We start from the raw sequence: 287,541 nt of genomic DNA, 5'->3' as shown, positions 1-287,541 counted from the left end.
GGTGGTGGGGTAGTCAACCGAGAGGGGACTGGGATGTGGCTGGCTGAGGGCGTAAACTGGTCGGAGCTGTGTGCAGACGAGGATGCGCGCAGAAATATTTCAATATGCGTTCAATTTATTGCCATGGTGACCGAATGCAATTAAAGCAAGCCAATTAAAACGGCCTAATAGCAATTAGAAAGACAGAGAACGTGAAAAAAAAGGCAATTTCGCCTGTTTATTTGAGGGGAAACGTTACAAATTCACACTGGTGTTTGTAAACTAACATCTCTTTTGGACATTGTGAGCTTGTGTTCAGGGGCCACCGGGTTAAAGAAGCTGCCGTCGCTGTGCTGACGCTGCTGCCTCTGGTGGAGAACAGGCGCCATCTTGTGTCCATATGGTGAAGCTACACTTTAACGCGCTGCACCGCACATTAGTATACAGGCACATTATTCAAAATGGAAGCCAAATTTCTTCTCAGTTATGTGATTCCCCCCCCCCCAAAATGTTGCACTAAGTCAAACGTCTCCTCCCGCGTTGAACAAGGCGGTGTGAGTGATTTTACAGTTCATGGTTAAAATATTATATACAAGGGGCACTTTCCCATTTAAATCATCATTCCTCCCTCATTATTTTATTCACTTTCTAACCCCCTTTTCCTTCACCCTCCTCTTCTCTCCCAATCCTCCCTGCCCCTGTTTCCCTTTTCTCCACACAGACCTTTTGTTTGGATCTCCATTTGCCTTCTGGGAAGCCACTGCTCGGTATGATTTATAATAGAAAAGATCTTAAAAGCAACTCTCTGAGCTCAGTCACCCTCCTCCTCCTCCTCTTGGAGTGCACGGAGGCAGGTCCCACCTCTCTCTCTCTCTCTCTCTCTCTCTCTCTCCTCACCACCAGCTTGATGAATGTTTTACGCGTCTGCGGGCTGAGTGAGGGAACACTTCACATCTCATTTCATCACACACACACTCCTCCGCTCTGCTCCTTTAAAGTGCCGCTCCTCTCTCCTCTCTCCTCTCTCCTACTCTCTCCTCTCTTCTCCGCCGTCCCACGCCGCCCTGCCCACCTGCGTCCAGGCGGCCGGGGCCTGGAGGAGCTCCTCCTCCTCCTCCTCCTCCTCCCCATCGCCAAAAATAACCTCGGGGTATTAATGGAAGCTGGCAGCAGGCACGAATGAATTTGGCTTTTTTTTTTTTTTTTTTTTTTGAAGGGGGGGAAAGCTTTTCTTTCATCATGTAGGCCTCACTGGAAAAATAAGCATCTGATCAGTTTGAAGCAGCTTGAGCATCTAGCAGTGGTCCATGCAAATGTCCCCCACCAGCGTCAGTTCTCTTGGTTTAATGATCGATAGTTTATCAATGCCCCAACACTTCTGATCTACTCGTGTTCTACATTGTCTCAGATGCATATTCTTAATCCTCATTGTGTCATTTATGCAATCTGTGCATGGTCAGGTGGTGCATCCTGCAGCTGACCACATTGTTACTTTTGTGAATGTGACTTTTTTTTTTTTACACCATCTTCATCAGCAGATGGAGAGTTGTCCCCTCAAGGTCCTCTTCCCACCTGCACCCAAAAAAAAAGAAAAAAGAAAAAAGAGAAGTTTTTAAAAGACAAGTTCACCCAAAAATGAAAAATGGCTCGTGCTGATGAGAAGTCAGAAGGGCTTCTCCGACAAAACAGTGTTGCAGCATTCTCCTGAACAACCGAAGTAAATGAGGACTTGTTTTAAAAATGAATGAAAAAGAAATGCAAACACGCATAACATGGCTGCATACAGCTTGTCCAGTGTGTTCCGAGTCTCCTGAAGCCCCAGCATCCCAAGTTCATTTGTAAAGAAGATATTAACACCCTCTTTGCACTCACTTCAGACTGTGTGTGCACTTTTAGCTCAGCAGCTACAGTGAAAGTTTTGCTTTAAAAAGAATGTAAATAACGTCTTTTCATTTCAATTTTGGGTTCATCAGGCTTCTGAAGACTTGGATTATGCCGGACGAACTCTATGGAGACATTTTATGTATTTTTTCTGTTGTTTTTTTACGTTTGAAAACAAGTCCCTATCTACTTCAGTTGTTTAGTTATTAAGCTGTTATGCTGTAAAGCTAAAAAAAACATTTTGTGAAGTATAAAACAACGTATAAAAAAAGTATAAAAAGCCTGCATGCCAACAATGATGAGAAAGACGGTGTAAAGTGTAAAAAGATTAAAAGGTCTGGAAAAAGCTACGCTAGTTCTTGTGTTGGAGCTTTTTCATCAATTTAGTGTTTTCGAGGTAAAGAAAGAAACGCACATGCTTCAGATGTTATTTTACTAGTGTCAATAATTGATGCTTATATTGTGTGAAAAATCTAAAATCCAGAACGCCATGTTTTCACGGTATCTGAGATGTCTTGTTCATTATTCTGACCACATTTCACACCAAATTCAGGATAATGTATTTGCTATTTTTTGGAAACATTTAGCTACAACTCATAAAAGTCCTGTGGGTTTACACAAAACTTGGCTGCACAACCTGACGCACCTAACATGCTTTTTAATGTACGAACAATTTTTTTGTGTTTGGTCAAGTGGCATTAACCAATTTGTTGCTAACAGATGACACGTTTCACTGTTACACATCAAGCCAGTAAGTGCAAGAGCTACTCGTAGAATACATCAGTGACTGCCCTGCACTTCTTGCACGCATACGGCTCGCTCATTCACAACTGCATTTCTTATGAGGACATGTTTTCTGGATGTATGTCATAAAAATGTCTGCGTGTGCATGTGTGTCGGGTGGGCGGATGGGGGGAGAGTGAGACTGAGAGAGAGGAGAGCCAGGGCTGAAATAAGGTCACTGTTATAGTTCTATTGGAAGCCTTGATGGAGGTTCTCCTTGTGTTCCCATTTTGCCCAACACCTCCTTATCGACTCACTCTGTGCCTATGTGTGTGTGTGTGTGTGTGTGTGTGTGTGTGTGTCCAGAACACTTCTTTCATGACAAGTGTGTCCAAGCCCTCGGGGGCTGCTGTTCTCCACAAAGACACTAATGTGAAGTGACAGGACAGCCAGTGGTGCGCTGCTCTGAGGGGACCTGCATTGTGGAGGAGACCCAAGAGTCTGCCTCGTAGTGGACAACAATAGGGGAAAGACCTCAAAAGGACAAGGCCTTTCTCTCTTTGAAAGCGTCTTGGGCTGTCACTTCTAGTTCCCACTCCCTCTTTCTTTCTCTCTGTTTCTCTTTTCCCTCCTCTTTTTCTCTTCTTATAGTTTTTGGGTATCAAACCCCTCGGTTAAAATTCCCACTGCAGCAGATGCGAGAGAAGTCGGTTTCATTATTAGCTCACGGCCAATTCCAAATTTGTGAGGCTGACATGTGAGACATGTGAGCAAACTGCCTCGTGTCCTTTCTTACACTTACAGCAGCCTGAATCCCCCAGAATCGCTGTGGTGCAGCAGTAGTTTGCATATACGACAGGCTTACTAAAGATGGCATTACTCAGGCTGAAATACCGTATGTCACCCGGGGAGCTGCTGAGAGTAACACAAACAACACAGAATATTTTGCATCTTTATGACTAGAACCTTCTGTGGCAAATAACACATCACACCCTAACCTTAAATAAGCAAAATCAGCAGCTCCCTTCAGCTCTACAGGACATTTATCAACAAAAACTACACTACACTGCTGCAAATTACAGCCACCGCTGGCTGTCTGACAAGCATATGAATGCTTTCTTTATTTAGGCCCATGCTCATAAAAGTTTAAGATTATGCATGTGCCCTTGGAGGCAGAGTCTCATCGGACTTCCCTTCACCATTTTGCCAAGAAGAAAGTTCCAGACTCAATGAAGAATAAATACAGAGGCTATTATGAGGAGCACGTCAATAATTTATCATGGGATTATGCTTTGGTGAAGAAATAATGGTCCCCAGAATAATTTCTGAACAGTTGGTGTGACTCTGAGGCTGGCCGCTTGGAGGCACTCGTCTGTGAGGTCGGATTTAATTGAATGGGTGCTTTCACAGGTGCGTCAAGCCGGACACAAGATGGAAGGACACAGGAAGTTAGGCAGCTCTCCTTAAAAATAAAAGCATACTATTGTGAAAACGAACCATTTGTCAGGCTTTCTTCTGTACTGTATTTAACCAAGAGAATATTATAATCTCAACTATATCGAGATTATATACACTGTTTGGTCTAGATGCATATATTGGATTGGAGATGAGGGCAGTGAAATCAGACCAAAAAGCTCCCAACCAGAGAAAGATGGGGAAACTCAGGCAGGTAGGCTATGAGGTTGATATGTGTCAGTCAGCCACTGACCTGACTTACATCCACATTAAGCCAATTTAAGAGATAAACACGACCACATCTGATATAAAAAAAAAAAACATATAAAAAATAAAAAATAAATCAGAAAGGAACAGTTAAAAAATTGCAAATTCAGTTTAACATATCAAATATGTCCTATTCATTCATGAAAGCTTGGCTATTGCTCAGTATGTGCCAATAATCCAAGATTTGATCCAAGCATACATTTTGATTTTAATGTGTAGACCTAATAAGAGGCAGTGGTTACACTTCCTGTTGTGTGGTACTTACAAACTGTATATTAGCACATTTCTTCACCTTTCTGTCTTCAAACAGCGTTCTGAGGACTGGATTTTCCTCTGAGAACAGCTTGTTTATTCAAAATAATTATTTGTGAGTTTGTATTATTACTTCATTAATATTGTAAATATTTTTAAAAAATGTGTTTGAATGTCTTTTCCAAAACTACACAGTGCCCCTTTAAATAAACACAGTGCATATGCACAGAGGGAATGTGCAAGGTTCCATAGTCTGCCTAAAACCTACCTAAAAACAGATAAACAGACATTCTTTAATTATCTTTCCTCAATAGGCCATAATAGGATGATGATTCTTTTACCTGATGATCTTGTTATGAATGAATGAATGAATGAATGAATGAATGAAAATGTGAAAACAAAACAAAAAGTTAAATTAGATCAACGAATAAGCAGAATAAAATGAAAGAACATGTTACAAAGTATATTCCATTAACAAGCATTGACATGCCCATCTAACTATACAATTCGATATACTATATGTACAATTAATATGTAACCTATATAAATATATTTACATACACACACATACATATGTGCTGAACACGCCCCCGTACATACATACACTCACACATACATACAAATATACAGTACATACATAATCTATTATATAATGTAATATAATATACAAAATATATATATACATTGACCAAAATCTTATTATAAAAGTGAAGTTATTACCACATATTTATACTTTATACACACAAAAACATGCAGACATCTACTGTATATTTAGGTGGTTCATATGATATTGTAGATATTAATCATATTTACAGAGATCATTGTACATATTTGTTATTTATAAGTTATAGTATTCAATGTATTTCTGTAGTCACGTGGCCTGTCAAACATTCACGGGAGCGTTATCTCGTGTGCCGACTCTTATTTTGAAATCTTTCACCGGAAACCCTCTCTGCCACACTCGGTGCGTTCACAGCGGTTTCAGTCACATGGTGCTGCCTAGCGGAGAGCTGATGGAGCCAGATGAGAAAGGCAGGAGGCGAGCCCCTCCGGTTGCGCGTCAGCATCCCCTCAAATAGGAATCCGCCGCTGTCACTTGTGCTCCACATACAGAGAGACGGACGACTGTAACCCCCGAAACAACAACTAAAAGGCGAAATCCACCTGGCGTGCAGCTGTTTGCTTTTTTCTCTCTCTTTCTTTTTTCGTGTGATGCCAAAGAAGAAGAGTAAGGTGAGGCTGTGAGGAGGCTGGAGCTCGGCAAAGAATGATAGTGAGGATCAAGGCGCGCTGTCCCAGGAGAAGTCATCTGAAGAGCTGGCCCCGAGAGACCGGGATGCTCCTCTAACGCACCGGCGGGGCGAGTGAGTACAATACACCTCGATCTCCCTCCGCTTGCACCCTGCCCCTCCACTTTGGTTGACATCTGTGCAGTTTTGTGGACCGTTCAGCGTGCCCGCTCCTCTTTATCGCCGCTGAATTATTCCATACTCGATCCCACCTGTCTGATCAATCATTCATAGGCTTCTTAGTAAAGTGCAGCATAACCGGTTGGTCAGCGATGTGTGAAAAAGTTGCCTCGCTAATTTGGAAATGGTGCACTTCCCCCTCCTCCTCCTCCTCCTCCTCCTCCCCTGTGCACACACCTAATGCATGCACGCATCAAGGTTTAATAGCATGCATGCAGCGCAGTTACAGTGGGTGATTGGGAGGTCGATCGTGTCCCTTTAAAGTTTTGATTAGAGCGAGCATGTGTTGCACACTGCGGCCGCACTGTCGGTGCAAGGCTAATTAATAAAGCCTTTGTGATGGGCTCTCCTATCACGGGCACTCATCATTAATCCGCTGATGGCCCAGAGGGCGTGGGTTGCTGTACGTGATGATAAGGAGAAAGGCACAAGTCCTACTTACACAGCAGGGTTGATTAATTATGGGACTCAGGACTGATGAACTCAGTGTGCAAAGAGAGGAGACACACACAGACATGTGAAACAGAAACTAAGGTTCTTAATGGCAGTTTGATGGTTAATTCCCATCTTTGATCTGTGACACTGAAGATGATTTTTTTTTTTTTTTAAACTAAAATTCAAGTTCTGTCTGTGAAGGTGCAATTTTGGCTCCAATTAAGGCCGTCTACCTCGATCAGCAGCATCAATCCTTGCCATAACCGCACGTCTAAATCAGGCTGTAATGATGCTCTCACCTGTAATAAGCCACGGCTCGCTGTGCTGCTGAATGTGTGGGTGTGAGGAGAACTTCTACAGCAGGCTCAGTGCATGTAGATGAATGAAATCCACTTACTATGCAGCAAGGGTTCCCATATCCAGAGTGCGTGCATGTGCGTGTGTGCCTATGTGTGTGTGTGTATCTCACCTCATTACACTCATTGTGTTGACTTAAGCAGGAGGGTCACCCCTGAGGCCCCGTTCTCTTCGCCATATTGAGGAGTGATGCCCTGAATTACACCACACTCACTGTGATCGCAGGAGCGCAGGAGCGGGCGTTTTCAGCTGAAGGTTCACCGCTGTTATTTTGACCCAAACGTCGTATGTGAATGTGACGTATATTTTCCTGGCGCGTTACACAATCGCCAGGACGAAAGCTGTCCCCCACTTCACCACGAGTGCGCTTTGTCGAGAGGTGCTTAACTCTTGGATCTCGTATATTTCAAATTTGTGATGGAGCTCCAGCACTGGTTCGAATTCTGGGCAATTATGTTGACAGCCTGCCCACGCGCACTTTGTACAGGAGCTCCTCTACAATATTCCTGGTTGTTCTACAAACTGACACAAAAAAAGAAAGAAAAAAAAACTTGCTCCCTTACATCCTGTGTACTGCTTTTCTCCTGAGGCGTTCTCAATATTCTCCCCGTGTATGTATTAAACATCAAGCATGTCGAACTGCAGGCGCGGGGCCGAGCACTTTAAGGCAGAGTCAGCCTTCTGTGGAGGGTGACAGAACAGTCAGATGGCCCCCACAGGGCAGAGAACAATTCCTGCTGCTGATGCACCCAAGGCGACAGGACTGGAGCGCTCCTTATCCTCCCTCCCTCCCTCCCTCCCGCCCTCCCCTCTCATCCACCACCATCCCTTCCCCACCTTCATCTCAAAGAAATAAACGCACTCTCTCGGGTTCACACCTGCACCTCGGCTTCTGCGCTCTAACTATCTCCCTTTCGTCTCCAACACATGCATGCATACACACATATGTGAGCACTCCCTCTGTCGTGCAGATGTGCTTCAGGAGTAATAAGTATGTGAGGCCATTAGGTCATTATAGCTGCTCCCACACACAGCATGACTGTACTTTCCCATACACAGTAGCCCATACTCTCTAACGTCCATAATCACTATCATAATCTACGTGCACTGCTGTTCTCTACTCAGTCGCCACTTTAGCACCTACACCTGTGCAAAGCAAGCAATAAAACCGTTCTGACATTGAGTCTGCCTTTATGATCCCTGTAATGTTCTCTTTTTCCAGACTGTCAGAGAGGACGAAAATCAATCATTTGTTTTGCCATTGAGGTCGTAGTTAATGGTGCTGTCGTACAGGACTGCATTGCACTGTGTGGTTTATCATGTATGTACATATGGAGGACAAAAAACTAGAAGCACCTCTCAGTGTAATGTAATACAGTGCAGTAATTAACTAAAAAAAATTGAAGCTTGGAATTTAAATGTGTTAAACGAGGCACTTTTTTATATATTTATCTCTTTGTATTGTTTATTTTCACGTTTGGAAAAGAAACATACCATATATACAAAACAATAGGAAAAACAATGCAGCTTTTCAATCTTCTCTTACCTTTTCTTACCTGCTTCTTATCTTCCCTCTGCTCAAACAGCCTGGGTTAAAACTTTTGAATGGAATAAAAGTATTATTGTGCTTAGCAACAGACACAACTAATGAAGCGGCTAATTATCCTTCTGACAAAATGATCAAAGGGTTGGAATGAGGTTGTCGGGCCGCTAGTTGAACAGGTCTGGCCTGTGCTGTCTTCACAATGTCTTCAAGTCGTTTTATACTCTAAACATGTTTAGACTAAAAGCGAAGAGGATTTTCGAGTATATAAAAAGTATTATAAATTTACTTCCTTCATACAGAAACAAGCTAGCTAGCAAAGTACAGCCGCTAAACATGCTGGTTTTGGGCAAGTACCCAGCGACAGCAAGACAAAATATATGATATATATTATATATGTGCTCAGTAGGTGATTTGAGGAAGGATCCCCTTTTGTTAGCAAAATGACCGAATACATCCCCCTTGTTAGCCTGCCATTAAGGCTGGGCAATACATACAGTATTATATCATTACTGTGACATGAGACTATATGTCGTCTTAAATTTTGGATATCATTATGTGGCGTAAGTGTTGTCTTTTCCTGGTTTTAAAGGCTGCATTACAGTGAAGTGATGTCATTTTCTGAACTTACCAGGCTGTTCCACTTGTTCTAATACTTGTCTTTACCCACTTAGTCATTATATCCACATTATTTATGATTATTTATCAGAAATCTTAAGTACCAATGGTCATACCAACAATATTGTTGCAACATCGATATTGTCAAAGGGTCTATTTGGTCAAAAACATTGCGATGTTCGATTTTGCTGCCCCATCCGAGCATTAATGAAGTGCTTTTAAGGAGATTTCAAAATATCGAGTTATATATATGTGTGATATTATTTTAAGGCCGCATCGCCCAGCCTTATCTACCATCCCTCCTCTTCATCCCCTAGTGGCAGAGAGAGTGCAGGGACAGAGTGGATGTTTGTCAGCCTGACTCAGTTAGTGCCTGTTAGAATCTATAGCCCCGACAATGAAAGAACCAAAAGAGTGAAACAAACCAGGTCCATTCACATGTTAGGGATTAACAAATCACCTAGTGACTGTACTACAGGGAAAGTGTGTAGTGTAATGTGTGTGATTGAAAATAATAGTGTGTGTAAAACACAGTGACAGTATACTATATCCAGGAGAATATATGTTACCTAGAACATCTGTGTTTGACTGAAATGTAAATGATAGTGCACTTCAGTTCCTGGTTGGTTTGCAGCATGTGAAACCATGAAGCATAGAAGGTAAATAATCAGACGTATCATAGTTCTAGTTGACCTTGCTGTTTCTCCAAAAAAACTTGGTGAATTTTAAGTTGTCCTTCAATGCTCTGAGACTTGATTTATATTCTCCTTGAAGCTTAAAACATTGGTAGGAACGCTGCTTACTGTAGCAGGTACAGGCTTTTTCAAGAGGGCTGTAAGCCAATCAGAAACTGAGCATTTGAGATGTCCTGTTTAATGAAACCACCCACCACACCGTTACCCACCACAGCCACAGTCTTTTTCTTCTCACACACAGTTATGCCCTCTTTTTTCATAGGTTATCATGCTCGCACGCACACACACAATTATAGTCTTTCACACACACACTACCATTGTCGACAAAACACACCTTCAATCTCACTCGCACACCATTGTTCTTTCCTACAGTGTAATTCTTCATACTCTCTTCCATTCTATCATTATAAAGAGAGAGTGTGTGATGGTGTGTCTGAGTGAGAATTATGGTGTTTATAAGAGAGAACAGAGGACACAGTGCCTCACAGATATTTAGGGTTTTGAAAATGTCAGTCATTGTCCGTGGCCTTTGGTTGTCCAAAAAAGGTGCAAAAGTGTGATGTGAGCTTTGCCGATCACAGAGTAAATGGTCCGTGAATCCTCTAAGTGTGCATGTGCACACGTGTGTGTGCACGTCAGCTGTGTGTGCATAATAGCTCAGGGATCGGGGGTGCCGTAGATTGGCCAGTCAGCCAGACAGATGTGCCCTCGGCTGGACTTGGAGTGCGGGGCCTCAAACTGGCCTGCCACCCAGCATTAGTGCCATGGATCCGTGACCAAAGAGCTCAGGGCACCAAAACTCACTGTCTGCATAAAATGCACTCAATTATTAATGCTGTGTATAGGGCAATAAGAGGCAGTGCAGAGGCCAAGGAAGGAAACAAGGAAATGGGCGCTGAAGAGAGAAAGAGAGAGTGAGAATGAGTCAACAAGGGATGACAAGCAAAAGTGGGATAAATGACTTTGAATTCTATTTTTTTTTTAACTTCTGTGTCACCCAGTGGTGAACTGAACCTTGACAATGAGCTCACATTTAAACAAAAAAAGATCAGCAGAGATTAGAGATGCAAGGACAATTCGATGAATCGATTAGTCAATCGAAAGAAAAATGAATCGGCGACTATTTTGTCAATGGATTCATCGTTTCAGACACTTTTCAAGATTTGCTGGTTCCAGTTTCTTGAATGTAAGGATTGGATGCTTTTCACCGTCATTAATCATCGTAAATGAGAGTATTTTGGGTTTGTGACTGTTGGTTGGACAAAAGAAGCAATCTGAAGACGTCTCTTTTGAAAGTTTGATCACAAATAATTGATCGATTGTAAAATTTACTGGCAAATTAATCGATAATGAAAATCATCATCACTTGATGCAGCTCTACCAGAGATCAAGAAAGTATCTATACAGCACTTTTTTTCTGAATTGCTCTCCTCTTAGAAACATGAAGAGAAGAAGGACATGGTTAGACCTTCATCTTTTTCACACTAGGGTACATTTTATTTAATATTTCACACCAGTTATTGTGTCACATGTCCTTACCTTTCAATCCATTTCACGGATAATTACACAGAATCCTGTTAAGCGCACGGGATAGTTTAGTATCTGTCATCTCAGCGCGCACTAAATACATTTCAGGCTAGGTGCAGCACTGCAGTAACTTGCCATTAGAGTAGGAGCACTGTAATTCATAAGTATTGATTCATGTCTCAGCAGTATTACAGCATAATGTCCCTGAACATCATTATATACAAGAGCAAGCACAATAAATAAAGCGGTGAAGAAAAACATGTGATTGACACAGACATGTGTTAAACTCATTACGTCTAATGATATTCTTGTTCTGAACATTGCTGTTCCTTAATTACGTGTACAAAATATTCTCCATCCTCTGTTCCTTGTGAACTGAGAGAAAAGAAGTTCCGGTCCTAAAGCTTGTGCATTACACTCATCAACAGTTTGAAAACCTTTCAAGGTCTTCGCAGCAGATGAAGTTAGAGCTCAGAATTATAGTTTCCACTCAAAAAAATATTCCTTTAGCCCTCAAGTCATATTTTGTATTACCGGTGCTCTTTGATTTATCAGCCCTCTGGTGATGGTGTGTAAATGTGTCCCCACCAGCCTTTAAATTAAAGGTGGACACTTGCCTCTCTGCCTTCTAAAGGTATTTTTCCAAAACCAGGGCTCCAGGCTGTGACTATTAGGGTCGAACATGCATCCAAAAATCTGTCGAGTGTGACTAAACATTTTCATTGGTCACACGGTGTGCCTGAAAGTTTGCAATTTATGTTTTAAACAATTGAGATTATCACACATACTTGTGTGTGATTTGAATGAAGAAAAACATGCATTTGCACCTTTTTTCCTGTTTACAATCTAGAGTCCTGCAAATCCTCAAATACTCATGAGGACCATGCGGATGAAAAACTTTTCCGTCCTTTGCAAAAAAGTTTACCTTATTTCCAAGTTGTGCCTACAAATGTATATACAAATATTATAGCAAATATTATTCTGACAAGGATGAACAGTTATCTTCACTGGAAATGTAATAATTATGAACTACCCCATTAAAATAAGTTGTCATATAGGTGTATATCAGACAACATATGTATATATATATACATATACGCTGATACTGATACATCTCCAATATTGTGATGGGCCGATATTGGTGATCTATAAATCTTCAAATTAACTTAAATTAACGCCACCTGCCTTTCCTCTTATATAATGCCGGCACAAATAAGGGTTTATTCAACAATAGCCACAGTCCAAAAGAAAAAATCTAACTTTTTAGAAGACGAGATTGCACTGCCATACTTTTCTATGTACTATAAAGTGGGTAGTTTTCAGCTCATGCAAAGTTCACTGCAGGCTTGGACGCATCTGTTGCAAAGTAAAATACCCCGACATCACCAGCTGGAAAATCATTTACGTCAAGTCTAAACTTTGCTTCGAGATAAGATCATTTCCACATCAAAGTAAGGTTTATAAATAAACATTCATACGCTGTTCTATGCTCAAGCCATACTTGAGACCGTTTTATTAACGAGGCCCCAGGTATTCATTATTTTGGAAAAATCATATATTTATCTCTTTGGCTTGAATATAATGGCAATACATGAGAGGCACAAACTGGAGCTAGCATGCCACTCTAGTTTTTAAGTACGTGGGGGAGTTCAAGCAAATTTAGTGCAGCTGTGGCGGCCAAAATGATATTCAGCGTGGATTCAGTGTCCAAGAAGACGATGAAGACATGCAGATGGAGATGTCCAGCACAACTTTACTGCTTCCTTTCCTTCTGCTCGGGCCGAGGTGCATAGATGTGTACTGTAAGTGTGCAAAGACACAATTGGAAGTAATGTCCAATTGTGTCTTTTTATTTTTTATTGACCTAAGGAAATCTGACCTCAGCGTGACCTTTTTTTTGCTCTGTGGACACGCAACACCGTGACCTCAGTTTTCTGCTGCTGGCTGTCGGACCGTTTCCAGTCCAGTCTTCAGCGCTTCACTGAAAAAGCCTCACAGCTAACGGTGCAGCAGGATGCTCTGTGTTTGTACTGAAAAAAGAAGAGACAGTGTTGTTTTTCATTCTTAAAGTTTGTCATTTCTTCTGGGTGGAGAAGTGTTTATACCAACAACAGTTTAATCTGCGCAAACAGAGCGAATCATCTGGGTCTCATTAGCAGAGACAGGATGCTCTTCTCTATTGCGCTCCTGCTTTGTGTTTTATGCCGTCAGATCGGCATACTTAAACATAAAAATATTGCCTGCTCTTGCTTTAAAGAGGGGAGAAAGGGTGGGGGGGCTGTTACATAACCACTTTTCATGCTCTGATTTGGGCTGAGCGTCAACCCAGCGACTCGCCGGGCTACAGGTGTGTTTCATCAGACTTTGCTTTGCACTTCTTCTCAGGAAATTTAATATTAGATTCTGACTAACTGCACGGAGCGGCAACAACCCAGAGCAGCGGTATGAGTGTGCACTACTCATGATAAGGCTCCCTCCGTCAGCTAGCGAACGCGACTGCAGTTAGTAATGGGCTATTGCATCAGCACATGGAGATAATTCAATGACGCCATCATGTGAAGCATCTAGATCGCTGTATGAAAAAACCCTCTTGTGAGTTAACCTGTCAGCGAGACACTCATATAAAGATAACTGTGATAAGAGAATAATTAGCAAGAATATGGCTGGTAATTTACATGTTCAAATGCAGTTTGTTGTATCTTATTGTATGTTAATGAACTGATTATGAATTCAGAATGGGCAGACTTGTTGTAGAGTGTGATAGGATGTGTTGCAGTGTTTAGTGTACGACCGTGTTTGTCTGAGTTATTGCAAGTGTTTCTACACCTTCCTGAGCCATCTGTCTGTATTTGCACATTCACAGCACGCCTATTTTTGTATGTTTCTCTCTAACTGGCAAAACTGTCATGGCACTAACATGAATACGTGGTGTGCCACTCCATCATTAATGTCTCTTCCTGTTTGAGACACCGACGGCCGGTGGAGGCACGTCTGTGCGCACTGGTGGGCGAGTTCACCTTTGCAACAGTAGCTGTTTATCGATTCCTCTGACAGTCACACAGGTGTTAGCGATGGAAGATCAGCCTCTGCACTCAGAGAGCGCGAGGACAGCGGGGCATTCATGCTGACTGCTGTGTTTATTTATTCATTAACAGGCGGTTTGCTCCTCAGCTGTGCCTCAGAGGACCGCTTTCACCTGTTTCACCTCCTGAGGTTTGAAATAGCAATGCGTCTGATTTCAGATCCGTCTTGGGCGCGTAGGATCACACAAATGCGCATGCACACAGACACAGGAGCATCCACCTCGCTCTCTTTGCCGACCATGAATGAGTGAGACTGGAGGGACAGTGAAAGCCGGAGGAAGAATGAAGGGTGGAGTCGAGGGCTCCTGGGAGCATGGCAAGGCAGATCCTATTGATTGGTTTAGTAAGAGAATCCTCCGGCTTTTAGTGGTGCTGCTTAATAAGAGTGGCTTGTGGAAAGAGAGATCACATCGGCTGAACTCCACTCCAGAGGTTGTCTTTGGCTTTGAAGAATAGTTCCCAGAAAAAAAAAATCAAAACATAAGCAAGACGGTGCTAATCCATTTAGGTTTAGGTTTTTGTCTCTCAGCAACTTTCAAGATTTGGAAATATCTCTTTACCTGACATTTTCTCTGCGAGGTCAGTTAACTGCTCCAAAAGTGAAACAAAGGTCATAAACTTTATGTCGCAAGGCCTTAAATGTTGAGCACGCTGTCACAGGTGTGTGATCTTGCCATATCAAAACCTAAGCAGCCAAAACTAGTATCAGGCGGCATACCAGCAGGATCACACAAATTCAGTCTCCGAATCTTGCAGTTGGTTTGTGTGCTCATCACAGGGTGGATGTTGTGGGTTTTTTTGCATTGACGTCGTCTTTTTTTTTTCTTTTTTTTTTTGCTGCATGCACCCTATCTGTCTATCTTGGTGTTAAGTCAGGAGCCTGGCTTCAGAGAAACACTGAGCTATTTCAGGAGGCAGCAGATTGTGTTAAGCGAGGAAGTGAAGTGACACAACTGGGGTTGAGATGTCTTGGTGCCTCAAAACCTTGAAAATGTCTTTATTTAGTACCTCGCTCCCCCGACACCTTGCAGATTGCACCCAGCTACCATCAGATAACGGTAGCTACAGACGCAAGCAGCATATCAAAGCCTGAAGTTACACAACCACGTTCCTGATGATTCTTTTTTCATTGTAAAATGACATTTTTAATCAGGGAGACTGCTAGCTCCACACCTAGGTCTTTTTAATTCTTGTTTCACTAGCGCTATGTTTTTGTCATCGTTTTGACATTTTAATATATAGATTATTAAATTTGAGCTAATATAACTTTGAAGAACGTGGGACTAACAATTCTTTGTGTGTGTATTAGTGAGAGAAGAGTTGGGACTATTTTTGGGCTGTTTTTGATGATTTAATTTTATTATTTATGTATTCACCTCCACATGAAAGGGAGCTGCGGTCCCAAGTGGTCTCTGTCTTTTTCTCCTTCACACACTTTCCTTCTCTTTCATGCAAAAACACACACTCACACAAATCCATATTTATTCAGCCATTTGCTACCATTCTTGTAAATCACTTTCAGCACTTTTTGCGTTTTACTTGACGGGATCCATACACCTCCACCCTCCCTCCCTGTCAGAATCGAGCAGACGCCGTGAGTTCCTGTGTAATCTGACACGTTTAGTGTGGATGTGCATGTGCAGTTCATCGTGTTTGCATGTGCTTGCGCTTGTTTAATGAAAGCACCTGCTGTGTTTGTCCCCTTCACTCACCCATCAGATCGATAGCAAGCTGGCTCTGTCAGCGTGGTAGCTGTCATGGAATCTCTGCTAACCCAATTAACCAAACCGTGCACTAACCTAATTAGCCGAAGCCCTGCACTATATTAACCCAATACACACGGCCACACACACACATCTCACTGTCGTCAATGTGCAAGGCCAGCAGGTCAAACACAGAGTGAAATCACTGCTGATGTGATTTGCTTCTTTCATACTGAGCAGCAATCACTGTAAAATATTAATGTGATGTTATTTTTGGTCCCTTTTATGTTTTTCCTCATTGGAATCAAAACACTGTTGAGAAACTCACATTTAGAAAAAAACAAAAACACATGCTTAGCCAAACTAACTGTACCCAAGCACTAGGCACAGATATACACTAGTTTTATTATCGACTGATCATTTTAGTTCATTTTCAAGCAAAAATGCCAAACATTTGCTTGTTCTGGCTTATCAAATGTGAGGACTTGAAGTTCTCGTCACATGTGATAAGAAATAAGGATCGACAGATTAGTGGCCTGGCCAATTATCAGATCCGATATTTAGCATTTTTCAGATTAACAGATCTTCGGGGGGATAGTTTTTGTCAGATTGCCCATAAAATAAATTCATTTCAAAATGCCCTCATTTGGCTCCGATGCCGAATAGTATTAAACTACTAATAGTGATGTAAGATAGAAATTAATAATTTTGGTCAATGGCCGATACCTCAATTAAATAGAGCTGATAATCTGAAGCCAAATTGCTTATATCGATTTCACAAGCACAGCATCTCCACACTCCGATACAGTAGGTGATGGTAGGCACCTTTGAGGTTGATTTGCGATCCGCGAATGAACACAAAGAAAAAAAGTAGACTAGGACAAGAAGAAGAACATGTGATTGTCAGTGTGGATGGTTTCTACAGTTTCAGAGGAATACAACACAATTGCAATTTGCGATACATGTCCCACAGGGGTTTAGAGAGGAGGGAAAAAGTCTACAAGTTCTAATATAAGCAGAGCTGTGGAATATCATCAAGTTCACATACTAAAGGTAAGGAGCTTCTTTTAAATTGATTATTAAATTGTTATTTTATTGGCATTATCCATAAGAAGCAGGTAATTACAGGTAAGCGGTTACATTTAGCGGTATCGGCTGAAAAAAATCCATCCATCCATGTGCATCCCAAGCTATTAATAATCTGAATGTGCAAAATAACAAAAAATTAGCAACTAAAGTGTTTTAAATAAATGCAGGGGAGAAAAGTACAAGTAAGGTAAAGTAGTTAAGTACTTAAGTACAGTGCTTGAGTGAATTGTACTTAACAAGTATTTAAATTGTACTAAGATTTTAATTTCCATTGTAAAAGTTTATCATTTCCAAATATCGGTTATTGTTCTCCTTGATTACTAATAATTGCTATCGGAGTTGGCTCTGAAAAATCGTACCGGTTGATCAGTAATAAGAAACTGAAAATCTTTAGGTTTCGGACTGTTGGTTGGGCAAAACAAAACGTGAAGATGTCAACTTGTGCTATAGGAAATTATAAAGTATAGTCGAGAAAATAAGATGAATCAGTAATAAACATCATGATAATCTGTAGTTAGTAACTCTAAATCCAGGTATATAGCTATACAGTACATGCATACGCCATGAACATATAGCTAATGAAAGGTAATTCAGCTGGATGCTGATATTAGACAAAAACAAGCAGCAGGATTTTGAATTACAATTGTTATTACTCTGGCTGTAGTTGAAGCCTGTGATTCAGTTGAATTAATCACTAAAGACATCCAACATTCATGCTTTGCTGTTGAGTTCAACAATGGTGAAAACAGCATCGCTCTCTGCTTTGTGAACCTAGTTTGTGAACAGTTCTGAATCGGGGCTGCTGTGAGCTGCAACAAATACCCAGAGCATTGAGACTGAAGAGCATCGCATTGACAGTCAGTCCAACCCCAGTAAATATGCCATTCTTCACATCTAACATCACTCAACCAGGAAAGTAACATAAAATAAAGATATTCTAACTAATACGGCTTTCAGCTTTAAACACCACGTATCATTTCCAGTGCAGCAGCAGGCTTTTCGGCTGGATCACATTAGTCATCTGCGACTTTTTCACCAAGTCAGAGGCTGTGCGTAGTGTAATGGATGAGCAGGCGTAGTAACTTGGCAGTTTCTGCGCTAGAGTGGAGGTGTAAGGTAGGTGGCCTTGGACAAGAAGTGTAAAGAAAGGCAGCATGAGTCACCTAGAGAAGAGCCTGCATACTCCATTGAGAAGCAACCCACAGAGCTCTCCCTGCTGTCTGCTCTCCATCTGCGCTGCTGTGTAGGATAGTCAGAGAAAGAGAGAGAAAGGCGGAGAGATGGCAAACATGCATGTAGGTTAACATTTTCAGAATTCACCTGGGGTAATGGTTTTTCCACAAGCCGCCATTGTTGAGGCTGACCCGGCTTTTAAGACTGAATCAAATCGATGGCTCCTCCGTCTGAGGCTGGGAGGAGCGGGGCAGCCTCGCTCTGTCTGCACGGCCACGATAACACTGCTCAATGGGCACTAACCACCTTTCAAATGGAAATGGAATATCCAGTGAAAATTGGACACAGTCATCTGGATGGTACTTAGTGCTGGAATCCTGAATGGTAGATAGTAGCGTGACTGTTGAAGGGTGTGTCGCGCTTTGGCTTTGTTGTGTCAAGAGAAATTGAGGTTCATGTTGTGCTTTCTGAAGGGTTCGCTCAAACGAACACACTAACAGTAAATGTGTTGCATACTGAGGCATGTAAGATTGGATGCAAGCTTGCAAGTGCAGAGAGTGACTCACCCAAAACTACGGGGGCGTGTGCCACAGACTGTATGCTAACTTACAGTATACACTCATCACAGTTCCAGTTCATTCTTTCAGTGTCTCCCCCATTCTCTCTCTCTCTCCCTCCATGTCTGCTCCCCCCCCCCATCCCTCATTAGCTTGCTTGCAAACACACATGCACACCCTGACAAACTCAGGCTGAAGGGGGGAGGATTCATAAATTGCTGACATAGAAGGCGAATGCTGTGATCAGATTGAGTACCGGCTCTGTCCCGTAAAACCCCCGGGGAATGGTTTAAAATAAATCACTCATGGATTCTGCCTGCCCTAAAGATTAAAGTGGAGGGAAGTGCGTGTGAATGCATGTGTGCGTCTTAAATGAGATAGCTAAGTTTGTCTGTACTGTATGTGTGGGCGTGTACAGTTATATGCGCTGTCTGTGTGAGAGTTACAGACTGTAAAGCTAATGAAAAGAGCAACCGGGCGGGTGTGCTGTGGTAAATGGATGCATGGAAGTGTTGACATGTGTAACTGCTCCAATCGGCTCGCCGGAGTTGTCCTCAGGGAAATAAGGGCAGCGGCACGAGCAGAGATAGACTGCCAGTGACAACGAGTTATGTGTCTGTCATACATGTGCACATTTTCACTTGTTTCAAGTGAAAGATTGATGTTACTAGACGCAACAAATGTGCTAAATGTGCAGATATAGAAAAATTGTTCTTATAAATTCTGTTGCATGCAGAGATAGACCAATTATCAAGGCCAATATTCAGCATTTTTTCGTTAATTGGCGTCAGTGTTCTTTGTGTCCGTTTGCAAATTAAATAAATTAATTTACTTTGGCTCTGTTGCAGCATCCTTTTTCTGTCTGTAGCATGGATGTTTAATGAGACCTGGTCAAAGCATTCATCATTCCTATGAAAGCTCAGCGGTGCATGAAGCTAAAAAAGCCCGACTTCCTAGGTATTCCGTGTTGTGCGGCCCATAGAGCGTGCTCACCCGAGACCGGCTAACTTGAATGGGGATAAAACAATTTAATCGTGCGGCTCTTCTAGACTTTACTTATGATAGTGAAACAAGTCATTTCGCAGGGCTTGAGACGCTCAAATAAATGTATCCACCGTTTTACAGACGCTTCTTTCCCAATTAAAGCTTATGGGAAAAAGTCTTTTTGGGTCCCAGTGTCCCACGTGACGCTGTAATAACATGGTTTGACCACTGCGAATGCTGACTTCAAAGACTGGCGCTCTTCCTGGATGCTTGGTCTGTGGTCACCGCTTTGTGTCCTCACTCAATGTCCCGCCCACAACACCATCTGATTGGTTACACGTCACAAGTACTAGCCTATAAACACTGATATCTGAATCTGCAAAGTAACTAGTAACTAAAGTTGACGACTTTAAGTTCTCAAATAAATGGAGTTCAATGGAGTGGAAGTACAAAGTAGCAGAAAATGGTAATACTAAAGTACCTCAAAGTTGTACTCGTTCGAAATTTTGACACAAATATCTTTGATTTTACTGCAAATGTATACCAGTAACCGGGTTTAAATCTTCCCTGTCTAATACTTTGTGAAGAGCTGTCTGTGTCCATGTAATCGTCCTTAATTACATGTACAGCGTGTGCATATGTGGACACGTGTTTGTGTCCGTAGGCCATGTTTGTGTGCCGTGTGTTTGTTCGGGACCTCCCAGGACTCCATATGGTGTCAGGGGTGATAAATGTGCTCTAGGGGCACCACTCAGCAGCTGTTTGCGGACAAACGGCAGCACACACGGATCCGTGGCCTTTATACTCTGCTGAGTAAAGGTCTGTGGGCGTCTACCCACAAACCCAACACGTACCGTTCAGTCCGCCAACTCTGTTGTGGGTTTAAATCCACCCGGGTCACCACCTCATTCACATATCTCGCTGATTCTCTCTCTTCTACCGTTGTGTCTTGTGTTTCCGTGCTTATTGTTGAAACAATGTCTGGCTGAAAGGTAATGAAAAAAACAATGTGTGAGATACTGTGTGTGTGAGAATAATAACAAGTACGCAGCATCAATAACTGACTTATACTTTAGTGTCAGACCACAGGAGCACGACTGCACAAGGTGCATGAAAAGTCCTCCTTGTGCAGGAAGGTTGAACGCCACGGTAGCTGAGTTTCAGTTTTGCTGGTAATTCAAAAAGTATTTTTCTTTGTAACAGTTTATTGAGCTAGAGAGGATTGTAAAGGTGCACAGTTGGCTTAGAGAGAAGATAAGGGAACTAATTCCTTCCCTCTTCTCCCTCTGCTCTTTGATCCTCACCTCCCGCTTCATATCTCTTTGATTGCCATGTTTATGACAGCTCCTTTTCCTTCTCTCCGTCTTTTCCTTTCCTGCTGTGTGGCCTGGCATGTCAGCAGTTCATCTGCTGTTGGAGGTCTTCTCGCACACACGCACGCGCACATACAGATGCATACATACTGTAGACATGCACACGTGGAACACACACCCTGAGCAAGACACTGCCCCCCCCCCTTACAGAGGTAAAGTGAGTGCACCAGCATCCGCAATGAATAATTGAGTTATCTGGCTCCGTGCAGAAATAGCAATCTCCCCACACAAGTGTGAAAACATTATTCGCCACCCGAGACCTGGGAACTGCCATGTGGGTCCGCACGTGTGTGTGTGTGTGTGTGTCTGTTTGTGCCATCTTGTTTGACTTCTGTGTTTTTGTTTTATGTGAACATTTAATCCTGAAGTCATCAGTTGTTGTGCTCATGTGATCGTGGATCTTAGCTAAAAACAGAAACCTAACAAGGCCACAGTGCAAAAATACCCTTAAAAACGGAAAAGAGCGAAATATTTGCAAATTTAAAAAAAAAAGAAGAGGACATAAACGAGTCCCCCGTCACATCTTTTTTTCATCCACTCGAGTTGTGATTTCGAGTCCTGTGGGCTGACATAAATGATTTGTGGGAGCGTGTGACTGCGAGATGCTTTTGAGTCCATCTTGAGCAAAAGAAATGTATTAGTTTTTGATCACAAAAAACACACAGCTTGAAGCATAGAAAATGTGTCTTATGTATATATTTAGGTAATTTATTGGGTACAGCTGTACAATCCAACACAATTGTGAAGCCTGTAATGGACTTTCTGAGAATAATGTGATGCTGTGATCATTTTCAAGGTGGGTCTGTTGTGTTGCATTAAATGTGTTTTTAATAATTTGTCCATCTCTCAAGTAAGAGTACAGTTACATTACTATTACTATTACATGACTAATATTTCTAAATTACAACTAAAACTACTGATACGAAAACAATACTTAAGTAAAAGTGCAAAGTATTCCTCTCAAACTCTGACTTAATGACTTAATTACAGTAATATGAGTGGATGTAATTAGTTACTTCCACCCCTGCAGGGAAGTACGTGCAGTTATTTTGTTTATCTAATTGTACAATATGTTAATATTTAAAGGAAAATAACTCTTCTTTAGTGTAAATTGACATTTTTCCTGCAAATGTGCCGCGAGTCCTCCATATTAAATAGTTTCAAATAAACTGCCAACGCTATGAAGAGTGAGACCTATTTTTACAGCCCCGTTTGACTGTGATGACAGCACCTCGGGAGATTATCATAGCTGCTTAAATCCTCCTAACTAGTGTTATTCGTAGAGCTTAGGAATTCTGTCTGTCTCCGCAAAGACTGACCTGATGTAAATCAGCTACGAGGCCTGCCATACACTCTCCATGTGAGCGACTCCCAGGAGCCCTCTGAAGCAATCCGAACGGTGACACGACAAAGCTGAGGGAGCAGAATCACAGCAAACTGACAAATAAGGCCAAATCTGACAGGCATATCCTCAGAGCAGCTCCACTGTTTGACAGATCCTTCAGCGGAGGAGCACGAGCCAACGCCCTGCACAGCAGCAACATTCATTAATGCTATTTCATAACACTACAGTAGAAACCCTCGCATAGTAGCAAGGCTGCGTGGAATAATGAACCCATGTTCACATGCCAGATATGGCACAGGAAGATATTACTGTACGGTATAACTGTCAAGTGAGGTTAGTGGGTGTCCACAGCCAAAGGTAGCCTGTTAGTCCTCTGTTTAGTGCAGTAACGTGGGCTCGGTGGTGGATGCAACCAGCTGTTAGGTCTAAAAGCTCCGTTATGGGGAGACGGTAGCAGATTAAACAGCAATCCCACTGATCCAGCCCACACACTTACCCCTCCTCACGCCCCTTCCCCTCCCTCAAACACACACACACATCCATCACGGTAAGGAGGTGCTTCTCTGAGTGACCATTGCTAGGCTGTGATGTTAAAGAGGATCTGGTCTGTACGTGTGACAGCCTGCTGCCATAATAGGTAACAAACCTGGAGAGGGGGTGAGGATGAGACAGAGGCTGACTGTGTGGGGTTAAATCTGGGGCATGCTGTCCTGGGATGGACAGCTTCAACAGATGCCAGTGTGGATGTGGTGGTACGGGAAAGGATGATTCTGACATTATAAAGACACTTGAGATGCTAGTAAAAGATGAGGACAGAGCGTGCTATGAGCAAAAATGGTAGTCCCCTGCGTCATCATGCAGTTATGAAAGTGTTTGTCTGACAGCATACTTGCACAGGCATTCATACTGCTGCATGTTTTACTGAGATTTAGCAACAGTGCACAGTTTCAGGCTAAAAGAAGCGAGCTTCAGGCCTGTGGTCTTTGCTCCCTCTGTGTTTCTGACAGGGTTAAGAGTCTTTAGCGTGGAAATCGTCATTAATCTGCTCTGCACAGACGAGTCTGGCAAAGCTGGGAATATCAAAACATATAGGGAGAAGTCTCCCTGGATCATTTGAAATCCTGTTTGGATGTTTCACTACATTGCAGCTGAGAGTTTGAGCCATTCCTGCGCCCGCTTTTCTGCGTCTGTCTCACTCTTTCTTTTGTTCTGGTGTTTTCCTCTCTCCTCTCTCTTTCTCTGTCTTTCTCCTTCTCCGACACTCTCGCTGTGACTTCTTTCTCTCTAGTCCGCCTGTCTCTTTCTCGCTTCTCCTCTTTTTGGTGCTAGCTGGGGGATTGGGAGGGTTCCTCCAAATTGGCACACAGATGAATAATGCATCTAAAGCAAAAGCACAGAGCTGGGGTTGGATATATCTGTCTGTCAGACTCTTTCTCTGTATTACAGTTATGTCGGGAGTTAGGCTGATACTTCAGAGGAGACAAAAGATGCTCATCGCTCGTCACCCGGCTTCCCATTTACTTTTCCCTCTGTCATTAGCTCATTTTCAGCAAACCTGCTTGTGCATGGTAACAGTGCACGGTGGGTGTCATGTAACTTGCACACTGAAACATGCTGTGCAAGAATCTTGGATTTTGGAAGTTTTTCAAGAAGGCTACTGGTTGTTTTGGCTACGACACACATACATAATGCATGTGTGGGATTTTGATTTCATTTGATTCTCTGTCGCCGCATGCATGAATTTCTGTGTGTGTGTGTGTGTGTGTGTGTGTGTGTGTGTATGTTGTGTATATTTCTTGCTATTCCCAAACTGCAGCGTTAAAAAGCAAACTGCACTCGTGAGCATAAGCTCACAGTAGCACCATCATTAAAGTAATGAGCAGGAAGTTAGCACTGAAGTCAACCATAAACAGGGAGATAGAGAGAGAGCGGGCGAGAACGAGGGAGAGAGAGATCCCCAATCCCATAAGGATAAATCTTAAATCCTGAATGTTGCTTCTGACTCATTCTGGTTAATTAAGTCGAGTCAAGTGAGAGGAAAATGGGGTCTCGCCTTGCCTCAGTCTGTAGGATCAGCACTATACTGTATTTGCGGCTTATGAAGTCTCTCACTGGAACTGTCCTCCGTGCACTCAAGAAGCAGAGATAGAACAAACTGTTTCCAGTCTGTTCCTCCTATTTTTTTATTAGCTTGACCCGCGCAGCCTCTTTACACATGGAAATCTCTCACTTCCCCCTCAGGTTTTAAATTTACATACACGCTAAGAGTAAATGTGCCCATTCACCATTGGTTTTCAGGATATGTATGCTAACAGTTTTATTTGTCACACTTTATCATCTAGCCTCCATTTATGGTAGATGTTATTTTTTTTGCCTTGCACATCCTGCGCTCAGCGGTTAAAACACACACACATCCACCCTGAATCTCGGAGAAACAAAGAAATCTGTCGAGCAACCTTTGGGATTTTCTTTGTTGTTTCATGGTGGAAAGATTTCGCCATGCGACACAGGATGAGGCAAACGAGTGAAATGTCAAAAATCCTGTGTAACTCTAAAAATAAAACAACACAAGGGTTGCCATTTGAGGAGATCACAGGAGCTCGATTGGGTGTGGAACAGATAAAACAAACAGCGCTTTATACCCAACAGCAACCGAAGTGGAGCTGCCAACTGTCCTCTGCTGAGAATAGCAGAGAGTGGATTTTACAAATGTTTATGTATTTAACATTTTAAGATTATGAATCTTTTTTTTTTTTTCCCTCCCAGCCTTCATGCCAGATATAAATGTGGCAGACGAACAGCAGGAGTCTTTACATCTGCAAAAATAGCATCACAGTTACATTGCAGGTCCACGTGTAGTCGTATGCAATATAAAGCCTATAATTTATTTATATACAAATTACATAATACTTCTGATGATGCCGTGCAAGTGAAAGTTGCCAAAATGTTGGTCTTAAAGGGGCGCTATGTAGTTTTGTAGAAGAAATTCAAACTCAGAATGTTGATAATTACAATATTAATGAGGTAATAATACAAACTCACAAATATTAATTTTTTTCCATAACTGAATAAATAAGCTGTTTCTCAGAGGAAACTAAGGTCCCAAGAACATTGTTTGAAGCTAGAAAGGTGGCAGGGTCCGCCACACATATAAACAAAGTGAAACAGTGTGGAATTGTGTTGTCCTTTAAGGTCAGTTTGTTATTCAGTCATGAAAATGGAGAGAGTTTATTATTTAGTTTGTTGGGCATAAAAAAAAAGATCTTTCTCTTCTGATTAAAACTTCTTCCCCAAAACTACATAATTAAGAACGCCATGGCAGTCCCCATTTCAATCAGGAGACACTCGTCATTTTTTGAGTGAACATGAAGATTTATTTCCATGTGTACAAAGGAGAATGAGAAAGTCTGTGGCGGTTAGACTCCATCGTGATGAAGTAATATTTGGGGAGGTGATTAAGCTGTGCGTAGAATTAGAAACCCCCCCGATGGAGTCTGGTGGTGGTGATGGAGGAAGAAGGATCCTGGAGATCTGACGACGGGGGGGAGTTGATTCTGGTGAGTAGAACCTAGCCACTGGAGGAGGATGGGGTGGAGGAGGGTCGCATGAATGCCTGAAATGATAGCTGACAGCAAAGAGGGGACAGTTTAAGTTTGACAGCAGAGACATGATTGGCTGATAGTGTTCAAGGCAGAATCTGGTTGGTTGAATGCATAGAGAATACATGAAGAAACGCCCGTGTCAGGTGAATGGAGGGAGCAGGGAGAGGTGAATGAAAAGATAGTCTTCCTGATTGAACTTACGCTGAGCTTCATTTGTATTCATTCATAGATACTGATCAAGGTCCATGTAGGTTTCCCTCAGAAATGAATGAAAAACGTCCTTGATGTCCTCGATGGGGTCTATTCTGGGCCGAGACTCATCCTCATTCCAAGTTTCGTGGAAATCTGTCAAGTAGTTTTAGTGTAATCCCAATCAGTACATATACTCAACTACAATTTGAGGTTCTTGTGCTCTACTTGAGTATTTCCATTTTCTGCTACTTTATACCTCCGCTTTTGAAGTCATCGCGTTTGTGGCAACAAAAGACAGAAACCTATTATATTTGGCGTGAAGTCGGGACACTTTTTTTGTTTGTGGCGACAGAAACAGGTATTTTAAGCCAAACTGTGATCTTTTCCTCACCCCGACCAAGTGTTTTTTTGTGCCTAAACCTAACCAGAGCATAAGCACAGCGTTGTCACAACTTTATACTGAAAATTGAACCTAAAGAAACGTAAAGTTGCAAACATAAAAAAAAATGTTAAGTTACAACATATTCATGGTTTGCAGAAACGTACACTGCCAACATTTATTCTAGTGATTGGGTTGGTACTTTTGATACTTAAGTACATTTAATATCAGATACTTTAAGACTTTTACTCAAGTACTAGTCATAGGAGTCATTTGTACTTTTAACAAAGTGATATTTGAACACAATATCTTTACTTTTAGGCCTGACTCTTTGGTAACAACACTGTCAGTTGGAGCTCTGGATACATGGGCCATACATTTGAACCATTTGGCGAATCAGATGAAGTCCCAGTTAGCTGTCAGCTACCCTCAGATTAATTAGTGTCAACTAGGATTCGGCTGCGAGGTTAGCTAACACAATGGCTGGAGAAAAGAGACAAGAGCAAATACGGGCACTTCAATATTTATTTATTCATCACAAGTCATACCATCATCGCAATATTGAACAAACTTTTTTTTCGCTTATCGCAGATTTTCCTTATGTCTTGCAGGCATAGAGGCCATAATCATGTGTAATACTCTTGTTTAGAGATAACCCTTCACTTGTCACTTAATACTCTTGCCTCATTAAGAGAAGGATGTTGCCACAAGCTTTGAGCAGACTCCAAATCATATTTGCTTATGAGATTAGAATGTTAGGCCGGGACAAATAGCTGAGCAGGTTGTGTTATCTGGATGTGTTATATGACCGCTTGTAACAGGTCACTTTGGGATAGGCACTAAATCGCAAACTGAATTTCCAAGTGGCGGTACAAGGTCTTAGTCCTCAGTATGTGTGCGTGTGTGAGGCTTAGAGATAGGCATTGCCGCTGATGGCTAAAATGTCAGAGGGTTAAGCTGTAACCCCCCTCACGCACACACACACGTACACACACACACACACGCTGCTACCACCACCACTGCCGCCCTCTCTCTCCCTTTTTCTCCTCTGTCTCCCCCATCACTCCATGTTGTTATGCACAGTGCAGTGGTGTCCCGCGGGGCCGGAGATTGCCATGGACATGATGTGATTTCTCGTCTCCTCTCAGATGTAATGTGCTGTAGCCCGGGCCTCTGATGAACTTGGCTCGCAGTGTTTGGAACACAAGTCGTCCTCTACACTCCCCTCTTTCTTTCTATCATCGCCATTTATTTCTGTCCATCACAGATTACGTGTGCATCGACGCCTGATCTTCAGATGGCATGATAGATAGAGGGCAGGCTGCTTTACAGGTTGATATCCAGTGACAGGTCGGTGCTGAAGAGGTGATAATTGAAAATATGTCATACTGCCTGGTGAGGATTTTAAGCCTGTAACTGATGAGGTTGCATTGGGCTTAGTTAATTTAATTTATTGAGCAAGAGTTATGCTTCACACTCCCTCACACACACTCATATGCAGTAGTCTTCATATCTCGGCCGTTCACTCCATTGTTGCCCTTGATAATAATCACTTAGTTGGATTTGTCCTAATGTGATGACAGAGACTGAAAGCTGCGCTCAGGAACATGACGGGAACTTATCGGCCTTGTGAATCTCCGGCTACAATTAGGAAAATTGCATGGATGCCGGCTTTGTTAATGCAAAGTGGAGATGGAGAAAGAAGCTTTTTGGGTGAATCTTTATGTGGCATCACGTGTAGGCAACTTTGGGTGGGAGATACAAAGGGCAGTGACCAGTGAAGTGTGAAGATGAATTGAAGTTTTCTTTTCTCAGGTGAGGAGGAGCACACGGTCATATGGGTCATATTCTGACAGTGGAAAGGTATAAACAGGTGTGGTGTGTATTGACATCGTTTGTCAGCAGAGAAAGTGCTCAGATCTTTTACTTAAGCAGAAGTGCTGCACGATATGCTTGAAAATAATCATAATATGATTATCTTGACAGAAACTACGATTGGGATATGATTCACGATTAGTGGGGATGATTAATGTTATGATGGTGTGGTTTTGACTGGGGCCTGTAAGAAAATGTACTTAACATGTTGAAAGTAAAAGTAGTAAATGTTGAAAAATGTCCCATGTGACTGTTTTATTATAATATATTATATAATTAGGTTATAATTACTGATGCCGTAGTATAAAGCTGGATTTTAATGTTGTAGTTGGTTGAGGTGGAGCTGCTTTTGAACTAATTTGTATAGGACTGCAGCTAATGATTATTTTCATTATAAACTAATCAGCTGGTTACTTTCACTAATTAAGTGATTGATCATTTTTTGGTTTGTAAGACTCCACACCACCTGAATGTCTGACAGGTGTGTCAGAAGAAGGAGCAGTTTGATAACAATGAGAAGAACCTCCCTACACTGTCTCGTTTACTACTAAATTATTTATTTACACAAGTTTCTATCTGTCAAACTTTCATCAGGTAAGATGCGCACACTGTCTCGCTAAGATATTAGCGAGACAGTGTTGGAAGTTTTTATTGTTGGTTTGTAAAAATCCTGAAAATAGTGAGAAAAGCCGATCACAAGTTCTCTTGGCCTAAAGCGACACCTTCACAATGCTTGTTTTGTCCAACCAACACTGCCAAATAAAAATAATTGAAAATAAATTAAAATAATTAAGTTTTTAATAATTATTTAATGATTATTGTTTTAAATTATTAAAACAAATCCTAATTTGTGAAGTGACCTGTAACTAAAGCTGTGAAGCTGTGACTTGTGGTGGGCCAGAAGTAGAAAGTGGCTTGAAAAGAAAATAACTTATTATTATTTATTAATATAGCACCTTTCTAAAACAAACTTACAAAGTGTTTACAATAAAAACATATAGTAACAGCAGATAAGACCCAGGGCTTAAGATATAAACAAGATAAAAATGTTAAAGTAATAAGAGATTTAAAGGAGGATACTGAGTCAGACTCTTTCCAACATGTGATGCGGCTTTTTACTGAAGTCGTTCTTTCTCTCTGTGAGCTGTGTACATTGTGACTTGTGGAGTATCATGCATACGTTGCAAAATGTCAGCCTAAAATACTGTCTGTATGCAAATTAACACCCCCACAACAGTGACACCATAAAACTCTCCTCAGTCATGGGATGTGACAACGCTACTGCTGAGAAAATACTTACTTCTCTGGAAATTGAAAAAAAAAAAAAAAAAAAAGTGAAATGCTAAAAATATAGTTCCGAAGAACAGATTTACATTATGATCCATCAACCCCTTAAGTAGTTACAAAACAAGTTGAGCAGTTGTCGGCCCACCCAACTCACACAAAAACACATATTTTCTCTTACTCTACCTTGTAGCCATGATGCTCACATTTTCACTTTTCTGTGCTGAGGTTTTGAGATACCCATCTCTGAAAATTCTGTCGCTAATACAAAGGAATGAAGAAAGCTTCATTCTTGCTGTTCAAGGTTGTGAAAAACAGAAGCATGGTTTTCAAGCTCTGACTGTCAGTAGTTTTCATGGGGACTTGTTTCTTAGGTTGAAAGTAATTCCAATTAAAACTGCTCTCAACTTGGCTTGTGGGTTATGTAAGTGAACAACTGGGGCAATACTTCAGAAAAGAGACAGAAGAAGTTGGAGATTTCCGAAGTTGGTCTTTGTTTTGAGCACAAAGAAGTAAATTCCATTCACCTCCATTGACCTGATGCCAGAAATCTTTGACACATTTCTCAAGTTCGGCTGAAAGTGTAAAAATGTTTTTTTTTACCTGATCACATAACAGAAACAAGAAATGTTGACATGGATGTCTTAGATATGTTGTTGGTGAACAAGATACACATGGAGTGGGACATTTAAAGCAACATTTTGTAGAAATTGGCATTTTGTGCGATTTGGTGCCCCCCACAGTTTCTGAGTGCGACACCACTGTCGCAAATACAAATCCCAGGTCTGTAACAATTTGTCAGATGTAATGTAGGTGCTAACTACAAAAAAAACTCATTACGTCATAACAGTGTTACGTGTTGAAATTTGTATCTTGAAGTAAACATGTATGTAACTCTGTGATCCTACCCTCTAACTGAAGTTACACAGTGCAGAAACAAGTGATGGGGGGGCGGAGTGGCTGAGATAGACACACCATTCACCCTGTTACAAGACACTGTACCATCAACATGATTCTGAAGCTGTTATTTTAAGGTAAAAAAGTCACATAATGTTGCTGTAATAGTTTGAACTTGTCAGTGGTCTCTAGCAGGTAAACTATATTAGTGGTTTTTTGAGTCGCAACCCCCCCATGAAAATCAGGCTGGTGTTCATGACACCCCCTTTCAAATCTGAATACAATCTATTTCAGGGCAAATTACATCACTGATACAGGCAATGTAATATAAAAATTATTTCCCCTGTCTAAAAATACATTTTCATCACAACCATCTGGCAACCCTTGGAAATTTAACTCCCGGCCTCCAGGTTGAGAACCAATGTACTGTATGATGAAGGTCTGTCGGTCTGCATATTCTTCATTCTTATTTTAAGGGAATCTTGTAACAGTGCTTATTATTAGCTCTTAAAACTGGTTTTCTATGTCAGTCAAAATGTAATGACGACAAATCACTTGATGTTAAATTATTCAAATAAGTCAATCAATACTAATTAAATGATCAAACAAGTATTTTTGACTCTATCAATTCCCTGATTTACCCTAATTCCTCTCTTCCATATGCTTCACTGTGGGAATAAGTAAGCACTTGATGCACAGATTATTCTCTTTCTTTGCTGCTTATTGATCAGACGTCAGAGTACCTGTTACTGTCGAGTGTTATAAGAGAGCCTCTCGGTACACAAAAATGAGAACAGCGGCTGCACAGATTTCTTTAATTTTAGATGACTGTAGGGAATCACCCAAGAAATGCTGAGGTTAACCTTAATATACTTTATATACACTCAGCCTCCCAAAAGCTGCCCAGTTTATTCTTTGTGCAGCGTTTGGCTCTGTTGTTATTACAGTCAGTTCTGACGTTCTGCTTTTTCAGTAAAAATCTATCGCAGACAGAAAGCCAAACCAACATCTTTTGTCTACTGAAAGCATAAAAAATTGATAACAACTCATGATGTAATTGAAAATGTTACTGTAAATGTAGCCGAAATCAGGTTACGCTTAGCTTATTTTTAAACCTCAGAGAAATGTCCCACTTTTGAAGATGCGCCGCGATCCGAGAGACCCCAGTAAGAAATCTTCACAGTCGAACGCATTGTTCATAGAACAGCGTCTCGGTAAATAATTACTCATTTAAATATCTAATTAAACAGATGACACATTAAAACACTGTAATATGCTTTCATTCGCACAGGAAAACCAGCATTATGTTATCAGGGTTTGTTGAATCCTGCTACTAGAAAAATCCTTTTGGAGTTAACTGACATGTGATGAGATCAGACAGAATTGGGAATGATAGACTACTTTAAGAAACTGTTACGGGCACAAAAAAATCAAATGAAATGGGGTCTGTTTGAGCTGAGAGCTGGAAATTAAGGATAAAAACCTTTGACTGTCTCAAAAAAAAAAAGTTTTAGGGCACATCAAATTTCGCTGATTTCTTTTCAACAATGTATTTTGAGCAGTAACTCGGAGTGGAAGCGACAATTAGGCCTGGCTTTTGTTGAGTGTATTGCATAATGAAGAGGCTGAAGAGTCTGTTAAACCCCCAGTTGTACATCTGTGGGTTAAAAGTACGTTGGTTTGACTTTTCGTCGCACAATGATTGTAGTTAGTTTCACAACACAACAGTCATTGCTGGCGTGCATGTGTTTTGTTCTGTGATCTCAGACACACAGAGGAAACCTTCCACCCTGTGGTTGCGCTGCACTGCTGCATCCTGCTCGCTGCTCTGCCAGTTCTGCTGCTTGCATCCGCCCCTCGACGCGTCTTCACAGCTCTCAGTTTGACCTCATTATCACCATCATTACCATCGGTATTAGTAGCTGCACCCTTCATCGTCATCATCCTCGTCCCCGACATCTTTATTATAATCACCAGCAGCAAGCAGCAGCAGGCATCGACAGGGCTATCACCACCAATCGTCATCATTCTCAATATGCTGCTATTATTGTTGTCATCAATTTACTCCTAATGTTCTGAAATGAAGGCAGATGCTGGAATAAACACTCTCGCACCCTAACTGTGTGTCACTGTCGAGCGTGCTGCAGGGGCGTCGTGGCGTCGCACAGAAACTGCCTCTCCTCCTCCACGGGCTTGTTCAACACTTGTGAGCTTCACATACTGTTAAGTACGCTGCTAGACATGTGCTCCCATCCTTCATTGTGTTCGCTGGCGGTTCAGAAGCGCACCCCCTTGTATGTGTTTCTCCTCTGAATATTTCAGAAGGGGGCTGACAAAATGCAGGCAGAAACAGACCGCTGATGACCTCCTTCTCATCGCCTCCTCCTCTTTTTTCCCCCCTCCTTCCCCTCCCTGCGCTCATCGCACATTCTCCCAGGCTTCCCCGCTATTTCTCTCACTGTCTTCATCTTCTTCGTCTCATCACTCTCTTTTCTCTCTTCCCTCCCCCGCTGTTTATCGCACCCTCCCCTCCTCGTTCCTCCTTTGCTTTTTAAGTGCGTTCCCCTCTTCCTCTCCGTCTTCCCCCTCGGTGTCTTGCATCTTTTCCCACCTGTCTGTCCTTTCATCCCACTCATTTTGCTCCTGTGTCTCATCACCCGTCTCTTACCCTTCGCTTTCATTCACTCTCTCCCTTGCTCCACGGCGTTGTACTCTGTCTGCCTGCCTGCCTGCCTGTCTGTCTTTTCCATAAAGGGCTGTCTGAGGCCTCTGCTCTGCTAATTCATTCGCCGTGCATCGCCTCACATATCTGCAGGGTCAGGCAGACAGACAGAGAGAGAGAGAGAGGAGGAGGAGGAGGAGGAGGAGGAGGAGGAGGAGGAGAGGAGATCTGGTGGAAGAGAGAGGGAGAGGGACCAAGAAAAGAGGACATAGAAAAAAAAAGATGCAGTTTTATCTCCAAGAAACAGAAAGCCGGAGCCAGATCCTGTGGTGGTGTATTCCACAATCTCTCCCTCTCTCACACACACAATATATACAGTAGCTTGCCATGACCTCCTTCTGCTCACTGCCTGCTTTGTCATTCGGTTCCCAGATGTTTAGCTTTCTCTCTAATCTAATACTTTAACCACATTGCTGCCATTGTCTGTGTTTATAAAGGAATGTATGTCGTGTGTGCATGTGTGTGTGTGTTGTCGTGCCCCTGGGATACGTGCAGAGCAGTGAGTGCAGGTATTGACAACTGTTTTAAATTCCAAATGTCCCGTGCTGATAAGTCAGTAATCGTGAACACATTTGTACCTCAGACTGAACATGTTCTCTGTTCAAGTGGCATTTTGGAGGCTCTACCTCAGGAGCCGGCTGCAGCAAGCTCAGACTTAGCCTACTTATAACGTGGATGTTTGCGCTGTGTGATGGAGATTTACACATCACTTATGAAAACAGGTCGCACAGCACATACTAGGTAAGGACGCACGATGTGGATATTTTACTGATAACTGTTAATTACCTGTACCCATAAAATAACCGATGATTTCACATCCTAAAAAGTTCCTAAACTGTAGTTAATATTCCATAGCTCTAGTTAGATATGTTCTTCTTCATCTTCTTCGTCTTCTTCTTCTTCTGTGTTTATTGGATTGCAAACTCAAAGTAAAGCTGCACTTGTTAAGTCCGTGAAAGCAATTCGTCTCTATCATAATCTATCTATCATCTATAATTTCACATCCCTAAAACTAGTCTTTATGTAGAGATTAGCTGTTACTACATATGTACACTCGGTGGATGCCAACTAACTGACAAAACTCACATTAGCTTGCTAATATATGACCTGCTTATTTTGCAGAAATATACAGTATGTCAACTGCAACTGTCATATAAATCCAGTGAAGTAGAAATTTCCCCTCACTGAAATGCATGCAAATCCCCTCAGTGATAATTGTGTCTGAAATGAGTTGAGTGTGTGAGTGTGTGTGTGTGTGTGGAGTGGCTGTGGATGGTTTCTTTGCTCTTGTGTTTCAGAGAGGTAGAAAATGAGGTGTAAGAGAGGTGAAAGCGCTACCTTGTTTGTAGCGCAACACTCACTACAATATGTACCACTGTTTAAAAAATTGAAAATCTTGTTTTGAGCGTTTGAACCACTGTTAATTGGAGGAAAAAAGACAACGTACTGCCAGGAAATGTGTAGCAGCAGTGGATCTGGTCCTTCTGTCAGTGAGACACTACTCTGGGGAGCTCAGTAGGTTTTTCCTGTTTAAACTAACACAAGAATCTCTCTGGCTAGTCAAACGAATGTTACGGTATCATTTTGATCTTTTTTTAACAACAAAAAGAAATAGTGTGATGAAACCTTTTTTGGCGTGCTCGTACCGGCTGCCTTGTAAGGTGTTCTATTTTCTGTGCATTATTCTCCCAGTGAGTCAAAAATAGAAACTGATATGTCAGAAAGAGACAGTGACAAAAAGCCAGAGGCAAACCGAGCGCACACACACCGTTTCACAACTCGCTCTCTGCAGCATTTCTTCAGTTTGCTCTTATCTCTCATGTCACTCATATGTTGTACTTTTTGTTTCTCTTCTTCCTTCCACCGCTCACATGTCTGCAGGTTTTCCTGAGCAGACGGTCTGTGTGGCAGAGTTCGAGCTCGAGTGGAAGTGAGTGAGTTAGCGAGAGGGAGTGGGTGTCATGGATGACAGGGGCGGAACAAATGTCGAGGACCCGAGTACCTATCAAAACTTGCTGCTCCTGGGAGCCATCGCAGCAGCATCCGCCTTCGTGGTCACCATCCTGATTGTCCTCGTCTGTGTTGGCTGCCAAAGGTAAGAGGACGGTCACGTGACTTACAAACAAGTAGAGGGCGGACTGAAATTTAAAAAAAAAAAGAGAACAGCCAGAGGTTTATCATCTCTGCTGCTAGCGTTCTGTGCCCTCCCGGATCACTCTCATCATCCACTCCTCCTTTTATGTCTCTTTACTTCTTCTGAACTCTTCTCCTCCCTTCTTACTCCTCCCTTCACCCGTCCTCTCCGTCTCTTTTATCCCCCGCCTTGAGTGGAGTGGCAGTAATGAATGTTAATGGCTGCGAGTGTCAGATCAGATGAAATGATGTTTACAGGACACAGAGGAGACAGGCCAGGCCGAGGAGTCAGAGCTGCCTCACGTCACCCCTCTTAAGCTGACTCCTCAGCAGGCAAAAGCAATGGAGCACCCTGCGGTTTAAAGAAGGATCAGACTCTGAGCCAGGCAAGAGCAATGGAACAGCCCAGGGTTTTTTTTTTCTTTTCAGAACCCTCAGGGACCAATCAGAGGCTGCACTGTGGCTTTGTTGCCATGGGATACACAGATAAGGATGTAGAGAAATGTCAAAGCAGCTCATGTCATGGAAGTAAAATCACACAATTGTTAAGATCTAAAGAATGAAATATGTGCCTCCTACTAGATGTCGGTAATGTGGGGGAGCCGAGCGTTCAGTAGTTCACCAGTTCATTTTCACTTTGGCATGTACAAATACCATCATTTCTTTATTACTATTGATTTTCTTCTATTGATTTAATAAGACCCCTGGTTATTTTAGATTCCGAGGATTACAGTCGATATTTTATTAGATTATAATCTAAAATAAAATTGTTGATTAAATTCTTTATATTTCTTCATGACATTTTTACCTTAAGCCCCCTCCTGTGCCATGTTATTATGAACACTCCGAGGGGAGCTCTCTTCGCCTTCTCATGGTCCCCTTGGGGTATGATGGCCATATGTTTGTACGAATGAGTTCGAGCTCACTGGAGGAGACAAATGGCGAGCTCCAGTAACGTGGATCTCACACAACTGACTGTGGTACTTCTTTCATTGTCAAGCAGCTTGTGTAATTAGATGACATACATGTAGGTTTCCTGCACCTGTTTGCAAAACCAGAAATTTTCTGCAACATTGAGTTTTTGCAGCTCGCATTATTTGAGAGGCAGAGAAGGAGGTGGGTGGGTAGAGCAATTCTCACGTTCACACCTGCACTCAAGAGCGCCTCACTTCATCTCTCTCTCACCATATCAACCGTTTCCTATAGCTACCGACAGCTCCAGGGATCCGCGTAACACTACACTACATGCATTTGTTGAACATGATGGAAAGTGCACAATAACTACAAATTATGAGTTTGCTTGGTCTTATCTTGAAGAGAAAAGAAAAAGTGAAGGACATCCTCCGCCTTGGCAAAAATCCTGAGTCACGCTCTGCTCGCTGTTTGACTGGGCTCTTGTTATTAACCAAGGACTTTTATGCCCCAACCAGGGTTGGATGCTGATAGTATCTATCTGCTCTGAGCGTGTCTATGTTCTCTCTCTCTCTCTGTCCACCGGCTCCCATTGACCTTCCTCACTTTGATGTTTGATGTCAGAAAAAGCAAGAGCAAGCACCCCCCAGCCGGAGAGAAAGGGACATCTGTAAATATGGTGAGACATGCTTTCATTTTACTCCCTCTCACTCCCCCCAAGTCTTCATCTTCTTCTGCTCTTTGCCATGTGAGCTTTCTCTCCCTGAAAAACTGGTTCTACACAGATTCACATACATGTTGTGTTGGCATGCCTGTATTAACCTTTCCATATGTCTGTGACAGCAGGGCACCCTTCGACATCCTAAACTAAACTCCATGAGCAAATCTGACACCAGGCTGCATGAGATCAACCGCTTCCCCTGCAATGGAAACTGTAAGTTTTGAGTGACAGTTTGTATGTGACAATATATGATATACAACCCCGAGCTGTTACTATTTCAGTCCTCCTCCTCCTCCTCCTCTCTGTGCAGCTGTTAGTAAGAGCCGTCCAGCCAGTATGGACCTCCTGCTCCTCCACAGTCGGCGCTCTCAGACAGACCTGAGGCCCTCCCATGGGCGCCAGCTACCCCAGATCCCCACCAGTCCCCAAGGATCTGGCCAAGGGGGAGGAGGGGAAGCAGGAGGAGATGGGGGAGGAGGAGGGGGAGGAGGAGGAGGAGGAGGAGGAGGAGCGGAGGCTAGAGACCACACCTACACAGAGGTGGGCATACGGAACAACCCCACCCCGACCCACTGCCTGGATGACGGCTTGTATGAAAGTGTAGGTGTCCGGGAAGGTGACACAGGCCCCAAGGTTCCCTCCGCCCCTCCACCGACATCGACGAACACTCCGGCTACAATCAGAGCTGCCCAAAGCCCCCCAGCTCAAGCCAATGGAGCTCGCAACGGGAACGGAAATGTACGTACATACACACAGATCCATATCTGAAAAACTGCACTATGATTTGAATGTGAAGCATTTCACACACATCCAGAGATTTACATTTATCAGACAGAAACTCTCTACAAGGGAGCGCTACACTGTCCTTACTAAACAGGTCCTACACATGCTAACCTGTGCTAAGCTGTACCTGCAGATGTAGACATGTTACCTTGCAGGCAATTAGTGCAGTGTAATTAGTGTGTAGGCAATTAACAACTGTAACAGTATTTTTTCTTTTGCGTGTAGTTTGCATGAAGATGGCATGCATCATCAGCTTGTTTATGTAGGTAAGAAGTGCTGGAGCTGCAGATGTGCAGTTTCAATGACATTAGCTTTGGGCCTTGCTTAGAGTGTTTTGCATCAAGTTCTGTGTCTTTGTATTTGTGTCTGTAACTGACGTCTCTGTTAACACAAAAACTGGTTTGTATCTTTGTCTTTATTTGTCACAGGGTGGCAGAGGGAACGGCAGAGGGAACGGCGCCATTAACGGACCGATGACAGGAAGAGGTAATGGTGCGAGTGGGGTCAACAGGTCCCCTCTGTCCTCTGTTAACTCCCTGGCCATCCAAGAGCCGACTGCAGCTGAGTATGCCTCCATAAGGAAGTTCAGAAAGGTAAATTATTACCGAACATGCCATTTTTATCAAGGTTATCCAGATGGTGACTTAAGATGAAAAAAAAAAATACACACATAGGAGAAGTTATCCTTTCAAACATGCATTGACTGTTGTAAAAGGGTTTATGTTAATCCAAAACAATATTTCCTAAACCCCCAAATTTTAGTTCCTTAAACCTAACCATAAAGCAACAGCAACAGCAAATTAAAAGACACAAAAAAAACAAGGGAACTTAGTTTAAAAATAATAAATGAACAGTATAACAATATGCTCCAAGTTGAAGGCACACCCATGTCTCCTGAGTGTCCTATACTTAACACACTAAGCCACACTAACCCTAGCCCTCGGCTTGCTGCAGGTGCTGACCTTGTAAGTTGAAATGAAGGTCCCAGAGCAACATTAATTATGATGTTCCAGGACAAACATTATTATGAGTCATGACATGGCAACAGCGTGATTCGTCAGTTGCAATGATGGTCCTGGAACAACATTAATTACGGTGTTAAAAGAACACCAACATGGTGATATCAGATACACCCACATAACATCATATAACAAATAATGAGAGAATCATCCACTGATGTTTTGACATTTCTGAAAAGTAATTTCTTTCTTTTTGACGATAATAAATGAAGTCTCTGGGTGTTTGATCTGTTGGACTGAGGGTTGGACAAAAACAGCCAATTTAAAGACGTCACTTTGGGCCTTTTTCACAATTTCTTTTACATTTTATACACTAAACAATAAATAGGTTTATCATGAAAATATTCAGCAGATTATTCTATATTGAAAATAATCATTAGTGGCAGCTGTAGTGACAAAGTAGGTGTTCGTGTGATGTTGATCAGTCTGAAGAAGCGTGCTCTGATTGATACGATCAGCTGTGGTTAGAAAGTATTGCAACATATGTAACTTGTCAGTGGCACAGGGTGGAGACAAGAGACCGCACGCAATCAAAAAACTAACAACAACAACAACCCAAGGCTCTTGTAATTAGCTTTTGCAGATTTTGTCTATACTTGCCATACATCTTAAGAAGAATAGTTAAAGTTAGGATCATGTGTACACTGAGTGGAGCAGTTCAGTGATTGCTAAACCTTCAAACTGCACACAGAGATTTGTCTGGCTCCAAAAAATAAGAAAAAATGGTAATATTCATGTGCACATATTTGCTTTTAGGTAAAATATATGGAAGAAAAATATCTAATATCAACTTGTAATGTCCCATTTATCTTGATTATGTGGATTTCTTGCTGTGTTCTCTGACTGATAGTGTTGTATGTAATGCTTTCACTGGTGACTCAACACATCAGGTTGACAAGACTAACAGGAAGGAAAATAACGGTGCCGACAGCCAGTCAGACAGCCAGTCGAGTGTGAGTGATTCACCCTCTACAGCTCCGCCTCCGCTCCATCGCAGTCAGGAGTTTCCACGCAAACCACTGGAGCCGTTTCACCTGCACTCCTTCCCAAAGGTACAGAAATCATTGGATCGATATGATTCGCAACATCCTCGTGGGTTGTATTACCCAACCAGCCATTTTAGCAAACTGTAAGTCTGTGTGTTTACCACCAGAGGGCACTGTCCACAAACAAACAACTCTTTACAGTCACACTTGAGGATGGATATTATTTTAGTCTCTTGATTCTTCTCACTGTTTTTACCACACATTTTAACGTAATCATTGTCAGTGTTTATGTGTATGTGCAAAATAACCGACATTATTTGCTCAAGTCTTTAAGATTTTGTCTTCTATTTGAATGTTTTAAACTAGGCCTGAACCATGTGCAAAAAATAATATTGGGATTATTTTGACAGATATTGAGATCGCACTATGAGTCACGATTTTGTGTCCCTGTGAGGCCACGATGCTTCATATATAATGTTATGCTGTGACACATTTGACCTTTATTAAAACAAATTGCAGCTCCTGCAATTAAAATTTTGCACTTGGCCATATTACGATTTCAATTTTATTTCAATTATTATTTCGCGTTCTATTATAATCACATAATAGAGCTGTATGTGCCAGCTGGGATGTGTTTATAAACAGTCAAGGCCACAGTTTAGGGAAATAGAGGGACAATGATCGGATAGTACTCAGCCTTTCCTGTGGGATAGCTGGCACACATATCCATTTTTCATGAATGTGTGTATGGTTATGTGTGAGTGTGTGTGCGTGAGTGTGTGTGTGTGTTTGGCAGAGAGTAAAACAGGTGACTGTCTTTTGTATTTGTGATTTAAGCAGAGTGATAATGATGTTTAAACAGTTGTGTCTTAACCGTGGACATCAGCCCAGTTGTTGACCTGCACTTTTAATCTGTTCTTGCTAAATCCTTGATATTGCGTGTGCATATTTGTGTCTACGTGTGTGTGTGTGTGTGTGTGTGTGTGTGTGTGTGTGTGAGTGTGTGTGTGTGTGTGTGTGTGTGTGTGTGTGCGTCTTCCTTCCCTGTGCTTCGCACCACAATATTAGAGTGGCCAGAGTAAAGAGTGGAAGGATGGATTATGTAAGAGCTTGGCAGACTGCCAAGCTGCCTGTGTGTGTGTGTGTGTGTGTGTGTGTGTGTGTGTGTCTATGTGTGTGTATGTGTGTGTTGCCGTTGAAGCTATCAGCAAGTCTATCTAGAAACGGCTAACAGGTAGCCGGCAGCCAGTGTGGGGATAAGTAATGTTCCCATATTGAAGCCATTTACTCTGCCCCAGCTTCTATTACTCACCCTCGCTGCACAGGAGGAGCATATAAAAGCTTAATCATCCTCGGTCGCATGTGCACACACCACTACATTCACTCTAATTGGTTGCTAATTGGTTTTGATCACCAGCAGTGATAAAACATTTAACAAGAGCAGTTAGGTTTGTTTGGTTATTGTTTTATTATGAAGTCCATTTTATATAAGGCAGCCATTTCTTTCTTTTTTTCAGAAAAGGATCACATATGCCTGCTTCATAACAGAGGAATACCTCTACTAGAAGGGTTAAATAGGGGTTATGTCTTTGCAGTGTCGGTCTGTCATCAGGATATGTTTGACTGAATATATTTGCATAAAAGCAACTAACTATTGCTGAAAATAACAACTGAGCAGGCGTTCCTTGACACAAGATGGCTCATATAATCCAACAAGCCATCTAATAATTAGCTTGAATGTTTTTTTAAGCATCATTGTTTTTGAAAAGATACAGACTCAGGGATCATTTCCAACACCCACTCACTTTTTTACAGTGCCACTTGCTGAGTCGTTTGTTTGGATCACGTTATGAAAGCTGGAGAGCAAAAAAGAAGTACAACGCCAGATTGGTGTTGTGTCAAATACATTTAAAAAAAAAAAAAAAAAGCTTAAGAAGTGAAACTTTTATGAATATAACCTTCCAAGTCCATAATTCTGATTACAGCAGTATTGATCAAATTTGGTAAAAGCAGTCCACATTAATCCCACAGTGCAAGTGTGACATCCATACATCTGACCTTCAAAACAAATGGACTCTCTCTCTCTCTCTCTCTCTCTCTCTCTCTCCCTCTCTCTCTCACATGCACAGTTCGCCCACGCTGTGCAACATGGTCACTGTTTACCTATTGAGCAAACACAGCAAATGAAAACTTCCACAACTCAAACAGACAAACACACACAGAATAAGAAGAAAAAAAAGAAAGAAAAACCCACACACACTGTCAGGCGCAACACAACTTTCCTTAACTTACAATAACATATTAATCGTGATATATCCCCTCATTCATTTGATAAACGCCACCAGAAGGAGTCATAAAGTAGTGGAAAAAGTGAAGTTAAAAAATAGTGGTAAAAATAGAGGAAAAAGAGGAAACGATACATTCCAGATTTTATATTTCATCTCGTCTCCACTGTAACAACATGTATAATTGTGTGATTTATTTTTCACACTGATCACAATCACAATACTTTCCTGAGCTCACCAATTGATTTTGTTTACCAGGAGGCAGTGTTCATGGGCAACGGGGAGCAGTACATCTGGAAGCCTCCAGAGGAAGAAGAAATCATCACCTTACACCCGCCTCCACTCCGCGGAGAGAATGGGCAGGGGCACCCGTCACCCCCAACCGCAAAGGAGGTAGTGTGTAAATGTGTATGTGGGACCACTGTACAGGGGACTGGAACTGACAGACAGAAGGACAGACGGACAGGTCTCTGATTTGTGACTGCTGTGTTTACCGACCGGGGCGCCCATTTGATTCATAACAGCGTTGCCCTGTGACCCGCCTGTCATACAACGTTTCTGCTTACAGCCCAGAGATTGCGTTACACGGATCCAGCACCCCCAACCCCCTGCCTGACCCCAACCTCCCAGCCCCCCACTCTTCTATCTGTCTCCAATGCTCAACTCACCAGACAAATCACCTGCTGCCAAATGATTTAGTATCATTTTACATTCATAGAGATGTTTGTTAAAGGTTAGCCTCTTTTGCCTCATCAGGCTACGCAGACAGAATGTGATCAGCCCTGACTGTGGGCTACAAACTGACTTAGAAAAAAATAAATAAATAAATAAATATATATGTATATATATCTATATATATATCTATATATATATAGATATATATACATGTATATATATGTGTGTATATATATATATAGATATATATATATATATATATATATCTATATATATATATATATATTTATATAGTCCCTAAGCCACTGTTGAGCCAGAGAGTTTGGCTGCAGTATGTGGAGATTAAGGGGTTAAGTCTGCTGTTTGGCTCATGAGTTTAACTCCTCCTCTGCAAATCTGACTGGTACACAGAGCAGCTGGCCTTGACTGTGTTTCTACATTCTCTCTCTGTTTCTTTTTCTTTCTTTTAAACTTTCTTTCCTGACTTTTTTTTCTCTTCCAAACTTTTTCTCTCCCTTAGTTGCTGTGTTTTTCCATTTGAGAGTTTGTTGTTGCCCTAACATGCCCCTATACTCTGTATCCTCTGGAGTTTGTCAGTTGCAGCCGTCAGAAGGTGTTGAGTTTCCACTCCCACCTCAATCGCTCTCTCGTCTCTCCCTCCCTCTGCTCCACTCCCTTCGTGGCTATTAGGAGGCGCTGCCTTCCTCAACCAATCACGTTGCAAAGAGCGTGCCTCACCAGATGAATATCAACTGCTTGCAGACTGTTTGGAAATGTCTGCCATATTTGCTATTCATAAAGTTGATCACACACAGATGCATCAGTCATGCATACTGTTGTGTTTCCATGGATAATCATTGCATGCTGACATGAAATGTGACTTCTCAGAGCTTCGTTCTGAGCAGAGAGCTAAAGAAGTCCAATAGGAGACGTAACAGAAAGGAGTGCAGGCAGAGGGGAGGAGAAAAGACAACATACAATGCACAGGCTTCCTCAACAGCTGCAGCCCAGTTTTGAAATCCCCATCATCTTGTGACTTCCTTCCTCTGCTGCACAGCGCTGCAGATTCTGTGTGCACAAATGCTCGCACACACACACACACACACACACACACAAACACACACACATGCAAATACACACACACACACACACACACATTGCACGTTGTGTGCACACACTTGTAGCATACGCCAGGGTCTTTGTTTATCCAAAAAGGTCACACAAGCGGTTTGTTGGGGCAGGGTATGAATGTTAGAGAGTTAAAGTTGTGCATCTATTCCCCAAGCTTAACTAATGTTTCTTTTTCTCTTATGTAAGGCATGTAACGTAAAGGTACTGTGAAAGTAAAGGCAAGGTGAGCGTGCACACAGAAAACAGTCCTGCCCGTTGTCTCTATGCTCTCAGGTTTCAGTTTTTTGGGAGCGGAACAAAAACAAGGCTAATCTGTGAGTGTGTTTGGGAGGGAGAGAGTTTGCATAGCCAGTGTTTCTCAGGGCCACTAGAGCAGTGCTGCTGGTCTGGGTGTGAACACGGAAGGTAAACATTACCATGTCCCACAATCCTCTGCTCTTGTGCTCCCCTTGTGGAATTTTGACACAGAAATGCCAAAGGTCACAGCACTGGTTTATCTGAATCCCCTACAAGACATTGCGCATGCCTCCCAGTTGGGAGTCCGAGTTATTGAATAAGCTTCACTGGGAGCACACGCTTTCAGATACTGTACATGAATGCATTTACAGACACACGTATACACTTTACTCATAAAATGAACATGTACGCCTCATTTAAAGCAAATAAGATGTAAGCAAAGTCCATCAGTGAACACTGCTTAGCAGTTTTTCCAGTCAGTTGGCTTATCTCCAGATCTTTCACACCATACCCCGTTGTTCTGTTGCCAAAGCAGTTGTGGTGAAATTTTAACAGGTCAATCCACTGCAAAGCTAACTCTGTCTCACTGCATAGACCTTAACAGATTGATAACACAGTTTACTCTGTCTTATCATACCGTCAAAATAGATCAGGTTACAGCACAGAGCGAGCTCTGTCAACACATGCGCATACTGCAGCACACACACACACACACCCACACAGTACGTGCTCACATTCATTTGCACACACCGAATTAGCAGCGTTATATGTTTACTCTCATGTTGACAGATCGTACCTTTATGTCTGGCACACATGGAGACAGATATACATAAATAGAGGAAGTCAGCATGTGCTCATAGCTACTCAGAAACTTGAGACTTGAATATGGGAACACGTGATACAGTGACTGTTGATTTAAATCCCATCAGGCTTTGTATCAGTTGAGGTTATTGACATTCAGTCAGAGAGACGAGGCTGTGAATGAAGGGAACTACAGTCACCTTCTATTTCAGGAGCTGTCACCCATAGACTGTAGGATAGAGCTGTACTGTAGTTCGGTGTCATTAACTAACACCATACTCTGCTCTCCTCCTGTGTGTGCTCTCAGATTGCAGACACCTACTCCATCGTGTGTAAAAACCAGAAGAAGAAACCTATGGAAAACAACGGATCAAAGACCCTCCCACGCTCCTTTGGTGGGGACCGAAATGCTTCCCGGGGCCGAGGCCGAGGAGTCCAGGGCCAGGCGCGTTCCCAGGAGGAGCCCTGCTATGAGCCAGTAGGAGATAGGTCCTGGTCCACGTGTGCCATGGCCGAGCCTGACCCTGCGTACGCTACTATCGACCCCCACCGGAAACGTGAGCAGGCGGGAACCAATAACAGCCCAGCTGGGGGTAGTGCCACACTTAAGAGGAAGAAGCAGACGCCGCAGCAGCAGACAGCACCAGCGGCACCTCAGGGCTCAGGACCCACCAGCCTGCCTGTCAGAGGCCTGCCCGGTGGGGAAAACTTCTATGAGACCATCAGCGATGTGAAACAAGGGGCCAACAGCTCCAGCACCACCACCATCTTCACCTTCAATGATGGGATGGAGATGTACGTCACTGGCCTGTAGCTGGCTGAGGGCCCACTGGTACAGAGTCATGAAAGGGACCCTCCTGTTCACCGGCCAACAGGTTGCTGTACATAGATACAAGGCCCTATACAGACAAACAACATGAGAATCCATTTTGTGATGACATCAGGTACAAACAGGGTCTTAATCCAGGTTCAGACTTCCTTTGATTGGTCTGTACTTCAGAACCAGCCTAAGCCTAGTCCAGCCCAAATATGGACCAAATACATTTTAACTAAAAAAGAAAAGAAAACTGGAATATACATCTTCAACCTGTGTCACTGACCATACTCACCTGTTCGTGCATCATTTTCCATAATATCTTTATTTTTATATGAACACTGTACTCTTTAAAGAGTATGTGGTGTAACTCACAACCTTTAATATATATGGAAAAAAAATAATGTGCATGTATTGTGCAAACTCACCTGAAAAAAAATCAGTAGTAGCAAGGAAACTGGGTGTATTAGGAGTATGAGGCACACTGTTAGCTATTGTCACCCATATACACAGACGCACACACGCACATGCCTCATCTTCAGGGGACCTATGTTATATAAGCAGATGGATGTCACAGAGATTTGCGGTACTTAGCTCTCCCTCAGCAAACATCTGAAACAGGTTCTCTGTGCGCACTGGCTGGTTGCCTGGCAGACAGCATGGTGGTGCTTTGTTCAAACATAGGCCTAGAATTTGTAGGCCTGCTTAAACATAGAAGTAATTGAAGGCTCTAGCCCCCATTTCACAATAAACCATCAATGTGTCTTAAACTTATTGGCAGTTATCAGCCCTCATGATGACTATAAAAGCTGACTTTTGATCAATAATATCACCTTCGCATAAATTATTAGATTAGTTAACAAACCGTGCTCAGATTCGACAGACATCTGTAGCCAGAGGCATGATGACACATCCCAACACACACCCTCATATCCCCCCACACACTCATACACACACATACACTCATACTTGGCACAGTCATGCAAGGTAAAGCAATCTAGTCAGGGACATTGAGTGGGTTGTGCAAGAATTCCCTAAAAGTGATATGGGTAGCCAATTTCACAATGCAAGACCTTTACTGTATTACTATTAACACATATATTATAAATATGATTAATAAGAGGAAGCGTATTCCTTTATATTCTAAAAAAATAAGGAAGTGAAAGGGTGTCCAAAATAATATGGGATGCTTCATCCTGTGCAGTTAATATGTCATGTCCTTTGGGCGCTGTAAACATGGGATTTTATGACCATTGTAATTTTGCACTGGACAGCTGCAGGACTGGTTGGCTTAATTGCGCATTAACATGCTGTATAGGGCGTTTCTGAGCACAGTTCTGATTCGCTCTCAGGTCTCAAGTCAAAGCCAGAGCTCCGCAGAGCTCGCCAGACTTACGTCTGGTGGTTGAAATAGCAACAGAGGGCTTGGACTCCAAGGAAAATAAAGAGCCGGGCATAAAAATTACTAGCGAGTGTCCTTTGGAAGGTTGCCTCTCACTCTTTCCCCGCCCTTGTCTCCAGCCTCTGCACCGAGTTCTCTTCCATTACAAACAACATCTTTCCCATGTAGCTTTGGGAACATTAGAAAACAAAGAGGAGAGGAAGAAAAGAAAACCTTAGATGCTTAATAAATGGGCATAAAGATAAGAGGTGAAGAGGGATGCAAACTGCTCACAGGCCGAGAGATGAAGGGTGCATTACAATGATCTCACTGTGAGACAACCATGCAAAGAGAAGACGGGTTTAGAAAGGTTAGTATCAAAAATTTATAAATGCTACTGTGTCAGAAAGTATGTAAAAACAAATGCACTCTGTATTTTAATGCACTGTTTATTTTTTCTTACCTACTGACAATACCATTGGTTAAAAAGCTCATGCCACTGCCATGAAAACGAATACGTTTATGTTGTTGGTGCAATTTTTTCCTGCTTGATCAAAAAAAGTGCATGCTTTGATATATGGAGATGAAAACAAATATTGTGGTACTTAATTGATCTCTTGTTTGTTAATCTTTTCTGTTGTACTTTTTATTTTTTTTCCATGTGATGCAAAGCAGCAGTCAGTTTTTCCAAAGTCACAACTTTGAGGAGGAGGGAAGAGAAATAGAAAGATAGAGAGAGAAGCCGCTGGGAGTTTAAGGCAGAGCGTTGTTTATCCTCCGCTCTGGGGGAGAAAGAGCGATAGAGGTGAGGGGGAAGAGGAGGAACAGCTAGTATAAAGCTGGACGAGGATCACTGCAAATGGACACAGACCCAAAGGACCCTCCTCCTTCTGATATGTTTTTGCGTGCGTGCACACACACACACTGCAACATCGAGCCATGTGCATTTAGGGGATGAAGCACACTTTGCTTCCACTTGGTCAGCCCTTGCATATCCTCCCTCCCCCAGCTGTGTTCATCCCCTAATAACCGACACAGACTTCTCTTTTCTCTGCTTCACCTCTCTCCCTCGCAGTGCAGGGGAGGGGCCTTTGATGTCCAGTTCTGAGGGACTCAGGGAGTGATATGAAGGGTGGGGGTGGGGAGGGGGGGTGGAGGTCAGGCCAACCCCAGTCTGATATCAACAATGCACCAACGGCTCAACTACTGCCTGATATGAGAAATGGCTAACAGCTGAGGTGCTTAACAAGCTCTGCTGAGGCTTCCCTTAGACAATGCTGGCTGGAAATCGCTATCACACTTAATCCTTTTTCTCTGGCTGTCACTTTATGTGTCACATTTTCTTTATCCTGAGAGAAAGCACTGATCTGATATATTTTGTCGAACACTGTTACACACTGAATCGAGACAGATGTTCATCGCACAAACAAATACAGTATGATGATGTAAATGTGTAAAATACTCAAATGTTGCTGTTCTGATGTTGTTCCGATGTAACATACAGTATACAGTATATTTGTTGAAAAAAAAAGAAAAAAAGATGGTTATCACAGACACATTGTACTTTGTGGATGCAAAATGTTTCATGCTTTCCATGCAGATACAGATGCTGTTTGTTAATTGTCTTCAGATATAATTATGGGCCAATACTGCTGTGACAGCCGTAGCTAATGTTGTTTGTTCTTAAAGCACAGGGTTTAGTTTAAAAAAATAATAAATATAATAAAATATAGTGTGAAAGTGCAGATATGCAAAAGATTGTAATGTTTTATATTAACCTTCATAAAATATTAAAGTGAGTTTTTACTTTTCTAATAAAGTGGCACATTATAACGTGTGTTTGTCTTTTGCCTGAAGTCTTTGTACAAACTACACAGCACTATGGCTCTGTAGCAGCCTCACAGTAATAAGTGTAGCTTGCAATAAATGCTGCTTGCGATAAAATCTGTTAGTATAAAATTAAGCAATAAACCTGCCTCTGCAGGCATTTTGGCAAAGGTAAGATAAGGAGGCAATTGTGTGCCTCCAACAACTGGAATAAAAAGAAAACGTGTTCATATATCTTTCAATAATTGCAGTTTGAAAACAGGGATATGAAAAATATGACATTTGTTTTCTATATTAGGTATTATTAACCAAATGTAACATTTAAAAGCAGTGTCTCTGTTATTTTGTCCACCATATAATGCAATCAAATCAACATAACCAACTGACCTCAATATTAAAATAGGCTGGATTTAAATCAAGCATACATGAGAGCTTCATAAACCACAGTATTTGCAGAACTGTATTTTTGGATTGCATTATTGTGCATGCAGACTACTTTAATCTCACAGCACAACAACGATATGATATCAATAGCTTCCACGCACGTCGACAAATAAAGGGGGTTTCTAACTTTTATGGGAGGTAACAAAGTTGTTCATTTCATCCACGGTAACACGTTTGCGAAGTAAGGTGCGTGCAGCTTAAACGTGAAGCGGCTAAATCGCCGTTTGATTAGCGAAAAACATAAATGCGCAGTTTTCTACTGAGGCCTGCAGACTGCTTCCTCTCCTCTCTCCCCAGCTCGCCTCGCAGACCGGCTCTCCGTCGACAGACACCGGCCGGTAAACTGCACGACACGCCCCCTCCCCTCTTCCACCCACATTACTTGGATTAGAAAAAAAATATGATTGACGCTCCGGAACCGGCCAATCAGAGGCCGTCTCGCCGTGGAAGCGTGCCAGAGTGTAATGTTTATGTACGCAGCGGACCAATAGGAGCGAAGCAGAGGGGGCGTGGCATTCTTTTGGAGGAAAGAGGCAAAACAATATCCTCCTGACCGGGCGGCTTTTTGGATATCCTGGGTAGTGTTGGTGGCGGCGGAGGCGGTGGTGGAAAACTTTACATGTAGACTAGAATAGAAGTTTAAGATACAGACAGCACCTATCAACTCGCGACAATCCTGATAAATGTATCTAACTCCAGCAATTTGCACTAAAATCTATAGAAAGCTGGTCTTCTTTCTTTAGTCTCCGCTCGCCCCTTGTCTGAATATGGATGCCAGATATATTTTGGAGAAGTCGTCGGTTGGGACGAGGGTCGGCGGTGCGGATTTCAGCTGCCGGGCAGGCCGCTCCGTGCTCCGCGACAATCACGAGAAAAACGGTCTCGTGCCGGCGTACACAAACGGGCCCGTCCTCTACAAATTCGTAATGGACGGCGGCCCGGCGGTGGAGGTTAAAGGCGAGGGAGCCTATCCAAAAGGGAACGGATTTTCAGCGGTGGGTCGGATATTGCACGACGTGGAAAAAGTAAGTGCCGTTCATTCGTGTTTACGTGTACGCAACGTGACTCCGTGAGCCGGTGAAGTCAACTGCACAGCCAAGTTACGGCAGGAGATGATACCGAGCACGTAGCGTTAACCTGTCATTAAGCTGCGTAATGAGAAGTCTGACAGCTCTCACAACGCCGTTATTACATATGAAGCTCACACGAGACTACAACTACTGTATATTGTGTATGGAGCAGCGCAGTTGCAACTTTAAGCCCACATTTTCCTCCAAGTGTCACCAGCTGCTGTCAAACAGTCGCTTGTAATCACGTCGTATTAAAACCGCTTTAAATGGCGGCTCGTTTTGTGTGCAAAGTTTGCAGAAAAGGGGGGCTGGGACTTCAAACTACTAGCCATACCCCCTCCCCCCATAAGTCCAGGGTGGAGCTACAGCCGGGGCTTCCTGCCCGGCTTCTCCACACACTGCTGTACTAGTGATTGTACTTGTTTGTTGTCGTGATGTTTTTCTCCTGTGCAGAACTGCATTGCATTGCTTGTTTGTTTTTGCATCGCAGCTCTGGCATTTTGTGGCCCGTCTGTGTTTCTCTGTGCAGACTCAGTTATTGAATCATGTCACATAGTTACTAATTAACCCTGCTGCGTCAAATATGCTCAGATGACTAATTACCACGCCTACTTTTGGATGTGTCTAAAGTGGATTAGATAGCGTTTTATTCAAATAATGAACTGGATAGCTATGTGTGTCTATTTTAGCATGGCAGTGTGCTAGTGGAAATGAGGCACGATCAAGGGTTTATTGTAAGTTTTGTGACTGAATAATTGCATTGTATTCTTTTTTGCTGCAGCAATTAGTCAGTAAATATTTGTCAGGCTCATGTTATTAGGGTTGCAATGGTATGAGATTTACACAATAAAACCTCCAAAAATATCACAGCGTTACACTTTTTGAGTGATTTTTGACACTATCGGAATGTAACTGAAGGGTCTTTTGGTAGAACAAATGCTTTAATATAACATAAATATTATGTTCTGACATGAAACTTGATATTAACTTGAAATATCATTATTTTGAATAACACCAATACAGTAGAATTAAATACCTACCTAAGTGACTATCACTGGCTTTCAAGAAATTGTTAATTTTATTTTCTCACAATCAGCGATTAACCAGATATACATGAATTACACTTTAGATGAATGGAGAATGATAATAATCATTATTGTTTTATGATCAATTGTCTCATTTAGGTTCCTTTCTCATTTTAAGTTGGCATAAAACATAGTTTACTCCTAAAGCAAGTCAAAATCAGAATAGAAGAAGACAGCTTCAACCTCAACCATCACACTCACAAGTTTTGCATTTATTTGTTAAGTGCCCAAGTGTTAACACATGCTTCTTTCGTCTTTTTGAAGCCTATCAAAACAATGTGAAGAGGGCAACAGAAGCAGGAACTGTTTTTTTGACCTGGGATAGCCTTCACTCTGGTTGGCTCCTGAAGGTTCATGTGCAGTAGCTAAACAACAGTAAGGGAGAGGAAGATTTGTAAAAGATTTAAAGAAGTTGCTTTCTTCATCTAGTGTGGTTTGTTTAAAACAACCCCAAAGACAATACCATTGTCAATCAAAATAGAAATATTTATATTCCATCAAGAAACTCATCTGATTTTACTAGTGAAGGTGTTGAAACTGTCAACATGTGGTTAGTTGTCACATAATGCCTCTGAAGGAGGCATGCTGATTATTGGTTTACCAATAATTGACTACTGTATTACTGCTTCATTTTCTAGAATGGCCTGGGGGATCAAAAAGACACCGGTTCCACTGGGATCCTGAAGAGGGGCAGTCCTACTCACTGCCCAGGCTTAAACGGGCAGTTGCCAGGCGGCTTCATGCACTTGGACATCAGGAACCCAGGGAAACAGGCAGAGCTGGTCAACAACTTCAGGGCAGCACAAGGGCGAAACGTACCACCGACAGATAGACAACCCCTCCCTTCCTCCCACATCCCCGTCCCCAGACACAGGTACGGAGAGGCTGATGACAGCCACAGTCATGAACCCCTGTTGTGTCTTCATTTTTGTTTTTACTCAAGGTTGAATATTGTGTGAAAAGGGACATAATTTTCAAGCAATACAGTCATTTTATATGATTAAAGGCTGCATTACAGTAACGTGATGTAATTTTCTTATCAGACTGTTTTCTAAAATTTGCCGTACTGTCTTTGTCATCATATCCACATTACTGATGATTATTTATCAAAAATCATTAACGTGTACATTTATTGTACTGATATTGTATTATGATATTTTATTTTGTTGCACAGTCCCAGCATTTATGGAATGTTTTTGAAGAGATTTCAAAATATCAAGACATATATTGTATTGCAACATGGCCGAAAAATATCATTATATTATTTTAAGGCCATACCGCCCAGGCCTAACTTGGCTTGACATTTAAACACAAACTTTGGGTGGATGTAAAATCAACCCCATAGGATTCTGTTAGACCTTTATTTGTGTGCATGGCTCTTGTTTCTATACAGCCAAGTCCAAGTGCTACTTTGACACTGACTTTGTGGTGATAAAAATAATCAATAACTTTCATATTACTCCAAACCTGTGTTCAGAGTTTTGAATAAAAGTGGAATTCACCCTCTGGCTACAAACGTATAGTGGTTTGGGCATGAATGTTGTGGGGGCGTACTGGTCAACTGACCACATGTTTGGTGTTCCATCCAGAATAGTTTCGAAATATGCCCTCAGAGAGCCATAGCTGGAGATGAGGGCCCAGGATTGCCCAATCGCTTGACAGAAGGAAAAGGGAGAGAATGAATAAGATAGATACAGTATGTTGGTGTTGTTTAAATGCTTTTGAGAAAGTTTTCACTAATGAAGCGTCTCACTGTCTTGCTTGACTGTCTCTGCAATACAATAGTAGTACAATCCACCTTTGACCCTCTTTGGATAGGCCATGCTAGTGGATCTGTTAGTGTGCCGTGCTCACTGTGTGTCAGACAGGAGAAAAAACTTCATTGTGTATGACTGTGTTTGGTTCGATGTTAAATGTGCAGTTCAGTGAGTTATTGCTGCCGTTGTTTCACATCATTTTCATTCACACACATGCACATTTGTATTTAGGACATTCTTTGACAGACCTTTAAGACAAACGTACATGCATTTACAGACTGTTTCACACAGAGGAAGGAGAAAATGCATCCAGGGACAAGCCTAGTGCACTGATAAGTGATTATGTAACAGCAGAGAGCACTGGGAGAGGCTGTAGGCGGTGCCTAAGCACTCTTTCGTTCATTTTACACAGCTATTGGTTACTGTCTTTGTCAGGACGTTGTCTGTCTGCCAGACAGCAGATGCCTGGTGGCCATACAGTACAGTCTAAGAACTGAGCAGCTCTTCATTAAATCTGCATAGAAACATCAGAACTTTTCTTTCTATGTACCATCATTGTAAACTGATTCTGGTCCATCAACAACTGCTGAGAGTCTTCTTGATAGTAGGTGTGGTGTGTAAATGGCACACAAACTACTTTCTATCCTTCTCTGGTCATCACGTGAACTTCACGTGCTTCTTGTCATGTATGATCTGAGGGAGTGTCTCTGGGGAGCATGCAAGACTGAACATGCTTTTAAACCAGTGTGATGCTGTGCCTTCCTCTTTGTGAGTGCCTGTACGAGATTGTATGACCACCACAGACATGTTCTCCCCTCTTGATCCAGGTCTTAGCCAGATTTTAAACATCTCTTTTCCACAGCATGTTGGCAGCTATATCAGAAAACTGCCACCACAATAACAAACTCTGAGTTGACACCACACAGCCGCTGAAAGAGGTTGCATAACATTATATAACCGTGTGGTCTATTAGCCAGGGCTCTTTGTTGTTGCATTGACCTTTTAGATTAAGTCCACATCTTCACCCTGCTAAAGTTGGCTTTTGTTTTGCAGTCAATGATGAGAGGCTCTGCTTTCCTCTCTCACCACGAAACAAACAGCTTTCTTATCCATTATTCCTATTTTGGTTTAAACCATTTTAGTCTTCTCTGTTTGGTGAATTGATAATACTTGCTTACATTTTATTGAGCTTATCCCACCATTCTCTATCCAGATGTATGTACATGTGGCAGTGATCACAAATTTATAAGAGCAGTTTAAAAATGCACAATAGTTGCATTGTTATTCTGTGTGAACGACGATTTCGCCAAGTTACATAGTTGTACTACACTCATTCACACTATTCGACCGCGGTGGCAGCTATTTTTCTCCATGTAATGGTCACAGTGGGGAGTTTGTGCTTGACATCAGTATGTGTGTGCAGTTTTGCTTATGTGGGTGTGCCCCTGATTGTGCATTTGCTGCACACAGTGCCCTGCTTTTGGATAATGTCAACAAAACCATTTATTTTCATTTGCTCCCCACTAGCTTCGGTAATACTGCCATTGTGTTACAGGATTAAATATGTTTAAATAGACCTTGGCTCCAAAGCTGTCCTCTCCTCCACACCTCTGTGTGTTCTACATTAACCACTGTATCAGTGGCGCATTCTTTCTCCCGGACAATGTTGCGCTTTCACACCTTGTCCTGTCAGTTTGCAAACGCTGCAAAGTAGGTTAAAACCCTTTTAGACAAGCCCGGGCAAAGATCTTGCAGGGGTGGAAAGAGGAGGAACCAATACATTCACTGACTCACACACATGTGCATATTCATCTGAATACATTTAAACCTATGCGTATATTTAAACACTCCCACCTGTCTTGTCACTTTATATGTGTGTGTCTCTGTCTTTCTCTTGTTCTGTCTCTGATTAAGTCACTCACACCCTAAAGCAGACCTTGTTCTACCTGTCAATACTCATCAGCAAAGGATCCAGTGCACTGATAACGGAACAAAGACGAGGACTGGTGAAGAGAGGAGGGGTCATTTGTTTTGATGAGAAAAAAGCTTTTCTTTCTTATCTGTCCTTGGTCAGGTACACTATTACCACAGCAGGAGGATAACATGAATAGAAAACACTGAGCCCGCATAAACAGGACACCAGAGCAACCTACTGCAGTGAGGGGGGTCAGTGGTGGAGGGAAAAAGACGGCTCTGTTTTTAACATAATTACCGACCAGTCTCTGACTTGGTCTGCTGAGAGTCACCAGGAGGGTTTAGGCTTAGCAGACAGGCAGGCTGGAGCAGAGTCCACCACCTCTCCATCCCCCTCCAACCACCCCACCACCAGTCCTGTTCTCCCAAAGGAGACATTACAGCCGGTTGTTGAAGGTCAGAGTCAGAGGAGCAGCTACCTGCCCCCACTCTAGGCTGGGATGTCTAACCCACATCCAGACTGCTGACATGGCATCCCAAGTTGAGCAGTTCTTCTCAGGTGGTTGTTTTCTTTTATATTTCCATATAACCCACAGTTGGTGTTAAGCATGTCAGTTTTATCATTAGATGCACAAAAATCCCTCTGAATGTGATGCAACATTAGCCTTGTGTCTTTCTTCCAGACCACAAGAGGTTAAAGCGCTCGCACTGACACAGGCAGGGGTGAAAGGTCGCCCTCAATGAATGGAGTCATGCATGAGGGGAGGGTCAGACCAGGACGCGAGCAGGCATCTGGCACGTCCGCTAGGTCAGGCTAAGCATCTGGGTTATGTGCTGCATAGACAATTTATTACCACAGAAGATTGTATCAGATAGCTCATCATCTAACGCTGCAGCGTTACTGTCTCTTGACTTGAAGGTGTGTGGAGGAGTGAGGATATAATATCAAAGGTTTTCTTTAATGTAATCTGTGTTTTCAGGGTTCAGCTCTGTGGCTGGCTCCTAATCATTCATTCCTTAACTCTAATAAGGGCCGCTGGAAGACGCTCCAGCTAATGTTTGAAATATGTGCTGTGTATGTGTGTGTGTTCAATGCCCCAACGAGACGTTAATCATCAGCTGTTATGTAGCGAAGAAGAAAGGCTAAATCGATTTGAGGAGTGAGGAGTAGAGTAGGAGGCATGAAGGAATGCTTTCTGCAAACAGTCTGCTCTGCTGCAATAGTACTGTCAAGTAGACAAAGTTAGGAATGGCTCCAATATATTGACATGGTTGTACGAGTGCTGGAAATCTTTGAAAATGCTTGAATTTTAATACCATGCTTTCAAGGTTTGAAAAGTGCTTGGATTTTAAATAAATCACTGTGACTGAATAGTTTGCTTTTTAGATAAATGTCACGTTGCCCTCTGTTTCAGCCACCCTTTTCTGCTTCAGTCTCAGTTTGTTTTGTGGTTTGTGGTTATTTTGAGACTTGGTTTGTAGAGTTAACAGCCTGTCGTGCAGTTGCGGCTGCTTCGCTCTGTGTTCAGTGACTCGGCTACAAAACAAAAGTGTGATGAATCGACTGACAAATTGTGAGCTTTTCTCCTCTCGACTAATGATTTGAATCATCGAGTTTTGGGGCTTCATCCCTACAAATGCCAGATAAATATTTATGATACAGGATATGTAGTTAAATAGAAAATGCAGGTTTTCGAACCAAAATACTTTGTCTTGTGTTCTATGGTGCTGGAAAATTTTGAAAGTGCTTGAAAGGTGCTACAGTTTGACTGTGGATAACTTGTATTAAACGTTAACTATACATTACAAATATCAGAAATCCTAACATACTTTTTCTTGTCAAATAGTTTAAATACTGGTTGTATTCTGTACATATGTCCTCCAGCAGGGTTACTTATAGACACAGAGAGAAAGAAACACTTATGAAGAGGGAAGGAAACTCTTGTAGGCTCTGGCACCGCTGCAGTAAAATGCTTTATCACTTGCTCACCCACACTAATAGACACTTACATAAGGCCCCCTGTTCTTAGAGATGCCTTAGTCAACTGCCTTGCCTCTGTCTTCAATCAGTCTTTCTGTCCTTCTACTCTCTACACTCTGCTCCTCCTACCAACCAGCAGCTGCTGTGTGGCTTTCCCCCTCTGCCCACCAGCCACTTCTACCACTCTCATCTCTCATCCTATCCCTCCCAACGTTTTTTAATATTTCATGCAGCTATTGTCACTAACTCGCTATTCATGCTCATAAAACTTTACTTTGCTGGTGTTGTTAAAGCTGTCTCGGTAGTGAATTTGAGTCCCAAAAGTTATTTATTTTTTCAGCCTAAACATTGATTACAGAGTATACAGTATAACATTTTTTTTTTTTAAAAGGTCCTTGGTTACAAGGTATGTTTCTGAGATGTTGCAGTTCTTTCTGCTTTGTAGAAATGTCCCCACCTTCCTGCCTCCCTTTTTTATCTCTTCCATGGTTCCTTTTTTCCGTCTCTCTTGGGCTTTTGCCCTCTGCCCCTTTGTCTGAAGTACGACCGACTAAATCCTACTCAAATCCAGAGGAGATGAAGCCCTCTGAACAATGCCGACTCTCTCTCTTCCAGGAAAGATTATTCCATTCTCGTATAGAAAATGCCAGTTCTAATCTGTCTGTCATGGTCACGTCTCTCTCTCTTCTCTCTTTCTGAAGCATTCATAAACACATGTCTGCAGCACGTAGGTGATATTGTTTAATTTTCACTACTTTTTTCAGTGACCGTGTCCATTCATAAGGTAGAAAAATTATAGTATACTAATCACTGGAATGTTCACAATGTTTCTATTGGCACTGAAATTGCAGATTCGCAGACATTATACTCACAAGCCAAAGAGGCATTTCTCCTCTGTTTAGAGTTCAAAGCTTCTTTTTTCTTAAAATCACACTGACTAATCAGATGATATCATTATACATTCAAACAGTAGATTACAGCGATAAAGCTAATCCTGCCGACTGTGTTACTTCTCACTGTGGCAGATTAATTTGCACAATGCGGTAGGAAATTCTCTGAATGTACTGAGTAATGCTCCAGTGAATATGCAAATTGGTTCCAAAACCAGATCCTTGGTGGCGGAGAGTACGGCTGAAGTAACTGTTTTCAAAATGTTCTGTAAGCCCTTAGTTTCACGGGGTTTGCTCTCTCCTGCTTGCAATTACTTATAAATATCCTCAAATACAAACACACACACACACACACACACACAGTCTTGCGCAACTCAATCATAAGTCATCCCAGTCTGCTGATGACAAGCAGTGAAATTCAGCTCAGACTGCAAACAGAAAAGTCTGAGAAACGCCTAACACTTTGTACTGTGCCGTGCTGAATGGCCTACATCTGCTTTCATGTTTTTGCTTTTTAATTAGTGTTCAGCATGTAGTTAAATATTCTCTCTCTTCTCTTTCTTTGTCAGGAAACACTTTTCTCATCCAGGCAGCTTTTTCCGATAAACATTAAGCCATTGTTTAGTTTTCTGTAGTTTATATGTTTATAGTTTTCAAATATTACCACAATTAAAGCACCCCCACCCCTCTCTCTCCTTCACCATCTCCTCTTCCCTCCCTTTTTGCTTTGTCAGTAACCAGTGAAACATCAAGGCTACCTTAACTTTACAGTGGCAGTATGTAGGAGGTAAAAAACACGGTGCTGGCTGTGGTTTCTGACTGCATCCTGAGGAACGTCAGATGTCCTTGATCTCACTTGTAATTAAAGGATTATCGACAGCCCTGTCTTTTAGTTTAGTTGTGGAAGAGAGCTGCTCTGAACTTCTGGCATCCCAATCGATTTTGTGTTGACACAGTTAAGCAAAGTGAGCACTGACCTTTCAAAATGCCTGGGCCTGGGCGAAAGGATTGGGTAAATCAAGCAGGAAAGGCACTGCCTTGATTAAATGGTTGCTCTACAGCTAGCAACTTGATTTAAGTAAGTTTCAAAGACCTGGCTTAAATAAACAGTTTTAAACAGCGTGCCACACCCAGGCTGCTGGAACCAGTGGGCCCAGTTCTTCATAACCTCCTAGAAACCCCCTTTTTTATGTGTGCGTCCTTAATTGTGTGTGTGTGTAGACATGCATGTCCTTAACAATAGAGCTGTGTGAGCCTGGATAATGTCCGTTAGTGCCCTAAAAGGAATAGTGCTGTAGGACAAAACAATCGATCATGCAGCTTTACAAGCAAGCACTTGTTGTGGTTTTTATCCAGATTTTCCTCCTCAATCGTACAGTACATGCACACGCATGCACACACATACACACACCTTAATAGTATACCCACAGGGAGGTAGTTAGGTTTCATTTAACACAGATCTGCTAGTAACACTGTCCCCCTGTCACCTCCTGGATATTGCACCAAAGTCTTTGCCCTGCTGAGTCAGCTAGCAGTATTTACACATGTCGACACATCCACAAGTACATACTTTAAGTGACTCCTTATGTGGCTATATATGATATTCACGAGCCCTCTGTGTGAAGTAATACAGAGAGAGAAAGAGAGGGAGAGGAGGGGGAAGAGGATGACAGATTCTTGCTTTATGTGCACAGTGTTTGTTTTTTCACCCATTAGCTTGGGATCTGTGGTCACCTCCCTGTAGCTATAAACTTGTTTATAAAGATAAAGATAGATTTTTCACACAACTTCTCTTTTGGTTTGCTAGACCTCGCTAATCCAGTTTTTTTGTATCTACGCTGGGTATCCACAGGTCCTTAAAAAAAGCAAAAGAGAGAAGTTAAAATTTAAATAATATAAAAATCTGACTGTGAAAAGGTGTTTAAAGGTGTTTTATGCAAGAGAAGCTTTTTGAGCCTAGTCGTCTCTTTAAACAGGAGCAGTCACACACCCCTGAACTCCTTTGACTGCTGCCAAGATAATGTGGAGATTTCCGGCCTGGGGGGAGGTAGAAAGTATCCCCGCTTAATCTTAGTGATGGCGGCTTCCAGCAGCAACATGCCACTGCACAAAGCATTGAGTGTACAAGGCCGTCCAGTCAGGTGCAGAGCAGAGCCTCGCTCACCGCCCACATAAGCTCAGAGAGTCAGCTGTTCCAGGGTTTGGGAATACTGACGGATTGTTAGGGCTGCATCTAATGATTATTTTCGTTGTCGGACAATCTGTTGGTCATTTTCACAATTAATAGATGAGTTGCTCTGTATATAAAATGTCAAAAAAATGTGAAAAATGTCGATCAGTGTGTCCCAAAGGCCAAGATCACGTCCTCAATCATCTTGTTTTGTCAGTTTATCATAGCGGAGTAAAAAAACTAGAAGATATTCACATTGAAGAACCTGGAATCTGAATTTTCACTTTACCCTTTAACTAATTAAATGGATATTAAAATAGCTGGTGATTAATTTAATAGCTGAAAACTACTTGATTAATTTTTGCAGCTCTAGAGATTTTCACAATGTGGTCATTCTCACCCACACTTGATTTTCATCTGAAGGTGCAAGTGTGCACATATTTTTTCTTGTTGTTTGGTTGATATACCATAGGCATTCATTGGTGTGGTTCTTTCGAGCCTGACATATTTCATGAGGTTTGTATTGTCGAGATTTGTGCAGAGGGTTAGGCTGATCTCTTGTCTAACAGCATTTGCTTTTTCCTCGTTCCTGTCCGATCTGCCCCGATCCAGTTTTGACCAAGAATCAACACCCTGGTCACTATATATATACGAGCTTGTGTTTACACTGTGTTTTGTTCACCATAATTACACCATGAGGAAATGAGGGAAGAGCAAGGGCTGGAGAGACACAGAGGCAAAGAGAGAGAAAGGGAAGGGCATCGGATAATGCCAGTAAGTTCAAAAACAATTTGACATCTCATCGTCTCCTTTGAATTATTACGGCTGGTGCAGCATTAAGATATCAGAGCTCACTGTCCTACTTTCAGAAGAATCCATTTACTGCCCGATCCAGACTTGGAAAGTGCCTGTTCTAGACAGATTTACTATTTGTCTAGAGAGTATTTTTTTCCCCCTTGATTTTTGTGCTTCTACTGTGGATGAGTCGGCTGTGTTGTTAAATGGTTTCGTTATTTGTCTGTTTTAAGTCTGTTTATTGTTAATATTTCTAACTTTCTTGTGCTGTTTATCCCGAGTCTATGTAGGGTGTTTAATTTTGAAAGTTGACTGGATGCACTGTGCAGTTCCACTGTCTGACTTCCTGTCTGGTTCAATCTGCTTTGTGCAGATTGGTGTGGCTGCAGTCCGCTTCCATCAGAAATAGGCTTGGTGCGTATTCTCCACGGAGCAGAAAGGAGATCCGCTTCTGGGATGCTGCTGAAACGTGTCGTGGCGCAGCTGTTGGAAACAGGAGCATTGTCTAGAATAGCTGCAATCAGCTCGTATCGTGGCCGTAACACAAGAGAGACGGACCCGGTGGTATCTGGGGGTTGTTCGATCAATCGCTTAGTCGGCTAACAGAAAATTGTTTTAAAAATCAATTAATCGTAAATTTTTCTCTCAAAGCTGCCAGATAATGCTGTTTCAGTATCTCAAATATTGAGAGTTCATCCTTTTCTCTGTTTCATATCATATTAAACTGAATATCTTTGGGTTTAGGACTTATGATGTTTAAGGACATCACATCAGATTGCCTTTTTTCACCATTTTCTAACATTTGATAGACCCAATGATTACTTGATTAATCTAGAAAATGGTCTAGATGGCTAAAATGGTCACTAGGTTCATTGATAATGAAAATTATCATCAGTGTGATATGAATTCATCACTTTATGCCCTGCTTGGTATCAGTCATATGACATCCCCAGTTGGACATGAAGAAATCCCTCACAAGCATGTTGACAAGATTTGATTGTACCATCCATTTTTCTTTGTGGTCTTATTTTGAGTCTATTACAGCCAATTAATCTTAGGTTTAAAGATATAAAGGTTTCTTTGGGTATTTGTCAATAACTTGGTTCTATTACCTATAATGACCTATAATCACATGACATGCATTGTACAATTGCAGAAAATGTAACTGGGCTATGATTAAGTGACAACAATACTGTCAGTCAAAGTTGTCAAATTAAGAAAAAGAAGAAGTGAAACAAGGAAAAGTAAGGGCATCTCAGTACTTATAGCAGAGAGTGTTATTCATTTTATTGGCATGTTGAGCAGCTGTTTCTGTCTCTGGTTTCACTTCAGCTCTCCTTTTGCGGGGGTGGAAGGGCTCATGTCAGCTTCTTAACATTTGACCAGATTTACCAGAGAATGTAGATACTCCAATGGGGACTCAAGGTGCCAAGTACGTGCATGTCTGCACGTCTTGTGTGTGTGTGTGTGAATGAGTGAGGTGTGGTGGCATGTTGGTATATCTGAAGCTGGATCTGTTATAAGCCTCTGAATCCTCACTAGCTTAACACAAGGCTCCTCTCTCCTGTCCAAACGACATCATTATCCATCCTTTAAACTGTGGCTGCCCTAATTGGCTACATCCTATCTGCTGATGTTTATGTAAATTTAATTTAGATATACTTTACCATACCAAGATTGACAGCTTGTTTAGTACTTTTGAACAGCAGAAGAAAAACCTATCTCAACTGAAGGTCCAATTACTCACTTGTTCCAGTGCTTTTGACCTTATCAAACAGCCTTCATCAGCAGATTAAATTTGCTCAGTTGCCATGGAACTGTAGATTTTCAAAATGTCATGCCTCAAACCTCGCCAGTGTGTCTTTTTATATACCATTCTTAAGTCAGCAATTCAAGATTTTGCAGTAGTCAGTATTCTGAATCTGTGTGTCTGACAGTGAAGAGGCTTGGCTGTAGAGAGGCCTGACTGTTTGACAGAAAAACACTTCAGTCTCACAAGGCATGACTTTCCCTGGGCCAGGGCTGCTTGCTGTGTCTGGCAAGCGCTCCCATCTGTCTGCTTGTCTGTTTGGGAGCCCTAATCTGACCATTGCCGGGTTTGGCCTTGTTAGAAAATGCACAATTCTCACAGCGAGACCCGCCATTTGCATCCAACTAGCAGTCATTCTCATCCTGCTTTGTGTAACTCAGCCATCATATTTCAACATGTTTGTAAAGGATGCAGTCTGATCCAGAGTCAGGGGATTAATATACTCAGATGTCTCACAAAGGAGCAGCTCTCCGTCTCTTCAGAGCTGACTAGGTAGATGCTCAGTCTTATCATCATCATCATCATCTCTCCAGTGTTTCCATAATGTGCTTTAATTGCCTCCATTCATCTTATTAATTATCCCACTGCTGGCGTTGCAGGGTGAAAGAGGGGCCATTTTCCTTTGCTTATTCCCAAAAGTGTCACAGCCTCCTCTTGTAGGATGTTGAAACACTGATAATTTGTAGAGAGGTGAATGGCTTTTGTAGGCACAGAGCCAGACGATCCACTGGGAGACTTAAATTTTTAAAGATGTGGTTTTTTTGGCCTTTTTTTCCTTCCTTTATTAGTTAGTGTCCAATTCTGAATGGGCTACTAAAGGTTTGAGGCCACATCCTGAATTTAGAGGCTCACCACTAAAATGTAATACACAAGAATAGAAAACTGATTTTAATACACTGATACGACACAACAATACATGTATGTAAGTTATAAAAATTTTCTGATACTTAATAGTTTGTGAGCAAATCATCATGTTTTTCACTCACTGTCATTTGAGAAATATAAAAAAAAATTACAAATTTGGGGATTATATATGGTCCAAATAAAAAATGCCTCCTTACATTAGACCCCTTGACCAGCGCATGAAATAAGCACAAACCACCAGCCAAATGCTGCTAATAATATGCAAGTAATTGGCAAGTGGATTTGCTTCACTCATCAGCCATTAAAACAATGGATATCAATTGACTGACTGGTAAAATTTGTACATACACTAGTCATTTTCACTGCAGAGTAAACTCACAGGCTTTGGCCCAACAGGCAAACACTGTTTACACTCTCTGTTTACTACACTCACTTGTAAATTCCTCTTTTTTAACAGTTAGAGAAGATTGCAACACTTTAACAACCTAGTCTAGGTTTGGTTGGAAGTGTAGAAGTCGTAAACACTCATAGAATGTAGTTTATACACCAGTTTTAATGACAAAGAGTACATACAGTATTACAGCATATATATTATTTATGATATATTAAGATCTTTTTAAAATTATCTTTACATGTATTTTACCAGGAGTATTGCCATTAAGATTCAGAATCTTCCTTTAGTATTATAATAACCCTTAATATCCCAAATACAAGTTATGGTTTTCTTTGACACTAACTAACATGTTCTTGCTTGCCAATCACCGGTGTGGCTTGATGGCTCTCCCCCAACCCCCTCCTACTTCTTTCGCCCTCTGGCAATAGTATCACCTATCGTCAATCTTGAGGAACCACAATTGAATAATATGAAAATATAAATGATCGCCCGTCCAACCCTACTTATCACACTTCCTCAAAGTCTGCAGCCATTCATCCCCTAACTGCACTTTTTTCATTTTAAGGACTTTCTTCTTCTGTGATCCGGCTCCCTCACTTTCTCTTTCTAGAAAAAGATAGTGATCAGTTTATTTTACTAACTGGAGTCTTTGTCTGTCTGATGCTGCCCTGCAGATATTTGGCTTCATGAGAGTAAGCAGAGCAGAGTGGCTTTGGAACAGCATTAGTTTGCTTTCGCAAAACACAGGAAACCAGGCAAAGGCCTGCTCTGGCTTGTGATGGCAGAAGGGCAAATCTCAAGAGCAGGCAAGAGAGGGAGTGGGAAGTAAAGAATGAGGAACAAAATAAGAGTATGAGCACTGCAGAGAGAGAACTGACCGCTCTGTTCAGGGCCCTCCGCCATTTTAATCTGCTCTCCAAGTTTCAAGACATGTTTCTTTGTGTTGGAACTTTGGTTGTGATCTGTCCTTTCCTGCCCTGAATTTCACATCTAGGTTTGTGACATGACTTCCTCCCCAACTTGTTCTCCCTTATCTTGTTTAAGTCAAAGGAAAACAATCTTAGTTGATGACATGCCAGTTTAACTTTTGTTACTTGATTCCATAGAACAAACAGCTCAATTGTCCGCAAGAAAAATCCAAATTTCAGTCTGAAAATTTCCCAGAGTTTGGAAATACGATTGTAATCAATTATAGGCAGGAATAACAGTGCTTTTCAGGAAGAATGTTAAAAAACAACCAACGACTTCCGCTCTGTTGACCTCTCTGGCTCACCACATCGACTCATGATTCAAGTTAAAAATGTTGATAAAGAAGCAGTGCTTTCAGGCAGAAGGGCCCATCTTGTTTATTCTCTGTCAGTAGAAGCGATGAACAAAAATCTAAGGTCACCACTCTAAGAGACTGCCCTGCATTCCCCTAGCAACAACATTGTTATCGGAAGGGACTGACAGAAGTTGTGAGGGAAGTTGCTATAGCTACAAGTTAATCTTGTTGTGTAGCCTGAAGTGATATAGGGGTAAAAGAGTAAGGTACCGGCAGTTTCTCCAGAGACACGAGCATCACAGGTGAATTAGCATATTAACAAATCAAACAGGTAATTCTCCATCTATAGATAACTAATTTTATAATTTTCTTTGACATATTGTCACCTTTTAAATCGTATTAGTCATGCAACTAACATTTTAACGTTTTAAAGCATGCTTTCCATTCATAATTTGAATTGTATTAAAGATGGAGTAAGCAATTCTGGAGAAAGACTGATAGCATGAGCAATCTATGTCAATTGTTTTTAAGCTCAATACACAGATAATATTTGACTGTAACTTCTCCCATTTTTCCAAGACATTAAAATCTTCCAGGACAAGTGGACCCTGATTCAAAGATAGGGAAGACGATCCTGGAAGGACAGTTGAATGACAGTTGAGTCTCATTCCCAGGTCATCAAATACAGACACTCAACAATCAACCATTTTTCTCCAGAATCGTATTCCCTACCTTAAATGTCTTAAAGCAGAAGTAGTAGACAGAAGTCAGGCTTAAACTTATGACAGATAACTCATTAAAGACTTGTTGAGGGGTTTTTAAGGGGTAAAACCAGGACATGTCTGTGTGCTATGAATGATACGATTAACGTGTCTGAACTGTGTTTGCCAGCACTGTACTGACTTGTGTAAGGCTCACCCTGCAAACGTAATGACCCACAGTATCCCCATGACTAGCTGTTACCACAAGATGTGGGCATGGCATGCAAGTCAGGTAGTGCGTCATGATCTACTCTGTCGTCAGCCAGTTAATTGCTTCTGCTGTGTCAACATTTTCTCTCCGAGAAACGTGCACTACAAGCATGGCTCTGATCTCCAGGTGGGATGTCAATACAGGTTGCTGCAAACAGAGCAACCCCTTTTCAACCTGCCAGTTTGCTGTTAAAGTGAAATATATTTATATAATCCTATCTTGTGTAGTTTATGACATAGTGTGCAGACATGGGGAGTCAGTCACCACAGTGCGAATCATGCCTTTTGCTCCATGTCTATCTTCTATTATTTTGCCCAAACAAAGCTGTCCGTTGTTTGTGCTTGGCCCTAAGGCTACAGATTGCATTCGATGATCAAGAGACAGACAGAGAGGGCTTTTTGTCCTGCAACTGAATAGCCGTTACATTCACAGCCCACATTAAAGAGACACGGCTCCTGTCTAACAGCCTCTCCCTCTCCAGGGGACTAGACGCTTGGGGAGAACATGTGTGTAGACTGCACTGCAGAGGGTGAATTACCAAGATTAGGGATGTTCTAAATGTCTAGGTATTTGAACGGAGGTTCAAACTTAGACTGCTGTCGGCTCAGAAATCAGTTAAATAGTCAAATCGAATCATATTGTTTTGTTCTTTATAAACACAGAATATCAGAGACCTCAGTACAATATTGGTCTGCACGATCATCATGAATAATATTGACAGTTAGAAATATATAATAGAAAAAAAGAAAAATACAATCTTACAAAACATGACAACACCTCACTTAATGAAAGTTAACAAATAACACTTACTGAAAACAATATTCAATGTAGCAAAAAACATTTGGAAACTGTTCTGATTATTACAACGACATTTTCATTGGGTGACTAATAGCGAACATCCCCTACGAAAATGCCTACCCAGATATTTATATTGTACAAAGAGACAGAAATACAGAACAGGAAACAGAAAGAGTGACTGATGTAAACACGGGGGCTCAGGCTTGTGTTGGGTCGGGGGTTTAGACTGTTTACTGCCAATCACGGCCATCTGCCCGCAGAGCAAGAGAGGAAGTGAGATCGAGTGAGAGGGACTAAGGGCATTACGTAATACAGTGGAGAGGAGGCAGGATGATGGGGGACGTAGGGAATGGAGAGCAGTGGGTGTTCTATTTATAGTGGGTATGGATGGGGCAGCTGACGGGGCTGCACAGCAGGCAGACGATCGTCAACACCAGCCTGGTCAGTTCCAATGGCCTCAGTTGTCACAATGTTACCTCATTATACAGGATATACCAGTTTGACAACATCATACCATGCCCTGCACTGTTTTTACTTAAGATGTGTCACATTTTCAAAAGCTTTCCTCTGCATTTTCATCTATGATTCCTGTTCTCCAGGATAACATAATCCAAATTCCCTGTAGAGCCAGCATCTGGATCCCTTGCGCCTTAAACAGGCTGAAAGGAAAAAAAGATCAGACACGTGACAAATGGTTAACAATGCATTTGTGGTTTTGTGGTTTTGTGGTTCCCGTCACTTTCTCTGTCATCCTCCCTCACATTCTCTCCCTCTGAGTGTGCGTGAGGACGAGCGATGTGAACATATGCTTTAAAGAAAAGCTTCGCCTTAGGAAAAAAGTCTATCTCATGACTGGAAATATTACTCCTAATTTTGGTCCGCATATCTCCATCACTGTGTGCATTTGCATTTGTTTGTGTTCAAGAGAAATAAAGGGAGAAACATGCAGAGACAGAAAGCAGTATGAAAACAGGGTCACTGTGCAGCGAATGTGTGTCCCTATCACAACCCAAACAGAGTGGTGTTTGAAACATGGACTTGTTTTCATGTGCTTGTTTGTTGTTTTTTCAACTCTTTGACTGCGAAGGTCATACGCCAGTCTCAATGCCAATCTGAGGCACACGCAGCTGCTTTGGATATGGAGAAGTCGGCCCACATGCATACACTACATACAGAGACACACAAATACACCCTGATGCATGTTTTGGGGATCACATCGATCACATGACCACACTGGATGGATGAGAGCTATTTAAAGCGATCACCACTGGGGCTAAGAGGAAGATCAGAGCGTATTGTTGGCAGTATACAACCCCAGTGAAAACTAGTCTTTCCTCACTGAACTCTGCACAGCTTTGAATCATCCTGATGTAAAACGGATGAGCTTTGCGGTTAGCCAACTCAAAACAATGAAATCTGCTGATACTGCCCAGCCCTTTCCACTTGGTCTTCCTCTTTTCTCTTGACCTTATGAAAGCGGTTTCTTCCAAGCAGTTCGTATGACATATTTCTTCTCCTGGTAAACAAGATAGACCTTGTTGTTGTCTGGGGTTTAAATTGATGTCAGCCTTTTGAGAATGAAACCATCACCGCATCTACCTGTAGACTAGAAGGCTCCATGCTTCATAATATTCATAGTTTGCTCCTTCACAAACAGGAAAGCTGTGTGTAAGAAGGGGGTCATGGGAAGTCATGGTCTGGTAAACTAAGTCTTGGCTGTGCCAAACAGGTGAGATACACATGCAGGGCAGGAGAGGGATTGATAAGGTTCGGCAGAAAAACTGAGATGAAAAACACACCATAGAAAGTTCAATGCACCACAGATAAACAAATCAGGTTTTTTTTTAGCTGTGTGTGTGGCCTGCTAGTTGCCTTTCAAAGTTATGGAGTGTGTTTTGTGGCAGTTGGTGTGAACTGTTAGTGGGCTTGTACTGAGGGCAATATGTGCTATTAACCAGGCTCATCCTGGGGATTTCTACCAGGCTTGTAACTGGAGTAGAGGTGCTGTGTTAAATATAGAGGGAAGGCCCAGTCTTCTCCCCAACAACAGTGGAGAGGCCTCAGTAGTATTGGATGGGGGTGGTGGGTGGGGGCTGCCAAACAGCAACACGGCAGAATCGTATCACCATTTGCAGTATCAAAGTCCAAGTGTCCTTTCAGGACAAGTGTGGAAATCCACTGTGCTGGAAGTTTTCTTCCAAGTGTATCCAACTAATAAAAAGTTAATCTTTTAAGAAAATCACTCCATAAAAATACTGTCTGAGCCTGGACTCATTATAACTTACTGCACCTTGGATCAGATGATATCATCTTCAAATCTTATCCGCTCATTTCACTCAACACAGTGATTAACACACAAGTGTCGTCGTGATACCGGAATTTCTAACTGTGATACGATACCTAAAAAAAATTGAGATTCGATACCACAGGGAAATTTTTTTTATTGAAATATCAATTTAACAAAACATCACAGTGAGGTACGACATTGTTTTCTTGGCTAGAGACTACCTTTCTAGCTACGATTAGGCCTTTGAAAATAGCGTGTGTCAACTCGCTGTTGGAGAGAAGGATGAGAAAGCGCGCAGCTGGCAGTGGGGTAACGATACTGCAGAAAATGTTTTGGCCAATATTGGCCTCTCACAGATATATCAGTATCGTCATTAATGTTGTCTGCTATCTACCAATATGAAAACCTTTTTTTTAAGAGATGCAGAAAAAGCTGCTTGGATTGATTTGTAATCATTAAATTCCCAGTGAGTTTCCTGTTTCAGTTCACTGACGTCAGTTTAGACAAAAAAGTTTATTGTTGAACTGTAAAATATCCTGCCTCCATTACTTATCTTTGTGTTTGATAACCTCAGTTGAGAGATCATTGCAAATAATGTGTGCATGTCAACCGATATATCAAAAGTGCAATTTTGTACTGCCCAATATCGGTATCAGCATGAGCCCCCAAAAATCAAGTATCGTTCAGGCTCTAGTATCGCCCAATTTTTTGCACTGATCCTTAAAATGTTAATGGTTATCAAACACTCGTGAAAGTGACTTTACAGCTAATAATAAACTTAACTTTACAAAATGACACGAGTACACTGAAACAATAAACTTCACAGGGGATTTAATAATTATAAATTACCCCAAGCATCTTTTTCTGTTCTGTAAAATTTATTGGAGATTTTGGAACAATATAGCTGCGATTGCCAATAATAATATCAGCCAACCAATATATTGGTCAGGCTCCACTGTACATTTGTTACTCTCCCATTTTCTGCAGTCTGAGCTTGTTGTTGCTACTTGTGCCTTGGCTCAGAGCAATAGTCTCTCTCTCTCTCTCTCTCTCTCTCTCTCTCTCTCTGTATGTGCCTGGGCCTGGCTTGTTGACTTTAGTCGGCCTGTGTGTTGTGCTGCTGCCAGAAGGGATGGTTCTTGGCCTAGACAAGGCCAATAACAGTTGAGGGAGGAAGGAGGGTAGGAGGGTATGGTGTGGGTGTGAGAGAGTGAGTGTATGGTTTTGTTTGTGCATGTACTCAAGTTTGACAACCAGAATTGCACATACTACACGCACACACTCAAACTGTTTTTTGTGCTCAGTACACGTTTGTCAGTGACGGGGCTCGTAAACCTGACGGAGTATGAATGGTGTCACTACACTACAAAAGTGTATGTGCCTACACATGTTCATCGGCATATGTGGGGGAGGATTGTTATGTTTATCATGTCATCATTAAATTTACTGCGATCCATAAATGTACCAGGGTTGGGTTAGGCTCTTGTAAACATCCAATTTTGGGGAGTGAAAAACCAAAAAGCCCAAACTCCCATCCCACCCCCTAAACACACATACATACATATCCCAAACACGTACACACACAGAGCCCAACGTTGTTGACAGTGATCTCTGCTCTCCAATCAACTCTTTCTGGACACTAAATAAAGGCATCCCCAGTTTAACTTCCACCAAAATAAAGCCTCCCATAAGAAGATGCAGACAGATTTACTGTCGCGTCAGTGCACTCGCTCTTTAGCCTGTCCTCCACTCCCACCAACTTTAATGGCTCCACAGTTATTTCACAGACAGTCGAGAAGTTATACAGAGCGTAGCGGAGTGTGTCATTTGGAGTATCTGCAGGCGCTGATGTGTTCATCAGAGTAAGCAATGAACTGTTATCTGTACAAATTGGCTTTACGGTGGCAAAATGTGGCAGCCATCTGCTTCTAACTTGGTGTAAACATTGATATCAAAGTCAGTCTGATAGCAGGAGTAGATTAGCATCACTGCCGTCAGCATGAGTAAGAGTCAACTGGCAGTTGGACCTCCGAGAATAAGTGTCCAAAACACGCTGTTTGCGTTGTTTATTGCTTAACACATGCACACACAGACACACAGAAACACTTGCAACAGATGTAGTGAAACTGCGGTGGAGTATCATGGTTCTGCCGGGAAGCAGAGGAAGGATAAAGCTCAATGTCAGGAAATCAGAGGGGGTTGAGGAGGGTGGGAGGTATTAATGGGGTCTGGAGTGTGTTGGTATTCCTCCTGTGTGTGTGTGTGTGTGTTTGTGTGTGTGTGTGTGTGTGTGTGTGTGTGTGTGTGTGTGTGTGTGTGTGTGTGTGTGTGCATCCGTGTGTGTATTCGAGAGAGAGAGAGAAATATCAAAGTTTGAATAACCTCTGGAATCAACTAATAGTCTTTACAGTCTCTTTTCTGGTCTGTTTCACTCATGCGCGCACACACACCAAAAAACGGATCTGCATGACGTTCAGTGGTATGCTGTTAGTATACCACTTTTCCACACCGTAGGCAGGCCAAACCTTACATTGCCAAGACTTCAGACTTACATTTTGAAGGATAGAAAACAACAACACGTTGTCCATGTTCGCCACAAAACGAGAAAAACAGCAAAGAAATGTTATTATGAAAGAGACAGAGGCCCATAAATCAAAAGCATGTCCCTGGTTGGCCCTGTTTAGTGCTGAAAACAAGGCTAATGACTGAAACAGGACACGGCTAATCTTGTTATCTCTTTATCTCCCATCCAGACTCTGTGTGTGTTTATGCATGTGTATGTGTGTGTTGTGCATATGTGTGTTACCCGCCTCTCCTCTGGCTATGTCTTCTGTTTTAGCTGCGGTGTGGATATTATTCTTTGCATGCTGTGATTCGCTCCATGTTGGTATTTTATGTTATAACTGTTTTGCAAACTGCCTGCATTGTATTCAGAACAAACACACACACACACACACACACACACACATATATATATATATATATATATATATATATATATATATATATATATATATATATATATATATATATATATATATAATGGAGAGAGAGAGAGAGAGAGAGATAATTAACCCATATTTTGATTGCAGTGTAGCGTTCATACGGTCTCTGAGAGATTCCTTCATATCTGGTGCATTCCTCTGCGATCTGTTTGCTCCCCATCCAACATATTCTCATCAGCGTGGGAGCTGAGACGCTATCCAAAGTTTGTCTATAAATGCTTTAAAGTCTTGTTGCAACTTCTAAAAGTGTGTCTGTTGTGTGTGTTTGTTTGTGTGTGTGTGAGCAGGTTCACATTCGCTTGCTGATTTACAGCGTACTCCTGTACAAGTTTGTAGACTCTAAAGTGAAGTTTTTTTCGCTAAATGTGAGTGTGTGTATACTGAATCTCAAAGTGGATCTCTGCCAATGCTTAGGGCTTGGCTGAGAGAATGCCTCAAACCAGTTTACTCTGGTTGTGTAGTGGAGAAGTCTGGGGGCGGGACAAGGACCTCTTAAAGCTGCAGACCATGTGTATCTCTGCCTCTGTCTCTTTTTATGTATGTGTGTGTCTGTTTTGTGTTACTTCATCAGTGTTCATGTATAAATCCATTTACATTTTACAGCATTTTGGATTTGCATTTTATGGCACGAAATAGCGGACATGCATTGACCTCATTGTCTTTGACAGCTCGCCTATTTGTGCATTTTACATGATAATTTGAATCTGTTTATGTGTGTGTGTGCAAGCACGTGGGTGAGCTCTTCGCCCTGTATTTGGCTTTAAAGGACATTAAGAACAGAGGTGAAAAGTGCAAGATAGAACAGATTAAGAGAAAAAAACTGTGCAAAACAAAGAAGTTTGTGCTTCACTGCAGGATGACACAAAAGACTGTTGTTCTGGTCACATTTTTATGAGAATATCGTGTGCCAAGGCACACTCTCTGGGCTCCCTGTGCATGCATATGTGCGACGGTGCTTGTTCCAATGGGCAGTATAAATAAGGTTTAAGCTGAGGGTGGACTGCTCAGCATGGGGTGTACTGAGCAGGAAGGGAGGAAGCAGCATCTCTCCCTCTCGCTAAGCGAGGTTGCACAAGCTGTGCAGAAACACACCACAAAACCCCTTCACTGAAGAGGCTCTCCAATACATCCTCATGTGCACACACGTGCTACATACTCGAACACAAACACACAAACAGAATATTGCCCTAGATTTACTGTACATATATAATCATGTAATTCTCAATGCTCTTGCTACTTGATTTATCAGATTTGTTTGCTGCATTGTCCAAATTTCTATATTATGGGGGTTAAAGAATACAATTTCTTCAGTTATCCATTTCATAGTTATCCAGTTTCATAGTAGGCTTTTTCTTGTTAAATAATTTTCCACTACTTTGTCAAAATAACAAACTTTTTTGTTTTGCTGAAGTTTGATTTGTTCAAACATGTCCTGACAGCACCTGACTTTTTCCTGTGTGGTCAATCTATGTTTGTGTGTTTTGCAGGAAGCCCTCAGGTCATGCTGATAAGGAGGTGATGGCTGCCACCGTCCTGACCTCACTGTCCACATCCCCTTTGGTGCTCTACCCATCCTCTGCACCCACAGGTAACATCGCTGCGTCAGCTGTTTTCTCCCTTGAACTCACCTGACGTGGAAGCCACTTCATCAAACACTGACTCATCCACCGTTAAAACAAACTGAGGTCTCTCACTTCAAATAATGCTGAGGGTCACTCACTGTCAGGTGGCACGGGGGACAGTGGGAAGAACAACTTATCATAAATCACTTGATGTTATTGTACCAGGGCACAGCCTGATCTGCCGAGTTGTTAATGTGTTAATCTGCATTCATCTAATGGGAGGCAGTCTTCATTATTATTAACACTACTCCCTTATCTTTGTATATATGCCTGCTTTCCCAAGCCCAGCCCTTAGTGCCAACTGCTCAGCCTTGACTCTATCACCACAGCTCATTTTGCTGCTTCCAGTATTCGTGTGGTTGCCATCACCATGCCAACCCTGCCAGACGGTCAAAGTCCTGTTGGCTTTATTTTTTTTTTTCTTTGTAGCTCAGCATTAAACCAAGGCAACTGTATTTACTCTCAGTAAGGCAACATGTAGCAGTTCATTTCCCACATCACCCCGTTTAATACTGCTGTACCAATTCAGCAAAGTAAGTTTTCATGGTAGAATTCAGCAATCATTATATTTTGTCAGATGATGCTGTGGGTTTGGGAGGACCTAAGTGTTGCAGATAATGTATTGTGATTGATATTTTCAATTTTTAACAGTTTGGTCAAGCCTTATAAAAAACATCTGTTTGTGGTATGAAGACACCACTCACTCCACGCCTCTCTGACGGTCCTTAAAAAGCTAGCTTCAACATTAAAATCATCAGCCAGTTTGTATGATTTTATGTAGCTTGACTTTAAGAGTCATTTTATGTGATCGTACACAATATTGTATTTTTTAGGATTTGAAATAGGCCATGCTGTGATATGTTTCTCTCTTATGGGGGAGACTTATGGTCCACCCATGTGCCGTAGTAATATTGTTGAGTAATCCTTATACACAAATTGATCTATGCTACATATTCATATGAACTGGGATTCAGCTCCTTACATTTCTATATGAAATAGTTATTAGTTTGTATAAGTTAATCCCCAACATACAGTACGTGATTTTAAGCTTTCTTCTGTGTCAGGGTTTAGCTTTATTTTTTTTGCTATGTTTTGCTAGTGAAAGTCAAATCAAGCCTGTGCGATTATGATTTTATTATATATGAAGTATAATGGGATTGGTGGCCAACAGGCCAAAGCGCATAGAGAGGTTTGTGGGCCAAGACTTAGAGAAATAATATAGTACCTTGTCCAGGAAATTAAAGCTGTGGTGGGCTTAATGGACAGATTTCAGTATAGCTAAATGGAAAATGTTAGGGCAGTAAAGTGTAGTATATATTAGATATGAATGATATAAGAGTTTATGCATCAAACAGGCTTTCGCAGTTTAGAGATTTTGCATTTTCATTTCCATGACAGAGTTAGGATTTGGGTCAGGATTGTTTTGCATACTGTCCTAACATGGTGTTCCCAGTGTTGTTTTTATTTCAGGACTTTTAAAGTAATGTCCACAAACACTGTTCACATTTGCCTGTCTTCATATATCCTCTTTTAAGCCATGTCTTGCCATTAATTAGAAGTTAACCGAGTGAATTCTTTAACTCACAGTCCCAGAACCAGCCGGCAGGGTTTGGAAAGAGGTGCTGTCAGCCAGCTACAGCAGTTCAACCAGTGGCAACTGGAGCTGGGATGCCAGCGACCAATCAGTGCCCTCCACACCGTCCCCACCTCTTTCCAACGACACCAACAAGAACTTCTTGCTCTCGTCCCAGGGTGATGATGTCAGTGAGGATGTCACAGAGAGCACACACTTCATGTTTGAGGACCCCATACCTAGGAAACGAAAGGTAAAGGTGGATGTTGGTGTTCTGCAGCATCAGCACAATACAGGAGTTCACACATTTAATGTCATATCCCATTATTAAATAGGTTTAGTTGTTTTTTTAGTAATATTCCACTTTTCACTCATGATCACAAAGCAGTGTGATACTTGTGTCATATTAATAATTTGGGTTTTATGAGGTAGGAGTACTGGTATAGGAAACTACGAAATGCACTGCTGTTCAGTATTCAGTATCAGTATTTTACCCCCTTAAATAATTAATATCTGATATACAGAGAATATTTTTAATCGATACTTGATTTTTGGGGCCAATGCCAATGCAGATCACAAGTATGTAATCTCGCAAATCCATCTTGCCAGGCTTCAACTATACCTTTGTGGCTGGTCAAAAAATTATCTAACCAATCAGCATCCTTTAAGAAAAATAGAGGCGGAAGCTACGGGCGTGGTTTAGATGTGACAACGGCGAGAAGCGACTGCTAGCTTGTAAACAGTAGTGGCCCCCATAAAGGTTAGCATATATGTTGCCATAGCAGCAGTTTTATCAGAACTGGACAACATTTCTTCATTAAAAGAAGAGCAAAGAACGGCACTGAAGGCTTTTCTTGATAGAAAAGATGTTTTTGCTCTTCTCCCGACTTGCTTCAGTAAGAGTTTGATTTTGCAAATGGCACAACTGGTAGAGCTCTTTCACTGTTGATCTGATTGGTTGAAGTTAGCCTGTGATAGATGGTTACAGACAGATGTTTCGTCCAATCACCTTCCAAGTATTTTTTGAAAGCACATGCCCTTTTCCAAACAGTGTCTAGCGCTTCCTTCCCAGATAGATTTGTGAAACAAACCTTTTTGAGAATCAAACCATCTGGCGTGTCAGGTTAAAAACAGATATTACGAGCTAAAAAATTCACATATTGATACGTAGGCTAACATAAACACACTTTTGATCCCTTGAATGTTATTGTTAAACAGTTGTGACAAAGACATGTAACGGAGGAAAGCTCTTATACAGGTGAATTTTTTTATTTTTTTTATTTATTGTCTTAAATTATGCCAGTGCACTGAAACAGTAAACTTCACTAATAATGTAACAATTCTGAATTATCCCAAGTAACTTTTTCTGCATTATAATCACTTCAAAAACAAGTTTTCATGTTGTTGCATATCGGGCAACATAGATGCAGATACCAATATATATATATATATGTGCTAGGCCAATATCAGCCTATAATATCGATATATCAGTCATGCCCTAATTTTTATCTCTTTACCTTTTGCGACTGGGAGCCCAACCCTACCATAAAAAAACAGAAAAAGAAAAGGTAAAAAAAATTGACATCTCTAGATTTAAACCAACTGAACGCTGTTTACTTTTATCTTTATGCTTTATTAGATTTTGTTTGATTTAATAAGCCACATTAGTTTTTGCTTTTATGTTTTGTCCAATGTTGTTTCGGCTAAAGACTTGATTATGACTCCTGAACAGCAGGAATGCTTTTATTGTGAAATATCTGCACATGTGCTTAGGCAGGAGTTTATGGTTTGATGACACAGCACTTTAAAGGAGCAGATCAGAAAACACATCTGTTTATTATTCTGATTGTATTTTACACACATCTGATAAGACAAACAACGTGTCATGAAGATAATAAACTAAAATCCAAAAAATAAGTTGACAGCACAGTTTCTTGACACTGCCAGTTGCTTGACACAGCTGTGGTTTTGTGGTTATTACAGCCACCCCGGATGCTGTCCAGTCCACTTCTAACATATACCTAAAATTATTACATGCTGAGTTATACTTCATGGGCACATTTGTAGAGAAACAACTAATGTGCTTTTGTTATTTCTATAAAGTAGTAGCAGGGAGAGACCTTTGAAAACCCATTGGAAGCATTCAGAAAATGTAAGCACCATGCAGTTTAAAAGCCTCTGACATAAGGCCTGTCATTTTCTGCTTGTATGGATGATCGATTATGTTCTCTCTTTCACTTCTCTCCCTCTTCTTGTTATTCTGCCATAGAAACAGTCCAGAACGTCAGAATGTGTTCAGTGTCGAGAAGCTTTGCATCCCATTTTCTGTCTTTCAGGGAGAGAGGTGGGAAGGTTCAGTAAGAATGAAGCAGAGGGGACTGATGAGCAGCAGGAAGTAACAAAAGGTTCAAGGGAATGCGTAAAAACGAGGACAGTCAGACTCTGTGGGTGTAAAGGAGGAGAGGAGAAATGAATCTCAATATTTCCTCCAGCCATACAGTGACAGAGGAGAGCTCATATACTGTACAATATGTGGGAGTTTGCAATTCAACCTCCCTGGAGTGGAGCAGTGAAGTCTATTGAGCTGCCGAATATATAAACCAGAAAGCCTGCAAGGACGATGCTGCGTGAGAGCCATGCCATACCATAGATAAGCAGACAGGAAATTAAGTGTGATGATGCTGGGAGGAATATGGACACACAAGCTGTGTGGAAGAGGGCTAAAATATGAGCTAACCTGCTGGCTAGCTTTGTGTTGTATATAGCTGAAGCCAACCCCAGAGGTCTAAACCTTCTGTGAGCAGCTGCCCCTTTGATTGTAGGCTGTTTGAGTTTGTGCAGGCCGTGGGTTAAGAGGATTATTAAACATGGCAATCACCGGTCTCACTATAACAGTGTTAAGATGCAAGAAAAACGCTTAGGGAATTAAGTGATTTGTGATTGTTTGTGGGATTAAAGACTTTGCTGTGTCATTTTTATTAAGAGGGTTGTCTTAAACAGTATGGTGGGAACATGCGTTGAGCAGTTTAATGGCTTGTTGCTGTCGAATTGAATTAAAGGGAATGAATGTCAATAAGGAATACTTCAGAGGAATAGTAGTCACAGGTAGTCAACATAGCCATTGATAAAAATCTTCTCCACACTCGCTTATCTTGCTCAGTGTTCCCGGCTCTCCCTTTTCTTGCCCTTTTTTCTTCAGGGGATGTTGAAAGATAATGAGAGTACACACCCACTGTCTTTCATTAGCGATGATGCAGGCCCCTGCCTGCTCATGGGACAGCTGCCAGCACCTGATATGCGAAAAGAGAAAATGAATTGAAATAAAAACACCCACTCCATCTATCCATCTCCTCATGGCCTGCTTATGAACCAAGGAGAGTTACCGCGGGTCTAATGTAGAATCAGATAGGAGAGTTATTTACAAAAGCTCAGAGGTTAAAAAGAGGTCAACGTGGGTGTTGCAGGTGTAGAATGGGGAAGTACAAGTGTACATGTATGTATATTTAGTATTTTGTGAGATAATATCAAACTGTTTCCATAATGATGAATCAAAATATTGCATTTATGCAGCTCATCAATCTGTGAGTGGATATGAAAGTACTGTGAGGTGGGCAGAGAGGCACCGTTTCATTGTCCCTGTCTTTATCTGTCTCTCTCCTTTTACTCTGTATGTGTCTGAACTTGTCACATATTGGGTTTCTATTTTTATAGGCTCGGTGCTCTAATAGCTGTCTAATGAGGTGTAGTGTTTGGCCCCTTGTAGAGTGGCACTCGATCTCCCACGAAGGCCTTTGTATTGAGGCTGCCAATGAGATCCACACAGAGGAACATGACAATGTATTGGGCATATAAATCTCTATTTCCAAGAGAAGGCTACATTCAGTTTCATCACTGTGACTACCATGGCTGACAACTGGTGTTTTTTCACCATTGAGAAAATGATTCACAACCCAAGGATGTTAAATAAAGGATTAAATAGATAAACCAAAGGTAGATGTTTTTGCATGAAAGCGCAGACATCAGAGATTATATTATCCCATCACACTAATTCTCTCAAATTCTCTTTGTTGTGTTGATATTGACGCTTACAGGTTGTACAAATCAGCCGTTTTCTGACTGGTGGTGGTTTTGTCTCTTTCAGAACTCCATGAAGGTGATGTTCAAGTGCTTGTGGAAGAACTGTGAAAAGGTCCTCAGCACCTCCTCAGGGATCCAGCGACACATCCGCACCGTCCACCTGGGGTGAGTTGCAAGTCAAACACCTGAGTGTTTCTTTAAATAAAAGTCTCACATGCTGCTTGGTGGTGTGATGCACTCAGTCAGTTTTTGTCTTAGCTGAACCACAACATACACACCCACACACACATGCACAGTCACCAGGCAATGTTATGATGTATATGAGTCACAACGAAGATCTTCATTGTAACACTAAAGGTTGTTTTTTTATTTATATCCATATATATATATATTTATGTCAGAATTTGTTATGTAAATGTGGACACTATTATACAACTGCAGGCTTTGATTTTCACTTCACAAAGACCTTAACTGTGTCGTGTCACCCCAGAAATCCTCTTCTCTGCAGCTTCAGGGTAGAAGTTGTAAAGTCTTTGCTTTAAGTAATGTGGTCAGACAAGAATAGTGACACACATCTGACTTGTCAAAGCTTGGATGCTGTCCAACAACCTGTCTTTAAAGTTGACTTCCTGAGCGCTTATATTACTGCTTCTAAACATTTGCCTCATGCTTCTCTTTTCCAATTAAGAAAAAAATTAACTATTAACATTTCTCAGTCCATACCAGCAAATACATTTGGATTGAATGGGATTGTATTTATGAGAATTTAGTGTTTATTTCATACTAGAAGCAGTGAGACAGAGAGAGTCCTACTTTTAGTCAAAGCATTAGTTTGAAGTCGTAAGGGTTTTGAGGAAAGAGGCCCACTAACTGTCCTCGCATTTGTTGTCATTTCATCACCAGCCGTTTGTTTTAGGACATCTGCAGCACGCTGGCTTTTACTGCCCCCTGCTGCTGGGAAGAGGAACAACTTCCTCTTCCTCCCTTCCTCTTCCAACTTATTTTTTGTTGACAGCTGTGCTTATATTTATGGATATCAGTAGTACGTTAGTAAATTTAAAAAACTCTTTTATAAAACATGTGGTTATACACAAGTAAAAATGCCAGAATTAGTCAAAAGGCTACTTTTCATCTGTAGTCCCTTGGCCCCAAGGTGTTGAAAAGGCAAAACAAAAAAGAACAAAACAAAAAAGAACAAAACAGTAAAACCAGTAGTGACAAACATACAGTACATATAGAATGACATAGCAAACAAGCAGAACCCGTACGTAACAAGCAAGTTTATAAAGCATTCAGTTTAAAATAAAAGGGATCTATAGGTGTTTAGTTGTATGTTTACAGTTAATCATAAAAAAATCATGAATATGTGCACATTGTGCTAACTGTGCTGAATGTGTTTGTTTATCTTTGGTAAAATTAAAGTTTTATTATTTGCTTTGGACAAAAGAAAAAAAATCAACCATTTTCCAAAACACCCTAAAATAATTATTATACAACTGAAATTATGTGAAATTGAATACACATTATTCTCCTTTTTTTGTTTGCTTTTTATCACATAGGCCTATATATGTTTTTTACCTAATTTCCAGCCAAATGGCTATATATCAAAGGCCTACTCATCCATCGCACCCACATGGAAGGAAAAAACTGACTTAATCTCAGAATATACCTGTATAGTGTGTACTGCCGACATAAAGATGTGGTCAGATATATTGATAGAGAGATGCCCCATAATCATTTCAAAGCTGAATCTGAAATTATGGAGGTAACCCTAATTTAGAGAGTTTCAGATGAGCATCTAACTGTTCCTCTCCTGCAGCCGAAACAGCGACTCGGACTACAGCGATGGAGAGGAAGACTTTTACTACTCAGAGATCGAGGTCAACATGGACAGCCTAACAGAGGGTTTGTCCAGCCTCACGCCCACCTCCCCCACCACGGCCGGTCCTCCGCCCGTCTTCCCTCCGCCGCTCACCGATGTCCCTCACTCTGAACACATCAGTATGAACGGTTCGCAGAGCCACGCCCCAACACTGCTCAGTCAGTCAGCTCCCTCCACGCTCTGCCACATCCGCACTGACCACGCCTACCAGGTATTTCACACACACACATTACAAAATTTAATCTCTGACAAATTGATACGACTGCACACACAAAACACTGAGCAGTCGGTTTGTGTGCGAGCTGCAGAGTTTCAGATCATATGGAATCTGCAGAGGCAGTGCGAAAAGCTCTGAGGTCAGTTTGAATTACTTAACTCCTACATCAGTGTGGGAGTGTACTGTATATCAGGGAGAGAAAGGGAAAAAAACTTTCTTGCAAGTATTAACATAAGGTCACATGAAGAATGAAGTCTGAATATTTTTTAAGTCAAAAAGTTTCTGCTATGAGTTTTTATTATGCTTAAAGTCCTGCTTGCAGCACTAAATTTGAACTGCTTTGCAGCAACTTTGGGTATCAATGCCTCCTCCTTCCTTCTTCCCATCATCCCTCCTCCGTCTTCTTCCCCTTTCTTCTCCTTCTTCTTTTTCTTCCTTTCACTCTACAAATTCATGTGTACTCCTTCACTCTACAAATTCATGTGTACTCCTTACTTACTCAATCATTATCTAGCCGGCGGCGCGTACGGACGCAGCGGCCCCTCTCTGTCCCGAAATGGTGTGTTTTACGTGTTTTTCGTGTTTGTCTTCCTCGGTGTGCTCGAGGAATTTTACGTTTTCGTCGCGTTTGTCCGTCCTAAGGCGCACATACAGCCGCAGGACTCTTTTTGACATCGGAAATACTTTTTCCTGGAAGATAAACCCGACCCACGCTGAGGAGCTTCACAACCTCGGCCTTCTCCAGCGGCCCGCATCGTCGCCGACCCCCACTACTGCAGCTCACCCGCAGAGGAAGCGCCGCAGGCGGTGCGAGAGGAGGCAGAAGCGAGGAAAGCGCGGAGGTATCCGGGCCAGGCTAGCGGCTAACCCGAACAAGCCGGCTTTTCCATCAATCGTACTAGCCAATGTACGCTCCTTGGACAATAAACTGGATTACATACAGCTCATGAGATCGACCCAGCGGACTGTGAGAGAGTGCTGTGTTTTTGTTTTCACGGAAACATGGCTGAACAACAACACACCGGACTCCGCCATCCAGCTCGACCGGCTAACGTGCCACCGAGCAGACAGAGCCCTCATTGAAGGAGGTAAGACCCGCGGTGGCGGGGTCTGTGTGTACATCAGGGATGCTTGGTGTCAGGATGCTGTGGTGGTTTGCAGACACTGTTCACCCCTTGTGGAGTTTATGATCATCAAGTGCCGGCCTTTCTATCTACCAAGGGAGTTTTCTGCCATCCTGCTGGTCGCAGTCTACATCCCTCCCAGCTGTAACAACAATGATAGAGACAAGGCACTGAGTGAACTGTACAGCTCCATCAGTGAACAGCAGACTGCCCATCCAGAGGGACTTCTCATCGTGGCTGGAGATTTCAATCATGCAAATCTCAAAACAGTGTTTCCTAATGTGTACCAACACATTGACTTTGCAACAAGGGGAAACAACACACTGGACCAGGTTTACACAACATTGAGAGGAGCATACAAGGCCTCACCCCTCCCCCATCTCGGCGCTTCGGACCACATCACTGTTATGCTAATGCCAGCATACAGGCCTAAGGTCAAAGTCACCAGACCGGTTCAGAAGCAGGTACGGGTGTGGCCAGAGGGTGCCTCCTCAGCACTCCAGGACTGCTTTGACACCACAGACTGGGACATGTTCAAGCAGGCAGCCACCTACAACCACCACATCAACATACAGGAGTACTCAGACACTGTTACTGCCTACATCAGCAAATGCATTGATGATGTCACGGACACCAAGACCATCACAGTACGGGCCAATCAGAAACCATGGCTGACGGGGGAAGTCCATCGGTTACTGAAAGCCCGGAACGCTGCTTTCAGAGCAGGTGATGAGGCTGGTCTGAGATCAGCAAGAGCCAACCTGTCCCGTGGCATCAGACTTGCAAAGAGGCAGTACAGCAACAGGATAACCCACCACTTCACCGACAGCAGAGACACAAGGAGCCTGTGGCAGGGGTTACAGACCATCACGGACTACAAACCTCGACCACAGACCTGTGACAACAACATCACTCTGCTGAACGATCTGAACCACTTCTTTGGACGGTTTGAAGCCGACAACACCACACCTGCACAGAAGACAACACCCCCTCCAGATGACCAGGTGCTGTCCCTGACTCCAGCCAGCGTGAGGAGATCCCTCTCCAGGATCAACGCTCGCAAAGCTGCAGGACCGGACAACATTCCTGGTCGTGTGCTGAAGGACTGTGCAGAGGAGCTCACAGATGTCCTCACAGACATCTTCAACACCTCCCTGAGCCAAGCTGTTGTCCCCACCTGCTTCAAGAACACCACCATCATCCCGGTCCCAAAGAAGACCTCCCCATCGTGCTTCAACGACTACCGCCCCGTGGCACTGACCCCCATCATCATGAAGTGCTTCGAGCGGTTAGTCATGCAGCACATCAAATCCATCCTACCTCCCTCCCTGGACCCGTACCAGTTTGCATATCGGGCCAACCGGTCCACTGATGATGCAATCTCCACCGCCCTCCACTCAGCTCTCACCCACCTGGACTCTAAGGACTCATATGTGAGGATGTTGTTCTTGGATTTCAGTTCAGCTTTTAACACAATCATCCCCCAGCAGCTGATACAGAAACTGGACTGTTTAGGACTAAACACCTCACTCCGTAACTGGTTGCTGGACTTCCTGACAGGAAGACCACAGGCAGTCCGGGTCGGCAGCAGCGCATCCAGCACCATCGTGCTGAACACAGGGGCTCCCCAAGGATGCGTGCTCAGCCCCTTACTGTTCACCCTGCTGACCCATGACTGCACACCAACACACAACACCAACCTCTTCGTCAAGTTTGCGGATGACACGACTGTGGTGGGGCTCATCAACAACAACAATGAGTCAAACTACAGGGATGAGGTGAGCCAACTCGCCAAGTGGTGCAGAGACAACAATCTCTCTCTGAACGTGGAGAAGACAAAGGAGATTGTTGTCGACTTCCGGAGAGCCTCCACCCAGCACCCTCCACTGACTATCAATGGAGCTGCTGTGGAGAGAGTGAGCAGCACCAGGTTCCTGGGGGTGCACCTCTCTGAGGACCTCTCCTGGAGCAGGAACACCGCATCACTGGCCAGGAAAGCTCAGCAGCGCCTCTACTTCCTCCGCAGACTGAGAAGAGCCAGAGCACCAGTCCACATCATGACAACCTTCTACCGTGGAACCACCGAGAGCATCCTGACCAGCTGCATCACTGTGTGGTACGGCAGCTGCACTGCATCCTGCAAGAAGACCCTGCAGCGCATAGTAAGAGCAGCTGAGAGGATCATCGGTGCCTCCCTCCCCTCCCTCCAGGACACTTACAGCACACGTCTGGCCCGCAAAGCACTCAGCACTGCGGGCGACCCCACCCACCCCAACCACCAACTCTTCAGTCTCCTGCCTTCCGGGAGGAGGATGAGGAGCCTCCGAGCGAGAACCAGCAGACTGAGAGACAGTTTCATTCATCAGGCCATCAGGATGCTGAACTCCCTCCCAGCGCTGCCCCCCCTTCCTTCTCCTTCTCCGCCCGCTGCCCCCACTAACTATGGACATTGTTGACCCCCCCCCCCCCCCCCCCCATGGCACCAGCCACTTTTACAACTCAAAAACACTTTAAAATCTATTTGCACTGTGTAAGAATGTTTACAATGTCATTGTCATAGACCAGTTTACACCATTTTATACTGTCATATTTATATCAAACTGCCATATTTATATCTATATTTATATCCAATCCCAATACTGACATACCTATTCCACACTATTTATATCTCCGGACTTTATATTCCCGAATGTCTCTTAGCTGTACATATTTTATTTTTATTTTTATTTTTAGATCTATATTTCTATTTTATTTTATATTCTTTATATTCTTATATTTCTTATTTCTGTCTGGACAGAGGGAAACACAATTTCAATTCTCTGTATGTCTTGTACATATTGCAGTTTTGACAATAAAGTCGACTTTGAACTTTGAACTTTTTATATACCCTCGGATGTAAAAATTAAATGGTTTCAGCTGGAAGAACACATTTGGTCAAAATGTAAATCTTTCAATATATTCAATATTGAATTCAGTCCATGGCAGTGGTTCGAGGGAGTATTGAACCTTCAGTTGCCATGACAACTCAAAATGCACATAAAAATAGACTAATATTATGCATATGCAGTGAAACTACAATCACCATTTCTCAAAGTTCTGTTGTCTCAGTATTGCACTTTTCTCCTTCTCTTCTATTCAGTTCAATCTTCATCTCTCTGCTGTTCGTTATGCTTTCTTAAAAACTGCTATGTGCAAGATTCTTTCTACAAGTGCCTGCCAGCTCACATTTTGAGTTTATGTAAAATACACAGTTTTTGTGGTAGGCAGTTGTAGCTTGATGAGAGTTGATATGAAGGCATAATTCAGATGAAGTTTTGGAGAAATGCCTTTCCTACTCCTTATATAATCTTATTTTTCTGTATTCTCCCCTGCTCTTTTTCTATCTGCACTTTCCCCTCCTCTTCCTCCTCTCTGTCCTCTCCTTGCTATGACGGGGTGGTTGTCCATGTTCCAGGCCACTGCTCCAGTGAGCATCCCAGTGGGTCCTGAGCTGGCTGGGTTAGGCAGTGGTAATGGAACCGGGCCTGGAATTGGGACTGAGAATGGCATCAGTGTGTCGTGGCAGTCCCCTCCTGTCATTTTCAAAGGCGTCCCGGTGAGTGAGGCTCTGTCTCACGCCTTTTTATCTTAATCTGAACTACTCTCCTGCTGTTTCCACTTATCGCCTTTCATTTAGTAGCATTTTGTAGCTATTTTTTCACCCTCCCTGCATCTTTAAACCATCCTCTTAAGGCTTTCTTTGTGTAGCAACATTTATCCAAAGAAGCTATTAAAAATGTGAAACATATAATCAAGATAAGGACACAAAATCAAATGTGCATCCAGGTGCAACATTAAAAAATGTTTCCCATTTTTGTAAGATATATGGAATTAAATGGTAATAAAAAATTAAGGAAAACAATAGGATTAAAGACAAACTGTGACAACAATACAGGTCAAAGCTTTCAAATGTACTCTCCTACACTCTCAGGGCCTCGGTAGGCTTTTTCAAAGGCTGCGGCCATAATGGCTAAGGCGACAGCGCCATGAATCAGAGTGTTGGATCATGGGACAGCCAGGAGACAGTCGGAGGACCTGAGGGATCGAGGGGGCACATATTGTATCTTAAAAGCACATCAGACGTCCTCAGGCACAGAACTGTTTCAAGATTTACAAACCAATAAAAGGACCTTAAAATCAATACTAAAACTGACAGGCAACCACTGGAGCCAGGGACAAAAGAAAATGTAGGTAACGTGAGCTTTCCCTGTTGTGGATAAAACATGTACAGATGAATTTTATACGGATTGATTGTGATCTGTGGCTTTTTTTTGGGGGGGGGGGTTAGAGTAAAAACAAGATAAGATTGCTCATAGATAGTGCAGCAAGCTTTGGCAACTTCGGTCCTAGCAATGTGAGCAATGCTGGTCTTGGAATAGTTTTTTAGGTGGTAAAAACAGCCTATGTGTAAAAATTAAGATTATAGTCCAGGATGACACACAAAACTTACTTGGATGCCATCTGTGTGATAACTTTTGTCTGTCACCTGATGTCATGTGAAGCTTACAGAAGTTGCACAGTAACGCTGCTCCACAAGATGTATTTGTGGCTTGTGTCGATCAAAGGCAATAGAGATTTATCTGCCTAAAGAACAGGATTATAGCTGCACTGAGATTGATAACAGACAAACAACATTGATACTACACTCGTTCACAACTGTCGTCAGGCTGCCTCTGTGCTGTCAACCCCTCAGGTCCTGTTTTAATCGCGTAACAACAAATGCAAAGCAGTATGTATAGGGTGCACAGACTGTGTGGGCGTCTTCTACTCTACCTATATTTCTTTCTATTTCTGTTCATGTATGTACAGCAGCGCAAAGTGCAAAATGAATGGGGGAAGGTGACTATAGATCAGAGAGCATGGGGATTAATCAACACATGTGTCTTGCTGCCTTCAGATTAATTAAGAAATGTAATGAAGTGAACTGAAAGAGAAGCTTTTCATCAGTATAAAGCAGCTCCAGGCAACAAGATACCATAAGAATCAGTCATTAATTACGTGATGAATGCAGACTGATTTACAGACATTCCCACTTCAACCACATAAAATGTTAGATTTTGATGCAAATTTCAACACCTCAACTAGTTGATTGATTAAAACTGATTTATTCATAAAGTTTTTCGTTTGGTTGTTGAAAAATTTGCCAGTGTGGCATCTTTAAAGTCTCAAGAGAACTTCCAAGTCACATTTCCCACCAAAATACCAAAACTCGCCTTGTGCTGCCTCATTTGAATGAACCCTCTCTTTTTGTTTATGCCTCTTCTTACACCACTGCACCGTACACTGGGCACCACAGTACCAACCAAACAGGCAAAATGAATTTCAAGGTCAGGAAATTGTCAGAGTATTGTCTGCTGGCCCCTTGTGTCGGTCAGAGCCATAATGACTGTGATGAGTATTATATGAGAAATTCATTGCTCACCACAGAACGGCTTGGTGGTGGGTGCAGGAGCAATGAGAGAATGTATGATGAAGGAGGAAAAGCATCTGCACACGCCTTGGTTGTACTACTGTAACTTTTTGTACTTTATTCTGACAGGGACAGAATCATGGTTGTGTCTTTCTGTATATCTGTCATCGTATAGAATAGAGCTAAGCTAAACTGGACCAGTGTTGAACTGAACAATGCACTTATGATGTCTTTCCACTCTTGCAGGGGCCTGTGACTCATGTCCGGACAGTTAGCATTGGCGAGAAGCGGCAGCCGGCAGCAAGCACACACACCACTGTTAACAAGAACCATGCTTTAATAACACCAGCCCCTAAAGCGACACCAGGAACCAGGTATGCAGCAGAGTGCATGTGACTGTGTGAGTCAGGAGGGTTAAATGATTCTGCTAGTTTTGCTTCAGTTATCTCTAGTGATTTACAATTATGGAACAATGGGTTAAAGATAAAAACATTTCATCATCCTTTATTCTTTTATCTTCCTTTGTCCTCCATATCACAGTTGTTTCAAATGAACTGTATCACTTTGTGACTGCGGTGGTAGTTTGAGTGCAAATGCAAGCTAGAAACATGCAGTGAATTGTAAATGGTCTACGGCTGAAACAGTCGCTTCATCGAATAATCAAATGTTTTTGTATTTCCAACCGTGTCAAAGTAATTGTCGATGGAATCTAAAATAAGGGCATGACTTTCAAAAGCTAAGGTTAAAATTTGTTTAAAGGGTAACTCCACCCATTTTACACATTAATGTGTGTTTACAGTTTCCTTCCATAAGGAGTTTAACATTGTTGTAGGAGTGCAGTGTTAGACCAGTGGACTGCTCTTCATATCATGATGCCTACATTACCCACAATGCAACTCAGCTACTGGAAGCAACTTATTAGATTACATGCAACTTCCTTTGGTGTCACAAAATGATTTTTATGATGCAGTAGTACTTCTTGAGACTTGTAAACACACTTTAATGTGTAAAATTGACAGAACTGCCCTTTTATAGCAGGAACGAGCCACTCTTGGGACACTGCACTGCCAAAACTCTGAGTTGCTCGTTATGGCGCTGAATCATATCACTGAATCATGTTATATTAGATCGATGATATCAGATCACATAAAAATGACAAAACAATTCAAATTTAGTTCCATTAAATCATCGACCTATTCAAAGATGGCTCCCCTGTGTTAAATTAAATGTACCTTGACTTTCAAAGGAAAGACGTGTGATATATGTGTATGTGTGCCTGACCCTGCCCCTACATGTGCACGTTTATATATGCCTTCAAGTGCACTGCACATGTATGTTTTTATGCCCGTGTGGGCGTCTGGATGTCTGTGTCCGTGTCCTTATGCTGTCACATCTGCTGTTACCAAGGAAACCCCGTGGGGAGGCGAAGAAGTGCCGAAAGGTGTACGGCATGGAGAAGAGAGACATGTGGTGCACAGCCTGTCGCTGGAAAAAAGCCTGTCAGAGATTCACCGACTAATCCAGTCCCCTTCCCGCATCCGCGAGATGAGCTCTTCCTCAGCTCAGAGCGACAGCTGGGTGGACTTGTCCACCAAGGAGACCGGGGGAGATTTCTTCACAGTGGAGCTCTCGGTGCTGCTTCCTCCAGCCCAACATGGGGATCGCCTTCTCTGTTTTCCGTTTCCAAGTACAAAGAGAAAAAAAAACCTGGTGGGTAAAAACAAACAAACAAAAAAAAAAAAAAAATCAGCAAGAAAAAAAAACTTTGCGCAGGTTTTAAGACTTTTTTTCTAAGACTGAAACATTTTCACTTCTTTGATGAATGACGAAAAGCGAAACATTTTGAATTGGATTCTGAACCTTCTGATTTGATCTTTTGTTTTTCACTCTACATTTTTCAAGGCCTCAACTCAAGACTACAGATAAGCTTTTTGGTATACCCTGTTGTTCATTATAGGATCATCATGTAATCTACTGTTTATTGGGTGGATCATGACTCTTTTTGGAAGTTCAAGGGTTAACACCAGATTTGCTTGGTAAGACCTCTGTAGCATATCCGTTTTTCGTGTCACTGTTCAAGGGAGTTCAAACCTACCAAAGGCAAAAAAACAAACAAAAAAAAACAGCCTGTTCACTTAATCCTAAATCTAGCATCACTGTCCCCTGCAGCCTTACTGGATATCGACTGTATGTTTAAATGAATATTGTTCAGTATCTACTTCCTGTTCATTAATCAAATTCAGCACAACCAGCTGTACTTCTTGTACTTTTGCAAAGATGCACAAACCCTCACACAAAGTGGTACAAAAAGTTTCCCCTTGACTTTCCAAAATGTTTTTGAGAGATGTACACAACATATGAAATGTATTTCCCTCTCTTCTTTTCTATATTTAGTACCCTTAGTAATATGCACCTTGAAGAAATATGTCGTCTTTTAGAGTATCACTGTAACCACAGCGTCTGAGAGAGTGGATATCTCTTCTTTATATAGAGTTTATATTCAGCAATGACTTGTTGAAGCAACTAGCAGTTGCACTGTGCAATCAGCAGAATTTCTTGCTTTGTGGTTATCATTGTTATTAAGGTGAGTTGAGGCAGAAAGGCTCAGTTTTCCAATTTTTTCCTTTCAAAGTTTCTGACAGTTTTAAGTGAAGAATTAACCCAATCTTTAGTCTTTTGAATAACTATCATTAACCAGCATTACAACATTTGTAGATATCAGACCTAACTTCACAGGAACCAAGCACTTTTTCCTACATTTCTAGGTTTTTAGTTGATGTTGTGTTTAGTCTTCTAGAATGATCTCACCCTCTGGTCTAACATTTGAGAATGAAAGTGAGAATCAAATCAAATCACTTCTGAACAGCGCTGTTTAAAAGTGTTTTACCAAAGTGCTAGTTTTTAGAGCTGGCCTGTAATACTAAATGCCAGGTCTGCTTTCCCAATTTATTAAATTTAGCAGGTAGAAATTTAACTTTTTAATACACACCCAGAACAATCTTCTTCAGCAATAGTAGTGAACCAAGGAAATGCACCCATTGATTTTAAAGCCCAATTTGTTCCTATTATTATTTCTAATAATTTTCCAAAAATTAACAAGGAAAGAAAAATGCAAAGACAGTGGTAACCTGATAATAAAAGATAATCTCCTGCAACTCAGTGATCCTGCAAAAGACCAACCTAAAGCCTTATTTGGACATGACTGGTATTACCTGTGGACTGCTAGTAATTTGTAATAATCATTCAGGATGTTCTGTGGTCTTAAACAAGTGTGAATCTACCATGTCCTTAATTTGTAAAGTAAAAATTCCACCGCGTATTACCTACCATATTTCGCTTTGAATTATTATATAATTCTCGTGCAAATCGGCATATGTGCTTTGGGGTTGTACTTCTTTAAAGACAGCTGTTTTTTGTTGTCAGTCAACTGGAAAATTCTGAAATTTGATCGTGACTAATAATATGTTTAACGGCAGTCAACAGCTGTGCTGTGAGATCGGCTGTATTGATGTTTAAAAGTGAGAGACAGAGTAGGTCAAGAGCAACCACAGCATCTGTTCCTTGATCTAAATCAGCTACAAATGTATATTTATGCTTGTAACACATGCAGAAAGTGGGCAGATCAACTGTAAACTATATCAATAATGTGGCTGCCGAAGAACAGACGCTCCACTTCTGAAACAATGTTACATGGAGGCTTGACATCATATCCAGGAGATAGTGTCTGTAAACACGAGTGAAGTACAGACTGTGCTTATCCTGTGCGAATGCGCTACAGGAAGCACAAACATGAGGTGGTAATTTCTAAATCACACAAGGTCCCCTGGTAATACTAGTCCTGTGCGAATAGGGCTTAAAACTGTACACCTGCAGACTGAAGTGTATTTGTAATTGGCTTTATGACATGGAGTGACAACTTAGTGATGACGTCTTATCGTTGGCAATAATGCTGATTAGAAGACAGAACTAGTCGGAACATTTAAAAATGATTCCTGCATTCAGAGATTCCCTAGAAGAGTTAAACCTTTTTTTTAAAAAAAAAAGTATAAAGTAATATGTTGTTAACTTGCTTTCCCTAAACACTAGGCAAATTAATTTAATTATGTTGCCCAAAACCACAAATGTTGCCTCAAAAGGCTTCACAATCTGTAAATGTGACACCCTCTACCCTCGATTCGGATCAAGAAAATATCCACATTAAAACAAAAACAAAAACGTTTTTCTGATCTGCTCTCAGAGGCAGAGTCATGATAGTAGATGTTTTCGTTAGAAAAGAGTCACTTGTGTATGTTTCTTAGCTGTTTTTTGAATGTAGATTCTGCTGTGTGTCCTCTGCTCTCTAAGCGCTCCTGACACTGACCTGACCTGATCACCATGGCAGCGTATGATAAACACACACACACACACACACACACACAAACACACACACATAGTGCCTTTTCTCTCCTGTATGAGCAGACAGTATGACTTCAGACCTCTGCCGCCACAGGGTCACTCGTGCTGTCTGCTGCCGGCTGATACCACGTTGAAGGCGACCAGTTATCACTTCTTAATGAAAGCTGGGAGGCTTGACTGTTAATTGGTGTGCAAAAACACATTATAGTCATTACAGAAGTCAGTATCTCAATCAGTTCCCATTACAAACCACCATTTTGTTTTGAAAATGAATGATCCTGCCTGTAAGTTGTTAAGACATCCCAGATAAGCTAGGCCTCCGTCTCTCTCTCTCAGCTCTTGAGAGCGTTCTGCGGGCCTCCTCCGGTCAGAAACTTCACAAAGTGCCAATGAAAAGAACATAAAAAAAGGAAACTGACCTAATGAAATTGCACTACGCTGCACTGCGCAAAGACATGTTTTTATACATGGGTATTTTATATACACACATTTTGAAGTGAGGATTTTTTTCGAGGGGGTGGGAGGGGTGTCGTCACTGCCGGATGGAATGAATGGGGTGTCAGGGACAGGGGTTTATGTAACTCTGGTGGTCCCCCATTCTTCGTTAGTGATCTTGACAGTTAATGTCTTGCTCTCTGTGTCAGATTTATTGTGCTAAACATAGTAGTGGTGGCCATTTTTTAAGTGTGGTACTGCAAAGTACAGTGTGGTACTTAGGCAGTCACTTGGAGGATTGCCAAGGGCTGAAAGCAGCACCTGCCTTGTCTCAGTGATGGGAAAACATCGGTCTCAGTCAGTGGCTACACATTATGGTCTTAATAACGGATGCTTTTACAGTTTTTTATTGCCTTGAGGTTTTTTCTCACAATACTCACACACTTTTTTATCTATAAATTTCATCTTTGTGCTTCCTTTACTTCTATAAAAACAAGTTCCTGCTTATTTACATTTTACTGAGCTGAGGTAGTGACTGTGTAGATACTGTTGTTAGTGCTGGATACCACTTTTAGTTTGGTCGTTGATCGAGTGTCAAATGCAACCCATCAGGTCTCTCTCCATCCTCAGTGTAAGCGCTGTCCACCAGCAGGGTTAGGGGGGGCCGATGCTCTTGCTGGCAGTGAATCAGACTGTTAGCATGCGCTAAGCTAACGTTTGCCGGCTACTATTCCAGCTTTTTCTCGAGTTGCACTAAACTGGCCCGTGACGATCATGGCCCAAGAGCTCGGCTAAGGCCAGAAAGAACTGTGGGTACAAAGTTGCTCTCTCGAACAGATCTTGCACCAGAGAACTTCATTGGTGAACTAGATCAAGAGCTACAACTGTCACCTAGAAACATGGGAGATGGAGGTTGAAGTTGACGTTGATGGGTGCGATTTGCAGACATAAGACACGCAGTGACGATGCGGATGGATTTGCAGTTTCAGGGCTTTCTTGTACATATGCAACATAAAGAGAACCGTGAGGCTTTTTTTTTCATATATTGTTGTCGTTTTCTTTGTTGTTGTATCTTGTTATATGAAAAGTAAACTTTTTTTTTACATTATAGTTGCTCGGAATATGTTCTTTCATTTTTTTTTTAAAAGTCGATTGAGAAGCTATAGTGAACATAACACATAAAGATACAATGTATATTGTAGCTTAGAGGCAAAGGGGAGAAAAACAAAACATGTTGAATGTAAAACCTACAAAAGTCTTTTTTTTGTTGTTGTTATATTTGCTGGCTAGTTTGTACTGCCTGTAGTGAACCTGTAGCACGTCCTGATTTCGGTATCCAAATCTTTTAACACCCACATACAGCTGTCGCCACACTGCTAAATCATATCAAATAACACAACCATGCAGTATTGCTTTACTATCTTACTTTGTGCAATGAGACGCTTTATAATGGAACAAGAACTAACTTGAGCTTTTGGTGACATCTGAGCTTTCTCGCTCGCACTGTTGCTGTCGTCTTTTGTCTTTCTCCCTGCCAAATAGTCATTTTTTCAGAATATGTGTGGTTTTCGTGGATGTTGTTTGTTGTTGTGACGTTAAGTTGTTGTTAGGCAGGATAACCTTTGACCTTTGGTCACGATGATAAATTTAAACGTTGTGGGAATCTTTATCCTGCCCCGCACATTCCAACAGACAGCACGCTTTTTAGTGTCTTCCACTTGTGTCCTAATAGACATATCCTTCCCATTTCCTTCTCACTACAGTGATCACCTTGTCCTTTTCGATTTCCTGTTCTTGTGCTATCCAGCTTTACTGTGGTCCCACCCAAGCCTTTACCCAGTATATTAAGCTAAACTAAAAACCCTTGAAATGTGCATCAAAAAAAGCCTTCATTTATTTTTCCACATATGTCAAAGTGTATGTGCTGCGTTTCTTGAATGTTTTCATTTGTGTGTAAACCAGCAGCAGCAAAGCCAATAGATCTCCTTCCAAATCAAATGTAATGTAATGCATTGCAATGGCAGCTCCACTCAATTCTCCGCTTCTTCTACTGTGCTCTTTTTGTTTGTCCAGGCTTTTACCCTCCGTCTGTCGGATCTCTCATTTGATGACCTTTTTTTTTTCTCCTGTTGTGTTTTTACCGAGCCTTACACTGGCTGGTGTAAAAACTGACTTTTGCTTCTTTTTTTTTTCTCATTGATTGATTGATTGATTGATTGATTGTCTGGTTGAGTTTGAGGTTGTTTTGCATGTCTAGCATCGCTCTTTTTTTCCTTTTATTTTGTTAGGAGAAATAACACTGAAGGGTTTTATGTGTTAGATTTCCCCTTTCAGTAAATGATAACCCAAGGCTGATGTAGTTTGTTTTCCTCTAAATGTAAAAAATGCTCATTGCAGCCTGACACATGCACACAAAGAGACACACACACACACGCACACACACGCACACACACACACACACACACAGCTTAAAGCATTTTGAAGGAAACGTGACGTCAGCCTCGGGTCTTCACTGGAGGGCAAGATTTTCTCTTGTGTGTGGGCTCGGCCTCTGGTCTTCATCAGCAGTCCCACGCACATGGAGGAAGCACTTTCTGAGGAGTGGTGCACTCAAGGAGTATTTGTGTGAATGTCAAGCCTATGACTAGTGCTTGAAAAGATGGATGACCATGTATGATGCTGATAATGTGATCTATGTGATGTAATGTGATGGAAAGAAAATAAACCTGAATGGAAGAAGTCTGGCCTCCGATTCTTTGTTTTATATTGATAGAATCAGTATGAAAATGTGGCTGCAGATGACAAATTGTTCAAAGAAGGAGATGTCTGATCAATAGACAGTATTTATTCCTTTGTCCCTACTTTTTTTGACTTGTCTATTCTGCCCCCTTGTGGACAGCAGGTGGTTATGACGGCACATAAGAATAAAAAAAAAAAGGCACAGCACACCGTGGTCACTTCTTTACAGCAGCAATTTCAAAATTTATTGAGACTGATTGGTTTTTGCAAATAATAGTCAAGCTAATTCTTCCACTAAACATGAAGTTAGAAAGAGGCTCAGACGGCCAGCGGGCCAGCCCCAACATCAAAACAGGAGGCTCATGGTTGGCTGTAAAAATGTTTCGTGATCAGTACTATCAACCGAAAAAATATCTGCACAAGAGCACTTAAATCTGCCCGAAACAAAACAGGTGTAAAAACAGGACAGTTTTTTTTTGATTATTTAACACATTTTGTTACAAACACAGGTTTATGATAATCATCAATATAAAGTCAGTATCATATTGAACAATATTCCCAATGAAAATAAACAAACCTCAAGCTTCAAGTGCGACCTTTTACAAATTAAAGACCCTCTGAAACTTGAGAGAAAATAAATAATATATAATAGTAATATAAATTCATATATATGAAGGTATACACACATCACTCTTAGTAGAAGAACAAAATCTAAAGTAAAAAGCGCCAATTTGAAATATAGTATAATATAGATATACCCATATCTATGGCTTCATGATTTGCACGTGTGAATCAAGCTATACAGGCTAAATGAGGATTGCAATTTGTACACGTCTAAGAATACCCATATTCATCTGCAATAGAGCAAACAGTTCCAGTTTTGCATCGTGTGGAATGAGACAGTTGTGTGCAGATGCCGAAGACGTCGCTTTGGTATGACAAAATGAGCACAGGCATGCAGTTAAGACCACGAAATCAGGGCACAGAAGGTCATCAACACACGGTGGGAAGGAGAATCTATAGTCGCCCATCATGATTTGTCTCTTTGAAGTTTTACCCTCAAACAACATTTTCTGCACCTCTAATCTGATCAGTCGCTTTTTTTTTTTAGTATCTCTATCCGTCGACACAGACACGCATTCATCAAACACTCTCACAAGCACACGGGTGAAATGTCATTGAGGCACATATTGAGGGGTTGATGGCAGACGTTTTCCTGAAGTACAACCCAGTATGAGGAAGAAGACATACAGTACAGGTCGTGAAAAGAGCGCAGGGTCCGGGGAGTCACACATACATCCAGATGTCTCTCAGTGGCCACAAGAGCACCACAGGACAGAGATTTGTCACCGATCATGGGTTCCTTCCATACCCACCTTTGACATTCATAATAAACCCCATTGTCTTTCTTCTTTTTTTTTCCACCCCAAAAATTACAACTATTTGATAAATGGGTCAAACAAAAACACAATAAATAATACAAACAAAATAAAGACATTTGCCAGACATGAAGAAAGCATCACAAATCGCATTGCACTGAGAGTCTTTCTCAGTGGGGGTTAATGGGAGTGCACGGCACCTGTAGCAGAGAGGGCCTGATGTGTGCAACCTGCACTGGCAACAAAATGTTTCCCAGAGTTACTGCTGCAGTGCTCGCTTTCCCTTTATGTAAATGAACTCGAGTCGAGCCAGTAAAACACCGGCGGATAGAAATACAGCATGTAGACTCAACTCTCTGGGTTTTTGTCTGCATGCCATGTTTCTTCTTGATTGTGTGTCATGCAAGGCGTGAGACAGTAGAAACTAGCTTGGTTTTTAAGATGCAGTCTTCTAAAATCTAGCCGGTCCTTTCACACAGCCCTTCATATTCACAATAATACCATGACATGTGCACTTTTTTTTTTTTCAAACTGTGACAAATAGTGACAGGTTCAAAAAATAAAAACAACCCAACAACAAAACTGTTAACCACAACAATAAATCCAAAAAGCACCTGCACACACGGACTGTGAAACAAAAGCACTTCATGTATACAAGGTACTAGATTGTTTTTGGTTCGATATAATCAATTAGTGTACATTAGTGATGCAAAAGCGTGTGCTGAATATATGTTTTCAATCAATATCTAACAGAGAAGTTTGACAGTGAAGTTGTTTTTCCCCTTGGTAAAAAAGCAAATACGACAGAAAAAGCGTAAACTGGCACAATAAAAGGTTGATAAAAGCCCCATGGCTTGCTGTCCACAACAAGGCAAAGTATAAAAGCTTTTTTTCTTATACAAGATATAAAATATCAAAAAAAGAACACACAATAAAGCTTAGCATCCAGCACTTAATAATAATTAATAATAGTAACATCAACAACAGTAATCATAGTTCTGATAATCATAATAATAAGACATGTCATCTGCCTCACTTGAATTGTCAATAACATGGAAATAATCTTAAGAAATCAATATAGACTTTTTTTTCCGACACTGGACACTCAAACATTCTTGCATACAAACACTCATCCTGTTCTACCCAACGCACACAGAGCGAGAGGAGGGAATGACTTCTCAAAAAATTAGGAATCCACAAACAAGGTTTCTCAATAAATAGCTGTTAAACAAAACAAATTAATATTACACTCTCTACGAATATCAAACTCGGATTTTCAAGCACAATTTTGATCCTCTTCTTTTTAACCTTACGAAGCCAGAGAAAATATATCACCAAAAGAAAGATAAACCATGGAAAGAGTCTGCATATTCTGTACTTGAAGAAACTGGAATTACATGACTGACCAGGACGTGAACAGAAGTAGAAAAAAAAAAAAAGAAGGTTTTCCAAACAAAAGGCAGCTCCTCCTTTAGGTGTGAGAGACGGGGCTCTCAGGTCCTAACGTCACAACCTCCAGAGACAGCGAGAGAGACGGAAAGAGTTAATAGTGAAGGTCGCGTGGATCCCTTGTGTGCTTGTGTCGATTTTCCAGACAGAGGACGCAGAAAATGGTGTCCACTTTTTGTATAAAGACGGTCAAAACTCTTGAATGCACTGTAAAAGTCTCTTTCAATCTCTCTCTGTCTCACACACACTTCACTCTCCTTTTAAATTCCAAAAGAAATCGTATGTACATTAGTCAAATCTCCAGAATTTGTTGGAATGGATTGATAGAAACCGTGTGGTAAACTTAAGCCGAGAAAAGATTAAGGACCCCACTGAAAAGGCAAAGGCTATATAAACAGCAATCTGCACGAAGATTCAGTGATTTTTTTATATCGTGATAACAGTCAGGAGGACATAAAGTATATCCTTAAAGGTAGGTGCGGTCACCGAGTTGTTTAGGTAAGTAAAGATCAGATCAAAAATGTAAACCACGGGTTCAGGGCTTTGATAGGAGTCAGTTGTCATTAAAGTGCAAGTCTGTGGCAGTAGGACTCTGCATCAACAGTGTGCCATCGGGCTGCCCCGGTCCTCCGACACACGTAGCTTTGCAATAGATTTAGACTCTCCCTCCACTCGCAGAGAGACACTTTCCCCCAGGAACATTACAGCCGAGGTGGGACCAAAACACCCGCCCCCCCACCCTCCTGGCTATTTCCCTACACTGTCAGTGATCCTTGGTTTCCATGGTGATTGTGATGGCAAACATACAAAGTTGCAGTCTAGCATTGGCCATGTCCTTGGCAGCGTCCTCGTTGATTCCTGTTGTGACAGAGTAAAAAACTACTGGACTCTGGCCTGAACCCTCAAGAAAAAGAAACACAAAAACACTGCATCAGAAGTAAAGGAGGTAAGCAGAAAAAGCCTTGCACTCGAGCCATCCCTTGACCACTCTTCTTCTACTATGGCAGTCAAGGTTGAGAATAGCCTAAGTGTGTCTGTGTGTGTGTGTGTGTGTGTGTGTGTGTGTGTGTGTGCGTTTTGAGTGTGTTTTGAGTGTGTTTACATCATTGTCGCGTGTCACCCGATAGCGTTTCCATTCAAAGGAAGGCCTGCCCACGGTGGGACGAATGGGTAAAGAGAGCAGAGGATTCTGCCCAAAAGATCGCAAGAGATCTTCAGAGATTGGTCGACGAGCCACTAACGGGAGCCGGACAGATTCTAGGAGATCCAGGCGAAGTCCCTCTCACTCCCGTTCTGCTGCTCCCCTTCCTGTGCCGAGGAGTCGCTCTCCTCCTTCTCATTGTCCAGTGCTCCGTGTGCCTCAGCGGTCATCCCTGAGTCCTTCCACTTCCCCCCTTCCTCCTCCCCTTCTCCCATCATCTCCCCATCCCCTTCGACCATCATCTCCTCCTCCCCCTCTCCATCGCCGTCGCACTCCGCCTGGTCATCGTGGAAGCGATCGCCGGGATACAGCTCCTCCTCCGGAGAGATGTCTCCTCCCGCCTCCCCGTTGTGGTCCAGCAGCGCGGCCATGCCCCGGCCTGAGCAGTCGGCGCAGACGCCGTGACGCCGCGAGCCGTGTTTGATTCCAACGCTGGCTGCTGACATGAAGACTCGGCTGCACACTTTACACACATACTTCTTGTCTTTGCTGTGGACCTGCGAACACAGAAATTCAACATTTTAGTTGATGCTCAAGTTGTGTTGATCCAACATGACATCACCCACTGGTTTGCAGACGACTGGTTTTGACATTATGGTCGTCAGAAGTAGCAACATTTGGATGAGAGGGTAGAGCTCAGGAGGATACACATTGCTTCACTTTGGTCCTGACTGGATCAGGACAAGCCGAGGATTGAAATCTGCCAGGTGCTGAACACAGGCCAAAAAAGACCTTTTCACATAAGCTTACACTGGGAAAGAAGTGTCTGTTAAATGGCGTCAACCTCTATGTAATGACTTGTTTCACTGACAGAATTCGAATTATTCAGCCAGATAACATCTGGAAAGTATAAAAGAGCCACATGATTAAAATATTTTATCCCCATTGAAGTCAGCAGAGGGCTAAATCAGAAGTTAGCTGGTGGAAATCACTCGTGCGCGTGTTCTTTGGATCCTAAAATGCAGAAGCCGTGCAGAAGATCCAGGTAATTGTATACCCGTGTAGTTAATGTGTCACTGGGCAACTATTATCAGGGCTATGTCCAGATTTTACTCAATACATCCATGAATCTGATCAATCTCTGCTTTCCATTACTTTACTTAAGAACTTGGAAAAATAACGACTTTTGTAGGTGCCATTTTCATTTCTATTCAGTTGCTCGATAGAAGTCTTTGCGAGCATGTAGCACAAGGCTACTCCTCCTGTCTTTTTTAAGTCTGCTAAGCTGTTAAATCAGCTGCTGTAGTTGCTTGTGAAGTTCAAACACTTATCATTAAAACATCCGTTTGCTGCAGGCGTCCATTTTTCCTGAGCAGATGCACTGGGGCAGACTAGGTGTAAAAACGTTTCTCTGACTGGGAAAATTCACATGAACGACGACTCGGAGAATCGGAGAAAAATGTTGGTGCATGATTTGCCGAGCTGAAACATGGCAGATGAACGTAAACATTGGGTTGGTGGCAAGAAACTTGTATCAAAGTCATGCATTGCACATCAAGTTTTGGCTCGCGTGATCTGTAATATGGTATCCTAGGTTGTAACCGCTGTGTCGGGAATACCGACTCGGACATATCGACTTCTGGCTTGCAATGGATTGCAGCATAAGAACCTGAGGACATGTGGTGACGTGGCTATCTCAGGGTAGCTACGCCCTAAAGCATACGTTGCTTAATTGTCATTTTTCTCTAAATTGGACCATAATTTACTGAAACGAACATCATGCTGTGTTGAAGAAGACTTCAAACTAGCAATTAAGACCATAAACTCATTAGGAAACTGTTTGGTGAGGCAACAAATCAAGTGAGAGGGGTCATTTTCTCATAAGCTTACTTGCAATCACATGTCTCTTTGCAACCAGTGCTGGCCATTAGAGTGGTTTTAAGCACATTTGGCTTTTTTCACTATATTTTACACATTGGTTTGTTTTGTGTTTTACTGCCCCCTACTGGTGGTCCCATGGCTGCACTCACCAGCGTGTGCCGCTTCATGTGCTCCCTTCTGGTGAACTTCTTGCCACAGATTTCACAGGGGTAGGGCCTCTCGCCGGTGTGGGAGCGCATGTGCCTCTTCAGGATGCACTGGTGCATAGCAGAGAAACTGCAGTAGGGGCACTTGAACTTTTTACGGATCACCGTGAAGTCATTCACTGGAGAGACAGAGGGAGGGTGGGAGGGGAGACAAAAGGAGGAGAAAAAAAATAAGATTAGCGTTGAATGTAGCTCGTTTAAATAAACCGAGACGTCACTTTTCAGTTATTACATTTAATTAGCGGCATGGTCTAGAAGTGTACCATCAATTCCCATGGCCACCCCAATCCCAGTCAAAGCTACAGTTGCCCTGGCAACAGCTCTTCCTCCATACTAAAGCAATAAAGGCAAAGAGATACTATAAACACGACACAACAGTCAGTCTGCCTTAGTTGCTCTAGAAGGTCTCCGCTATGGACAGCAAAAACACAGACGGAAACACAAACACAGACAATGACAAAAGGGCTGAAGGCTGGGAAATAAAATCACACACACAAGAGGGAGGCTTCAGCGAAAAAAAAATAGAAATAAAAAAAAAAAAAACAACTAATGCCATGTCCCCATCTTGTGTAGAGGTCTGGTAAGCCAATTATCTCAAGGTCTAGACTTAAATGGTAGTTAAGCCAGGTGAAGGGCATCCAAGTAAACAGATTGTGTGTGTGTGTGTGTCTGTGTGTGTTTGAGCGTAATGCATAAGTGTGTGTGTGCAAGAAGAAGCTCTACAGTCAAGGCATACAGTACACGACCATGAGAGATCAGGGACTGGGTTTATGAGCAGACAGGCACAACAACACACACTACTGTACACATCTACTGCTCATAAAGGAGAGGTGGGTCAAACACACGGTTCAGGGTTAGAAGCTTTAAGTGATACAGTATAATTACCTCCGTCTGCAAATTGACTTCTGCTCTGATTAAACACTCGACAGCACAAAAACATGCAAGTAAAACGTCAACTGCACAACACATCTGAGCGTCTTATTCATAAGGCGGCAAGATAAAGTGCAAAGACAAACAGAGGAATATTGCGAACGTGTGAATATGAGGCAGATAGAAGATTAAAAACTACAGAGAAGTTTTCACATTTGTTCCATCACAGTTTAATTACAGCATAAAAACTACAAGCAGAATGTCACTCTGTTTAGAAAAGTACATATCTGTGTACAGTACATGGGTTTTTGTTCAATGAGAAAAAGTCATAATCTAGAACGCAATATCTTTCAATATTTACAGCAACACATATTCAAACTCAAAAACAGCCAAACAATATTTGCCATTTCTCCTGGATGGCTGGCTCTGCGGAGTTCCTGATTAGTTCCTGACTTCTCTGAGCCTGCCAGTCTGTTGCAGCTGCTGCCAGGACAGAGTGTGCTACCTGAGAAATGGGATTTTGTCTTAGAAGGAATTTGGCATTTCCCTGTTGTACACATATAACGAACAGCAGCGGGATATACTCCCAACAGACACCAGCTCTGATTTAATGGAGCACATAGAAATTATAGCTCTTTATGTTGGGAGTATTAAAGGGAAAAAAACAGGTGGAGTCTTCCCTTTGGGTTTCACAGTATGGGTGCACACAATAAATCTTTATTAGTTGGCTGTATCAAGAAAATATCTTGGTTTTATAGTTGCAGGGTTTGAAAATTTGGCAGAAATTGGTGTGAATTTACATTAGCGATGATTTCGAAGCCAGTGTTCATGCTGATTCCAATATCCTGCGGCTCTGTAACACCCTCCACCTAACTCCCTCACCATCTCCCTTATTCATCTCCACTTGTCTTGCCTCGATCCCCCCCCCCATTTTCTTCTACCTCGTACTCACAGCCGCACCATTTTCTGTCTGTAGCAGTGACATCACTGAGCTCATGTGGTTTAAAGGGCATCTGGCCCTCGGTCCCCACACTTCCTCTTCAGAGGCAGGGTCAGGGGTTAAGAAGGGCCGGAGCCGTGAAGGACCAATTACTGTCCAGCTATAGCCACTAGAAGACTTACAGATCTGGGACAGAGGAGATGGACAGAGAGAGAGAGAGAGAGAGAGAGAGAGAGAAAATGACACCACCCAACCCCCATTTGAGCTGCTACAGGCTATTGTTTTAGCTGGCTTTGTCTTTTTGGGCGCATCCCCTCCATCTGCACTGGTCTGACAGCACTGACTCTAGGTAATCATGTCGGACTGAGGACTGAGGACAAGCTTCTACCTGTCCAGTGAAGGTGGATGTGTGGTAGAATTACTTTGTTTTTCTTTATTCCTTGAGTTAAAAATAACAACAGTCTTTGCTCATATATTCAAATAAGTTTTCTGCTTTTTTTTATATCAAGAAAAAAAGGGGAAATAATCTGATTTGGGTTTAAAGTCTACTCTCATGCTGCAATGCCACAAAGTTCCTGCAGGTGGTGTGGTTGTGTGTGCTGTGAGCCACAGAGACGCCAGGCAGATATGAACTGGGTCTAAGTGTCTTTGTGCCCGTAATGCAGGGGTGGACACAAAGATAAAGATCTCTCTGCCTAAAAAGGAGAGAAGAGTTTAGTCAGACTGGTGACTGGCTGGCGACAGAGAGCCAGACAAGTGGTTTAGGTCTGGGAGGCGTAAAGACGCCCACCCGTCTCTCCACCCGTCACCGCAGCGGAAAGTAATTCACCTGTTCATGTGTCCAATCAGTGCACACACAAACCTAAAGATACTTTTAAAAAACCGCATATGGTTTCAGTCAGTTATTTAAACAGAACAGCTTTGCATAGCAGTTGTGCGTTGTTGACATCTAAGCTGTCAGTTTGTGTTAAATCACCCATTAAAAAATAATAGAATGACATCAAATTTGTAAAAGTTGTAAAAAAAAAAAAAATAAAAAAAAAGTGTCCCTCAGTGTTTATAATCATCTGAAAAGACATTTGATTTTAAAAGGAACTCTTCCCTTCTCAGTGCAACGACACCACAGAGCATTTTTGGCATGAACGTACAACACATGTGAGGATACGCTGCTAATTGATGGGTATAAATGTGTGTGTACATAAGCCTGCAGCCTCTAGATCCAATTTTAATTCTCCACATTGATGCTGAGATTATGATTGTCAACTTTCATCTCCTGAGAGAGCCTCCACAGTGAATCTATAACCCCACCCTGAGACATTTCCATTCCAGTGCTGCCTCCCAGTAGAGCCCCTGGCACTGACCCCACCTGGCAGCACACTTTAACATGTGTCGCCAGGTTTTTCTGGGTGCTAAAAGCCTTGGCACAGGCAGGGCAGGTGTGCCCTCTCTCTTTGGAGTGTACGGAGGACAGGTGCCTGTGCAGGTCCGTGCGGTCTCTAAAGTGTTTCAGACAGTACACGCACTGCATCAGCTTCTTCTTGAAGTGGATGGTCTTTTCATGCCGGTCGGCGTTGGATTTGAGGGTGAAGCTGGCGGGGCATTGGGAGCAGAGGTAGCGCGCCGGCGTGGGCTCGGCCACTGCGGGGCGGTAGAGAGACTGGTGGAGGTGGAGAGGCTGGGATTGCGGTTGGTGATGGGGCTGGGTGGGTTGGCGGTGCGGGCCCTGCATGCTCGGCCAGTCCAGGGACAAGGCCATCAGAGAGAGGGTGTGGCGGTACTCGTGTTCCCTGAGATGCTCCAGGCTGCTGAACAGCCGTTTGCACAGGGAGCAGGCGAACCCCTGTGATGGCCAGGCACCGGGCTCTGGCAGGAACCTTTTCCCTGACCCAACCTCTTCGCCCAGTCCCCTCAGCCCTTTAGTCCCTCTGCCAGCCACGGACACTGACGCAGGCACAGTCAAGCCACCAGCACAGCCCTCCTCGCCCATCTGATCCCTCTCGACAGGAGACTGGTCACCTTCCAAGGCCGAGACAGTGAGAAGGAGAGTGAGAGTGGAAGTGAGAGAAATAGATAAGGTGCAAAAGGTACTCTCTGTTAACTTATCTAGACGTGACAACCTTTAAAGCCAAAGCCATACCTGTGCCGTATTCTCTTGCGTCGTCTTTGTCTTTCTCGCTCTCCTGTAAGCATAAAACACCCAGTTATGTCACACACACACGCATCTGTACAGTCTGTATGGAAATGTCTGGGCATGCAGGATGCAGGCAGGTGAGACAAGCTGCGAAGACAACCTTTTTTTTTTCACACATGTGAGAGAACCACAGACATGAAAACAGAACAGAAGAGAAACAACAGATCAGAGTGATGTAAAGACACAAATAAATTGTTAGAGATTAGCAAGCAAACACAGAAAACGTCATGTAAATAGCTGACAGTTCCTGGATGCTGTCCTATGAGACACAGAATGAGCCGTTAGGTTGATCTACAGTCTTCATAATATCATCCTCCTGACACTTATACACTCAACCCCCACCCTCACCCCCACCCCCCGGGTGTCAGCAAGGTGCACCAAACACCTGTCCCCTCTCTTTTCTCTCATCTACATCCCATCTACACTCTAATCTTCCCTCCATCCACTCCGCGCAATTCCTTCACCCCCACCCATTTCTTACACTGCCCTTCCACTCCACCACCTCCTCCTCCTCCTCCTCCTCCTCCTCCTCCTCTCTAAGAACAGAACACCATGCACTGGGCAAACAGATGGCTTGTCCGTAGAGATAGGGAGGCTTGTTGGGAGGCAGGTCCACTGAAATCAAATGCTGCTCCTTAAACGCTCACCACCACCACCACCACCACCAAACACACACGGACTGGCACGAAACTCACATCCACACATGCTCACACTGCCATGCTCACACACACGCCCACACTTACACACACACACACACACACACACACACACACACACACACACACACACACACACACACACACACCGAACAGAACAAACAATTTCCTGGGCTGCGAGAGCAAACCTCTCATTGTCTACTTGTATTGATTCTACTCAGTCTCATCTCACTGCCTTGCCCGTTATCTGCCATCTCGAAGCACACGCTAGCATTGTGACTAGATGTGTCATCTCTAATGTAACCACTACAAACTACCTTTGCAGCTAATGCTGCTCAAAGACTCCTGGCACGACGGTGAATTCGAGGTCTAGCTATATTAAAAAATATTTGATGAAGAGTGAAGAACTGGAAATCTGAAAGGAAGAGAAAGCAAACACGGAAAAAGAAAAAGAAAGACAGGGAAAGAAAACAGCGTTTCCAGTGTTGAAGGAAATCCACACAGAGAGGGGTTGAGAGATGCGTGTTAAAAAATACCCCATTAATCTCCACTAAACCCTACCCCACCCTCCCTCCATAGTGCTGGTCATTTTCTATTCTCCACAACCTCAACCCCCCTCAGTGTGTGTGCAGAAAACAGGGTGAAGCTGCCCCCTGGATGCTTCTCTCCACTCACTCGCACAAACTTTTATCTGACTGGAGAAGCGCTACCCAGAGAACAGCCTCCGCCCTGGAGATGAGCCAGGCTCTGTGCGCTTACCTCAGGCAGGGTGGAGGGCTCCGGGCCCTCGGGGGCCTCTTCCACTTCCATGTCCAACCCTTCTGAGCGCAGTGGGGGTGCCCCAGCCCGCAGACCGGGGGACTCCAGGGGCCAAGGCTCAGAGGGGTGCAGTGGCGTGGGTGGAGTGGGTGGGCAGTATGCTGATGTTGATGATGGCGGTAGTGGTGGTGATGGTGGAAGATGAGGAAGAAGAAGAGGAAGAGGAGGAGGAGGAGGAGGAGAGGAGCCAGCCCCCTGTTTGTTATGAATAGTGGCCCCCGTGGCCCCTGGCCGGAGCGTGCTGCAGTAGTTGTTGGAGCGGAGCCCTGAGGAGCACAGGAAACGAGTCTCACCCACCCACTCACGTACAACTGCAACTCTGCTAGCAGCTGGCCACCAGAACACAACGGGAGAGAGTGGGCAGGGGGGCACACAGAGGCTGCCAGTGCTACACTATCAAACACTATGGAGAGGGGGAGGAAGAAAAACTCTGAAGTTTCACTTTCCACCAGCCGAGGGGAAAGGGTTAGGGCTTCTCTCTTTCTCTCTCTTTTTCTTTCGCTCCTCTGCTCTCCTTCTCCTTCCACCCACATGCGTGCGCAGAGGATGGCAGCGTGTGTGTGTATGTTTTGTGTGAGAGAGTGTGTGCATGTGCTGTGTGAGCGAGTAAAATGCATATAAGGAGAAGGCTTGAGGATCCTCTGGAGCGTGGAGGGAGATTGTTTTGGAGAGGAGCCATCTTGCAGCTCAAGTGAAGACTTTTTGTACACGCAGGGTAAAGGACGACTGCATCGACCATGTAGGATGTTTACCAGCAACAAGTTAAGGCACGCTGGATAAAGAATTTCAAATTTCTTCTTTCACTCTCCATTACTATTCACACAGAGGCTCCTTTTCTGCTGCATTAATATCAACATTCGCTGCCACTCGGGGTGCATCTCGTTTTCTTATGAATCAAAGTTTAATGTGCAGGTTATTCTCGATGGTGTGTGTGCGTACATGAGTATGTGCGAGTGTGGGCAGTTTTTTGGGGAATGTCTCCAGAGATATGCAGTGGGTTAGCCATTCATTGCCCTCCTCTGCACAACGGACAGAATCACACAACCATGAGGCTCGACCATGGACGGATTCCTGGAATGTTAAACTACCGCGCCCGACACTCCCCACTCCCACTTACTGAGAACACACACAAATGCTTCACTCCCCATCTCCTCTTCCCCCCGGATCCCACCAGTGATGGGAGGAACAACACTCAGAGGGAAATGGAGACAGAGAGTAAAGTGATGAGCTACAGGTGAAACGGAGCCGCTCATTAGCAAATGCTGTTCTGGCTGCGGAACACCCCCCCCCCCCCCCACCACCACCACCACCACCACCACCACCACCACCACCAACTATGTCGACTGGGTTAAACAGTCTCTTCCTGACGAATTCCAACATACGAGTGTAATTTTTTGCAATCTTGTCACACTGAGTTTAATATTGCAGCCATGTCTGGCAGGCTGTAAAGAACACAAATAACAGCAGGCTGACTCAGTGCACAGCGACAAGAGTAAAAAAGATAGAAAGAAGAAAAATACACAAAGGCAGAGAAACTGAATCACCGCGTCCTCTCCTCCACCTGCCGTCAGAATGCGGTCAAGAACAATTAGGTCTGTTTTGGCTTCAGGGAAGCAATTACTGTAAGGTGATTGACCGATTGCCAATAGCTAATCAACCAAAACTTGGTAAGTCTGTTTGGAGGAAATAGTCAGATAGGATTGGTGTTCTCCAAGGCCGCTTGGTGAAAAAGCCCCGTTAGCAGTTTTATTCCACTTTTATTCTTTAAAAAAATATGATGGAGGGAGGGAAGAGAGGGAAAGCAATTCTTAAAGTGGAGCAGGGCTGAGTGATACATCAATATTATATCTTTATCGTGATATGAGATTTTGGATATCATTACATCGTGGAATGGTGTCTTTTCCTGCTTCTAACGGCTGCATTACAGTGAATGTAATTTTTTGTCTTACAGACTGTTCTCCTTGTTCTAATACTTGCCCACTTTGTCATTACATCTACATTACTACATTTTAGTATTCATCAGAAATCTCATTGTCTTAATATTTTCCTTCGTAGTCAAACCCACAATATTGTCACAACTTCAATATCAAGGTATTTGGTCACAAATATTGTGATACTTATTTTGTCGCTCAGTCCTAGCATTTATGGAGCGCCTTTAAGGAGATTTCACAATATCGAGATGTATATTGTGTATCATGATACAGCCTAAAATAGTTTAAAAAAACGACAGATCGACAAAATGTGTGTCACAAAGATCATAAAACCTGTGGAGAGTAGCTATAGAGCCACTAGGAGCTACAGTACAATACAGTGTGAGTCACTTTTCAATAGTAGATGTGAAGTGATGAGAGCCGCCAGTGAAGGGAAAAGTTCAATAATGTCAGTATGATCCCTATACTTAATTGGATGTTCTTTATAGCCGGTTTGCTATGGCAGTGTGGACAGGTGCGCACTGCACAGGGATGGTCCGGCAAAATCCATTGTCTGGCATTGACTGTCTGACGCACAAAGGGGGTAGTGGGGCCAAATCCCAATGATCTTAATTGGATTTAGGAGGCTGATTGACAAACAGACCGGTTCCACTGTATTTTGGCATTCGACATGATAGGAGGATGTGGACGTAGCCGCGCATTTCAATCGCGAGCCCTGTCAATAAGGTGAGGGCCGGACCAGAATGCAACGTGAGAGAGTGGTATTCAGTGGTTAAACTGTGACATCGATTCTCAGTTTGGGCTGATTTTGGATGTATGAATCTTTAGGAGAAACATGTTTTATTAAGGAGTCAATTATACAGAAACGAGAGAACGAGAGACAGAGGAAGACGGAGAGAGGGAGGGAGGCAGGGAGGGAGGGAGGAGACGGAAGCTCTAAGTCGAGGCCTTTTGCTGATACCCAGTGGTCTCCCTTGAATTGGGCCAGGTGACCTTGCTCTACCTCCTCTCGGCCTAGATCAATACTTTCCCAGGATTTTAAACCAACATACTTTGATGCTCCACAGCTGAAGTAAAAGAGGGGGAAAGAGACAGGAGTGAGACAAATAAGGAGGAGCTGCAGGAGCCGGCCAGAATGGGAGGGAGCGAGGAAGAGTGTGAGGGATGAGTGTTAAGGAGGGGTGAAGGAGAAATGGATGAAGGGAGGGAGGGATGGATGGCGTGAGGGGGAGTACAGGAGGGAGAAAAGGACAGGAAGGATGTTAAGCAGGGGTGAAGGAGAAGCAGGGAGGAGGGGGAAACAGGGCTGAATGGAGGAAGGGAGGGAGGCAGGGAGCAGCGATCTGTCAAACCATGCAGACTTATCCTCCGCCCAGTAATCTGAGGTACAGTGTTTGTTTATCTTCTGTCCTCATTTAGGCACAGGGACAGACCCGGGGAGGGAGGGGAGCTTGTTGGCCATCTCGACAAGCCCATTTCCCCAACCCCTATTGTGTAGAGAATTCAAAATAGGGTTTGGCTAACCAAAAACCACCTCCTTGGTGACGGCTGAAACACAGCTATAAGAGTCATTCAGCGTGTGTTTTTTTTCACTATGCAGAGAGCAAACGATTAACATTCTCTGAATTCTCTAAATTTCCTATTCATATAGTCAAGGCTGGGTGTATCTGTGCAGCGTGAGCACGTATCAAAAAGCCTCTCTTCTCTTTTCTGGAGCTTGTGAGGCTGTCTATCTGTGCTGTGACAGCATCTGATTCCGCTCTTTAAGCCAACAGAAACATCTCAATCCCACACACTTAACACTTGCACAAAAGGGGTGATGTGATGTGACGTGCGTTCGCGAGCGCGAATGTGCAACCGCGAACGTGCGTTTTGCTCTATTCAGTCTCGGCCCCGTCTTTTATTTTGTAGGTGAGTGGGGCTCAGCTCAAAAGGCGCGACTATGCTCCGAGTTGTACCCTTCCTTTGCTTTTCTTCCGCTCACAAAAACAGGCAGAACTCAGGACAAAAGATCCAATTACTAGCCGGTAAAAGCAAAGAAACACAAACACACGAATTGCGCACACACACACACAGACACAAATGTGCCCACGCGGACATGGACTCGAGCAAATATACGCTCACGCTGGCACACACACACATGTAGACACACTGACAGTTTAACACCCTCACTGAAGGCAAAAAAAAACTGAGCGAACGCAGAAGAAATCTCTTGTTAACGTGGGCAAATTAAGCACAAACAAGGATTTTTGATATTATCATGATCAGAAAATGGCTCATTCTAAAGGAACAAGTGGAAAAAAGAGTTGTTTTACTTCTTACGTGGTGAAATATTCAGACAGTCAAAAAGGGCAGAACAGTCGTTGATGGCTTAACACACTTGAGCATCGAAGTATTCACAAACACTCGTGCAAAATCACAAAAAAATAAACTCGAATAAAGGTTAAATTTCTATTGTTTGCTGTTATTTGCAATCATCACATTTGACCATCACATGTTTTAGGGACACAATTTTCAAAACTCCACTTATTTTGAAGGTGCTTTCCACAGGATGCGGAGGTTTGTGCCGTCGATGAGCAGAGCAAATTGCTCGGTCGTTATTGGTGCTGAAGTACGGTGAAGTCAATAATATGTGAACAGTTGCTGCAGTTCTGTTGTGTTATTTTGCTGCTGTGAAATGCAGCCGTGGACCCACTGATACGCACAAAGAAACTGTCACATAAAACCAAACAAATTTTCTCACGACAGCGAGAGCGATCCCAGCAAAATGTTCTCTCACTGAGTCACCGCTGACTAGTCATCACTGGCATCGCCACACAAACCTTTTACACACTCAAGTGGCACCACACGCACACACGCACACACGCACACACACATGCGTTCAGAGTTATCCAAATACAGTGGCTGATGAGGGAAAATACTCTGCAGAGGAAGAGGATACTCATGTCAAAAGCGGTCAAGCCTGTATGTTTTATGTCTCACAGGTGACCACATGAGCAGGTACTCAAAAATACACTAGTAGAGTCGAAGCAGTTTGTGTTGGAAGTCATGATGAAGCATGTGGCTGGCTGGGTGTGAGTGTGTGAGTGTGTGTGTGTGTGTAACAATCAGTGTGAGCACACTGTTAGTAAATAGTGACTTACAAGACAGGGAGTGTGCTCCTTTGGGCAGGTACTCATACAGCAAGGGGTTATCATCTCCCATCATCTCAGCCCGCAGTGACAGCAGGCTGTTCTTACTCATCAGCGCCGCCTTCAGATTGGCTACGGATGAGATCGCTCCGCCCCCTGCTCCTCCCCCGGCCTCCTCCGATTCGTTGGGACCCAGGTAGCTGGGCTCTGTGGTTAGAGCCTCTTCCTGTTTGAGGAAGAAGTCGAGGCGTTCGCCGCGGCTGTCTGAGCTGTTGGGTTCGGTCACGTCTGCCCCTGAAGAGAGATGAAGTAAGAGAGCGTGGGTTAGACTCTACTGTCCCTCTGCAACCATCACCAAAATGTTTTTGTGACACAACACAAATTAAAGCGGAGGAATTGAAGTAGGTGGTGAGGGACAAAACATTTCACACAGCAGTGTTTCAAACTAATTTGAGGGATTACATGTGTCTCCATAGGCTGAAAATCCTGCCCCTCTCGGATTTGTCAAAGCGGATAAAAGAGGATGGTGGTCAAACTAATAAACCCTGACATTGTACTTGAATAGTTGTGGTTTTGTCAATGTAAAGATTTGACCTGACAGTGACAGCAGCTTGAGTGAAAAATACAATAAAAACATCACATTAAAATCAACTCTTTCCTCTCAGCCGAGTCATCGCTTACACCCAGTGTTTTCGGTAGCAACTACCAGCGCGTCACCGCTCTGAATCATCTCCCTCTCTCCTCAACTCCCTAACATACCTCATCATCACCAGTCAACAAAAATACAGGGAGATCATAAGGAGACAGAGAGAAAGGCAGACACAGACGTGGTGTGTGCGCGCGCTATGTCTGCGTGAGTGTGTTTAGCCGTCAGCGTCGTTGAAAGCGGAGTGTGTAGAGAAGCTGTCAGCAGCAGACATGTCGCTGGAGGTTCCACTGTAGATCTACAAGACTGTCAGACCACACTGCTGACGACAGCTTCGCTCAACACACACAAGCGCGGGCACAAAAAAAAACACACATTCATTGCCTCCTAATTGACATTTAACTGATGACAGGTTGCTTTCTCTAACAAAGACGCAGACAAAAATACACACCACGCACATCACAGGCTCAGAGACTTTGAAAGAATGGCTTGTCTACACCTAAAACAAACACGACTTCTGAGCGCTAATGCAGACTTGTGTGTTGCCTTAAGGGGAGGTGTGTGCGCATAATTACGTGTGATTGTTCTGGACAGAAACCTTCTGACATCCTAATATATAAGGCTACCGTCGCACAAAGCGCATGCGGTGACAGCTGAAATCACACTTAAAGCTAATGGGGAATAAACAAAGTGGAGACAAGAATCAGGGGTGATGCGGGGGCACGGAGAACAGAGGAGGGTGGAGAAACACAATGGAAGCCAGAGAACAAAATCGCCCTGTTGTCCATTTTAACTACAGTCAGGTAGTGCTAAGTGTTCCCTGTGCAGCCCGGTGCTCATCTGCTGCAGGGGGAGTCAAGGTGACAGAGACAGTAGTTTGCCTCCACGTCTGGAATACCGATGGGTGTGCAGCCTCTTCGCAGCCTTCCTGGGTCAATGTTGACCACTCTGTCTCGCACACACACACACACACGCACATACCGTCAGTCATTTTTCATGCTCAGTATAGATAAATGATCACAGGCCAGATGGATGGATACGCGCTCTGTATGCACGGCCGCGCGTACGGGCGAAGATCTGTATGGTGTAGAGATACGAGTGAGATATTGAGGACGGAGGGACGGAGATGGGACGCGGCAGATAAGAGTGACATACATACGAAATAATCAGCGGCCATCAAACTGCTCACAGAGGAAGATATAAAAAGAGGAGATAAAGTAGGAGGAATGAAGAAAGAAGAGAGGAGGCACGGACGGAGAGAGAAAGAGAAATAAAGGCAGGGGAGTGTAGAAGCGGGGGTGTTGAGCTGTGGAGGAAGATACACACAAAACACACACGCACGCATCCACGCACACCCACGCCCCAGCTGCAAACACACTCACTTACTCACACACACACACACACACACACACAAACACACACAAAGTTAATTAAGGTGGGGGTGTAGGGGTTGGCGCAAGGGGCATGAGGTGCAGGAATTCATTAGAGCTCTGCCCCCTCCTTCAGTGGGCAGCCCAGCAGCCACAGGAGTCAATCAATAACATAGATCTGCTGTGGGCCAACAACAAACACGCACACACACACACACATACACGCGCGCAAAGACACACACTCGTGCGCACGTATATGGAGAAAGGAGAGGCAGACAAATGGAAGGAGAGGAAGCGAAGGGGAGAGAGAGAAAAGAGGGTCACCTCTGACCCCCATCTCCCTCCACTCATCTGTTCATTGGACGAGTGAACGACCCCTGACCACTTTTCCCAGCATCCCCTGGACACGTGCATCCACAGATGGAACATGTCCGCCCTCCTCACAGTCATACAGTAACAATGCTTCAGTCACACGGCGCAGATTCATTGGCAGAGTTGTGGGAAAGCTTTGCGATTTCCTCGCACATGACAGACAAAATTCTGAAAATGCGTGTAATTAATATCTGTGTTTTACTCATTAAGGACTCGCTCAGACAACATACAGTCTCCCGCTCTCCGAGGATTCATACCTCAGACTATGCGTGAGATATTAGAAATTAGTATTCAGCTGACCACAAACAGGCTTCTGCGCCAAATAATCGGGAATATACCACATAATCCTCCTTCACTTATGTAAGCTTTATCGGGCCCTGCATTGCTGGTGTCTTACTTAAACCTCATCCTGTTCCGACAGATAAAATCATTTACCACACCAGAAACAGTCGCACCTAATCCCATGCACGCAGCTTATGGATTTCATCATACGTGCGCCGGGTTTTGCTGAGGATTTGTAGACACACATATTGTGGTGTCTTTCAAAGGCAATAGGTTTATCTGGAGTTTTAGAGACACAGCGGTTACATCATTCTTTTGTGCACATATGCTGAGTGTTAACGTACCGGTTGTCATGAGACAACCTATGAATTTCAATAGCATGGGGAATATGGCTTTGAATTGCATGGTCAGACACGAAAAACAATAGCGTTTTCCACGTCTTTTTTTCCCCAGTCCTTTCTTCTGCCTTTACAATGCAGTGGTCTCTGTACAGTGAAGGGAATTTTCATTTTCCCCTTCATAAAAGAGTCCGAATAATTTAGATTTCTGCTTTCTGAAGAGATACTCCGTTTAATTTGGTTGCCATGGTAGCCCGGCACCCTTGGCTTCAACATTTATGCTAAATAAAACCCCCTTTTAAAAAGGAGAGACAAATATGTGGAAATGGTGGTTCTCTTTGTTCGTGTGTGTGTTTGCATTCGCGTGCGTGTGCGCGCGTGAGCGATGCTGCGAGCTATGTGGGGGCTTGAGTGGGAAAAGGCAAAGGCGGAATAAGACTTGCCGCGGAATAAAAGATGTGTGTGTTGAACTATACTTCAAATGTGTCGTGAGGGATACTGCATTTATCATCCATTGAGAGAGTTACAGCTAATGGATAGAAGATACAGTTTTATGTGCTGTGGTTGGAGGCTGCACTGTATATCTGAGTGAAGTGTCTGTGTGTGTATGTGTGTTTCAAAAGGGGAGTTGTGTTATTAGAGAGCGCACTTTGACGCAGCAAAGAGGAGGAGAGAGAAGGCCTGAAAAGGGAGGGAGGGGTCAGCTGACCCGGTTTGACCCCTGATCTTCTGTTCTGATTGTGCTCAAGGAGTGTGTCCGTGCGTCCGTGCGTGCGTGTGTTTCGCCTCTAAATGAAGTCAAACGCTGTTCTGTGAGTTTCCATTTATATAAAAAAAAAAAAAAGCAGGTTTTTGATAAATAAATGGATGAATAAACATAAATTACTCTACGTGTGTACGCACACACGACCTGGCCATTGATGGACACACTCCTCTAACACCTCCAGTCACTCACACACACACACACACACACATACACACACACCACACCTTCAAATCAACAGAGACAGTAGCCAAACACAATGGAGAGAAAAAGTCCAGGGTGGTTAAGCAACGAGTTACTGAGGCTTGTCGACCACAAGAGAGCTGTCAGAGAAGAAAGTAGGGCTTGTGTGCATGTTTGAGTATGGGTGTGCAAACAAAGGAGAAAGACTCTCTCACTGTGTATCTTTGTGTGTGTGTCTGTGTGTGCATGTGTGTGCGTGTGTGACAGAGAAAGACACAGAAAGAAGTCATGCCCCAAGTCGGCCTGGTTAATGGCTCGTCCAGCCCGGGGTTGAAGAGGACAAGGCATTACAAGAGCCGCGCTGCCACATGACTCTGTCTGCGTGACGTTACGGCGACATGTTTCCAAACAAGAACAGACAAACCCGCTCCTTCACCTTTATTTCAACAAACAGCTCCGCACACTGTACATGTGATTAGTGTGTGTTTGTCCTGGAGTGGACAAAGAGGGGAGGGAAGGTGGAACTTGCTTCCTCAGCATGCCAGAGTTTGAGAGGGTAAAAAAGTAATTTCAGCCGAGAAGGGGGAGTGAGGCACTAAAACAGCTCAAGAATTCAGAGGCAATTTAAAAAGCAGTGTGGGAGAGGGGAATGAAAAAAATGCTGGGTTAAAAAGGAGGGAGGATGGAAAGTAAAAGAGGTTGTTATTCTCTCTCCCTCTCTCTTTCTCTCTGTCTTCCTCTCTCTCACTCGCTCTCTCTCTCTGTTGTTTTTAGGGACTAGCCGGGCCACAACCTCTAGGAGAGATAGGGAAGGGTGGGTGGTGGTGGTGGTGGTGGTGGTGGGGTGTGTGTGGATAGGGAGGGCAAGCATAAATCAAGCAGAGCCTGAAGGCTTTAGAGGAGGGAGGGACGGAGGGAAGAGAGTGGTAAAAGACAGGGAGGAGAGAGAGAGAGGGAGATGATGGTGCTGGTGGTGATGGTGGTACTGCTGGGGGCTCGGAGAAAAGAGAGAGTGTGGGTGGAGGGGAGGAGAGGAGAGGAGAGAAGAGAAGAGGAGCACAGCGATTGCAAGAGTGGTGGGGTGAGAGGTGGACGGTGGGGTGATGGAGTGTGGGTGGGTGGGTGAGTGAAGGGGGAGTGAGGAGAGGTGAGGGGGAGGTTACAGAGGCTGTGGGAAGGAGGGGAGGGATGGGTGACTATTGACGGTGGGGGTGAGTGAGTGTGGAAGAGTGCGTCTACAGTATAAGCCTGCTAAATTTGAAAATGCACGTTTTCCTCTACGTTTTGGCCCACTGACAACACTGTGCTGCTGTTTCTGACACCTAAAACGAAGCTTTCTTTCGAAAAAGCAGTATCAGAACAATGTGAGTGTGCTGGAAGATGTACGCTGCACCTCAGAGATATACTATTAAACACGTGTGCAGGAAGGGCTGCACACATCAGGCTTACCGTCTCATTAACAATATCGTAACCTGCCACCATGATTTTTTTTTTTACATTCACACTTTGCAAAATTGGAAGATATTGCCGTGTCAACCAAGGCTGATCTGCTGCCTGCTGGATATACTGTAGGCTGCTAGAGGCCTGGTCACACTAGAAAGTGGCCCCGGTTTGAAGGCTAGCTGACAAGCTAACTGCCAGCCTGGCTAGCACTGGTCAGTCACCAGATCTCTTCTTTAATTTATTCTACATCTTCTGTAGTGACTCTTTTCATTTTGTTGTTGATTGCTTTAATTTATCCTTAATTATTTATATGTATTTTGAATTTGCGATTTTACAAATGATTGTACTCAGGTAAACAGGTCATCACAACAAAACAAAAAAATAACTTTAATATGACTATGGTGAAACAAAGTCAAGCTTTACCAGTCATACACCTAGGTTACATGTAATCCTACTGCTAACAGAGTATGTTGCTTGATAACAGTAATTTTGTTGAGCTAGAGCTGAAGTTATCAACATTCCCCAGTGATGTCTTCAAAATAATAAGCAAACAGCCAGATATAGCTCAGTAGCAAGGCCAACATAAAATGTTGCGCTGAGTCATTCTGCTGCTGTGTGGCATTACAAGCTGTACCCATTGCCGTACCACCTGACAACAGAGCGCCTTTTTTCGCCAGGCTGTGAGACACCTCAACTCTTCCTCAGCACCATCAAAAAATAGTAATTTTCTAAATCCGACCCAGGGAGACGCAACAAGAAAACGATATAAAAATAGCCGATCTTCTCACCGATGGTCTCATTTGCTTATGTATGTCATATATAGAGAGGCATATTAAATAAAGACTGTTTCATAACCAGTTTAATCATTTTAGTATGTTTAATAAAGAGTCACATAAGTTGTGGAAAAGGTGGATTAGAAAGCCTGCAAGTGAATTTGACTGGTCGGTAATTGGAAAATAAGTGCGCACCAATTTTTCAAAAGATGTTTTTGTACTGTTGCATCCAGTCTCATAACTGTCTGCGATACCTTCCTCTTTTGTACAACAGTTTTTACTGTGACAGAGAAGGTTAAATGGAAGTGGACTTTCATTCAACTTTGTGTTTAATCCTCTCATTTTAAATGTCAATATCACGCTATCAAACAACATGACATCTCAGCACATTTGGTTTGCTTTCATGACCGGTGAGCCAATTATTATTTTATGCTCATTCTGACAACAGAAGCAGAAAAATATGTCAAAGAATAGAAATAACCATGAGTCCTGCTGTATTAGAACACATCAAGAGGTGACGGACTTAACCTGGCTGTGTCTGTGCCACTGTTTACCAGATGTTGGCAGCAATGCACAGCAAAACGGACATCAAGGAACAGATTCTTCAAGTTTCCAATTGTCGCTTTTCTGCGTGGATGGAGATCCCTGTGAAAATACCATGAAAATGCTAGTGTGGTCACGAGTCCCTTTTCGAAATTAGCCGCCTTGGTGCGGACGTAGTCTGAGTGAGCAAGTGAATGAGTGAAGGAAGGGAGGGAAAGAGGGAGCGGTGAGTGCGTGGGGGATGGAGGATTGCAGGGCTCAAGGTAATCTGGGGAGTTAATGCAGCTTAGAGGGACTGAGAGGAGTGGGAGGGAGGTAGAGAGAGAGAGAGAGAGAGAGAGAGGGGGAGTGATGGCAGAGAGAGGAGAGAGAATATAAAAATAATAGGGTCAGCAGGGAAAGAGAGGGAGAGAGGAATAAATGAAGATGTATCAGAAACAAAAGCCGGAGCAACTGAGGGGGGAGAAAAAGAGAGCGAGTACGGGGAGTGTAAAAGCTGGCGAGATAGGAGAGTGGAAGGGGGTGGGGAGGGGGGGAGCGAGCCGAGTGTGAGATAAAGAGTGGGCTAATGAAAGGTAGGGTGAGGCTGAGCGAGTTGGCGGGTAGGAGGGAAGTCAACAGCGAGAGAGAAAGAGAGCGGGGGAGAGGTCTGCATGGGGAAAGAATGCTGGGTGGGGAAGGAAGGCAGACACGCAGGGCTTTGTGCTAAAAGCAAAGAGAGAGAGATGGAGAGATTGGGAGGGAGAGAGAGAGAGAGAGAGAGAGGTTATGTCTTGGCTTTATGCACAGGGGAGGAACTGGTGAGCGGGCACGTGCCCAAAAGCCCCGTCCAGCCTAGTCCAGGGTCGTATTTGAAGGGTGAGGTGGGAGAGAAAGAGAGAGGTTGAGAGGAGGGATAATGGAAAGTGGAGGAGGAAACGACAAAGACTCTGGGTGGGGATGCTGGACAGAGCCTGTGGGTTATTGGTGTGTGGGTTAACACACTCTCCGACTCACACTGACCAGCTCACAAGCTCCAGGCAAGTAACAAGCCATAATTACTTCTTTACTGCTCCCTGGAAATGAATTAGACGAGTTTAACAACCAGTCAAAGTTGGCAAAATCAACTTATTTCCAGCTGGACATTCTGGAGCGGATTACTAAACTATTAATGAGAACAGGAAGCTAAATGCTACGACACATGAAATTTGAATTTGTTCAGTCAAGATGCACGACTGAGTGTCTCAGCCCAGTTGGCATTTTACATTTCTGCAAACCACGGATACCTTCAAATTCATACATTTCACATGACACATCATATCAACATTTCTACAATACTTGTCATGTTCAGATTACATGTATATGAGCGCTTATCATGTCAAGAGATGAATGGTATGATGCTGGTGTGACTGCGAGGCGATGTGGCTGTCAAACTATTGACGTCAACATTTGTAGACGTGAAACCACTGGATATTTTTAACGACACGTCTGGGCAATTTTGCGTCCTGTTTGTGGCGACAGAACAAGGTCAGCCAAGGTCAAAACATGATCTTTTCCTAACCAGAACCAAGTGGATTTTGTGCCTAAACCTAACCAGACCATAAACACAATGTTGTCACATCATATATTGAAAATGGATAGCAAAGAAATGAAAAGTTTCAACATATCCCTGGTTGGCATATCTCCAGCTTAAAGGAGACCTGTTGTGCTTTTTCATTTTTGTCCTTTCGTTCAGTATTTTATATACTTTCTTGTGCATGTAAAAGATCTTTAAAATGAAAAAGGTCAAAGTCTGCACCAACAGAAGCTCCTCTCTCCCACAGAAGACACTGTTCCTGAAATGTCTCGTCAGTTGTCTCGCCTTTAATTCTTTGTGACATCACATTACATCACGGAGTCACACATTTGCATAATTTATACCTAGCGGCTAGTTTGGCACTTACGAACTGATTTAGCACAGCTGCTCTGTAGTGGTTAGCGGCGCTGGCTCAGGCATGTGTGAGCTGACCAATCACAGGAGACTGGGTATTCAGGAGGCGGGGCCTTTTAAGAGACCAGAGCTAAAACAGAGCGTTTCAGACAGAGGGGGGATACAGTGCTGCAGCTCTGGACAGTATGAGAAAACCGAAGCATGTAAACATATTCTAGTAGTAGCCCAAAATAAAATTATGAAACTGAAAATGAGCATAATACATCTCCTTCAAGCCTTCTACTGTCATGCGAAGTACACCTTCAAGTTGCCAATTGCATGTGTTGAACATGTCCGAGTAAACAGACCCAATACAGGAAACATTTCCAGTCTGGGGTGACCTGTTAGTCGAATGGACAAGGCGCATTTCACATAACCTCAGTGCCCCCGGTTTGGTTCCACTTGTTGAATGATACATCCCCCTCTCTCTCCTCTTGTTTCCTGTATGCCACCACGCTGTGGTGTCACTGTGGTGTCAAAATGCCAAAAATGACCATGGAATGAATCAGTTGGACCCACTGCACCAGCAGATTCTTGCACTTTAAGAGCATAAGACTTACAGATAGATGACTTGCTTTGTTGTGCAGCATGAGACCTCTAATAACTCCAATGTCCTCAAAAATGTTTCACTTCTGACTGTTTGACTCTTTCAGTCTTGTTAAGATGAACAAATGCTGTGCAGACCAACCGCTCAAGAGCCCCCCCATCAAGCGGCTGCCTGACAAATGTACAAAAAGACAACACATGAAGACGTACATCGCAAACACACCCGAGTCACACCAGGCAAGCAGAGAGCAGATGAACAGCACAAGAGGTCCCTCCACAAACAGTCGATGTCACTGTGCTCCCTCCACAGGGCGGGGAGCATTGGGTGTTTCGTGTTTTCTATAGAGCATTAGTGTGTTGTCAGGCCGCCCAGTGACCAGAGAGTACGAGAGCTATTGCCCCTCTCCCCTCTCCCCACTCATCTCTCCCATCTTATAACATTAAGACTGTGCCTCTCTGTGCTTGTATCCTTGGCAACCTGCCTCCAACAATGGAGAGAGCTCTGGCCTCAGCATGGGAGGAGGATGGTGCCATGGAGAGGAAAAGCAAGGGCGAGGGAGATAGAGGGAGATGGAAAACTGGCAGACAGGCTGGACAGAAAGGGAGAGTGAAGGAACAAGTCGCAGTGTTTGTCGCGCACAGACGCAGCAGGTCAAAATGAGGTAACGGAGCGAAGGGTTAAACGGGGGAAGGAAACGAGACAGATGAGATGTGGATGAGGGAGCCAAACCTGTGCAAGCTGCGAGCTTAGTGTTAGTGGATCAGTGGTGATCTGTGTCACTCTTGAGCTGATAGAAGTTGGATGAATGTCAAGATCAAGGCAGGACAGATCTGGACGTTGAACCTCACTCAACTCCACGAGCCTCTCAGCAGCCTGTGAGGATGCCACGGAAATAGACGCAGTTCGACGCAGATTATTCCATAAATCAGAGTTCTGGCAGTGCAGCCATCATGGAGCTGATTGTGCGCACTGATCATGAACATCCAAGTCTGTTTTTATGGGTTTGAAATTTCTTGTTTTCAAACTTTACAAATCCCTACAAGTGATTCATTAAAAAACTAATTAAAGGACAAGTGCACCCAAAAATGAAAATTCAGTCATTATCTACTCTCTCCTATGCTGATAGAAAGTTGGGGGAAGTTTAATATTCCCCAAAACATTTCCGAAGCTTCACAGCAAAACAGTATTGCAGCATTCTCCTAAACAATGGAAGTAGATGGGGACTTTAAAATGTAAAAAAACAACTTGAAATGGATCCATACAGCTCATCCGGCAAGAATGAAGTCCTGAGATACCAAGTTGATTTGAAAAGACTACAGGGTGTAAGAATATTTACACCCTTGATGCATGGTCAAGCTCCTGCACCCTTAGATGCTGTGCGCTAATGCTTTTAGTTTAGCAGCTACAGTCAAGATTTCAACTTTAAAAAGGTTATAAATAATTTACTCTCAAATCAGTTTGGTATCTCAGGGCTTCCAGAGACTGCGGATTACACTGGATGTAGCCATTTTATGTTTTTTTTAGTTGTTTTTCTACATTTTAAAACAAGTCCCCATCTACTTCAGTTGTTTAGGAGAATGCTACAACTGTATTGCTGGAAAAACATCACCATCTGCATGAAGGTGAGTAGATATGGACTGAATTTTCATTTTTGGGTGAACTTCTCCTTTTCAAACACACAATTTAGAGAGATATTTGTCTGCAAAACCATAATTGTTCAGGGAACCACACTGTTCTGCAGGGGGAAACCATGAGTGACAAGAGAAAACAAATGCCACAGCATGCTTCCTCCATGACTATGATACAAGTATAAGAGGTAAGAGCAGAAATCACGCTGTGCGGACAGAGGGGAAAACCACAGCGAGGGAGGCGTGCATATAGAGGGACTGTGTTCATCTTCTCTTCCCCCACTGCAGCCTAGCTGAGCCATTGAGATTAATTGCTTATGATCAAATCAGCTGAAGCTGTGCAAATTAAAGAGCGGGCCCCAGCCCCACCCCTCCTCCCTCACCTCCACAACATCTCCCACCCACCCCCGAGCCAGCCAGAGCCGGTGGACAGTGCGTGTGATGAGCCCCGGCGCTTATTCAAAGCTACAAACGTGTCATTTCCTCTTTCCCCGGAGAGGAACATAGAGCTCAGAAAAGGGCTCGAAATGGACCGAGGGGTCGGTCAAATAGTGCAGGCGTGTGCACACACATACAGTACATGGACACACACATGCACGCACAGAGAGAGAGAGAGAGAGAGACCGAGAGAGAGAGAGAGAGAGAGAGAGAGAGAGAGAGAGAAGTCAGCGCCCTGAGCAGAGCTGCTGATATCTCACCCCACTTCTCAAAACTGCTCCTCTCTCTCCCTCTCTGACTCTCTCATTAAGAAGCCATTAGAGAGAAGGGCAGCGTGAGACCACATGACCCCTTCCTAACCCCTGTTACACACCCCTGGAAGGGAGGGAGGAGTAGGATCAGGGAGGGAGGGAAGGATAGTGAAAGGGGAGGTAGAGAAGGTTAAGAGGGTGAAAGGGAGAGATGGGGTAAAGGAGGAAAAGTTGAACATGTAGGAGTTTGGGCAATGAGCAAAAAATTGAAAAAGGGTGAGCAGTGTAAGATCAAACAAAAAAACCCCCCCACAGGGACAGAAGGACAGACGCGCAGCAGAAATATCTGAAATTATGTTTTGGAATTTAATTCTTTCTTAAATATCTGTCCGTGCAAGGAATGCCAACGCAGTTTCTGGTGTCCTTCTACGTCTACCTTCATGAAAATTATACACAAACTTGTGTTTGCACTGCAACAAGGTGACATTATGTCAGATCTTCTTCACTAATAGAACATTTTACGAATCAGTACTACCAGATGATTAGATGCGCTGTTTGCACAGAGCTCAGTGGAAGCATAGCGAGGACGAAAACACGTTAGATAGAGGAGGTATGCATGAGTCAGAATGGAAGAGAGAGGTAGAGAGGCGTGTGATAAGTATGCAGTGACTTTAGGAGAAGGGGATAATTTGGGAGTGGAGGGGAAGACGGCTAGGCTGCTTCCTTAGTCGGACACAGGAATGTAAGAGCGGGCGGATCCCAGTGTGTGCGTGCATGCATTTCTATGTGTATGTGTGTGTTTGTGTGCCAGACAGGAATCCCTAACCCCCACAGACTCCGGCTCCACTTATCAAGGCCTGAACACAGGGGTATGGAGGGGGAGAGGGTGGAGAGAGGGTGTCCTGCGCTATCAAATCCACCTCTTACCCCCAATGCTCCCTGTCTCCTCTCCTCTACAACACACACATACACACATACACACACACACACGTACATCTACACACAGAGACACACACTTAAACCTTGAAGCTGGATGTCTCTGAGGCCAGAGGGACTATGGGAAGGCCAAACAGTCTAACCACGAAAAGAAAAAAAAAATGCCAGGGTCACAGACAATTACACCATGTACACATGCAAACACACACACACTGTCTCTCTCTACCTCTCTATCTATCTCACATGCTTTCCCACACTCACACACACACACACTTAGAAGAAACTCTGTCACCCTCTTTTACTTTTTCTCAACCTTCAAGCGCTGTCTCTCATTCACTCTGAATTCACACGAGGGCCCCTTAAAGTTTTTTTTTTCCCCCCTCAGGTCACATCTATCCTCAACTGGGGAGTTACTGTTAATACCAAAACTACGGGTCGCCCTGTTGTGGGAGGTCCCACCTGAAGCAAGCTAGATTCAGAGATACCGAATTACGAGGAAGAGGGATGGGGGCAGAGGAGGGAGATAGAGGTAGTGGAAAGGATATCAAATGGATCAGATGAAGCAAGAGCTGAAAAGAGAGAGGTGGAAGATGGTGGAAACAATGAGGAGTGTGGGTAGGCAGGTGATCTGGGGCAAAGGGGTTGAGGGAGAGAAGGGGGGGCTGAGGGAATAAAGGAGAGTTTGGCCTCTTTTTGTTAAACTAGCATTATGTTTAAAGACGACGAACAGAGGATATAGGAGACAAAGACCTGACATTACTTCCTGGCTAGCTGGCTAGAAACGTGAATCATGTTCCTGAGAATTTCTATTGTAGCTGCTGTGATAAGAATTTAAACACATTGTGATTTTAACAATGATTTCAGTCATATAGTGTAAAAAAAAAACACACCCTTTAGCACCAAAACATCCACTTACTTCTATTATATGTTTTTACAGTCTTAAATGTTCCATTTGAATATGTTCATATCATCATACACGCATCACTGACATTATATGTATATCCTGCTCACTGTACATAATTCATAGCATGACTCATAATCCAAAAATGAGTCATAAGTATTATCAACAAGACTTCTTGTTGTTTTCACATAATACCAATATTTCTAAATTCCCATGTGATGAAATTTGTTTACTCTAAAATAATGCAGATAGAATAGAGCAAAATGAAAGTCACTACCAGACTGGGTACAAAAGTTTTTCTCAATACAGGAGAGTGAATATGATCTGAGGGGTGTTAAGTTTACTGTACAAAAAGCATAAAATGTAAGTAAATGTATGCTCTTCAAACCTACGTATGATGTATATATAGCATATAATGTGTGTAATCCATTCACCCCACGTACACATATTCATTCAGTATTTATGTCTTCGAACTACTTCTATTGCTTCATTGCACCACTTTATACATAATCAGACTTTTATTGTGTATACTTTTATACTATTGGCCATTGGTGATTTTAATCTGCACCGACCCTCTTCTACCTGCTATTGTGAAGTACACCTCTGACCATTCATATTTCTTTGGTCTTTATCATTCTTTAAACCTCTCATCAGCCCAGGTAATTCCTCTGTTGTCTCTTCAGGGCTGCTCTATTGGGCTATGTGCCATTACTGCTGTTGTCACTGTTAATGGTGCTGTTATGATATGGTGGCAATATATTATCAACAATTGTTGTCATTATTAGTGCTGTTATAATAACAGTAATGATACATCAGTATTGCTGTTATTTTTGATTTTATTGATATTATTGTATCTTCACGCTAATTACCTTTTCCTCTCTTGTGTTTGTCTCCTTATGTTTTATTTTTGTTTTCTTCTGTGGGCCGTAAAGCACTTTGGATCAACTGAGTTATGTGTAAAGTGCTATATAAATAAAGTTGAGTTGAGTTCTTGTTGTCCACGTTCCTCACTGTATGTCTATTTCTGTGACATAAATTCCTTGTATGCGTAAACATACTTGGCAAAAAAAGCTGATTTTGATCTGACTATGATTTGCATAAAAAAAAACTACAGTTTCCATGGTGTTTGTGTATATTTGTTTACATGTCAACTGTTTCTCACTTCTCTTTCCTTGTCTATTTATTTGTCTCTTTCTATGCTTCTATGTTCTCTTATCTAAAGGAGAAAAAACACCCAAGTTATTTAAAGTTGAAATGGCAAATAGTGCCTATATTTACATATCCAGATACGAAACAATGTGTTTCAGGTTTCCTGGCGAATTTAAGTCCGATAGTCACTCTCTCTTAGCTCTATTTTAGGACTCCACTTACTTTTGAACTATCTGGCTCTTAAGTTTCTAAATTCTCTGCTGTGTTCACCCGCTAGACGCTAAATGTGTCTACAGGTCGGTGCTGCTAAAAGAATCTAAAGGGTTCTGAAGGGCCGGGGGGAGCTTTTTCTGCAAGTTCGTCACTGTGTGTGACTCCTTTCTCATTACACCTGAACACAACCTGGAAGTTCCGGTTTTAAACAAACAAACAGGAGCTCACACATCGCAAGAAGGAAGTGTGACCCACAGCCCTGTCTTTATTTGAAGCCCACAGACTCAATGTGAAACCACACACACACACCCACACACCCACACACCCACACACCCACACGCGGCAGATGAGTCAAAACAGAAGTGACAGCGTGAATTGACGGGATGGTGAGGAAGGTCCAAACAGACGGAGGGAAGGAGGGATAGAGGAGAGAAGGAGGGGACAAATAGTTGTGAAGGACAGATAGTGGCTTCCAGGACTGTCTCAGCGCCTCTACAACTATCAAACCCGAAAAGAAGCACACACACACACACACACGCACACACGCACACACGCACACACACACACACACACACACACACACACACACACACACACACACACTCTTGTATGTACACAGCCCAAGCCATAATTGTCCCCTGTGGTGATTTTGGCCTCTCCCTCCTGGTTTCTCATTGCTGTTGGCCAACTCTTCTGTATCTTTAACACTTTCTTTTTTTCCTCTTTTCAAAAGGAGGAGGGGCGTTTTTTTTGTCACAAGAGAAGGAATGAGGGATGAAGGAGACAGAGAGGTCTAAAGGAAGGAGGTGTGGAGGGGTGTGACGGCGGAAAGAGGGAATGAAGGGAAGGAGGGAAAAGGAGAGAATGAATGTGTAAGAGGAAGGGAGACTTTGCCCTCCAGCGGGAACACTCCCACGATTGTGTGTACATGTGTGTGTGTGTGTGTGTGTGTGTGTGTGTGTGTGTGTGTGTGTGTGTGTGTGTGTGTGTGTGTGTGTGTGTGTGCGAGCTGCGCCTCGGCCAAACCGACACACCCACAGGCTGTAGACCTCTATATCCTGTTCGGGTTGTCCGTTTGTCCAAACATCATGCGCCCCTCCTCCCCTCCTTCTCTCTCCCCCCCTCCTCCTCCTCTTCCTCGTCTCTCCCCTTTTCTAACTGGTCTGACGGGGGTAGAGGCCGCCGAGGGAGTGGGTACAGTAAATAGAACAAAGCCACCTTTCTAAAATAAACAGACCGGGAAAGAGGAACTTCAGGTTGACTGAAAATGAGAGAGAAACACGGGCCCCAGAGTCCAGCCACAGGTTTTACTGTAAAGCACTTTTTTTTAAACTCTGCAGGAAAGTTACAGTTTCTACTTCTTCCTGTCGATCAGTCTGACACTGTATCTATCTGTCTCGCTCTCAGTCTTTCTCACACACACACTTTACTAAGCTCAATATCCCGGCTGCTTGCGCTCGACTAACTCTTAGTGAATGCTGGGTACAGTGTGACACATAAGCCACAGTGAGCAGTGCTGCCAGGCTCACGGCTACAGGGCCCATTACTGGCTATCAGATCACTGGAGAAGAGAGGAGAGAGGCATCCTAGCTCGCATCACATCATATCTCCATCTCGTATCTCCAAAAGAGGAGCCTCGTCATGGATCTCCCACCGAAGAGGAGGCGGAGGAGGCCTCGCTCATGTGTAACGCTCAGTGGTTTTTATTTCTAAAAGGATATTCCATGAAAAACTACCTTGACTTTTTGAAAGAAGCAGGTGGGTTTAAAACAATTCTTGGCAAGGTTTTAGGGTGCTTTCACCTCTAACCTGTTTGGTTCAGTTAAAATGTACCCTGGTGCGTTTTTTCTGGTAAGTGTGCTTCATTTGCCGCGGTGTGAAAGCCGTCAAGCGAACCCCAAGCGAGATCGCTTGAAAAGGTGGGCCCTGGTCCGCTTCCAAGCGAGCTCTGGTGCGGTTTGTTTGAGGTGTGAAAGCAGACAGATTTTTGATAATAGGTATGGGATTTTAGAATGATTTCGAAAGCTAAATTACAATTGTGAATTGTTCAGGAAGCGATCTTATTATCAATCTGTAGCCTATAAGCCCTGTATTTCAAGGTAACACGTACATTCTGCATATAAGCGTAGGTATTCCCCTGATTAATAAACCAAAAGCTATTAAAACTGCTTGTATCCTACTTGTCGTAGGCTGTACGTTCATTAAATCCATCAAAACATGTGTGACAGTAACCCCTCAGTACACATTACTGAACGACGGGCCTCCTTTCGTCCTGTCTCCACCTCTTACTCATCATTCATTATTCATACCATGAGATTAGCAGTCTAGTGATACTAATATGGTTATAATCAGTTATTTCTTTGTGAGCTCTTTGTGACTCCAGAGAACATAGCTCATACACACCTCAGAAGCATTAAAGTGGTGCATAAACTGCTGTGGAGTTTGTTCCCTCACGTAGGTCCTGTCAGTCTGTATAACTTCATATTCCTCCCCTTGCTTTGTTTATATAAACGTAGTGTGAACAGAAACCGAACCAGAATAAAATGCAACAATGCACGATTTCTTTCTCTCAGTCTGGACCAAATGTACCAAACTACAGGTGTGAAAACACCCTGAGGCTACAAGGCACAAGAAAGTTATATGTCCTGCTGCAAGAGGACACCGATCGCCACAGTTTATAGTAAACAAGCTCCTCTTGTGACAACTTGAGATCAGAGGTTCACAACCATTTTGGCTTGTGTTATGACCTGGCTCAAAACAAAAGGGAAACACACCAACAGGAATGTTTTATTAGATCAAATTTAATATAATTTGTATTTATTATTTAATATTAGAGGTCATCACAGCTTGTCACTACACAAGAAAGTTATTTGAATACTTGTGACAATTGTTTGGCTTCCAAACTGTAAACAAATATAGGCAAATAAATGCGACTAAATATGTAGCACACAGGTACCTAACTGACTCCATGGCAACATACTTCTCCCACAGCATTGTGGGAACCCTAGTTACAAACGCTGGATGCATGGTTATCCCAGAAATCAAATCAAGACAAAGAATAATGAGAGGGGTGACAAAGTCCATTTATATCAACTTTGTTCATGTTGCACTATCAATATTTGTTGACATTAGAGCAGAGGGGGGTGTTTCAGAGGGGAGGGGCGACAGTGTCAGACTTAAAATCGCTTGCTTGGACAAAGTGTCGAGCAACAGAGAACGGGAGAAAACACAAAATCCCTGCTGATTATTGTTGTGCTGTTTGTGAATGTTTTGTTTAAAAGAACAAATTATTTGGGCGAGCGAATTGAACTGATTCACTTCCTGAAAGGATCCGTTCATTAGTCAGTTGAGTTGCGCTCGCAGTCTGTTACGAGTGAATGTGAGAGGGATACACTCACTCATTGATTCGTGTCATGTGTTGTTGTCATTGAATGGGCTGTGTTCAAGACAGCAAATGCACATGCTGATCTTGCACTGCAATCCAGATATATGACATTATCCAGAGTGATATTGTACGCATAGGCTAACATTTAACCATACTGCGCACAGGAAGAGGCACAGTGCCGCACACATGACATTACTGTTTTGAAAAGAGGAGCATATTTGTAGTTTACAATGCATGGGGACACCTGCCTTGCATAATAAAAAAATAGGTGGCTGAGCTGAAGACTGTGTCAGGTCCTTTCACTGTGAGTGAACGCTGCATGTTCAGCACGTTCACTGAAGGTACTACACAGTGAGCGTGTGCCCTGAGTGAGACAGACACTGAATCACCAAAGCCCCTCCCTCTCCCCACCCCTCTTTTCACGTATCAAGCAGGAAGTAGTACCAAATATTTGATCTAATAATTAGGTGTTGCCAAAATATACATGCCGTACATACCAGGGTAGGCATTTGCTATAGCAGCTTTCAGTTTGCAAACTGTTACATACAACTATATTCTCAGCTCAATGGCCTCTCTTTCAGAAAGACCATTATGTGAACTAAAAGTTAAGCCGGGCTTCAGTGAGTGGGACTCCTCAGTCAGAGCTCCAGTCAAGCACTGCGAGGGAACGGTGCGCGTTCAGTACATTCAAGCCCACCCCTCTCCCTCTTGTTCCCTCTCATTAAGTCTAGAAGTAGGAAGTAGTACCAAATATTTTGTTTATATGTTCTGTACATGATAGGGCAGGACTGGCAGTTTATTGGGACCGATATTTCGCATTTTTCTGATTATCGGCATCAGTTTTTGGTTTTTTTGGTCAGATTGCCGATAAAATAAATTAATTTAAAAATGCCCTACTTTGGCTCTGATGCAGCATTCTTTGTCTGTAGTCACCACTTTGTGCTCTATCTTAATGTCCCACCTGCAACGATATCTGACTTGTTATGGGTCAAAGGTTATAGTCAATCAGCACTGAATTATCTGAACTGACAAAGTAATTAAAGTTATCAAATAAATGTGTAATGTGTAATGAGTTCATTTGAGTTAGTTACTGAAAAACAATAAAAAAATAATTTTGACATTATATTTTCATTTTTAAATGTATATCTGTTCCAAATATTGGTTTCCAGTCTCCTTGCTTACTCATAATTGGTATCTGTATCAGCCCTGAAAAAAAACACTGGTCAACCACAAAGTAGGGCTTTAGCTTTGTTTGCAAACGTTATTTTTATCAAACTAAATTCTCTGTTCTCAGTTGACTAGTTAGTGAGCTGAACTGAGCTGAGCCATGTTTCAGTTTACTGAGTGGGGCTATGCACTTTGGTGAACTTATCTTTTTTACTTGTCTGTTTTAATGAGCGGATTCTAGTCATTCGGTACACAAAAAACAGCTTATTTTCCCACCACGACTGCTGATAAATTCCCCACTTATCATTCAGACCCTCTAAGTGACTAACATATTATAGTTTAACGGCTGAATTACAGTGTTTGTGAGCGAGGCTTGTGATAATTGTTGATTTTTTAGACACAAACAATAGATGGAAATAAGCTAAACCACACAGTATTCCATCCTTGGTATGAAAGGAAAAGTGTTTTGAAAGTGAGCAGGGAAGTGAAGGGAAATGATCCAAAGCCCCTCAGGTATCGTCAAGATTGAAGCGAGCTTTACAGTGAATAAGTTTGTGTGTGATCTACAACCTCAAGCATTAATACATGTGTGCACAGACATGTGGGGTAAGTGACGGATTCAAAGCGTGCGTGTATGTTGATTTGTGAGGGTGGGGATTTAACTGTGGGGGTACTGCTGTGAATGTTCAACCACAAAAACCCCCTGACCCACCCACTCTGCACCGTGCCAACAGGACATCCTGTTCTGGATGCATTCTGGGTAGTTTAATTCTTAGACCTGAGCGATCAATGCCAAGAGATGTGTGTAGACCGTTTTTGAAGTGAAATGTAGGATTGTGCACACACTTTACAGAACATGTGCAGGTGTGATGAATGCATGTGTTTATATACTTGCGTGTAAGTTAGTGGGTGAGTGTGTACAGTACGTGTGTGGGCCGTGGCTGACTAGAACACACACATGGGCCCAACCCAGGTGCACTCGGGGTGGGATAAGCTAATCTTTAACCCCCACCACACACACACACACACACACACACACTCCTCCTCCTCCTCTTCTCCACCTAGCAATTCTTCTCCGGCCTGTTCCAGGGGCAGGAGGTGGAGAAGTGGGGGGTGCTGACGTTTTGGAAAAAAGCCACGGTTGGGAGTGGGGAGGGGGCAGCTTCCTGTCCAAAATGGCTCTCTTAAAGCCAGAGAATTATAAATAGAGCAGGTGTCAGTATTGAGAACTGAGAGAGAGAGGGAGAGAGAGTGCTGTGAGAGAAAAAGACAGACAGCATGAGTGTGAAAAATTGTGCGAATGTGTGTGTGGTGTGGTGCGATGGCGTGGTGGAGTAGGAGAAGGGGCTTTTAGCTGGTGGACTGCCCATAATGTCCAGCAGGATGTGAGGTCATATGACAAAGATGGCTGGTGGGTGGTGAGAAATGATTGGTTACCACAGTGATAATGGAACTTTTTTTTTTTCAATATAAATGTAGTGGGGACCGAGCAGGAGGCTGACATGAGACCGAAAGAGGAAAAAGGGGAAAGGAGAGTATTTTAGTCATCTGTCAAAAAATCCCAGAAGAACAAAAAAAAAGTGCACTCAACCCTCTACTGAGATACGAGGGGGAGATGAGTGTGAATATGTGTGGTGGCAGGGCACAAATAGGGGAAGGAGAGGATGGAGGGAGCAGGGGAAACTAAGGGGAGGTGGGGAGCATGCAGGCCACAAAAGTCAATAGGGTGGGAGGAAAGGGCTGAAATCATCTGTGCAGTCAGAGGACAAAGAGGGAGAGCAAAATAGGGGGCGGGGGGGGAGTCAAAGCGAGACACAGAGAGAGGCTTGGAGTACAAAGACAGCGAGAGACAGAAGTGATAATACACTGAGTGAGGATAGAGTGAGAAAGATGAACCAGAAAGACACGAGGAAATACAGGGGGAGAGGCCTCAACACGATGTCGTTATCTAACCCATGCCATGTCAAGCACCGAGCTGCGAAGAAAGGGGTTAAAAATTAAGTCAGCACCGTCTGAAATATTAAATCTATTTTGGTTTTTAATGAAGAAGGAGTGAATTAGGGAGGAAATATGAGAGTAGATTATAAAAACCGAGAGCGAGGAGGAGGGAGAGAAAAAGTGGAGAGGTGTTTGAGGGGTGAGAGGGTTGATATCTGTTCAGGTGTTTTAAATATTAAACCTATTTCAAGTTTAATGAAGTGCAAATACTATGGGGAGAGTCTTAACTGGAATACAGAGAGGAAGGGGGCGAAAGGGGGATCCGATTCATTATTTCAAGTGTTCACCTTTAGACTGCCGAGACTTGGGGAGACGAGCGCAGGGAGGGAGGGAAAAAAAAAGAGAGAAAGTTTGTGCGGAAGTGCAAACTAGAGGGCAGTTGTGCCAGCGCCTGTCTGCGGGCCCCAGGTGAGTCCAGGAGCTCCTGAGGATGATGGTCTGAACTCAAACAAGCCAAAACATGCAGCGCTAACTGCAGCGCTCCCGAGCTCGCAGGAATAAACAGGAAAAGGTTCTTCAGAAAAATGATTTCACTTTCTTTTTTTTTTTTCATGTGTGTGTCTCCGTGGGCATGTGTATGTGTGTCAGTGTGTGTGTGTGTGTGTGTATTAGTGGTTGAGGAGGGGAACTCTGAAGCCACAGAGAGGAGAGGAAGACAGTCAGATAAAGATGTTGGATTTCAAAAAAGATTCTCGATGTAATCAATGTGCAACAGCTAGAGGGAAATGGAAAGAACAGCCCACGTGTGATTGAACTCTTCACGTCTACATAATCAGATGCTCTAAGCTGTGTGCATGTGCTGTATGTGTGTGTGTGTGTGTGTGTGTATACATCACACCGGCCATGTACCGGATTGCCAAAATCCCCCAAGCTGCCACTAAAGGTCACCATTTGTGTGTGTGTGTGTTTTTAATACCAGCGAAAATAAAACCAAACAAAAAGTATTTCCAGTGCTGTTATTATGTGGGATAGAGATCAAGCTGGTGTTTGCCCCAAGTATAAAGGAAGTAGGAAAGAAATCAATTGTTCACTCATGTTTTCACTATAGCTTCTTCACAATCTATGAGTAGAGGTGTCACACGGCGAATGAGTTTTGCTTCCAACATGACACATCTTTCAAGGAGATGACACTTGAACAAAAGAAATAATAGCAATGAATATAAAAACAAAAGCTGACAATGTCACACGGTAAAAGGTAGGGCCTTTGTGAATCTGTATTTAATACAAACTCAATCAAGTGTTTCATGTGAATATTTCCTTACATGTTACTCTTTAAAAAAGACCTCTCCATGATGAGTCTGAAAGGAAGTGGAAGTCAAGTCAATTTTACTTATGTAGCCCAAAATCATAAATCACATTGCCTCAGGGGCTTTAAGACACCCTCCGTCCTGTGCAGTGCTGTAAAAAGTTACCCAAAATCATACTTGAGTAAATGTAAAAATATCACATTTAAATATTACTTTGGTGAAAGTGAAAGTCATACAAATCCATACGAACAGTATTTGAGATTAGTCTTAAAGCATCTAAGATTAAATGTACTTAAGTCTCGAAAATAAATTCTGACAATAAATGTACTTAATGTACTCCAGTAAAAGTAAATTATGCATATATTGACATGCATTTTTATACTGAATACTGAGTAATGTACTCAGTTACATTTCATCACTGGTCCTTAGACCCTTGATTTCAGTAGGGAACTATATTGAAATAGTGGGGCAGGATGTAGATACAGACAGCATGAAACTATGGGTGCAGTTTGCTAGTATTTTCCATGTCTGTTAAATGAACAAATTCATTGTTTAGTCAATAAAATGTGAGAAATTACTGAAAAAGTAGTGCAGCGCCCGTTCAAAATGTGCCTGTTTGTAAAGGGCCAGTTGCTTGGCCTCCAGTATTGCTGCTTGCAGATTTCTCAAAATCACTGACCTGCAGAGCCGGAAAGCCCCTGCAGTTGTAGACAGAGCAGTTCCTCACCCGCAGTTTTATAAAGATGCATACGCCACCAGCTTCTTCCTATCTTTTTTAAACTAACGCAGTGATAAACCAAATACACCACCAGTTTTATCCATTTTATTTTTTTCCAAAACATGAGCTATGCCTAAATTATTAATAATCATTATTATTGTTATTTCTGCTTCTTCGTTAAATGACATTTAGCTAACTGAATGTATGCCAATGACACACTAAAAAACTATAAAATCAGTTTGTGTATTAAAAATGTGAAATTTAGCTAACCACTATGTAAGTTTATCAAAATGTTACATACAGATGTCAAATAAGCAGATAAAACAGAGGATTAAGCCTAACCCTCTCTCTAAATTGCTCTGAGTTAATGTAGTCACCGACTGTAGTTGAAACTCACGCATGCGTAGGTCTGTAACTGTGGGTTTGGAACTGTTTCGCCTGGAACTGCGGGGACTCTGCAGCTCTGCAGGGTGATGTTTTTTGCTTGCAGTTTTCTCAACAAAAGCTCGTCCAAACGACTTCACACTCGACACTGCACTTTCTTGGGTCCTCGGCAGAACACCCACCAAGTGTGAAGTCAATCGGATGAACGGTTGTCGAGAAAATCGAAGGACAGACAAACTAACAGACAGAGATTCCTTCCATTTTAGTAAGATGATTATCTTAAGTTTCTTAAGCTTGCATTGTACAATCAACAGCCCCGAGGTAAATAATATTCCATTCACCATCAAACAAAACTGAATTTTTTTAAAAAAAAACTCCCCGTCCTTACAATTGAGAAGCTGGAACCATCAAATGATAATTTTGCTTGATAAATGATTAATCAATTAGTCAACATTGTTCATATAATTGTTCAACTCATTAATTAATCGGTTCGTTTCAGCATTACATGGATTACAAGAAGAGAGGCTGATATGAGGCATCAAAGAAGAACATACTGAATTATTTAAAAAAGCTTTATGTTTGATTTTCATAACACTCTGTCTTTGATTTGCAGATGCTTTTTAATCCAGGTCTGGAAGAAGCAGCGAGGGCCAAACTAAAAATAATTTCAGGTAATTATTTAAAGGTTTACGACATAAGCAGGAGAAGTAGAGACTATTTAAAACTCCCCTCCTCAGAAATTGTCACCTCCAATATAGTATTGTGCAGAAAAATTAACGCACGTGATCAGATCACTGCAGTGCGAGCTGTGATGATTTCTTTCTCCTAATTCAAGATTTCAAATATTTGTATCAGCAGACAAGGTGAGCGGAAGAAAGAGGGAGATCAAGCGTTAGAAAGAGAGAGAAAAGGAAGTTGAGCGCTCAGCGGCCTCAATAATGACATCAAGTGAACACGGCAGATGTTTGCAAGGGAAGGGGATCTAAAGAAAACAAATCCTAATTCCTGCAGCTGTTTATGTCAACACAGGCACACGGCATTTAAAAAAAAAAAAAGCTCTGCGCTAATACACTGAGCCTTTACACAGCCATATATTATCCTTATATTACAGAATAATCCAGCTAAAATCCCCAGTAAAGCAGCCACTGTGCTGTATGTAATATAAGTGTCTCTAATAATAAAGCATGAGCACCGATCACACATGAATGAGAGAGCGAGAGTGTGTCGAGGCACTTCTCATCAATAAAGAATGAGGCAATTAAGCTAATCTCAGACTGAAGGTGCCCTTTCTCCTTTATACCGACCATATTCCTTCATGGAAACTAACAACTGGATTTCATGAAACAACAGCCCTAACATATAAATACATATAAATACACACAAACACACTCACACGCATCTGTGAGGAACCTGACCGATATTTGATTAACAAGTTTTAAGAATCGGCCAAAATGTCCTCACAAAGCAGAAATGTCCTCACAAAGCAGTTACAAAAATGGGTCCACATAAAGATAGAAATACAGGAACACACACACATCAACAGACAGACAGACAGACACACACAGTTACACACGATTGTTCTCTCATCAAAAATGTCTCACTTTCTCACTTGTTGTGGCAGGAAACAAACAGGTGTAAACTAGTAACATTAATAACAGCTGCATGTTATTTAGGTGCGTCACATTCAGGGTCCTGACATTGAGCCTGCTGTATAACAGTCATTGCTTACCGGAACAGAGCCATCATTAGTTTCATTCATCATGCCTGTGGCTCAGAGTAACTGCTGTGAAAATGGTTCATTATTCGATCAACAGTAAATTAACTGATGATTTTTTATCATTGATAAATTGTTTTAGTCATTTAGCAATCGAACAGTGCTCGATTGGTCAAACTTTTTTTTGTTTAACAGCAATGAATTAATTACTTGGGATTACTTTGATGCATCTTATCACTTACAGATAAATCTGCCGTGGTATACATCATCAAAACAATGCAGTTTGAACCTGCTATTTGGAGAGATGATCTAACAAGCATATTGATATTTTTACAGTTTTATATATGTAAATTACATAAAAACGACAGAATGGATTTCCACGAAAGTCGGATGGAGGATTGGTTAACTTTTGGTGCAGATTTGTATAAAGAGATGGATCCAGGAATTTTTTCTTACTTTCATTAATATTGCAAAATAGTGTGTTTTTAGACATTTTCAGTAATTTCTCATAGAATAATGCATGCATTTTGATGAACTGGCATTAATGTGGTTGTATGTCTCAGTGCACCGGTTAAGTTGCTCTTCCTGAATTATTGCACTGAAAAACGGCCAGAACATTTTTTACATAACATTATCATGTCACAGTAAAGTTGACCTTTGACCTCTGAAACTTCATCATTATCATCATTAGACATATTTTATGTAAAATTCTGTCCTAATTTTCATATGAATTCTTGATTAGGCCAAAACATTTTTTATGAGGTCACAGTGACCTTAACCTTTTAAAACTAAATCTAATGAGTTCATCCTTGAGTCGAGTCAAATTTGAAGAAATTCCTTCAGCATTCGTGAGATATTGCATTCACATGAATGGCTATAGTTGGCACAGATGCATAAAAAAAAAAAAATCAGGCGTATTTTGGTGGCTGGTATCTATGAGTCAGTACAAAAGGAAACTGTTGGGTCTTTGGCGGAGGTATGCGCTCTACTGAGTGTAATTCTAGTTGTTATTACATTTACAGTTACATTATTTTTATGTTAGTTACGCTGAAAAGTTATGGTTTCATTTAGACAGAAGTTTTCTTCTCAGCGTCAAGCATAGCAAAAATCCAAATCGTGCCATTCCAAGTATGTGATAGTTCTTTTCTGTCTACCTTACCTACATTGCTGTGCTGTGCAATGTTGTAATTAGAAACTTTAAATGGAACTGTACATCACTTTCCATATACCCGTACATCTGAATCAGATCTTCTACTGCAGGTGAGAAAATCCAGACTTAAGGAGATTTAAGACTTAAGTAGACAATAAGCCCAGAGAGATTCTGTGTATTTTTGACTCTGACTTTGTCAAAACAAACAAACAAAAAACTCTTCACATTTAAGCCTTTTCATTGTTAGAACTTATGGACATCACAGAACAGCACTCCAATAAACAAAACATCACACCATCCCACGTACATCATCATTAAAACCTGTTCAGCAATCCCCCAAACTTCCGTTGAACACACAGAAACCACCTCCTGCAAACTAAATGAACACACAATAGTGAAACACATCCTGCCTGTCATACACTACCACTCTTACACGCCATATAAGCCCACTGGTAACATGATATTTTACTGCTAAATGGTAGGGTCAGCCCTCTGAAGGAGATCCGAACACCTGATAACCTCATGATGCCTCTCGTTTCCTCCTTCCCCCACTCTCTTCCACTGTGAGCCCAGTCCCAAAAACCCAGTTGAAAGCTGGGATAAATGGTTGTCTTTTGGCTAACACCAGGAGAGTCTACACCAACAGCAACACTAGACTTCCTCTAACCTTTAGGTGAGAAAACACCTCTCTCAGTAATGGCTGCTTCACCATAGCCAGACTAAAACCCTACCCTCTACCACAGCACAGAACCATGAAACTGGCCAGCGGGCTTAATAGTGGCATTTAGTTTGTGGGTGTGTGTGGGTAGGCATGCATGTGTGTGACTCTGAAGCTCAAGACAAGATGTACTTAGGCGCCGTAATAAGGTCTGACCGCAGGTCACAAAATCTGGGACTTAGGACACTTAGATCTAAGCAGACAAACCCTCATAAGCTCGTACGGATGCTCTCTTTCTTTTTTTTGCCTCTGTTTTTCTTCGCTCTCTCATTACCCCTCTCATCTGCCTCCCTCTCTCTCTCTTTTCCCTCCTCTTGCCCTTTCCAGAAGGTCCTTCCCTAAACCCCAGAGAGAGGGGGAGGAGCCTGGGATGGCGAGGACGCGCTGGTAATCCGTGCAGTGACCCAGGTCAATTCAATTATCCTGTTTTCTTTTGCTGCGCGACGCGTGTGCCCATTTCACAGCCAACTCCCTTAATGCGCCCAGGATTAGCTTCTCTTACTTTTAATGATCTACCTATCGACGCCTTGGGCCCACCAGTGCACACACACACAGAGACACACAAACACACACTCACACATACACACGCACACCGTTAAGTGTTTTTCATGTATTAGTTTTTAGTGTAAAGGAATTCGTGAAACAATTGAGAAAGCCCTAGGATCAGGAGAGGCTCTCTCAAAATAAACATGTGTGTGCTTGTGTGTGTTTGTGTTGTGCTTGCATTTGCATGTTTATGTGGGAGTGTGTGTTACATAAACTGCAGTAAGAAGAGGATTGTATTATCCATCTGCATTTACCCAGGCTTCACCTCACACCTCCAAGATTTGAGATAATCATCTTAGGCCTAACACGTTAGTGTCGAAGCTTGCTAATCTCAACCCGGAGGAGGAAAAGAGGATGTTTCATGCTAGTAAACTATGCGGATGGCTGACATGCATTGAAATATCCATGCAGGATTCAAAGTATTAAGTGCATAATGTACTGTAAAGCACCATGAAGACTGTGCTGAACTTGAGTTCAACAAAAATCAACAAAGCAGCTTGAATGCTTGCACGTCACTGCTGCCCTATCGGTTAGAAAATAAAAGAGAAGCACAGATAAATTAGATTCTACAGTAGTTAAGTGTTGAGACAACACTCTCATCTAATTATCTAACCTAATCTTATTATCTCACCAGTCATTTACTAATTACATGACTGGATAACTAACTAAGTGTCTGCCAACATTACCAAACTGCAGCAACTCTGGGAAAGGCTAAAGCCTCAGATTCATCAAATCAGCACCGCAAAGTCCTTTCCAAGAGAAGTGCAGGTCTGCTTTCTTTTGGCCTGTGTCCATCCTTCCAATATTGAGAGCAATTTCAAGTTAATTCCAGCTGTTGTTGTGACACTAAACTAATAACCTAACCATCAAATCCACTATAAAACAGTATTTGGACCCGACAATGCATGACTTGCTTTCATTATTACTGTGAGATGACCCAAATCTACTGCACTGTCAGTTTTGTCAGATAGAAATATGCAGTAACACTTTCTAAGAACACATTAAGATGCAGGCTTGAAAGCCTTACCTGGGATTTCCTGTCCGTTGTAGTTCCATCCAGCCACGGCCAGCATGGAGGGCAGAGGAGATCCAGGCCTACTGTCCCTGTCTCTCTCCCTGTCCCGCTCTCTGTCCCAGTTCCTCTCAGCCTGCTGGGTAATATGTCTGACCGTGTCCTTATTCTTCCTGTTCTTTCTCCGCCCTGACCCTGATAGGGGTTGCCAGGGTCCCTCTCCACCTCCCCCAGCGGCCCCTCCAGCCCCTTGTTCCCCCTGGCTCTGGGCTGCCCCCCTGGGAGTGTCTCGTGGATGAGAGGAGGAGGCGGGGGACACCTGTTCCTCTTTGACGGTGACAGGCCTGTAGTCATGCGGCCAGGCGGGCTGGGAGTCATGGCAGGCTTCCTCCTGGCTCTCATGGCTCTTGGGGGGTTCTTGGTCCTCCTTGCCATACGTGCTGCCTCCCTCGTGGCAGCTGGCGATGGCCGAGTCCCCAGAAGAGTTGGCCGGACTAGTGCGGCGTGCCAGCCAGGGGGAGGTGCTGCGACCAGACATGATGGAGGCCAGAGCTTCAGAAGCCATGCCCACTATACCTCCTCCTCCTCCTAAACCTGCTCCTGCAACACCTCCTGTTCCTGTTATACCTACTCCTCCTCCACCTCCTCCACCTCCACCTATGCCCGCAGCAGCAACAGCTCCCATCTCAAAGTCAGCCAGTTCGTCAGCCATCTCAGAGCGGATGCTGATGTCCAGTGCAGCCTTGATGAAGCTGTGGCAGGCCTGGACAATGTCTGTCATCTGCAGGTAGCTGGCGGCTGACATGACCTCGATCACGTTCTTACTGGTGAGGGCAAGGTGCGCAGAGTACATGAAGTCCAGGATGGCTTTGAAGCCTGTCGCTGTGACGATGTCCAGGTGAGTGACAGTAGTCTGGTGGTGAGGCTCTGCCCCTTTTTTAACCTGAGAAAGAAGAAGTAATATTTTCATTACATATCATACAATGTACAACATAGTGAAACTGGTACTCTGCATTTAACCTGTCTTGAGGGAGCAGTGAGAAGCCAACGCACAGCGCCTGGGGACCAACGTCAGATCGAAGCCAGTGCCTTGATCAAGACACTGACTGAAGAGTTAACCTAATGTACATGTTTTGATGGTGGGGGAAATTGGAGTAGCTGGAGGAAAGCCACACAAGCACAGGGAGAACATGCAAACTCCAAACAGAAAGGCTCCAGCTTGGACTGAGACCCAGGACCTTCTTGCTGTGAGGGAACAGTACTAACCACTGCGCTACCGAGCTAAAACAGCTTTCATATGAGTGTTTTCATATTCATTTTATCTCATGCGGGATAGAACAGTTTCATCACTTTATCAGCAGTAAAACACATAGTACCAAAACGACTATGATCTGAGAGAAAAACAAGTACTTAACAGACTCCCTTGACCCATCCTCCCAAGTGTAGCAGTCCCTTACCTGGCAGTAAAGAGTCTTGAAGTAGCGTGAGGAGCCCAGGAGGACGTTCTTATGGGCCTTGAAGATCTTTCCGTCCACGATGACACAGGCGTCGCAGAGGATGCCGTGCTGCCTCTGCTCATTGAGCTCTCTGAGGAGCTGACGGTAGTGAGAGGCGATCTCCATGTCCTCCTTCCTGTTGTTCATCTGTGTAGCTGAACAAAAGCCTCTCCTCCAAATGTCTGCTGGGAAACAAAAGAAGGCACGCAAGAAATTCACTTCAGATGTCACATCATGTAATATCAAAATTTTGTATGTCTTATCATGAAATTCACAGCATGGAAATTTGACTTCCAGCAGCAGTGTAGGAGCAATGTAATTTCAGCATTTCTATGAGAGAAAACAAGATCTCAGCTATTTCAGCTAGTCCATATATATGGCCATATTCAAACCCTTTGCTAAGGGGGGAAAAAAAGCAAATTTAGCTGAACCACTCCTTTAAAGACGAGCCAGCAGGGTAAGGATATCTCAGTAATGACTGTGACATAAAAAACAATGACATCAATAGAGCCCACATCTCAACTGCTGTAGTTTGATGTCTAAAAACAGCCCAGTAACAAATAGTCAAAAATCTCTGTGTTTTAAGCGTGTCTGACAGGTTCATTTGTGTGTGTGTGTGGGAGTGTGTGTGTGTGTGTGTGTGTGTGTGTGTGTGTAAGCTCATTAAAAATGTCAGTTAAAAAGCATAACACTTTCATAAAAACAGTTGAGAGGGAGAAAAACACCTCATTTAGTACAGACCACTTTACCATTAAATTTATCAATAAACACACTCTGAGTTCCTTGTTATTTTTGTTCCCATCTCGCCTTCGACTGTGAATATTCAATCAACTGTCTAGTTAAGAAGAAAATTCACTCTTGAACCTTCACCTCAGTGTTTCTGATCTTGCACAGTTCAGTCTAGGGTTGTGAACACAAAGTTTTTCTGAGAACTACAGAGAAAAAGAGTCTTAATGACAATTTGTGGAGCTGCTCAACTGTCAGTGGATGAAGATTCAACTTTTTTGTATTAATTGACAGGATTTATGGCAGTCTGACAGGAATGTTGGCATATTTTCTTGTCACTCTAACAAAATAAAAGACACAGAAAAGCTCAAATTAAAATTTTTACAATCCATTAGCTCATAAAGACTCTTCTGGCATTTGAGGTCACAAATATTGATCTAAGGTGTAACATGTTCTTTTCTTGAGCGTGGATAAAAACATTATCCCCTGTATTTTTTCTCCTGTGTACAGGTTAGATGACATAAAAGAGGCATTTTGAGCCCACGCAACAAAGGGGATGCAGGTGAAGGCCACAGAGAGACGAGAGCATGAGACAAAGGGAGATGGGTGCATCGCTATGTCGAACCATTCAACGAGGTGGCGGCAAACCAAAGAGAAACCACATAAGCCCGAGCAAACACAAATATACCCACACACAGAAGAAGAAGAAGAAGATGAGCACACACAGACACACATTCAGGCAGTGCATTAGCCAAAGCATTAGCAGCCGCCGCTCCCGCTCTCGTCTTGGTGAGGGCTAAATCGCGGGGACGCAGAGTGTTACCAAACGCAGCAGTGATTTGTTTTGGGAACGCCACAGCTGTCAGCTCTCATGGGCCATCCTGAGAGATGACAGCTCGGGTTGGCCAAGGTGACAGCAGCGTTTGCTCGGGGGCCGGCACACTTCAGGTCATGTTTAGCAAAGCTCTGCTCAACCTGATGGCTTGTAAGATCAGATAAATCCACAGTGTCTCCCACGTCCACTTGGACAAACACACCTCCTATGAACGGCAGCGGACGGGCGGATGGAGTGACGGTGACAACTGCTGAAGCCTCTCTTTCTCAATAAAGATAGGAAAAAAAAGTCGTGGGTCTAATCAATGCACTGCTTGCTCACAACCTTCACTTTGAGTGGCGTTTCTTTAAGTCAGAAATAAAGGACTGTGAGGAGGAAGAAACTTGGATGTGAATACAGAAAAACAGTGTCCCTCAGAGTCTCAAAAGGCAAGTTTTGACGCAATTGTTGTGTTTTTATCCTCCAGCTCTCACAGAAAAAATCTATTGCCGTTCTAACCTTGAGATATTCTTTCCTTACTGTGTTGCCCTGATGGAGGTATTGAGAGTATCCACCTCCCACCTCTGGAGACAAACCTCCTCTTTTCGCTCTTCTTCTCTCAGGGCCACTGGCACATTCAATTGTATAGCCCAGTCTATAAGATAGGCTCCCTCGAAGCGCCACACACACACACACAACGCAGAAGAAGTCATTTATACACTGAGAAATACCTCAATGCCCTGCTATTCCTCGTTTCTTTCCAGCCAATGTAGATGGTGAAATACAAGGTCACTGTACAGAAAAACGTCGGTCAGCCCCATTTGAAACATTAATCTATTGGAAGCTGAGAGGAATCATTGAAAGAAAGCTAGTGATCACAAATCAACAGCTGGAACAAGAATGCCATTGCTCAAGTGTTGCATGGGTCAGGGTCTTTCAGTTCTCCATTTCTATCTTTGTTACCATTTTTAAAGTTCTAAAATCAATGAGCGATGACAATGGGAAGCACTCGACTCAAGCAAACAAGAAACATGCTAATGACAAAAACTGAATAGGTGTCTTTAGAGAGAGAATTCAACCAAACTGCAGAGAGATATCAGCCTCCACTCCAATAATATGGAAGCAAATGGAATTTCTTTGCATTGAAAATGTATATTTAAGAGATTTAAGAACAAAATCTCTGTCTAGAAACAGCATTTTAATTACTCGAGGTAATCCAAAGAAAGTAGTTCCAAAGAAAATTCAAGGGATATCTTAAAAGTTGGACCAAAATGAAAATAGAAAAAATATCTCCTTTTTTTTTTAAAGGCGAAATGGCCCGATGCAGTGAAGCACGAACCTTAACAAATTTCTTTTTTGAGTTTTCGGAAATTCAACCCAACAAAAAAAGTGTGTGTGTGTTAATAAAGGAAGTCTGATAACTGGGACTATAACATTAATTAGAGCAACTTTTTATTCTGTGTGGTAATGCATGCACAAATACATAATGATATGTGGTACTGCACTCTGACACAAGAGGCCATGTTTCTATAAGGCAGCGCTCAAGTTCTGCGAGTGCAAATTCATGTGAATGCGGCGTGAACGTGTGGCTGGGATTGCACCCAAAGACGTGTTAAATGGTGCCTCAAATTTAACAAAAACAATGATCAGTGGAGGGAAAACAACAGCAAAGGACTGAGAGAGAGAGAGGGAGAGGGAGAGGTCTAATCAGATTTATTGCTTCAACAGACTCAGAGACATACTGAGTTAGTAGTTAGGCAGAGAAAAGGAACTTTAATGGAGTGCGCTTTGACCTCTAAACTCTCTGCTCGCCTAATTGGCTTGTTTAATTTCAGCATGTCCAAATCCCTCCAGTCAAAGACCCCTTTTCCAGAGGAGCCAATCCCAGCGCTACCCCTCATACAGTACATAAACACCCACATAAACCTCTCCAGTGTTCATCCTGGCTTTTCATTCCCTCAGAGAGCCACTCCATCTTTTCCCCCCACGAGCTTAGACCATCAACAGGACCAAAAGCCGCTCCCTCTACTGTGTGAGCACAGCCTTGATTTGCGGAACACTTTTTTTTTTTCTTTTTTACAAATATACACTTGACGCACGATGGGAAAGTAAGATAAAATGAACTTGTCACACAATCAAGTAAAGAGAGAGAGACTTTTGTGTCTCATCCAAAGCATTAGCAGTCTCACCAAGGCTACAGAAACTAAGGTTAAACTAAAAGCTTTTCATCTCTCCATGAAATTTCACAGAAAAAAAAAAAGCAAGGAAAAAGTCATCAGGAGGCAGGCTGACAGTCTGTGAGCGCTTATTTGTGGTCAGAGACGATTGTTTCAGTAAAGCATGCCACCAGAGCTCCGAGTCCCTGTCACCCTTCTGAGGCCAAATCAAAAGTGAATGTCCTCCTTAACTCCCCCCCACCATCCCTCACACCAAAAAAAACACACGATCAAAAGCCCCTTTCCCTTCATAGCACACACACACACACATATTCAGCCCCTGCTCCTAAATACACAAACACATGCAAGGACTAAAAACACACACACACACGCTCACATGCATAGCAGAGCCGTCATGGCATCACACCCGGTTTGTCCTGGTCACATCAAAGCAAAGTCACTTTAGGCCCCAGCCAGACGACTAAAGAGATGAGACGTGTGATGGAGTGAGAGAATGGGGCTTCCTCCTTCTTGTGTTTCTCTTAATGCGGCCTGTCGCTCCGAGCCACTTCTCTGCCTCCTTGACCGCACAGGACTGTGGGGAGACAGGGCGCAAGGTCCTTCTGGATCTAAGGCAGAGCGATACTTTGTTTCTTTACGAGGGGTTTAATGTAGACAGATTTACGCAGCAATATTCAGATGTCACACTGGATGAAGATGTTACAACCGGGGGAATTCTTTCACAGGGGGTGTTAATACATGATAGCACAACATATTTTAGCAAATAACACTCACGTGAAGCACACTTTTTCTCAGGTAAATCCCGTTTGTTGATTCACTCCTAATTAGCACTCTTGCAGGTACAGGTTTAAACCGGCTGCAAGTTCCTGCATGTGTGTGTTAGCACTATCTAAGCAGTTTTATATTTATTTTGAATTAAGGGATTTCCAGTTGGTCAGGGCAAATTATCATTTAGTGGCCAGTGTGCTGTTTGCAAAATTGCCACCCTCAGCTAATCACTCTGCATTCAAGTAACAGCCCTCTGCTCAACACATTTAACAGTTCTGCTCATTATTTGATAAAATGACTTTTGTGGGACGAGCGTGTCAAACTGAATGAACACGGAGTTTACAGAGCCTTAGAGTGTTTAAAAATAAAAACTCATACATGAAGAAAGAGAGAAAAATCAGATTGACAACATCTAAAAGAGAAACATGATGTGCAGACTGAATAAATACAAAAGCATGTGTGCATTTTTAGGAAATTTAAGATCATTAACACAATTTTTCTGTCTTTATATACACTAATCCATTTTCTTAACAAGAGGATGTGGAAAGGGTTCGCTTGTAGTAACAAAACATGGATATTTATCACCAGTTCGTCTCAGCTCTGTCAATGTTTTAACACCTTTCAGCTCATTGTTTTGGTTGTTGGCCTGCAACTGCACTATTTTGCTTCTCTCTCACTGATCTCATCAGTGATGGATTTGTTTTTTGTTTTTTTTTGGTTTTTTATGTTTTTGGTTTTCAGCATAATAATTTTGATACTGACTGTATGCTACCGGCCCCCGATAGCGACAAGCTAGTAAGTTAGTGGAGTGGAGCATTAAGCAGCTTATGAGCCAGGCATTTTCATCAGGAGTCAGTGGAGAACAAAAACGAGCTAAAAGGAGAGTGAATACTGGAGAGATGGCCGGTAGGCTTACCACTTCAGCCGGTGTTAGCGGTGTTAAGACGGTGGTGTGGGAGGGCAAACACAATTACATTACTTGGCCTCCGCCCCCACTGTCATTTTGTAAAGGTGGAATTTGTAAACTGCAGCAGCCGGGCCAGCAGCAGAGTAGTTGGAGTCACATTTCACTTGTATTGTGAGAGAGTAATGTACTGACAAGACCATGGCAGAGGTCAAAGTGAAAAGCAAATGACTATTTGGCAAAATGTTCAATGCTAACAGGGAACCTGATAATGTTAATGAGGGAAAAGTAAGTTAGCTAGCTACCTCACTGAGAAGTTGGACGAGCCTCGGAGGAGGATCTAACAGCTCCTTTTTGTTCCATTACAGGCCGGATACACTGGATGCCTGTTTGCTACGTGGTGGCTGCGTGCTGCTGCAGCATGGCTCCTGCCTGCCCTATCTGTTTACATGGAGTTTGATAGTTATTGATAAATATGATGACGTGATTTTCCTTTATCCAGCTGCAAGAGTGAGAAAGCTGGATAGGGAACAAGAAGGAAAGAAAGTGAAGGTTAAAGAAAGAGCACCTCACCTGTTGGGTGTGTTCTCTCCATGTCTGTGACATATTCTACACATACAGACATTAAAACTGTAGTGAAATGCTGGCATGATGTGGATGCGACAGGTCGTTTAAGGTCGAGAACCCTGTGCGTGCGTTTCGCAGTAGAAATAGGCGAGACCCGAATCTCTAGATAACGCAGCAGCCACGCTTGACGCGTGACAAGTGCTTCTCATGCATCCAGTGTGACAAACTGCAACTCTTGACTATCTTGAAAATTATTTTTGAAATTCACAACTCTCTCCCAACTGACTACTGTACAAAATTTTTCCCAAACTAAGGTGCCACGGGGTCCACTGAAAAAAGAGCTGTGACTTCGGCATTCTATGGAGATGATAATATGTGAATGTTATTTTCTAGAGATTGTGCCCAAAAAACAGTTAATGGAGGATTGAATGGATGTCTCTAACATGCTGAAAAAAACACTAATAGAAAAAACTTAACATCTGTCTTAACACTAATATTTTGTTGTACAGATGACACATATTAGGCTACAGGTTGTCAGTTGACTGTGCTGTTGTGCAGAGTTTGACTCATCTAAGCACGGCGTGCAACAGATCTCCAATCTTCATGTACCAACACATTTTTGGTTCATCTCGTTTCTACTTTTAAGGACCATCTATTAGCAGCAAATTCCCTCCTGTTCACATCCCTACTTTTATCTTGGCTCTGTCGTTTAAAATCAGTAGGGAGGACACACTAGAAGTGAATGAATGTGAGGAAGGAGGAGGAGTGGATATCAAGTAAGGATTTAGTAGCCAAGAGTTGGCATGTATGTTGTCAGCCATCCCAGCTTCATGCCTCAGCTTCAAAATTTTTATCAGTTAGGCTAAAAAAGAAATGCGTTCCTTTTTGCATATTTTCCAGTAGTAACTTGCACCGGCACACTCCCCTGTGATAGCAGGCAGTTTCTCTGGAAAAGGCATACAGGTTGGCTGTGAATGAATTATAGATTATGTGAAGCTTTCCAAACAAAGAGAAATAAACGATGTTAGGCGCAGGAAAAAGATACTAAGACAATCTCTGCCTTGATATGCTAATATTTATGAAAAATTAAAAAGGTACAGGAAGGAAGAGTCGGTTTGCACGCTAGTGGTCTGAGAAAGAAATTCTGGAAAAAAATGACAACATGCATAAGTGGAATTAAAAGGATATTCAGCTGGACAATGGAGTCACTGTTCTCCAAACACATGACAGTATGATTGAGGACAGCCATTACTTTACAGAGTAAAATCTACTAGTTCTGCTACTTAAGTGAAAAATTAAAATTGCATTAGATCTCAAAGTTTACTGCTATTATTTTTAATCCACACTAAATTCCCTGAATGTGTGATAAATGATGTTAACTGAAACTGAATTTGCAAATATGAGGCCCGTGAAAGGTCATTACGAACATGTGGTGAGGTTACACGGTGGAGAGACTCGGAGAGAAAAGAGAACAAGGCAAAGAGCCGAAGCATGGGACTGATAAAAAAGAGTGAAAAACAGAGAGAAAGGAGATAGAGACAGCAAGGCTAGAGAGATAGAGACAGGAGATAGAAAGAGGGGGAGACAGGAAGAGAAGGGAGAGTGACTCAAGCAGCCAATATTTTTTAAACAGCTTTGCTTCCACTCAACTGGGCATCAAGGCCATTATCCTGGGGTTAATCCCCAATCCGACGGAGCTGGCAGCCTTCCGGGACAAGCCAGGGTGGCAGCCCATCAACAAGGCAGGCACAGACAAAAATAACACACACAGAGACACACACACAAACGCACACACGCATATGACACACAAGCACACACAGCTAGACACAGACAGGCATGGAGGCTGCAATTAGAAAAAATAACACAACAAAGCTATTCGCTGTGAAAGGCTCGTTCTTAGCTTCTTTGTCCTTTATTTTCTGTTGAAAATCAGTCGCTGCTCATGTTTGTCTCACATTCTATCTCTGACTTCTTTCTGTCTCGCTGCACGTGTTCGTGTTGCCGCTTCCCCTCGTCTCTTTTATCACTGTCCCTCCATCTGTCCACCTTTATTTTCTCCACCTTCCCCACCAGCTCTAATCATGCCACATTTTGCACCTCTACCACGCTCTCCCTTCCCCTCCGTCCGCTCTTGGCCGGCATCCAGGGAGTCAAGGTGGAGGAAGAGATTGACTCAAAGAAGGATAGCCATGTCATGTGGAGAGGGACCAAAGAGGATCCAGGCGGCTTAGGGAGACTTAGCGCTACTCGCTTCATCCTTCGCCCCCCACCCTTCCTACACTCACCACCCGTAAACAATACCTGGACACTCCGCATCTTCACCTGAAGACCTACATGCTGCTCATCATGCTTTTTGCACATTCAGTGCAACCTGCCAAAATATCTGCCTCCATAAGCCTCCGGTCAGGCTTACGATACCAGTCCAAAAGCTCCAAATCTTCTCCGCCTCCTTGTCCTCTCACCTTCGGCCACACAGGTGTTAAGCTTTGACTTATCTTTTGAGCCAAGGTAAGCCAAGAATGACCGGAAAAGTGGTGTGGCTCTCAGATGTTGATGTTGTGTCAACTTCACCTCAAGTTCCTCCAGTGACCCACAAAGTGTCAGTGACACTATTTGACATATCAAGAGCTCCATAAAGAGAGGGTGAGAAATGTCGTATCACATCATCTACCTATCTCTTTGTTTGTCTTTGTATCTGTCTCTTCCTCTGTTGCACTTGTGCATGTGCGAGTGTGTATGTGTGTGTAGTTTCTGGGCTATCTTTCTCTCTAGGCCCCTAAGCCTGCTATGTCTCCCATGGTAACTCCCTGACTGACGACCCGGGGCTTAGCCTAAATTCTCTCTCTATTAAAAGCTGTGAAATGCAAATAATGAAACATCTCATTACCACTGTCGGAGAACCCAAAATGAAAAGAGGGGGGAGAGCGGGAGGGAGGGAGGAGCGGAGAGAGGGGCGGACGAGGAGGACTGTAAGACAACGAAAGCGGCAGGAGAAAGAGGGCTGCGCGGGAGGGAGGGATGGGAGGACAGGGAGAAACAGAGCCTGAAATAAAGGAGGAAAGGATGGGAGAAGAAAAAGGGAATGGAGGATGTGAAAGGGAGGAGAGAACAGGTGACGGGACGGGAACAGATAGGCAGACAGAGAGGCTTTTGTTTCACATGTGTTGCAGTTAGTAGGCAGCCACCTATGCAAACTGGGGTGGAGCCCTGATGAACTAAGATGTGAGTTCAGAGGTGTCATTCAAATGTCGAACGACCAGCGCTGGAGGACTCGACTTACACTCTAAAAGTTTAGAGTCTACAGTAGAGCAATCACAAGTAATGTATGTGCTAATAATGTGTAAGCTTCTCAAAAAGAGCTCAAAAAGAATATGTGGTCAGTGTAAATATGTACCGTATGTGTGCTGATTGATAATTTTATCATTCCCCAAGAGGATTATTATTGACTGAGCTTTACTTTTTATCAGGTAGAAAGGCAGGAAAGGGCTACTTCTGTGTGGTACGGGGAAGTGAAATCACCTACAGCATGTGCCTGTATTTGATTCTGTCAGTAGGAGATAGGTGGTGGTGGTGGTCGTGGAGAGGAGGGGGGGTTTCACGTGACAATAACCACATCACCTTGTGTGGTCTCCTGGCGCAAAACCCAGTTTCATCGCTGCAAGACTTTGGAGACTCATCTGCTGATACACAATCCCCTGATATCAGAAGGGAATTAGACATTGTCTAATAGCAGGATTAGGTCCTGACTTCTGGGAACTCTGTGCGTTGTGTAAGGGGTTTTTTTTTTTTTGGCCAGCATCGTATTTTTTATTTTTTTTCCTACGAGCAAGGGTTAGTAACTGACTGACTGGTCTTACTCTGCACATTTTTTCCTTTTAGATGGAAATTCGTCTTTTTTTCCAAATCTGGGTGGTGATAAAAACATTCTTTGAAGATTTCATTTGATCCAGAGTCTTATCAACCAAAGACCATCACATGGTCTGTAAAGAAACTGTGCTTGTTTTGTTCTTGTTTGAAAAGGGAAAATGAAGACAAACTATCCAACTTTTTGGATACCGACTTTCAAGTTTCAAATCTGTGCTTACACACAAAAATATATGGACCTCCGAGTTACACCTAATTGTGATTCTTGTGTCAAATCTATTCTGATACAGTATTCAGGTACTGATGACCTCTTAAAGAATGCCATCAGTAAACTAATCCAAGTACCACAATATTAAACTAATGTAACTTGATTACTTTATGTTACTTTTGGATTACCCTCAAAAGCAAACATATGCAAATAAATACGACTGAGTAATAAGATGACTGTATTCAGTTTCACTTGAGACCAGAGTGTTGTTGTGTGAGACTTGTGAAGCGCTGTCATGTGCATGGTTACAGACTAGTACATTATTCTTTGTTTTAAATTGTAATCCTGTTAGTAATCCTCTTTTTTTAGTAAATGAATCTGTGATATAATGACATCTTTTTTTTTTTTTTTTTTACATAATTTCACCAGAATGCAGTTACCCTTTTTTTGTATCCTAATTGTGTAATCCTGTCACATGTATTCTGTTACGCCCCAAGCCTGTATATGTTATGTTATTGACAGAAGTTACTTGTTGATGTATACATTCAAATCATGTAGGAAAAAAAAGGATATTAATATGCTGCTATAACAGCCTTCTGGGAATGTTTTCCACAAACTTTTAGAGCCTGGTTGCAGGGATGTCAGACGATAAGATCTGGCTCGCTGTCTGTGTTCCAGTTCATGCCAAAGGTGTTTGATGTGGTTTAGTTCAGTGCGCTGCAAAGGCCAGTCAAGTTTTCCCATGCTGAAACAGGGCCATCTCAAAATTGGAAGCACACTAATGTCGGAAATGTCAATGTAGGCTACAGATTTCCCATAATTGGAAAGAAGCGACCCAACTCTTGACATCACAGCACCGGGCCACAAAATATTAGATAGACGTGTCTACATACTTTTGGACATATAGCATACTCAAGCGATTTGGGCGAGCCTTGGGTGCCCCTACTCTCAGTTTCACAACTCATCTGACCGCTCCTGTTCCTGAAACAAACAAATCAGAACTTTATTTAAATTCTCCCCTCTAGCTGACTTCTACATCCCTTCGCCGTTTCTCCTCCAGTTTCACTCCATTTTCGTCATTCGTCGCATCTCAGTTCTGTTTAGAAAAGCACCAAATGGCTTTGTGGTTAAAGTGATGATGACAATATAAGGCTACGGAGCGGCTCAAAACTCCCATTTAACACCCACCGTGATCTCTCCCTCTGCCAGTGATACCACTCAGAGTGTCTCTCTGCTTGTGTGCGGCTGTCCAGACTCTTCCGTAGGTCTTAACACAAAACCTGTCACAGCAAAAAAGCAACCTGTCACGACTCAGCTAGACACGACTGTACATGACTGTACCGCACAGAACGCAGGCAGCCTGTTCCCGAGCTGTTAAAAGAGTCACCGCAGCCACCAGCCACAAAGGTCTCAGACAAGAACACACACACACGGAGCAAGCATGGAGGAAATGAAACGCAGGGTTAGCAGGAGGAAGTAAATGTAAAAAATTAACATATGGTAGAACAATACCCATCCTAAAGGAATAAATGTCTGAGGACCGAAAGCTAATTGTTTGTTAAAATGTTCCTGAATGTACAAGTGAATGACTGAACGCTGGTGACTCACTGCTGGTGGCCGGTCGCTATCTGGTGCCGAGGCGGATTGTCCAGAGAGTGTGTTTGTGTGTGTGAGGGTAACTTTGTGTTACTGTCGCTCTGTCAGACGGCAAACAGAGGCATCTTTCTCAAATCCACGCTGGGCCGCAGCTTACAATGAGCTCATGCAAAGAGGGGAGCGAAAAAGCCGCAGCTTAAGTGTGTACTCGCAAGGACAACAGGCACACCCTCCATCCCCCCTCTGAGCAAATATTAAAAGAGACTTCACTCCCAGCTAATCTAATTCACAAACACTCCAGAGCACGCACAAACAAGGAAAACACATAATTTTACTATATTAACTTAGCCCTTGACATGCAACATTCACTAATAACTTCCTAACTAACGTTCCCACAGCCTACCATACAACAACTGAGCAGCACGGTAATTTACATATAGATAGAGCGAGTGTTTATAAAAACACATTTGTATATAATAGCCTGAGGCTGCGTTGTCACTCATCAAGCTGATCAAAAAGCAGCTACTATACAACACTGATGAATCTTGGAGCGCTTTTGCGAATCTGTCCTTCAACGGCAGGAAAAAAAAAGGAGGTGAGATAAAGGGAGAGAAATCAAGGGGAGAGGAGAGGAGCATCTAAATATAGAGAGCCTCACATTTTGGAGTCAGAAAAGAGACAGTGAAGGGTAAGAAAGAGGGAGGGAGATGCGAGAAGAAAAAAAAAAAAAGAGGGAAAGGAAAAGTGAAGAGAGATGGCGAACAAATAACAGAGATGGAAGAAGCAGGAAAAGAAGACCAGAAGATGGTTGCAAAGCCTCCGTGGGTTGCTCGTGTACTAGGGTATGCTTAGTGGACTACTGGAGAACTGGACATGGACGACACTCAGTTTTGTCTGCGAGACTTGAGAGTTCAATACAGCGCACAGTGTATCACCACAGACGTTTATCACCATCAATACGTAGCATCGATACTGAGGGTCTGCCCCTTCAGTGCTCTTTTCAACAGACTGGCTGCAGCCCCTATGCTGAGTAAATTCTAATAGTAATCAGTGAAGATGCAAAATCATTACAGTCCTTTGTCTTCTTTGTTTCTGCGCTGCGCCGCAATTGGCTGTTCGTGGAGGAATCGCAGCGATTTACTGCTACAGCCACTGCCAAAACGATTTCAGGTGGAGACTCTTTTTGCTTAAAACAAGCAACTTTCTTACGGAGTTCTGCATGGACAGTGATGTCGCTTGAGGCTACCACGTCCGCTGTGATTGACGAAGAGCGAGGCTCAACCAGACAAATGCCTCACCTGGATCCTCACCCCTCTGTCATCCCTTTTCCCTTCTCCCTATCTGTCTGTCTTTTCACTCAGAGCCTGTTTACTCCAACGTGGTCTGACGTTTGACTGTCACCTGTTGACTAACATGAACGGCTGCCATGGCTCGCAGGCTTTTGGAACTATTGCAGCTTCTCCCCCCTCCCTCCTCCGACAGCGATGGAAAGAACTGCAAATTCATGTACAGAAGTGTCAAAGCCAGACATAAGAGACACAAAGGAGAGAGGGAGAGACAAAAGGACCACTGTGTAAACTCTCACGATCGAGCTCACCATCGCGGAGGACAACACCCACCTAATTTTGAGCAAGTTACACATTCCCACATTGTGAGGCAGTGCCAGTATCAGGTGTCCGTCCAAACCACCAACCACCAGTCAACAGCCACCCCCTTCGTGACACACCAGCGCACTCACCAAAACAACCGGGAGGGGGGAGGTGAGATAGAAGACAGGAGGGAATGGGTGCGGGGGTGAGAAAGTGAGAGTAAAAAAGGAGAGGGCAGCCGGAGACAAAGGCAGAGGGAATGACAATGAGTGAAAAGAGGAAGAGTGAGGGAGAAAAAAAAAAAAGAAAATAGAGAGGATGAGATAAGGTGAAAAGAGCACTGCCAGCTCACACAGAACAAAAAGACATCAACAATGAGACTTCCATGTATGCGCGCGTTTTGGTTTCTGCTCTTTGGATAGAGAGAGAAGGGCGTTGGGGGAGTTTGCCCCTCGCCACTGAAAAGGGGATGTGAACCTTCTCACTTCTGTTCACATCTGGACCGGCTTCGCCTCTCTCGTTCGTAAAGGGAACTACACTGACACAGGAGAGCCCGTAAAATGTCCAGCAGCAACGACAGAACTCCACTTTAATCACCGATTTGTAAAGTTCACAAAATTTTACACTCGGGATCTGTTTTTAAGTGCTGAAAAATCCTCTATAAATCAAAATAATTCAACTTCCCCTTTGAGACGTCACCTTCTAACCTACAGGGACAAGTTATTCTAACTCGGACAGCTCACCTTGGCAGCCAACACCGCATTCAGCCAAAAGAAATGTTTGTGTTTGAGCAGAAAAACTGGAGCCTGTGTCCATTGTTGCTTCACTGTTGCATTAAGGGGATGTATAAATATGAGCTAGGGTCAGGGGGAAGGATAAAAATGAGAAAGAGAGCAGGGAGAGGGTAAAAATGAGAAAGGGAGTAGAGGAAGGGTAAAAATGAGAAATGGAGTAGGGGAGGCCACAGGAGGCACCTGGCCCACTTACAGCAGAGGAGGGGGTGGAGGAGGACGAGGAGGAGGAGGAGGAGGAGGAGAGGTGGAAGATTAAGGAGTGGGAGGGAAAAAGAAAAGAAGACAGTGGAGGAGGAGGAAAAGGAGGGAGGAGGAGATCTGGAGAAGGAAAAAAGGAAGCGAGGGAGATGCAGCTGGGACAGAGCAGAGGGCACAGGGAGGATGGGGGCTAGGGTGAAAGTGAAGGAGCGGTGAAAAGGTGAGGAGAGGCGAGGAGGCAAGAGGGAAAAAAAGGAGAGATGAAATAATGGGAAGGGGGAGGAGGGCAGAGGGGGAGGTGAGAGCAGAGAGAGATAGAGAGAAAGAGAGGAGAGGAGGTGGGGGCTGGAGAAGAAGAGGTGGCCTTGTGATGCTGAGAATGGTGGTGGAGGTGGTGTGTGTGCTTGTGTGAGCGGGATGAATGTGTGTGTGTGTGTGTGTGTGTGTGCGCGCATCTCTTTGTGTGTGTGTGGGTGTCTAAAATTATGACGAAAAACTAACACCTCACCCAAAGTATGAATAAGCGACCACAACAGGCCAATGTAGGTTCAATCTCTTCTCCCATGCAGCACATTGGAACAGCCTGCCTATACCACTAATATCCCACTAATACCACCCACAGTCCTCGCTCCACCTCACATCAATGAATATTTCATGTCCTGATGGCACTTTTAAAGCAAAAACTAATTAGCAAATCCAAGTTGATCTGGCATTAGTCATATCAGGCCAATTAAAAGCCCAGTCCTACTGTACATGTTAATGGCAGCGAAGTGGAATAATTGTATGTTGAGCAGGGGAGAGAATGTTAAACAGGCCTTGTTAGCAGCACTTTAGCACTCTAGCCAGAGTCCATGGCTGGATTACAAAACTCTACAAAGCGGGATAATGTTCGTCAAACACACATACAGTACAGAGGCGCACACACATGCACACACACACACACACACACACACACACACACACACACACACACACACACACACACACACACACACACATCTTTGAAAGCGCCAAACGAAAACTCCATCCATTAATTAGAGTGTCGCCATCAATTCCATGGGGTCAGGTCTGATACTTATAGCTAAAGAAGAGAAATATTTCCAGGGAAAATGATGGTTTTATGCTTCAGTAATAATATTAAACAGGGATCCAAATATTGGCAGGAGCTCACAGGTCAGATGTTAGGCAGCGGCTGGGAGAAAACCATTTTCTGCTTTCTGCGGTCAGCGCCAGTCGACATAAGGTTGTAGAGACAGCGTTTCGTGTGGTATCGAGTCGAGAAAGGTGTTGGTTTGTATTTTTCCAGCCTTCCCCTCTGTGTGTTTTTTTTTAATGCAGGAGTTTAGATTGAGACAGACAGCGCTGACACACGCAGACTAAACTGTGCTGCACAAAAAAAGCGACAGAATAACAAGGGCTAGCACTCTTTTGGAGTGGATGTCTGTTTCATCACCCCCTTCTCTCCTCCTCCCTCCGTCCCCCCCATATACTCTCTCCTTCACATTCCCTCTTTTCCTTCCTCGCTCTGCCTTCCCTGTCTCCCTCTCTCACCTGAGCTTTGATATGGAAATCTCTCACCAGCCACAGCCCGGGGCTAGTTGACTGTTTCTAAAGATGTATTTGCTCAAAGCTGCTCAATTTCTCATCAAATGCTCACACTGTGTGTATAAAAGACAAACTCTTTCACGGGGAAAATAACAACTAACAACCGCGTACTTATACAAGGCTTTCAGCAGTCTGCAAACCCCAGACTTCAACAGAGAGGCTCAAACCATCAAGTTCTTAATAGCTTTTATAAATTTGCCTAAAAAATGGAGATCTTTCTGCAAAGTGGAGAGCTGAGGACTCTAACTATCTTGTCAATGGAGTACTTTGAATAAGTGTGCGTGTTTGTGTAGACAGTTGGTTTCCCACTGGTTTACCAGTCCTGTCCTGCTACTGTAGGTAATTATACTGCATTCAGGATGCCTAACCTGCACGTGTGAGCCAAATAAACTGGAGCCATGCAAGGACAAACACAACCATTTGCAAAAAGATTTGAAAATTGGTGAATAATTTAGCATCAAGTCTTTTTGAGAAGGCAAAATATTTAGTGAGTTTCTGGTAAAAGAATGCAAATCAAACGGCGGTAATCGGTCCCATGTCAGCTCATTACCAGGGAGTAGCGACATCAGTGGCTGATGTTTAAAAACATGCTCATTTGTGAACGCAACTCAATGTGATCTTTTAACTTAATACTGTTTCTGTCATAATTCCCGCAGGAATATTAAAGGTGCACGATGTAGTTTGGGGTAAGACGAGAAAGATCTTCATTGACTGATTCTTGTATGCTTAAAAAAACTAAATAAACGAACTCTCTTCCTTTTCATTACTGAATAAACTGAATAAACAAACTGACCTTAAACGACAACTGAATTTTATACCGTTTTATATGGCGGACCCTGCCACCTTTCTAGCTTCAAACAGTGTTCTGGGGATCTTATTTTCCTCTGAAAACAGCTTGTTTATTCACTTATGGAAAAAAAAATATTTCTAAGTTTGTATTATTACCTCATTAATATTGTAAATATTTAAATACTGAGTTTAAATTTCTTCTCCAAAATTACATAGTGCCCCTTTAAGAGAATCAGAGAATCATTACCCTGAGGTTTTTCTTAGTTTACAAAATCACAGTTGATAGAAAATGTAAAGCTATGAATATATATAAGGGAACTGTTGCTGAGGAAAATTATCAATAAGAAATATATCAATTTTTCTACCCCCTCCTTTGTTATTTCATTAGCACCAGACAGAAACCTAATTGAAAGGATAATATGTGCATGTTCTCTTTCTGGCTTTCATTACCTGACGTGCAAAAAATAACTGCCGCCATCACTTCACTTGTTGCAATATGTTTTTGACAGCCCTGAACAAATGAAAACGCAAAGCATATAAAACCAACAATTAGGAGTGCGTTGAGGAGGAGGGCGGCTGATTAGATTTCAAGGCTGGCTCCACTTTGGACATTGAAGCAATTGATAACTGATGTAAGAAAAAGTCATAAATTCAAGAAAATAACTCATGACGCTGATAAGCATTGTGTGATCACGAGGCTCCCGTTGGAAAGAGCCGATCCGCTCCGCATTCCTAAATAAAAGAAAAACACACCCTGATGAAAGCACACAAGCTGAAATCCCTCATCTGCTTCCTCAGGAATGTGTGATCCAAAAAGGTGTTTTGCAATATCAACAACTCCCAAGAAAAAAAAAATAGGAAATTGACATCTTGCCTTTTTCCCTGCGCAAAACCCCCTCCTGCGCTTATTTTTAGCAACAATCGAATTTATAATTTTTGCTTCTGAACTTTTCAATTCTTACACGTAGATTAGAAATTTAAAACAAAAGCTGCAAATTACCTTCCAATTTAAAATTCGGGGACAAAAGAATGAAAGGAAAGAACAAGAGAGCTTATTGCTTTCATTGACATCCTATCTCGTGTGCGCACACACACACACACACACAGCTATGAAATATTAACACCTACGTGAAAAGACAAGTGGGGTGGTGGAGAGTGTTTCTGTGTGTGTGTGTGTGTACAATGGGGTGGGGATGGCTTATACTCACCTGTTCTCTTCGCTGGTGCGGGAGCGTGGGGGGAGCATGTCAGATAGGTGGTATAGGGAAGACAGCTGTTACACACACACACATGCACGCAAACACACAAATCCCCCCCAGCATCCGTGTAACCCCATGGGGATTAGGCACACCTGTATTCAGCACTGCACAAAGAGCTATAGAAGCAGTTAAGCTAAAAAGCCCTGGGAGTTATTAGGGGGTGTGAGGGGGGGGAGGATGGAGCTGGTTTGGATTCGGGGGGTTAATGTGAGCCAAACTGTCTCGACACCCAATCAGACTCGAGAATGATAATATTTGCGACCTGACAGATAGAAGACAGAGTTGTCAGGAAACTCCGGAGAGACGTGTCGTGGAGGATGTGTACATGCAAGTGTAAACGGTTCATTTTGCAGTGTGTTAGCCAAGCAGGTGTTCCCATTAACAAGTGAGCTCCGAGGGGGGATCGGGACGAGGAAAACTGGCAGAGAGAGATAGAGACAGAGAAATGAATGGAGTACAAGGTTTGCTAACAGGGAACAAATGTGTCTTTATGGAGCGTTTGCCCTCTTTCGTGTATTTCTAGAGGGTGTACTCCAGATGAGATAACTTACTGTACAGTTTATGGTCATGCTGTCAGAAACACACACATGAGGGAGTAGCACGCTCCTTCCCCAAAGCAGAATAACCTGCTACCACACAGTTCAGCCCACAACCTGCATGGGAGGACTGAACACCACCTACATACCAGCAGGCTCACACACACACACACACACACACACACACACACACACACACACACACACACACACACACACACACACACACACACACACAGCAAAGAGGCAAGTGTCACGAGCGCCAAACCTGACTACCACCTAAAACCAAACCCCTCTGTTTGTTTTTCTCACCCTCTTTTTTGCACCTTACCACACCTCCAAACTCACACACCGTGTACGTGTGGACAAAATTCAGCGTAACAACCTCCAACACCTTCAACAAACACCGCGCGCAAAGTTTGGCTTTGAGCGAGAGAAAAAAACCTAAAGGTAAATTTAACTCGCTGATCCTGTTTAATCAATTCTAAAAAGGCTCCATTCATGAGAGATAACAAGAGTGGAAAAGTGCTTTGAATCCTCCGTTGCAATCCCACGAGCGCACGAGCAGCTAATATTTTTTCCATCTTTCGGCCGATCTCGCCTACACTCCCTCCTCCACTCATCCTTGTAGCTGTTGTCTTGGTCTGTATTATATTTTCCCCGCGGAACACGCAGATGGAGAAGGTGCTGACACACACACACACACATACACACACACACTCATCCACACATTCATGTCCACTGCTCCTCTAACTGTAATAACTACACATCCCCACCTCGGGGAAGCAACCTCAGTGGGGGCCACACCCCGCAGACACAAAGCATCCCGGGAGATAATCCATGCCAAGGTGGTGAGTTTATTTGTTTTAATGCTATGGTTGATAGATATGCCATCTTCTGCTCGTGAGGACACAATGTGCGCAGATGGATGAGCATGCAAACACGCACGCACAAGACTAATTGAATTACTGAATAAAAGACTTTGGAGGGTTTACTCTGTAGTAGGAAGGACAAAACAACCAGACAAATCCAGCGAGGCCTATAAGACAATTTGGAAAAAATCACTAGATGGTCTCTTAATCCCAAAGATCCAGTTAGCTACTTTCAAACAAAGGAAAATGTCTTCAAAGATCTAACTGGCTGTTGAAGTTACAACCAAAGACGACTCGCCAGGTTCTGTAATGTTCCTCAAAAATAACTTAATACAAACACTCATTAGCAGATTCCACCCTAAGCCTCCTGCAAACCGGTTGGCACTTTCATTAAAGTTAGTACAACAATGGCTGAGTGTCTTCTCCACTGATGGCTTTCATTTGAACAGCAGGGCTATAATAAGGTGCAACAATTAAAAAGCCTTATATAAAGAAAGAGCTCCCTTTGTCAATCTTAAGTTTCTGAAAAAGTTTGGAAACCCCCCCCACCACCACCACCACAGCCACCAGTGTAACGATAATCATTAGAGAGGAGGGAGACACAGTGAGATCCCTGATCATCTGATGAAGACACACCTGGCTGCAGTGGATCAAGTGGGGTTGTTCCCCCTCCTCGCATGGTAAAGCATGGTAGAAAATGGAGGAAGACGGAACTGACCGGTTTGAGAGGGCAGACAGCAGACATGTACACACACACACACACACACACACATACACACACACACACACACAGCTCAGGAGGAGGCAGACAGAGAAGCGGCGAGGGAGAGACGCTTTCAGCTCCAGTCGCCAGTGAACAGAAAACACTTGACGCCAGACTTTTCAACTCTCAATACGGATCAGATGATGATCAACAACTACTACACACAAGAACATAAAAATGACCCGAGAGCACCATCTGCAAACAAAATCACCCCCCCCCCCCCACACCTCTCTCTACTCTGTCTTGTCTGGTCCTCTCGGGTTGGGTGTTGACGCAGCAGAAATTTCCAGCTGGAGAAATCCCCCTTTTGGAGGTTAATCGAGGGGAGAAGGAGGAGGGTTTAAGCCCTTGTCTTTCAGCCTGTGAGCGCTTTCATTTTGAATCCCCTCCAGACGGCTGCACGGCGCATCAGCCCCGTGTTTCGTGTGGCACGATATCTGTGCATGGCAATTTCCCTCGGGCCGATGTGGCAATGAGGTTGTCATGCTGTCCAAAAAAAAAAAAAAAAAAAAGAAACTTTAACCAGGATCCGCCGGTGGGTTTCATTAAACCGGGATGAACCCCGGCAGAGAATGACTCATGTGTCTGCAAGTGTCACAATATCCACCTGAGCATACGGAGGAGAGGGGTCTCCTGAAAAGTGTGTTCATTCATTCGGGATGATATTCTGCAAACTTGGAGGGGTTTTCTCAGCAATGTAATCGAATCATGGAGCAGTTTGGTTTCGTTAAAACACACGCGAAAAAATACAAATCAGTCGCGTTTTTATTTATTTTTTTTGGTATAGATTTTTTTCTTCTTAAATTGTCGGTGTTCCCTCATCAGCTCCATAATGTGTGAAATGTACAAATGTGCGAAATCCCGTCAGCGGGATGACAGCTTCTCCAAATATCAACAAGCGCATTAGACAGCTGGCTGTCACGTATGGAACAGGTAGGCGTACTTTCAGACTGTCGCCTGCTCACTCGGTCGGGTATTTAGCTGTCAAAATACACTCACGCCGTGGCCAACATGATGCCAATGGAGTGGAATCAGAAGAAGAAGAAAAAGAAGAAGAAGAGACAGACACACAGGCCTTCGTACAGTAGCTTTTTTTTCCTTCTCCCTCGCGCCCCCCCGATGGCCAACGATTGCGAAGAGTTGCATTGTGTCATGTCTCCAACCTGTGTGCGCCCACCAACTATCAGCTGGAGACGCGATGGCTCCGCGAGCCAGAGAAAACTAATTGTTGACATGATATAAAGGCATGGGAAATCCTGCCGTGTCCACCGCCTTCATCTCTGTGAAACCTCGAACATGTGAGGCTGAAACGCTGTACAATAAATACTACTAATGTAATGAGGAAGTCAGACATACCTGTTACCCCATGGGGTCTGGGGTGGACGCGGTGTCGGTCCTTCGGAGTCCAATCTGCCTGTGACAGCCTGAGAGAAGAAAGGAGGGGATGTCCAAAGCACTAGGTACTGTCCTTCCTCTCCTCTGTGTGCTTTTCTTGAAGTGTTATTCCCCCTGTTTTCTCCCACTCCCCGCTCTTCTTCCTCCACCAGCCCCTTTTTTTTCTTTCTCTCCCTCCCCTGCTTTTCCGTGTCTTGGTATCAGGAGCCTCCCCCTCCTCCTCCTCCTCCTCCTCTTCTGTGCATGTCTCTCTCTCTCTCTCTCTCTCCGTCTCTCTCTATCTCACTCTCCCCCTACACACTCTCTCTCCGTGTCCCCGTATCTCCTCTCTCTCTCTCCGTCTCTCTCTCTCTCTCTCTCTCTCTGGGCAGAGTCAGGAAATGAGACAACGTGAACGCACACACCGCGCGTATCCATCTGATCTAGGACGAGTCCCACTCTCATCAGAGACACTCACATTTTATATAGTAATAGTGGAAAAAAAATGATATTAATAATATAAATCCTAAATCTAATATCAATAATAAAGATGTGTGTGTGTTCTGATGTAAGCAGGGGGGGCTGTCATGAGTCCTGTGTGGCTCATGGGGGCTTCTGGCTTGTGCGTCTGTTGCCATAGGGCTCAGTGAGGACCAGGGGCTAACTGTAACTTACCCCCTCTTGTGGCAACAACAAGAAAACACCTCAGTCAGTCACATACAGTACAGAGGAGAGGACTGACATTTACGGGTTTGACACTGTACGGGCGGAAAACACCTTTGAGAGGCATGTGATGTGCAGCATGCAGGCCACATTTTGACAAAAAGTCTGGGGTAATTCCACAAAAGCCAGATCTCTCCCTCTGACGCTGGATGGATTTTTCTTTTTAACACTTTGTTTTTAAGTTACGGGGGGAAATCATGAGGCGACAAACTGTTTTTGAAGCTCGTGAAAGAGAATAAGGAGAGGAAGATGTGGGAAGTGGTGTGTGTTTCTTTAACAGATACAAAACACGTATTGTAATAGGACTTCCTGATATTATACGTTCTGGACTGTACCTGAAGGCTAAGAGTAAGAGGGTGGGTATTATCAGCAAAATGTTCGTAAGATATCCAAAGTAAAAGTACCCTGTGACTCATGTTTTGAATGAAGACATTTCAAGAGATTATCTAGACTTATGCATCCATTATAGCAGCTTTCTCTGGTTGTAGCTGATCAAGGTGGAGCTGTTTTAACCACTTTATATCAAGTTGTATAAAGTTTAGTCTGATGGTTTTCACCCAGGGGTCACAACCCTCTGAAGGGTCAGAAAGCAATTCCGAGGAGTCGTGATATGATTGATAGGGAAGGTAAAAACAGTTACGCAAATGTATGTTCATTTTTCTCATCTTTGTTCTGTTTTGAAGTATTGAATATTTATTTAAAGGATAAGTTCACCCCAAAATGAAAATTCAATCCCTATCTACTCACCTCCACGCAGCAAAACAGCGTTGCACAAATCTTCCAAACGACTGAAGTAGGTGGGGACTTGTTTGAAAAGGTTATACAAAAAAAAAAAAAAAACAGAAATAAGCATAAAATGGCTCCATACAGCTCGTCCGGCGTAATCCGAGTCTCATGGCCGGGCTCGTGCCCCCACATCAGATGTGGTTTTCGCTAACACTTTTAGCTCAGCAGCTACAGTGAAGATTTTGGTTCATAAGAGGATGAAAATAGTATTTTTACAAATCGATCTGGGATCTCTGGGCTTCTGGAGACTTGGATTGCAGTAGACAAGCTGGATGGAGCCATTTTATGCTTTTTTTCAGTTGCTTTTTTCAAAAACGTTTCGAAGAGAAGTTTAGCAGGAAAAATCACTCTTTGTGTCATTATGAGGTGTCTTTGTTGACAATGTGTTGTATTTAATTAGTTTATCATATGTTTTTCTAACAAGGTCATAAACAGAAGCGTAACTAGCGAGTATATCTGTCAGATAAATGTTGTGAAGTAAAAGTACAATATATTTCCTCTGATATGTAGCATCATAAAATGTCTATCTTCAAGTACTTCAATTTAGCACTTCAGCACAGCACTAGAGTAAATGTGTTTTGTTTGTAAGTGAGTGTGAGTTTAAGTTCATATAGTTCCTCCTTGTGTGTGAACGTCTGCAGTAATGAGGAACTGTGGGGGGGCTTGTTTCTTAGGAAATGAGAGCATCAGCGCTGTGACCAGGAATCGTTGTAGGTTTGAGGAAGTGGGAAAAAGTTAATGCGGAAGAGAGCGGGTGGCACAGCAAAACATGCAGTGTGTGTCTGTGTGTGTGTGTGTGTGTGGAGAGAGAGTGATGTGTGGCATGACGCAGCAGGGGGTAGAGCCGTGCCTCCATCAGTCTGGGAAGTTGGCTGCCGAGGGCTGGATAACGGAGAATGTCAGGCCATGTGGATTAAGGCTGTAGGTCTGTAATGCCCAGGCACAGATCTCTCTCTCGCTCTCTCTCTCACACACACACACACACGCACGCACGCACACACACACTCTCCCTCTCTCTCTCTCTCGGAGTAGGGTCCGCAAACACAATCCCCGCCTGAAACAAGCTGCTTTACTCAAAGCTGTGCTCCCTCACGCCAACGTGGCCTTCCAATCCGCCTGACACGACAATCCTGACCCCGGCCTTCTCTACAACACCTCCTCAAACCCTCCCCTCCCTCCCTCACTCCCTCCCTCATTCTCTCCCTCTGTCTGCTCATGGATGGGTTTAGGCATCATTAGGCCACTTACACATGTATTCAGTCCTAGGAACACTCATCACGGCAATCCACTCAGGAGAGAGAGGAGAGGTATGAGGGGAAAGCGAGAATTCTGTACGGTGGTGCCCCGTGTGTGTTTGTGTGCGTGTGTGTGCGTGTGTGTGTGTGTGGTACTTATGTTCACAAAGAGTCCTTGAAACACAAGGTGATGGGTGTGTTGCGGTGTGTTTGCATTGACGAGGGGGGTCAGTGAATCAGGCTGAATTGCTGCTGCGTACCAAAAGGGACAGTCACTCTTCCAGTGTGTTCTGCATTCCCCCACTTGAGTTTAACTTGATGAAAGTAAGCATGTTGTTGTCAGTTTTTTAAAGTTTGTCACTGAGGCCAGAGTGACTGCATAAAAAGAAAACAGACACAGATAAGAGAAACACGCGCACGTTTTTTTGCTCGGCGCAGGAAGCGAGACCAGGTCCGTTCATGACGGCTCGTGTTTGAACAGCAACAAACGGATGAGGTATGTAAACGCACTTTAGGAAAACTTTTTGAAGTCAAGCATTAATTTGCTCTCCTGGAGTGCCCCCCTGCTGAGGAACGCAGCGGCGTAATTGGTCACATCGAATTAAACAGCAAAAAAATCTACAACTGCCATAAAAATAGCACAAGGCGCTTTCAAAGCCCCATCCACTACCCTTCACTATCAATTTACCAAGGGGAACAGCTGTGTGCTGCTTGTGCCATCCTAGCCCTGCTTGTATAGAAAGCAGAGCCTGCAGCTGAAAGCACACTATCTCTACCAGGTGCAGGCAGGGGATGGGGGAAGGCTTTACAAAGGAATATTTGGCACAAGGTGTGCGGCAACAATATGTGTGAAGGTGCAGCTTAGTGATACTCAAATCAGTATCGGGAAACGACAAGGCTTTTTATAAAGAGTCCTCCCTCAGAGAGAAAGAGCAAATTAAGAGTATGGGAGGCAATGGTAGGGAAGGAGGAGAGGACGGAAAAAAATTGAGGGGCAAGAGGAATGGAAGGAAGGAAGGACGGCATTAATAAAGGAGGAAAGGAATCCAAAGAATGAGCAGATTTCTCAAAGAAAGTGCAAATGAATGAATTCCAATGAAGAATGTCACCGGGAGAAGCAGAATGAATCGAGGTTATTGGATTTAAAGGATGTATAATCATCTGGAGGATAGAGAAAATGTGTTTGTGCTCGCTGCCCACACATTTTGTTCCTGTGTGAAGGCGACATGCAAGGGGGGAGGAAGAGGGGAGGGAGGGGAGCGGGTGGGCCGGGGCTGTTCACGCCACTGCCTGTCCTCGTGTCACCCATAGGACTTCCTGTCCTCCCTACAGCGGCGGGCCTTTATGTCCATTGTATGCATATGATGGAAAGATGCCTCTGGACGAGGATGCAGATAGCGCGCTAGTCATCCCTCAAGTCGTTGTGTTTTTTGATAAGGACGACTCCTGGCTGACCTCACTGCGTCCATCTGAATGTGTGCAGAAAACACATGTATTTTCCCCAGTTCAGGGCAGGAATAATCTTCCTCGCGAATGAAAAATGGGCAGACTTAAATTCAGGCTTTTCATGGCCTGGATTTCTGAGGTTTCAGCCCCTGTCTGCCTCACTCTAACCCTCCGAGCCACTTTACTTCAGGGGAATTCAGATCTTTCCCTGTTTATCATATACTGGCTCTCAGTGTTATGAGTCTTACATTAGACCGCCCTCTCTCCCTCTGCATCTCGCTATCTCCGTCTCTCTTTCTGCATGTCTACCCTCTTGATCCCTTCCTCCACTATCCTACCCCCCTCCAAATCTCATTTACTCTATTGGAAGTAGTAGGAGAAAAGAGAGAGAGAGAGGAGTACAAAACAACCTTCTCTTCCCCGAAGCAAGAACATCTTCTTATTGTGGAGGTCACCGTCTCAGTGCAGCCCCACGCTCTGAACACTACTCTGCTTGTTTTAATGATGCACAGAGCGGAGGGAGAGGGAGGGAGGAAAAGAGAGAGAGAGAGAGAAGGAGACTTACAGAGAAGGAGAGAGAGAGAAGAGGGGAGTAGATGGAGATGGGCGGATTGGGCTATTTTTTTTTTTTTTTTCAACCGACTCGGTTCACCCCCACCCCCTCTCCTACCTTCCCTCCCCCTCTTCAGCACAGAAAGTGCACCTCTCTTTCCACATCCATCTTGAAAGGTTCTTCTAAGCTGTCTAACCTCTCAGCAATATTATATATTATTGCTTGCCTCAACCCACACTGAAACCTGGGTTGCTATGCTACAATAATATGACCTCTCATCTCCTCTCCTCCACTACATTTCCTTCCCATTGCTTCCTCTCATTTTTGCAGGGAGGCAGGGGGAAGGGGTTAACAGCATTCCCCGTTCAGCCTCCCCCCATCAGGCCCCTCTGTCTCTTTAATGACCTCCTTGGGCTCAGTGCCGTGGTTTGATTTGACCCTGCTGACCGTGTGGGGTCACGACCCCATTCCATACCACAACAAATTATCTTTGACCTTTATGGAGGGGCTAGATCTTATTTGTGCTATTCACCATCTATCTATGCTATTATGAACAGTATGTCCAGCATCTATCTATCTATCTATCTATCTATCTATCTATCTATCTATCTATCTATCTATCTATCTATCTATCTATCTATCTATCTATCTATCCATCCATCCATCATCATGATGAACGTACAGAGGATTATCATCTGATTCTGCAGCTCCATGAAGCTTTATGGAGCTTTAGTTTCAGCTCATTGTTTAGCTGTCCGGACCCAAAATTACTGTTTTGGTTCACTTTCACCGCTCTCGTAACAATGTTTACGGTCAAAGCAGGCAGCCGTTTGCAGTGAAAAATCTCGCCAAACTGCAGACACAGTAGGTGCATTTAGCAGCTATAAAGGGACACTTTTTAAACTGTAACTATGGAGTTGGTAGAGACCAAAAACAGAGCTAAAAACGGGTAAACACTGGACGTACATTCACCAGTTGGCCAGACACACAGCTCCAAGGTAATGATAATATTGTCCCATAACTCCTGGATGAGTAAAAAAGTAGTAGTTAGCAGGTAGCGAGAGTAATTCCACAAACCGATAGCTACTGGTGCACCAGCGCCACAGACTTTAAAAACTCCAGTATTATGTATAATAAAGAGATATTTACCTGGAGGCTTAAAGTCAGAATATGTATGTCAGAACTGGACATCTGTTGAGTTCATACTCCAACAAATAGGGCCAGCATATGACCAGAGTTACTGCTAACTGTACTCTGTTTATACTTCCATAACTGTAGCTACTGTTAGCTTGTTAGCTCAGTTAGCCATGCAGCTAGCCAGACTTCCAGGGGAGTGTTGATGTTTACACTGCTAGCACAGGAGCCTTGGTCCGCTAGGCGATAGAGGTTTTCAGGCCCTGTGGCTAGCGGGTAAGCATGCTAACTTCAGTAGATATCCTATTTCTTCACATTCTGTTGATAATTTTAGTTAATGGACTCTAGATCAGCTAAATCGGCATTTGGCAAGGGCTTGAAGTTAAACTACACAGATATTAGCAAAAATATACACTTGAGGTATTAAAAGAAAAGAACAGCCCATCTCTCCCTTTTTAAAATGTAAAATCATTCTAAGATAATGAGTAACTAAAGCTGTTAGATAACTAAAGTGGAGGAAAAAGTCCAACATTTTCCAAGTTTAAGTATAAAGTGGCATAAAATGGAAATATTCAAGTATAGTACAAGTACCTCAAATTCTACAGTGTAGAACACATTCTCAAAGATACTCAATTACTTTGCACCACTGCTACCTACCTACCATCATTGTCCTCTTTCTTTCTGCAGAAAATAATTTGAAAATGATGGTGATAGAGATATAGATAGATACGGGCTGATATGAACTGCTGGTTCTGAAACTCTCAACCCAAATCATAATGCACAGCCAAAATTCCCTGTTACATCATCCAATCCCTTCCTCCTCCTCCTCGTTCTCTCCCTCTGCCATCCTCTTCTTTCTCTCTTATCTCTGCTGGCCCCGTCTCTTGGGGGTCGTTCGTTTTTGTCATAATCACCTTGGAGATTGGGGACCGGTGCCCATGGCAGAGCTGAGCTGAGCGGAGGAGAGGAGAGGAGGAAAAGAGGATGAGAAAGACAGAGAGAAAGAGTCGGGGGTGGGGTGGGGGGGGTTGATGAGATGAGCAGTGGAGGACAGTCTTGTGTGTGTGTGGGGGGGGTGGTGGCAGTTGACGGCTTGTCTGGCTCAGCCCTGGCTAATGTGAGGGGACAGCCTTGGCTTTGCCTTAACCACACTCGCGCCGTCGATGCCAGGCGGAGCGGGGTGGAGAGAATAGACGGATGAAACGCTCTCCTTTTCAGCGCTGCCTTCTCCCGCCCGCACTGACTGCATTTGGAGGCGCGTGGGGCCCCAATGTCACACCCTGTAGGTGTTTAAGCTGCTTACTTACACCAACAAGAGAAAGAGATGAGGCAATAGAAGACAGGGAGACAGAAAGGGAGAAGGAGCTGCAGAGAGGATGAGAGAGCGGGAGAATGGGAGAGAGTTAGAAGAGGATGGGGGCGGAGGTCACGGTTGTGGGAGGTTGTAATGTGTAAGTATACCAGTTTGACTGTCTTCACACCGAGGAAGGGTTGTCTTATGTGGGGGATTTTCATCACTCATTATGCTGGAGTGTCTGTCATGTTTCTAAGCGTGACGATTATACTGTACTGACAAACCGGCGGAAGCCGAGTCATCAGGACGATAATGTGATAAGTGTTTTTCCTCCAGCTCCACCCTGCTGACTCTTCTTCGCTCTGACTTAAAACATTTCCAAGATTTTTGAGGAGGAGAGACTGACTGGGAAGGCGTGGGATGCACCAGTCAGGAGATGGTTTTCATCGGGGAAGAGGAGGAGGGGGTGGGGGTCGCGGCGTGTTGTGTGCGTTTCCAAAAAATCCTATCTTGCTGTCAGGCGTATGTGTGTTCAGGCCTCGTCTCGCTGAGGTGTGAGGGGGTGATGATGACGCAAGCCGGCGGGGGCAGGGTGTGATAAGGGTGGACACGAGTAAAGGCTTTTGTTAGGATCATTTAGGCCCGCCATGTAAGAATAGACACTCACAAACAAGGGAAGGGTCAGAGGGCGACGGCCGGACAAAGACGACTCGCAGCGGCACACGCGTTCGACATTGTGTGCTCGCTGGCTTTCTCTGTGAGCTGCCCTCGCTGTTTTAACTCTGATATTCTGTCCTCTCAGCAGCCTCTGTGTTGTTGCATGCTGGGTAGGTTCTCAGACACTCCCTCCTCAGGTCACTGGCTCTGTTTGTCCTAGCCCTCCTTTTCCTTCAAGCCTCCCTCCCCTCCAACTCCTCTCTGCCTCTCCTCCTCGCCTGACCAGTTCCTCTAATTTGGTTTCTAATTTTTTTTCCCCTGTACCTCATCTCCTCTCCCTTCAGCTATGTGGGGGTAAAGTACGGCCCCTCCCCTTGGCGCTGTTTGTGTTTGCTCTGCGAGTGAGTGAGTGTGTGTGTGTGTGTGTGTGTGTATTTGCACTGTACACACCCGCTTGTATGTAAATCCCCTAAAGTGCTCATTTTTTTTTAGCTGCGCAGTCCTTCTTCGAAATGATGATTTAACACCGATGGCCTTCGGGAAAAACAAGCATCACACATGCGACTCATGGTTAACGTGCAGTGGGCTTATGTCATGTGTAGACACAGACACACACACGTACACACACACATAGAAATGAAACAGAGACAAGCACAGACAAGTGTTTTAAATGTGAGACGCGAGTCAGACTACAGTCGTATTTTGTTATACATCTGAGGCCGACTGATTCTTTTTTTTTCAAACATCAACCTGACATTGTCTGCTGTGTTTGCGTGTGTGTGTGTGCTGGAGAGAGAGATAGAAATTGAGCTCAGCGTGGCGGTAGAGCTTACAGTAAATGGAGACATTTAGGAAAGCAGTAGATAGACAGACACAAACACACAGATCAAAGAGGTTCGAGCATTACAGTACACTGGGGAACAAAAGGAATAGAGAGAAAGAGACTCAGAGACAGAGAGAGAGAGAGAGAGAGAGAGGATGTGAGTGAAGGTGAATAGAAACCCCAATCAATACGCCATCCAAGAACAGCTTGAGCCAGCGAAGGAGCGGAGACTCTGAAAGAAGGGAGAGAGGGAAAAGTGGGTCAAATAATGAGACGGAAGGATGAGCGTTTGCACGGAGGACAGAGAGGGAGAGAAGGTTGGACAGAGATGCGATAGAGCAAGAGCGGGGTCAGGAGAGAGGGAGAACGAGGGATTCAGAGCTCCCGACCCCGGCTGACCCCTCAGCCAGGAGGGCCCGAGGAGATCAGGGCAAAGGAAGGGATGGGAGGGAAGGTCTTGGGGGAGGTTATATTGATGTCTGTGTGGGGGGGGTGGATGTAATGTGTTGAAGAGGGTGAGGGTCAGGGGGGTTGGGGGTCAGCCGATCATCCAAGGACAACATGGAGGCCTTTTCTCTTCTCTTCAAAAAACAAAAACCTGAGTACATGCGGTCCGTCACTGTAAAGCGTCAAATGGAATTCACCTCCATCCTCACATCTGTCTCATGCACCTGTTTATCTGTTTACACACAAACCACTCCGATAACTGACTGACTGTCTTCGAGCATCTTGTGTACGTCACGCACACACTTGGCTGGAGTACAGTTGGCGCTGTTTTTCATTGAGAGCAATTTACACCGAACTGCAGTCATTCACTTTTAAATGAAAGAACACTGCCGTTTTACAGTCACGTCTGATTCTCTCAAGAGATTTAAACGATCCCACAATGCAACATAATTACAAGATTAGTCGTCATTAATCAAGTGCCAACAATCACGATCCACTGATAAGGCTGGGCAACTGCCCCGTGAAAGGCCCCGAAAGCTCCAGGCCTGCTGTGTCAACTAAAGAGTTAATTTTTTTGAAATCTAATCACGCGGTCCTGTCTCGAAGAGGGTACCGGTTCCCATTTGGCACACACGGCAAATCAGGGGCCAGCTTGTATTCAGGCACTGAAGAGGTTTATGAGAGTGGGAGGAGCAGAGGGTTGATAGATGCCCCTGTGCACATTAATCCATCCAGTAGGAAAATCACAGGTGTAAATAATAGAATTAATGATGGCTGAATTCCATTTAGCTGCCTCAGTTTCAGGGTGCTTTATTGCATATGCTGTCTCTCTGTCACGCTGTCGTGCCTTTCTGAGACACTTAAATAGAACAGTGAACAGAGTCACGGTTAATGTTATTAGTAACACCTGTGCTTTTCTTTATGACAAGACAGAATGTCGACTGTGAAAAAGGCCTGCTGTGCTTTCACTGACAGAAAAAGTGGTTATTTGTGGTACAGAACAGGTATAGCCGACCGAAAGCAGTGTGTGATATTGTTTTTGATTTGCCGAATGACTCACTGTATTCATCTGACACTGCCAGACGACACGTAGTCAGGTATGTATGGTACCAATCAGTGAATGTTTAGCCTCTCCAATCCCGAGTTTTGATACCTGGCATTGAAATCTACCCTGAGGTCTGGTGGTTAAAACTCACACCATGTTCTTTTAACGTAATCATTTTGATGGTGGCGATGGACCTTTGTTGTATGTCACAGCCTCTCTCTCTGTCTATACACTCACTGTAAGCTGTCTAATTAAGGTGAAATGGCAAAAAAAAAAAAAAAAAAAAATCTGCAGTTATAAAGGGAATGCAGTGCTGTACCCACAGGGCCGTTTTCTTACATCAAATTTAGAAACTAGTTTTAGTTTGGGTACATTTGTCTCCAGAACATCTGCCAGTTTTTTTCAGTCTGAAACACAGAAGCAAAGTCCAGCCAGGGAAGTTTGCTGCTGCTGCCATGACGGAAATTCAGCCAAAAAGTGCCAAAACTGTTCAAAAATACTTTAATACAGCACGATGTCAAAGGAATTGGACACCTTGAATTCATACTCCCAACAAATATATAAAGCATATCACCAGAGTGACTAGTAACTACTGCTAACTGCACTCTGTTTATACATCCATGACTGTAGCCGCTGTTAGCGTGTTAGCTCAGTTAGCCATGCAGCTAGTCAGACTATGGGGAAAGTGTTGGTGTTTACACTGCTAGCAGAGGAGCTTTGCACCGCTGGGAGAAACAGGATGTCAGCCGCTGTGGCTAGCTGATTAGCATGCTAACTTCAGTAGATAACTTTTCAACTCAATACACAGACATGTTGTCAAAACTGTGATTTCATTACATTCTGTTGATTATCTCTCAGTGTCGTTGCTACTTCATTTTATTATCCTATATTATTCAGATTTTTAGGTGGGGCTCCAAACTACTGTATATATTTTGTTGTGATGGCTAAATGTTATATAGCCGCAAGCAGCAACTTGTGGGTCAAACCTTTTTGTGCTCAACAGAAGGAGGCAGCTCAGTAGGTCAAAATTAAAACCACAAGCAGCAGTAAGTTGTTTTCAGGCTTCACAAAGCTGAGTAAAGTCACTTCAGCTAGTTTAATTCTCTCCAAAGGTGTGAGACAGGGCGCCCCATGTACTGAGGTTGTGTCCTCGCTGCAGTGACCCAGGGTCTGAGTCCGACCTGTTGCCCTTAGCTGCATGTCATCCCCCATCGCTCTCAACCCGTTTCCAGTCACTCTTCAGCTGTACTTTCCAACAAAGCCGGAAAAAAGGCCAGAAAAATAGAAAAGAAACAAAAGGAGTGAGACAAATCACACACTTGTATTATCATCAATAAGCTTGCAGCATTTCAATGTGCGCTCTCAAAGTTCTGCCTTTTGCCCCTTCCCCCTTTGGCAGATGCGAATGAAACTCTCAGAACTTCCAGATTGCTCTAAGACAACTTGATTTATCGCCAATTTCCTGCTGAGCTCCACCCTTTGCAAAACTTTTTGATTGATGATGGTCATGTTTTTTGACCGATCTCGCTCTTTATTGTAGAATTGTGTAGCTCAGTCCCCCAAGGCTGCATACAAAATGTGATGGTCATATGGTCAAAAATCTGAAAAATTAGATGTCCTATTATTGTTTTTCAGTCTATTCAAATTTTAAAAAATTGCACACTTTTAAGGTCCAACTGTCTTTTTTTAGAGCCTGACTGGTGTGTCAAATTTCAAGTCAATCGAACTCAGTATGTGGGTGTCCCGGCATTTCCATTTCCATTTTTTGGAATGTGAATTATCAATTCTGGTCATGTGTCTTCGGAGGCTCATGACCACAATTTCCAGTTAAGATTGTCCTCTTTACAGCAACAAAATGTAACTTCCCAGAGGGAGATAGTTGATTGGTGAGTCTCATCTGCAGATTCTCAAATACTGATGCTTTGAGTTGGCAGCTCGGGTTGGACGCAACCCAAAGCGTCATTTGATGACCTGCGGATGAGACTCAACAACCACTCATCTGTCCACGGGAAGTCGCATTTTATTGATTTAAGTTGGGTTATTAACACATCTGAGTCTTTCTGGTGTCTCTCTTGTCAAAAAATATGATATGTAAACTATGGATAGACATCCTGCTGTAACAATAATCACTGGAGTGTCAGTACAGTAAATATTGCTTAAAATAAAGCCTATTTTAAAATAATTCATACACAAGTTAATAAGTTTGTTTACTGATTTAAATATCTCAATACATACATAACGTTACATGATCAAATACAAACATTATTTCATGTACAATGCAGTTCTGTCAGAGCATAAACAACAGTCATGTAACCAAGACTCTCCTGTCTCTGCCAATAAATAGATAAGATCAGGTAAGTAATACTCAAATTTCTATCGGCTCTTGTAAGTCTGACATTGTAAAATACATGTGTTTCATTCTGTATGTTAGTATCAGTACAAAGAGCGGAGTAAAAGTTGTGGGTTGGCAGGCTAATGCTAGGCATAATATACAGAGTAGAAATAAACTGTCGATGATATTGACTGAAATGTCTTTTCCTACGCCTGTGTGCACTTTTCTCTCTATCAATTCAAATCAATACATGTAGCAGGATGTCGAGTATTACTGTACAAGTGTTTAGCGTAATGACCACGAGCAACATTCCTCCCTCTGTTGCACTTCACGTACCTCCATCCTTTTCTCCCACACCCTTAATTTCAACTCTCCCTCCCTCTTCCCATCTCTTCTCTCATCCCTACTCCCTCCTCCTCTCTCTCTCTCTCTCTCTCTCTCACACACACACACACACACACACTCTCCCTTTCTTCAGCCTCCTCGCAGTCCAGATGGCCTAGCTGCCCCCACACTCACTCCCCCACATACACTCACTCCATGCACTCCACCCCACTCCTCCTCTCCCCAACGGGAACAGCACTCCCTTTAGAGGAGTGGACCTCAACCACCAACCCAACACCCCCACCCCCAAAACACCACTACCACCGTGCGCACGCATTCACAATGTATACGCACACCTCCCCACACACACACACTCTTCAACACATCTCTACTGTCCCTCCACAGACCACAGGCTTATATACGCCCACTCGCATACACACTGACACAGAAGATCTCGTTCAGAATTCTGCTCTTCTGCAGCTTAATGTCTGATCAGAGTGTAGTAGGAACGCTGGTACGGTACAGTAAGAAGTGGCCCTTTTTGATGTGCCTTGAATTTGTTGTTTTATTGTTTTAGTCATTTCATTCAACCACGCACAAACAGGAAATAAAAGATAATTCAATCTCTTCTGATGAAGGGGAATTTTGGGAAATCCAACCCTGTCGTCAGGATAAAATGTTGGCGTTTAACGTTCCTGCAAACCACTGATACGTTCACATTTGTGTGAGTCATTGGCTGTACCATATTTACATTTGTGCAAAACATGTCAGATCACATTCACATTAGATGTCTATGACCTGGCTTTCATTTCTGGAGCTGGAGAGGCTGGTGATGGAGTTACTGTACAGGCGAGAAGGCTGCCAAGCCAGTGGCCACAGTTTGAGACAGGGTGAAACCACTGGATATTTTAGGAGGAGGGACTACGACATATCAACATTTGTAAGTGTGACATCAATGCATATTTTGAAGGAGAACTGGGGACAATTTCCAGCTGTGTTTGTGGGACAAATAATGGATATTTTTGATGCAAAGTTGGGACATCTCCAGCTGTGCTTGTGGAATCCAAAACGGGTATTATAAGCCAGAACAAGACCTTTTCCCAACCCTATCCAAATGTATTTTGTGCCTAAACCTAGCCAGAACAAAAACAGCGATGTGCAACAAAGTTGAACATAAAGAAATATAAAGTTTCAAAATATCTGTGGCTTGCAGAAAGATACAATGCCAACATTTATTCTGGAGATTAGGTTGGGGAAATATCACAGACATCATTCAGCGGTGACTCAGCTGTTGCCTAGCAGAGACAAGATCTTCAGGGTGTCTTTCAATGAGATGTACGTTATTGGTGATACGATGAGAAACTAGCACCCGGAGGAATGACGAGTGCAAACCTACCTGCGTAGCCACGATGGCGTAAGCACACACATGCCTACGTACAGTTGTGTTCACTTCTCTTTATGACTGGAGCTCCTGAGAGAAACTGAGAGATGGTTGTGAGGGCAGAGAGAGGTGTAACTACTACAATGTGAGGGAAGAGGACTATTGTTGGAGAGTGTGTGTGTATGTGTGTGTGTGTCGGTTGGCCAGGGAATAAAGGAGAAAGAGGGAGAGTTGGCGTATGAGCCGTGTTTTCTAGGGCTTGGTGTGTGATGGTGGTGGTGGTGTGAGGGGGTGTAGGCAAGGGGAGGAGGGTGTGGTTAACGGTTATAGTGCTCACAGGAAGCCGTGAGGCAGGGAAAGGGGAAGTGAACCACCCCCACACTGTTCCAAGGCCGCGGCGGCGCTCTCCTCGGGGCTGGAACCAACTGACCTCAGCTCACAGCTCCCACCACACCTTTTAACCCTCACACACACACTCACACACACACTCACACACACATCACACACATACACACACACACACACACACACATGATGATGCATGGTCACTTGCTCGCATTAACAGCCGTTGCCAAAGTAGATGTCAAACATCACACACCTATTTGTCACATACACGTACAGAACAGCCCCCGCTACGATAACTAGATAGTGACATCAAATTAAAGATGATTAAATATTTATTGCGATATATTTATTATCTCAAGTCATTTTCATGTCTCTAGTTATTGAGTTTAGTTTTGTGGCAAAAGCAAAGGCGTCTGGAAGGCAGAAAGTCTTTGAACTTCCAAACTTCCTATGAATACATTTGTTGGAAATTGGCTAAAATATGCAAAAACACTGGTATGTTTCTCTACTTTGAATAAGAAATGCTCTAAAACTCTTAAAGCAACAACAGATCATCTGATAATGTGCTTTCCTTCAGAACTTCACCAGAAATATGACGAAATTCTTCACACGTACACATCAATTCAAGCACCTTTCCTTTTCCTTCTGTGACACGAGCCGACCTGAACTTCCTCCCTGAGCCTCTGACTGCGCTGCATGCCAGCCACCCTGGATCGGACTTGGCCACCGCGATCTGGCTTTCCAGTCCACGCGCATCCTCTTTCAGCTCATTCATTCCCGGCCAACTGACCCCAGGCGACGTGGCTCAAAACGCCTCAACCCTGGCCGGCTGACTCACAAACACAACGCTGTGGGGCAGCAAAGGTTAATGCCGGGAGAGCTAGCATGAAAAGGCACACGTAGACACACACACACACACACACACACACACACATAAAACACACACACTCTTGGTGCTTTCCTTCCATTCAAGCATTTATTAATAATTGAGATAAACAAGAAAACATAAAGGCAGTTGACAAAGACAAACCTTTCCCCTTCCATTAGATAAAAGTAAGTGTGTGATATAATATAAGAGTCAGTGTTCACCCATGTGACCCTGGTCATCCTGCTTGCACATAATGTTACCGTGGTGACCGGGTTTAATCTCTCCGCAGAGAGCTGCATCTCAATCTGACCCTTGACCCTGATGAAAGAAAGGTCACAAGGGTCACACACTCCTCTGGTCCATTTTCTGCACGAGCACTTTCCTCTGAAAGGCTGTTTGTAAAATGGGATTTCACGGGCAAGAGAAAGCTGACGTGAATGCGTTTATTTGTAACAAAGTTGTCTTGATTCAATTACTGCAAACCAGACTGAAGACACTTTGAGATCGCGACTGGAGGGAAACAAAACCGACAAAGCTTGCAACACTCCATTGTCCTTTGAATATTGGCAGGGCTGTGACACGGTGCACCTGCTGTCACTTTAGACCCTTTTCAGAATCAAACACAGACTTTATGAAGGGGAGTTGTTCCTGAAAATCAAAATAGGCCAATATAACCAATAAAGGACTTATATAGCGCACAAAACCACAAGCACATGTCGTACAGCTGTGCAACAGCTTACATCCGTTCAGTTTTTAATCAGAGTCAGGCAATCGTACAAAAAATATTTCCTGGCATTTGCTCACAAATATATCATGAAAAAAATTATAACACAAAGGCAAAGTAAAGTAATCACACATTTCTAAAACAGGAAAACATTTAAAAAATGAAATCTCAGTTTATTTACAGTCTAGAGACAGAAACTCTATTTGCAAAATGATAGTTTTGAGATTGGATATACGAGTTTGAAATGATGTGGACCGTGCTGCGGAGAAAGAAGGGAAATGTATGACTTATATGAAAGTGGCAAGAGCAAAATTGGATGACATGTGCAACCGATAATTAAACCAGTAATTAAATTGAATAACAGCAGAGTTGGAATATCTAATGTTGAGTCCAGTTATGTGAAATATGTGACAGTAATGAGGGATGTGCAACCGATAAGACAATAATATATTTAGGGTCACATCAGTATTTACACTCTCTTTTTAAAAAAATCACGACATGCCTCATCTTTGCATCAGGAAAATGCCAAAGATGCCCACATATATTTAGATGTTACATGTATTTTCCTGCTTCCCTACTATACAAACTCTCTGAGGAGGAAAACCATTTTTAAATCGTGAAGTGTTTTCACATCTTGTATGGAAACATTTGCAGGGTTAGTTTGTGAAAACAGAATAGGAAATGATCGTGCTTAAATCGAATTTAATACAGAAAAGATCAGACTGTATATATCAAGGTTCTTTCCATTTCATTTAGCATTTTATTTTATACCGGTGATTTTTATACTGAATTATATATCAATCTGAGTGAGAGGTGAGAGTGTAAAATGAAATTGCGTTTTGTCCACTTGAATGGGTTTGCACATGCCACTGTACTGACCTCATAAGAAATAACTTTTTAAAAAATGTCCTTCCTGGAGTTGAATGCCTGCCGACTCTCTGTTATGTTCAATTCACTTGTGAAAAAATATTTTCACTTTTGATTTTAACAAAAACTTCAGAAAGCAAAGAGAGAAAAAGCAACGACTCTCCGAGCTGACATGCTGAGCGACCAGAAATTTTTAAAAGTCTTTCAGAGAATAAAAGGAGACTGAAGAGACACATCTGTACAAGATCACGCATCTGAAAGTATTGTCTTTGGGCCATTTTTAAGAAAAAGAATAATGTATACCTCTTAAACAACTAGCTACCTTCAAGTAGCCAAAAAAAAACCACATATAATTATTTTTATTTCATCTTGTTTTATTATATTTTAAAAAGCGTTACATTTTCACGTATCACCGATTTTGTAATCTTTACATATATGAAGAATTAGTAAATGTTTGAGCTACGTTTTAGCAAAAAAGGGGGAAAAAAATCAAAAAAGACAATAAATGAGTAAATAATTGGTTGGCTTCAAAACTCTGATTGACTGACTGATTTTGCTTTTTAGCTTTTGACGACACTTACTGTGAAACCTACTGTAAAATGTGTTTCTTGAAACCAAATCAAATCAAAGGTGCGTACTGTATTACTGTATTTGTAATTGATTTGAAAAGTTACACAGAATTTGTTGAAATTGTTTGAAGTAAAGTAAGAATATCACCCACCCTGCCTTTGTAGATTTGCGTACACGTCCCGTACACACTTTGTAAATATTAATACTCCTAATATATAATGTAATAATGTATGTATAAATATATGAATACACTTTTTTTTCACCCTGCACCTTAGAATTTCTTGTGAATGCATCATCGTTTTGTAGTCTAAAGCAATATGACTGTGTACAGATATATTTTCTGCAGACGTTGAATAAAAACAGCAGAGCATGTGATCAAATAACATTCTTCACAACAGTGTTGGGAGGTTCATCACTAACAAAAATAGTATTTTTGTCTCAGTGCTTTAAGATAATATCACATTTTACCTCTGGCAGGTGTTTTTGCCAGTTGTTACAATAAAAATCAGCATGTGAGGCGAGCTTCAACACGTCTGTTTTCTCCTGTTTGCAGGAATGAAGTCGTTCTTTTCATTCTGACATTAGAACAGAATCACTGAATTGAGGCGATTGAGCTCTGAGGTTTGAATCAAAATTATCAAAGTAATTTCCACAAGCAGCAGCAGCCTCTGCTCTCTGGTAAGTGTGTGCATTGCTCCCTCTGCTGGTACAGAGGCAGTTTTCTGTGAGAGGAAAGTTGCTTTCTACAGTGTATCTCATCATTAAAACATCAGACTTCTGAGTGAGGAGAAGAGATTCTGTCAAAGCTCATTTATTTTGAACATTGTTATTTATTATAAGTGATAAAAAAAGAGGAATATTCGGCATAACTCTGATGTACTATATTCAAGTTGATTCGATATGTTAAAGGGGAACCGGATTTAATCGGCTTTGCAGATTTCGACGATAAAGTCAGGCAATTTTAACCATGAAATGAAGTATTCATGAGTTAAACAAAAAAGTATTTAAAAAAAGTATTCTCGTTGTCTATCTGATGAGCAGATCATTCTGAATATCAAAACATATTGCAGCACAGTCCAGACAGGTTTCGGGAATTTTTGCTGTTCCTCCTCATAATCTGTTGAGGTGAGTTTGCGTTTCATGGGCTGACGAACCTGAGATTGAGCCTGAAATCACCATTCTCAGGTTGGACAGTCCTAGAAAGAACCACTCAAGAGTTTAAGCAGGACTTGGTGTGCTCAAGAGCCTCAGCAGCTGTGTCCACGGAGAGGCAACGCGTACCTTGTCCAAAAACACCTGATGAAAAGGACAGAAAATATGTCTGTTTTAGGATACTTTTAGTCCAGATGTGTTTACACATCTGCAAATGTGCACCTTGCGGTTTGATACGCTGTTGGGTGTCACCGTTTTCTACATAATTAAAAAAATCTAGATGCACAAATATCCACTGTAAAGCCATATAAAAAGTTGATACTGTTGGTCACTAACATTGCTAATCACCATCATCTGAAAGTTGTGTTTTTTAAACTAATCCGGCATCCTATTATTTTAGATTGTGTGCTGCATGCACATTCACAGACGTTAGAGGAATTTGGCGCCAGAAACAATATTTATCCAGTGAGAATAAAAACCGAGAAAAAACTCTCAAAATCATAGTGAACTACTTTAAAAGATTTAGTTAGGAACAGTGATTTTCATTAATTGTGGTACTATAATTTCACTTCCTCCTGTAAAAAAAGAGATTTTAATAGGTCTTAATGTTTAAAGGAAGATACAAACACAAATATAATATCTCATTTCAATAAAATGGAGGTTTAAATCTAATGACATGCTCCTAGAGCCACAATTAACTGTATTTCAGTAACACATCTGGCTCATATTTGTGCAAATGTTTCTCATTCAGAAAACTCTGAGCCCAATGTAAGAAGGTTAACACCACGTCTGGCTCTCTGTTGTTAGCTAACCTGCACTGAAACCACTCAGAGAGCAATTAAACACTCAGCCAACGGAGCCCTAATGCACACACTGCATCTCATACTAAAAACATCTAAATCACCCCGTCCTGACTTTATGAGGACAGTCCGGTCTCTTAGAAATGTTCCTCTCATGATAAACTATACAGATGGAGAGAGAGAGAGAGAGAGAGAACAGGAGGAGAAGGAGGGAGAGAAAGGAAAAGACAATGCTGTGCCCTCTTCAACCGACTAATCCAAACCCTCTTCACATGATTCAGAAATACTTCACTGTCTGAATAATTCATCCTTGACTATCTGCATTAAAGCCACTGTATTGTGTTGGCCTACTCACACCATCACTTCACATTTACAATCCAGACACTCCCTGCCAGATAGCACATTAACCCAACAAATAACAACCATAAATACATAGTTACTCTCCATGTTTCCTCCCTTTCATCTCGCAAACAACACTCACTGAGAAGTGTGTCTTACCCACACGGCATGGCAGACCCTGTGACTCCTCAGACCCAGCCGAACAGTCTTCATCACGTCAGAGTCGAGACCCAAAAGAAGGCACACAGGAAGAGAGCAGAGCAACCTGGAGCTGAGCTTGTGACATGAGGATGTAAAAGAAGCACAGGTCGCTGAGTTAGAAAAAAAAAAAAAGGCCACTCCTGCTTACTTTACTAAGCTGTGACCTCATCATGCTCTGTACTACAAGACACACCACCTTCCTGTTTGTCAGTGCTGGTGGTAAACTTTCCATTGACATCTCCATTCAAAAGGCAATATGAACATTTGACGCATGTTGCTGTGAAATATAAAAAAAACCCATCTGCAGTCAATTTTAAATACCCTGTTTAGCTTGTGTGTGTGAGAGAGAGAGAGGGACTAATACAAAATGCTTTGACTTGAAAATCAATAGCAGGCAGACTTTGGCATTTATTGCATATTTAAGCCAGCTGAAAATTAAATGAATTCATAGCATTTTAATCAAAAGACAAAAAAGTTCAAGCTTCAAAATCTGTACCAGCTGCATATTTAACAGAGGATAAACTAGAGTAGGCTGAGAATTAAAATGCTGCTTCTGAGCCTCCTGATATTCTTAGCTCTTGCACGTCTTTTGCCTGTCCTTCTCACACCTCCTCCCTCAGAAAAAAAGAAAAAAGAAAAGATGCCTCTTGTGGGTCAATATCTGCCTAATAGGCTGCCGGTTCGTAATTGTCCATCAGCCTCATCAAATGAGTGTCAATCATACTTTACCGCGGCTGGCGTCTTGACAGCTGTCAGAGTGATAATTATGGAAAGTGATGGAAGATATCAAGGTTCCTTTCCATGAGAAGAGGACAACCACAATATCCTTCCTGTTCAGTTTCAAAGTGGAGGTAATGCATTTCGGTCTTGAAATAGTTGATATAAAAAAAACGCAGGTGATTCAAACACAAGTGAGTTTACTTTTAAGTGCTGTATATGTGTTCTAATGCCTCGATCGTATTGTCCGCTATGACTCAGATGCGACCCACAATTTACATTTGACATAAATGAAATAAAGCGCTGAATGCATTTTAAAAGCTGTATTGCACTTTTATTAAATATATATATATATATATATAAAAAAACATGCAGCAGAAATGGCAAACACAAAACAGCACGTAGTCAAACACTGAGGCTGCAAACACAATTGATGGATTCTCAGTACAGAATGACTCACTACCAGTTGTATTCAGCAGTATGCGCATGCTGTACAGTAGAAGGTGACTGAATGGAAATGGATTGGTGAGTAGAAACAGTACTTGTAGCTAATGTCAAAACAAGTTTGCAGTTATATTTTCAATTCTGTTTTTTTCCCCCTTAATTGTTAGAATAAATAAAGTTTTTCAACAAATAATCTTTTGAATTTTTTATGACATTGTAACTCAGAGAACATAATGATATCAAAAATTAACTCAATATGCAAAACTCCTTCCGATGTCTCGACCAAATGGATGAATATTGTGGAGTGCCAAACATCTGGCAAACTGTCAACATGTCTCTACAAAGAACAAGGCAATATTTAACAGGCACAAATTTAGCAGACAGATCTCATTTCATTTCAATACTGTAACCAAATAAAAAGATCAGATACGGACAGGACCGTAGTATTTGCACCTGTTCTGAGTTTTTATACATCCTCAACTCAACAGCCCTTTTTTGTTGAAAACAAACAATCCCCTGCAAGACATAAATCAGGGTGTCTGAAATCAACACTTAATCTGTGTTGGTTTAACTCAGATGACCCATTTTCACAGCAGTAAAAGACGTACGACTTGCCTGCCGACTGGTCAGGTCTATCCATATCCAAATATGTAAATGAAGGATGTGCTGCATAAATATACACGACGAGTGCATACTCTTAGCTGTATAATGAAAAAATGGTTTTCAACACCCATTTCAACTGGTTAGGTCAGCATCCACAGAGAAGGAAAAGAGTGAACCAGAGAGCTAAAAAAAAAAAAAAGACAGTTACACCTACACATTTTCCGATTGAATGGTCCTTCAGAAAGTGCTCGTGGCGATAGAAGTTGAGCAACATGAGTTCGTGTTCTGATTTAACTTTTGTGAAAGTTGCAAGGAAGGTACGGGGTAAAAATAACCTTAAAAGTTTTTCTTTTCTTTTCTTTTTCTTTACTGCATGTGCAAATTCACATTCAGTTGTGTCGTCCACAGTTTTAGGCGTAAGGCGAGATATATCCTTCAAAACGACGAGCCTACAGATTTCAAAAGAGATTGTCACAATTAAAATGCTCAAATAAAACATTTAGACTTACAGTAGTTACATACTGTACATATAAAAATATTTCAGAATTTATAACACAACCATCCACAACAACATTTACATAAGATAAAATAATATAATTTAACATGTCAACAAGGTGGCTCTTTGCTTTGTCTGTCTTCAGTTTCTTTTTCAGGGCCCATTGTTTGCACTTTACGCCCAAACAGATGCAAAGAATATGTCCTCATATTGTCCTCTGATAGGCACAGCCCTGTTTCACCCAACAAGACAGTGCACTCCATGAAAAAAAGAATTATAATCATAGTCCATAAAACACCAATTTGATCAGTAACTGGGCTCATCCATCTCTTCGTCGCTCCAGTCAGGTGGTGCATCTGTTCCAAAGTATCGATCCCCGAAGTTTCCTATAATAACAAAAAAATTGTGTCAACATTAATTTAAACTAAAAATCACAGTTGACATCATGTATAAACAAAGCAGGTCATTTTTGTGCAATAATCCAAAATATCTTTTCTCCATTGCTCACCTATGCCAGGTATGATGTGGAAGAGGTCATTGACCTTCTTGTCCACAGCTGTTGTGATGATTTTGACCTGTGGGAATGCGTAGGCCACCGAATGGACTCCCATTTCTGCCATGAGCAAAGACACCAGCAGGATCTTGTCCTCCTGGACATCATGGTCCTGAAAAACAAAAACACATCCATGAAAATAAGCTACATGAGGACAGCAATTCATTACAGACAACGTGGACTTGTAATCGATTGGGCGCACCCACCAGCAGGACTCGAACAGCCATCATGGCAGCAGCTCCAGTCGACACAGTACAGTCCATCAGAATCACATGATCCTCGCCGATGTCTTTTGGTAGACGCAGGTAATGAAGCTGAGAATGTTTAGAGAGAGGATATGGATTAATACCAACATGTAACCTACATGACCAGTACTGTCCTGTAGCTGTAACATTGGTGGCACAATGCAGAAAGTATGAAAATGATGAACTACAAAAAAATTACTCTGAGATATTATTAAAGAACGTCTTAAAGGTCCAGTGTGTAGGATTCAGGGGCACATAGTGGCGTGTTTGCAGATTGCAACCAACTGAACACCCATCCCCTATGTTGGCCGCTATAAACCGAAAAATGTTTGTATTCCTGGCTACTGCAACAACAATGCAACATGGTGGACTCCGTGGAAGAGGACCTGCTCTCTCTGTAGATATAAAAGGCTCATTCAAAGGAAACAAAAACCCAACAATTCTAAGTCTTGGGTGATTACACATTAATGAAAATATAATTATTAATATTATTTTCCATTTCTGCCTCTAAATTCTACATACTGGACATTAAATGTCATCAAGCACATTTCTTTTGACATATTTAAGACTTTAAGGGTGTTTATATATTTCCTATAAGTTAAATCTGTACCTCTGGTTCTCCTGTGTCCTGGTTGGTCTGGATGAGGATCTTGCCGATGCGGACGTCTTTGCAGACGGCCCTCAGAGCCGGCTCCATGGTCTCCCCGGCTCGAAGGATGGACACGCCTGTTATCTGAAGAAAAACAAAGAGAAGAAAGAAAAAATTAACAGAGGTTAATTGCATCAGTTTGGGTAGAGACAAACACTTCTGAATGGTCTTTAAAATAAAAAAATTAAAGGGTTGTGGAGACGTCAGGCTGTAAATGGAGTTCACTCACCCTCTTCCCGTGGAAAGTCCTGCCTTCATAATCCTCTCCCTGGGGGGTCTGGACTACGTGGACCTGAGATAATATTAAAAATCAGAACAGGGTGAGTACAATGCTGATTGCTGTTGTGTGCTATAGAAGTCAAGGAAATAGTTTGTGATCAATTGTGGTGAATTTCAAACTGTCAGTCACGTGTGTGTTTGTGTAATACAAACGTGAATCTTATGGTTAAGGTATGGAAACTTTCCATTGTGGTGACTTGATCATTTTCCATTCTCATGCGTCCGTCTATCTGACTGTCTTTTTAGCAAATAAGCACTCATTCTTTTTCCACCAATCTTTCTACATTTCAGAGCACCAAAATAAACTGTATTGCTGTGTCTTGTCAGCTTTTGTCTATCATTCAGTTATCTTGTGCTTTCTTTCTCCTACACATGTCTCTGTCTACACTCGGGTGTCTAATGTTTCAGTGTTAATGTTCTACTTATTACAAAGGATTACAGAACCTTCATGCAGTGCTGTGAATTAATTAACAGTGGATGTCAGTATTAAACACCTGCGAGGGGAGGAAGGAGAGCGCCCGCTCGATCAACAGACGCATCAGCCTCTTGGAGTAGAAGATGAACTCATCGCGGCTGGTTTCCTTGTTTCTAAATGTGGGTGATTAGGAGAAGAACAATACAAGATTTAGCTGCTGTTCACTGCACAGGGTTGAGCTGTTCATGTAACAAATGAGATCTCACAGCTTTTACCTGATAATGGTGTGCATACCCCTGACCTGGGGTGTGCTCTCCAGAACACTGAGGGTCTGGGGGAGGGGTTGGGCCTGGTGTGCAGAAGCCAGGGCTGCCCTGTAACCACGGCAACAAATAGTAGAGCGGGGGTGGTGCAGGGTGAGACGAGTGGGAAGAGGGAAGATGGGCAGACACATGAATACAACACACGTAAAAACAATAAGTGCAACTGACGCTTCTCTGCACGCGTGTGTACAATACGTGTGCACAGTCAGAAAACACACACAAACAGACGAACACACACACACACACACACACACACAGAAGTGTAAGTACATGCAAAACCTATCACATATTTTTCTGGAGTAGTTAAAGCACAGTTGATCATGGTAGTGTGTAACCACTGTAATATGATTACTTGGGAAAAAGCAAACGCACAACATTACAAAACACACGGTGCCAGTGTGAGTGTTTCAGTGGAAAATTACAACAGCACAGAGACCATGATGATGGAAAAGAAGTTAGACAGATTCTTGGAAAGGTCAAGAAATAAAACAGATCTGTTTAAAAAATATGCATAATATATGAAAAAAATTCTGTCTCATTTAAATAAAAGCATGATGGTTATTTTCCATGATAGGTCTCTACTACTTGCAATAATTCCCCCAGACTCCACACACTAAATCATTAGGTCTGAATATCTAGTTGGCCGAGGTCTACCCTGGGCTCTATAGAGGAACAGACACACTCAGTGATGCAGTCACATTGACACTACATGTATCCACGATGTCACTGAGATAAACATTAGCCAGATGCAAAAAAAAAGAGAGAAATCAAAGCAAATCTGCTCACATATCCCAGCGAAGTTTCCTCTATGGGGAGAGTTTTTTTGACAGACAACAACAGACACAACAGAGTGTGACACACACACAGAAAAAAAAAACATATAAGAGGAGGAAAAAATGAGAAGAGACACAACATCAGGTGGATGGAGGGATTATCACACACAGTGAAAAGTGTGACAGCCGAGACTTGAAAATGTCAAATGTCTCGGAAGTACTCTAAGCACCGAGGTAAACTGCTGTTTCAAGTAAAATAATTTTTCCTGTTATCAAGTAGTTTAAATATCATGGTTCAGAGAAGAGGCTATGCTTTAAAAGATCTTATTACAGATGCTAGAGTAAAAGAGAGAGCAATTTCTTAACAGATTTTGAGATCTATACATGTGCACGATGCATCCATTGTGTGTTTGCGTGGGAGGTGCGCAAGCTATCGTGTGGCTGTCACTCTTTCACCGTGTAGAAGACTAAAGGTTGGTATTTCAGCTCACAGGCCCCAGCACATCCTGTGTCTAAAGACAGACACCAAGCTCACTTCCTCTCTCTCTCTCTGTCTCAGATACTGTGGCCGACATTCAATGGAAAAACTCAGCACTTTGTAGTAGGGTATTGGAAACTTTCTCTGTGGCTGAGGTAGATAATAGTCAACAATAGCTGCAGCGAGCGCTTCCTCCCTCTCGCTTTCTGTTATAGTCACTCTCTCTCTCTTATTCTTGTTGCCCCTGAAAGGAGGGGTCAGTGACTTGACTCATTGGTGTATTTTTAGACACAGAAGGCAGGAAGAGTGTGAGTTGTCATTTCTCTAGAATGTAGAGAGAAGGAAAACCAACGTCTTTGCATCAAATGCTGGCTGCACCACACCAAATCCAACTTTTTCGTCTTGATTCGACTTCTAAATGTTGAAATTTCATGCAGTTTTTATATTCACTCAATGCAGTTGTGGAGTCAGTCTTTACAATATTTTGGCACAGTCTCGTACTCTTATGACTGATCACTAATTCAGTATATTTGCTCTATAGGCACAACAGTGCCGCCTGGTGATGTGCCACGGCAGCCAGCAGATCAGTGGAAAGTAGAGGTTGGTTTTGCTGGCCTCTTTTCCTCTCTCTCCCAGTAAGAAGCAGAACAAGTGGGGAACTGGACAGATGGTGAGGAGAGAATGATAGACAGGATAAAGGCCACTCTACCTGACGCTGAGCTCGCGCTGTGAGCCATGGAGGGGATTTGGGGTGGAGGGGAAGTGGTGGGGGAGAGAGTGAGAGAGCAGTCCATCAGCAGCATGTGTGTTAATGTGTGTGTGTGTGTGTGTGTGTGTGTGTGTGTGTGTGTGTGTGTGTGTGTGTGTAAAGTGGGGCGGGAACAAAGCAAACTGCATGGTGGCACAAAGTGCTCCCCACGAGCAAAAGTGTGCCTTCGGTGACATTTAGTGCATGTTGCACAACCAATCCAAAAGTGGAAACAGCACACTCTGGTTCAGTAGTCAAAAGAGCTTATTCTGACGAGGATGCAGAACGAACCATTGAGCGAGGATTTCAAATAATTATGTATCAGGATATACTCTTCCACAGTAATAAATGTTATATTACCAATTCAACGAAATGAACTTTTAACCCCCTTAACCTAAAAGGAAATGTCTTGAAATGTGTTTGATATGGATAAATAGCAATCATTGTTTCCTTTAATAAACACTTCAACTGTCCAGACACTAAATTAATCTTAAAGAAGTTCAACCAAATATGAAAATCCAGTCAATATTTACTCAATTGGAAGAAGTCAGGTGAAGTTCTGTAGTCCACAAAACATTTCTGGAGCTTCACAGCAAAACAGCGCTGCAGTGTTCTCCAAAACAACTGAAGTAGCTGGGGACTTGTCTTAAAACGATTAAAACCGTTCATTGTAATCCAAGTCTATGGAAGCGAGAATCTTCACCGTGCTTGCTAAGCTAAAAGTGTTAGCCTGCACGCCATCTAAAGAGGGTGCACAAGCTCTGGAGACTTCTGGCTTCGGGAGACAACAAACCTTCACCCGACTCTCCATCCGCATGGGGACAAGTAGATAATGACTGAATTTTCATTTTTGGATGAACTTATCCCTTAAAATGTTCTCTGTTGATTTTTGTCAGCCACGCCCTCATTAGAACTGGTGTACCAATATTCACATTCATAACAGTTGGACTTGTACGACATATTAATATAAGAAGCACAGAACACTATGCTTCCGATTCAGACTCTTATCAGATAATGACTATCAAGTATTGATTCTGTGTCCTACCAGAGCTGTAACTGTGATCAGGATTAGTAAAGTATTAATTTGCTAAATTTAGACCCCAGTAAGACACATAAAGCATGAGGGGACTCTGTAGTTGTCACTTCACACCAAACTAATAAAAAACCTGAGAAAACATTATTATTCTGGTCCAAATTGCAATATTTTCCCCTGAAACAAATGTTGGTGACTACACATAATGACTGCTATCACAATGCTTAACATAATAATCTATTTATCTGTCAAACTGTCTGGAGCAATCATGCACATTCATCCTCACATTTCTATCCACTAGAGGGAGTGATGGAGCTTGTAATTACTGACAAATAATAAGGGCTGGCTGCAACTACACTCAGCAAATCATCCCAACAGTATACTAAATATCTTTTCAGCTTTAAAATTAAGAAGAACAGAAACAAACAAAATCACACCAGGTGGTTTGACTGAAGGGCTATAATTCACTGTTATGACACATTCTCTGTGTATGTGTGTGTCTGTGTGTGTGTGACAGTATGCCTGTAGGTCTGTAAGTGTGATTTCTCTTACCTCCTCCAGCTGACTGTGGACATGCTGCACGATCAAATCGATGGCCACCATGTTGCCACCACCTGACAGAAAGACAAACACAAAAACAAAGTGAATTTTCTAGTTTAACAGCAGTAAAATATTTGAAAAGTTGCCTAAATTACAAACAAAATAAATTACCGTTCTGTGTCACTGTTCGTAGACAGTAATTACACGACTGCCATTTCCCTCTGAAATCGCACTTACTGCTGTGTTCCTTGTTCTAAGTCCTACAAACGTAGGTAGTCTGACAAATAATTATAATTTCATCGCTTCCTGATTGATCAGCAACTAATAAGACAATGGATAGTGAAAATCTGGAGAGACTTAGGGCCATATTTCAAGGTAAAAAACATATTTGATAACCTGTCCCACTGTTTACAAGAGATCATTTTCCACGACATTTTCAGTGATGATCTAGCTGGTATGACAGACAGGGGTAGAGGCCATACACTAATATGTTCCTCTCTGTGGAAATGTATAATAAAATAAATAACTAAAATGAACTGGTAACTGGTAACTACTAAGTGGTTTCCTGTTTAGCCAGCAGTGCCAAAAAAATTACATTTGAAACATAATGTAACATTATTTGGAGTTTCGGCCACTTAAATTATAACGTTACATTAATGTCACCCAGCCTGCGGTGCTGCTGTGTGATGTGACTTTGGGGTGTGTTCACAGCGGGCAGCCTACTCAAAATACTCTTTACTCTGTTACTATTAATACTAATACTCTGTTTTGGGGAGCTGTGAGTGAAAATAGGAAAATGTTTCAATAATTTTCCAGGACAACACAAGATTTTTCAGGACATTTTGCTTTTTCTCTCATTTTCCACGTGTTTTCCATGACTGGAAAATTGGTCTACTGTTTTCCAGGTTTTCCAGGATTAATGGGAACCCTGTTCTGTTAGACAACAGCGAACATCAGCTGTCAACCTCAACTTCCTAGCTAACATTACGGTTTGATAGTTTTACTTGATACAATTGGGAAGTCGTAAATAAAATATCAACACACATCTTGGAGTAAATTACTCTGGATGTAATCAAAGGAAGTGGTTGCATGCTAACTTTTGCTGACCGGTTCTCAAGTGTTGTTTTCCCTTGAAAGATGATCCTCCAATTTTCACTATCCACCATCTTTTCAGTCACTAATCATCTGGTACGTGGGAAAGGAATAACAATTTGGCAGGTTCCTGATGTTTATACCGCTTGCAACCTGGAACATGGCAGCATGACATTATGCCAGCATTTGAGCTTCCCACCCTGAGCGTGACATCAGAGAGAAATGGCTGACATGTGAATATAGTCTATTGAGTTCATTCCTTTCTATATTAAGAGTATGACAGTACTTGTTAAGTGATGTTAACCCTGTATACATATATGTAAACGTGTGTGTATGTTGTATGCACGCACCACGTGGCACCACAATATCAGCCAGGCGCATGGTGGGTTCAATGTACTGCTCAAATGCCGGCTTGACAAACTTGTTGTATTGCTTGATGACGCCTTCAATGTCTCTGCCTCTCTCTGTAATATCCCTCCTCAGCCGACGCACCAGCCGGATGTCAGAGTCTGTGTCAACAAAAATCTTCATGTCCAGCAGCTGACAAGAGAACATGAAACAGAGAGAACAGGTTAAGCTGATGGAAAGGTTCATAACACACAATGAGGACCAGGCTGAAAATACCTTCTTCTTTCTATTTGTAACTAATTCTGAGCATAATTGTGCTTACAGTTGTGTCATGATATACTATTAATGTTAAGATATTTGTTTACTGTGCTTGGAAAATGTGTCTTGAATGAGTCTGATATGAATAAATGCCAAGATTAACCATGACAAGGATAATTAACTTTTGATACACAGTTTTCTTTTTAAATTAATGATCACATTGGAGTGTGTGGTGACTCCTAATTAATCTTTATAATGGATTCTGTTTATTTTTGTTCGCAGGGACCTCATTATGACAGGTTTAACCTACTTCTGTCCCAAAAGCAAGATTGAAAGGCCAACATGTTTTTAATTATGTAAAGTACAGTTTCTTATCAAATAAGTAGTAGATGAAAAAGTGTTTTTGACTCGTAAATAATAACTCTAATATCAATAAACATTTAACAGCATCTGAAAGAAATGACCTTGTTGCATTAGTTTGTACATTAAAATACTTATCAATCAATTAAGAAGTAATAAGCTTGGATCGAGGATAAACCATTACAAATGCGACATTTTGCACTGAAAAAAAAACTGGTGGACAAAGTATGTGGTGCAGACTCTTTCTCAGTCACTTTAAACATATCTTTGGCAGTTCTGTGCAGCAAGGTGTTGGACTTTATCAATATATATGTATATAAATATTGATGTGTATAGTTTGAATTCAGTGTTTTGAACTTATTTACTTAAAATTTGCTTACATTTCAATCATGGATTGAACATTTAAGACACTTGATAAGCTAGTTTTTGCATAAACAGCACAGGTGTAAGTGAATAAAATAGAAAAAAAGCCCCCTCCCAGAAAAGCACAGAAAAATATGGTCGTCCACGTGTACAGATAAAAATAAACCTGACACCAGCACCTTCCACTGACCAGCTGAACATGTCAAAGGACAATAACCTTGCCCTACCTGCAGGAGCTTTTTATCTGCAAAGGCCATGATCCCCTCAAAGATGATAACACTGGCTCCATATACGGTTTTCTGTAGGGGACACACGTGCATGTAGTATTACAGGATAATGTACATACACAGCACATGGACATACAGACAATACATGCCTTAGCATTTTGCAACTGATGAGAAAACATCTAACTGTACTTAATGGATACTAAATTATGAAAACCAGTAGACAGAATTCACAATAATGGGTTGTCACTGACCATCTGGAGTAGCAGATTTGCAATGTGACTCTAAACCTCTAGCAAGGGAGATTAAAACCCTCTTAGGTAATCGAGAAACTGAGATTATATTCAGTGATTCTGACATACTACTCATTAATTTACGAAGTTCAATGCCATGTGTTTGGACGTGTGCATTCATCCTTACCCACTCCTTCTGTCTCCCATGAGTTGTAAAGTCATACACAGGGATTTTCACGCTCTTGCCCTGTTTGAGCTTGCGCAGGGTGTGTGTCAGCAAATCAAAGTCAAAGGCATCGGGGTGGTCAAAGTTATAGTCGTTACTGGCAGCCAGAGTCTGCTCTTCTGGGGACAGGACCTGAAGATTGCAACAAATATTGTAATAACATACTTTACAGCAAACTTCACACAATAATGATTTCCAAGCACAACAAAAATGATTTCCCAAGATAACAATTGTACAGTGAGAAAAAAAAAAAAGACTTTACATTTTACATGAATGCGTTTAAATAAAAGTACACATGCTTTAATATTGGTTGTTAGACATAATTTACATAAGCTTGTGCAAAAACACAGATCGCTCTTCAGGAGCAGTTGAAGTTGGGAGGCCTAAATTTAGGAGATCATCATGTGCCACTGTGACGTCTGTACCAGGTGGTGTGTGTGTCTCTGTGTGTGCCCTTAGGGTAGTTAAGTATTAAAGCTCCAGATCTGGTATTTGGCAGTTTCAGAACAGCAACACCACCTTCTCAAGTGAACCCATTACACACTTAATATGATAAACCGGTGTAGCTGGCTCTCTAGGGACTGTGTTCAAACATGAGATATCCCCAACAGAAAAGCATAAGATATTAATTTTAAAAAGACATAAATACTAAATGAAATGTTTTGGATGCCAACCTCTGGTATCGCAGCGTGGTGAGAGCTATAGTGCCACTGGCCAGTGGTAAATCCCTCCTTCTCTGCACAGTCTAAACCACTGCTGTCAGATTGTGACGGGATTACATAACCGCAGAGTGGGTGGAGGTATAGAGGGGCAAGAATGATGGCTCTTGCTTGATTGCTCTCCACCACTCTTTTTCTCTCCCCATTCCACTCACCACTGTGCTTCTCTTTTAACTCATCCGCCTTCTAATATTATCCTGTCTCCTTTTTCTCCAGTCACTCGTCTTATCCCCATTTTCCCTCTGGGATCCAAAAGGCAATCCTATTTTCTCTCTTTCACTCTTGTCTTCTGCACTTAGTCTCACTCTTTCAAATGTTTCCTTCAGGCCACCGGGAGATTAGCAGCCATACAAGACAGAGATGAAGTAATAATAATAATAATAAGGAAGAAATTATTTCTTGGACTCATTTCGTGTCAAGATTTTATCTGAGAGCATTTAGATTGACATAAAGATGTGGCAAAACATGTCAAAATTCAGGTTACCTATATTTTAAGTAAAAGGCATCCAGTGTCTTAACCTGTCATTACAACATTTACAAACAGGTGTGTCTGCATGCAAATGGACACCATCAATACATACTGTACTGTACTGCACAAACACACACACACACACACACCTTGTAAAAGGAGTCCATTGACAGCAGTACAACCCATGGAACATCCAAAGCTTCAATTATTTTCCTCGCCACGGTTGTCTTTCCTGAAGCGCTGCCGCCACACAGACCTGTGACAGCACATTGATATGAAGACATTGAGTAACAGTATTTTGCACACATGTGTAATTCTAAAATACCTTTGCTTGGTGGGAACTTACTGTACAAGTGCTAGCTTGACAGGACACCCTTTTGTATTTGCTTTAGGCTACCACATGTAGAGAGGCAGGAAGAAACAGAGACCAGGACTTCAGAATATCCTATTCCCTATGTACAATACTTGTCGGTGGCAAAAGAGCCACCTCTAACTCAGTTAAAATGTCAATAATGACAGTGAATGGGCTTGTCAATACCCATTAGCAGTAAAGGCGGTGATTGCTTATTCCTGCAAAAAGGCACTTCTTATCTGCTTGTAGTATTAAAGGTGATCTACCTAGTTTTGGGGAAGACATTCAAGAGAGGAGAAATAGTCACTGATTGATTTTCATGCCCTAGTCTAGGGCTGCTTTTTCCTTCGGTTTTGAAAACTTAGATGTATTGACACTATGTGTGTTTATATGGATTCAGATGTACAGTATGTCATTGCCAAGTTATGGGAGACTGTACTCGAAAGAAAATGAAAGATATAACAGGATCTCCTTAAGTGACCTACCAATGACGAAGGCATCTTTGGACTGTGTTCCATGCTCGTTGTACCAGGGCGGGCGGCCAGCTGTGTAGATGGTTCGTTTGGAGGTGCGTAGGAGAGGAGGCTCAGATTTGCACTGGCTGGTGGTCCTTTTCCTGGGTGAAAGGCCTGTGCTGCTTACCGAGGGGAGAAGCCGGTCCAAAGATCCCTCACCACCTCCACTGTAAAACAACAAACAAACAACAGAAGATGACATTAATGTTGACAATTTTGTTGGGGTATATTTGACAGAACTGTTAGAAGTAGGGCTGCACAATATTGGAACAAAACTGACATTGTAATAGTTTGGTTTTTCTGCAATATTTATTGCGATATGAAAAATATAGAAATTTCCTCCAAATAACCTGAGGAGCTTTATTTGGAAAAAAATAATCACTCTAGAATGACAGGGGTGTTTTGTAGGGGAGTGCATTTTATCAACCAACCAATGCTGGCCATGTTTTGTTGGATAAAATGATCAAGAATGATTGAGGCTCACAACCATGTATGCAAGATTCATTAAATTGGACTAAATCATGCAATGTTAAACAGACGTCTGTTTTAAACGAGTCATGTAAAATGAGAACGATGCAAGTTGTAGCATGAAGAAGCCTTTGATTTCATTTGTTTACTTGACATTGCACATCCTGTGATGTGACTATTGCACATACGCACATTGCGATGTCGATGCTGAAACGATATATTGTGCAGCCCTAGTTAGAAGTTACTGGTCTGCAGCTCTGTACACATTAAAAAGAACAATTTCTTGTTTGTGGTTTTGACTTGAATACAGTACCATCATTATAAACAGTTACGTCATATCAAGTGGTAAATAACTGAGGAGCTTTTGGTCACAGTATGATAGGGGTTTTCATTTAACTTCATTAACTACGCAATGAAAGAAAGCACACAACCATAGTATAACCAGATTAGTTTGTAAGTGCCCTTGTGTCAAGAGTAGAATTTGAACAGTGGTGAAACTATCATTACAACGTGGTGAGAGACAGTCATGACAATAAGACACAAATGTAATCTTTAATTTAAAAAAAAAAAAAAAAGCTTTCTCATTGTCTTATCAATGTGTGATGAATGATTGCTGACACTAAGACAGACAGTTAGGGCACCTAACAGTGGGGTGGACTTACACGAACAGTGGCCCAGTTACCTGACAGTAAACAAGACTGACCTAGAGTTGTGTTGCCTCCTGTCATGGGTTAATGTTCAGTTTTTACATTTTCAACAGGTGAGCTTTGTTCAGTCTACAGAAAGACTGCTGAAGGTACCAAAGTTCAATTCACAGTATGTAAACTAGGTGGAAAAATGCAAACTGAATTACATGACTAAAGTTCTGCAGAGGCTTTTGCAACTGAATCATGTATAAATGCAATGTGTTGAGGGTTGTACCAATGACTAAGACCAATAGATATGTGTAAAATGTGCTATCAAAACATAAGAAGATAAAATAGGGCCTCATAAACAAATGACAAGACGCTCATTCAAAACAGGTATGTGAGTCTTGTGGGAACCAGGTACAGAGGGAATTTGCATAGACTATTCAAACTAGACACAATGGTTAAACACTTCTGCGCAACACAACATTACTGAAGTTCCATTAAGAGAAGTTTATGTAACACATTAAGCAAGTGTCTTGACACTTTTCAAAGTTGTCACCATATTTGGAAATGTAGTTACTCATTGCTTCACCCAGAGAAAAAAAAGTTGTTTTTTTCTGTTACATTTTAAGACAAAAGTAAAGAAGAGTTAGCCTGAACAATGGTTGTAGCTCATTAAGATTCAGAGCAGAGGACAACAGTACACAGAACTGGTCTAACCCATTGCTGAGTAACCTGTTTAGAATTCAACTTCACAACTCAGCTACTTCTGGAAAAACAGCTTTGCCTCTCTTACAAAAGTCTGGAGGCTTCTGTGCTGCATCATCTATGCAAAATAATAGCCTGAAGAAAAAAAAAACAATTGCACAATGTCAGTGAAGCAATCACTTTTAATTCACTGATGCCATAAACAATGAATCGCACAATAAATATCGCGAAGCACGAAGCATCACCAAAGCAAAAAAAAAAAGTTTGTTTAACAAAGTCTGACCTGGTAACAGTTGCTAGCAACACTTACTGCAGTATCCGAGCCATCCACACTTCACCCAGTGACGACTGTAAAAATCCAGATGCCATATCTATAGTAGGCAGCTTGAGAGAACAGTCCTAGATAGTCCTCTGTCTATTTCTCTGTTATTCATTCATCTCTTGGCTCTCTCATCTTTATATGGGCCATACACCTCCCCAGGTGGAGTCTCAAGAGGTCAGAGGTGAAGCAAACAAGAGAGAGCAAAGATTTATCTTATCGCAGCAGGGTCACCTGAGCTAGGGAGCGGGCTAAGACTGAGAGAACACATATACTGTGCATGAGGCATAGCACACTCCAGCAGTGTTATCAGTTAAAACCAAACCAGGGTGCCATAAAAGATTAGCCTAGTTGACTGTGCTGAATCATACCCTTGTTCAGTGGTTACAGTGCTGATAAACATTACATAAACGCATCTTTGAATGCAACTTTGTGAATAGAAAAGGTTGTAAGGAGTCCACAGTGGAAGGTACCTAAGACCAGATGGCCAGAGCAGACATGGGGACCATAAGCCTCAATGGTCGGCAGGAGTCAGTGAAAAGGTAAATAAGACAAAGCATCATAACTTACACTACTTGTTCTTTCTTTTGTCCTCTTAGCTTTGTGGAGGGTCTTTACAAAGAGGATTTTAAGACAAAACAATATATAATGGCATCGATTTGACAAAAGCCAACCTTAAATCAACACAGCACGACTTCTCAACTTGCATGAACTTGCAACTTCTCAGCTGCATGACGGGTGGGTGATACAGTTGAAATCAATACTCAAGTACAATGCCTATTAATTAGGCCTGTCTGGAGAACTACTTTTGTTGGATGATATACCGTCTCAGAACTAATAGTGACAAACTACATTTGTCATTTTAAGAATATTTTTCGCATAAAATTATAATATTAATCTAACATAATGCAAGTAGACCCTTTCAAAAAGCAATGAAGTTGTACTATAAGATATGTAAGATCAATCTATTGCCAAAACATCATGTCAGGTCGAGTAATAAAATGAATATTTTTTAATATCTATAGATACAAATATATACTATATATATTGATAGGGCATATTCCTGAAAACAATATGTAAGTAATAATTTTATTGCTTATCTAAATAATCTAAATTCTACTGCAATATTGCATCAGACAAAACTCATCAGACACCTAAAACAAACTCACCCAACTACTTACTTTAGGTTACAATTCGTGTTGAATCATTTATCATATCATCACAGTATTATATTACACCGAAACTTGTGGTATTAGTACAAAAGCATGATTACAGTCAGTGACAAAAACATGTGTGTTACTAAGTGACAGATGCAAACTTTCCCAAAGCATGTCAACAAAAACTGATATACTCCAGAGACCTAGGCTGGAGTGGCTATTCTGTTTATCCACATTCTGAAGAGAAAACATTTAACTCTCTCACAGGGTCAAATAAACAAACAATCAAATGATAAGTGCACTTGAGAATACAATAATTTTAAAAAAAATTGAAATATATAAATAAATAAAATTCACTTACCTGCCATCAGATCTAAGAGTCCAACAGCCAGATATTCTAGCTCCTGAGTAAGCCGGTAGCGAGTTCATAACTACAGAAAAGTATAAGGGAGGTTCCCACTGTGTGCACGGACCTATGTTATTGCCAGTAGGTATACTCTGTATTTATATATACACTCAAGTACAATATAGCTTAACAGCACTGCCCTCTGGTATAACCCATCGAGAGAGACAGAGAGATAGAGGTTGGGCAATATTAAAGGGATAAGCTTAGATGAGAAACGAAACTTTAGACATCTGTTTAGCTTTCTGTTTCTGCCATTCAGTGGAGTAATGGAGGGAGAGAGAGGGCACTGCAGCTCGGTAGAGAGAGAGCACACTCAGTGTGAAACTACAGCACAGCTTTTCCCTCCTCTTTCACTCGCACTCCACTCCTCCCCTCAGTCGTCCGGCCAACAAATGTAAGAGGATAACCACCCCTCCAGATTATGTTCATTAGGTGATATTAATAGCATCAGGTTTGAGCCAGACCTTCCCACTCCAGGCACACACACACACAAACACACACATGCCAAGCTTGGGTCAACTGTCTTTGACAGTCAGTGTCGCAATATGTGGCTGGAGGTGAAAGAGGGACCAGAAGAGAGCGACAGAGACGCCAAGAGACAAACTGGTGGGGGAAAAAAACAGGAAAAAAAGAGAAGGGATAGACAAACAGCGAGCTATTATTCTCCTCTGATGTTGACGCAGTTGACTGAATTTACAAGAGAGACGCTTCAGGCAGCGTTAGGGAGGTGAAGATAGGGAGAAATGGAGAGGAGAGAGAGGGAGAACACAACAGAGGGGAAGGGCAGAGGGGAGGCAATGTGCTTTTCCCCTGCAGGGACTTGCCATGTCTCTATGTGCCTTACACCAGAGTCTGGAGACGTCAGCACGACAGCAAACACACACACTCACAATCACAATCACACACATACACACACATACAGAGCGATGTCACCTCCCTAACTTCACTCACAGTGAAGAGTGGGGAATAAACAGCATGATGAAACCCAACACTACCTCTGCTGCTCTGTCAGCTGACAGTTGGAGGAACAGCCCAAGGCAGTGCAACACGTAAACACACACATGCAAACACTGACACTCACTCCCAGGCCACATCTTGTGCGGACAAACAAATCATTATTCCCAGAGATCAGAGGAGACATACTAATTGTTTTGCAGCGCAGCAAAAACAAACTAAAGAACAAAGCAGGCCACAGCTTCAGAACCACACTGCTTAAAGAAGCAACTCGATATGATTTAAACCGACGCGTAAAGTGTTTGCAAATATTTGGAGTTTGGACTTGACAAGACTTAATTTCTGTTTGCTTCCTCGTTAAAACCATAGGGGATAGACACAAGGGATTTCAGTGTTTTTCTCTAATCTTCAATGTAGTTTTGAGAGTGCCGCTGTTGCTTTAAACTGCAGTCAGAAGACAGCTGCAAAGCAAGAAAGCACCATCGAAACAAGAAGCCTGAACTGGTTGCTATGCCAAACATTCAGCTATCTGTCGATGGCTACAGAGACGCACAGAAGGGTTACAGGCCTGAGCCGAAGTAAAACTTACTTATATTGTAAGTACAATAAGAGAGATATATTAAACACGGCATATATTGTGGAACCAATGCCTCTTATGACTCATTTAAGCTTTCATAATTTAGACATTATATAAACTGAATGTCTTAAATGACAAATGACAGTGACATCACCCAGACGCTAAATGCTAAAAGAAAAAATGCTCATCTATTTTAGACACTAGGACAGAGTTATGTAAGTAGCTATATATACATAGGGCGGACAAAAAAACTGAAATGCTAAATAAAATCTTTGCAAAGCGTTTAGTGTTTGATTTCTGTTTCGAGTTGTTGATTCACTTGGTAATAGATACATTTTTATGTTAGATTTAGGGCTGCAACTAATGTTTATTTTCTTTGTTGATTAATCTGTTGATTATTTTCTCGATCAATCGATTAGTTGTTTGGTCTATAACATGTCAAAGAATTGCCTTGTGTGTCCACAACCCAAAGATTTGAAGTTTAATGTGGAAGAGGAGGAAAGACACCAGAAAATATTAGCATTTAAAAAGGTGGAAACATTACTTATGTCAATTAATCAATTATCAAAAAAGTTGGCGATTAATTTAACAGTTGACATCCAATCGATTAATTGCTGTAGCTCTAGTTGGACTAGATTATATTCACCTGTCAATTGCGTTTACAGATTTCACATCATCAAAATACAATTACAAGCTTTACTCACATCACTTTGAGCTCTGTTTTGCACCTACATTCAGGTTCTGTCATGTAAGTGAGTACAACTTTAATGCTTGTGCTACCGGTCTGGTGAGTCTATGAAACAGGAACTAACCCTCAGTGGGAAGACCAATGCAGTAACACCCTCTTGTGGCTCAACAGGGTACCAGGCTGAAGGCTGGTTTTAATGTGGGTGGATACAGAGACAGCTGAATAACTGGGTGAATGTGACAGTGTGACATCGCTATGTATTATCCCAGCTACAGTATTAGTCATCTTATGCAAATGCTTGACACAACGTGCCCATGAGTGCAGGGCTTATGTCTGTGAAAAATGAGCACGTTGCAGTGCCAGCAGAAAACGCCATGCCATGCTTCTCACTTCTGCTAACCTGAAAGCTGTCTCTTTCTCCTCTTAACAGGCTAATTATTTCTGTCTAGCTAGCTACACCCGATACAAGCTAGCTTAGCGTGTTTGGGGAAACGTTAAGGGTTGTTAAATGCTATTATTCTGTTTAAGAAAAATGACAATGAAGTTGTGATAGGAGGGCACCTCGTGTAAAATGACAACTGTTATGACAAAGTGAGAGTGGACAAAGCGACGAACTAAGAGCAGGCCGAGCTTGTCCGACATCTGTAATAAACCAGCAACTACACAGTAACTTCCTGGCTACAATTACAGCGACATGTTACTTTTATATAGGCCTGACATAACGATTCACTGACTGTATCCATTAAGTCACACAGTGTGATATACAGGTCGTGTTTACTCAAAGATGCTTAACCAAACTGCGAGTGAAAATGTTAGAAAAAGTCACCAAAAAATCGTCCTGTGATGCCAGTGGTTTACGAATAGCACCCAAAATGTTACCTGCTCGATATAGAGGAAGTTTTCTCTTCGTTCTCCATCTTTGCGAGCCTTTCTTCCCTGCTAACGCTATTCTGTTGACAATCAGGTGTAGGGAGCAGAGTTAGCGCTGAGGCATCATGGGGCTTGTAGGCGTGTCCTAGTTCATCATTATAAGGCTACACTGGTATCGCCCCCCGCGGATGGACTTCAAGCCCCAGAATGCATCTGTTCCGTTCTTTCGATGTACGGCGAACAGCATGTACAGTATCACAAGCAGGCATACAGGGCCTTTCCTGAAGCTGGTAGTGGGTGAGGTTCAACAGGCCACGTGTGAGATTTTTGATCCGAGTACTTATTTATATCATTTCAGTCTTATTTTATTACATAAATATACATATTGTTTTGTAACATTTTTGTGTAATATGTCATAAATATATATCGTAATAATAAAACAATTTGTAAGATACAACACACTTAAAAGTCAAGTACAACTAAAGTAGGACATTAAATGTACAGATACAGGAATAGGCTGCTGTCAGTCGTAATAAAGCCTACATAACAATGATACAAGCCTGCATGTAAATTTGACACGCTTAACACACTCTTAACACTGTGAGACCTGCATGTAGCTATGAATGCCTATTTATTCACTTTTATAATCTCATTTTAGCAATAAACCTTTTTCACATTTGACATTTTTGGCATGTCACGCCAGCAGGAAAAATCACAGGTGTTATTTAATTAAAAATGGCTCCCTTTCATTCAGGTGTGTCAGCCAGCACGCACAAAACAGAATTGCGGAAACTGGCACGAAAGAGTACTGCTGTTATTTTTCTCATTAGGTGCACCTGTGTTTAACAAGTCGGAAAAAAGAATATTATCTCCTAACAATACATCCATTGTAACTTGTAACTATAGATAGCAGTTATCAGAACTTACTTCAGAGTTGACACAGTTAACACAAAATTAGTCAACAAACTTTTATTAATTAGTTGAGGGATACTAATGCACAGGTAATACAACAAGTTTGGGAGGAAAACTGTAACAGTTCAGACTCAAAGGAGGTGTTGATACCTCCTATGTTAGGTTCTATACAGCTTAATTTCAGATATGGAAATCTTTAATACATCATTAGTCACCTGTTACCTATATATCATAACCAGTTATAAGCTACAACATCATCTCTTAAAACTCTCAACAGTTTCATCACGATGGCCCCGACAACAGAGGCGGATGCCATTTTCCTGCTTTTGAAGTAGGTAGCATACAAACCCAACCACTGTTGTCCAAATAAAAAGGTTAAATTCTCAGGCTGTCTAAGGGGATTTCCAAGGATTAACCTTGGTTTTGGAAATAACATTGCTGACAAAGGGAAGACACTTGAGCCTGCTGTTTCCCCAGGTACAAAAGTCACACCACACACAGTCAGGGTAACTAGAAAGCTCCAACAACACTCCTAATTCAAGCCTATTTCATGGTATAGTAAGTGCACTAAATACAGAAACAAACACACATACATATGCCTTGTTGTCCCATATTGAATAGGTAATAATAAAGGACTCTCTCAATGTGTTTGTCATCGTGTACTGAAAAAGCTCAATTTATGTGCATCATCAAAATGGATAAAATAACAGTGTATGCCGACACATAGGCCTACAATGTTCTTTGTGGTCTACAAATTCTTCAACCTTTTTTTTTTTTAGATTTCATAATATGTAAAAAGCATTTTCAAAGCAACAAATAAAAGAAGGGGGAGTGAAAAAAGCCATACAATTTTGAGAAGACACATCAATATCAAAATATCAGCAAGCCAACAAAACCAGCTAAATATGGTGTATTGCTGTACTCTCTAAACATGTTGCAGTTAGCTCACACTGCGGGATAGATATGTGTTGTCCACATCGTAGGAAGACAGATAGTAAAGGGTGTGATAAAATATAAAATACCCACTGTTAAAAGCAGTGCCTAACTATCATATTGCAACACCAAAGCTTGTCAGGTAAACACAGTCAATGTGACGTTATTAATGAAACGAGTAACAAGCAGCTGATGAACTGATTCTGTGCCACAGCATAACACTCAACGCAAAGTGTTACCATTTCTGACATCCAGTCATTACAAAGGTGCTAACTGTTTTATACACACACGCGCACAGACGCACACACACACGCGCACACACACAAGGTCCGGACAACTCATATTGAAAAGGTCCGAGGACCGATCAGTGCTTGTCTAACTTATCTCCATCAGTTTAACCTGGATAGATAAAGGTCCATCCCGTTAACAGAGATAGACACATGCATAATCATCCCCACCTGAATAAACTCCATCAGTTGATTAATGATGGAGGAATTCAGCTCAAATCTTTGCTTTACAATATAAAAGGTCACGGCGCAGGGATGACACCACCTGGGACACATAAACTTCAAATTTCCTTGAAAATGTTCCGCTGACATCAGTGCTTGATTCAAAATGATGACATTGACATTTTGTTGGTGCAAAAAATTCAGAGGACTTGCCAAAAAGGAGAAAATGGCAGGATGGATTAATGGACCCACTGATGTACCAGGTCCTTAAGGTAGAGTGGCAAGTAAAGCACCCTTATTATCTCACCAGAATATCCTCACATCACAACTTTATCCCAAAGCTATCAGATTGCTATCTAGGTAATACACACAAGAGAATATAAAATAGATTTATGAGCTGTCTTTTTTCTTAAGCAAGCTAGTCTTTAATTTTATGGACATAGACTGCAAATATAAATCAAATATTTATGAGTTTTTTTTTCATTTGCTCAAATTGTTAATATATAATTGTGGATTCAAGTATCTACTTTAAACATGTTAAAGTGAAAATATTCTGATTGCACACATTTTAGATTTGAAAAGATGTGTAGTAATATTGGATTATTATTGTTTTTTTTAAATCTGAAGCTAAACTAACATTAGAGCAGCCTTAAGATTCAACAAGACCTGTTATGGCTTTATGTGGTGAGTCATAATTATACGGTCATGTTGGATTACAGAAACCATCTAGAAAGAGTTAACCATGCTGCTCATTACCCATGAAAAAGACAAATTTAATTTTTTCTCTAGTCTCAGTAAAATATTCCCGTTCCTGTTGCCTGACGGACAGTAGGTTAGGTTGAATACCCCTGGAGTGCAAAAATACAAGAGGGGAGCGAGAGGGGTTAAGGGTTAAAGTGCAAGGCAATAACTTTGAGCATCCAGGAATTTATTCATATACATCATTATATGTGAATCTTCATTTGCAATTTTTTTTCTGTTTAATAAAAGATTATTTTCCTCAACCTCTCTATAAAAGATAGTATTTTTATTCTCTCCTCAGCTCTTTGATTCAAGCTAAAGCAGTAGCCAAAATATGGCCTCTTTTAAAATGGTGTCACATCATTTGATTGTGCTGCAATGGTGCAACAAGCTTCACACAAAATTCATCCTTCTGTCCAACATTTAGCTTTGCCAGTCCTATTTTAGACAGGATACTTCAAGTTTTTTTTGTGTGTTTAAAATCAATTAAACAATGCCATCTCAAGTGTTATTGTGACTAACTTAAAAATCTCAAACAATCACCTTTTTGGGTATTCTGCTTATTAACTTCAGTGTAAAACAACAGTGGAAATAATTGTTTGACACTTAATTTGGGTCGTCAAAGCAGACACCTTTCATCCTCGCGTGATTCGGATAAAATAAAAACAAATGTCACTGAAATGATAGCCACACAGCTGTGGGGAAAACAGAGTGAAATATGGTTAACGACTGACCAACATTTTAGCTTATATGACATTTGCTAACTTGAAACATGAAAGGTAAAAAAAAAACAAAAAAAAAAACAAGGACTAAAAGTAAAACTGGAAAGAAATTTTAAAAATCAACTTCGAAACATTGCACTACAGCACACACTGCAAAAATTGTGATTGCTCATGATCTAATTGGACGTGTCAGGCTTGAAAATGACAGATGGCATCATTGCTTTGAGTATATAGATATATAGATATAGATAATGTTTATGTACACAGTACAGTATATCTGTGAAAAAAAATGTGAAAACACTAGCTATCATTAAATGACTTCACCATGCTAATAGAATATCCTTTTTCAAACCTCTTAAACACAACATGAATCTTGTACAGAGAATTACTCTGCATTTGTTTGGAATACTACCTCTGTTTAAAAAACGCTATCCATGTGGAAGTCAGGATTGCATCTGGGCTGACCACTGACACCCCTGCTGTGAGTACAGAAGCTGAAATGTGTGCCTTAAAAGGGGGACAAAAAGTGGAATGGAGAAATAAAACACTACTGTCACATGAGTATTGTTAATAACAGTAGACATATTAACTCTGGGGTTTCAAACCAAGATTGAAGTCTCTAGTAAATGTTTTACTTCCTAATGGTTGATTCAACTTTCTTCTCAGTGCCAAGTCCTTGTGTTGAGGTCCTTTAGCTTCCTGGCGTAACATTTACAGTAAGCATCCTCTCTGGCTCCTGGGTCGACAAAAGCAGAGCTACTCTGACAACGACAGCCTCTTGGGTTTGCTTCGTCTAGCGGCAGAGGGCATGGGCTGTCTGTTTTGGCCTGAATTAGCACTGTCCGTTGGGTCGGGGATCAGGGTTGGGGACTGTGTTGGGCCCGAAGAAGGGCTTGCAGCAGGGGTTGAGTTTTGAGTAGTGGTGGGTGCGTCAGTTTTTGTCTGGAGGGGGGCAACCACAGGAGGGCGCTCTTTGGGCTTGCGGCCCCTCTTCTTACCAGTGGTGGCACCGTTCCTCACCTCGGCTTTGATCCCATTGTTCTCCGGGCCTTTACTCTTGCTACTGGAGACCACCTGACTGGCTGCTGCACGAAACCAGTTCTAAGTAATTAAAACACACTATTAGTAATCAGCTTAATCTCTGAAGAAGAAACAGGAGCATATTTCTACTGTAATTAGCATGGCAAACATCCATGTCTGAATACAGTAATGTGGAGACCCTGAAGTCCCATAAGATGGGAATTATTCAAGAAGCTGTTAAAGTGTGGGAAATTATTTGTGTTCTTTACTGCGCTTCAATTTTCCCACACTTGTTTGGACAACATAGGCATCTTGTTTCACCACAAGTAACACTTAACGTAGGGTCAGTATACACTGGTGTATCTGATGTCAAGGTGTTGGTGTTTTTTCTAGAACATCATAACCAATGCTGCTCCAGGAACATCATTTAAACTTACGAAACAGCGAAGAAAACCACATATGGGTCTCTCACTTTCGAGATCAGGGTTCTGATCCTATTTGGAACTTATTATTATGCCTGTCAGTTAATATTTTCTGTTTTTTCTTGTCAGTTTTCTGTTGCTGTTTGCTTAGGTTTGGGGAACTAAAATACTAAGGTGCAGACAACAAAAATACTTGGTTAGGTTTAGAAAAACATGATCTGGGTTAAAAAAAAAAGACCCTTTAACGATGTTAAACGTGTTTGAAAAGATCCCCCCCCCCCCCTTGTTTCCAGTCCACGTTTTCCCCAAGTTGCTGTGCTGTGACATTACAAAAACGTGATTGTTTCAATGACGGTCCTGGAGCAACATTAATTAGGATGTTCCATGATATCACATCATCCGTATACACTGTGGAAAAGCTGTTTTGACTGTATATTAATGGATTTCAGTGAAACTTAAAAAAATAGAGATTTTTGAAGTTTTGAGCTGAGACTGACCCACCTGTGAGTGTGTCTTACTGATGTGGTACTTCACACCGCTCTCTGAGCTAAACTCCTTCTGACAGATCAGACACGTGTACTTCCCCAGTTCTCCACCACCCTGCAACACACACAGATAGACACACAGTGTATACATGTTATTCAGCTTAAAACAATCTCCACAGCAACGCATGCCTGGTGATTCTGCAGCCATTATTATTAACACCATAGCATGTCACCTGTTACACACCAGATTACCTGTAGATATGAGTTAACAGCAGGGGCCAGATGTAAAACCAATGCGTACGCCTTTACTCATACATAAACTGGTAATTAAAAAAGGAAGAATGTGTGGTAAGAATATGCACCTCACACATACATCAGACCATGTGTACACATGTTTTTCAAGAGATGGATGCAGTTGAAATGATGAAGTGGACATGAAATATGAGGTGAGAGATGTAACCTCAGAGTAAAACGTTGTTTGTTTACGTTATTTGAAAATTTGACCGATTGTGTTACTATTTTGCAGTGTACGCAGCATTCAGTAAAAGCAGAGAAGCGCATTTATAAACTAAATTTAAAATTATCCCTCCCTCCCTGTTAATGATTGTTTCATTTCATCCTGAATTGCGAAGCACTTGTAAGGTCTGTTTCAATATGAGCTCAATATATTAATCATTGATCATCCATCTGACGTTTCATAATGATGACTAAGATATTAGCGTGATGATGGTTTACAGGTACATGTGCATGCACGGCATTAATAACATCCAAAGCTGTGTGTCATGGATGTGCTTAATGGCAGCTGCTCTGGTGCAAACATGGTCGATTAAACTTCTTATTTTCTGTTCTTCTAGCTATAATGACGAGTGGAACAGGCACATGTAGCGATATGCAAACGGGTGTTTAATGGCGTTCCTAAATCTATGATTTAGAAATGAAGCCTGTGCACGTGCGCCTGTTTCCACAATGACTCATATTTATAAAAAAATATTCAGGTCAGATCATCTGGCTACAAAAGTTAGAGAGCAAAATGTGCATTCCTCTTCTCATACCTTTCAGGTCGCATTGCTATAATGTGTTTGTCAGCTTCATGCTGTTTTCACATGAGGTTAGCAAAGTCCTTTACGACTTAATTACATTTTCTTTGAAATCTCTTTTTTGCGGTTGTGTTTATTGTTGTGCTGTCTTGTATTTTATTGTAGAGTAGATTGTAGAGTAGAAGTAGATTGCAGAGGCAAAGTACAAATGCAAAAGAATGATTAACCAAAAAAAGAAGTCATGATGAGAACAATCGTGACCTGCCTATGAACTACAGTACGAATCTAGGTTAAAATTCTGTGGGAATTCCACTTGTGTGCATGTGCGTTGCTAAAGAGGCAAATGTAATCAGGTCAGTGGCTGTGCTGCAGGTGAGTGTTTGTACCTGGCTGCAGTTGGCGAGGTGAGCTTTCAGTCCTGACACACTGGAATACACAGCTTCACAGTTCTGAGATGAAAGAGAAACAAACAAATATTCCTGTGAAATCAACAGCCTCAACAGCCTCAACAAAATCAACAAATCTTTGAATCAACATTTTGTTCAAATACGGAAGGTGATTTCCTATAGATGGTGACACATTAAACCAGTCAATGCTCTTTACTTCATTGGTGCAGCAGATGAAGCCCTTCTCCTTGACTTGGTTCTTCCACGTCTCTAATAGCTCTGGGCTGAAGTTGGGGAGACCCGGTCGGGTGTAGTTTAACTATGGAAAAGAGAACATTTACATATTTACATCAGTTAAAGACATTCCAGTATTCTTGGTAGTGTTATAGTTTTCAAGTGTGTGTGTAAAAAAGAAAGACTGAGGGACATATTCATCTGTTGACGGCACTTGCACCTGGTGTTTCTGTGGAGCCTTTTCATGTAAATGTTGGCCCTTATGTGTGTTAGTGTGTAATCCGATTTGTACTTGTGCGAATGTGTTCATGTCTGCAAGGAATGTGGATCATGTGTGGCCAGTGCGTCCACTCTCTTTCCTCACCCTCTTGCTATCAGGCACCAGGTCATCCTTGATGCGGCGCTTGGTGCCCCAGTCTTTAGCCAGCTCATCCTCAGCTATCTCCTGCAGGTGGAACACCGCCACCTGAGCTGACCGGCGCCTCACTCTGCCACTGGGGGTCCGTTCAAAGTCATCCCCCTGGCTCTGGTTCTGTGCTGCTTTTTCTTTGCCTCGCCCCCTCTCCTTTTCCTTTTCCCTGTCGTTGTCCCTGGCTTCTCTTTCCTTCTCCTTAAGCTGGACGGATGGTGCTTTCTCCTGCCAATCCTTCTTCTCAGGATGGCTTTGCTCCTTCTTGCCTCCTGACGGAGATTCCTCAGAGACAACCTGGAGGAGCAGTAGTGGAAAATGTGGATAAACTTAGCTACTTATTACAGTAAAACATACTCTAAATAGCAGGAAACAGTAAAAAAGTCTGCCTGCTAGAATGATCTTACCCTCTCTTTGCCGGTGTTGTTGTTGGTGTCAGTGATATTGTCCTTGTTGTTGTTGGTAGTGGCTGTCATGGTGGTGGTAACAGTCGGGGAGTGTTCGGTACGCACATGATAGTCTCTGCCAGCCTTGGAGCGGTAGGTTTTTCCACAGCGCTGGCACAGAAACACAGGCTTCTCATCGTCAGAGAACTCTCCCCCACAACGTTTCTGGTGGTACTGGTAGCCCATCAGACTGGAAAAGTGGGCTGAACAGCCCTGTATATGTGCGTGTGTGTTGTGTGATCGTGTGAGGCCGGTGACAGAAATGAGACAGAATGAAAACACACATTAAGCAGGAAATTGGGTAAGTGGCACAAAGTGTAGGTTTAATGGAACGATAGTACAGCAATTGGTCAATATTTTGCGGCTACTGTTAAAAAAGACAGAGATAACAGGAGGAAACTGCTCATTTTTCAGTGTGAGGACATGTCACAGTAGAGAGTCTATTTTTTGCAGCTCTCTCTGCCTTTTTGCACTCTAGTGTGAGTAATGGGAAGCAGAGTGTTGATGTGGTTTTGGGCAACATGTCAAGAACAAGGCATAAAGGAAAAAGGAGAGAGAGAGAGGTAAAAGGAGGCAGACACAAAAAGAGGAGCCTGAGGAAAAGGGAGAAACCAAATCGAAACTGGCAGATGTGGAGAGAGGAAAATGTGACATGAAAGACAGAAAAGTCGGGCAATGGAAATGAAGGACACCAGAAAGCAGGAGTAGTAAAGAATGAGAGAAAGGAAAAGAGAGAAGGGACACAGGAAGAAAGAGGGGGTGCATACCTCAGTAGGACACTTGATTCGTCCCATCTGTTTGAGCACTAGGCGCAGCCTTTCTCTCTCCTTGTGCGTGTCGCCCGTCTGGCCTTCGCTCCCCGAGGGCTGAAGGGGAACAAACACAATGTCGCGTAAGCGTGTCCCACCACGTCAACTCCCCCTCCCTCCTGACTTGGAAAAAAAAATGGTGATGAAAATGTGTTTTCCATCTCATGTGTTCACACTGTGCCAGGATCATTAAATGGTTTCATGGTGAGGCTGTTACTCAAGGCATGTTTATGACAACTGTCAAACTCGTGTTTTCACTCGACCGTGGGCTTGTGCCAAACCCCAGCCAAGACCAGAACAACAGATGGCGGGGCTGCCAGGGAGGAGAAAGAAGAGAAGTGCAGGGGACTGGAGAGAGTCTGGACTTAGTGAGGAATCCCAGTGGAGCGAACTTCATGTGTTTTCTCATGTGTTAACACGAAGAGAAAGGACTGAGATGACTGAGACACAACCTTAGTTTTCTGTAAAGGTAAGAAGTGGATGGGAAACTGTGACAGAGCGTAACTCTTTCGAGTAAATCATCCTCAAGCCAGCAGGCAAGAGAACAGACACCAGCTCAGCCACTGATTTACACTGGGGGCATGAAACGACATCAGCATGTATTCTTAATGCCTCTATCGGAGACAGAAAGAGCGCAAAAGAGCAAGCGCAGGAGAAAGAGAGTGAGACAATAGGCGGCAGTATCACAGTAGCAACAGCAACATCAAGGTCAAACTCAGTGGGTGACCCCTGTCCTTCTGTCAGCCCTCTGTGTTTTCCCCACATTGCACTCGGGCTGTGCCACGTGACCACACTGAGAACATAATGGTCCTGAGGTTAGTGGAAACGCCAAGTCAAATCATATACAAAAAGCACATCAAACTTCATAAGTCATAACATATAAACAATAGAAAGGTAACACAACCAGCAACATTAACAAAAACTAATGAAAAAACAGGCAGAAAAAGTAGTATATAAACTATACTATAAAAACTAAACTATAAAAATATATGAAGATACTGTACCAACTACCATTGGACAATACAATACTGTATCTCAGTGCATTTACAGAAACAACATCTCTGTGAATATGTCCTAAGAAGACCAAGACTGTCAGCACTTGCTGTGTACTGCGGACCAAAACGCACAAGCCAAAAAAAATAAAATAAACATGTATATGAATACATATAAAATGTCCTCAATGACCCGTTTGGTCGAAAACCTGACCCAAAACACACTTTAACATGCAAAAAACCCCAAGTGTATAACAGCGGTCACACCTGCAAATGATCAAAGCCTTCTTTGATCAGCACAATCACAGACGCCAACACAGAAACACAGGATGAACACAGTGACGGCTGTCACAAATGTTTAAACTAATCTAAAAAACACGTTCAGTACCTTGCTGAGGAAAACTACCTTTAAGCATCTGACTTTTAAGACACACACACATAGTTGGTGTCTTTTGCTCTGCAAGACTGGACTGCTGCCAATAACGTCAGAGCACAACAGGTCCATACTGAAGACAAATGGCTGTATCAAACAGTTTAACCAGGCTGACACAGACGGTACAGCCATCTATCATCTCTTTTAAACTGACAGTGACACCTAAAGCCCTTTACACGCGTATACATGCACGTTCACATACCGTATAATATCATATACCATTGGAAAGAAAGCTCACGTAAACACAAACACTAATGCCGCATGCTGCAAGGTTTGACGCACGTACGTTCATTAATCTTTCATGATACTTTTTGAAACAGGCAGTGTTGAATTATTCAGCAAACTTCATAGCAGTACCATTGCTCTAATGCAGGAGTGTCATGATAATATCTAAATGAAGCAATCTGCTGTCAGAGTTAAGACAGCTGCAGGAAGAAATGTGAGTTCTTCAAGGACAAGAATACAAGTTCAAATGTATGATCCTTTACAAACCCCCGGGATCAGATTTTTAGAAAAGGGCATAGCAGCTGACGATGAATATTCAAAAGATAAAAGGTAGTATAGCTCATGGGAAACGGATGCATTCCTAAATGTGTATATGTGTACATGCAGGACACCCTTCACCAAACACAGTGAAAGCTGACACTAGCAGTAGTGTATGGTGGATGTCCATACATAGAGTCACAAGTGCAAGTTTGACCTCCTACTGAATGGGTGTAGCGCTTTGGTGTGGTGTCCAGTAACTAACTACCCTGGTGAGTAGGTCAGTGTGACAGTGGTGAAACATAAGATATCTGTGTTCCAAAAGCATCCTCATCTGGACTACTGAGTGATGGATGAGGGAACAGATCGGGTCAAAAATAAAACTTATGGGAATCGTTATTAAACGCAAACTTTAGAAATTACTAGCTCATATGTATGCATGTGTGTGATGTACCTTGGTGCTGTGTTCAGCCATGGTGTGGTAGTTGAGGCCGGCCTTGGACCTAAATTGTTTGTGGCACTGCTGGCACTTCAGAGCATCCTGGAGCTGCAGGGGTTGAAGGCCAGATAGAGGATCAGATAACATTTCTATGAAAGGAAACTTACAAGTAACCCTCTCTTTATGTTGATAAAGTTCCTACACATTTTCCATGGTCTGATTCAAGCACTTTTCATGCATTTTCAAGGTACATTTTTAAGCTTTTTCAGAACCTCACAGCTGTGGTAAATTAGATCATACAAAACAAACATCTACAATGTTTATACTTAAAATTATTATTTAAACTGGCATTAAATTTGATATGATTGTGCTACAAACAACCAAGTTTCATGTTTCAAAATGTGTCATCCTATATAACCTGGCTGAGCCAATATAAAACATTTTATTACGAACATAATGAGGATACAGTTTCAAGCACTTTATCCGAAATTCAAGCACTTTTCACACCTTGAAAACGCTACATTAAAATGTAGGTATTTTCCAGCACCTGTACAAACCCTTTGGCTACACTCTTTATTGGATCTATAAAAATGGCAACCTTTCATCTATAACCTAATATTGTTTGTTACTGGTGCACAATTGTGGTCAAGAAAAAGCACAAAGGACCAGAAAAGCCAATTTAACACATAGTGTTCTTTCTCGTAGATTTCTCTCCACACCTCAGTATTGATCTGGAGGTGTTTTGATGGTGAGTGACCCAGCGGTAATGTGGTGATTCTGTCATTGCTTAATGGCAGACTGTCACTTTAATAGAGTCATACGGGCCACTGGGCCAAAGAGCCATTAAAATGGCTGTAGGAACACGTCTCTCTGAGGGCCTCCAGGCTGCTGCACCACTCCTGCTGGGTTGTTCTGGGGAAAAGCTCAATATAATGTAGTTGGATTAACTTCTTCTGCACTTCACTTCTAATTCATTTTTTACGATTGACCACAATTGAGTGCAATGCAAATGAACCACATGCTTATACCGTGTCCATCCCCATGATTCATTTCACTGATATTAGCTTTCCTATCAGAGCAGATGAGTAAAGACTATTACATGAGAAAACTGGTTGGGAATACTGTACTGAGATACTGCCTAATGGTATTTCTGAGGACTTCAATCAATATCATTACAGTAAAGGCTCCCTAGACTCTGCACAATGGCGTCCTCAGGGACAGGTATCTAATAACACTGCAAAGTTATAATATCTTGTGTAAACTATCCTCTAGGTTGAGAAAGCTTTATTTTATAATCAGAATAAAAAAGTTTGATAACACTTTTGGCTCACAAAAGTTTTGTCAGTGTGTAAACTGATATTACATGATGGTTTAATATCGACATTCATGTTGAATTTACAGCAGGCAGCTTCCTCCAGATGTAAAACCAGTGGTAAACAGCTTGTACCGAAGTGTCTGTCAGGAAAACTATTTTTTTGGTTTCACAGAAAGCTCTGCGAGAGCGCACTCACTCGCTCCCAGTTTAATGGACAGCGTTATTGCCGACTGACCTTCTGGCAAATCTCCATGTGTTTCTTGAGGCCGTGGATTGTTTTCCTGGTGACGATGGAGCAGGTTGGACACACCACTTCCCCTCGCTCTGAGATCGCTCGCTGCCATTGAGTGTCAGGAACAGCACCTTAGAAACATGCGAAAGCGGTGTTACTCTCAGTTAGCCTATCAAATAATGCTGGTGTGCTTTTTGGTTGGGTCAGATAACTTTGAAATTCAGTCAGTTACTAAATAGAAATTACATGGTGCATTTTAGTAACATATTCCATAGGATTACAAAAGAATTGTAATCTAATCTGAATACTTTTAGATTACTTTAAAATCACAAATTTAAAATGTTGCACATTATATTAAAAAAATGGATGCATCGAGTACCACAAATATTATTTTTTCTCTTTAAACATTTTAAAACATTTACCTCTACAAAAAACAGTAATATGCTTTTATAGAGTCAATAGGGAATTGGTTATCATGGTTGGTTGTCACTAAAGTTTCATAATTTTAAAGATGTAATCAATGTACTGTATGTAAATGATGTAATAATTTTTTCAAATATATTTTGGACTGATTACACTTACTTATTTTTTGTAATCTCAATACTTAAAACAGACTACATGTAATCTATTACTATCCAACCCTGCTGCCATGGTTGTGTACTTAGGATTCCTGTTTCCTTGTTTTACCTCTTAATTTTATGCTAGTGTTAGCAGAGCTTATGTGTAGTTAGCGAGTGTAAATAATCTCTGATTGATTCCCTGTCAGATATTACAGTAGTCAATTTAAAATGTCAGTCAATTAACCAATCCGCTGATAGGCAGAAAATATCTGCAACAATTTTGATGATCAGTTAATAATTAAGTTCAAATTTAAATAAGCAACCATTCATTAGTCCCAATTCAAAAACTGAGTATTTGGTGCTGTCTGTTTTATATTGTTATTGATTGAACAACAACTACCTGACGGCATCACATTCCCTTCTGGGAAATTGTGAGCGGCATTTTTCATAATTCTCTGACATTTTATACATTAAATTAACTGACACATCAATCAATGATGAAAATAATCACTGGTTGTAGCCCTGAATCACTATTTTGTGATAGTTATAATGTATCTTATTCAGGCCTTAGGTTGCAAAATTCCAGGATTATTCAAGTGGAAACATTCCATGGCAATTATCAGGAATTTATGGAAATGTATGGTAAATAACAGGAATAAAATATGACTATGTCATATGCAGAAATGTTTATAATCCATTGTTATAAAAATGTAGAAAAAAAAATCAACAATTCAGTTGGGTTGAACTTTAATTAAATGCAGCTCACTCCAGTAATATAATCAAGTGATTGGAAGCCTGTAGTTCTTGGCTCAGACTGTGCAAAAGTGTTGGCAGTAGTGGGGGATGCACACTTGATGGGAGAATGCACTGTGCATGCAGAGGGTTGTAATTTCTTTCCTCTTGAATGGGACGCTGAAAAAATATCTGTACGTATGATGAAAGAGTATGTTTAAAATTCAATAAAATGGGCATACTTTTGTCCAAAACATGCTGTAAGTGTTGCTTTTTATGTGTATTCCCCCCCATTAATAAATACGTTTGCTGTTAAACGGTACAATGTTTATATTGAAATTATTGGAAACCTTCCAGAGAATTTCTGAGAATTTTAATTGGAAATGTATCAACCCTTTTACAACCCTATTTAGGCCTAAGAAAAGTTCTTTAAAGTAATAACGTTTGGGCTTTTGTTGACTTAGAAATTGGGTCAAGTCCTACATTTTTATGAGCAAACTGACTTATTAAAAAACTGAGAAGCTGTTCACCAGAGCTCGTTGTGGCTGGGTCTTTCTTCGACGACTGACTTGGCGTAGGTCTTCTCTGAGGCTCCTCACTAAACCCACTCCCCTCCGATCTCTTCGCACGGCCCGCCTTCAGCTTCTCCTCCACCTTAGTCATACCTACAACAAACACACGCACATAGAAACACAGTCATGGTAGTAATTAATACTCCCATTGAAAGTATTCAAGCTAAAGTGAGAGATACCAGCAAGGGATAGATGGAGGACAATGCTGAACAAGAGAAGTACTAAAAAAAGGGAAGTTGATACAGGGTGTTAGAAAATAGAAAACCGCTCAAAAGAGAGAGAGAAAAATGAGAGAAGGAGGTTGTTTGAGTTCGACTGAATCAGTGACAGGCAGACTGAAAAAGAGCGAGAGAGAGCAGTGAGTCCTGCAATCTGTGGATGAAGTGTTTGATAAGTAGTTTGCAGCCCTGTGTATGCTATATGAGTCACTGAGCATTTTCATATGAATGAGACAGAAAGAGAGAGAGACGGGAAAAGCTCTGTGTGACTGTGTGAGTGCGATGCGTGCTTGGTGTGTGAGTCGCTGATTCATTTAGCCGGATATGAAACACCTCTACAGTTGCCACATTAGCACTGTTAAACGACCAGTACCATTGATCAGCGGCAGTAGGGAGCGTTCACAATCACTCAAGCAGTCAATTTAGTAGAAGTTCCTCTGAATAAGCCCGCAACCCACAATTCTCGTAACTATCTTCAATCAGTTGTACATATGTCCTCCCATGGTTTTTCATTATTCAGTAAATTATCATATGGATCCTGTGGCTTGCTGTATTGTCAGTAAACAATGATGCATCAGCCAGTACATAGTAACAAACTCTACTTCATTAATAATATCACACCCACAGGAGATTACTCCATATAGTTGCTTGATTGTTATGGGTAAGTGTTCATTAGAAAATGTGGTTTTAATGTTTCCCACACATAGACATTACTTGGTCAGGCCCCCCAGGTATATTTGGTAGCCCAATTTTTTGTAAACTGTTGTTAAAACTGTTGTGAAAACTGAATCGGGGTAAGAAATCACAAACGCGAGGTGAGGTTTTTAGGCAATGTTTTAAAACATATTGCTGACGGCAACAGAGCAGACACAGACTGGGAGAGAAACAGGGAGGCGAGGCAAGCCATTGTGTGCATTAAGGTGGACAATTAATTCTGAAAAAGATTTTTAAGTCTCGTTCTCGGGTCGTTAAATACTAAAGCTTTATGCAGTTTTTACCTTTCAGTCCAAATGTTCCAGATATAGAAGGCTGCTCTCCCGTAAATTTCTTAGGCGTTTTCTGCTTCCGTCCTAGCTCAAGAGAAACACACAGAGCAAGGAAGGGTCAAACGCATACAAGCATTTAACGAGAACATGAGATCTGTGACACAAAGAGTAGTAAACTGTAATCTTACTGTGCCTCATTCGCTCTGGGTCTTCGTCAGGGTACGGAGGGGGAAGGCTGCCCCCCTCGCTCTCACTGCCGCCCGCATCTGACGACGTGCTTTGGGACTGCGACTGCTGGGACTGAGGCTGGACCGGCTGCGACTGGTGAATCTGCTGTGAAGGCTGGCTGTGGCTGTGCTGTTTCCTCTCACTCTTCTGGTGGGCCAGCTCCCCATTCTGAGAGGGCGTGGACACCTCGTGGGTCTTTTTCACTTTGAAGAACACCGGAGAGGGAGGACTGTTCTCCATGGGCCTGAAATCACAGAGCGAGGGAGGACAATTTTCGGGCAGTCAGCATTATGACGTTACGAGTACACTTATGTGGCTCAGTGTGGGTGGGAATTTGAGCTCTAAATCCCAGTCACCTTTTCTTGGTGTTAAACTTGACAGGGGTCTTTTGAAGCTTAGGCTGCTCGTCCTTGGGCTCCATACTGACCCTGTCTGGGTGGTTCCAGAGCTTGTGCTTCTGCAGGCGCACCTTTGTGGCAAACACTGCCTCGCAGTAGGGGCAGCCGTGACTCAGCTTTTCAGCTACGGTGGCCTGAAGCAAACACAGACATGAGGAGAGGGGATTTAAACTGAGCTCCCTCCCTAGGCACAATGAAATGACAGTGGGTAGCTTTTACTGGAAGACTTCAACTGACTAATCACAGGTTCCTGAAACAACAGCTTATGTAATTATCACTTAATATTTGGGGTGTGAGCGTTATAAATTCTCTGGAGGTTTAAACTCGGATTTAACTTTACAGCTAATTTATCACCAACTGCAATCGTCCTTCTTTTGGTGCTTTTCTCCAATAACTTTACTGTGATGAAGTCTATACTGAATCATAAAGTAGAAGTAGCCGCATAGCGGGAAAGAACAGAGGTAAGTGACTCACCCCCTGGCAACGTTGATAGTGGTACTTGACGCCATAGATGCTGGGAAACTCTAACCAGCAGCCTGAACACGGACACTTAACCCTGGAGCGACGCTTAAACTCTTCCTTCCATTGTACTATCATATGGGCCTGCTCGGGGGTCAGGAAGAGAGAGTTCAATACAGGCAAAGATTATTGCTATACTGTGCTTTATATATTGTGCATAATCATAGGGAGCTGCCTACTCTGTGCAGGAGAAAAATGAAGCCCACTTCAAACACCCAGTCAGTTCAAAGAGATACTCACAGGGATGCTTCTCAGTTCCTGCACTTCTGCTTTAGGACGACCTTTCCTCTTCCCCTCTGCTGGCTCATCACATACCGGACCTGGCAAAATGAGAGGCAAAGCCATATGTTAGTGCAGATACCGCCAGTGCTTTACATTCACTGAATGGAACATTTTAATTACAAGTGGGACGGAAAGTAATTGCAAAGAATATAATATTGTGATTATTTCAACAGATATGGCAAATGCTGTAAGAGTCACGATTTTGCTTGAAAGAGCATTTTTTGCATTACACTGAAAAAAATATTAAAATCATGCTTTTTTTGCGGGGGTTTGAACAGAACAAGCTTGTTCCTTTATGTCAAAAGACTGTGATTTGTAGGTTGGTGCATCTCTGTAGCAACACAATGCTTTATTCATAATAGTATTTTCTTCTCACAAGAAGCTGACTCAAAGTGCTTGACTCAAACTGTTAAGTCAAGAGGTCGGTGTGTTTACCCGCAAAATTACAGCTCAAAAACAGCAGATAACAGACATTACTACAGCTACTGTGTGAGTTAATAGATTGAGTCAAGCATAGAGAACACTACCAGAGCCAGCCGATCATGGCGCAGTGGGGTTGGTCTTGGAAGAGGTGAGTGGGATCTATAATAACGGTATTATGGCACATTTTACCTTTATGAAAAAACTGCACCTCCTCCGATTTGGATATATTTGGATTTGGATGCAATTAATTGTGTAGCCCTAATTACGAGGGCTAAACGTTATGATCTAGAATCATAGTCAGAGTGTGCCATGTTCTTGATCCAAAGTGTGGAAACTTTGCCTTAGACTTAGCACTTCTAGATATATTCAAGATATTTCACAAAGCTCCACAAGTAACTTGCATAAATAACCCAAAATGCCTGAAATACACTCACATTTTTAAACCAAATATGGACATAAACACGTAAAACCAAAACAAATACTGTATATACAGGAAGTGGGCAAGTTTTAGAATGTGTAAACCATGTTTTGGGACCTAAATCCGCTGACTTGCCTTCCTTTTGGGGACAAAACACAAGTCATCATAACATAAATCATTCAATTTTAGTGTAAGACTTGGTTTAAGGTGAGGCTGAGTCAGAAGGGTTCAGGTTAGACAAGCAGACATTAAAGTTAGGGTTAGTCAGTCCGTTAGAATTAATGTAAGTCAATGTAACGTCTCTGAAGTGATGGAAACACAACTGTGTGTGTGAGAGAAAGAGGGCAGTGAAGGCCTTCAGTTGAGCCAAACAGATCAGCTATAAAATGCTAGCGCCTGTGTGAACCACTGACACAGCACCCAGCAGACCGACTGCCTCAGCTCTCTCTCTCCCTCTCTGCTTCCTCCCTCCATCTCTCTGCTGTTCTCACCCCGTGTGTGGCTTTCTCACTTTCCCTTCTTTTCCCCTCCCCACACCCTTCCTCATCTTTCTCCATGTGAACTTCAGGCGGTGCGCTGGCTCATTACTGCTCTCTTCTCTGCTACAATTAGACCTCTGCACTATCAGCCCTGCACTCCTCTATACAGTCCCACTTGAGAAAGGGAGGGAAGATGGGGAGAGCTGAGGATGAGTGTGTGCATGTGGAAGGGGGGGGGGGTGAAAAAGAGAGGGGAGGGGAGGATAGGAAGGGAAGGGAAGGGAAGGGAGAGAGGAGAGAATTGCAGAGGCAGATGACTTCTTCCTCTGACCAAGCAGAATACTGAATGACAGTGCTGCAGGTAGGAGCTGAGGCTGTATTCTCCCCCTCAGAATGATATATCTTTACATGTGCTCTCATCTCCCCTGCATTGATCTGCCAAGACCAGATAGTCGCAGCAGAAACAAGGCGAGCACTGCTTCTGTAGAGCCTATTCAGTCATATCAGATCTAGAGAGCGTCAAAGGGAGACTACTCGAAGTAGAGATGATAATCCTTTGTTGTGAAGTGGAATGCAGTAGTGTTGTTGCACAGGCTTTCTTTTGAATCTTTTCAACTCCTCCACACTTAGGTACATGACATTATTTCTGCCTTAGAGAAGATGATTTGGAGGGGAAAAACACTGTTAGGGCACTTATTATTATTTGTATTGCTCATAAGGTACCTGCAGTTCAGTGTGTTGAGTATTTGGAGAGGGACACATCATTTGTTGTGTTGGCTTTGCTGTGCCTCACATTGGATTTGATACGAAGCAATTAAAGTGCCAACTTTCGGCTATGAGGATGTTTACTGCTTTCTTCTTCTGCAAGCAGCAACAGGATGCACGCATGCCCATTTGTGGCGGGCCCAAACTGGATCAGAGCACTCTGTGTGCCTTCCAGGATTATCAAAATGGTTGGGGGATTTTTCATCAAATAAATGAATTGACTTCCTGCCATCGCTGCTCATATGAAAACAGGTCATGATAGCAAAAGGATAGCCTTAAACCGAAATAACCATCTCCATGTGTCAGTACTGCTAATGTGTATAAAAAGACACTCTAACCCTAACCTGACGTGACATGATGTTTTACTATGCGGTAACAACGCTCCCTTTTTACCTCATTTGTCTTGTTTTTGTTTCTCACTCAAGCGGAGACACAAACACAGGCTGACGGATTATATGTAATCTTTTACTTCAGACTGGCAATAATAAGGTAGAAAAGAAAAATACAGCGAGGCTGAATAAAATCGAATGAGGAGCAGCGCGGCATTGCTGGCTGTGTTTGGGAATAGTTCATGACACAAGGTGTAAACACACGCATAAAAAGCGCACACTGATACACACAAACAAGTACACAAAACCATTACCAGTATGTGCGGGTGTGATGTGTGTGCATAGATATGAGTGTATTAATATTCTCCAGGCGACGGAGCATTTCTCTATTAGCTGTCTGGGTAGCAGCTGGAGAGGTGATGCAGTCGGCGGTGCAGCTCTTGTGCTGAGGAGGAAATTGAGCATGCATTCTAATTCCTGTCTTAGAAAATAAAGGTCTTGTAAAAGAAAGGCATAATTAATGAATTCTGCTCTTGGGGAAAGATATGTTCTTGTTGCTATGGGAATAAGATCCACTTGTTTTAGTTACCACTATCAGAGGCCTCTTTTCAGCGAGCAGAACAATTAGGACCTCGTGTAGAAGGCTATGATGCAAATAGGCTTGTGTGCACGCGAGCCACGGCAGTGCAGGTGCAAACGTACAGTAAAAATGAAATACAAAGCAGCAGACTTTTTATTTCCTGGGGTGAAATATGCGAACATAAGAAAACGTGTTAAGTTTCTTTTACTTTGCTTTGCTTGCTCTGAGAACGAGTAGCGCACTCTGCCGCTCAGACGTTCCAGCAATCACAACCATTGTCTTTGTATGAAACAAAGCAGGCCCATTGTGTCAAATCTAAACCCCCGGTTCTCAGGCACAGGCCACGGGGATAAAACAGCTGTTCAACTAATGTCAGAGTATGACTCGCTCCCAGCTGTCTGCAACTGTTGCTCCACACTGCTTAATCCTTACAGAAGAGAAGACAAGAGGAGAGAGAAGAAGAGAAGAGTCAGGACCCAGGAGTGCAGGCAGCTGCCTAATGATCTCAAATAACCTCTGAGTTCTCCTAGCTACGCCTGCAACTGCTCCCCCTGAGTGCAAGGGTGCACACATTACCCACAAACACACACACACACGCACCAGCACACGCACAGAACAGTCATTTGTTTTCCTCGACAAACACTCACACAGGAGCCTTTGTCTGCGCCTGCCACAGTGGGGTTTAGACATACTGTAGTTTAGAAAGACAACGCACACGAGCACAAACAGCACTGACACAACTGCATGGACAGAAGAGTCAGTATCACCACTTCCTCAATCTCAACAGACAGTAGATGGAGACACTGATACACCTGGAAACACTACAGGGTAAACACACAAAGTTTAACTGTTTCCTTCATGTGTAAGGTATCCTGGTTGGACCTTTCTGTCATCTCTGTTTCTACTTCTTTCGCTTCTATTTGATCTTTCACCTCTTCTTCTCTCTCGCACATTCTCTGTTAAGCCCACACCTCTGACTACTTCCTATTTTCCTACGCTTTATTTCATCCCTTACTCTAATTCCCTCCCTTCTCTCTCTCTCTCTCTCTACACACACACACACACACACACACAGAGAGAGAGTAGAAATCTTTCCATCATATACGCACCTCTTTTTGGAGACGTCCCCATACGTCCCTCCCAGTCAGGCCTGATTCCAGACAGTGAGTAAGAAGAAGAAGAGAGGTGGAGCAGCACCAGAACAGTCTTGCTACCCAGACACTGACTAACTGAAAGAAAACCAGACTCTCTCAGTGAGTGGGGCTCTCACCCTCTGTCTTTGTTTTTTTTCCTTTCTCTCTCTCTCCCTCTCTCTCTTCCTGCCCTCTCTCTCACTCAAATTCTGTATGACTGTGCATCTGTGCTGACTTCTGACACAGATACTTATTGAGACATTCAAACAAACATGTTTTTCTTTTCAATTTAAAAAAAAAAAATTTGGTGGAAAAAACTGCAAAGTACAAAATACTTTTTTCTGCCATTTCACTACCTCCAGCAGTAAAATGAAATCACTCTGCAAACGAGCAAAAACCGAAAACAATCAATGAACACCATTATCTGCTGGGGTTATACAGTATCATCCAGAATGAAATGAGCTACTTGCGTCATGCTACTTTCGATGATCTTTAGTGGTTCTGTAAGTTGGCTAATGGCACTTTGGGGCTCGACTTAACAACAATTGCAACAATTAATCAATAAGTTGTCAACTATTAAAATTAATCACAAACTCTTTTGATGATCGTGTTATTTATTTAGTTTATTTAAAATAAGGAAAAAAGGGAAAAGGGGGGGGGAGTAGAGAAAATCTCAAAATGCTGTGTCCAGCTTCTTAAATGTGAATATTTTCTGGTTTTCTTTGCTCCTCTGTGACAGTAAACTAAATATCTTGGGACTGTGGAAAAAACGTGACATTTGAGGACTTTGGAAAACATTTTTCACAATTTTCTGACATTTCATAGACCAAACAACTCACTGATTAATCAAGAAAAAGATCAAACTGATTGATTGACAATGAAAATGATCATTAGTTACAGCCATGGACAACATATTTTCCAGGTATGTTGATTATTTCCTCATTTTAAATCCAACTGAAATCACATTTAATCATCCCTTTTTGTGGTCAAATAAAATGTTGGCATTTTTTTAAATACTAAAAACGTGCTATCATTATTTAAGTACTGTTAACTGTTTTTTTGTTGATTACCAAAAGGATCAAAATATCAGAGATGCTTCTTTTAGTCTCAGCCGGCTGAGAGTCAGTGTCTGTGTTTGAGCAGCTGGCAGGCTGAGTGCTGCTCCAGTGTTACACTGGAGGGAACAAAGTAAAGAAATTTCCGCTGTAGCCTACATGTCATGGACACAAGCATCTAACCAGACATTTGCAGATATGTTTAGATGATTAAAGTGCTGTAGCTGACCAGCAGTTGATTAGCCTTATTGCTCGCAAACTGACGTAAGCAGTGGTAACTGTTTGTTCAGCCGCTCGTATACAAGTTAAGGTACAGGACGAGATATGTGTTCATTTTGTAAGTTATATTAGAGGGAGAAGGCTGGAAAGTTAATGTAGTTTGTTGTTAAAAGCTGCTGTCTGGGTCAGTGTGACCATCTGCTCTACCTCTGACAGAACGTTGAAGTATCTGCTTTATGCTAGATTTCTTTGGCTGTATCATAATAAGTTTTCAACCTATGCTATTTCTTCCTTTTTGTTTCAGATTTTTTTCTCAGCGCACAGGGAGGGCACAAAATTAGCACCAGCTAACTGTATACAATATACAAGTTGCTGGTAGATTTGCTTCCCAGCCAAAAAATAATGAATAAATATCTATTGAATGATAAAATTTTACCAGCCACTCGCTGATAAATTTTTACCGGTCACTGGAAAGTACCAAGTCAAATAAATGTTATCTTATTTAAACAGCCCAATATCACAATCATAAATCATTTCACACTCACTTGTCTTTAGGATCCTGTCATTGTGATAAGGAAAAACTCCCCAAAACCCATTCAGCAGAGAAAATCTCAGGAGGATCGACAGAGCAGGGATCCCCCTTCCAGGATTGACCAGCATGCAACAGATATCATGCAGGCTCTGCATGCCACTAGTCATAGAGTTATTCAAGTAACCTGGCGGAAGTTCATGTATTTTTTCATAGAGCATTACATAAATCCCAGAAAACCAAAACATCACCTTGCCAGTCTTTACTAATATCGTGCAGCCCTACCAAACAGGCCCGCCTCCTCCAGCAGTAAATTAACTTGGATTCTATTATGCTAGCACACAAGCCTTGTTATATTTATCTTTTTGTTTAATTTCCTCAATGTTGTGTTAATTTATTCCCTTTTGTTATAGAATATCGAAAATGTTCAAGGTATCGTATTGAAGTTAAAAATCCCAGTATCGTCACAACACTAAACCACACAGACCAGTGGTAGACTATCCGTTTACTAGCGCCACTTAAGCACACTTACAGCAGCCAAATCAAAGAAGAGAGCACAGGCTTGAGAATCCCGCTACATATTCTGGTGACTCAGAGCACCTTGACAGCCTCTTCAGACCTGCATTGATTTTACAGCCTTCCACATCGGCTGCATGCTTCATATTATTGGAAACCTAATCTATCACCTGATGCCCATTTGGCTCAGGGCCAATAGTGTGTTTAGTGACATCCAATCACAACAGCTTTGGATGACTGGCCACATGTGGTATGTGGTCAGTGAATTCCTGGGGGATGATCGTTTTAAATATAAGACTGACTGAAAAGAAAAACATACATACATCATGGTGGAATTTCGCATTTATGCACCGATGCATGTTGCAGTGTACACGTAGTGCGTATACCAGCAGCCATGAAAAAAGGAATGTGTTCATGCAACAGCACATACAGTATAAGAGAGCCAGACAGACAATGCCTGCTCCAGACTGTTTGCAGTGGCCTCCTTATGGACAGTGACTCACCAACTCAATCTCTCTCCTCTCCCATTTCCCTGTACTCCTTCTCATCTGCCATCCTCAAGCCTGCCAAATAAAGGTGTGACAAAGATGACAAAGGACTCTCCTCAAAACGAGATGCAGCGTCAGGCTGAGAAAAGCACCAGAATTGAATTTCATCCCAAAACAAACATTCTCCGATCTATAGCTCTTTATCGATTCCATCTTTTGGTATTGGGAGACTCAAAGCATCACAAGATGAGAACTATGAAAAATAAGAAATACGAGACGTGAGGAGAGTGAGAATGGGAAGTGGGTGAGAGTAGGGTGAAGAAGAGGGTTGCGGGGACTGGATGGAAGGTGGCAGGGATGGTGCGGCTGGAGGCCCCGGTGATTCACTGCGGCTGATAATGCTGCCTAATAAGTGAGACAAGGGAGAGATGAGATGAGGAATGGGACAACAAATGAGCGAGAGGAAGTGTGAGAAAGCAATAGTTGGAGGGGAAGAGCGCGAGATTGCTGCTGAGGCAAATATGCAGGGTCAGCAGATGGCGTCTGCGGGCTGCAATGAAGGTCTTGCAGTCAGAGTAGTGGACTGTCATTTTTCAGAGCACACGTGCCAGAATGCACAAACGCACACGCAGACATGCAAACACAAACAAAAACATTTAACATTCACACACAGCCACAATCATATGAACCTATGCACACCTCCCCCCATACTTATAGAGACAGCACACTGCACACAGTACGCCCAATGGAAAGATTGTGTCCTGAGATCAGGTAGAGTACTGCACCACTCTCCAACAAAGCCAGAAGATGGTCAAACACACATACACACACAGGCCTAGACTCATTTATGCTTGCATTAATGTTTGCATAAAGGGCTTGCCTAAAGCATTTGGCAGGACAGCATTAGCTCTGTCCAAACACTTTCACTTTAGGTTGTTAAACAGCTCAGTTCGCTGCTGGAGAAGAAAAAAAATGACAAAACCAAAGCTCTAATAAGATGTTAATGTGAAAAAAATGTGAGAGCAAGGAAAAGAATGAGAGAGCGAAAGAGAGTGAGAGCAAGTCACCCTCAAGGACCACATCCGTTGCTGCAAAGTTGTCTGGTGTGGCAAGGTGACAGCTCAACCACACCGCTCTAGGAAAGCACACAAACCCCATTTGCCTTTGTTTCCATGTGTAAAAGCATAGAGGGATTTCAGGAAACCACAAGTACAAAAAAATAACCAGCCCAGCCAGACAGGATTTCTTCATTGTTACATCATGCAAAGTTTCCGACAAGGACGTTTACCGACCAACATGAGAACGGATAACTGAACGAGGTGTAAGAGCCTAAACTTTCCCTGGACATGGAACGAGGGCACATGCTGTGGTACCTGGTTATGTGAAGAGCACATTGTGCACAATGTGCATAGACAGAGCACTGCAAAAAAAATACAATCCACAGGGAGCCTTAGATATTGATGCCTTTGTTTCCCAAAAACGAGGCTCACAGCCCCCCTGGGAAAGACAAGCTAGCACCAGGCTCATTATGATTAGCAGTATAGCATCCCTCTTCATAATTAGCTATAGAAAGCTCGAGCCAGTCACTGATGAGTGATAAGATAAGGAGGCCGGATTTGCTGTTTAAAAAAGGTAAAGCATTTTGATATAGAAAGTGTTTTGCTGGAGGAACAACAATGTCCAATCACAGTGAATGAATACCTTTTTGCTTTCCCCTCAGCTACATCTGAGTGAATCATAACACACACCAGGTTTAGCGAAGTGGATCGGGAATACAAATGCCACTGTAATTGAGTGCCTTTTTGAAATGAAAATGTAAAATTCCCCAGCCATTCCTTATACTCCGCTTCATGTGTAAATCGATTCCGTCTGTTGCACCAGGTTCTGCATGTTTTCCACGAAAGCCTTGTTTTTTTTCCCCCTGAAGGTTGCTGCTGGATGTTCTTAGAGAATCTTCAAACCTCATAATCACATAAAAACTCAGTCCACTAATAACAGCTAAGCTTCTCTAAAGGCTAGGGAAACCCCTGGTAATGTTCCAGATAAGAGCAACTTTCCAGCCAAACAGGACAATTTTTCAACTACAACGTGGTGGAATGTAGATTTTTATCTTGTGCAATCAAACTGTGCTGGAAGCTGTCCTTAGAACAGACTTAACAAACACAGGCTCTTTAGCACAGACTTGCAGTCTCAAAAAACACTGATATAATTACTGTACTGGTATTTTTAAAAGGCTTTACTTTAATGAGAGTCTAGGGCTGCAAAATTAATCCCAATATGGCCAAGTGCAATATCCAAATCGCAGGAGCTGCAATTTTTTGATAAAGCTAAAATGTGTCACAACATACTCTAATAAACGGAGCATTGTGGTGCTACAGAGGTGCCCCGGCCTTCATATCATATTCTCCAGATGTAAGGAAACATTCTTGTTGGGTACAAATTAGCATTCCCACAAAAGTTTTGGCTCATATAGCGATCACAATATCTGTCAAAAGAACTCACGAGTCAAAGCAGATCAACTGTGAAAAATGAAAATGAAATAGGCAAGCAGCAGAAGTCGAGTCTAAAGTTACCAAAAAAAGTCCCATAAAGACCGGGACCAAGCCACCGCCATCTGTGATAGCATTAACTGACGCACACACACACACACACACCCAGACATACACACATACACGCACACATACACAATCATCGGCAGTACTCTCATTAGTGAACCTAAGCCAAGCTTGTTTCTTTCAATTCTAGCCCTCAGCCTCAATCCTCCCTACCTTCTCTGTGCAGATTGATTTATAAACACGTCTTCTTTATTGAGTCATAAAGTATAAAAAAAATCTATAAAACATAAAACTCTTGAGAGGCTGCTAAGAAAAAGCTGTCATTCAAAAACACTGTGTTGTGTTACAATGAATTCTTTAGAGCAAAAACAGCAGGCAGCCTGTATACAATGAGGAGCTGGAGACAAGACTGTGAGCCTGTGCTATACTGCTAACTATCAGACAATCAGGCGGATAAAGATACCAAATTAAGACGGTTTGAGAAATGGATTCACAATTAAGTGAGGATGAACTGTTACATGCTTTCCTACACTCTCTCTCTTGTATTACTATCCACGGCGAGCAACCGCACTCACACGGACAAATGCGTGCACCCACACAGACATGCAAATCCAGCCTACAGGATTGAACATTAACACGGAAAGAAAACAAATTGAAGCACCTAGTCCCATGTTTGTTGCTGTGTGTGTGTCTGGGAATGAGAGGCTATTTTGTAGCAACCAAAACAACTGGGTCATATTAGACCAGCCCCAGTTTTCCAGCTCTGCCTCACTCCATTAACAAAGTCATGATGATCTGCTGGTTATTGGATTGAAACATAATTCCCCAGTCCGGCTCTCTCTTTCCAAAATCTTCCATCTCAATCCAGATGGCTCGGGGTTTCACTCATGTCAATGCTTGGCACTACTTGTTTGTTTGGTTTCCTCACTGTAAGGCAGGCGGAGGAAAAATGTTGTCGTTTCCAGGCCCTTCTGTGGCAAGAGGGGTAGGATTACATTGAGGCTGGGGGACCACTGATTCTTTGTAAAATACAACCCATTCAAAAAAGCAGCAGGGACAGTTATTTGTTTAGTATGGTGATCAAATCCTTGAAAGGCAACATTAAAGTTCTGAGCAGCCAGTGTGGAATCACAAAAGTCTAGCCGATGGAAAGTCAACTGGGTCTGGAGATAAATGTGTTAGCAAGTCATGTTGTATACAAACAACATTCTTTACACTTCATCACTGCATAAAATTCACCCTGGAAGCAGTCCAGGAGCAAACCTGGATCATACAAACAAAATCTCTCCTCATTCACACGTTTGGAACAACTTGTAAAGAACATTGCACCACGATCAGATGTTTGTGTGTTGGTGTTTTTAACTCCAACATCATAATTAAGTGGAAACAGACACCCCACTGTTAGCGTTTCTAAGTGCTATTATTGTTTGCGCTGCTGTCGCAACGATATCTGGATCACTTTCCGTTTTCCTCAGAGTAGCAACTACCATCAACACAGGACAAAACATGAGTTTATTCATTCATCAGCCTATAAGGGAGACGGATAGAAATGGTGCCAGGCTGCCACCACTAAGCTTTCGTGTCAGAGATTTTGTGAAGCGAAGTTTACAGGGAACCAACCTAACCGCAGATGGTGACACTATTCAATAGCCATTATATTATGCAATACACATTTACTTCTTAAGTTAATAAGGAAAACACATGTCTATTGCCAGTTTAAAGGAACTTGTGGCAGGATTTGTGAAAAAATAAACATTTCAAGTTTTTTCATGATAATGGGTGATGAAGCGTTCAAAACCAAAAAGAATGAGCCCACCCACGTATCCCTCCATTGCCTTGAACAGGCTGTGTGCTGCATAATGTACTGCAATTCGGGCCCGAATTTCCTGCGCAGTCCTGCGGACGTGATGTCAGATGACGCTGAATGCGCGTCCTTGGATACGGGAAGAAGACAAGCGCGGTGGACCCAGACTAGTGTTTGGGTAGTAATGGATTCTGCTACGGCCAGCAAACGACCCACCAACACACAAAGTCCACTAAAAAGTCATACTAATAAGAAAACAAAGATTTTATCAGCGGCATGTCGTGAGTCGAAACGACATTACGACCAAAGCCGGGCTGGCACCCGAATACACATCGGATACGAGTTCGACTCATGGAGGCAGCTTCAACTTGAATCGGGACTGAAAACAGATGCTGACATGGCTCATTTCCTAGTCACCAGGTAAGAAAACATTACAGGTCATGTTTAGAGCTTGATTTGAAAATCATATGAGATCACGAGAACTGGGAGTGACCTAACGTGCAAAATAGCGTAGTAGCTGCAAACATGTAACTTAGTCCACTACTGTGTAACACTGAATAGTTACAGACTGCGCATTTTCCACGGTCCTTTAGTCTGAAACCGAATAGTAAGAATAGAAATATGTCCCTTTATATATGGGACCGAGAGCCCAACCTGTTATCTGGGAGGTGACATTAGCAGCTGGATGTAGCCACAGGCTAACGGTTTGTTTGTGTCTGTGTAGTAACATTAGCCGCTTACACACAGCAATCCCGTATCAGAGACGATATTTTTGTCCCCCAATACGCCGTCTTTGCTTTCGCCTGTGCCTTTCAGACTGCATCAACCGTAACGGTAAATCGCAGCGCTTGTGTGTTGCTACACACAGGGAGCCGGCTTCCTGGCTGCTTCGTGTGTGTAGGGGATAAGGCATCAGCTGCACTGCTGTGACGAGTTCATGCGCACTCCCGCGCCAGCTTGGCTGATGGCTGCAGTTACCCTAACGGCCGCAACGGCCGTCGTGTCACTATTGAGTCTTATTTCTTGATCCTGCCCAAAGTTCCTTTAACCCTGCTTTCATGGAAACTGACCAGTCGCGTTTTTATGATTTCAAAGCTTCGCGACTCAAAAAGACCGGAAAAACATGCACATGGGAGACAAAACTTGAGCTTATTTTTGTATCAGTCTATAAAGGAGACAGATACAGTATCACCAGTCAGCCTTTATTGTCCCGGGAGACTTTGTGCCCGATAGAAGAAAAAATTATATCGAAGGTTATAGTCTGAACTGGTCTAAATGCTGATGGTGTCATTATCCAATAATAACTTTAACAATAACAATAGCTATCATATTGTACAATCCACATTTACTTCATAGTATGTTAAAGCAAAAGACGTCTCCATTGTCAGATTTTTTGTCATAACTTTGCGACTCAGGGAAAAGGCCAGAAAAGTACATACCTGAGAAAAGTTATCCTTCTAACATTAGTTGTAATGGTGAAAGGGTATATTTTAACCCATATCATCTTTCTCTTAACCACAAACCAGGTAGTTTTGTTGCCTAAAGCTAACCACACTAAAAAAAAATAATAATAATAATAAGTCAACAATAGAATAAAGTCTGCTGGGTGAAAATCCTGTGTTTAACCCACTCATCCACACAAACCTGCTCACTATGTGGACTTTGTCGCTTTGATGATGAACGTCCTGGAGCAACATTAATTATGTTGTTGTTATGATGTTGAAACAATCCCAACAGAGTGATATCAGTTAAACCCTAAAGGCACCACGCTGTTTTTATTTAACGACATGCGGTGACTCGTCACTTACTGTGTTTGTTGTTGTTTTCTGGGCCTGGTGTGGCTCTGACAGGCTCCTGAGGATGTCCATGCTTGGGGGTCCGGCCCCTTGGCAGCCCTGACGAAGACAGCTTCCCGAGCCTGGGGCCACTTGGGCTCTCCATGCCTGCAATGGGGTAGAGACACACAGGAGATATACTGTAGATAGCTGGAGGCAATATTGGGATGCTTTCTGCCGCTCATTAATCCTGTTCCGTTGCTTGTCAAAACATTATTATTAGCAATGTCCACCGCATCAATACCCCGTAATAATGCCGTCTCCTTGTTCTACGGTGCACTTTCTTCATGACGGCCATCGGTGCTGCCGGACTGAAGGTTATCTGAGTGGAGGCGCACACATCATCACTGGTAGTAATGAGGGTGCGACCTTCCATGTTTCATTTCAAAATCAATATTCTCACTTACACGCTAACTCCATGCTCTGGCCATTAAACAAAAGGTGAGTCAAAGAGAGAGACAGGGGACACAAAGCTCCTTTTCCTGAACAGCCCTGCCTTCTGTCTCTAATATTAAATCTAGTCTCTCCATCAGGTCACAAAGTTTTCTGCGCTTTATGTGAAGGCTAATCCTCATTTGTTGACTGCTAGATAGATTACACAGCACAGGCCACCAATCCATTATAAATGCCATGCTACTATTAGCCATAGTAAGCCCTGGTTGTCACTTTTGGGCTCCGCGTGCTCAACCCTGAGTCCCGACCAGCATGGGACAGTCTAATGGATGAAGGCTGACAATCGCTAATTATGCTAAGTGGGACTGATTAGGATCCAACATGCTTTCTCTTAGCACACATTCATGTCACTCTCCTAATGAATTACAACAGCACACAAAGGGTCACCCAGCGGGGGTCACTCAGTGTCTGTTTACACGCCATGCTATTCACTTTACATTGAGCGCTGATGGCTCATCCGTCAAGGCGATAATGTGCTCAGAGTTTTGTTCTTAGTTGCTGATAGATTTTCACTTTTAAAAAGGCACGGTGAGCTCGCTGCACGATGCAAGCTGCAGAAATATCTCACACACACACACAGACAAGTAGACACCTTCCTTTTCCTGTATGATGTGTGAAGATAGCTACTCACAAGCATGTAAGGGCTTAAAATAAACAAATGTGTCGAGAAAGACGAAGAAGTATTCGCTTGTGACCTCTATATGCATTTTCGAGCTTTCCTCTAATATTCTTTAGGATGTAGCACTTTTTTTGAGTTTTGCTGTTACATGTGTACAGTAAACAAAACAAACACTGCAGCTGTGTTTTTATGAAAAAGAAAAAAAAAAGACCTCTACTAGTAAACGACAGTCCTACATTACCATACATTTAGCTAGACACAACAAAACCTGGTGACACCCACTCACATCTCCTCCTCACACAATCTGCTGACAACCCAACCTGGAAATAAGTATTTTAGCTCCGCACGTGGCACACTGCCATGCTGTGTGTGTGTGTGTGTGTGTGTGCGTGTGTGTGTGTCAACTACAACAAGGTTACAGAGTTCCCCTCATGTGGTAAAGTAAAACACACTGCTACACTTTCTTCTGGTCGGCCACACCTACCTGAACTGTCGGGCAGTCACCCAGCACCAGGGGCCGGGTGGCCCCGGGTCACCCACGTGAGGGAGGAGGAGGAGGAGGAGGAGGGGGGTGGGGGTCAGGAGACAGGCACCTAAAAGTGGGCGTTTTTTCACCAATGTTATGTTACATGGCAATCACACCTGCTGTGCGTCAAGGACCGGTCACACTGGGGTTGGGGGGCCTGAAAGGAAGCGGACGGTCGTCACCGTCGTCCGGTTCCCCCCCCCCTCCACTCTGCAGACGACGACGAGGTGGAAGCAAAAAAAAAAACAGAGCAGGGCAGGAGAAGAGAAATGACAATCTCGTGCGTACATGAAAAAGAAAATCCTGGATACTTTCACCTTATTCCCAGTTTCCAACAGCCTTGCCCCCCTCCCTCCTCCTCCTCCTTTCCTGCATTAATATGTAAAACCACGAGGCACTTCTTCAACCTCTTGTCTTCTCGTCAAACGCTCCAGAAATATTAGAAATAGCCCGGAAAGATAGGTAGGTCCGCGACTCCTTGAGGAAAAATATTAGAATACAGGATGGTTTATATAGGCAGTGAAGCAAAATGGCGACTTTATTACGAAGGAGGAGTAAAAAAAAAAAAAAAAAAAAAAAAAAAAATCCTTGCGCTGGCTGGAGCTAAAGGGAGGCACAAAAATATGTTTAGTGCAGTAATTTCGACGGCAGCGACACAGTTGGTGAGAGTAAAAGAAAACGAAGCGAAGGAAAATGAGCAGAAACGTCAAATCTCGGTCGCTGTGGGTTCACTCCTCGGCTCCTTACCTCGGGATTATTTCGTTTTTTTTTTTTTTATACGGATATTATCTCGGCGGCGGCCGTGTACAGTATTACAGTAATGTGTGTTAGGTCATGCGCGTATCCACTCCACCTTTGACAGTTGCAACTACAGTCTTGAAGCAACTTGCAAACTCTCGCGTTATTATTATCATCGACATCGAGCACGTTAATATTGGGCTTTCTGTCTCACTAAAACCCCGCTGCGATACCGACTCGTGCTGCTCCTCCGACGTAACGGCGCTCGTTCCTGACGAAGAAGAAGAAGAAGAAGAAGAAGAAGGGGAAAAAAAGGGTCAGGGCTTAAATTCCTTAAATCAACCTTCGCCAAGTATTTTAATCTAGTTGCTGCTAAATGATCTCCCCGTGCGTCCTCCAGCCCCGTAGCAGATCAGTCAGGGGAATATGATCAAAGTCCAGGCAGTGGCAGTGGCAGGCTATTCTTTGTCACTGTAGGCCAGTCACTGCAAGTAGCTGTCTCCAAAAAACCACTGGAATAACAAATATGTCCCAAATTTGCTTAAAGCTGGTGAGTTTAAAGCGAGAACCCCCTCCTCTCTCCCCCCCCACACACACTACTTGTTAAGCATTACACATATTAAACCAGGCCTTTATAATAACCTGTTCCCCAATCCCCAAATTCAAGGTCAATATTTATGCATGAGGTATCAATCCTATTCGTGTTAAAAGCACCTGATAATTAGGACGACACTCCATACAATATTGGATTTTTAATTGCTTAACTACAGGCAGTCTCCTGGCATTTCCCCCATTTAAGTGGGCTAATAATAAATGTTTAACATATGGTGTGGAGCCACGTCCTCCCTGTGCCACAGCTCACTAAACGAATCATTCATGGTGTCAGTGCCACCTCACTCGGTCTGAGCAAAAACAACAGAGGGGTCTCTCTTAGTGTTTGATTGGTGCCAGTCATCATGACCTAATATTTCCTATTAGTGGAAAATCATCTGAAACCATGATGTAATGTGCGTGTGTGTGAAAACAGTTCCCGGTGTCGCCGCTGGGGGGCAGCAGAGTCTCATTTTTTGTTCTGAGTGATGTGTGAGCCCACAGTATCACGTGTGTTTTAATAACTTGAAATGCATTTTCGTGATTATCACCTTTAAATAAAAGAGGACGTAACCTTTTTTTTCCAAATTAAAAGGCACAAAATCAAGGGACAAGTGAGAAAGACGAGATTCTTTGTATAAAGGAGACGTGTCATACTAATTTTCAGGTTCATATTTTCTATTTTGGGTTGCTGCTAGAATAGGTTTACTTGCATTAATACTCAAAAAACACGTCAGTTTGCTTATTCTGTCCAGTGCAGCAGCTCTGTATTCCCCCTCTGTCTGAAACGCTCTGTTTTAGTTCCTGTCTCTTTAAGGCCCACCTCCTGAATACCCAATCTGCTCCGATTGGTCAGCTCACACATTCCTGAGCCAGCACCGCTAACAACAACAGAGCAGCTGCGCTAAATCAGTTCTAACGTGGCAAACTAGCCGCTAGAAATAAATTATGCAAATATATGACACGGTGACATAGTGTGATGTCACAAAGTTATGATGTTGAAGGCGGGACTACTGGTGGGGCGTTTCAGGAGCAGTGTTTCCTGTGGGAGAGAGGAGCCTCTGTTGGTGTGGACTTTGACCTTTTTAACTTTCAAGATCTTTTACATGCACAAGAACCTATAGAAAACACTGAAGGAAAGGAATACATGAAAAAGCATAATAGGTCCCCTTTAATAACAATATTAGACTATATATTACCAAGATAGTGTTTAATTTTATTGCAGATTTCTAGATTTTTAATGACCAATCCATATTTGTCTGCATTAATCCTCCACTAGGGGGCAGTGCTGTCTTGTGATCAGGAGCAGCTTTAACATGAATCATGGCCCCCTGTAGCATATTTGTCACTTTAAAATGTGTATTTGATTTTCAAGGCATTGTCATGTGCACATCTTGGGACTGCTTTAACCTCAGTATACTGGAGGCGATGATCAGCTGGATCCCGACACACCCGAGCCTGAGGGGTGCTTCACTCTCGACCAAGTGACAACTGCCATTCTCCTGCACAGCGTGTCCACCTGATAAAAGTTTTAATCTTCCTCCTGCTCTCTCTAATGGCTGCTGATGAATAGTTCACGCGGGGCCTTGTTTGACCCGTGATTAATCCTCTTACCGGGGTGGTGATTTATGTTCCCGCTCGTCCTCTGCTGAGTGAGCAAAGGGCTATTTAATGGTTTTTAAAACTGGCCAGGTGGAGTGGTCTGTGCCCTAAAAGGCACTTGATGAGTCCATCTAGCAGCTGATTGTGTTATATATCTTTTGACCTTTTCAGTGAAATTTGAGTGAGCACACATGCACTTTTTTCCCATATTGACTTGCTTTGTAATACTGTATATTAACGCTTGGGCACTGGCCAGAAAAACTACAGTCTTCAGCTGTTTATGTCATTGAGCAGCTCACTGGCAGCTGCTTAAGGGCTCCTCAGAACAGGCTGATGAGTGCGGACAGAGTGTTTCTCATTCTATATCAGTGCTGTCAGTAGACTGAGATTCAGCTGATCAAAGGCACGAGCAGATAACGATAAACAAGCTGAATGGAGAGTCTCGGCGTTTGGGTGTTTTTAGAGAATAATGATGGAAGACAAGCTTTCAAAAAGGAAGACACCTCATAATAAACAGTAACCAATTAACTGCACCATCCAACCATCTGCTCCGTGGATTTATTCAGGGTTGAGAAGGCCACTGTTCACTGGATCTGTTTATCATGCATGTGCCTTGTTATCAACTGGTGAGATGCTTCATGTCTCTCAGTAATTGGGTCCCAGTGTGTGTGTGTGTGTGTGTGTGTGTGGGTGAGCTAAAGACAGAGACAAAGCATGTGTGTCTCTTTAGACAGGCAGCACTGTTTTGCATACAGAGTTGTACATGATTTGACTTGTGGATCCTGGGTGACGGGTCAGAGCACAGGTTTGAGACATATTCACAAATTCTTTTCTTTCTTTCTTTCTTTCTTTCTTTCTTTCTTACTAGGAGCACATGTAAACATGCACTATTTAAGGTAATAACTGATGAATGAATGAAGGAATTACTGGTAGAAAAGCAAACAGCAAGGAACAAAAAGTCGAGGGAACGTGGTAGAGAATGAAAATAAAAGAGAGAACAAGACAGAGAAAAGGGGAACAAGTATCCACAAGAGCTGTGCAGCATTTCTTGGTTATGGACCACAGGCTATCTCGGGACACCTGTGGGACTTGTGGAGAGGACCACTGAGGTGAATCATTTTTGTGCCACTTAAATGGAAGCAGATGGTTTTCTCTGTGTGTGTGTGCATGTGAAAAATGGAGACATAAAAGAACGCAGGGGAAAGATTGATCTTGTAATATTTCTTTATACACTTGTGAATTGTTTTTTTCAATGATTGTGCCCCAACTAAGTGTGTCAGAGAAGAATGGGGAAAAGAGATAAACGTGGCAGAGGTTATTACAGTTGAACGTACATTGGTTCCATTAATCAAAAGTCTAATTCTACTCATTTTATCCCTCACCGTCTCAATGTTGTTACTGCTGCTGCTGTTTACTTTGGGAAAGTCAAATGCTGCATTTATTTTGGTCTATTTTCCCAAGTATATAAACCAGCTATCCTTCCCCACAGAGACATGGCTATTTTCAGACGACACTCTATCACTTCCCTCTCTCATCAGCTATGAGGATGGGAAAAAACTGACTCTCTAAAACGGGGGAGAACAACAATTTAAACATGTTTCCAAAGATGGTTAGAAGAAACGATTTCTGTCATAGAAAAAACTTTGGTTTTAAAAATGAGTGAGACGGAGGGTATACTTTTGGTTTTAAGGGTCCAGTGTGTAGGATTTATGGAGAACTATTAGCAGAAATGGAATATAATGTTCATATGTATGTTTTAATTAGGGTATAATCACCTGAAATTAAGAATTGATGTGTTTTTGTTACCCTACAATGAGCCTTTTGTATCTACAGAGGGAGCTGGTCCTCTTCCATGGAATCCACCATGTTGCATTGCCATGTTTCTATGGTAGCCCAGAAAGGACAAACCAAACCCTGGCTCTAGAGAGGGCCTTTGCAGAGGGCATTGCATTTGCTTAGTGGCCACCGTAGGGGAGGGAGAGACGAGGGGTATTTTGTTTGTTGCAATCTGCAACCTCACCACTAGATGCCACTAGATCCTACATGCTGGACATTTAAGTTGAGTTTATATTGTCCTTACTTATTTCTGATGAGGGTATTTTGTTGCTTCAGTGTAACTTTTGTATCAAATATGTCCTTGTGTTTCAATGTCTGCTTACCTGGCTCTATAATAAGAACCTCAAGAATTAAAACAATTAAAAACATTATAGTAACACAATGTGAAAATCAGGACCAACAATGTCAATTAGTTTATTCTAAAAAGACAGCTTCCATCACGTTCCATACCGCACATCTTCACATCTGTAAAGCAGATAAATATTTTTCATTTTTCCTTTCTGCATTTCAAACATTTCATCAATCATCTGACAAAGTAACTCAAAAGTGTCAATATTTACAGTACATCAGGAATTCAAAAAACAATACAGTGTGTTTTCTCCCTTTTAACAGTCAATTACTCACATTACCCCAAGACTCCTTGTCACAGGACAGATGGAAGGATGCTTCTGTTTGTTCCAGGTTTATTTATTTATGTAATTTATTTATTTACGAGACTTAAACGTCGACGTCATACATAGCTGTCTGCTGCTGTCTCGAGTGACATCAAAGGTGCTCGCTTCAGTTAGGCTGGGAATCTTGCATCTGGGTAGCTGTCATCGCATTGTGATTTGTGTCACACCAGTGACAGAAAGTGGGCGGAATACAACAGAGGCTTGTCCTTTTCTTAGTACTTGTGCGCGAGAGATGACATAAAGTATACAGTCATAGCGCACACTCTAAGGACAGAAGCTATGAGGCTGGCAAATGCAGCAGCTGTAACAGGCAAAATGTACATAACCCTCATACAGACACTCATACTTGCATCTCAACTCATTAAAAAAAGATTTATTAATATTTACCCAATACAGTGCTACACCTCTCCCCCTTTCATGATTTAAATTATTGCTTTATAAAGCATAATCAGTGATTATCACATTAGAGGGTACCTCCAATTTTCCAAATTTTACACATTAAAGTGTGTTTATAGGTCTTCGAGAGTATGGCTGCAGGTGTGAAAAAAGTAATATAAAGCCTTTTGTGGCTGCAGAGAAAGCTGCATGTAATCTGATAATCTGCCTCCAGTGATGTCACTTTGTGGCTAAGTTGCATTGTGGGTAATATAGGCACCAGGTTTTGAAAAGCAGTCCGCTGGTCTGGCACTGCATTGAGTATATTGATCAAAATCACTAAAGCAAAAACCAGAGATATCGGCTTTTTTATTCCACACATTCTTCTTCCTTTTTAAAACCTGGCGCCTTCATTACCCACAATGCCATGTACCAACTGAGTGACATCATTGGAGGCAATTATCTGATTACATGCAGCTTCCTCTGGAGCCACAAAAGGCTTTATACTACTTTTTTCACATATGGAGCATTACTCACCAAGACCTGTAAACACACTTAAAAGTGTAGAATTGATGGAGTTACCCTTTAACTCTAAGACGTCAGGATCCACTCCATTAATAAAAGACTAAGGTACTGTTACAGTATACGCAGATTTACAGTTATTCTACAACGCTCAGACTGTATATATAGACATCATATTTCTAGTTTCTCGCTGAAATACTGCAGATCAGTCACAATACAAAAAGACTGATTGTTGGAATGACATTCGGCTTTAAGTGTTGTTGCTGATGCTCCAAACCTACAATTTCCAAAGTGAAGTCCTGAGAGGAAAATGCAGTGTGACCCATGGGTGAGGAATTGATTTATATTATTGGTATAAGTCAGTCGGTGTGGGAGTTGGAGATCCACTGGAAGTTTCCTTCACTTCAGATCCAGTGGCCGATCGTCATGGGATCATCATGGGTTCACGTGATATGTTGATGTTGAACCATAACCAAGTTTTTCATGTAAGCCTTTCACCAGAAGAGAGAGAAAAGACTATAGGACGTGTGCACATGTAAAGAATATGTCAAAAAAGTGTGTTGTTTCACCAGTTCTGTCAAAAATCAGTCTGATCCACATGAGATAGGAAATCAAAGAGAGATTTGATGTGATCAAAAATATGCCAGTGATAGGCCTACATCATCACTGGTGTCATGAATCTTACATCTTATCACTATGTTACAGTGGGTACCCCTGCCTTGAGCACGGCTTTGTCTCTTTCTCAATGTCTGTAAACCAGATTGGCTGTGTTGAATGGGAATCCTCCAGACTGGCTGCTGGCATGTAGTCTATAGGCCTGTCCTCTCCCCTTTCACTCCTTGTTTCTCTGCTCACATATCTGAAGACAGCAGCTCTTCCATGGCTCCTGGAGATGTATTGTGACAGGGGATGAAGGAAAGGGCTGCCAAATGGATCCAGGGATGAGCTAAGAGAAGTTTCCAAAGGAGGCTGCAGACAGAGAGAGAGAAAGGAGGTGTTATTGTGTTACAATTTGGATTCCCATGGATACAAAAAGCAGAAAATTATGTCCTCACATCATGTCCTATAAACCATATTCACACGGTGGCCATTTTACTCTGATGTCATGCTCCGGGTGGGATAATGATACGTGTCCCAGGTTGCAAGTGATATCAACAAATCACTATCATTTCAAAGCTTCCTGATCGGTTTGTGTCCAACATGTGCTTTGATATTTTTTAATTCATGTCTGGCTTTCCTGTTGTATTGTGTAACACTAAACAGTCACGTTAACTAGCAAGTGGTTAAATGCTAATGTTAGCGGCTGTCTAAAGAAAGCTAACAGGTCAACAGAGAGTCTCCGCAATGCTCCCACCATGGCAAAAACACAGGCAGAGGTGATGAGGAAACACGTTGGGCGGTGCCTGCTCAGGGCTGTGAGTGCTGACCAATCAGAGCAGACTGGGCTCTTTAGGCGATGGGGCCTTAAAGAGACAGGCATGTAAACATTTTCTAGTAGACAACCGAATTAAAAGTATGAACTGGAAAATTAGCATATTATGGAACCTTTAATGCAAGTTTGTACCGTTTGGTAAAACTCTCTTGCTTCACTTTCATCTAAGAGCCTTTTTCAAAGCACACAAATGCAGCTCATAACCTTCCTGAATCTGTATGGGACACCTTACTCCCCCCGACTCTACTGGATTATCAAGTAACCTGCGTGGCTGTCCTATTTTCATGTAACACGCTGCACTCCATCACAGAGTAACAACCTCTATAACAGCCAATAATTTAGTATGAAACACTAGCTGACTGAATAAGTAAGAGAGTCATGGTAGTGCATGAGGATTGCTGTGATACCTGTGACGCAGGTAGACAGAAAGACACTAAAATAGTGGCATACAGAGGATGAAACTCCTCAAAATAAAGGTGTTTCGAAAAGGTGAATGCTGTTCCGATATGCGCTGTAGTTAACTTGTTATAAAGCTTCAGAGCAAAGGGAAGAAATTATGACATTTACTTAATCAGCAGGTAATAACAAGCCTTTTTTTTCTCAAAGTCATTATCTCTTTTTCTCCCTCTCGAAACAACAGATGCGACCAGGTGGCCTCCCTGACAACCAGCCAGTTCGTTCCATCCTGAAATGACACCAAGTGTCAGTGGGAAGGCGGACTTTTCTCTCCCAGACTGTTGGCATTTCAGCCCTCCTCTCCTGATAGCTGGGGAAGATGCGCCACCTGTCTCTAGACACAGACAGATGTAACGCGGCACAAGACTGAACCTGAACCAGGAAGCAATACAGATAGAGAGAGAGAGAGAGAGAGAGAGAGAGAGAGAGAGGCAGGAGGATGGAGAGGCATTGATATGACTTGAGGCTTGTACAGACAACCGCTTCTCTGATAGAAATCCTTTTAAATGAGCTCCCAATGGAGTCCTCAGAGCCTAGGTGCAGCAGAAGAGAGGCGGTGGGAAAGAGAGGGGGGGTTGAACAGCAACTAGGCAAAATTTGTGCTGAGGAGAACTGACATGTTCCTCCTTTTCCCCTGTCTGTCACGCTCAGAGTTTTATTCATATTCTAATGCAGAGCTTCAGTTCAGCTGGCAGACGCCACATGGAGCTCTGAGTAAAGCTCTGCATGGATGGGCAACATCACAGGAGCGTTCAGAGGAGCAAGGCTGGCAAGACAGTCTCTCACGACAGCATCTTTTGAGGTGGGGTAGGGGTCAAGGCCCGCATTGGGGTTATTCGCAACGTCATCCTGTTTCAGCTAATTACCGCCGAGAATCTGATACGCGGCAGATGGCTAGACACAAAGGCATAGACCGACTTTGATGAAAATTTGATGCGTTGAGAAGCAAGGAAGAGCTGACAGTTTATTATAAAGATATACCAATAACCAGAGGCTGAGAAGCAGAAGAAGGGCAGATACCCCACTAGGCTCTGATCTGAATCCTCCCTCCCAAAGCTTTCCAGATGTTACAACAACCCCTACGTGGTTCACACTACCCTGAGAGAGCAGTGGCTTTGGGCTGTGGAAGACATCAGCCTTACCTTTCACTGACTGACTGATATAACAACAGCCTAGGCTCCTGAAAATTCATGAAATACTGTGTCGAAAAAAATACAAATACAACATTCATGCACAAAAGGGAATAGCTTTCCCTTCCATGAAAGGATTATGCGCAAGAGAAAACATGAACAACAGACTGTGAAACAATGCAAACAGCGAAGGTTAATGTGGTGGAGGGACCTTTATACTGTATGTACATTTGCATTCAACTTTGATGCTCTGCTTTGAATTTCCACACTGCATTACTTTTCAACCGTTAGCGACTTTCAAGTTCGAATAAGTTTTGTTATCTAACCATGAAGTGTAACTTTGCCCCGAGTTTAAAGTGATAAGAGAAAAATATATGTTTTGAGGTTCACGCTCTCTGTGGAATTGGAGAGTGGTTGTAAAAGGTTTATAGTTTGTTGGAGTTGGAGCAGAGGATGGATTTCAAAAGTTTGCCTCTGATAATGTGTGTATCAAAACTTCACTACAGCCATGTTTAAGCGAAAATGTGACGGTCGCCATTCTCGGTGTAGGATGAAAAAAGGGGATGACATTCAAAATGCTTTAAGCGCAGCATGACACTTTTTTCTTAATCAAAGTTTTTTATTAACCTAATTTTTTCTCTTCTCCATGAGTCCATGAGAAATTCCTCCAAAGCGCCTAAAAGTCTATAACGCAGTGCTGTGTGTTGTTTAAATGATCACGTTCATAAAATCATGGTTCCCTTCATGTATTCTGTGGTGCTTATTAAGAAGTCAGTGAGAACTATCTGGCAGCTCTGATAAAATATACTGATGTCTTTGTTCATTAAGGAAGGGGAAAAAAGTGTTACTTGTCGACTGTTACAGAGAACAAAACACATTTAAATTCAACTTAAAAAGAGCAACCCAGAATTAGTATTACGCTTCCATAAAGAGGGACTTGTGAGTGAGCTGATACAATGGATAATGAAAGTTGGCGCAGCAGAGACCGAGATATCCTGACTTTTAGTCCTTACTACGGGCCAAGCTCCAAAAATGCTGCATCCTACAATTTCCATAACGCAACTCAAAAGCATGTTTCCATCTCTGCACCTTACAGTTTGTGTCAACTATGTCAAATATTTTAAGACTAATTCAAGAAAATCCTAACAACATCATCTGGGTTATTTTGTCTGACTTTAGAAAGCTTCCAATATTATCTAATATATTATACTTATAGGGTTCATAGCACACATCAATTATACTTGCGAGGTGTACTTGTCACTAGCCTCAACAGCGTCGGCAGGTAATGTTTACGCCTTGTGAGTCTGTGTGTCATTATGGCAGTGTCAAGTGTGGTCCTGGAGATACTTATTGCAGCGGGGACTGACACAAAAGTCGTTTTGAGTGCTCTGGCAGGTGTTTATTTGCCTGTCAGCGGACAGATTTTTGTCAGCGTGATAGCATCACAACCGTGCAAGACGCAGTTACAGACTTCACAGGTGTGTGGCTGAGATCAGTATGAAGCCTGAGTTTGAAGTTGGGCACGGTCTGAGCAAGGCTGGAAGTATAGGGTTCGCCCTCCCCACATTTTGCGCCCTTGGCCTACATTTGTGTTGATGCAGTCATAAAACTTTACAGGCGTGAAGTTGAGATCAAAATGAAGTTTGAACATAAGTGTGATCCAACACATCAGCACTGAGTACTCACGTAATAACGTGATACTCATGGGTTGGAACAGCCTGACGGGCATTGTGGCTGGTGTGATCCCATCTCAAGCAGGTCTCTTGTATGTACTTATTTTCATTTCTGTAGTGACAATGACCTGTTGAAGTACTTGTAAGGAGTGTCTCTGCATTTCTTCCATGTCTGATGAGTAGCTTGCACATGAAACACCACACGGAGGTAATGTATGTTCACGGGGCATCACACAGCGTGGCCACTCTATTTTTTTCTGAGGCCTGCGTAGTCCTGGACGTGATGAGTAAGCTGACCTTTATGTGTAAAATCTGTGGACTGCCCTTTGATACAAATTTAATTCCGTTGTTAAATCCTTTCCCAAGAATCATTCCATTTACTAATCAAATTGTCGGTAAAACACAGAGATGAGCTGCATAAACAACTTTCCACATTTTCTATGAAACCAAAAAATATCTATCTCTTTTAGTCACAGACACGTCCTATTTTGAACTCATTTTTTCCTCGGGTATTGTGTGGAGAACAACATTTTCAACAATAATTTGCAACAGAAGTAATGTGATTCCATGTTGAGTGTGAAATGCTATTACAGTGCTTTGAGCAAGTGAGCCTGCTTCAGACAGATTAGCATGAAGCAGAAAGTAGGGCCCCACAGCCAGGGAATAAAGGAGCTATCAGACCTATCAGAAGCTTTCTTTCGCTATCCATGTTCCTTCATTAACCTCCTCGCCCGCCTCATTTCTTTATCTCTGTGATCTGTTGATTTCATCCTCTGTATTTTTCTCTATCCTTTAAACATCTCACCTTCAATCCGTGCCCTCGTTTTTTTATTGCTTGCTATTCTTCCTTTTCTGCTCTATCCCTTTTTAAATCTTATCCTTCAGGTGCTTCTGCACTCTTTTCTATCATTTGCCCTTTTAATTTTGTCTCAAATGTTTTACTTTTTTACAAAAGAGAGACACAGAGAGGGCTGTTATTGCTTGTAAAGGTTTTAGAAATCACTTATGGAAACATTTTACAAAGCTGCTGGTGTGAATAATATGAGGGTCTTGTTAGGGTCGTGTTATACTGTGCTGTCATGGCTCTGTTCACAGACAAACTCCCATCACATTCAGCCTTATTCGAATTTTCATCCTCTTTTCAACAGTTATTGTGAGATCAATATTTAATTTTTGGTAAATCTATTGCAGCTAGATCAGACCTGACAAGGCGGTATGACACACGGCTTTACTAAATCACACCAGAATTGTAAATGTATTTGTAGAGTCACTCTGGGAGAATAGCTGGACGGGTGTGTTAGGGTTGAGTGGAGTACAGCATGAACCAACAGCCTGTGCACTGCTTCTTAAACATGAGCTTGACAGCAAATCCTGCAGGTGCATTAGCCACTCTTCGGCTCTTTCTTTCTCACCTCTAGCTCTCATCTGTCCTTTCCACCATCACTATGCTTCTCCACGCATACAGTATCACCTACAATTTGCTCGTCATAAAATCAGCACCTTCTCTCCGTGGAAGTAGAGGAGTGCAGGAGTCTCTGTGAGGCTGCACTCAGGCACACCGGTGTTTTTAGCCAAATGTGAACATCCTGAACATGCTAACAAGGACAATGTCAACATGCTGATATTTTGGAGGTATGCTCACAATCTCAGTTAAGCGTGTTAGCATACTAACATTTTCTAATTAGCACTAAACACAATAACTACTGGGGCTGATGTGAATTTCAGCGAAAGACCACTCATAAATCATTCTGTGGGGATCCTGAACATGTGTTTTCAATTTCATGGTAATCCATCCAATAGCTGTTGAGATATTTCATTCAGCCAACCTCATGGTTGCACAAGAGGAAAAGTTGGAAGATCATCAAAGTCAATGGGCTTAATCCTCTGTTGACCATGAATGTCTGTAAAAAAATGTACGTGGCAATCCATCACGTACATGTTACCATATTTCACTACATTTAAAATCATGTAGTGAAAAGTCGTTAGGGTTCATCTTCTGGGCACCATGCATATCTACCAAATTGTAATGGAAGCCATCCAACAGCTGTTGAGACATTTCATTAAAAAACAAAAATGCCAACCTCATGGTGGCACTAGAGTAAAAGTTAGAGGACAATAAGAGTCAATGGGCTTCATCCTCTGGGGACCATGAATGTCTGTACAAAATTTACGTGGCAATCCATCAAGTACATGTTAACATATTTCCCAACATACATATGTGATCATTTGACCTGCTGGTGGCACTAAAAGAAAAGTCAGTGGATCATCAAAGTTGTTAGGGTTCCCCTCTCAGGGCATCATGTATATCTACCAAATTTAATGGTAATCCATCCAACAGTTGTTGAGACATTTCACTAAAAAACAAAAATGTCAACCTGGAGGTGGCACTACAGGAAATGTTAGAGGATCATCAAAGTCAGGAGGGTTCACCCTCTGGGGACCATGAATGTCTGTCCCAAGTTCATGGCAATCTATCCAGTAGTTGTCAAGATATTTCACTTGTTAAGAGAAATTTCATGCCAATAGACTGAACTTTTTTGCGACCTCATTCACGTCGAGGTCTGTGTCTGAAAGAATATACTGAGATGCAGACACTTGGGTGAGACTGCATGAACTTTGAACTGAACTGAAGTGTCAGGACTGACATTTAATGCTAAACAGTTTTTTTAATGCTCCAGTCCACACTCAGACCTTCATCACCTCTGCCCTCATCTACCACCTTAACACCACCTCATCACACTTCTCATTTAATTTTCAGCACTGAAGCAAGCCCCATTATCACTCCAGATGCTTACCACCCTGTTCTGCTTTTATCACCTCTGAATACCCTCCACCCCTGTGAGCCTCAGGTGTTTTATGAGGCCACCAAATTAGCTTGCCCTTATAGCTTAAAGTCAGAGCCTGGTGAACTGGCAAATTGCATTAGCATTGCTCTATTAATAGAAGTGTCCAACAGCAATTAAATTATGTCTCCTTACCAGTAAATTGCATTCCATCTTCCAATTTAATCCAGTTTAATTCAATTCAACATGCTTGGTTGGCATGTATGTCGTAAAAGTTTGAGTATCCTGGTCATCCACTGGTTAAAGCAGCTGTGACATCCCTGGTTTGACTCTGATCAGGTCCCTTTGTCGCATAGCATCCCCATTTCATCCTGTTATGTTTCCTGTCACTCTCTTGCCAAATGTCAAAAGATAATCTCAAAAGTCAGATCAAGCGATATTCAAAAGATATTCAGTTCACCTGTTGCTTCGCAGTGCTGATCTGTTTCTATCAACACTATCTCAAAGAGGGTTGTTTGGTTTTTCGGTGCTTAAAGTTTATTTTCCTGTGTAGCTTTTGAAAATGCTCTGTTTAAAACTATTTTACTGAGCTATTCAGTGACTTCAGATTATTAAATTTTCAAATGCCATCTTACAGTCGGGAGCCCATTTTTAAGCCTTATTGATGGATCCCGCATTTGCAATCTCTATCTTTTATTTCACTTACATTTATATGTCTCCCTCTCTCACACACTTTTCATATCACAGTGGGATTGTGGTACTCTCACCAAATTTGTGGCTCAGATATGCAGTTGATGTTGTGTCTACAAAAACACTTTCAGGTCCTAAAGTTGAGGCCAAAGAAATATTATAATGGGCATCAAACCCAGAGTTATTTATATAATTTCTGTCAGGCACTTACGTCGGAGAAAACTCTCTTGCATGAATGATCAGAGAGTGAGAGTGTGAGCTTGTTGGATTGCAAAGACCACTTCATTCAGTTGTTTGAGTGTAGCGGCTGATTGTAAGAGCCCTCACACCACCAGCTCTTAATGATCATTTGATGGCACAAGTCCATTGCTCTGCCTGAACTAACAAAATATTCTTTTTTGGTCTGACCCACTTATGTCACAGGAGAGTGGACCATTTAGAGAAAATGGTTATGTGGTTTCTTTTCCCTTTTCTTGCAGAAATGGTTGTGCTCTTCAGGCTGCGACATGAATAAGAAGAGAACAGTAAAACCTCCAGACGCTTTTCCCTCCTTGTTTGAGAACTGAATTACTAGGCAGCACAATGGGGACAACTGAAGCAACAAGCATGCTGCAATTTCCCTTAAGTGCTGCAGATCCCCTCTCACTGGTGACATGAGCTCAGCCAGGATTCTGCTGCAGCTGAATGTAGGTCATGATCTTGAAGACTGTGGTGCCCAAAGGAAAACAAAGGAGTGAAATAGCTGAAAGGTGCTCAGTGCATTTTGTTCTGAATACGAAATCATGAAAAAAGAAACAAACATTTAATCTATCGAAACCTTAAATATGCCTTTATTAGGGTGTATAAACATTGAAGAGTTCCAAAAAAAAGGATTTTTTTTCATGTTATCCCAGCATTATTTTATTCAAAGCTTCATGTGATGTCCCAAAATGCTTTGCTTTCTCAGAAACATACTCAAAACAACTAGGGAACAGCATATTGCTGAGTTACAGCTCACTGCTGCTAATGGTAGCTGCTGTTAGCCAGTTATCTCCGTCCGGACTGGAAGGTGAGATAACCAGGGAAGTGTTGGTGTTTACACTGCTAGTGAAGGAGCTTTGGACCGGGAAGGACCAGGGTTAGCTGGTTAGCATGCTTACTTCAGTAGACATCTCAACAACACAACTCGCATCTTTTTGTTGATTTTAGTAAATTTTAAAAAAATGTTTTCAGCCAAAACTCCTACATACTAAGATATTCTGAAATTCATGAACATTTTTACAAGATTCAACTTTTCCCTCAAACTGTTCAGCTTATATTATCATTTGTAACTTCAATAAAGAAGCATTTTGACTAGTGGTTTTTGACCCTACTTTATGTAGTATTTATTCACAGAGAACATTTTGTTGCGAAACTGAAGAACATTTCAATTTCAATTCTAGGGAAAGGTAATTGTGTGGACATTTCACTTTGATGACTCGTAGCAATCAATGAACACAGAAAACAACCACCTACAACAACCTCTACAACAGCCACAACAGGCTTGCAAGAAGCAAGCTCCATCAAACCTCTGAAACCAGGTCAGCAGTGATTGACTGAGCCAGTTTATTGATAGGTAGATAATAAAAGTGTTTACCGAAGTCATCATTCAGAGGCAGGGCAGCAAATCAAGAGCTGCCATCAATAAAATCGCACACAGCCACAAACAATTTGATGTCCAACTCCATGTTTGTCCCAGCAGGCATGCGTGGTCTCAGACTGCCTCCTTCCAATTTAACCAAACCAGACTGCTCTCCTGTTTGTCACTTTCTTTATCTTCCCCCTTTTCTCACAAAAACACAATTACTCACAGAAACACACAGAAACATGGTTGCTCACACACACACACACACACACACACACACACACACACACACACACCATGTTATTACTTACTTCTACTAAGGAGCTGCAAGTTGCGGACCTCTTCTCTGACCTGCAGCTGGAGGACTTGTTGGAGGACCTCCTGCCTCAGCGTCTCCTGGACGATTCCCATCCTCTCCAGCTTCTCCCCGTTCAGACGCAGCAACGCCCGTCCTGTCAGGTGGAGGAGGGGTACATGGATCAAGTTTTCCGCTAATTGAGAACATCTTTCCACGCAATTATTAGTACCAATAGGGGCTGATCAATTTCGTTCAGTTTCATTTTGTCATTTCAGTGAACCAGATGATTGCTAATTTTATTCATGAACAGCCCGGTGTGAAACAGCAGTAAACAGACTCACTTTGATTAGCTCTCCACACTGGATGTAGGATCAAATTCCCCTAGACTACAGATAGAGTTACACTGAAGATAGATTTAACTCCCTGGTGTTATTTGAAAATATTCTTTTTCACCAGACACCCCCTCTTAAAACTGATTCTACATTTAAAGTTTCTATGTAGTCAAAATTGATGTTTAAGTATTTTTTGATGAACACCTCTGAACCAGGGCCATACGCCGCATCTGAGAATAATGGAGGCCAGTTACAGAGGTGGTTTATGCAGTTTTGACTTATACCGGTAGGTTTGTTGCTCAAACTGCTCCTAAAGGTTGCTATCGTTAGCTAGTTCGCGGTCCTGTACACTGACTTGGCACAGTAGCATGCATAACACACATTTAGCAATTTTGGCTACTGCAGACGTCAATCAATATCTGCCATATTATATCTCCCATACTTCACAGACATGCCTTTCACGGTGATATAAGACTTTAACTAATCCATTGCATGTGCTGAGAATGTGTTTGCAACTGTATATATGACATTTTCCGTGCACATAGGCAAGGTGCATTTATATTGTACAGTCGGCGTATTATTTCCAAGAGTAAGGTGTTCATTTCCTGTTTAGTACAGCAGCCTTCCAGTCGTTAACAGTAAAGGGGCTGGCATGGGGAGGATGGCTCAGTGGCTCAGGCTGGCTGAGTTTTACTACAGAGTTTGGCAGTTGACCCCGGGGGGGACACACATTTAACATACCATTACCCACAGTAAACAGCTTTTACAACCAAGTTGCACTTACACAAACACAAAGGAAATATGAAAAAATTGAACATGCACATGTGGTAATACAGTCTCTCTCTCTCACACACACACGATAGTTACTAAAGGTGAGGGAGCTATGTCCTTCACCGCTACAGACAGAAGAGGAATCCATCATACCTGCAGCAGCCCAAATCATAATTAGACTCATTACTCATGCAGCTCACTCTCCATTTCATTCCATTCATTCCCATTTCCTTCCAGCAGACATCAGTACAACCTCTGTATCTCTGTCTTTCCCTCTGTTTCTGTACAGTACCTGCACATAATGAATGCACTGCAGAGGAAAAGTTATATATGCATGCATGTATAGTATGTGCATACTTCAGACAGATAATAAACAGTGTCTCTCTCAGGCTTTCTCTCTCATCTAGCTAATGGGACACAATCATTAAAGCATGTTTGTTCTGCCTTTATTTAGGCACAGCAGCTAATAAGCATGTCTTTCAGAGTTCAAGAGAAGAGAAGAAGGCCAGAAATTAACACAAAGAGAAGAGACAATTAGTAAATGAAAGGATAATTAGACTCCTTTGTCGTTTTTCTGAACCCATGAAATATAAATACCCTTCATAAAGAGTCAAAAGTCACATTTCATTAAATGCTGTAGGGCAGAGAACAGATCTGCGTGTAATGGTGGGACAGAGGCAGGTCTGTTGTGATCCTCAGTGGACCCAGGCCTGAGCTAAGTGCCTCTAAAACCATCTGTAAAAACTAATGTAACATGCCCCAAGCCATAGTATTCCCAACATCATTACCTTAGCAGAACTGGTAAAATGTAAAGTGATAGCACTGCATCAGTTCTTTGCCCACGTCCCCTAAAACTGATACTAACACAATGAGTGTTTATAGTTGTGCTGAACAGCCACACACAGAGGTGGGGTGAAAAGCTGGGTGTCACAGAGAGACACAAGACGCCATAGTGGTTCAAATTTGGAGATAACGACCGACTATAAAATATGGACAGAGCTCCTGAGTCTAAAAAAATGGCCAGCGGGGGGCATTGGTTGCAAAAAGAAGTCTGATTGTATTTAAGCTTATGAGAAAATGATCCAACTTCTCAATTGATTTTCCCCCTCAGTATACAGTTTCCTAATGAGTTTATGGTTTAAATCACTAGTTTCTTCTTTAACACAGTATTATGCTAATGCCCATTTAGAGTAATAAAGTGTGAGTGTGTGTCACATTGTCACTGGTCACACTGGTGCGCCTGAATTTAAGCTGTTTATTTCTTAAAACAATTGAGCTTATTGGCATTTCTTGCGTGTGCTGTGATTTAAATGAAGAGAAACATGTTTTTGCACCTTTATTCCTGTTGCAATCATTTTCATAATGTGTTAAGAAATTAAATTAAAATCTTCTGTTGGGTGCACGTAAATGCAACCGGTCTAAAATTTAGTCTGGTGTCCTGGATCGGTTTAAACTGGATAACAACACGCATTTTCAGATAGCATGTACTGTAATTGTACAAATAGAAATTGACATAAATAATTGTGTAAAGAATTAAAAACAGAAGGCTTACGGTTCAAACCCTGCCAGCAATCGCTGTGTGAAGTGGGTGAAAAAGTCAGATTGCTGGTTTACAGAAAATTGGAGAAATTGTTGGTACACATGCCCCTAATTCAAATATCATTAAGATGTAGGTGGAGGGGGTTTCTGAAGCTCTTTGACCATCTGACAAGCAACTTCTGCCGATGTATAATGGCCCTTTAACACTTTCATATTCCACTGCAGGAACCTTTTTTTTCCCCACATCAGTTTAAACTGCTTTCCATGTTTTCAAATGTATGACTCATCTGCTGACCATTGCACTCTTACAAAACAAACTGCAGCTCCGTCTCTTCTTCCGTTTTCTTCTTTTATGTTGCTGTTCATATCGCAGTTTATGCATATACTTCTGGAGGTAAACTGAAGTAGGATTTCAGCTTGAAAAAAAAAACATTGAATGTAATAAGAAATTCAGTATTGAATCTCAATCTCAGGAGGAGCAACTGAAGAAGTCAAGTTTTGGTTATGAAGACCAGTTTATTTCGTCTCGGGACACAACGATGAGGAAACTTTTGTTAACAAAGCTTTTGTTAAGTAAAGTGATTGATTCTTTGTAGGCAGCAGACGGACTGCTGAACGTTTTATCAGGAAGCAGTTATAATTATGATTTTTGTTTCTCAACCCAACTCTTTGAGATATGTTTAGTCTTTGAGATATGATATATAGCTCTCACTCGAGCTATAGCAAGCCAAATGAGAACAGAACTGTCAGCCAGCCCTTGTCTTGCAACCAGATGGGCTGGTACAATACAGACAATAGCTACCTCTACTGTGGGCACGTCTCCACTCCCTGGGAGACAAAACCATGACAAACCCGTAAGCTTTCATCATGGTTTAATGGATATGTGTATGTGTGTGTACATGTGGTTTAAAGGCACATTATTTACTTTCCCTTAGAGTCCAGGTGCTCTCTGTTTCTAGCACACGGAGTGGAACAACCCATTTGATGTGAGCACAACCGTCTTGGGGAATACAACAACCATAATTTTCCATTTATTTTGCGCTCAGTTTCAGTAATCTTTTTACACACACTTCGCCACGTACACACTCATCAACCTCTTCACTCCATCTCCCCTACAGCCCCCTTGTGTGTGCTTCACAACTGCAGTACCAGTATGTCCTAGAAAAACCACTGTCCTTGGTCTGGGTGTGCATGTGTGTATGTGTGTTTGCATGTGTACAAATGAGACAAAGCAGATGAATGGAGCTCAAATCAATTCCCCTCAGACAGACTTAATACAGCTCCTAATAATTGCCTGCAGATAGGGAAAGTAGTGCTGTCAAAGGGAGAAAAGAGACACAAAAACAAAAGCTGTTCGCTTTTCTCAATTTGGCTTCAAAATAAATTGCTTATTAACAATGTCTGTGGGCAAATGGGAAGCAGTTCCACCCTGACTAGGACAGTAATGACACTTAAGACTGTCTGAAAAGCTATCCAGGTGGGACGAAGCTAAAGATTTCCTTATGAAAGAACAACCTTTAGATTAAACCTTTGATAGCAGACCAGTCCAGTCCAGGCTGCCCCTGGAGGCAAACTGTATTACACTGGTTGTTTATACAGTAACAATAAGGTAAGTATGTCACCCTGCAGCCACATATATTAACTTTACTTCACCTTCAGTATATGTTCTATGCTGTATGTTCTCTGTATGCCTCCATCCTATCTGTCTCATCTGTAATTCACAGCCGCTATACAGTTGTGACCTGCATCGATATATTAACTTGATAAAGGAAAAAAAAGGATAATTACAATCCATGCATCAGCAGCTGGAATGCAATCAAGAGCCCATCTGGAGGTCTCACATCTTAGTCTGTAAATGCATTCTATAAAGCTTGCAGCCATGAGAAAGTATCTGCACATGAGCCGAGGACAGCAGGTGACAGTTTATCGACTGTCTGACAGCTGAAGTCTTCGAACCTGCTGACCTACAGCATGCTGGCAATTTCTTATCACAGTGTGAACAGAACGTAGACAACAGCAGCAAAAAAGTAATGCATCTAGAAAAGAAGAAAAACACCTGGCATGACCATTTTTCTGAGAACTCATCTAGTTAAAGATCCCTTTACTGACACTAGTTGAAAACCAGGCTTCTGTCACTAAATCACAAACACACTATGCATCCATTTTCACTGTGAGGCGTGTAGCTTCAACAATCTGCCAGCACTGGAGCATAATCCGACTTCGGAATAGATGATGGAATAGGACATTTGTTCTTTTTCGCAATTAAAAAGTTGCTCTCATGAGCAGTGAAGCACACTTTTGCTCTTTTAATACATATACTCCACTAATTTTACACATTAAAAAGTATGTTAAAAGGTCTTGGAGAGTACTACTGCATATGTGAAAAAAGTCTTTTGTGGCTCCAGAGAAAGCTGTTTGTATGTGATGTGATGTCAATCAGCAGCTAATTTGCATTATGGGTAATGTAGCTGCCAGGTTTCGAAAAGGAAGAAGAATGAGTGGAATAAAAAAAGGTGATATCTCTCTCAGGTTCTGCTGTATTGATTTTGATGTTTTGTTTTTAAACTGTCCATACTGAGTCCAACAATGTTATACAAGTGCAACGTTAGACCAGCGGACGCTTTTCAAAACCTGCTGCCTAAGTTACCCACAATGCAGCTGAGCCACTAAGTGACTTCACTGAAGGCACTTTATCAGGTTACATGCAGCTTCTTTTTTCACATATGCATTTGTACCCCCCATGACCTGCAAACACACTTTAATGTGTAAAATTGGAATTGGAGTTAGCCTTTAATTGGTCTAGAAGAATGTCTAGCTTATAATGGCTAATGCTAATGCTAGCAAACTTATATGTTGGTTACATTTAAGTTATTATTAGTGCTGGGAAATATTATCCTGTAAAGTTAACCTCTGGCAACTTTGTTGAGCAGAAGTTACATAGGATCACTTTGACTCCCAAATTGTGACAATATACCTTTAAGAATAAAAGTCCTACATTCAAAATGTAAAATAACTAACCTACCATCCCTCTCCATCGCCCCCAAAGTCACTCAGACTGCTGACAAAGACGTCATCCTATCCGGACCAATGACTGATAAATTACAGATAATTATTACATTTTGACAGAGCCTTTCTATTTTAACTGGCACAGCTTTTACAGCGCTAGCAGCCCAGGAAACTCAGAGACCAATTGCATGCGTTGTAAATCACTCTGATTGATGCGACTAAGCCACTCAAATCTGTGTATCCTGTTCAGCATTTTGATTCGAGTCAGACACACAGATGAGAGACGAGACAGCGAAAACAGTACTTTTAATCAACAATGGACTCTTACATGTCAACTCTTCCCAAAAATCAGCTGAGGTCATATATAAGACCATGGTGATTATTAAAAGTGGCATTGTGATGGCCACTGCTAGACTCAAATCTGACTGAGGGAACAGGAAATAAAATATTTTGTATGGCATTGAATCATGATCCAAGTTAGAAATTATGATGTTCTGGAGGAAATAACTGGACATTTTTATCATCCTGCTGTTCTGTCAGTTTCATCTTGGATCTTAATGTTCTCTAGCCGGGGGGTCCCCCTGTTAAAAATTAACAAATCTCCTGACTACACCTATGATATACTACTAAAAGGAGGAGAAATCACAGTTGTAATAAAGGAGACTTTATTCATCACAAACTTGGTGATGGAAAAGAATTCTTATCACATTTCACACAGTCTGACAGTCTAAATCTTGCTTCTAACCTGAGCCGACCTGAATCATCTACATTTTATCTACTATTACTAACAACTTTTGGAATAAAACCAGACACAACAATAACAACAGTCGTGATAAAATGGATACAAAAGGACAAAAGACGATAGTGTGTATTTTATGTAAAAGCAAGAAACCCTGAATAAGCTGCACTGGTCTCCTCAGGCATCTTGTTCCACTGAAATGATGCCGCCACTGAGAAACGCAATTACCGTTGGGTCACTGAACTAAGATGATATAGACACAGAATCCATTTCTCCACCGTTGGCGAGATTCTGCATCTTTCCGGTATGAAAAACACAGCAGACTTGTGTTGTGGAACATTTTTAGTGATGTGATTCTCTGATACTCTCCATATGCATCCACAACAAAAAAGACATATTCGCCCAACATTTGCACAAGAAAACACAGGAGCTAAAAAACCGAGGCGAAATGGAATCCAGCTGGACATCAGCAAGTGAATACACAAGGATAATTATATCCAAGCCGAGCTCTGTCTCCTTCTCTCTGTTTGAGAATACATAAATAAGAATGATCAGATCAGAGCCGCTGTATCTGTGACGGCGGCTGCTTTGTTAACCCTGAAACCAGTGCGTGTGTATGTATGTGTCTGTGTGCGCCTGTGTGTGTTTGAGTGCATGCTAATGTAAGTGAGTGGTGGCTGACCCCACGGCACAAAGCAGCAATCTGTTCTCTGAGAGAAAGAAGAAACTGTTCTACCGTCTGGTCTGTCAAGGCTGGGGAGGTGTGTGAATAAATGTGTATTTGTGTCTGTGAGTACATTTATATGCACCTGCTCATGGGTGTCGTGGTTTATGCGCTCTTGCATGCATTTGGGTGGGCTTGCGACGAACAAACGTGTGTGTACGTGGGTGGGGGTGTTGTTTGAACTCGAAACACGATAACCCACAATTTCCATTTTTTCCGCAGCTTTCCCTTTCTTCTCCCAAAATAGGCTGCACTCCTTTCGTTACCTCACATGAATGCCTTTTAAATCTCCTTTGGAGAGATTTGGGTGTAAACCTGTTTCCAGTTGAAAAAGCTAAGCTGTGGAACCACGAACCTAAAAATAAAACTCGTGTGACACTCGGTAAGCCTTTTATGGTATTGGTTTGCAATGTCTTAGTCTATAGGAGCATCGCTGCTGTGCTTATTAAAAGGAGCAGAGGTCAATGAACGGGCCTGCATGTCACCGTCAAGTTTCTGGAAAGTTGACAATTTGCAACAATTTACACTGCAACTTTATGTTTCTTTGGGTTCAGTTTTCAATATTTTGTGTGACAATACTGTGCTTATGGTCTGGTTAGGTTTAGGCAAATTAGGTCAGGAAATGATCACTTTTGCCTAAAAATATACCTGCTTTAGTCGCCACAGACACAGCAGGAGATTTCCCGAGATCTTGTTAAATACACACATGCAGCACAAATATGCAGTGGTGTCGTTACCTCTCATCAAAATTGACAACCTTCTTGCCTTGTGGGGTGCCATGGTGCTTGTACCTTTGCTGCGTGTGTCGTCCCCCCATTGCCAAAAACAAAACTTAAAAAAAGCCTTCTTGCCACAGACAGCGGGGGAACACTGAACACCAGGCCAGTTGTCTCAGGGGTCACTGGAGGGCCCAAAAGGGCTCTCTAGCCCTTAAAATATTCTGCTGGAGGGGCCTGAGGAGATCATCTTGTTCTGTGCATGAGCAAGACTATCGGTGGCTCTGATCCCCTCCCCCTCGAAAAATGGATGTCAAGACATAAACATGCAATAATATTTTACAAAATGTCACTATGGTACAGATGACATGTACAAATGTAAACTTATCAGTGGTTTGCAGAAATGTTAACGCCCAACATTTTATTCTGGCAACTTGGCTGGTACTTTAGGGCTAAAACTAATTATTTTACTTATATTACTTTATTTTCATTATTGATTTATGTGCTGATTATTTTCTTAAGTGACATCTCCAAATTCCTTGTTTCTTTCCAACCAACAGTCCAAAACCCAAAGACAAAGACCAAAAGACCTGGTTGAAAAATGATGAATCGATTATCATTTCGATTGACTAATGCAGCCATAGTGTGCATGCAACTTGATGTGCTGTGTACGGTACCTGTGATGGCGTGATGGGAGAAGGCCTCTACATAGGTCAGGTAGTTGTGAGGACAGTGTTTCTTAAGCCACTTGCAAACGTCCTGCTGAGTCCACAGCACCACAGGTTTGGACAGACTGGACAGAGTCGGACTGGTGTGATACACAGTGAAGGCTTCGCCCGGACGCAACTGAAAAACACACAAGAAGCAACTTTATATTAACTTTATGGAAGCACTGTGTGTAGGTGCAGTATTAGCAAGAAGAGAGCCAGTGTGTGTGTGTGTGTGTGTGTATATTTGTGTTTTAATTCCCTGAGGTATTATACAATGCAAGTTGGAACATCGCTTTTTTTATTGCCTTTTTTCAGATAATCACACTGTAATTGCTCTACAGTAGCTTACTTAAATACACAACATGCTGGATTTTCTCATTAATTTGAAATTAGCTGGGATGATGTGTGCTAATGCTACAGCTCGCAACAAAATCCCTCCTGGTAGTGTGGTGAATCGCACGCAGAAAATGTGCAGAGTGCAAATAAAGTCATGTAATGGAAGACAGCTTATTATGGGTCTGTACAGTATCGTGTGTTGCCTGAAGCGTGAGGCTGTGCGAGAAAGTGCACCTTACCTTTAACTGCTTAAAATCTTTGCAAAAGGTTATAGTCTCCCCTCGTGTAAAACAAATGGAACTCGCATAATGAGCTCAAATGTTACCCAAATTAACAGCGAACATACGGTTTAAAAGCTCGTAGGCACGGGAGGGCAAACAGATGCTGTTCTTTGATTAAACGGGAGCAGACAGTTTTTTTCACCTTTAAACCCTAATTTAGAGAGGCAAATGTAAAGCTGCTATTTCACCACATTCTCCCACACATGTGGCACCCCACCCCTCTGTCAACAACATACCCCGATGTGGTAATTACATTCCATATTGTGTCGGTGTAGTATTGTGGCTGGTTTGGTCTCCTTCCAGAGGTAATTTCTCCTGACAGCAGTACCTTCATTATGCAGTCAGTCAGCACGGCATTTGTATGATTCTGTCATCTGTATCTTTCAACTATGTGAGCGCACATCTTCATTTCTCTTATAGTTAATTTCTTACACATCCCTCTGACCCCGACCGTCGTCAGACAGCAGCTTGGCTTTTCTTTGTGTCACGGCCATGTGCGGGGAATTAATACGGACATTAATAGAGTCACAAACAGTTCATATGGGCTGAGAACACAACCACTCCTTGTCCCCTCAGCCCTCTCTCTCTCTTGTGGGACGTACTCTCATATCTAATCCATTCATTCATGCTCTGACTGAGCCAACTCCAACAACAAAGGCTTTGGCTGATTTTCAACAGAAAAACACAGAACTGCTGCCAGACGTTCCACTCCATAACTGACTGCATTTAATGCGATTATGTATGCTGAAATGTCATACACACAAATGCAACTTGCACACACTCTTGTAGCTTAATGTCCAACGTTCTCCCTGCTGCTTCCTGTTAATGGCACAGAGACAGGCTCCCAGAACACCTTCACATGTCAATATGTGACAGACACAGGTTTATAACTGTTTACATCTTTGCCTGATGCTGTAACGAGATCTACTCCTGTCAATTTAAACCAATCAGCCCTATCAAGTTCTGGCTGATCCACCGGCTAAGTGCGTTCTGCTTTGTAGGCCTTAATTGAAAACAACTCCATCGCTCCGCTCCAGTGTCTTTGTTCGTTTCCTAATTGCACACATGCTTCTAACTCGACTCAATGGAGCACCGAAGCCATTTTAATAACCCAAATTTACTGCCGGCCCCCATCATTAATTGTGATTGAGTTGGGAGCGAGTGTGGACAAGAGAGGATCAAAATGCTCCCTCATCTTTGGATAGCCATAACGTGTTCCCACAATGAGGCTACAGTCCTGCTGATTTAGTCCCTATCGTCTCTTCAGGCCTCATATTGGCATAGTTGAACAAATATTAGAGTGAGTGGAGGCTGCGAAGGCCTGGGCAATCATTAAGGGTGATAAATTTATGAAGACAAATAGATCTTTGTGCAAACCAAGTCAAAGGCAACGGGCAAACCTGCTGTTTGCACTCTCATCACCAAACAGAAAGGTGTTTGGTAATTTGGTGTTTACAATACGAGAGCAAATGAGCTAAAGGCCATCTCACTTTCACATATTGGTTATTAAAGCAACATTCTGGGAAATACGCCTGAGGAGATGGTCACCACTCTCATATCTGTAGAGTAATTATAATGGTGGAAACAGGGAAAGAGCTTGACTGGCTTCTTGTAGACAGAGCCAAGCTTGCTGTTTCCTATTGTTTCCAGTCTTTATGCTACGCTAGGCTAACTGGCTGATAGCTGTACACTCACGTTTACCCTATACAGACATAAGCATATTTTCCAAAATACAAATAAACAGGCCTCTTCAACTACTTTCAAAACACTCTCTTTCTACTTTGTTTATTAGTTTGCACAATTGAAAAAGAAACATTAGGCTATATATATAAAAGTGTCAAGATTCATAATAATCCAGGGACATACATGTTTAATAAAACACATTTTAAAATAGTGTTGATGCAACCATCTGCAATACGTTATCTTAAATAGTGACTGAGCTACATGGCATTGCATCACCACAGGAGCAATAAAATAAAGTGCTTTAGATCCACTGAGGCATAATTTAGTAGCCATAACAATTCTGGGAAATAGATACAGATCTTTGCATATTTCATGACACATATTATTTGACAGTTATTTAACCGTGCAGTGTATGTCACGAGAAACTGAATGAACTACAAAGACAGACAAAGAATGACGAAAAGAAAGAGAAGACAGTGTGCAGGGGAGTGGGGTACTCTTTGAGTGAATAATGGCCTTCGCCGTCAAGAAGCCAGACAGAAGGGGAAATGGAACGATAGCTTCCCATCATCCCTCCTTCTCTCCTCTTCCTCCCTCTCTCCTCCCGCACTGCTCTTCGGCCATCCATCAGACTGTATCTCCTCTGGCCAGTTCTCTGCCGTCCCCATTCACTCTTTACTACCTCCCCCACTCCTCCCGAGACCTACTTCTGTCCAGCGGGAGGAGCTCCCTCATTTATTAAGTACAGGAGAGGTAGGGGGAGATGGCGCTGCGGGGAAGGGGAGGCAGAGGCAAAGGGAAGGCTGTATGTGCAGCGGAAGTCTAATGAGAGGTGGAGGACAGAGGGGATGAAGGGAAAGAGGGGAAGGTAATGGATATGCAGTGATATGTTGTAGTCAGCACCAAAAATCTCTGGGAAAGAAAGTTAAGTCCCCCTAAAGTCAAGCATATTTAACTGGTGCTTATATAACCGGGATTTAAAATGGAAATATTTGAGTATGTCTTTTTCATGTTTACATACATTTTTATCAAATTACCTTTAAAGGGGCCCTATGTAACAATTCGTAGCTACGTACATATGAAAAATGAGACATTCCCCGTCTCTCTCGGTTGCCTCTACAAGCCTGTGGATGATTTGTTTGAGATGTGTAATGCTGCTGGAACGTGGATTTTTTTTGTGAAGGACTTGGATTTTTTACACTTTAAAGGTGTTATATGTTAGAATCAGAATGTCAAAACATTCAAAAATTAACTTATGGTGTCGAAAGAATGTGACGAAATACGAGTTTTGGAGTCAGGTCTTAAAAGTCTTTGTATTGCGTTGTACAGATATCTATATCAGATATCGTCCTTTCTCAAACTGCTCAGAGCTCCTAGTTCAGACCACCCTCTGCACGGCTAACTGAGCTAAGTAGCTAAGTGTTAGCAGCAGTTAGCAGTAACTCTAGTAATACGCTGCCCCATATTTGTTTGGAGTACGAACTCAACGCATGGCCAATTCTTACATTTTGCACCTTTAAAGGTGCAGGTAAGAGGAATAGTTTGTATCTTGTGGCCATAACCAGGCTAGCTGTTTCCTGCTCATTATGCAAACTGGTTATAGCTTCATAGCTTTATATCTTTGTGTATATGAAGATATGATCTTCTCTTATAACTCTCTTATAGTTGCTGTGTTGAAGAAACAACTTCTCTGCCTTCTTGCTTCCTCACATCCTTTATCCTCTTCCTACTCCACATAGTCTGACTTTCCTCTCTGCACTTCTCTATTGATCATTCTGTTTGTATCCTCGAACAGCTTATTTGTCCTTCCCCGCTTACTTTGTTCTATCATGTCTCTTACCCCCCCGCTCCCTCTTTGCTCCTCATAAATTTTATCCTCTGCCTGCCTGACACTTTCCCTCCCTCCCTTTCTTGTTTCTTCCCTTCGATCGTTCTTCTGCCTTGACTTCTGTGCACCGAGCTTCTTTTCGTCTATAGAAGTGCCTGTGTTGCTCTCTGTCTCTGTGTTTTTGAGTGTGGGTGCACGCCCTGCCTCTCAGTGTTTCTGAGGCGGGGATTAGCCAAAAGTCAGGGGAGCGTGGGGAATCCTTAAAATTCACTCTTTGTGACCAATAACGCCTCTCTTCCTATGCCTTCATCTGTCTCTGCACATTCACACCCTGCTTGAGATTGATCAATGATGCCACGCCAATTAGCAGAAGAAATCTGAATGTGTGTGTGTGTGTGTGTGTGAGTGAGTGAATCTATGTTTTATAATCAGCACATCATGTACCGTACCTCACACCTGCCTTCCCCTCTCTGCATCTTTTCTTGCTGTCACTTTATTTCTCCACAGGATACTAAACACTCCTCCTCTATCTTCTTTGTGTGCTCTGCTGTCTCACCTCACAACTCTCTCTTTCTATCTCTCCATCTACTGTACCCATCTATCGCTTGCTCTGCTGTCATCAGAGTCAGATCTTCAATCTGTCTCCCCGTATCTCAGAGACCCTGACAGATCCTGACACATGATCCTTTATATCTTCTTCACACCTCTCCGCCTCTCTTCTCATTTCATCGTACCTCTCATCCCGCTCCGCTCGGTAACACCGAATCCTCCCCCTTGTCCCTGGCAGTGTCTGTAGCCTCACTTAGGCCTCTTGTGTCTCCCACTGCTCAGTCTAGCCTTGTGCATATGTGTGCTTGAGTGTGTCATTGTGATTCTGAAAATGTCTCTTTTCTGATCATCTACTTGACTCTTCCTGTACAAAAGAGTGTGTGTAGGTCTGTTGGCCTGAGTTGGCATCTTTCAACTCTGGCTTTCCTCAGGACTCGGAGTTTGTAAACGTCTTGCACTCATGTGAGACATGTAAGCAGACTTTCAGTGGGAGGACAAAGGACCAGATGGGAACCTTTCTATGTAGCATGAATCAAACATGTGTCTCGGACAGAGCAAGGCATCACTAAGTGGCAGGACAAGGACAATACAGGCTAAAGCATTTCTGCCTCGCAGCCCAGCAGTTCTCTTATTTTTTTTCTCTCTGCTGTGCCTTTCAAACCTCTGTTCTCCACTGCATCATCACTGCACCAGCACGGCCATCTGTTACCGAGGTAATGCTTCTGAGGTAATGCCTCTGAGGTAATGCTTCTGAGGTAATGCTTCTGAAAAGTCCCTCCAGAAAATATGCAATTTCTCATTACCTTCAGTGAGATTTGACAAAAATGATTGATTAGGGTTAAAGTTTTGAAAAAGTTCAGGCAAATAAAAATACTAAAGGTTTTTGGCGATCGCCAGCGAAAAGCCCCCGATCAGAGGCATATCCGCAATGAGTGAACTGTTCAAAGACACAATCCAGATTTATAACAACAATGCTAACATCAAGCAGGCGCAATGTGTACCATGCTCAATATGTTTGTGTTAGGATGCTAACATTTTCTACAAAGGGCAGCAGAGGGTGAATGGCAGTTTTAGTTTAGTTGAGCAGGTCACAAACCAAATCATTGGACAAATTGAGCTTCTGATCTGATGACGGTGCCAGGTCAGGAGACCAGCATAGTGATTAGAATTCATCCTTAAGGGGATATGATTATCCGAATCAAATTTCACAGCAATCCATCCAGTAGTTAAAACATTTTACTCAAAACTCCAAATTTCCTCCTCATAAAGGCACTACAGGAAAAGTCAAGGATCATCACAGTTAGGAGGGCTCATCCTCTGGGGACCATGAATGCCTGTGTATAGTTTCAAGGCAATCTATCCAAAAGCTGTTCAGATATTTCAGTCTGGATATTATGTATGCATGTTGGTGAATATATGACATAGAGCAACATACTGACACCTTGTTGATGTCAGTGCACATTTGGGTGAGTTTGTTAGCTTAATGGCATCATTTAATTACCAAAGCAGAAAGTTCACAACAAGAGTAACTAACAGAGGATTCCATATTCTGATCCATTTGTGTGGTTAAAATAATGAGCTCGACTGGAGACGACCACCTTAAAAATCTAAAGTGTGTTATATTGAGTTGAAGGAGTGGTTCAAGTTACAAGGCCCTGTGGTGTGTATTTGTGTGTTTTTCTCTGTTCAGTTCCCAGCTTCGTGACGGTGTCAGCTGAAAAGGTCAGCCGCTGTGTTCTGTAATGAGGAGGGAAAAATAATCACAGACTGCTCTTTCTCATTCGCCCACCCAGCATGGCAAATTAGAGAAATAAGGGCCTTACTTCCTGTAACAGGCTTGGTTCTGATGTCAGGAAAGAAGGCACAGTCGCCGCTGTTGCTTTCTAAATTGCGTCTCTGTTATTTCACCTATTCCCCAGTCTCATCTAAAGGTTCACCCGCAATCTGTGTGTCAGACAGCGAAATGAGCCGACCACAGACCCCTCCTCTCACCCCATCTGGCTACCCAAACAACAGCCAATTCAGGGATAGCACAGAGGGTGCGCCAAGTACACAATGAGTCATTATTTGGAAAAATCCCATTAGCGGTACGTCTGCATACAGGTCCACCTGCAGCAATGTAGCAACACAAATGAGAATATAACCTTTATTTTAACAAATCATTTAGTTGGCTGTTATTAAGTTTGTGGCTGCCGGTGGCATCATTTCGCCTGTTTACAGAACAAATCAACTTGTTATAAACACCAACTTTACACCCTCTAGTGCAGCAATCAGCCTTATTACCTCCACCAAGGAAGTCATTTCTTTGCTTGTGTCCGTTTGTTGGTTGGTTTGTCAAGGTGCCGACACCCTCATCAGGAGCAATTTGCTCAAGGATACTTCGACTTGCAGCCGGGGGTTCTGAGGAATCAACCCAGCTACCTTCTGATTACTGGACGACCCGCTCTACCTTCTGAGCTACAGCTGCCCCTACAAATATTGAATGTACTGTTCAAATAGGTACATCTGCGTCCATTTATGAGTCCCTGTACCTGATCAGAACTTTGTTTTATTCCTTAAAAGCCTAACCAGGGACTGCAAATAAGCCATAGCCAGAAGTACTATAAATACTGCATCAGTTGCATTTTATTTAGATGAAACAGTGCCTACATGTATCGTCCCTGTCAAATAAACTGATAAATAAAATACTGCAACATCATGCAGGGGATGTCTCTGAAAATGACGGCCATGTTTTCACACACATGAACACCAGTATATATCTCTGGTTGATGTCTTCCCTGCTGTTACTATCTCTCTCGTCTCCACAGACTGTCTGGTCCGCATCGACATATTTGTGTGTGCGTGCAGGAGTTTGAATAGCGGAGCATAATGTGTTTTATTAGCTTTTCTTAAACAGATAAGGACCATTCCCCAGGTCCCACCTTAAATACAGAGGCTGAGCTGTGTTTCACTTAACTGCTTGTGCACACATCAGCTGTAATGAGGGAGCCGGTGTAATGGAGAATAATCTAATCAGCACTCCTGAGAGTGCAGTGCACACAGACACCAGTCCACACAACCTGCAAACACACATGCACGCCTATTAATACAGATTCCTGAAAGCACAGATGCACAAATGGACATTGAGAAATTCTGTGAATGCACATGCGCACACACACACTCTCACACACACACACACCCACACAAACACATCAGAGAGAGCTGGACTGCTCTCCCAGTTGTTGAATAATGCATAATGAGGCTTGTTGCCACAAGGAAATGATAAGCCTTACTTCTCATGGTATAGAGGAGGTTTAATTATCCAGTCTGTGTGTAATCACATGGAAACAGCTTCCCACTTGTCTTTTTATTAAGCCTTTTATAGCTTTTATAGCTGAGGGGGCACTCTTTTATGAATTATTGAACAATCTTGCAGTGCATATGTACATCTTACAGCCTTACAGTAGCCAACTTTCTTAAATGCATAGGAGAGACGAAACAAATGACCTCCACTGGGCTCTCTGTTCTCTTTCATGTGAGGAGAAAGGAAGCTGTTGTGTCATATGCTGCTTTAGGTCAAACACAGGCAGAATGCCTTAAAATAGATTTATTTTCCTCCTTTTTGCCTCTCCAGTGCTACACAGATGGGATCCCATTTTGCAGAAGAGCGATGTGTACTAGTAAATGATGCTCTGGCTGCTATTCTTACATTATACCGCTGAGACATTGAGCCACCAAGCAGGCATTCCTCAACAGAAACAATAACCAGTGTCGGTTCTGTTATGCTGAGCTTTGGGGATAAACACACGTGGGATTTTTACAGAAAAAGACACAATCAACTGTGTATTCCTGAGTCTATTTTCTATACAGTATGTGCTCCCCTGTGCAAGCAACGTTACATCACAAGTTGTGAGGTAACACATCTCATACCTCTCCTCCATTACATAACCAGTTTCTCTCTGGTGGTTAACATGACAGGCTCAGGTGAGACCAGCCAACATTTGTACAAGATAAAACCATTAGACTTCCTGTTACTGCTGAGATTTGACAGCTAGACACGCAGCACCGACAGCAATGCACTAAATGTTCTGTCTTGTCTCTCTGATGATAACAGATTATCTGCCTTATCTGGCTTTTTTTCCCCACCCAAGTCAGGACAGCTTCATCACAACTCTTTTCTCTGACACGCTGCTTTGAATTTACAAAGCTTTTATGACTTACCAGTTAATTTGTGCCGGACAATATTAAATTACAGCAAAGCTCCCCTCAAGGGAAATAATGTTTTCTCAACTAAGCTGCTAAAAATACTTCTTACAACATTAAATAAGTTATGTTATACTTAGTCAGACATTAGTCACTCTAGTTAGAAATCATGGCAAAATTCTTTTTTTTATATCCTAACGAGAAGAAATCACAAATGAAATGACACTGATTTGAGTTTTATTTCATCATATCTTTTAGTAGATATATGATGAGAAACTTTCACAATTCCTCTAGTATTCTAGACAGGTTTTACTTTATTTCCCTTTGCTTCGGTTTGTCAGCTCATAGTGCTATTGAAGGTTTTATATATCTTCTTGAATTAATCTGAAAAGCTTGATCACAAATAACGATAAAGAAAAAATAAATAAATAAAAAATACTAAAAGCTAAAGAAGAATAGTCCCAAAACATAAATTCCAAGGGGAAATTATGCCTTGAAGTGGCAAAAAAAACAAAAAAAAACAACACTCGCCAAATGTGGAATTGGCTGAACTGACCCCAAGCAGCTGCAAAATGTGATTAAAGTGGAAACTCTTAAAATAGATTGTGGTAAAAATAAGGCTTGTTTTCTTTTCCTATGCTGCTGTGATTGCCCAGTGGCTGGAATTTATTCCTTTTGAAAAATCAGTGACAGATTATGCGCAAAGCATTTCACAGCAGGGAAACCAAGTATGGTCTGGGCCTCAGAAGCTTTCTTCTCTTTCCATGTTTTTCATGGTCCAACCTGCCCAATTCTGAGCTGTCTCTCGCAGACTGAATGACTTATTTCCTAGGCGAAAAAAAAAAAACACATTTGAAAGTCATTCACATGCAGGGAAAAACCCTTCTCCACACTGCCTCTGGTCTGTTTGTATGGGCGTCTTTATACCTGGATGCCCTCTGTGCCGGGCTGCTGCAGCAGCTTGACGGTGCGTGTGTGTGCTGTCTTCTGGCCGCGGCCGTCGTGCCAGGTCAGGTTGCTGCCTCCGGCGCGACGCGGCAGCTGGTAGCTCAGCTCCTCAGCGGACACCGTGTGCTCCAGGGAGGCACGGCAAAAACTGAAGCTGGACGCCGCTGAAAGGAAGAAGAAGAGGAGAGAAAAAACAGAATGAGACAAGAAGTAGGGGAAGAACAAATACTGACTTTGTCTTGTTTTTGTTTGAGAGGTGTGCATGAACTGTGCAACAGGAGCACTAAAAAAAACTACAAAATAAATAATTGATAATCCTCTGAGAGCTTAACAGGCTGCGTGCACTCTAGATTACATGCTCTGTGTATTGACTCTCATACAGCTACAAACAGATGGCTGTTTTGGTGACGGTGGTGGGCAAAGATGCTGATCTCCAATTATGGTGAGTGCATATACACAGAGACAGCGCATGATTTTTGGAATTGTGTCTTTCCTGCTAGATTAGCCCTAGATTATTTAAATCCTCCATCATGAATATTTGTTTTTTTTCTCTTCTCTCTCTCCATTTATCCTTTTCTCCTTCCCTCCCTGGGCCGAGTGTTAGCTGCGAGACAGCGAAGCAGGACAAGTTGTCAATGCAAGGTCAGAGTCCAGTTCTGTGAGAGCCACGGGGCATCGTCTGCAGTTCATGTCAAGTTGAACAGGCTACTGTGCCGTGATCGGTCATCTGTGGGAGTTGGTTTAAAGCGGGGAAAATACAGCCATCGCTCCCCTCATCTAATGTAGGCACTGATTCATTTATAATGTGAATGATAGAAGAGGATTTGACTGCACATCAGGCAGACAGAATCGAAAGGAGACAGTAGAAGGGAGCAGAAAAAGGTCAAGGGAATACATGAAAGGAAGCGAAACAGAGACGGAGACACTTCAGCTTTCATGGCAAAGTATCACTGTAGCAGAAGAGGCATGTAAGCAGAGGTGGCAAAGAGCACACATTGTTTACTCAAGTAGAAATAGAGATAGAAAAAAAAGGTGTAAGTAGAAGTACAGGCTCTGATACGCTCACGTCATATTAATATAATTCAAACATTATTAAACTTAAAGTTAGAATCAGCAGGATTTGTCCAAGCTGTTCGTAAATGCACCAGAAACACAGTTGATTGTTGTGCCAGGCAGAGTAGGTTGTAATCAGTATTGTGATGCTGGGAAGGAGGCGTGCAATGATGCAAAAGACGAGAGGAGATCATTACTATTACTAGCAAGCTGCAGGGTCGCAGTGCACGTAAAGAACTCTCCAACTTCCTACGTTAACTGGATCTCTCCCTCAAATCCCCGGTTTCATGTCTGCATGTAAACGCAGTTGCTGAGAGAGAGACAGAATTACTGATGATAGAGCGAGAAGTAGAACAAGACTTAATAAATGTTTCATTCATCACTTTTACATAAGAAAAAAAAGTCTCGTTCACAACAGACTCAGAGCATTCTTTGAGGAAAGCCTCAATTAATCTCCTACAAACGACTTCTTAATTTCTTTTCTCCTCCTCGGGGAACAGAATTTCAAAAAAGAGAGATTGGATTCATCCGAATGTGGTACCTAAAGTTATATAAAGTATTTTCGATGTGTTCATCTGTTTGTCTCTTTATTATTATGTCCCCTTCTGGGCACCATCTTCCCATACACGCTGATATTTGCTGTCAGAAAATGGTGGTCAACGCAAACAAAACAAATAAAAACCAGGCCATTCCTTTCCATCAACAAGCGTTCCTGGCCCTTTTTTAGTATTCGTATTTTAGAGCTACACCTGGCTGCCTTTGAGAGGAGTCGGGGAGTGAAGAGTCTGCTCAAGTGAGCACAGCTGAATACAGAGTTCACGCAGCCATGATGGAGGAATAAAAAAGAGGGTGCAGATGATAAACAACAAAGGCCTGTCAGGAAATCAGTGATGTGTAACCTTTTCTGCCTCTCTCCCCTCGTGTGCCGCTTTCTTTTCCCCGCACTCCCGCTTTCCCCTTTTCTATACATTGCTACTTCTGGAATCTTCTTATGCAGCAGTATCTTTCTTGTTTCCCTCGCCTCTTTCTGGTTGTCAGGTCTTCGGGGTCGTCGGGACAAACCGAGCCCAGCCCTGATGTAATTACTGCCAGTCAGACTGAGGGGGGCGGAGACAGGAGGAAGGAACGTGGGAAGCTAAGCGCCTTGCAACCCTAAAGACCTGCCAATCTCACGGAGAGAGACAAGAGAAAGCACAAAGGCGGGAGTAAGGCCGACAAGAAATAGAGAGCAAGAGCGCTTCGCTGTAAATTAGCCCCAGATCCGTGCAAACTGATCAAACTGTAGCGAGGAGAAAGAGCTCAGGGAGACACGTTAATAGACCACAGAACAACTTAATTTCACGAGCTAATACAAACAGAGCATCCCAATTATTAGACTGAGGCGTCCTTATAAACCTCATTGTGAAGATGAATTGCAGCGTCGTGGCATCCCACTTCCACTGAAATCTCAATCTCTGCCACACCGCCAGACCTCGCCACCTCCAGCAGTCATAAAACGAAGACAAAGAGCCCATTTTGCAAGCTTCGATGGACTCGGTCGTCTTAACCTCTTGGCACAGGACACGGCTGAGAATTCAGAATCAGCCAAAGACGATTAAAAATCCATACCTTCAAACCTCCAAACGTCTCTTTTGAAGTGACATTGAATGTGCTGGTTACTTTTAAAGTCAGAAAGCTTTACGAAAATACATCTTTGCCTTTCTGAAATGATGCTTACCGCTCAGCAGGAGGGGTTATCTGTCACCTTTCCTTGTCTGTCTCAACATGCATTTGATCAGCCTGGACTACTGCCAAATCTCCCCCGTCCTATTTGTCAGTAACTGTTGTATTATCTCTCACCGCCCTTGCCGGCGACTTTTATCACCTCCAGTCAAGGGAGGTGGGAGAAAGGATGATGAAGGGTGGAAGGAGAGAGGCAGAGGGGAAAGCGAAAGGCATGACGTGCGTCTTCTGAGTTACAGGCGGTGATCAGAAAGGAAATAAGAAGATATGATTGTTGATGAATTTTCATTCATCTGGTTAACCCAGGTGAGAAGGGAGATTCAGGAGACGTTTTTAATGAAGCTCCATCGACGGGAACAGGCTCAAGAGTACATGCAGCAACACAGTGTATTACTATACCAGTTCTGAAGGACACTTCCTGGTCTGTGAAATACTCTGTGGAAACTTGCTTTCCTAAGTCAAGCTGTAATTGATGGGGGAATATTGGAGTTTGGTCTATCATGGAGCCAGTGCGTCTCTCATATGAGATATAGTGAAGGTTAGATGTAAGAGGAACTGAATGTGACCTCGGCTGTCTGGGAGACTGCACCTTATCTCCCCAGCAGCTCAAAACAACCGTTCTGAGATACAGTGCAGGGAGCGGGAAGAGGAAACTCTGCACACACAGAGCATGACCTCAGCGTAACTTCACCTCCGGGGTGAGCAGAGTGGGAGATGTATATCGACAAATGTACGACTATGAACTTATGAGACATAACATATGGAAATTCCTTTACAATGATGTAGTTTCACGCTCTGAAATGTGTAACTTCAGTCTCACACACTGGGAAAAAAAGGTGAAAGGAAAGAGTGAGAACTGTTAGTTGCCAAAATGAAGGGCAAAGTGTCAGACAGGTGTTTGTGTGTGTGTAGAGGGTAGGTAGGCCAACACGAATCAGCCCAGTGAAGTGTAACCTCATATCACCTCCTCTAGACGGAGCAGCATATCTGCTGTGCAGAGTGGCGGCTAAATCTCAGAGGTATTCCCTTTTGAAAAGGTAATTAAGCTGTTAGGTACGGCACCTTGGAAGGTCGTTCCAAGCCAAATCCCGCAGTAGATTAACATGGCATCATTGGACATTACTCATTTGACTTCAAGAGCGGTGCATCTAAATTAGTCCGAGTGGACTATTTTGCTGTGTAGGCTTTTTTGTGGAAGTTTGATTTTTGCATGACCTTGGCATTAACTTCAGGCCGCATGTGTGTGTGTGTGTGTATGTGTGTATGTGTTTGCCTCTTGCATGAAGGATAAGGGAAGTGGTCTGGCTAATCCACTTCATTTCAGGCGTCACAGGGAGGGTGCCATGGTGCAGTTCAGCAGCATGATATTGGCATCCACTCCCTCCCTGCTGAGCACCTCTTATTCAACTCGAAGATAAAAATTTCTATTTACAGTCCAAGTTTTATATGAAAGAGGAGAGAGAAAGGGGGGGGGAATCACACTCAGCCTCATTCCTCTGTAATCTGCAAGGGGGTGAAACTTCATCATGCAGTGATTTCATGCCTGTGTAACACATTAAACCTGAAGTTCTAAATATAGCATTGAACAGACCAATGCTGCCAACTTACACTATGTAAAGTACATCCACCGATGATCCAGATTTGTTGCACCTATAGTATGTTGGGGGTAAAGCGAGGGGCTATTTACAACTTTTCCACTCCACCAGACCCGGTCTTAACCCCAGGAATGAGCCATGAAATTACTCCATTTTGAAAAAGCAGAGGGGGAGAAAAGAAGTATTCTGGTTGGAAGCTTTAAAAATAAATATAAAACCAAGAACCCCAGGGGTTTTTCCCATGATGCATTGCAGTCTATTACCCGTACTGACATGAGACTCTGTCACAGAGGCTGGGGCTGAGGTTTACCTCTCACAAACTATCAGTATCACCGGAGCACGCAGATAGGGAAATGGGAGTAAACAATGGACATCCGCAACACAGACTGATTGAAGATAACAACACACCAACTCTCATCAGGACACAAACAAGGGAACGGCCAACTGAATCTGTGCGTATGATTGTGTGTGTCAGCGAACGCCGGCATGCTCATGCATACGTGAATGTGACTCACGATGCCAGCATGAGGAGTCACATATCCACACATCTGTATAATCCCTGACTGCTTTCATTTATGCCAGTGGATCAGAGTAAAGCTGCGAGGGAGTCTGTGTATGGATGGAGGGTGAATTCTGATTTAAAATGCAGGGCTCACAATGCAGGGTGTAGCTCAAAACACAGGTGGAGTTGATATTTCTGTTATGACACTGATAGTAACTGTACAGGTCCATCTGCACCCTGAAAGCACAAAGCAGACAACAAAAACAAAGATAGGAATGAGAGATACCAGGCCGACGTTTGCTTCCTTTTCCCATGTGGAAATTCTGATAGACATCACATATAATTGTATGTACTTCACATGTGAAAATGTAAGCCTATTGTGTAGATCATTTTATCCATACATGAAAAAAGTGGGTGAATGGTGTCTCTGCCCCCCATCACTTGTTTCTGCACTATGTAACTTCAGTGAGAGGGGAGGATCCCAGCGTTACATACATGTTTACTTCAAGATACAAGTTTTCAACGCGTAACATTGTTATGACTTAATGAGTTTTATTTGTAGTCAGCACCTACGTTACGTCTGACAAATTGTTACAGACCTGGGATTTGTATTGACGATGGTGCTAATGCACTCAGAAACTGCCGTGGGGCGCCAAATCGTCAATGTCTACATAATGTTGCTTTAACATGAGAAATGATGATTTTCAAAAGTGAAAAGGTTCACATGTGATGTTTTCGTAAGAGCAAAATGGCATGTGAAAATTTGTAAAAAAATTAAATTTATATATGGCGAAGCAAATTTCACCTGATTTAATTTGCCATGGATTGCTTCCACATGTGGAAAAACAAAAACAATTTTGAATGTATAAAGTGTACATGTGAACATTTAAATTTAACAGTTGAAATACTATGCTTAAAAAAAAGACAATCAAAAAATGTAAAAAAATTTCAGTTTACATGAGACATTATTTTATTTTCACGCTTTTCACAATTTTATTACACAAGTGAAAATATTTGATCCACATGTGAAATTGTGATTTCCAAATGTGAAAATGTGGGATTCACATGTGACGAAGTAAATGTCGCAGGATTTCATTTGCCATGTTTTGTTTCCAAAGGTGGAAACTCTGATCCACATGTGAAAAAAAGTCAAAGTCAATCACATATAGACATAAGTAATTCACATGTGCCAATGTAGATCTGTTGTGTGGATAGGGTTATGTTTGTTGTGTGGAAGTCAGTGTGAAAATGGGGCATTGTTGTATTTTCACATGTTGACATTTTATTTCACAGCCAATCACATGTAATATATTCAATCAAATGAAAAGGCAAGTTTCAATTGACATTTTGGCAAAATAGACATTGGCAGGTGAATATTTTGGAATTCACTTGTAATGAAGAAAATTTCACATGATTTCACTTTACCATGTTTTGGTTCCACATGCAACAATTCTTATTCACATGTGACTTAAAGTCAAATACTAATGAATATATTTCCAGTTTACATGTGAGTAAAGACTCTTTTAGGCAGCGGTGTGAGGAAGAAAGAGGACTGCAAGGTCCTGCACTGAGGACAGGGTGACTTTTATGTCTCCACTCTGGCCCCCACCGCACTTCCACAGAGACAGACAGAACTATTGATTATCCATCACTGTGTCAAAGAACATACAATTACAGATCACTTAAGATAGAACACACACGCAGAGAAAGGCAGGCACCCAAACACAGTCCAGCTAAACTCCTCCACCTAAGGCCGCTGGCTGTCATGTCCACTTCTGCTCAAAGGAACTCGCTACATGCCTCACACAAGAGGAGAAAAAGGAAGAATGACACAGACAAAGGGATGCTTTACAAGGGTCTGGCTCGGTCATGCCCTCATAACAGGATGAAGGAATGAAGCCTGCGGTAAATGTGGGAACAGAGACACGTAAAAATTGGCAAACTGACGAGTCACAGAGGAGAAAATAGATGGAAAATTACGCTTCAGAGCAGACTATTAATATTAATTGCATCAGGAAATGAAGGAGGAGAAGGAGGGAGTGAAACGATGAGTAGATGAGATCTGTTGTTTTCTCCCCTTCACCGCCGAGCCCTTATATGATGACAGTGGGAGGACAGATTAGATCTCGCTGACAATCGATAATTCAGAGCGAAAGTCAGGGGGGAAGGGAGGAGGAGGATGGAGAGGGAGGGGAGGGACGCGGTCGAGTAATAGGATGTGAGGTCTGATCAGGCTTGATCAAATTGGGGAGCTGGCAAGATCACTGGATGCCTTCACATGTGCCAGGTTATCTAGAGCTTCCAGCCCATTCGGCAGAATAAAATGTTGGCATTGTACGTTTCTGCAGGCCACATTTGTGTGTTTCATATGTATCATATCAACATTAAAACCTGGCTGGATCACCATGGTTATTACAGATTCCAATATTTCTCTCCTTCATTTAAAATTCATGAGTTTGGTTTCTTTCAAGTAGTGCTAAATCCTGATTGGTGCGCAGAAGTATGTGGTATGTGGTATTCACAGCTCATGAAAAACTGACAAATCCATCTGAATGCACCTGTTTAGGACTTAAATGGGTCGAGATGTCAGATGGGACGGAGCACGGAATTTGGAAAATTACATTAAAAGGTCACGCAGAACGAGCATAACTTAATGAATGTTTAAACAGTTTTAAATTCAATATGGCACTGGCATCCACAAGCAAGCGGTATAAAGGTTAGGCTAACCGCTCTGATTGGTTGAATAATTTGATTCTGTGAAAGGTCAAATGCGGGAAGTTAAACTGATCAAATGCAACACCCGTTCAAAATTTTCATCTTTGGCTTGCAGATTCACAATTCGAGATTCGAGATGTTTAGGTGCGGTAAAAGTGAGAGAATGTTCTGTTCCTCTGTGTTGAATTACAGTCATTTTAGCTGTCACGTAAAAATAACACATTATGCCTCAGCTTTCAAACCTCAATACATATTGTTCACAGTTGGTCTGTCATGACGACCGTCCTCCACTGTATTCTACTGGAACGACACCAAAAAGGATGTGGGGAGACGAAATGAAGAGAAGCACACAACTTCTCAGCTTAGACAAGATTGCCTTTTTAAAATATTTAGTGTTTGTTTACAGCTGTTCCCCTGAGTGGCAAAGTGATCTGTCTGAGTGGATTAACGGATGTTTGGGTACAAAATATTAAAGCTCTGAAACACTCCGTTTGCATATTAGCTTTGCACAGCTGCCTTGATGAAGGCGCCATCTCAATTAACAGCAGGAAATAAGGAATTTAGCAGGTTACCACAAAAATAATGTCTGCACGCATTTCACTATCAAAGTCTAATCTTTTGATTTCCACGTGCAATTTACGCTGATCGTTTGGAAGCAAGAGCTATAAGCTATGAGCCAGATGGTCTGCTAATTAAGTCTAAAGTGATTCAAGCAATCAGACAAACAGGTTTTTACCATTATCTTTTTTTCTTTTCTTTTTTTCTGAACTGGAATTTAAGAAGCAATTTACACAAGCAACACATGGCATGCTAAGTTCCCTGAGAGCACAACACAAATACCTTCAGTGATCGCCTGTAAGGCCGTCCGGCAGGGATCCACCACACTGATCATAGAGAAATTCCGTGTTACTCGCACATTATAATACAAGGAGATCGACGCCATCTGCAGAGGTTAAACTTGCGGACTGAGGGGGAGTAACTCGCGCTCATGCTCACACAACTCTAATGAGAGGGGACTACAGTTCATTGTGATTGTCGCATGTGGTCTGTAAATCGATGTGGTGCACTCACGCTGCGGCCTGGTGAGGGAACGGGGATGTGGTTGGGTTCAGCACTCAATACTTTATTGAGCGTCCTTAAGCCATGACACAAGTACCCTACTTTGTTTGCGCATGTGTGTCAGCGCTCATAGACCTCTGTGACATATCAGAGAGGAAATGTCTGAGCGACGGAGCGTGGCAAAATTAACAACCGGTCGATGGCACAAAATTTGTGCCCACACAGACGCACACTCTCGCACAAACAAACACAAAGGTTACTGAGCACCGAGGGGTTTGCAAACAATGAATTGAAAAAATGACCGTTGTGAGTTAGTTGATAATCTGCTCTACACCATCCTTGCATTCACACAAAGAGCCCAGGATGAGGGGATAAAAGAAAATAAAGAGCGATGAAAAAGAGGAGGAAATAGGCTTATAGAATGGGCGGAGAGCTGGTGGGAAAAAAAGATAAAAGTTAATGCTCCACAGAAGCTGAGAGGTAAACAGAGAGAAAGGCACACAGGGGAGAGAGGAGGGAGATGTGCCAATGAGTTGGAAGCTGAGGTAGATAGAGAGAGTATGGAAATTGCAGACAGGGAGCTGGTTTGTAGATTCGCATGCAGCATGAATGATTAGAAACAGCAGTGGTGGTAGTTATGGTGGAAATACTTCTCAGAGCTTCGAAAAGTTTTTTGTGCTCCTGTGTGATGTGATCCAAGAGACTGCCTCTAATCTTCCCCTGAGGGACAGGGAAGAAGAGAAAGAGAGAAGAAAGGTGGGTAAAAGATGCAAAGGTTGTGGCGGGGGGCCACACAGAGAGGCTTAGGCAATACCACTGAGACAGGTGAGAGGAAGATTGCAGCGCTGCCACTGGCAAAGAACGATCAAACAGAGACATTAAAATAACTCTGCTCCATTTCCTCTATGCCTGATTTCAATGAGCAACAGAAGATGCAAGCCCAAAACTTCGCCAGCAGTCTATTTCCTTTTAAAGTGTGCAGTCTTCGTGTGAGTTTGAAAGAGATGTGACGGGATTTTCTCAGCAGCTGCAGCAGCAGCAGGTGTCTATAGTCGGGGAGTGAAGGGTTTGTGTGAACAATACAGTCAGGAGCTTTTTTGTGAGACAAATTAGCTCACACCTGGGGGCAACTGCCCATTCTCCCCATCCCTGTATCCACTCCATGCAGGTCCTACCTGTCTCTCCTGGTCTCTGCAGCATGCTGTGCTGATTGGGGGTCTGTCTCCCCGAGCTTAATTGCCATGTTATCAGCTCCACTCCTGCACTGCCACTTCGCCCAGGCCTTTCAGTCAGACAGCAAGACGGACACGCCAATTACCCTCCTCTGCGCACTCACTTGTTCCTGCTCACTCACATGGTTTCCTAAGGCTGTGCTGTCAGGTAACGTAGCAGACGGCAGCTGGTACAAAACGGGCAGTAAGGATGAAACAGGGAAGCGAATCAAAGCTCTTTGTAGCCCTTATACACACATGCAGACAAATACACACATCAATACACATAAAGTCCCAGCAGGAGCTTCTTGTCCAGGCCGAAAGATCCCAGGGGAACCTTTCTGCTCCCCTCCTCCTCTTAATCCTTTAAACACACTCGCACTGTCTCATCTCTTCTCTCATTCTTACCCTCTCCCTCTACTTCTTTCCCCATGTTGCTTTCCCGTAGACGCACCGTTCCAAATTTTAGGAAATACCCTAATTCTCTTCCTTTCTTTGCCTAGAGTTATGAGAAAATTGACAACACTCTTGTGTCTGTGCACCGAATATGAATCCAGAGCCAGCAGGTGATTAGCTTAGCTCATGATAATGTGTTAATTAGGGAGCTTTAGAGGTGCTCGTACTGGAGGTACCTTTGAACACAGCCAGGCTAGCCCCTGGCAGGAGCTTCATATTTTTTATACGGACATAAGACTAATGTTAATCTTCAAATCGAACTTTCTATATGCGAATAAGGGTTTTTACCAAAATATAAAAATCCTTTTATATGGAGTTAACGGGCACTTAAGCTGTTCTAGCTCAACTAAATGTTTCACTCCAGCAGGTGTGGGATTAGTACAGAAACTATTTTAATTAAAGGAGACCTATTACGCGTTTTCATTTGTTTCAGCGTTTTATATAGGTTCTTGTGCATGTAAAAGATCCTGAAAGTTTAAAAGGTCAAACAGAAGCTCCTCTCTCCCACAGAAAACACTGCTCCTGCAACGCCTCGTCAATAGTCCCGCCTTAAATTCTGTGACATCACACTATGTCACAATGTCACACATTTGCATAATTTATGCTTGGCCGCTAGTTTGCAACATAAGAACTGATTTAGCGCGGCTGCTCTGTTGTTGTTAGTGGTGCTGGGTCAGGCGTGTGTGAACTGACCAATCTGAGGAGACTGGCCTTAAAGAGACAGGTGCTAAAACAGAGTGTTTCAGACAGTGGGGGAGTATCAGAAAAATAATGTGTTTTTTGAGCACTAAAGCAAGTAAACCTATTCTCAACGCAAAATACAATTTTGAACCTGAAAATTAGCATAATATGTCTCCTTTAACTCAAATTTTGATATTTGCTTGAATGTTTAAGTTACATGTAAGGAGTCCAGCTTCTCAAGTGTGAAGATTTGTTGCTTTTCTCAGTGTTACATTGTTTTAATTGCATATACAGAATTCCAGGTATCGACCTTTGTGTGATGGTTGAGAAAATGTCCACAGTATTTTTTACTATTTCACATTTTACAGACTAAATGCTAGATCAATTAACTAAGAAAGAAACCGTGAATCAATAACAGAAATGATTTATAATTAATCTCCAAACACATCAGAAGCGCACAGACAACACTCATATCGTATTTCATATAGTGCCAGCATCAAATGTTTGTGTTCCTCTGTGAAGTTAATGACCACTTTGACTTATTCATGTGATTGAACCATTCACAGCTACAATAGTAAATCTCTGTACTGTGTAAAACATTCGCTACAGTAATAGTCAGTGTAATTGGGTGATTTAGAATCTACTTCCTTCACCAATTTACTGGGGCAAATACATCACTGTGCCCTATCAATGTCAGGTTTTCAAACACTATTAGCTCTCTATTGATAACTCCTAATGTTGATGGTGCCAGATGTTCTATAGACAGCACAGTGAAATAGAGGCTGCTCGGGGCTCCTCGCACAGACCCTACAATTAATCAACCTCAGCGTGTGTGCGACCATGTCAACCAATGTGTGTGCTTGCTTGTTAACGCTGACACCGCCACTTATATGGTGTGTGTGTGCGTGCGTGTGTGTGTGTGTGTGTGTGTGTGTGTGTGTGGTGATTTCAGCTGTTCTGTTCCAACAGAGCAGCGTCAAACCAGTTCTCATTCCCACTCTCTCTTCCACTCCACTAAACCATTTCCTTATTATCACCCAGACGTCTCATACAGTCACACACACACAAATGTACACACTCCAATTATCCCACATACACATCATGTTAACAATGAGACATTAATAGCATGCATGAGCAACCCCGTTTACTGGCTTTTTCTCTTTCTACCCCACGCACGTACACACACACACACGCACACACACACACACACACCCACGTCTGTGCTTTACATCCACTCATATTAATGCACTGGCTGATTGTGGGCCATTTTTACTTTAGATGAGAGAGGACAAGAAAGAAGTGCTTTATTATCCGACACTTAATTATTTCACTTTCAGCCAAATTGGGTGCACCTCAAGCCCATCCCTCCTGATATCCCTCAGGAGGGTAGCCGCACTTTCCTCTGCAGTCACCAATTATGTTGGCCTCTAAACCAGTTTCAAAAGTTTCAAAAGATCTGTCACATCTCTGGTGATCCATTTTGAAAGGTTTTACTCCATCCACTGATGACACAGAGATTCTCGCAAACTTAAAACGGGACTTGTGTCAGTTTTCATTCCCAGCTGAAAATTGTTGCCACAGTTGGTGACTCAGCCCGCGAGTCCAAATGTGCGCGCATGTGCATAGACTGCATGTATATATGTAGCTTGTGCTATGTGTGTAGAAGTATGTGTGTGTGTGTGCTTGTGTGTGTTGGCCCCTGCCAACACCCAACGCCTGCAGAGCACCAGTGACCTGATATGTAGGGCGAGACCAAAACGCTGGGATGACAGCTTAGAGCCCGCCCCCACTAACTCTGACTGACAGCCCTGTAACCTCGGCTGCCTCCCGCGACAATAGTTTGGTCTTGCTACCACTTTAACGTCTGTCATTCCAGGCTCAATATAACTATTTCTGGGGCAAAGTTCTATAAAAGCATCTCAACAGGACCGGAGGACAAGACAAAAGCAGATGAAGTGGAATGAAGAAATCACTGCTTTTTAGGGCAATATATTGAGACGCTGACAAACTGATGGCTGTTTATCCCTTAAAGCGCCTGTCAAGATCTGCAAAAGTCTTACAACGCCCCCGGTGCGTGTACACAGTCAAAGCATACATGGCTGTACACGTATCACTCCGAGCTTTTTCTGTCTGTCTTTCAGTCCTGCAGCCTTTGTGACCCACACAGCACTTAGGCAATCACATCCCGCTGCTTCTATCTCCCACTTTTGCGGGGCAAATCCTTCTTAATCTACGGATAAGGTACAACAGCCACATGTCTCAGTGGATTTCAACTAAATCAGGTCAAAGGGGTGCAGACACTCAAAAGGGCATTTTTGTACACAAAGACTGCAGAGTCGCAGTCAGTTTTCCCACTGCTTGAGGTAAAGGAACCAAAGTAAAGTATTAAAATAACAACAAATCCAAAAAAAACTAAAAGAGGAATTATAATTTAGCTACAGAGCTCGAATTCCAAATCAAGAAACAGATCAAAATCAAATAAAATCATATTTCTTTTTGTAAAATATGATCAGCAGATGCTGTATAACAGATTCTGGCTTTGTAGCCCCAATCTCTTTTTGCGAATGAATCATTTAATAGAAAGTCAGGAGGGGTTGCATGAGGTAGTGGGTTACATTTAGGCTAAAAGGGATCTCCTCTGCTCAGCCTCCAGGACATTTTCTGGGCTGTGACATCAAGAAAATCGGAGTCAGAGTCAGCTCTTATTTGCGACTGAAAGGCAGATAATCCACACGCAAACGTGTCACATTAAAGTACTCACAAATGTCCATATAGTCTGAGCGTGTTGTAAATCTCTGCAGTATACAGTCACCATGGTGTGAGGCATTCCTTGATAGTGCCATATGGCTGTTATACAGCTCAGCCAGAGATTCCCCTGGGCTCAGTGAGTCTGGGTGGGAGAAAGGGAAAAGCTTGTGAAGTGAAAATCTCACATTTTTAATGAGCATGCAAGGGATTGTGGGACTGGGAAGGGACTTTTTAGGAACATTGCAGAAAAATAAGGGCATGAGATAGACCTGAGAATGAAGTGCAGCTGAGGAAAAAACCTGAAAAACAGGCAACGAATGCAGTGAATGTGTGAGGAAAAGCCGAAGACTGTTAGTTCCAGAGGTTAAAGAGAGTTGAGCCGCACTTAAACAACTCTCTCCCCACCTCCGCTGTGGAACTGACACGCTGACACTTGGCTGCCTATTGACATGGTAAATTGAGGGCCCATTTGATCAGCACTGTGACAGCCAGCCTCCATAGACCCTGTCAGGGCTGAATATTCACAGGGCGCGATTACGACACACATCAGGGGGACAAAGCAGGAGCGGAGAAGAATGTGCACAAAGTAAGTAAGGAGTAGAAGGTGAGGCGCATAGAGGTGTTTTTATAAAGGTGTGAAATATAGGCTGGAGGAGTGCATAGAAAAGGCTGATAAGAAGGGGGGAGACAGAAAGCAAAATTGATTTCTATTTTTAGAGGAGGTATGACCGATGAGGCTAAAACATGTTCAATTTCAAAGTCACACACACACAAACAGTGCTGTATATGCATATAAACAATAGCCACAGATCATGCTATTAGATTGCAAGTGGCAGTGTAATTGCTATTGCAGTGGATGAACGTGACTTGTGCTCCTGAGTGCGCAAGGATGTCTGCCTTGTTATGGCGTAGCTGCAGCCATTAGCCATTTGGTTTAATGGGCAATCTGAACCACAGGCTCCACTGACCCCCGGTACTCGGTAGGAGGAGCGGGCCAACCTATTAACAAGGAGTGAAAAGCTCCAAGCTTACCATATCACACGAGGCCACACTTAATTAGACTGTTTGTTTAGCAGGCTCTAATGGGAGGGATAGCGAGTGGGGGGAAAGGTTCAGCGCTCTCCTTGAAACTTCAGGCTGAAAGACATCTGGCCAAGGATGAGATGGAGGACACGTGGATATTAGGAGCACGGTCTCATCGTGTTTTCTCTGCACAGGCGGTAATGATGAGGAGAAACAATGGACAATATTCATAAATGGCAAATTGAATGATTATGATTCCGCTAACGCAATTATGGCGTAAAATGAAAGTAAACAAATCCTTTATCTGAAAAGCCAAAACACATTGATTAAGATGATTGAGCATGTGCGGCAGGGAGAAATACAGCGAGAAGGATGGTTTAAGAGTTTGTGTATTAAGTAACAACAGTGTTGTACATGAGGGATACAACCCCTGTATGAAATTATACCTAATTAGTGCAATCCTTCAGAAAAATTACATCTCTCTTCTTCATCCGTCCCTGCACCCTTTCAGCCCCTCTCCCTCGATCCCTCTCCCTACGCAGAAGGCTAATTAAAGCAGAGAAATTGGATATGGGCCTGTGCGCACTCTAATTCAGAGAGAGAAAAGAAGCAAGGAGGGGGGGAGGAGGTGGTGTGGGGGGAGAAGTCGGACCCGACACAAGGGCGCTGGATCAAAACGGTGAAGCCTTGTCATTTCTGGAAGTATTAAAGGGATGGCAAGGTTAGCGGTGAGGGCAGAGAGGATGAGACAGTTGAAGTGTGACGCCTCAGAACAGAATCCAAAATCCAGCACACTCTGCTCCTGTTAATCCACTGCTGATTTATACCGCAGCAGGACTCTCCCCTTTTACCACTTCATCAATCTCTGAAAGGCCCGTAGGACCGGAGCGTAAATGTTTATCTACTGAATCATCCTCTGTCGAGCCCACCCCTGCGTACCGGGTCAGGGGTCATGACAGTTGGCGGACGGTCAGGGAGGACCACTTGACAAGTCCATTAGATCAATAACTCATTGAACGTGTTCTCCATCAACACCAACTCTGATGGATGTGTGAGTTTAAATGAATTGATTATTGTATTAGTAGTGAGCAGTGTTGAGAGCCCTAATCCTGTATTACGCATGAGTTCCTCTAACAATAATTGCTGTCCATCACAGTTTCGGTCTTCATTCTATTATTTCCATTTGGCCAAAGTAATAA

The 287,541-nt window shown here is 42.5% G+C and overlaps 6 protein-coding genes across 12 annotated transcripts; 2 read left to right on the top strand and 4 right to left on the bottom strand.

Moving 5' to 3' along the window:
* Positions 1-35,471: 35,471 nt before the first annotated feature.
* Positions 35,472-48,413, top strand: LOC140999369 (uncharacterized; the record flags this gene model as incomplete). The annotated part of the gene is made up of 8 exons (XM_073469725.1): positions 35,472-35,554; positions 37,129-37,183; positions 37,351-37,438; positions 37,536-37,646; positions 38,489-38,601; positions 39,918-40,079; positions 42,557-42,691; positions 45,450-48,413. Coding segments are annotated over 8 exons (1,254 nt in total), but the record flags the coding sequence as incomplete, so codon positions are not given.
* Positions 48,414-50,137: 1,724 nt separating this feature from the next.
* On the top strand, positions 50,138-90,334 carry slc2a4rg (SLC2A4 regulator). 2 transcript variants are annotated; one of them, XM_073471174.1, is made up of 9 exons: positions 50,180-50,633; positions 52,402-52,637; positions 74,152-74,252; positions 75,874-76,112; positions 80,001-80,101; positions 81,756-82,029; positions 86,614-86,754; positions 88,855-88,982; positions 90,016-90,334. In XM_073471174.1, exons 1-9 carry the CDS (start codon positions 50,376-50,378, stop codon positions 90,125-90,127), a joined length of 1,590 nt encoding a protein of 529 aa, XP_073327275.1. In that variant the 5' UTR covers positions 50,180-50,375; the 3' UTR covers positions 90,128-90,334. The 2 variants fall into 2 exon arrangements, with proteins under 2 accessions (XP_073327276.1, XP_073327275.1); XM_073471175.1 differs by lacking the exon at positions 86,614-86,754 and having other exon boundaries at positions 50,138-50,633.
* Positions 90,335-100,262: 9,928 nt separating this feature from the next.
* zbtb46 (zinc finger and BTB domain containing 46) lies at positions 100,263-164,522 on the bottom strand. Its single transcript, XM_073470061.1, has 9 exons — positions 164,416-164,522; positions 142,992-143,215; positions 141,550-142,477; positions 112,784-113,065; positions 107,650-107,975; positions 106,186-106,223; positions 105,943-106,073; positions 102,177-102,352; positions 100,263-100,703 (listed from the first exon to the last, which is right to left on the bottom strand). The coding sequence occupies exons 2-9, from the start codon at positions 143,175-143,177 to the stop codon at positions 100,263-100,265; spliced, it is 2,508 nt and encodes an 835-aa protein (XP_073326162.1). The 5' UTR covers positions 143,178-143,215; positions 164,416-164,522.
* Positions 164,523-185,508: 20,986 nt separating this feature from the next.
* uckl1b (uridine-cytidine kinase 1-like 1b) lies at positions 185,509-204,791 on the bottom strand. 4 transcript variants are annotated; one of them, XM_073470007.1, is made up of 15 exons: positions 204,720-204,791; positions 197,905-198,101; positions 197,217-197,323; positions 195,841-196,011; positions 195,424-195,495; positions 194,218-194,407; positions 192,788-192,849; positions 191,164-191,180; positions 189,156-189,254; positions 188,960-189,053; positions 188,416-188,478; positions 188,148-188,270; positions 187,499-187,606; positions 187,248-187,404; positions 185,509-187,125 (listed from the first exon to the last, which is right to left on the bottom strand). In XM_073470007.1, exons 1-15 carry the CDS (start codon positions 204,755-204,757, stop codon positions 187,046-187,048), a joined length of 1,578 nt encoding a protein of 525 aa, XP_073326108.1. In that variant the 5' UTR covers positions 204,758-204,791; the 3' UTR covers positions 185,509-187,045. The 4 variants fall into 4 exon arrangements, with proteins under 4 accessions (XP_073326108.1, XP_073326105.1, XP_073326106.1 ...); XM_073470004.1 differs by lacking the exons at positions 191,164-191,180; positions 204,720-204,791 and adding exons at positions 189,990-190,009; positions 201,577-201,941; XM_073470005.1 differs by lacking the exon at positions 204,720-204,791 and adding an exon at positions 201,577-201,793.
* Positions 204,792-205,664: 873 nt separating this feature from the next.
* znf512b (zinc finger protein 512B) lies at positions 205,665-237,990 on the bottom strand. Of its 3 annotated transcripts, none has more exons than XM_073469858.1 (17): positions 236,789-237,990; positions 235,206-235,340; positions 222,063-222,142; positions 221,778-221,906; positions 221,262-221,437; positions 220,866-221,149; positions 220,690-220,761; positions 219,432-219,566; positions 217,613-217,740; positions 216,078-216,170; positions 213,674-213,772; positions 212,868-213,119; positions 212,416-212,757; positions 212,035-212,136; positions 211,818-211,880; positions 210,411-210,509; positions 205,665-209,568 (listed from the first exon to the last, which is right to left on the bottom strand). In XM_073469858.1, exons 2-17 carry the CDS (start codon positions 235,336-235,338, stop codon positions 209,224-209,226), a joined length of 2,532 nt encoding a protein of 843 aa, XP_073325959.1. In that variant the 5' UTR covers positions 235,339-235,340; positions 236,789-237,990; the 3' UTR covers positions 205,665-209,223. The 3 variants fall into 3 exon arrangements, with proteins under 3 accessions (XP_073325959.1, XP_073325960.1, XP_073325961.1); XM_073469859.1 differs by having other exon boundaries at positions 212,868-213,017; XM_073469860.1 differs by lacking the exon at positions 221,778-221,906.
* Positions 237,991-244,114: 6,124 nt separating this feature from the next.
* LOC140999368 (sterile alpha motif domain-containing protein 10-like) lies at positions 244,115-281,466 on the bottom strand. Its single transcript, XM_073469724.1, has 6 exons — positions 281,399-281,466; positions 276,604-276,686; positions 271,557-271,741; positions 261,738-261,906; positions 253,247-253,387; positions 244,115-244,137 (listed from the first exon to the last, which is right to left on the bottom strand). Exons 1-6 carry the CDS (start codon positions 281,464-281,466, stop codon positions 244,115-244,117), a joined length of 669 nt encoding a protein of 222 aa, XP_073325825.1.
* Positions 281,467-287,541: the final 6,075 nt, after the last annotated feature.

This window comes from Pagrus major, chromosome 7, assembly GCF_040436345.1.
Source record: "Pagrus major chromosome 7, Pma_NU_1.0".
NCBI classification, from domain to species: Eukaryota; Metazoa; Chordata; class Actinopteri; order Spariformes; family Sparidae; genus Pagrus; species Pagrus major.
Note: the sequence above shows the minus strand (reverse complement) of the source record. Positions and strands in the feature narration are given on the sequence as shown.

Coding starts and splice junctions, on each gene's coding strand:
- slc2a4rg (XM_073471174.1), top strand. CDS start 50,376: ATGGATGCCAGATATATTTTGGAGAAGTCGTCGGTTGGGACGAGGGTC. Junction 80,102..81,755: donor ATCCGCACCGTCCACCTGGG/GTGAGTTGCAAG, acceptor CCTCTCCTGCAG/CCGAAACAGCGACTCGGACT. Junction 86,755..88,854: donor TCATTTTCAAAGGCGTCCCG/GTGAGTGAGGCT, acceptor CCACTCTTGCAG/GGGCCTGTGACTCATGTCCG.
- zbtb46 (XM_073470061.1), bottom strand. CDS start 143,177: ATGAACAACAGGAAGGAGGACATGGAGATCGCCTCTCACTACCGTCAG. Junction 113,066..141,549: donor CAACGGACAGGAAATCCCAG/GTAAGGCTTTCA, acceptor ATCTCTCTTCAG/GGGCAGACGTGACCGAACCC. Junction 106,074..106,185: donor GACGACGCAAGAGAATACGG/CACAGGTATGGC, acceptor CCTTCTCACTGT/CTCGGCCTTGGAAGGTGACC.
- uckl1b (XM_073470004.1), bottom strand. CDS start 201,644: ATGAACTCGCTACCGGCTTACTCAGGAGCTAGAATATCTGGCTGTTGG. Junction 194,408..195,423: donor CAGATAAAAAGCTCCTGCAG/GTAGGGCAAGGT, acceptor TTCTCTTGTCAG/CTGCTGGACATGAAGATTTT. Junction 188,479..188,959: donor TCTCCTTCCTCCCCTCGCAG/GTGTTTAATACT, acceptor ATATTATCTCAG/GTCCACGTAGTCCAGACCCC.
- znf512b (XM_073469858.1), bottom strand. CDS start 235,338: ATGGAGAGCCCAAGTGGCCCCAGGCTCGGGAAGCTGTCTTCGTCAGGG. Junction 221,907..222,062: donor AGGAACTGAGAAGCATCCCT/GTGAGTATCTCT, acceptor ACCCCCGAGCAG/GCCCATATGATAGTACAATG. Junction 209,569..210,410: donor TCAGTAAGACACACTCACAG/GTGGGTCAGTCT, acceptor TTAATTACTTAG/AACTGGTTTCGTGCAGCAGC.
- LOC140999368 (XM_073469724.1), bottom strand. CDS start 281,466: ATGGCAATTAAGCTCGGGGAGACAGACCCCCAATCAGCACAGCATGCT. Junction 271,742..276,603: donor TTTGAGCTACACCCTGCATT/GTGAGCCCTGCA, acceptor TCTTCCTTTCAG/CGGCGTCCAGCTTCAGTTTT. Junction 261,907..271,556: donor CCGGCACAGAGGGCATCCAG/GTATAAAGACGC, acceptor TGTGTTTTTCAG/TTGCGTCCGGGCGAAGCCTT.